Raw genomic sequence first — 288,358 nt, forward strand, 5'->3', positions numbered from 1 at the left:
AATCCTAGTGCTTAAGAGCATCTGTTTCAGAGTTTAAAAAAAATGGATACAGGCACCCACAGCTATGCACTGAACCATACTTTTGTAATCCAGTTGTGGAGAGGCAGAAGGGGTGAGCAAAGGAGCCAAGACGGTGTTGCAGAACTCCGCAGAAAGAGTTGACCTACTGAGAGCACAGAGACCTTAGTCATAAAGCTGGGGAAACAGTATTGGACCAAACCAAGCCCTCTGAATGTGGGTAACAGCTAGGAGGCCAAGACAGTCTATGGGACCTCTAAGAGTGGAGCCAGTCTTTATCCCTAGAGCACAAATGGACTTTGGGAGCCCATTCCCTATGGAGGGATACTATTGCAGTCCAGATACAGCAAGGAGGGCCTAGGCTCACCCCCAAATGATATGACAGACTTTGAAGGTCCCTGGTGGAGGGCCTCACTATCCCTGGAGAGAAGCTGGGGGATTGGTTGGGGGGCTTGGTGGGGAACATGGGAGGATGGGAGGGTGAGGGAATGGGGGGGATGGATATGTAAATATGAGTAGTAATTAAAGAATTTAAATAAAATTCAAAAAATTGATTCAAATTTTTTATCTGCTCCTTCCCAAATTACCAACAGTGAAAACGTCATTTCATTCCAGTGGCCTTCAATTTGATATGCAATAACTATTATAATAATACTAATCCATTAAATAGTTAAATGAAATGGCACAAGGTAAATGTTCAATAAAAAGTATCTGTGGTGGTATGATTGAAATATTTGTGTCCTCTCTACTCATGTATCCATCCAAAAAGTCCTTTTCATTATGAACAACCGAAAAGACATTTTCAGTATCAACATTAGACAAAACTGTAGTAATCTTTATAGAAAGTTTTTTAATGTTTTCCTTTGTCTAAATTAGTATGCAACATGTGTTAGTCAACATGACCAACTGGAAAAGATTATAGGCTAGGTTCAGTTCTTTTCCATGAGGATAAATTCACAATTTCCACTTTTGTCCACCAGGTGACACTGGTAGGTAAAATAGTCTAGCAATTTTGCCAATGTTTTACAAATTGTAGCATGTATACAGATTGTTTTCTGAGTTTGAACCAATTTTCAAAGCAGATAATAAGAGTGAAAGGAAAAACAATGCAAGCATAGCTTTAAGGTACAATTAAACAATGAATGAATTTGCAAAATTTGAAGCAACAAAACAAAACATCAGTTTAGAAAAAAGATGAAAATATTTTGGCTATGTGTTTTTTGTTTTAAGCACACAGTAACCAAAAACATAAAATCAAATTTTCTTGAGTAGATGTTTCAAATACCAATTTGAAAAATAGGTCATCAGATAATACAATTTCTAAAATCTAACATGTGTTATTATTTCCTACCAGAGTTCTCACATCAAAATTTATATGTAGCTTCCACTATTTCCTTTTTCTGTATTCATTGTGAAATATCTTTTAGCTTTATTGAAAGGTTGTATCATTTTACTTTAATTTAAGCTATCTTAAAGTTATTATTAGAAGTGCTTATTGTAGACATTATAAATTAAAGAGATGGTGTAATTATTCATAAAAATAAGATGGGACTTACTAGGCAAAATAAGTAAAACTTAAAAAAAAACAAAAGACAAATTCTTACCCTAGACATTGTTGTCTGCATTTAAAACTATGACTTTCTATTTTTACTCATTAGATCTTGCATTTTTAAATCAATAACACAGAGTTATTGTTTGGTGATAGCAAGAGTATAAATTACTGCTAACACACTGAATATGGATAGAGCTTTCACAAGCTATTGTGATAATATGCATCAACAAGAAACTGTTTATTGCCAATCTACATTGAACAGATATCAACTTCAGAAAGTTTGGAACCAAGTATACAATATAGAATCCAATAAGGAGGAGGTTGGGCTTAATAGAAATTAATTTACTTGCAAAGTCTGGTCACATAGAGTTTATGTGAATACTGACAATGGCTAAAACCGTGTTGGTAGCTTCCCAGAAGATGATACATTCATGTCTTAAAGTATACCATAATGTTTAAGAAGGTAAATTTGAACAGTTGGATTCAAGATAGGATTCTGTTCTATAGAGTAAGAAATATTAGGGGTAGATTATACTTATACATGTTTCATGGATGGGGGAAGTATCTAGGGTACCTAGGGTACAACCATTACCAATTTATACTCAAAATCCACACAGAACTGCGACTGTTTAATTACTAGGAGGAGGGCCATGTGAACACACATGTTGAAACCAAGCTTAATGCCAAATATATTTGCCATCTCACTGTCTACCTTATGGTTTTAAGAGGCCAGGGTCTTCACTGAACCAAAGGGGTCATGGAGAGGGATGCATATTCATGCGTGTGTGTGTGTGTGTGTGTGTGTGTGTGTGTGTGTGTGTGTGTGTGGTGTGTGTGTGTGTGTGAAGGCTATACAGCAGTATTAGGTGTGCACCTCAGTCACACTTCACATCTTTTTAAAAAAAGAATGTCTCTCAATGAATTTGGAACTCATCGAAGTGGGTAGGGTGGCTTCATAAGACTCCTCAGGGATTCTCTGTCTACCCAGTGCTGGTATTACAGGCACGCACCACTGTGCCAGGCTCTTATGTGAATGCTAAGGATCCCAGGTCATGTCCTTATGCTTGCATTGCAAGCACGTTTCCAACTAATGCAATTCTGAGCTCTTAGGTATATTTATATATTCATGATAGAGTCAAATACTGGCTAGTCGAACAGGCAAAAGAGAGTGTTTCAGTAGACCAAATTCTGAGGGTATTCATTGGGTTAAAAGAAAGGAAAAAAAGAAAATGGGAAATGCTCTTTTAGTCTCACTTGCACAGGTTCAAGCTAGATGGGTTCCTAGTGCTGAGAGGAGGAAGTGGACACAGGCCCCCACCCCTAACCAAAAAGCTATCTGCAAGTGACATCTGCTTGCTAAGGAAAAGATAGTTTCCTCCAATGGAGTCTCACTGGGTACATTAACCACACTTCGGGGTATGTCCCATACCCAGCAGTAGATTGCCAACACTAAACAAATTCAGTGCTATTTTGTAGACATTTTATCTTGTATTGTTTGTTTCAGCATTTGTTTTTCTGCTTATTGGTCTTTTGGCTGCATGTTATGGCTTCTGATTTTGTGTTGTTGTTGTTGTTGTTGTTGTGGTGGTGGTGGTGGTGGTGGTGGTGTGTGTGTGTGTGTGTGTGTGTGTGTGTGTGTGTGTGTGTGTGTTCCCTGAATTTTTAATTGTTTGCTTGGTTGGTTTTGTTGGTTGTTTTCTGGGGGGGTGTGGCTTGGAGTTGGATAGATAGGGAAGTGGGTAAGATCTGGGAGGAGTTGGGGGAGGAGAAAGCGTTATTAGAATATGTTATATAAAAATATTTAATGTAAAGCCCTAAAAATTAAAAGAAGAAAAAGAACTAATGAGAATAATAAGAAGAATAGAATAAGGAAAAGAAAAAACAAAAGAGAATGAATTTATGCAAAATAAATTGTTTTCTAGAACAATGAAAATTAGAAACGACCAAAGAGAAAAACTGCTGTTCCAGTAACTACTGCCTATGAATTCAACATGTTAACATGACCTAAATACAGTACAAAATTAATAAATTTGAAAGCAATAGATATGTAGAAATGTATGCAACAGGATACAATAAATGGAAAAATCTGTAATTGAATCATATGTTCTCTATGGCTACTAGCACTTTAAAGTGTATGAATGCTGTTGAAGATTGAAATGTATGCTTCTAGAGTAATTATCTTAATACAGAAGTGGCTCTTCTTTACATCAGCATTAAAAGCCAGTATAGGAAAAATTGAAGTTAATTTTTATGTAAAGTCCATACTCTATACCCTCACATATCTTTAAATGAATATCAAATTACATGGGAATATATGCGTACAGCATATAAAGATACTCTCTCCTATGAAATTCTTCAGTGAGTTTTGAGGAAAATTGGAACCAGAGCTTGAGGATTATGAAAAACAGAAAACATCACAAATATTTAATTCTTACTTTCCTGTCTAAAAACTGAAGTACAAAAAAAAAAAAACCCAAGAATCATCTTGTATACATAGCCACTGAATCAATACACTTTGGGCATAAATTTTTACTGGGTAGTTTCCAACCTTTCCTCTCTTAAATTTTTAGAAACTGTCATATTTTCTCCCTTTACAGCCACAGTTCTGCCATAGGCTGCCCCTTCTGTCTGTCTGAATCATTGCACAGCTTTCTACATCATATTCCTGCAATCATGCCATATTTTAATGCCATCTACTACACTGTGCAATACTCATCTTCAGGAGCATTGCTGTTAACTTTTTTTTTGAAGGACTGGTAGAATTTGGCAGTAAACTCTCCAGTCCAAAGCTTTTCTTTCTTGGGAGAGTTTTTCTGCCTTGATTCCACTGTCTGTTACAGATCAGCCAGGTGTTTGTCATTTGATTTAATTTTAGTACGCCATATTTGTATAGGAATTTATCCACTCTTTGGGTAGTGGGCTCACAGGCTGTGCCACCTTTCAAACTTGGCTCTAAACAGAGAATAACCATATTCAAGGCTTGCATGGCATTCTCACTATTAGACACAGATATTAATGAGATGCACATAAGTGAGTATTCTTAAGAGATTTATGTGTGTAAACTGTGATTTTACTGCCCCACAAAACAGAACAGGAAGGAACACTACCACACTCATTCTGTGAAGCCAGTATTCCCATATAATGTGGCCCACTGTTATGATACATAAAATATACTTTAGCAATTTGTATCATCATATGCATCTATATGACCTTCCACTAAATGATGAAATGTAAATGTTGTGAATACCACATTAATCTCTGAACTTTACCATAGTGCCTGGTACAGTATACAATAGTATACTTGATTATACAAAGAAGAAAAATGTGGTTATGCCATTAAAGACAAAAGATAAGTAGATAAAATGAAGGTATGGTTTATAAATACATTTGCATTAAGTTTTTCTTAAAATCTAAATAAGTATTTGAATGTTTACAGTATGCAACTTGATTGCACAATGTTTTAAGTATTATTAGTGTATAGTGCAACATTGCAAATGAGAGCTTGAAATTTATTATTAAAGCACTTTATGAGAGAAGTTATTTTTGTATCTCAAAATTCTACATATTTACAATGCTTGCCCAGTAATGGCTCACATATGACCTAAAATAAAATCCTATACAATGGAAACAATTATCAGTATCAATTTCAACATGATTTTGGCAAATAACCATAGACTTAAGATACCTAAGGAAAGTTACCAATTCAGGAAAACTGGCTAAACTTTAATAAGAACAAGGGTCTTTGTTGAATTTTAATCTTCCCTATTTTCATTCTAAATTTCCTCATGACGTTCTACCCTTAAAAATCAAGTGTGTACGGGGGAGGGCCTAGGCCCTGCTCAAAATGATATGACAGACTTTGAACATCCCCCATGGAAGGCCTCACGCTCCCTGGGGAGCAGACAGAGGATGGGATAGGGGTTCAGTGAGGGACAGGGGAGGAGAGGATGGAGAAGGAACACTCTAAAAAAATCAACTGTGTATTTATGATCATTGTAAACATACTCAGCCTTACAAGCACTGAAGAGGTTAAAAGTGGCTTGACCAATCCTCCACCAAAAAAATGCCTTTTCCAAATAATTGTCATTATTTGACCAGAGTACCAGCTCCCCATGAACACTATTACAGGGATGTAATTTATTTGATTGACACAGAGCTCACACAGTGGGAAACAGCCTATTCTTGGGCATTTATTTTAAAAGAAAATAACAGCAATTTGTTAAAATGGTACCTCCTGAGGTAACAATACTAGTTGAGACTAGAAAAAAAGACTAACCAAAAATTTAAGTGAAAAATCTCATGGTGAGATTTCCATGGGGCTTTTTAAAATAACTCTGCTATAGTCCTGAAAATACACAATGCTCCATGCACATGTATCATTGCATGCATGCTCAAAACTGTGTGCTTGTTCATGAGAAAAGATCCTAAGATCTTGCTTTGTGCTGGTTTTTGTCTTTGGCTTAACACGAGGAAAAAATGAAATCTAAGGCATAGTTATCAGCAAGCTGTCTGACTAGTATTGAAGAGCAGAGGAACAACAACAAAAAAACTGTGGCTGGTCTGTACACAGACAAATAGTCAATAGAAACAGTCTGAGTTCTTGGTCCCCAGACTGATAGCTGGAATACCAGCATGGGACTGATCCAGACCCCAGGAACTTGGGTTTCAGTGAAGAGACCTCGGAAATCCACGGTGCCTCCTGTAGTAGTTCAGTACTTATCCCTAGCATAGATGTGAACTTTGGGAGCCCATTCCACATAGAGGGATACTCCCTGAGCCAAGACACACGGGGGTGGGCCTAGGCCCTATCCCAAAGGACACGATAGACTCTGATGACCCCCTATGGAAGGTCTCACCCTCCAGGGGGAGCAGAAAGGATATGTGATAGGGTTTTAGTTAGGGGGAGGATTGTAGGGGAGGACGGGAGGGAGAGGGAACTGGGATTGACATGTAAAACAATCTTGTTTCTAATTCAAATTAAAAAAAAAGAAACAGTCGGAGAAAGTCAGGACACTGCACAAGGTTGACAAAGCCAAACTAACCAAAAGAAAGACACAATGAACACAACTGGAGACAAAAGGGATGGGGTCCCTGCAGTTTCCAGTGACCTCCAGAGATTCCTTGGAGGACATGTTGGAAAACTTACATAAGAAAAACGTGGAAAACACTACCAACAGCGAAGAGGGGGAGGGGGCACTTATTTGGCTCTATTTCCAGGTAACAATCCACCAAGGAAATCAAGGTAGGAACTCGAACCAGAACCTCGCGCAGAGATCACAGAGGAACAACAAAAAGGTTGTTTCGTTTTTTCTTAAGAGAGAAAGAAAAAACACCACCACAAAGCCAAATAGGTATTGCACTGCATATTCTAGATAAGTGATATTTAATAACATAATATAAATATACATGTGAACACTTCAGATCTTATTGCTTAAACATTGTACAATATATACACATAATAAGACACCATGTAACCCATAAATGCCAACATTCTTTCATATTTTTGAGTCACTTAAACTTTTAACACATTACAGCAACTAAAACAGTCAAAAATAACTCTGATTTTTGAATGAATTTTGTATTTCCATAAGAATGATTGCTCAAGGAGGAAATAGGAAGAAGGTCATAGGTAAGACAAGCCGTTTCCTGAATTGTTATCCAACTCTGGATCCTGTTGTCTAGAACTTGTGCAATAAAAGGAGGAGACTCTGACTGTACATTTAAGTTTATTCATTATTTTCCTATTACATGAACAAACTTCATGCAACAACTATGATTTCCATAAACTATTTAAGTGTTACCAGAGTCACTATTTTTCCACCCCAAATTTCAAACTTGCACCATGATCCCACCTAGTGGCAGAAGCTTGCTATTAATTCTAGAAAGTCTTACACCACTTTGAAGCTTTCTAAATCACTTCAGTGTTTAATTCTGCCCATTTAGAATTATTTTCTTCACTTTATCCACTCCCTCAAGGGTGGTTTAGATAACCACAGATGCAGATCTTTATTATGAAGGGATGTTGGATTTTGTCAAAGGCTTTTTCAGCATCTAGTGAGATGATCATGTGTTTTTTCTTTTGCAGTTTGTTTATATAGTGGATTACATTGATGGATTTTCGTATTTTGAACCATCCTTGCATCCCTGGGATGAATCCTACTTGATCATAGTGGATGATTTTTCTGATGTGTTCTTGTATTCGATTCGCTAATATTTTGTTGAGTAATTTTGCATTGATGTCCATGAGGGATATTGGTCTGTAGTTCTCTTTTTTAGTTGTATCTTTGTGTGGCTTGGGTATCAAAGTGATTGTAGCCTCGCAAGAAGAGTTTGGCAATGTCCCTTCTGCTTCTATTGTGCGGAACAGTTTGAGGAATACTGGTATTAACTCTCGTTTCAATTTCTGGTAGAATTCTGCAGTGAAGCCATCTGGCCCTGGGCTTTTTTGGGTTGGGAGGCTTTTGATGACTGCTTCTATTTCATTCGGGGTTATAGGTCGATTTAAACTGTTTATCTGTTCTTGATTAAATTTTGGTAAGTGATATCTATCCAGAAAACTGTCCATTTCCTTTAGATTTTTGAATTTTGTGGAGTATATGTTTTCAAAGTATAACCTCATGATTCTCTGGATTTCCTCAGTGTCCGTTGTTATATCCCCCTTTTTGTTTCTGATTTTGTCAATTAGCCCACAGAATGGGAAAAATATTCATCAACCCCCCAACCAACAGAGGACTGATTTCCAAAATATACAAAGAACTCAAGAAGCTGGGCACCAAAACACTAACTAATCCAATTAAAAAGTGGGGTACAGAAATAAATAAAGAATTCTCAATAGAGGAATGTAAATGGCTGAAAGACACTTAAGAAAGTCCTCAACATCGTTAGCCATCAGGGAAATGCAAATTAAAACAACTCTGAGGTACAATCTTGCTCCTTTCAGAATGGCTAAAATAAAAACACCAATGACAGTTTATCCTGGAGAGGATGTGGAGAAAGGGGAGCACTCTTCCACTGCTGGTGGGAATGCAAACTCGAACAGTCACTTTGGAAATCAGTATGGAGATTCCTCAGGAAAATGGGAATTAGTCTACCACAAGATCCAGCAATTCCACTCTTAGGCATATACCCAAAAGATGCACATTCATATAACAAGGACATCTGTTCAACTATGCTCGTAGCAGAATTATTTGTAATAGCCAGAACCTGGAAGCAACCTAGATGCCCCTCAACTGAAGAATGGATACAGAATATGTGGTACATTTACACAATGGAGTACTACTCAGCAGAAAAAAAAAACAATGGAATCTTGAAATTTGCAGGAAAATGCATGGAACTAAAAGAAACCATTCTGAGTGAGGTAACCCAATAACAAAAAGACAAACGTTGTATGTACTCACTCATATGTGGATTTTAGACATAGAGTAAACCTACAATCCACACTGCCAGAGAAGCTAGTAAACAAGGAGGATCCTAAGAGAGACTTACATGGTCCCCCGGAGAAGGGGAAAGGGACAAGATCACCATATGTAAATAGGGAGCATGGGGGGAAGAGAGGTAGGAGAAAGAGGAGGGGAGAGGGGAGGTGGGAGGAGAAAATGAAAGTATTTTAAGATATAATAAAGTAAAAGCAAATGTTATATGAATGTTGATGTGCAAGAAGGAAAACTACCAGAAATGAAGAAAAAAAAAAGATGATGAAGTGTTAGAGCAGCTTTGTTCTGGGTCTTTGAAACATGGGGAGAAGGATTAGTTGAGCTTACAGTTTATACCATATTTATGCTTATATTGTGTCTGTATTAGGCAACTCTCCAACTGTCCCTCCTGGTGGCCTAAATTTACTGGTATGCAAGGCTACATATGACATTCATTTTTTTTTTACTTTTCTGGTTTTGCTAAAGTCCTTTTTTATCTCTTATTTACAGCCTTTTATTTTTGTTTTTGGTTAAGTAGCTTACTTTATTACTGTATGTTTGTTCTTTGTCTACTTATCACTTTTGATTTGTCCAGTATATTTTTCATTGTAGAGCTTGAGAAATTCATCTTTTGATTATAATAAGGAATTTTGAACTAACAGCTAAACATAATGATGAAGAATGAGAAAAGGTGGGGTTATGGAGGTGGTTCAGTAAGTAAACTACTTAACACATAATCATAAGGATCTGATTTTGATCCCCAGCCTGGATATGAAAGTAAAAAATCCAGACACTATGACAAATACCTCTAATCCCAGTAATGAGACTGCTGAGTGCTCAGCAATAGATAGAACACTTATAACACACATATTTCTTATTCCTATTACTTACATTTCTTTATTTCAAGTTGAATAGTTCCCTTCAGCATTTCTTTCACTTCTGCCTTGTCTCCTTTCCTTAATTTTCCCTCACTCCTTTCCTTCTTTTCTTGTTTTGTTTTTTCTTTGTTTCTTTCTCTCATTTTCTGATGATTGTACAAGGATAGCCTGTGCAAGCATTCTTCCACTGAGCTGTATTCCCAGTCCTCTTTAGTATTTCTTGTAGGACAAGAATAGGGAGATTTATTCTCTCGTCTTCCTTTTGTCTATGTCTCTCCATTTCTAAAAGATACAATCTCCTTAGGTAATAAGATTTTTCATTCAGTACTGAAAAGTTCCCAGGGAGCACTCTGCTGATGATGTACTGTTTGGCAAACTTCGAAACTATAATATATCATGATTTGTTTCTTTTCTCATATTCTTTTGGAACTTTTACTTATTTCTCCTATTTAGATCTTCATTATAAAATGTCTTGTGAAAGACTCAACTGAGTTAAATATGACTGACAACTTTCATCTTTTAGGCACATGTGTCCTCCACCAGCTTTGGAAAGTTTTCTGTTACTGCTTCATTAAAGAAGAGTCACACTCCTTCAGCATTCTCAAGATCTTCTTGATCCCCAGTAACTTGAATGTGTCCTTTTATTGCTGCCCTTAGCTTCTTATGCGGTTTCTTCATTTATGTTCATTATTCCTTACCGTCCTCATCTTTCTATGATGCAGTTTCCAGTAGCTTGCCTTTGAGCTTGCTGATTCTTCTATTTTGATCTACGCTTATATTCATGCCATCTGTCATTTTCTTTCAATCTTGAAATATGTATTTTTCAGCTCAATTATTTCAGTTTGATTATTTTAAATTTTTCCATTTTAATTTATTATTTCATTTTGATTGTCTTAGCACATAGCACAGACATATTTTTGAATGGGCTATGAAGCCTAAAATGACATTAAACTCAAGATTCTCCTGATTTTGCCTTCCACGTGCTACAATAATAGATATGCACCATTTCACCACGCTAAGTCACTTCCAGCTCTTTAATGTATTCTATTCAGGTTTGAAAATAGCTTTGTATTTTCTTCAAGCTCATCTTCTTCCTTAGAAGAACTAACTTTAAATTTTGGGAGGGTTCTTTACTATTATCTACTCAGTTTCCATCACCTAATTCTTACTGTTACGTGAGGTCATAGGTTCTTAGCATGAAGCATTTCCCAGAAATTGAATGATCCATTATTTACTGATCATTCTAATCTGGTTTGTTTGTAAATGTCTCTCTGATAATTCTAAGCAGGTTGCTTACTTTCTCTGAGCTTTGAACTACTTGTACTATCTCAGTCCTGTTGCCTCCCCCCAAGATTTAGGTTTTCTGGGAGTATAGTGATGGTATGTTCCCAATGTTTGGTACTAGAAGACAATAATAGTTTCTTTTCTTGCTCTAGCAAGAAATAAGTGACAAAATCATCTTAACGAAAGAAGGTATTCAACCTTCTTTCAGGTAGGGTAGAGCAGCGGGAGTCTGGAGTGGCTGGTCACTTTTGATTTAGTCTGGCACTCTATCACATGGAATATTGCAACCCACAGTTAGGGAATGACTCTTCCTACTCCAATAAACCCAATCTAGAAAATCCTTCACAGACATGATCAAAGACTTATTCACAGGTAATTCTAGATCTTGTCTGAATGAAAAAAAGAAATAAAAAGGAAAGGAACATGACTGCTACTAGCTATGCTGTAGGGCAAATTTTATTATAGGTATGTGGGAGAGCATAGCCAGAGGCAGGGACATCTGGAAGAGTCCAGAGTGGACATGACCAGACTGAGTCATGTGAGGAGATGGGGAAAGGGAGAAAGGAGAACCAGCCAGGAGACCCAAAAAAGAGTAGTTAAAAGTTGGACAACAAAGATGGATGAATTATATAGAGAAGGGCAGCTAGAATAAGAGCAGCCTAGATCCTAGGCTGGAGACGTTTAGGATAGAATAGAGGTATGCCAGCCAGGAGGGCCCTGTAACAAGTAGGGACTGAGGGACACAGGGAGAAACTGGTCCATTTTGATATGTAAAATAGGCACCACAGCCATTTGTCCCAGGTTTGAAACTTAACATTTTCAAGTTGAGAATCATATTTAACTTCACAAAGGTACTCCAAGCTAGTTTTCCCAAATATCCTGTTGTTTACAATGAACTAGGAGAATAACTGAAAATTATAGTCTCTCCACACAAATCTCTCCTTAGGTGTAGGTTACCTCCACATGCCTCATCTCTAGTGGTGATGTACCTCATCCCAAAGATCTGTCATTCCTGTAGCTTTCAAAGCCATCAATTTGTATCTCCCACCAATGATCATATCCTCACAAAAGCAGTACGACACTGGGAGAAGGTCAAGGCCTACATTATTATGGGCTACCAAATACTAGGGTATATACAGAACTCAACAAGGCCACAATCAACCCCAGGTACGGCTGACTAGAATGCATTTCATAGCCTAGGCTCTCATGCCTTCCGTGAAGCTGAATCTTCACACAGGCGCCATCCTAAAGATGAAGATCAATAGGATCTCCTTTATCTTAAGTTTCCTTGACCAAGCAATAAGTACCACAGCAAAGTCTTTTTCATAATACCATGTCCTAATTCCAGGAAATGAGTCTTTTTTAAAAGATTTATTTATTATGCATACAGTATTCTGTCTGCATGTATGCCTGCAGGCCAGAAGAGGGCACCAGATCTCATTACAAATGGTTGTGAGTCAACATGTGGTTGCTGGGAATTGAATTTAGAACTTCTGGAAGAGTAGTTAGTGCTCCTACCCTCTGAGCCAACACCCTGCTGTCCAAGATTAGGTTAGTGTCAGTGAAGGCAATCATTTGGACAACTAAGCTGATACTAAGCTCAATTATTCTTGAGTTTCACAGGTATGGGCACGTGCTAAGCTGACTTAACCTTGAATTTCACAGATTAATAGATCCACAGAGTACTGCAGCTGGTCTCTCTACTTCCAATTATCTTGACTGAATGTTTACTTCCCCTTTTCCCCTTACAATTGATTTTTCAAGTTTTAAACCCATTGTGGTAGTATTTGAAGGTAAAAGTATTGAGAGATGATTTTTATTAAATGTGGTAATGTGGATAAGGTTGTCATGATGGGATCCTCTTAAGAATAAAACTAAGAAGACACAGCCAGGTAGTGGTGGCACATGCCTTTAATCCCAACTCTTGAAAGGCAAGGGCAAGAAGATCTCTGTGAATTTGAGACCAGCCTGGTTTACAGAGTCAGTTCTAGGACAGCCACTGCTACACAGTAAAACCCTGTATCAAAAAAGAAGAAAAGGATACAGTAGCTCCTCTGCCATGTAAGGGGAGACAGTTGACTTGTAAACCACAAAGAGGGATCTAGCAATGAGGAGAATCAAGTGGTGCCTTGTTCATAAGTTTCTAGCCTCTAGAAATATGTAAAAATCAGTGTCTGTTGGTTATTCCACTAGTCTGTGTAATTAATTCCTGCAGACCCAGTGGGAGAAATCATCAACGTAGAAAATCAATGAACATAATAAATTCAGATGACTTTTTTTACTGTTAGTGAGATATTTTAGGTCATTTGCCCAGCACATGATAAGCATTCAAGATTTGCTATTTTCTTACGTTGCTATTTCCTTATCATCTTTGTTACACTACCATTATCTTAAATCCAGGCTCTGGGAAGAGTCACAACAGCCAGAAGGGTCTCAGGAATTTGAGTGGTGGAAAGATCACCATAAGCAAGCTAAAATTGCAAGAATATGTTGCCACTTGTATGGAAATTACATGCACATTATTTGTGTGGGGGGAGAGTGTGTGTTTGCTGAGGACAGGAAAGAGAGAGAGAAAGACATTTGCATGAGGTATAACTTACATAGGCAATGTTGCTGGGAAAGGAAGTGCTTCCCAGAAAATCTAATAAGAGACATGCTGTGAGCCTGAGTCATCTGAACTCGTGTCTGGTGGCTTTTTTATAATGGGGATGAAAATGTCACCTTAAAAAGGGAACTTGTCCAAACTTAAGTTAAAATGGTGACCAAGAAATTCTAAAATTATCACTCAGAACCGTATCATTATTGTCTTGATAACTTATGTGTAATAGATTTATAAAAGTCCCTGAAAGAAGACTTTTTCTGTCTTACCTCCTACGTTTGATACCTGTTCCCCAGAACTGCTTCTTACTGTTTGTTTATTTTGTGGAGTTATTCCTATGAGAATTTGCTATTTTTGTGCACAATACACACCAACTCTTTTGCCTTTGTCACCAAATACTTGCCTCTGTGATAAAAAAAAAAAAAAACAAACTTTGCCACACTCTCAGAAAAATATCATATATGCCCATGGAAGGGAGCAAAAGGGGATGGGATAGGGAGTTAGTTGGGGGCAGGAGAGGAGGGGAGGGAGAAAAAAACTGGGATTGACATGTAAAACAATCTTGTTTCTAATTTAAATTAAAAAATAGAGGAAAAATAATCGTATATGGTCACTAATCTTCCATCGGGCCTGACACTTAGTCTTGTGCCATTTTCAATAAAATTTAATAAAATTATATTTTATGTAGTACTAAATATATGGTATTTCTTAAGTTATCTGAGTTTTTCGCATTATATTCTAATAATACTAAAGATGAAGGAGAACATGGCTTTTCTACAATGTTTATGCTTTAAAAAGACCGCATATAGGGTACCTTGAGTATTTATCCTTAAGAGTCATATATAACAAAAACAATAAACATATAAGGAATAATTTTGTCACTAGTTGAGTAATAAAACACCATAACACACAACTAAGTATTTATACCTCAGAAACATTAAAATAATAATACAATAAAATCTCTCCTTTCCTGAATTAAATATTTAGACTTTCAGAAGATTGAAAGCAATATACTGGAAAATTTAACCTTCTGTCATCTTTTGTTTTCTACCTGCTGTAATTACTCTGTGATTTACACTAAACATCAATAAACAGATGTAGCACAAATTAATAAAGACCCAGAGATAGATATTGGGGTTCAAACATCAAGCAGAATATCAGAGGAGCAAATCAGCCAGTCACTAGCTCTTGCCTCTAGCTCAGGTTGAAAGGGCTGATCCATGAATGAGCTTGTCACAAAGTCTCAAACTGCTGCCTCTCCTCAGTGTGGCTGGAGAATTAATGTCTCTACTGAGACCTTGCTTCTGTCTTTTATACTTCCCTAATGTTGGGATTAAAGGTGTGAGCTATAATTCTCTTTTAGACTGATTCACTCTTGTGTAGATCTGGGTGGCCTTGGACTCACAGGGGTCCATCTATCTCTTAATCCTGAGTCCTAGGATTAAAGGTGTGTACCACCACCTCCTAGCTTCTGGCTGTTGGGATTAAATTTGTGTGCCTGGCTTCTAAGGCTTGTGGCTGACTTTGCTTTCTGAATCCTCAGGCAAGCTTTAATAAATCACAAATAATATATCACTACCCACCCCTACCACATGCCTGACCTCCGTGGCTTTCTTTAGCTGTGGAGGTAGATTCCACAACCCATTTTTGTACCCTTGACCCTAAAGCCAGAACCACATGACCAAAGCTTCCAAGTCCTGCTGCTTTCTGGAGCTGAAACATGAACCCCTCCTTCAAATACATTTTCACCAGCTTTTTCCTTTCAGTGGTTTCCTTCACTGCCTAAGTTTGGCTGTTCTGGAACTCACTCATAGACCAGGCTGGCCTTGAACTCAAAAATCTTCCCCTGAATTTTGAGTGCCAGGACTAAAGGCATGTACCAAAACATTCAGCAATATGCTTCCCTTTAACTCCTTTTCACAAGTTGGAAATTTGGCTGGGTGGAGACTTACCCCAGGTCACCACCACCACTCCCATTATTTCATTTAGCATCAGGCTTTTATTTAATTTTTGCCTCCTGCAGTACTAAACCTAACTTCATTACACTTTCTGGTGTTCCTGGACTCCTCACACTGTTCATTTTGTACTTTTTCTTGCTTAGCTTGCTCCTTTTCATTATAGATCCAATATGGCTACTAATAAGTAAGCAATACAATCAATACTAGGCTGTTTTGGAATTTCCTCTGCCAACACCATTAATCAAAAACTCTTTAATTTAATCTAGGCAGATTTTTTCAGATAAGGACCAAAAGAAGCCACATTCTTTGCCAAAATATGCCAAGAATGATCTCTAGGCTACTTATTAATATGCTTCTCTTAAGCCTCTTGAGCCATATTGCTGTGCTCTACATTGCTCTCAAACCACTTTCTTCCCTGCCTCCTCCTACTAGTGGGGCTCATTAAGCCCCATTTAAAGTATTCAAATGCTTTACTAATCAGAAACCTCAAAGTTCACATTCCACCAACAAGAAGCATGGTCATGCCTGTCAAAGCAAGAACTCTCAGCTACCTCTCCCTCATCGTGTCTGCTGGTGTGCCATCATGCTTCCCGCCATGATGATAATGGACTAAATCTCTGAAACTGTATGCAAGGCCCCAATTAAATGCTTTCTTTTATAAGAGTTGCCATTGTCATGATGTCTCTTCACAGCAACAGAACATTGACTAACTTCATAGAAATGAAGTCCAAAAGAATTTATTTCAGGAAAGTTCTCCTAGGGTTTTGAGGCAAACACCACCTCGAGACACAGGCTGTAAGAAATCTACCAATCTCTATACTTGTAATTTTACCATGGGCAATTAGAAAATTTGTAGTCTTTATCATATTTTTCAAGTCTGTGGATTCTTCATACTAGTTACTTCATCAGACATCATTTGCCATAGTAAGAATATTAAGAACATCAAGATTGCTAACTGTGACAAGTAATGAGTTTTATTTTGTCCCTACTTTGTCTAATTAGCAATGCTAAAATGAATGTTTCCTTTATGGATTTAATTTTGAAACAGAGTTGGGGAGCCTATTAAAGGTATGTTAATGTAGGCTTAAACATGAGGGTTAATTGAGAAAGAAATGTATTTATAAAGAAATATGCACCCAACAGCATAGATGTTGGCTTCCTTAAAATGTTGTAAATTAAAAAGGATTTTAACATTCTGAAGTGGCCAGAAAGAAAACAAATAAATGTGTTTAACTGCTTAGTCAAACAAGAAATGGTGCTTAAATTGATTTAGAGTACATTTTCTTTTCTCCTATGGAGATTCTGTACTTGTATATCAACATAATTTCTATTTTATGCTTTTTATATTTCTCATTTCACCATTTCCTCAAAGCTACCATGTCAAAACAATTAAAACATTCCCCACTGGTATTTCTATTAGCAGAAAACCACCCTCCAAGTTGAATAAATCTACAACACACATGGTCTGTCAACCTTTATTCTTAGTACAGTTATAACGAGTGCCAGGGGTTGTGTAATAGCTGGCCCTGTGGTGGTTCGTGGCTAGAAGTAGCAATTTTAGGGCATTATTCTAGAGCAGAATTTGAAAGCAGGATTTGTGTATATACTGGAGCCCACCACTTCCAGCATGCGTACTGCAACATATAATACTCTCTCTGTCTGTGATGGTAGGTGATGATGGTGGTGATGATAATGATGATATCATGATCCTATAATGATAAGAAATGTCAATGCTCTATCAAAACACCAAATTGATAGCATATGCAAGGCTTATAATTTGATTGATTTGAGAAGAAAGCAAATAGGACTGGGTCTCTGAAGCCTTAGGTACTAATGCCAGTCTGGTCACTCACTAACTTTATATGAAATTGCTTTCCTTCTCTTTGGGAATCTACATTCCATATATAAAACAATAGCATGATTAAAGCTTTGATTTTCAGACTAAGATGCCTCAACTGTTTACTAAATGTGGTAAGAAGTGCAAAGAAAATGGTTAAACTGTCAGTTAGATCAAAGTAACTCCTACTCCTTTTTTTCACTCACACATAAGCTCATGTGCATGAATATAATAAAAGAGAAGATCTTAGTATTTATACTTTTCTCAATTTATTAAAGTAAAAATCCAACTAGATTCTACTTGTTTTAGAACTTTCCAATATCTAATATAGAAAACCATTGTCTTCCAAGACCATGTAATATCTTGTTTATTTGTCCTCTGGAAGAAAAATGTTGTTGATATTGTTGTCATGTACTCACAAAAGCCATCTAACTCCATCCTCCAGATCCTTAAAACACAAAACCTTGTCTACAGGAAAAGTGCTAATCCTTACTTAGGGAAAATTCACTGCTATTATCTGTCTCCTAATAAAAATCCTACAAGAGTACTCTACGGATTTACTCTCCAATAAAAACAGGGTCATTCTCCTCAGGAAAATGGAAATCAGTCTAACACAAGATCCAGCCATTCCACTCCTAGGCATATACCCCCAAAAAGAAGCACATTCATATAACAAGGACATCTGTTCAACTATGTTCATGGCTGCATTATTTGTAATAGCCAGAAACTAGAAACAACCGAGATGCCCCTCAACTGAAGAATGGATACATAAAATGTGGTACATTTACACAGTGGAGTACTACTCAACAGAAAAAAAAACAATGGAATCTTGAAATTTGAAGGAAAATGAATAGAAATAGAAGAAAACATTCTGAGCGAGGTAACCCAATCACAAAAAGACAAACATGGTATGCACTCATTCATATGTGGATTTTAGACATAGTGTAAAGGATCACCAGCCTACAATCCACATTGCCAGAGAAGCTAGTAAACAAGGAGGACCCTAAGAGAGACATACATGGTCCACTGGAGAAGGGGAAAGGGACAAGATCTCCTGAGCAAAGTTGGAGCATGGGAGGAGGGGGAGGCAGATAGGAGAATGAGAAGGGGAGAAGAGGAGGGGTGAGGAGGACATGAGGAAGCAGAAAGTTTGAGTCGGGGGAAGAAAAGAAGAAAACAGGAAAGGAGATACCATAATAGAGAGGGACATTTTAGGTTTAAAGAGAAATCAGGCACTAGGGAAATGTCTGGAGATCTACAAAGATGACACCAGCTAACAATCTAAGCAACAGAGGAGAGGCTACCTTAAATGCTCTCCCCTGATAATGAGATTGATGACTAACTTATATGCCATCCTATAGCCTTCATCCAGCAGCTGGTGGAAGTAGAAGCAGACACCCACAACTAATCACTGAACTGAACTGGAATCCAGTTGCAGAGAAGGACAAGTGATGAGCAAAGGGGTCCAGACCAGGCTCGTGAAACCCACAGAAACAGCTGACCTGAACAACAGGGAACTCTTGGTCCCCAGACTGATAGCTGGGAAACCAGCATGGGACATATCCAGACCCCAGGAACATGGGTTTCAGTGAGGAAACCTCGGAAATCTATGGGACCTCTTGTAGTAGTTCAGTACTTATCCCTAGTATAGGTGTGGACTTTGGGAGCCCATTCCACATAGAGGGATACTCCCTGAGCCAAGACACACTGGGGTGGGCCCAGACCCTATCCCAAAGAATATGATAGATTCTGATGACCCCCTATGGAAGGACTCGCCCTCACTGGAGAGCAGAAAGGATATGTGATAGGTAGGGTGTTAGTTGGGGGGGGGCAGAGGAAGAGGGGAGGGAGAGGGACCTGGGTTTGACATGTAAAACAACCTTGTTTCTAATTAAAATAAAAAGAATACAAAAAAGTAAAAAAAAAAAAGGGTCATTGGCAATTGATGTTTCACATGATAAACTACCTTTATTCATTTAAGGAAGCAAAAGTAAGACCTATACCACAAGTCTGTGAACTACCAGTTTCTTGACTTTAAGGAGAAATTACAGAACAATTGAAAAACCTATCTGGTCATCACAATGATTCAGTAGTTAGAATTTGGTATCAATATACATTGATTTGGTTCTCAGCATTTTAGGTATGCTATTAGATATACTTATTAAAGGATGTTTTGTAAAATTGTGATATAATGTTGCAAATTTACAACTACTAAATAAAGACATTTTAAGATCACTTTGGAGTTAGAGATGTGATTCGGTGGAATAGAACTTGCCTAGCATGATGTAGTCCCCTATATCATATACACAAAAGCAAAAAGAAGGTCTCTAATAGCCCCTTAGGAAAAGCACACAGCAATGTGATTTGGGATCAAAGTACCAAACTATCTGTGGGCACTCTTAAGAAATAATTATGTAAGTTTTAACATCATTATAATTTTTTGGACAATACTCCTCTCTCATTTTACTTACAAATAAAATTTCTGTTTTCATGATTTTTCACCCATGCATATCTGTTAAATCATTTTTTTATTTAACTGGCTGGTTTTTCCTTCTTGTCTTTACTAAAAACAATTGTGCACCTAACTGTACAATTATTTCAGTTTATTCTACTATAATAATTCTAATCAAACCAGCCCTTCATTCTTTGTCCAAGCATACATTTTATAGTAATGCTATATTAATTGAATTGCCATTTCAATGTTAGCTTCAGTCTTAAGAACCTCAGAGAGACTGTCGTCTTTGGAAAACTAAGCCATTAGAAGGATAAAGTGTAAAAAAAAAATCCAAGAATCTTGGATAGACTGTATCCCACTGGTTCAGAGATTCCTAACCAAAAAAAAAAAGTTACCCAAGATTGGTGAAAGCCCTTCTTGGGCCCTACAGTTGGTAGCTGATATTCAAAGATTAGTATAAATTATACTGACCTATACAAACATATAGCAACCATGTGCTAGGAATCATTCTTAACTTCCTAAAATTATCCCCTGTCAAGAAACATGATTATGCCTTTAATCCCAGCACTTGTGATGCAAAGGCAAGCAGATCTCTATGAGCTTGAGGTCATCCTAGTCTACACAGTGAGTTCCAGGACAGCCATGGCTACACAAAGAAAACCTGTCTTGATAACCAAATAATAATATTAATAATAAACATGATTAGAAGCACGAATTTTGTCAATTTCCATGGAAACCAAATTAATAATTTTTCTAACTGGAACAATTAGACAGTATTGATTATTCCACACAATTTAAATATGTTTTGAAACAGAGAATACTGTCATATATGTGAAACCCATAATGAAAAAAATAGTATGAAGACTATTAAAATCCAAACTACACAAAAATCACAGCCAAATATGAATATTTTATTCAAACACTGAAGTAAGCATATATGATGTCATAATAAAGCAGCACACCAAACACTTCATCTTTTTGGTTTTTATGACTTCAAAATGTCTTTTTTATGGTTTTGAGTATATGATAACATTTTATTTTGATCTCATTCATCCCTATTGCCCAATGCGTCAGATGTCATAACCATCTTTCTTTGTGTCCTCATCTCCCTGTTTTAACCCCATTGAGTCCCATTAGTGTTGGGGATACACACACATACAAAACACACACACACACACACACACACACACACACACACACACACACACACACACGCTCGCATGCTGTATAAGTATATATAGTCTTAGTTGTATGGCCATTTACTGGAGCTTTCTAGACCTCCTGGGAGCCCCATCTTAAAGAAAGCTAAATCACTATACTAACAGCTGTCAATTGCCAATCCCTCCTCAAGTAAAGGTGGGCTTAATACTGACCTCCCTTCTCCTTCCTTGCTGGGATTTTTTATGCCTTGAGTTTGCAAAGATCTTGTGTATGCTGTGACAACCTCTATGCATTCATATGTGCGACTGTACTACGTCATTGGGAGACCAATATTTACCTGCAGCCATGCATCAGTCTTTAGTTTTTCATCCTTTCTAAATGATCCCAGAGACTTACACACAGGAATCATGTGATGTAAATGTCCCCTCTAGGGCTGAGCTCTCCCAGTCACTTATTTTATGAACCTTGGACAAATGTGCATGTCAATGGTAATCATCTTCTACTGCAGAAAAATAGAAAAACAGAAACAGCTTAGTGATGGAGTTTGAGAAATGCACTAATCTATGGGCATAGTGAAAAACTCACAAGCTGTTCATTTAGTGTTCTGTCATATTGACAGAATAACAGTAGTGGGTTCTAACCTAAATCCTAGGACTCGTCTTGCCATAACTTTTTTATATTTTTATTTATTATTTATTTACTTTGCCAGCTGACTGCAGTTTCCCTTCCCTCCTCTCCTCTTAATCCCACCCCAACACCTCCCTTTTGCCCCCCCCCCATCCACCACTCCTCCATTTCATTCAGATAACGACAGGTCTCCCATAAATTTTGATAATACATACCATATCAAGTTGTTGTAAGACTAAGCACCTCACCTTTTTATTAAGGCTCAGCAAGATATCTGAAGATGAAAAGATCACCCATCTTCACGAATCCATAGGGTTAACAGTAAAAATGTCAATCTTACTAAAAGCAATGTACAGGTTCAATGCAATCCCCATTAAAATCTGAACTTGAAACTACATTACTCAGTGTCATATGGAAAAACAGCAAACCCATTATAGCTAAAACAATCTTGTACAATAAAAAAAAACCTCTGGAGGTATCACCATCTCAGATTTCAAGCTCTACTATAGGACTATAGTAATAAAAACTGCATTGTGTTGGCATAAAAACAGACAGATGATTCAGGGGAATCAAATCAAAGACCCAGACATAAATCCACACACCTAAGGACACCTAATTTTTTTCAAAGAATCCAAAATTACACAATGGAGAAAAGAAAGCATCTTCAACAAATGATGCTGGCATAACTGGGTGTCAGCATGTAGAAGAATGCAAAAAGATCCATATTTATCACCCTGCACAAAACTCAAGTCCAAGTGAATCAAAGACCTCAACATAAATCCAAACACACTGAAACTGATAGAAGAGAAAGTGACAAATAGCCTTGAACAAATTGGCACAGGATTGTCTGTGCCAATTGTACAACAGAACACCAATAGTACAGACACATCATCTTTCCTTATTTAATTATTGCATTAATTTTGGGTCATCTTAGACATGTATGAGTGTATAAGGTATTTTGATGAAATGGAAAAATAAGCATAGAGAAGTTGAGTCTTTAAATCTGAAGCTACAAATGCAGTTTTCAATTTGATGCTAGTGAAACATTCTTGCTTTATATAGTACTATATAAGCTCAATCCTATGGATATATTTGCTACATAAATAAAATATTATTACATATTACTGTACCTAAGAATATTAGCCACAAAATAAATGTTGTCTAAATACATTTTATTCAATTTCCAAAAGTACAAAATTTAATACCAATGTATTTTCATGTGGATAAACTGTATTGAAATGTTAAAATCAAACAAGCCAATAGACAGTATATGCAAAATTTTCAGTCTCTATCTGACAGTAAATCAGTTTGTCCAAAATTTTGCCCATTGTCTTTCAAAATCAAACATCTGAATGATTGCAATTGATTGGAAAAATAGGTCAGATAATGATGAGGATAGGAGTGATGAAGAGAAAAGCAAGATATCTTACATAGTTACTACTACATAATAAAAGTTGAAGCTACAAAAATGAAGAATAATGAGATTTAAAATAACAAGCTATGAAGAGATTGAATTGGTTCATAGAAATAAATAAAGAACAAGTACTTACTCAGAGGGGATTATTAATACACAAAACATTAATACATAACACATTCAAAAGACTTTTATAACCAGTTTATAGCACGATATTTTACAAGCAATAGTGTTTAATGATCATTTCACTATTCATAGGAGAAATGTAAACTGTTAGCCCTGAGATGTTGTTTCCAATTTGGCAAGGAGACACAGCATTGCATAAGATGTATTGTGTTAATTTAGTTTCAATTTCAAATTTTACACATTTTCTTTCATTTTAAGTCAAGACCATGATTATAGAGAATCAGAACAGTGTAAAACATTGCCAAGAGATCTCAGAAGTAGATGGTGGTTTGATATACACTTTAGTTACTTAGCCCGTGTGCCTTTCTTCCTCTTAGCCTTAAAAAACGACCAAGCATAGAGCAATGATATACCAGAGTTAATCCTTGTGCCAATATAGTTTAAAAAATGTCAAGTTTAATTCAAATGGGACCAACAGATTCTCCATTTTTCCTTAATCTTTCCTCTACCTTTCCTACAAAAGTCAGACAAATTGTATTTTTCTTGCTATAGGTTCTCTCAATCTACATATGAAAATGGTGTATGCATATACAAAAAAATACCCCAGGCTATTCTGGTTGTCAGTGCAAATTGTCTTGTATACCACAAATAAGAAGAAGGCGATTTAAACACTAATCATATGCCTCTAAACGTTCCTGATACAGCTTCTATGGCCTCTTCAGTAGCTTACAATTAAGAACTCCTCATACCACTTTTGTGATAAACAAGGCTTAGTGACAATATGTACATACATGGCATACCAACTTGAATGTAGTAACTACTAAAGGTGTGAAGACAGAAAGAAAACATAAATGATGATAAGTCTTAGTTATTGTACATAATCTCCTACAGGAATTCAGATGTACAAAAGTAAAATCATTTCTCCAAAAAGTGACACCAACACAAGGGAAATTCAGTGAGATATAAAAAGCAAGAAATCTCCAATTGTGGTCTCTTATTTGATCCAGCCAGTCTTTAGTTGATTCTCACCATAGATGTCATACAAGTTCCCGGCTGGTCTGGTTTGATATTTGTAAGTTAGGTGTGCTTAATTCAGTACTATTTCTGTGGGAAACATTACGAAGATTACAGAGTGCTAAAGAGTGGAGGAGGGCTTCTCGGGCTTTGGATGCCTCTATGTTCTGCTCTTGAGAGATTTGAAGGCTTATCTGATTAACATTATTCATCAGCATATTAGAAGCCATGAAGTTGGTTATAGAGATGCACCTGGTAAGATTTTCTTCCAAAAACTGTTTGTAGAGTTCATCCACCTTTTTTTCCATGTAACTATTAAGCATAGAATTAGAAAGAGGTTGCTTATGCGACAGCATGCTTTTTTCTCGAATCTCATCCCCATTTAATAATTTTGAACTGCATGTTTTCTCTAGAGGCTCAATTTTAGGAGAATGGCCCAATGGTATATCCACTGAAAGCAAAAGAGGACCATTACAAACATCATCTTGGGCGTGTTCCACAAAGCAGCCAGAATCATACATGTTTCTAACATTATCACCTCCTATCTGTAGGTCAGGATAATTCTGACAAATACTTGTACATGACCAAGATCGATATAAATCCAGTTGTGTTTCATCATGGCCCCTCTTTGGAATGGGCAATGCAATGGATACATTTCCTGGAAGAGGTGTACTCTTCAATTTTGCAGCAGGTAGCTCATCCACAGATTTCATTTGAGACGTATTATTATCTTGTTCAGTTAGACTTCCTTCTAGAACTTTCTCTTGATTTCCCATCTTAAGAAGGGGAGATAAATTGTCCTGTATATCTGAAAACTTATTTTCCCAATTTTCCTTTTCATCATTTGATGTCTTCTTACATCTTAGGGGTTTGCAAATTTTTGCATGTTTCTGTTCTTTGTAAATGAATTCTGCTAAGAAGGCTTCTCCAAGCATTTTCTTAGGCAAGTTCTTCTAAAAATATGAGTGGATTATATTCCTACAATACAAAACAACTAATCAAGGCAATTTACATTACAAGGTAAATAAGAATTTTCTCCTCCATGAACCATGTTTTAGGGAAAACTGTTGCTTAAAGAATAGAGAATAAGACTAGAAATACATTGATTCCTTTTTACCACTGTTTAACAATTGGGAATTTACCTATTTTGGACTCCCAGTTTTCTCAACAGTTAAATGATAATATTACACCCCCTGCCTTTTTCATGGGGCTATTGTGAGAATATTACAGAGCACCTAAGCAACTGTTTAAAAAGCACAAACTCAGGGATATATATATATATAACTCTCTATATCCACCTGTATAACAATATTTACTTATAAAGTACTAAAATTCTTAGCCTTTTATTGTCCAAAAGTGGACTTAAAATAAAAATTTACACTTACAAAAATTTTCTGAACTAACCTATAAACATAGCTGTCTATTTTTCAATAATGTGGGTCTCTCAAGCTTCCTACTACTTTTTCTGTCCATTACTTTTTAAATTTTTTTCTTCTTTTGGACTCAGGTCTTTCTTCCTTATTTACACTACCCATTAACGCAATTTTAAAAGTTTAAAATTTCCCTATAAACTCCTATATAAAAACCGAGGCATGTTGGTTCACACTTATAATCCTGGCAAACAGCAGCCTGAGGGAATAATATCATAAATTCAAGGTCAGCCTGGGCAAAATGGGAAAACCTGCCACTTACATACAAAAATAAAAGCAAACTAAATAAGAATGAAAAATATCATTCAACTTTATTCAAAATAGAGCTTTTGTTTCACTAGTCTATGGTATATACTATACATGTTCCCAGGAAACACATTTATGCTAATGCTTGAAAGAATTTGAGAAGAAAATGAAACAACACAAATCAAACTAAGAAAGAGTTTGTACTTACGACTGTTTCCAAATATCAGGATACCTAAGGATTTGGTCTTCTGAGATGCCAGCACTCCAAACTCAGAAAATGTTCTTTCTGCCTGGTTTGTGTCTTGGTGTCTGCTTACATCTTACCGAGGAGGACAGCTTTAGACACATAAATTGGTTCTGCTTTCCATTCATACCCCAGGACTGAAACCCTAATAGGAAAATGATGTGGGTTGGTCACATGTGTGGCATGGTAATGACCATTTACCAAAAGAGGATCTGAAAGTGTTTATTCAAGTTCCCAATGACAGAGAGTGGGAAAATATTAACAGCAAGTGTTCTTCATGTACATTAAGACAGAGACACAGTTATTTTCACTTTTAAGTAGGACAATTTTTATTAATTCTTTCAGGGCTTACACCCTTTAAAAAAACCTTCTCCCTACCTTCCCCCAGAAGCCACCAACTGTCAATAGGTCTTCAGTTATGGTTGAGGGAGAGAGACATTAGCCACTCAGTCCTTCATGTTGGAATTTTGACTAGCTTGATCTTGTGCAGGTCACCACAGCTGTTGTGAGGTCATGAGTGCCCTGGCCATGTCTTGCCCAGAAGTCTCTATTTTCCTAACCTCTAGACCTTACAGTCTTTCCACACCCTCTTCAATGATGGTCTCTGAGTAAATGGAGCATTTCTAATGATTTTATGATACTAAACTGATTGTTCCTTTGTTTATTATTATTTTTGTTTACAACAGGTAGCACTGGATGGCCTATGCTATGGAGAACAGACTGGTCTTAAACTTGTGGCAATCCTCTTGCTTCTTCCTCCCAAGAGATGGGATTATAGACATCTGTCAACACATTTGGCTACTTGACAATCATTCTAAAATGTCATATAGATTATTAATGTAGGAAGCAAAATATTATCCGTTTTATAGAGGAAACAAAGGCAGAGAAAGGGGTTATGCACTTGTTGACAGTCACAAAACCAATAAGTAATTGAATTAGGATATTCAGCAAACACTGGATTAAGAGCAGGAGCCAGTCTTTATCCCTAGAGCATAAATGGACTTTGGGAGCCCATTCCCTATGGAGGCTTACCATTGCAGCCCAGATACAGCAGGGAGGGACCAGGCTCTCCCCCAAATGTTATGATGGAATTTGAAGGTTCCCCCTTGGAGGGCCTCACTATCCCTGGGGAGGAGTTGCGGAGTGGGTTGGGGGGTTGTGGGGAAACATGGGAGGATGTGAGGGTGAGGGAATGGGGGGCATGGATATGTAAATATGAGTAGTAATTAAAGAATTTAAATAAAAAAAACACTGCAGTGTTTGTGATTATATGTGTAAAGTGTGTGCACTGCAGGGTAATATACACAGTTTGACTCCAAAATGAATTGTGTGTGTAATGTGTCAAACACTATTCAGAATAGTCCACACACACCAATTTAATCTTCATAAAATTCCAGGAAACAAATATTGTTTTTCCTTATGAAAGAAATGAAGTACAGAAATAAGTTAGGGAACATGTTCAATTTCAGAGAAATGGAAGGAGTAGTTTGGGTTTGAATTCAAGTAGTGTAGAATTAGAAGTTTCATGTTTAATGTCCTTGTTGAACTAATTTTTGCTTTTTTTCCATTGTCTTAATATATGTCAAACATGCTGGTAAAAAAATGATACAAATCAAATTGTTTATATCAGTTTCCTTTGTAGAGAAAGTGCTATGAAATAGGTAAAGGGGTAATTTTACAACTTACTTTCCATATTTCTATATGAATTGAATACTTTTATAATTACTGTATATCTTTGTCTTATGGGCATGACTGAAAGACAAAATAATTCACATACATACAAAGTCAAAGAAAAGACTTTTCTATATCATTAGGATATGCTTCACCAGCCTTTCAAAGATCTCACCCATTTTTGAATGCTTTTTAATAACACATAAAAACTGCCAAAGACACACAATCACAGTTTTAATGCAGATTATATTTGGGGCTTGAAATAGTAATTCATCTTTTTAATTGTATTTAATGAAATTCAATAAGTCAAAAACAACCTAAAGACAGTTCTAATTTTGTATGTCTCACCAGTCAACTCATTTCAGGTCATTAAAGTTGCCCTCCTGCGAGAAGTACTGCATTATAAGAGCAACCAGTGAAGTGACAAGATGTGTCAGTATCTCACACTAGAAGGGAAGGGAAGAACTTAGAAGATAAATTCTATCAATGTCACCAAAAATGACTATTCAAAGAAAATAGAAATTTCAAAACCCTCTTAATTTAAATATCATCATTGGATATATTCCATCTAGTTTCCCTTCATCCCTGTATGTCATGGGTCAAAATTGTATCTTTTTTAAAATTTTTTATTTAAATTAGAAACAAAATTATTTTACATGCCAATCCCAGTTCCCTCTCCCTTCCCTCCTCCCCTGCCCCCCACTAATACCCTACCTATCCAAAACCATTTCCACTCTTCAGGAAGAGAGAGGCCTTCCATGGTGGAGTCTTCAGAGTCTGTCATATCCTTTGGGGTGGGGCCTAGGCCCTCCCCCATGTGTCTAGGCTGAGGGAGTATCCCTCTATATGAAATGGTATCCCAAAGTCCATTCTCATGCTAGCAATAAGTACTGATCTACTACAAGAGGCCCCATGTATTTCCGAGGCCTCCTCACTGACACCCACATTTATGGGGTCTGGATCAGTTCCATATTACCAGTGATTAGTCTGGGGGTCAAGGGCTCCCTCTTGTTCAGGTCAGCTGTTTCTGTGGGTTTCACTAGCATGGTCTTGACCCCATTGCTCATCACTCCTCCTTCTCTACAACTGGATTCAAGTTCAGTTCAATTTTTAGCTGTGGGTATCTGCTTCTACTTCCATCAGCTGCTGAATGAAGGCTCTAGGGTGGTATATAAGTTAGTCATCAATCTCATTATCAGGGGAAGGCATTTAAGGTAGCCACTCCTCTGTTGTTTAGATTGTTAGTTGGTATCATCCTTATAGATGTCCAGACATTTCCCTAATGCCTGATTTCACTTTAAATCTATGCTGGCTCCCACTTTGATGGTATCTCTTATTTTGTTCTCCTCTATTCTTCCCTCTACACAACCTTCCTGCTCCCTTATGTCCCCCTCACCCCTCCTCTTCTCCCTTTCTGGTTCTCCTAGTTCCCTTACCTCCCCTCCTCTCCCTCCTCTTTTCCCCTTCTCTTTCTTCTAGGTCTCTCTCCCCTCCCCCATGCTCCAAATTTGCTCAGGAGATCTTGTCCCTTTCCCCTTCTCTGGTAGACTATGTATGTCTCTCTTAGAGTCCTCCTTGTTGCCTAGCTTTCTCTGGTGGTGTGGATTATAGGCTGGTAATCCTCTGCTCTATGTGTAAAATCCATATATGAGTAAGTGCATACCATGTTTGTCTTTTACAGAGAAATCTAAAATGGCTGAAAGACACATAAGAAATTGCTCAACATCATTAGCCATCAGGGAAATGCAACTTAAAACAACTCTGAGATATCATCTTCTTCCAGTCAGAATGGCTAAAATAAAAAACACCAATGATAACTTATGATGGAGAGGATGCAGAGAAAGGGGAATACCCCTCCACTGCTGGTGGGAGTGCCAACTTGTACAGCCACTTTGGAAATCAGTATGGCGTTTCCTCAGGAAAATGGGAATCAGCCTACCACAAGATCCAGCAATCCCACTCTTGGGCGTATACCCAAAAGAAGCACATTCATACAACAAGGGCATCTGTTCAACTATGTTCATAGCAGCATTATTTGTAATAGCCAGAACCTGGACGCAACCTAGATGCCCCTCAACTGAAGAATGGATACAGAATATGTGGTACATTTACACAATGGAGTACTACTCAGCAGAAAAAAACAATGGAGTATTGAAATTCGCAGGCAAATGGATGGAACTAGAAGAAACCATTCTGAGCTATGTAACACAGTCAAAATTGTATCAATGCCCTGTCCTTAAAATGTCTGCCTTTCAAAACTAGCGTTGCCTTTCCATACTTGGATTACAGTAGCGGATTCTAATCTTGTGTCCCATAACATTTGCCATAATATTTGATCCAACTTTTATATAAACATAAAATCTTCAAAGCCTTCTTCTTACCCATGGCATATGTGTGTGTGTGTGTGTGTGTGTGTGTGTGTGTGTGTGTGTGTGTGTGCCTCAAAGTAAAATATTCTTAGGCAAGTTTTTCATTTAACAATCACAGCAAATCTTCAAGTTATAATTACTTGCAATTTTAAACAATAGTATAAAGTCTCAAAAATATTAAAAATCAAAATCCAACATGAAACCAGACTTGATTTCCCTGGTTCATCCCATTTTCATCTTTTAATTTCTCCATGTGCTCCTAAATCTCAAGTAACCAGATTACTTAATTGCAGAGACAACAAGTCAGAAATTATCACGTTAAAACCCTGACATCTACTTGGAGCCTAATATCAGTGATGTTGTATGTAAACATTTGGAGCCTAACTTTTACTGGCCAGTGATGACTGAACCAAAATGACCAGTTTCATGAAAGATAAGTTACTCTGCAAAATTAGCTACTTTGGACGTATTGTACTAATGGCCCTTGAGATAAGACGAAGAACTTCCTTCTCAACTGGTCTGAAACTCCCACATACTCTTAAGCCTTGTGATCTCTTTTCTGTGAAATCATCAGCTATGTCTTTGCAGTGTTCTTTCGAAAACTCCTCTCTTTTACTGTCTTTTTTCATCTCTAGTAAATATCATTGGTAAACACAGCCTGCACATTACTGGCTTCTTCAGATGCTATCTCAAACACAGCATTCATGACAGTTCTTTCTACCTTAAAATGCTTTGCTATCATATTTTTCCAGCATTATGCATGCCTCACGTTTGTTAAGTTCTGTTATTCCAGGATGATCGCCTTGACCCACATAGTGTCGTTTGAGTTTATCTGCACTAGGTTTGTCTCATTTTATGAATTCTCACTTAGTTCCTTGAAAACAAATACTTGATCTTACCTATTGATGTGATCTTTAGCAATATGCAGAGTCTAGCACCTGTCATTAGTAATACTTAATTTCTGTACAACCTACAATGAAGCCACGCACTTTCACATAATCAATGCATTTAATCTTTAATGTGAAATGTTAGATAGGTACCACCATCCTCAATTCAACAAAAATGAAATTTTAACAGATTCCTTTGTCTCCAATCTAGCCCCACTTATTCCTTCTTCAAGACTAGGTCTCATGATATGTATCCCAAGCTGGCTCTAACTCTTTATGCATCTCAGCATTACCTCCAACTTCTGATCTCCCTGCTCCCTTCTTCTTCTGAGTGCTGGCATTACTCAGCACTCAGTGATATGGGTCACCACCCCTGCTATATATATGTGGTGCTAGGCATGGCCCAGGACCTCAGAAGCAAGTCTACCAAGTGAGCTGCATTTCCAGACACGAATCTTTTTAGTGGATAGAGCCACATAACACAATATTGTCTTATCGAAAAAAATTAGGATACTTAAGACCTTAAATCCCCTTATATATCCACTTTTTTTGGTTTTGGTTTTTCGAGACAGGGTTTCTCTGTGTAGCTTTGGAGCCTATCCTGGCACTCGCTCTGGAAACCAACCAGGCTGGCCTCGTACTCACAAGAGATCCGCCTGCTTCTGCCTCCGAAGTGCTGAGATTAAAAGTGTGCGCCACCAACGCCCGGCTACATATCCACTTTAGAAAACTTGTACACATGTTACCAGTATCTTCCACAACTAAAAAAATAAATAAATAAAACTAGGGGCTGGAGAGATGGCTGTTTAACAGTGTGTACTGGTCTTCAAGTGGACCAGAGTTCAATCCCCAACATCAGTGTCAGGTGGCTCCCCATGCACACGCCTTCACACCGGCACAGATACATAATGAAAAATAAGTTTTAGAAATCTAAAAAATGTTGTAAATATACACTGAAAAACTGAACTCTGGGTGCTTCAAAGAGGAAGCAGACATTTTACCCAGGGAGCAGCGGGGGTGGGGGAGAAGAGGAAGTACTAAGAGGGGTAGGGACGATTGCACAAATTGAAGGCTTGGCCTCGGGAAGGAAAGGGCAGCCTGCAAAGCACAGCTCAACAAGGGAGCCGGGTGGGGGAAAGGAAAAGAGAACTTTCCTGTGGGGGAAATACCACTGTGATGGTCATGTCTTACGTGGATCTATTTGTACTGTCCTTACAAACTAAGGCAACACAAGTTTGTCTCTTTTCTTCACATGCCATGCTGTATTTTAGTGATTTTTCCTCCCTAGTCTCTGTTCCAGAGTGGTGGCCAGCAAGAAAGCAGCTGAGCTCCCTCCTTAAACAGAGAAGAGGGAAGACTTAGCAGCATGGTAGAGTGCATTTGTTTTTCCTGTTCCACCACAGCACTTGGCAGATGGGCTCAGAAGAGAGGTGTTAGCTAGAGTGTGTTACCCTAGGGAGACCAGCCTCGCCTCCCCCTCCCTGTAGGTGGGTGGGGCTTTCTGCCCTCTGGTCACTAGGCACCAGCTTTCCTCAGAATGGGCACAAGTCTGCGCCACAAAGAGCATTTGCTCCTGAGCCAATCATGAGTGAGGGCCCTTAGCAACCACCACAGGGAAAGCAAGACTAAGCCAGGCTGGGCGTTCAGACTTCAAGCAGCCGGTAACCAGAAAGGGAGAAGACCATAAATTACAAGTAATGTGCTCCACCCATTACCTTTGAAGAGTAACCGCAGATTGGAAACAATGAGTAACATTAAAATTTATTATGCCAGCGTGTCAGGATCTAGGGAGGTGAGTAGGAAGGGCCTCAGGTGGAGGGAGGAAGTAGGGGGTATTAGAGTCAAAACATCCTAGTTGGGGACTTTAAGATTTTGCTAAGACTATCATACCCTCTCTGCCCTTTTAAATTTTACTACATTGGATGGAGGTGAGACATGCAAGTACCTACCAAAAGGTTAGTTAACTCTCTTATTCGGGTCCTGCTTTAAGAACAGAATGATATTGGAAGTTTCTGGTATTTTGAACTCAACTACCTTAAGGAATCCAATACATTTAGGATGGGAGAGAAGAAAACGGCAGTAAGTGTATAGTCAAAATCCCCAGAGAAAACCAAGCATCCCATAAAGGGGTCAATTGTTTATTTCTAAGAAGTTGGTATATTTGCATAGATCACATATTTCTTATACAAACTAAAGTTTAGATGATTTATTTTTGGCAATATTTAGGAAATATATAGAACAGCACTACCCAATAGAAACATAATGAAAGCTACTTATGTAACTTTAAATTTATTACTAGTCATTTAAAAGAGAAGAAACAGATTAATTTAGTGTTACTTAACAGAAAATATTCAAAATGTCATTGCAAAATGTAACAATTAGGAATGTTGGTATGTTACATATTCTTTTATCATATCGTATTCAAAAGAGCTGGCTCACATAAAAACTGAAGGATTAGAATTTTTGCCTTTTTATGACAACCAATAAATGGTTGCTAAGCATTCATCACACCCTTGCTGTACACCATGCACTATATCTGAAGGGAGGAATGAGATCTGATCTCAGCCTAGGAAAAGCAGATTGCTTTTATATAAAGCCTGGTCATTTAGATTCATGTTTTTGTACAAAAGAAGCAGTTTTAAAGAAAGGAAATTACAGGACTGACCGCGGGGCAGCTGCGGAGCATGTCGACCCCTGCCCTTAGGAGGCTCATGAGGGATTTATTGCCATGGCAAGAGGACCCACTTGTGGGGGTCAGTGGTGCACCATCTGAAAACAACATTATGCAATGGAACGCAGTTATATTTGAACCAGACGGGACACCCTTTGAAGATGGCACTTTTAAACTAGTAATAGAATTTTCTGAAGAATATCCAGATAAACCACCAACCGTTAGGTTCTTATCCAAAATGTTTCATCCACATGTATATGCTGATGGGAGCATATGTTTAGATACCCTGCAGGATCGAAGGAGTCCCACCTATGATGTTTCTTCCATTTTAACTTCAATTCAGTCTCTGTTGGATGAACCAAATCCAAACAGTCCAGCGAATAGCCAAGCAGCACAGCTTTATCAGGAAAACAAACGGGAGTATGAGAAGAGAGTTTCAGCCATTGTTGAGCAAAGCTGGAATGATTCATAATAGACACCTGGTCTGTTCATCTTTTCATCGTTGTTGTGTATAATTTACATCCCAGTAGAAAGGCTAGCAAGTTTTAAGTGCCACGGGTTTTAAGGATTCTTCAGAGAAAAAAGAAAAAGTCCTTCAGTTTAGAACCTACAAAAGCTTGTGTATCTTGATTAATGTACTTTTTTTTTTTCTTTTGGTTTTGGTTTTTCGAGACAGGGTTTCTCTGTGTAGCTTTGGAGCCTATCCGGGCACTTGCTCTGGAGACCAGGCTGGCGTCGAACTCACGGAGATCCGCCTGCTTCTGACTCCCGCGTGCTGGGATTAAAGGCGTGCGCCACCAACGCCCGGCGATTAATGTACTTTTTATTGCATGGCGTGAACTAAATTATTGCTGCATAAATTTGTAATATATCCTGTTTGCATTTTTTCCAAGTGTTAATGTTGGTGTGGAGCTTTCATGACAAAATATACACAATTTGTAAATCTGTACTTTTTTCAAATATCGAATGCCTTATTTTTGAATTCTTTAGATTTTTAAATTGGAGAAAAGCACTTAAAGTTTTTTATATATGAATATTACATGTAAAGCTGTTAAAATACATAACTTCAGTGCAAAAAAAGAAAGGAAATTACGAGATTACACTAGTTTTAAAACAACAAAAAGGCATGTGACTTATATGCTATTGGGTATGATAGTCTGTAAAAGTGAATGATTTCAAATAAAAACCACAAAGAATGCAATACACTAAACTGCTGATCTATGGCACTCGAACTGTTGCATAACCTTCATCCGGCAGGGATGCTAGAACGCATTATTATTGGTACTAGCTTCAGTATTTCTTTTCTTTTCTTTTCTTTCTTTCTTATCTTCTTTTTTTGTTTGTTTTGTTTTTGGAGACAGGGTTTCTCTGTGTAGCTTTGGAGCCTATCCTGGCACTCGCTCTGGAGAGTGGCATCGAACTCACAGAGATCCACCTGCCTCTGCCTCCCGAGTGCTGGGATTAAAGGCGTGGGACACCAACGCCCCGCCCAGTATTTCTAATCCTGTAGATTTGAGGTGGAAATGATACTGGTGCTGCCAGTCTGTGAATCATGCACAGAATATCACTGCTCTATAAAACTGTTCTCTTAATGGGTTCGTCTGGAAAGGTTTAGAAAAAAAAATTATAAGAAGATGACTCAAGATCTCGTGCAACCTATTTTGCAATTTAAAGAAGTAGTGAGAATGTGGAAACACTGAATTTTGGAATTTTAGAAATTTCTCTGCTATCCTTTGAATACAGACAAGCTTACTGACATGAACTTTTACAGAAATCCCATTTCAATAAATTGGGATTGGGGCTTGTCACATGGTTTTCATGTTCTGGTATCAGAAGTATTATTTGACAAAATTACTCAAGATATCGTATGAAAACACAGAAACCTCAATTTTACCTAATATTTATGACATGGCTATTCAATTTTTGGTTATAAAATAAGTTTAAGAAAACAACCACAGTTGTGATTTTACTTTAGCCATAGTGTGCTTTTTAAAAGAAAGGAAAATATGAGAAGGAGTCTGCTGGTGTAGGATACAAATCTGGCAATTCAAGCACACAGCACAAATTAGCCATCTTTGTCCTGTCACTATTTTTAGATCTTAATTTCATGATTATTTAATTTTTCATTCCATTTTCTGATTTAATTCCTGATTATTGTTTTCCTTCTTCTATATGTAGATATATAGACACATAGGTTGTTTTTCAAAGCAGTCTCACTATGTGGTCCAACCTGGCCTAGAAATTGCTCATTATGACCATCTTTTTTATTTTTTAGTATGTATTAATTGTACAAACATTTCAGTATATGTGAGGTTTCTTATGTTGCTACACATCTTTTAAAAGAAAATCTGTAGTCCTGTTCAATTCCATATTGTGCAGTGTGTCTGTGGGATTTTATGAGTGATTAACTATGTATAATATGACATATATATAAACATGATCTGACAACAAAATTGCATAATTGTTTTTGTACCCAAGCTTGCCAACAATAATGTCTGTTCCCTTTTCATAACGTGATGGATAGGCAAGACAACAAAACATGAAAGTATTAGGGTAAATTGATGAATAACTTTCTGTCTCTTTTTACTATCTAGGTTAAACAAAGACAAGATGAGGTTATGAGGATTTTGGATTCTTATAGAGTTAAGTATGAGTTAATAGACATAGCTGTCAGTGCCAAGCTGTTGGAAGAAATGCGGAGTAAGGTTCCCTTTCCTCGTGCTGCACCGCCTCAGATATTCAATGGCCAAGAATATTGTGGAGTAAGAATGCTCACTTTTATTGATTATATTTCATAATTTAAAGTCATATATATGGGTAAAATCAATGTATGAGGTATGAAAAGTCAGGTTTACTTATCTACAGAATAACTTAATTGTGTTTCTAACAACAAGGCAATTGGTGTTTAATCCTGAAAAAGATTGTTACTTCTTGGTGAAGGATAATTATGTATATTTTTATCATTCATTATAATATGCAATAACTGGTATTCTGGGGAAATTATTCATCTTTATAAGATAGCAAAAGTTTGCAAAAGTCTGGGCATAATAATTAGCAAGCAGCACTTGAATTTAATTTGTAACTAAGAATGATAAGAACTGATTGACTACAATTTTATTTTTAGGATTTTGAAACTTTCCATGATGCCAAGGAGAACAAGGAAATTCTGAAGTTTCTGAAGTTGGACAAAGTGCAGAGTAATGATAAATAATAAATCTGTCATTTACTCTCAAGTGATAAAGAACTGATTCATTAAAGTAACCACCAAAACTAATGAGATTCTATGCTTTCAATGGTTTGTTAAAATGATCTTTTAAAACTGAAAGTTTTAAAGATTTGCTTTTATTCTCTCTGTCTCTCTCTGTGTCTCTGACTCTGGTTCTCTGTCTCTGTCTCTCTGTCTGTCTCTCTGTCTCTCTCTGTCCCTCTGTCTCTCTCTGTCTCTGTCTCTCTCTCTCCTCAAGACCTCCACTCTTCTCTTTGTGGCTTCCTAAATGTATCAGCTTTGCATTCTCTTGCCATTTCCCTACATTTCAGTCCATACATCCTCCTGTCATCTGTTGGCAATGAATTCTTGATCTTTCAGGTTTAAGTCCCTTGTGACAGTCTTACTGAAGTCTCCCTAACAGAATGTAGCTTCATTTTCCTTTAGGATTCAGGTATAACATAATGTCTACTTCTCTCATAACATTAATAACAGGTTATAACTGTAGACTCCTTTTAAAAAAAGTGTCAGTTAACAGTTTTTCATTCATTTCTACAATATCAAATTTTGTCGAATAATAATAACAAATTCACAAGTGGTTTCAGAGACAATAATTGTCAAGTAGTCTTACTTGCCCTGATAGCTTTTCTGGGGAAGTTCTTTTTTAAATATCATTATTCTTTTACTTGGTTCTTTTTTTATTTTTATCATTTTTTATTTGAATTAGATACAAGATTGATTTACATGACAATCCCAGTTCCCTTCTCCCTCCCATCCTCCCCTACCACCCCCCAACTAAAACCCTACCTATCATGTCGCGTCCACCCTTGACCAGCAAGAACGACGCAACACCGAGGAATCTTCTTCACACAGTTTATTCGGGAACCTTGATTTACAGTGAATGGCGTCCCCGGGTAGAGGAAGACGGGGCCTGATATAGTCTACATCTACCAATCACCTAACCCTACGTGGTGCACCAGGATAGGTTGTCTCCAAGCAGAATTAAGAGGATACATGGCCTTTACCAAATTAGGAGTTGTTTACCACAGAGAGCACTCACCATCGGGCTGGCGGAAACCGGTGCCATCTTTTGGGCGCGGTACTTTGCAGCTCCCAACAGTTCCCCCTTTTTGTTTTAATATTATAGGAGTAGCAGTATCTATCTGTTGTCAGATTTCAGTCATCTCTGTCTTAGGTTCAACCCCAGTGTCCCTATCTTACCCGTCAAAGAGTCACTGTGTCGCCCTCACAGGCTCATGTCTTAGGTTGAAAGGAACACATGTATGCTTATTCGTTCAGCAAGAGGGTAGGTGCCTGTCATTGAGCATGACTGATTCAGATACGCATCACTCACTCAGCAAGGGCAAGACAGACACCTATTTGTCTGTTCAGCATGGATAACCATGCTTGAGGGGATTGCCCTGCTTCCACAGCAGCAAAGGCCTGTACCAACATGGCATCTTGGAATTTTTGCGACTTCCTGATCCTGCATAGGCACCACAGGCAAACAAAAATGGTTAACAACATCATGGAAAGCATAACCCCCACCCCAGCCCATTCCTTAACTAAACTAAAGGCTTGCTTAAGAGTAGTTAAGAGGGTATTAACAGTGGGCAGGCTCAGTTGTGTTAAGGTATCTGTCAGGTTCTCGAACTGTTGACTCCAATTTCCCTGAAGGTAGGCACTCAGCTGCCAACTCAAGTTGCCGTTCTCCGTGAAATTGTTGGCTATCCTGGAAGTGATACATGAAGAAGAAAAGGAATGAATGCATCCTATGGAAGTTAAGGTTACTAAATCATCCACCTGTTCCTGCAACAGGTCCACTCTTTGGTTCACAGTTAGAATGCCAGCTTTTAAGTGGCCATCAATAGATCTTAAGGTAGTTAGTGTTGTGGCTGTTTTTTCCACAATGTCATTGACTGTCTCAGCTGATTGGACCTGAGCAGCCATGGCAACAGCAGCAGTCGTAGCCGCTGCTGCAGAAAGGGTTATGGCAGTAACCAATGCTGCAGTTATGCCAAAATCCCGTTTGGTTCTGATGATTTCCGTAATGGGTAATGTTCCTGTATCCACTTTAACCAGAATAGGAACATACATAGGAATCCTCATCACTACTGCTGTATTAGCAGAACCATTCCAACATTGACTAGCAATGCAGGAGACGTCAGTCGAATTGCACTTCTTTGGTAGCATCAGTAGCGTTAGAGAGCAGAAAGAAAAAGGGGGCTTTTAAACATACTGGACTAGCTGGAACAGTGAAATTATCCAAAGTTTTATATATTGATAGATTCTTAAGAGAAGGTCCCTTCTCATCCCTAGTACCAGAAACATTAAGAAGTCTTATGAGGAAAGTCTGGAGAACCGCAAAAGGTTCAAGAGAAGTAAATGCTCCATGCTCGTTGGAGAGTACCCATTGAAACCATGGCCACGTATTTTTACTGCCTGTTCTTTGGGAACCTCCCTGAGTTAGGTTATACTGGTACTTGCCAAGAGGGGGAGTAAATTCAAAACCAGGAGCTATCTGTTTAAGTTTGTGGTCCGGACTCTGACAGGGCGTCCAATGAGGAGGATACCCTCGATTGGGTGCACAATAAGGCGAGACTTGTCGAGCAGTGGAGTTCTCTTGACTAAAGTGTGAATTTGAGGGTCGGAGCCCCTCCATCAGCATCAGAAGTGTAGTGATATTTACATCCTTGGTCCCATTTGTACCAGTGCCGGAGCCAGAACTAGCGCCTGTACTAATCTGAGTCAGGACTTCAGTGAGCATAGCGCTCAAGATCTGGTTATGAGTAAGGGGGTCAAGCCAATTGCCAACAGAACCATTTTTCATCCAAATGCATGGGTTAGAATTATTAATAAGGGAGAAGCATAATGTTCCATGGAGAGAAATATTAGTGGCTGAATACTGGGCAGTGTCAGGGTCTAAATTTACACAAGGCAAGCCCAATTCACAACTAGTAGAAAAGAAAACAGGCAAAACTTTAGATGCGCTATGAACAGGCAAGGGAATTGGCCATGCTTTCGCTATGGCCCACAGGATTTGTTCTCTGGTCTGCATTAGCCACGGAGTTGTCAAGGTCAGCAGCAGGATCAATATCGGAGGTTTCATCTTGTTTGTTGCACCGCCTCGTTAGTCTCTCTGGAATCCACACCGGGTCTTGTTGATCCTGGGGAAAAACACAAACAGAACCTCTCGCCCATGCTAACACCGGGGCTGGTCCATGCCATAGACCTGTTAAGATATCTTTCCATCTTACGTAGCCCTTCTGAGCAGGTGCCTGAGTCTGGTGCCTATCAGCAGCAGAAAGGCCTTGAGAATCCAAATTTAAAAAATTCAGAGTAAAGAGAGCCAAGGATAGTTGTTCCTTTGGTGTTCTACCATGGCCTATTCCCCCTTTTTGTTTTAATAAACATTCTTTCAATGTGCGATGAGCTCTTTCAACTATTCCTTGTCCTTGGGGATTATAAGGTAGGCCATGGTTTAATTGGACTTCCATCTGTTTACAGAGGGAGGTAAAAGATTGAGCTGTGTAAGCAGGGCCATTGTCAGTCTTTCATTGCTGAGGTTTTCCCCAGGCAGCCCACGCCTCAAGGCAATGTCCAATGACATTGCGAGCCTTTTCCCCACTCATAGGGGTGGCATGGATGATGCCTGAACAGGTATCCACAGACACATGGATATACTTAAGAGTTCCAAATCCTGAAAAATGAGTTACGTCCATTTGCCAAATCTTCAAGGGCAATAGCCCTCTGGGATTGACCCCCAGGCTAGGGGGGTGCAAAAAGGTTATACACTGTTGACAATTCAATACTATCTGTCTAGCCTCCGCTCGAGATAGCTGAAACTTTTGCTGCAAAGTTTTTGCAGATACATGGAATTGTTTGCGAAATTGCTGCGCCCGCTCCACAGGGGAAGTGAAAAATACATATTCCCCTCTAGTACAGTGATCTACGATCTCATTGCCTTTTGATAGAGGTCCGTTCAAGTTGGTATGAGCCCTAATATGTTGTATAAAAAATTTCTGATCGCGATGCCAGATCAACTTTTGCAACTCCTGTAAGAGTATGCAAACTGTACTATTAGGTTTGATAGGTCCTGCAACCTCCAGGGCCTTAACAGCATTCACAACATATGCCGAATCCGAAATTAGATTAAAGGAGAATGGGCAATTTCTAAACACTTCAATGACAATTTTACATTCAATAATCTGGGGGGAGCCAGGCTGATATTGAAATTGCACTGGATCCTGATGCTCTATCATATGGGCTCCACAGCCCATCTTGGATCCATCAGTGAAAATGTTTGTGGCTCCAGCAATAGGAGTAGCTGCAGTCATTTTAGGAAAAATGACCAGATGTTCTTTAAAAAATGACATTAGAGGGTGTTTTGGATAATGATTATCTATTTCTCCTGAAAATCCGAAGCGCAGAATGGCCCAATCATCCACAATTCCACAAAGAATCTTAACTTGTTGAACAGTATATGGGATTATGATTTTATTTGGTAGTCTCCCAAAATATTGAATGCATTGCTGTATCCCATTTTGAGCCAAGTCAGCAACCGCTGCAGGATAGTATTCAATATTTTTTCCTGGGGAGGATTTAGAATAAATCCATAGTAACGGACCATCTTGCCACAGCAAAGCTGTAGGATGGGAGAATGTTGGGAGCACACACAAAAGAATATCCATATTTTCTATTAGCCATTTAAGGCTGGCATTTTGTAATTCTGTCTCCACTTTCTTCAAAACTTCTCTGGCTTCAGCAGTTAACTGCCTAGGTGAATCTAATGCTGAATCACCATTGAGAATATTGTACAATGGTTTCAACTCATAATTAGGTAATTTTAAATAACACCTTATCCAATTTATATCTCCCAACAACTTCTGAAAATCATTAAGAATTTTTAAATTATCTTTTCTAATCTCTATCTTTTGTGGAATAATTGTATGAGGAAGAATCTTAGCCCCTAGATAGTTAATAACAGTGTCCTTTTGTACCTTTTCTGAGGCTATGACTAATTTACGCATCTCAAGCAATTTTACTTTCTGCTCCCTCATGACCTCTGTATCCTTCCTCTTCTTCCCTTCTCATTCTCATAGCTCACTCCCCCACTCTTCCCATGCTCTCAATATGCTCGGAGGATCGTGACCCTTTCCCCTTCTCCAGAGGAAAATGTCTGTCCCTTTTAGGGTACTCCTTGTTTACTAGTTTCTTGAGCTGTGTGGATTGTAGGCTGGTAATCCTCTACTCTATGTCTAATAACCACATATGAGTGAGTATATATCATGTTTGTCTTTTTGTGATTGGGTTACCTCGCTCAGAATGCTTTCTTCTAGTTCCATCCATTTTACTGCAAATTTCAAGATTCCATTGTTTTTTTTTTTTCTGCTGAGTAGTACTCCATTGTGTAAATGTACCACATTTTCTCTATCTATTCATCGGTAGAGGGACATCTGGGCTGCTTCCAGTTTCTGGCTATTACAAATAGTGCTGCTATGAACATCGTTGAACAGATGTCCTTATTGTATGAATGTGCTTCTTTGGGTATATGCCTAGGAGTGGAATTGCTGGATCTTCTGGTAGACTGATTCCCATTTTCTTGAAGAGTTGCCATACTGATTTCCAAAGTGGCTGTAGAAGTTGGCACTCCCACCAGCAGTGGAGGAGTGTTCCCCTTTCTCCACATCCTCTCCAGCATAAACTTTCCATTGGTGTTTTTGATTTTAGCCATTCTAACAGGAGTAAGATGGAATCACAGAGTTGTTTTGATTTGCATTTCCCTGATGGCTAAGGATGTTGAAAACTTTCTTATGTGTCTTTCAGCCATTTTAGATTCCTCTATTGAGAATTGTCTATTTAGTTCTGTACCTCACTTTTTAATTGAATTGTTTGGTGTTTGGGAGACTAGCTTCTTGAGTTCTTTGTATATTTTGGAGATTAGCCCTCTGTCAGATGAGGGGTTGGTGAATATCTTTTCCCAGTCTGTGGGCTGTTGTTTTGTCTTGCTGACTGTGTCCTTTGCCTTACAGAAGCTTCTCAGTTTCAGGAGGTCCCTTTATCAATTGTTGATCTCAGTGTCTGGGCTACTGGTGTAATGTTCAGGAATCGGTCTCCTGTACCAATTAATTCAAGGGTATTTCCCACTTTATCCTCTAATATGTTCAGTGTGGCTGGGTTTATGTTGAGGTCTTTGATCCATTTTGACTTAAGTTTTATGCAGGGCAAAAGGATTGGGTCTATCTGTAGTCTTCAACATGTCTGCATCCAGTTATGCCAGCACCATTTGTTGAAGATGCTCTCTTTGTTCCATCATATCAATTTGGATTGGTTGGCAAAAATCAGGTGGTTGTAGGTGTGTGGGTTAATATCAGGGTTATCAACTCTCTTCCATTGGTCTACCTGTCCATTTTTGTGCCAATACCAAGCTGTTTTCAGGACTATAGCTCTGTAATAGAGCTTGAAGTCATGGATGGTGATGCCTCCAGAAGTTCCTCTATTGTACTGGGTTGTTTTGGCTATCCTGGGTCTTTTGTTTCTCCATATAAAGATGAGAATTGTTCTTTCAAGGTCTGTGAAGAATTGTGTTGGGATTTTGATGGGTATTGCATTGAATCTGCAGATTGCTTTTGGCAAGATTGCCGTTTTTAATATGTTGATCCTACCTATCCAAGAGCATGGGAGATCCTTCCATTTTCTGGCATCTTCTTTAATTTCTTTGTTAAGAGAGTCAAAATTCTTATGGTACAGGTCTTTCACATTTTTGGTTAGTGTTACCCCAAGGTATTTTATGTTGTTTCTGGCAATTATAAAGGGTGATGTTTCTCTGATTTCTTTCTCCACCAATGTGTCATCAATATATAGTAGAGTTACAGATTTTTTGAGTTAATCTTGTATCCTGCCACATTGCTGAAGGTGTTTATCAGCTGTAGGAGTTCCCTGGTAGAGTTTTTTGGGTCACTTACGTAGACTGTCATATCATCTGCAAATAGTGTGAGTTTGACTTCTTCCTTTCCGAATTGTATTCCCTTGATCTCCTTTTGTTGTCTTATTGGTCTAGCTAAAACTTCAAGGATAATATTGAAGAGGTATGGAGAGAGTGGACAGCCTTGGCTTGTCGCTGATTTTGGAGGAATTGCATTGAGTTTCTCTCCATTTAATTTGATGTTGGCTGTTGGCTTGCTGTATATTGCTTTTATTATGTTGAGGAATGGGTGTTGGATTTTGTCAAAGGCTTTTTTCAGCATCTAGTGAAATGATCACATGTTTTTTTTTTCCTCAGTCTGTTTATATGGTGGATTACATTGATGGATTTTCATCTGTTGAACCATACTTGCATCCCTGGGATGAAGCCTACTTGATCATGGTGGATGATTTCTCTGATGTGTTCTTTGATTCGATTTGCCAGGATTTTATTGAAAATTTTTGCATCAATGTTCATGAGGGATATTGGTCTGTAGTTCTCTTTCTTAGCTGTATCTTTGTGTGGCTTGGGTATCAAGGTTATTGAAGCCTCATAAAAAGAGTTTGGCAATGATCCTTCTGCTTCTATTGTGTGGAATACTTTGAGGAGAATTGGTATTAGCTGTATCTTGAATTTCTGGTAGAATTCTGCACTGAAACCATCTGGCCCTGAGCCTTTTGTGGTTGGGAGACTTCTGATGACTGCTTCAATTTCATTAGAGTTTATAGGTCTATTTAATTTGCTTATCTCTTCTTGATTTAATTTTTGTAAGTGAAATCTGTCCAGAAAATTGTCCATTTCCTTTAGATTTTCAAATTTTGAGTAATATAGGTTTTCAAAGTATGACCTGATAATTCTCTGGATTTCCTCTGTGTCTGTTGTTATGTTCCCCTTTTCATTCCTGATTTTATTAATTTACATGTTCACTCTCTGCTGTTTGGTAAGTTTGGATAAAGGTTTGTCTATCTTGCAGATTTTCTCAAATAACCAACTCTCTGTTATATTGATTCTTTTTATTCTTCTCCTAGTTTCCATTTTATTGATTTCAGCCCTCAATTTGATTATTTCCTGGCATCTGATCCTCTGGGGTGCATTGGCTTCTTTGTTTTCTAAAGCTTTCCGTTGTGCTGTTAATTCTCTAGTGTGATTATTCTCCTGTTTCTTCATGTGGGCACTTAACGCTATGAACTTTCCTCTTAGCATTGCTTTCAAAGTTTCCCATATGTTTGGATATGTTGTGTCCGCATTCTCATTGTATTCTAGGAAATCTTTAATTTCTTTTTTTATTTCTTCCTGGACCCAGGAATTATGCAATTGGGTGTTACTTAATTTTGATGAGTGTGTAGGTTTTCTGTAATCTGTGTTTTTGCTGAATTCTTACTTTAAAGCTTGGTGGTCTGCTAAGAATCAGCGGGTTATTTCAATTTTTTGTACCTGTTGAGGTTTGCTATGTTGCTAAGTATGTGGTCAGTTTTAGAGATGGTTCCATGGGGAGCTGAGAAGAAGGTAAATTGTTTTGTATTTAGATGGAATTTTCTAAAGATATCTATTAAGTCCAATTGCGCCGTAACTTCTGTTAGTTCTTTTGTTTCTTTGTTAAGTTTCTGTCTGGTGTTCCTGTCCAGTGGTGAGAGTGGGTGTTGACATCTCCCAGTATAAGTGTGTGCGGTTTTACATGTGATTTGAGTTTTAGTAATGTTTCTTTTACAAACGTGGATGCCTTTGTATTTGGGGCATAAATGTTCAGAATTGAGACTTCATCCTGATGGATTTCTCCTGTGATCAGTAGGAAGTGACCTCCTTCATCTCTTTTGACTGATTTTAAAGTCCAATTTGTTGGATATTAGGATTGCTATCCCGGCTTGTTTCTTGGGTCCATTTGATTGGAAATTCTTTCCCCAACCTTTAATTCTTAGGTACCGACTGTCTTTGAAATTGAGCCTACTGAGTCCATTTAGTGTTGCTTGTGTGCATATATTTTTAGGGTTGACCACTCAGTATTGGATAACCAACTAATGATCTCATCCCGGGGAAAGACTGATTCTTCCCCTGCCAGCAGTCATTACTAGCCTCTAGTTCTTCATCTAGGGATGGGGCCTTGTGAGAACCAATAATTCCTAAAAAAATTCTAAATATTAACCTTATACCCACAGCTAAATGGAGCTTTCATTCATCATCAAGAAGTTTCTTTTCTCAGCAGATAAAGATTATAGAAAGCCATAAAAACTAGTCAAAGTACAGAAAACAGTTGACCATAGCATGCCCAGCACCAGGTAATCCATCCACAATACAACCCATGTTGTATTGTGGGCAACATTTCAAAGGTTCCCAATCCTCCAGTGAAAATAAATGAAGAACATCCAAAGAGAACAACTAAAGTCTAATTATTCGGGACTTGGTAGGAGTTGGGCACCATCTCTTGTATTTTACTGAGACTTTCAAAGGCAGGAAAAATAATGGGGAATTTTGTAAGCTAAAGGAAAGACTAGGTATGTGCCAATTGACATCTATTGTCTTTAAAATGGTGGAAGCAGGCTAACAAGAAGTAGGCAATCTTATGAGATATCTGATTGTCTCCAAGTAAGGCCGACAGTTAGGGAAGGAGACAGTTACTGATGAAGTCTTGAAAGTCTGGGACTGATTGCTACAGAGACTGTGGTTCGGGCTCATGAATGATTTGCCACAGAGACATTTTTTTTTTTTTTTTTTTTTTTTTTTTGCTGATCATTACAAGTCATGGGCAAGTGTTCTAGTTTTGGGTTTTGTTTTTTTGTTTTTTTTTTTTTTTCATCTAAGATCTGGTCACTCACAGAGAGGCTCTAAACTGGTTGACTATGAACATGAAGATATGGAAGTCTTCCTGAAGTTAAAGTAATGTATAGTGGGAAACAACTATGAACCTAATGACCAGCAAGTAGAGAGAAACAGCAGCCACAGGAAAAAAAAAAGAAATCAGTTTCTCCTTAGGAAAATATGCATACCATATACATTTTTTTCTCTTTAAGATATATTCTCATTATGTGAAATGGGCTCCCAAAGTCCATTCCTATGCTATGGGTAAGTACTGATCTCCTACAAGAGGCACCATAGATTTCCCAGGCCTCCTCACTGACATCCACATTCATGGGATCAGTTCCATGCTGGTTTCTCAGCAATTAGTCGGGGGACCAAGTGCACCCCCTTATTCATGTCAGTTGTTTCTGTGGGTTTCACAAACCTGGTCTTGACCCCTTTGCTCATCACTTCTACTTCTCTGCAACTGGATTCCAGTTCAGTTCAGTGTTTAGCAGTGGGTAGATGATGACTCTAGGATGGCATATAAGTTAGTCATCAATCTCATCAGGAGAGGGCATTTAAGGTAGCCTCTCCTCTGTTGCTTAGATTGTTAGTTGGTGTCATCTTTGTAGCTCTCCAGACATTTCTCTAGTGCCTGAATTCTGTTTATACCTATAATGTCTCCCTCTATTATATTATCTCTTATCTTGCTCTCTTCTGTTCTTCCCCCAACTCAACCTCCCTGTCATATGGTGTCTACTATTTTGCTCTCCTCTATTCTTCCCCCTACACATGCTTCCTGCTCCCTCATGTCCTCTGCATCCCTCCTCTTCTCCCCTTCTCATTCTCCTAGCTCCCTCTCACCCCCCCCATGCTGACATTTGCTCAGGAGATCTTGTCCTCCCCCTTCTCCGGGGGGACATGCATGTCTCTCTTAGAGTCCTCCTTGTTTCCTAGCTTCTCTGGTGTTGTGGATTTTAGGCTGGTAATCCTTTGCTCTACTGTAAAATCCATATATGAGTGAGTACATACCATTTGTGTCTTTTTGTGATTGGGTTACCTCGCTCAGAATGCTTTCTTCTAGTTCCATCCATTTTACTGCAAATTTCAAGATTCCATTTTTTTTTCTGCTGAGTAGTACTCCATTGTGTAAATGTACCACATTTTCTCTAGCCATTCTTCAGTTGAGGGGTATCTAGGTTGCTTCCAGGGAGGGCCTAGGCCCTATCCCAAAGGATAATGACAGACTCTGAAGAGGCACCCCCCCAATGGAAGGCCTCACCCTCCCTGGGGAGCTGAAATGGTATGGGATAGGTGGGGTGTTAGTGGGGGGCAGGGGAGGAGGGGAGGGAGGAGAAACTGGGATTGACATGCAAAACAATCTTGTTTCTAATTTCAATTTGAAAAATGGAGAAAAATAACTTATTAATCTATTCTCACAGCTTTCAGATACAGACTAAGAAAACTGAGGATTCTAGTTTTGTTTACTATTCACTCAAGCTATCCATAGGATACTTAATCTGGATAGTATAAACATTCTACTAGTTGTGCAGATGCAATGACCTCACAGTCATCTGCTGGGAAGAGGTTCTGCAGTAACAGAATGGAATGTGGCACTCCTCATATATGCACGTATGACCGCTCTCAAGCACACACATACATACACACACACACACACACACACACACACACACACACACACCCTAATCACTGAAACTTAGGAAGGTTGCCTTATTTGGAGAAAGGGTATTTGTAGTTGTAATTTAATATTTTGATATTTAAGATAATGCAATGAACCAAATGAGTCTTAACATTGATTTCCAAGCATCTTTGTATGAGTGAGGAAGAGGAAAACAAGTCGGAGGTAAAAGGAGAAGAATCAAAGAGGCAGACTGAATTGAATGCCTGCACGAATAGAAGGTGAAAAAGGAAAAATAATCTACTTTTCCTGTGGCCTTTATGAGGCACAGTTCTTTAAACTTCAGGCCTTCAGAACTATGAAAGTGATGCCTGTTATCTTAAGCGACCTGCTTTGTGGTAGTTTGTTTCCATAGTCACAGGAAACTGTTACATCATCTAAGTATAATATCTTAAAATGATGAGCGGGAACACAAATGCTAGTGTCATGGATGAGATCACAGGAGGAATAGAAAAGCCAAAGATGATGAGCAAGAAATCAACATGACACTGAAGCCAATAGATTAATTATAAACGAAGATTGAGATGCAAGAAAAAAATAAAACTAGAATTATAGAATCAGCAATAACTTCTTTATGGAGAGTCACATTAAAGTACCTCTCTCAATTCTCTAACAAGCACAGGGTAATTTCACCAAGATATATGTATTATATACCTCATCTCTAAGAACATACATGAACTGAAATCTGAAAGAAAGCAGGAGAAGTCACAGTAGTATCCGATAAAATAGACTTTAAATGAAAAACACTAAAAACAGAAAAAGGGAGAAAAATAGCAATCACTGAAGGAATACAGCAAGAAAAATAATACAAATATGTGAACTCAATATCACATCACCAAAATATAGAAAGCAAACATTAAAAGACATTTAAAGGAGAGATACACTACAATATAGTAATATTCTATGACTTTAACATTCTACTTTTAGTAATGAAAAGATCATCAAGACACTAAACTAGTAGTCAAACTGAAATTAAGCTATATTCAAAGTACCTAACATATGCATATATTGCACCCCCCACTGATCACTGCCAAATACACATTTTTATCCTCCTGAGATGAGTGTTCTCTAAGATAGGTCAGAGACCACAAGATAAGTCACAATATATTTTTGAAACTGCTATAAGTTCCCTTTCCATGCAATAAAAATAAAGCTAGGAATCAATTGCTTGGAAAACTTGGAAATGACAAAAATGCATGTAAATAAAACTGTCTGCTTTTGAACAACCAATGAATCAAAGAAAAAGTCAACAAGAAAATTTAAAAACCCTACAGTTAAGTGAAAATAGAAAATCAATTTATCAAATCCTTGGGGATACAGGAAAAACAGTACTGAGAAGAAAGTTTATAGCAAACAATGCTTACATTTAAAAGAGTAAGCATATGTAAAGTAAAAATTATTACTGTTTCTCAAAAATGGAAAAAACATGTTATTAATCAAGATTAGTAGATGAAATGTAATTAAGATCAAACCATAAATAAAAGACTAAATTTTTAAAAAAAGTAAACAAAACAATAGTAAACAAACTCTTGGGATAAGAAAACGGGTGAAGTTTCTAATAATATCAGCTAAAGTGGTGGCAACTGACAGTAGAGAAATGCTAAGGACTATTGCATGTTATTATGCACAAGTACATATAAACATACTGGACAACCTTAAAATAAATAGCAAACTATTGGACTCAATAACCTTACTAGGACTGAATTATAGTAAATAAAACACTAAGTGGAGCTGGGGCTATAGCTCAATTGTAGACCGATTGCCTATCATGTGGAAGGCCCTGGGTTCAGTATCCAGAAATGTAAGACGTAACAATAGAAGACAGATTAAATAGGTCAACACTGTGCAACTATAACCTATTTTTTTTAAATTATTTCCAAAAAGTGAAGGGGAGAAATCTTCCAAATTCATTCCACAAGACCGATATCATCCTGAAACTAAAATCATGCAAGAATACAACAAAGGAAAAAGAAAGTTACATGTTGATACTATTGATAAACATAGATTTTATAGAGGATCCAGTTTCAATTCCCAGCACACTTGGTGGCTCACAACCATCTGGAACTCCAGGAATTGATACCTTCTTCTTGCCTTCATGGCCAGTAGGCACTCAAATGCTGCACAGACATACATGCAGACACACGCCCATTCACATAAAATAAATAATTGAAAAAATTAAATGTCCACCAAATTATAGCAAATCCAATCTAACAACTCCAAAATCAAGATGGATTGATCCAAGAGATGATAAGGTTGTTCGCCATGCGTAATTCAGTAAATATGATAAAGTTCATTAACACAATAAAAGACAAAAATCATACGATTGGGCCCGCAAGGTTGCTCTGCAGGTAAAAGCACTTGCTGCCAAGTCTGATGACTTGAGTTCAACTCCCAGGACTTACATGGTAAAAGTTGCAAACCAATTTCCACCAGTTGTCCTCTGATTTCCACTTGCTCACTGTAGCACGTGCTGCAGCATGTGTAAGCTCTCTCTCTCTCTCTCTCTCTCTCTCTCTCTCTCTCTCTCTCTCTGTCTGTGTGTGTGTGTGTGTGTGTGTGTGTGTGTGTGTGTGTGTGTGTGTGTGTGTGTGTGACATAAAATTTTCTTTATTCTTCTTTCATATATTACATCCCAACAGCAGTTTCCCTTGCATCCTCTCCACCCAGACTCTCACCCTAACTCCCCGAGACATGAACTCCTCTTCCTTTTCCTTCAGAAAGGGATATCAACCAAACATGGCATATCATATTTGCAATAAAAGTAGGCATTCCCCTCCTATTAAGGCTGCACAAGGCAACCCAGTAGAATGAAATGGGTCCCAAAAGTAGGTAACAGAGTCAGAGACAGCCACCTCTCTTGTTAGAAGTCCCACATGAAGACCAAGCTACACAATAATTACATATATGCAGAGGGCCTAGGTCAGATTCATCCAGACTCCCTGATTGTCACTTCAGTCTTAGTGAGCCCCTATGTGTAACAATAAATCATTCTACCAGCCACCCAAGCCCTGTCGCCACATGGTTGCCTGAAATAACATATAGAGACATATTAGGTGCAATGCTCCTGGCCAATGACTAGGATTTTTTTATATGCTAGTTCTGTCTTATGTATCACCCATAACTATTAAACTATATATTTTTATAAACTTATTTTATTGAGGATGCCCGTGGCAAGTGTCCTGTCTTCCTCGGCTCACATGGTGACTCCAGAGAAGAGAGGAGGAAGAAGAGGAAGAGCATGATTTCCTGCTTGTCCCTGCTTATATTCTGAGTCTGACTACTCTGTCACTTCCTGCCTGGATCACAAGATTTCTTGTTACTACATTTTCCAGAATCCTCCTTGACTCCTTGTCCCACCTATCTTGCTTCCCTATTGGCCAAACAGTGCTTTATTTATCAACCAATAAGACAAACATATACACAGAAGAACTTGCCCCATCTTCTCTTTTCTGTCTAAATAAAAAGAAGGGTTTTTACATTAACATCGTAAAATATATAGCAAAACAGTTATAAAGTAAGAACTATAGATACAATATTTAGTTGTAACTAAATTAAGATTTAGCAAGACTTAAAGAAAATATTCTATCATCTATCCTATCTTTGTGAGTCTAAAGTTGTATATGTAACTCATCTTTTATAATAACTAAAGAAAACTATAACCATTACTATCTGTCTTCAACTCAATCAAAGACCACAAAAGGATGGATGATAAATAAACTCTAGAATTGACAGAGACATCTCACTACCTGGACAGTCACCCAAAGTTCCTCTGTAATGTTGGGGCATCCATCTTCAGCCTATAGGCCACAGTGTGTCTGGCAGACTTCTCATGAATCAGGAACCCTTCAGGACTGTTCATCTTGTCCTGCAGTCACTTTCTTGTGGGTCCTGCACATCCAGTTTATCAGCAACAAACAGACCAAGCAAGAGCAGGTTCTTGCCGAAATGGCTAATCTTTGCATTTTGAAAGCAAACTGTGTAATGAGTTTCTTCATTGGTGTGCCAAGAGCAGTTGTGTCTCACTGCCTTGAAAGACCAAAACCTTTTAAAATGCCATATTCTCTAGGTCTTTGGAAGGTTTGAAGAATATCTATCCATCTCAAATCCATCTCTGTATATCTAGAAAACCCAACTAACCTAATTATAAGATCTGACTATTATAGGTGACTATATAATCTATATTTAATTATGCATTACATTTTGGAAGATCTGTATAAACATAATACCTAAACAAGAGGAGAAATTTACATATAACAAAACTAACATTAAATTTGTATCAATAAATGAAAATCCATACCAATGTAAAGTGTTCATTTCTATATCCTATTCCCCTTTTTTTTCCTTGAAAAAGAGATTAACTGTGACCATTACCATTTATAACCAACCTCATCTAAATGAAAACAAATATTTATAAACAGTATTTGGGAATTTGGGCACCGATCATTCCAAACTGCTTCCTGCTGGTTGGGGGTGATGTCCATACCATGGGGAACATGATAAAACATAAAAATCCTGGATGTAATGGTCTATGACTGCATCATTTCAGCTGTTTTAGATGTAGGATCAGTTGAGCCACTACTTCAGGTGGTCTTGCTTGGTCAAACCATATTAGTCTGGTAGGAATTCATAGCTTTCCATTTTCTGTGGAAACACAAGCAAAAACTCCTTTCCCAAGTAATCTGTCCTTATATTCAAACTTAGAAGTCAAGCATTTTTAAAATATATAAGTTGGATTAATTTAGCATCATTGATAATCAAATGTCTGTCAGCAGTTGTTGCTCTTTCCTCGGCAATCAAACAATTTAAAGACAACAATATAGTGTATAGTATCCACATTCTCTGTGGATCTTCTATGTTTACACAGATTATTCTATTTCTTTTACTTCCTTCTATTTTCTTTTTTCCTGAGACAGGGTCTCTCTGTGGAAATCCACCTGCCTCTGCTTCCTTCAGCAAATCCTACTTGCATGTGCCACCACCCCCAGCTTCTCTTTCTTTCTTTCTTTCTTTCTTTCTTTCTTTCTTTCTTACTTTCTTTCTTTCTTTCTTTCAATTACTTTATCCTGTTTCTTTTCTCTCACAAGCCTACGTATATTTTTAAACACACTGTTAATCTTTAGAGGTATTTCTTCTTCTGGATCTGTCTTTACTGTAAATCTTTACCATTTTCTGGCCACACAATCTTTTATCTGCTAAACAACACTGCTAAAATTAAAGCAGCAGCTTTTTGAGCCGCTGTCTTTCGAAGATGGTGGGCATAGGTTTACTGCCAGCAGTGAAAGCTGTGCTCACTGCCTTGGTCTATGCTGCAATCAAGCAGCATTCTTCCGGCTTGAAGATGAAGTCACTGCCACTGCCAGCTGCTAGTACACACCATTGAATTTTTAGCAAGACCTCTAAAGAGCCTTGTGGTTTTTGCTGCTTATGCTGCATCAGGAAGCCTCTCTTAAAGGGGCCACTCAAGTCTCTGCTTGTCTCTAGCAAAACAGAAACACCATGAGAAAATGCTGCTACCAAGAAGACATGCTTGTCTCTGTTCCTTTGCTTCTAAATTCCCTTTTTAAGCTTTTATGAAATTTTTATGTGGAAGTTCATGAATCCCACTTCTGACACCATTCTGTAATGATAAGTCTTTCTGCCAAGCCGCCACGTGGGTGCCCGAAATAACACAAAGAGTCTTATATTAGGTACAATGCTGCTGGCCAATGACTAGGATTTCTTATCTGCTTGCTCAATCTTAATTATCAACCATAACTACTAATCTATATATTTATTTTTGTTGTTTTGCAGATTTTTTATTTTAATTAGAAACAAGATTGTTTTACAGGTCAATCCCAGTTCCCTCTCCCATCGCTCCTCCTCTACCACCAACCCCCCAACTAACACCCTACCTATCACATATCCTTTCTGCTCCCCAGAGAGGGTGAGGCATTCCATAGGGAGTCATCAAAGTCTATCATATCCTTTGGGATAGGCCTAGGCCCATCCCTATGTATCTTGGGTCAGGGAGTATCCCTCTATATGGAATGGGCCCCCAAAGTCCATTCCTATGCCAGGGATAAGTAGTGATCTACCACAGGAGGCCCCACACATTCCCGAGGTCTCCTCACTGAAACCCATGTTCCTAGGGGGGTCTGGATCAGTCCCATGCTGGTTTCCCAGCTATCAGTCTGGGGACCAAGAGCTCCCTGATGTTCAGGTCTGCTGTTCCTGTGTGTTTCACCAGCCTGGTCTGGACCCCTTTGCTCATCACTTGTCCTTCTCTGCAACTAGATTCCAGTTCAGTTCAATGATTAGTTGTGGGTGTCTGCTTCTACTTCCACCAGCTGCTGGATGAAGGCTATAGGATGGCATATAAGTCAGTCATCAATCTCATTATTAGGGGAGGGCATTTAAGATAGCCTCTCCTCTCCTCTCTTGCTTAGATTGTTAGTTGGTGTCATCTTTGTAGATCTCCAGTGCCTGAATTCTCTTTAAACCTAAAATGTCTCCCTCTATTATGGTATCTCCTTTCTTGTTTTCTTCTATTCTTCCCCCAACTCAACCTTTCTGCTCCCTCATGTCCTTCTCACCCCTCCTCTTCTCCCCTTCTCATTCTCCTAGTTCTCTCTCCTCCCCCATGCTCCCAATTTTCTCAGGCGATCTTGTCTCTTTTCCCTTCTTCAGGGGACCATGTATGTCTCTCTTATGGTCCTCCTTGTTTACTAGCTTCTCTGGCAGTGTGGATTGTAGGTTGATAATGCTATACTCTATGTCTAAAATCCACATATGAAAGAGTACATACCAGGACCAGGTAGGCCAGGGGCTATATATTTATAAGACGAATCTTATAGCAGACACCACCCTTGTGGTCTTACTGTTTCTATGGGTTTTCTCGTGGTGTCCTTGACCCCATTGTCTCCTTTTCCCCCTCTTCCACAGGATTCTCCAAGCCTAATGTTTGGCTGTGGGTTTCTGCATCTGCTGCTTGAAGTCTCTCTGATGACAAATGGTTCAGTCAACAATTTATGAGTATAGCATAATATCATTAGGAATCACTTCAATGGATTTTTTTGGCCAGTTGGCTATCTAACCTCTGGTTCCTGACCCTCCAGGCTGTGTCAAAGTGGGCTTCCTCTCCCAGTATGTATCTCAAACTGGACCAGTCATTGGTTGGCCACTTCCACAATTTCTGCACCACCTTTACCCCAGTATATCTTGCAAGCAGGAAAAATTGTAGGTCAAAATAAAATTTTGAACTTATGATGATTCTAATACATACAAGCAGAGCAGCTGACAAAATCAACATCCTACCATGATAAAAATTTCAAACAAAATGAAGAACAGAAGGAACATAACAAAGGTTATTTATAACAAGCCCTCACACAATTAACACGGTGCTTGGTGGGAAAATCTAAAGTCTATCTTTGTATGACCAGGTACAAGGCAAAGATGGATACCTGCTCTCATCACTTTTATTTAACACAGTGCTAGATATATAGAAGGAAAAATTAATTCTGTGAAAGACATGAAGTGCATCTTAATTAGAAAATATGCCAATGTGTCATACCAATAAATAAATTTTATATACTGAAAACTTCAAAAAATTCAGCAAAAACTATTATGTTGGTTAGCTTTTGTCAAATTGACACAAATCAAAGACATACAGTGAAAGACAGAAACTCAATTGAGGAACTGCCTCCATTAGACTGGCCTGTCTTGATTAATGATTAAGAAAGGTAGCTGAGCAACCCAGTATTCCTCCATGGCCTCTTCTTCAGTTCCCACCTCCAGATTCCTACCTTGGCTTTCCTTGATCATTGGCTATGCCTGTAAGTTAAAATAAAACCTTTCTTTCCCAGAGTTTCTTATATTCACTGTTTTATAACAGCAACTTTATTTTCCTGTACACACATCAGGTGGCTTACAGCTGCCCATAACTTCAGCTCCTGGGAGATCAATGCTTCTGACCTCCAGAGACACTTGAACTCATGTGGACAAGCCCCCGCCCCCCACACAAACTAAAATTAATTTTTAAAAATTAATTTTAACATATTTAGAATGTAGTTAGGGACTATTCTGGGTTAGGAAACTGATGGATTTAGACCCTCCCCAACGAGCAATGATTTTACTAGCCTTGGGTGATTGCCTAGGTTTCTGGTAATAAAAATGATTTCCCTTTTGTTGAGTGGGTTCTAAGTCATAAATGCAATTAAAGAGCTGTTGGTTATACATATGTATGCTGTAATACTAGTGGAAAATGCCATGAATTAGAGAGAGAGAGAGAGAGAGAGAGAGAGAGAGAGAGAGAGAGAAAGGAGTGGTATATAAGAAATTTTCTAGGAACAGAGGAAGAGGGAAATGATGTTATTATAATCTCAAAAAATTCTTTCAAAAGATGCAATGTTTAAAAAGTTACCACAAATAGAATCAAGAGAGCAGAACTAGAGTTTGGGAAGGGTAAAGAATGGCGAGATGTTGACTAATTGGTATAACATAGTTCGGCAAAAGTAAGATGTCATGGTGACTACACCGTGCATTGTCTTCTGATATACTGTATTGAAATGATTTCTCAAGTATTTGTCACAGTGAAATAATGTAGTGCATATGTATGCCTACCCAGAATTAAGCATTGTATATACTTGCATATGCACATGTTCTTTGGGTACTGTATTCACAAGCACATACACACATACACATAATTTTAAAATAAACTAAAAAATTTTCCTACAAATAAAGACCCGAAGTCAATAAACCCAGAGATAGCATTCCACCGCCGCCGACTGACCTGGAACTAGGTGAGTGAGTTTCTGCCCACTCCCGACCCCAGGCCAGAAAAACCCGACCACCCCCATCCCCCCACCCCCGCCTGTGCCTGCCGGCTTGGGCCAGACACGCCCAGGCAGGGAGGAGCTCCCTGCACCCCAAATCTGCTAGCACCCCACTCTTCCATTCTGCCGAACGACTGAGGAACTAGGAACTAGTGAGGAGACTACCAGGAGCGTCAAGATCATCTAGAGTGGTGGACATTGAATTCCTAGCCCCCACACACCACTGGGCCACAAGAGGAGATAGAGAGAACCCACCTGCACCCACTAAAAGTAGATATGGGGAAAAGACAGAATAAGATTTCACCCAACAACAGAAAGACCAATATGACACCACCAGAATCTAGGGACTCCACTCCAGCAAGAGCTGAAAAGCCCAACACAGAGCATGAAGATGAGATGGACCTCAAAAATTATCTCAGCAAGTTGATAGAGACCTTTAAAGAGGAAACAAGAAAATCCCTTAAAGAAATAGAAGAGAAAGCAAACAAAAAATTAAACGAATTGGAGGAAAAGACAAACCAAAAAATTCAAGAAATAAATAAATCTCTTAAAGAATCTAAAGAAAGCCAAGAAAAAACATCCAAGCAAGTGAAGGAAGCTCTTGAAATAGTTCAAAGCATGAAAGCTGAAATACACACAATAAAGAAAACACAGAATGAGACCATGTTGGAAATGGAAAGGTTGGATAAACGATCAGGAACTAAAGATGTAAGTATATCCAACAGGATTCAAGAGATGGAAGAGAGAATCTCAGCTACTGAAGACTCGCTAGAGGATATACATTCATCAACCAAAGAGAACCTCAAGTCCAACAAATCCCTAACACAAAATATCCAGGAAATATGGGACACCGTAAAAAGGCCAAACCTAAGAATAATAGGGGTAGAAGAAGGTGAAGAAACACTGCTCAAAGGTACAGAAAACATATTCAACAAAATCATAGAAGAAAACTTCCCCAACCTACAGAAGATATGCCTATGAAAGTACAAGAAGCTTACAGGACACCAAACAGACTGGACCACAAAAAGAAGTCGCCCCGACACATAATAATCAAAACACCAAATCTACAGAGTAAAGAGAAAATATTAAGAGCAGCAAAGGAAAAAGGCCAAGTAACATATAAAGGCAAACCAATCAGAATCACACCCGACTTCTCAATGGAAACTCTGAAAGCCAGAAGGTCTTGGATAGATACCCTACAAGCACTAAGGGAGCATGGATGTCAACCCAGACTACTGTACCCAGCAAAACTTTCAATCACTATAGATGGAGAAAACAAGATATTCCACGACAAAAACAGATTTAAACAATACATATCAACAAATCCAGCACTACAGAAGGCTCTGGAAGGAAAATTCCAACCCAACGAACATAACTACACTCACAAAAACACTGGCAGTAGTTAATCTAATTTCACCAAACACAAAAAGAAAGAGGAGGGCAAAATCCACACACAATGATACCACCAACAATAAATCCAAAACAAAGAAGAACCAATGAACAATGGACATTAATATCCCTAAATGTCAATGGTCTTAACTTACCCATAAAAAGATATAGGCTAACAGAATGGATACGAAGACAGAATCCATCCTTCTGCTGTTTACAAGAAACACACCTCAACTTCAAAGACAGGCGATACCTCAGAGTAAAAGGATGGGAAAAAATTTTCCAATCAAATGGGCTCAAGAAACAAGCTGGGGTAGCAATCCTAATATCTAACAAATTAGACTTTAAACTGAAAGCAATCAAAAGAGATAAAGAAGGGCATTTCATACTCATCACAGGAAAAGTCCATCAAGATGAAGTCTCAAACCTGAACATCTATGCCCCTAATACGAAAGCACCCACTTTTGTAAAAGAAACATTACTAAAGCTCAAACCACACACACTTATAGTAGGAGACTTCAACACCCCCCTTACACCATTGGACAGAACTACTAGACAGAAACTTAACAAAGAAACAAAGGATCTGAAAGAAGTTATGACACAACTGGGTTTAACAGATATCTATAGAACATTCCATCCAAACACAAAAGAATATACCTTCTTCTCAGCACCACATGGAACCTTCTCAAAAATTGACCACATAGTTGGCAGCAAAGCAAACCTCCACAGGTACAAAAGTATTGAAATAACCCCCTGTATCTTATCAGACCACCATGCATTAAAGCTAGAATTCAACAGCAATACAAATTGCAGAAAACCTACATTTGCGTGGAAAATGAATAACTCCCAATTGCACCATTCCTGGGTTGAGGAAGAAATAAAAAAAGAAATTAAAGACTTCCTAGAATTTAATGAGAATGTAGACACAACATACCCGAACTTATGGGACACCCTGAAAGCAGTGCTAAGAGGGAAGTTCATAGCACTAAGTGCTCACATGAAGAAACTGGAGGAAAGTCACATTAGAGAATTGACAGAACAACTGAAAGCTTTAGAGCAAAAAGAAGCAAACACACCAAGGAGGAGTAGACGCCAGGAAATAATCAACCTGAGAGCCGAAATCAACAAAGTAGAAACTAGGAAAACAGTACAAAGAATCAATGAAACAAAGAGTTGGTTCTTTGAGAAGATCAATAAGATAGACAAACCTCTAGCCAAACTAACCAAAAGGCAGAGAGAGAGCATGCTAATTAACAAAATCAGAAATGAAAAGGGGGATATAACAACAGACACTGAGGAAATCCAGAGAATCTTTAGGTCATACTTTGAAAACCTGTATTCCACAAAATTGGAAAATCTAAAGGAAATGGACAGCTTTCTGGATAAATATCACTTACCAAAATTAAATCAAGATCAGATAAACAGTTTAAATCGAACTATAACCCCTAATGAGATAGAAGCAGTAATCAAAAGCCTCCCAACCAAAAAAAGCCCAGGGCCAGATGGCTTCACTGCAGAATTCTACCAGAAATTCAAACAAGAGCTAATTCCAGTACTCCTCAAACTGTTCCACACAATAGAAGCAGATGGGATATTGCCAAACTCTTTCTACGAGGCTACAATCACTTTGATACCCAAGCCACACAAAGATAAGACTAAGAAAGAGAACTACAGACCAATATCCCTCATGAACATCGATGCTAAAATACTCAATAAAATATTGGCCAACCGAATCCAAGAACATATCAGAAAAATCATCCACCATGATCAAGTAGGCTTCATCCCAGGGATGCAAGGATGGTTCAACATACGAAAATCCATCAATGTAATCCACTATATAAACAAACTGAAAAAGAAAAACCACATGATCATCTCACTAGATGCTGAAAAAGCCTTTGACAAAATCCAACATCCCTTCATGATAAAGATCTTGGAGAGAACAGGAATAACAGGAACATATCTAAACATGATAAACACAATATACACCAAACCAATAGCCAACATCAAAGTAAATGGAGAGAAACTCAAAGCGTTTCCTCTAAAATCAGGAACAAGACAAGGCTGTCCACTCTCTCCATATCTCTTCAATATTGTACTTGAAGTTCTGGCTATAGCAATAAGACAAGAAAAGGGGATCAAAGGGATACAAATTGGAAAGGATGAAGTAAAACTTTCACTATTTGCAGACGACATGATAGTCTACATTAGTGACCCGAAAAACTCTACCAGGGAACTCCTACGGCTGATAAACACCTTCAGCAAGGTAGCAGGATACAAAATTAACTCAAAAAAATCAGTAGCCCTACTATATACAGATGATAAATCCAATGAGAAAGAAATCAGGGAAACATCACCTTTCACAATATCCACAAGCAACATAAAATATCTTGGGGTAACACTAACCAAAAAAGTGAAAGATCTGTACAATAAGAACTTTGAGACTTTAAAGAAAGAAATTAAAGAAGATACCAGAAAATGGAAAGATCTCCCATGCTCTTGGATAGGTAGAATTAACATAGTAAAAATGGCAATCCTGCCAAAAGCAATCTACAGATTCAATGCAATCTCCATCAAAATCCCAACACAGTTTTTCACAGACATTGAAAGAACAATACTCAACTTTATATGGAAAAATAAAAAGCCCAGGATAGCCAAAACAACTCTTTACAATAAAGGATCTTCTGGAGGCATCACCATCCCCGACTTCAAGCTCTACTATAGAGCCATAGTTCTGAAAACAGCTTGGTATTGGCACAAAAATAGACTGATAGACCAATGGAATCGAATTGAAAACCCTGATATCGACCCACGCACCTATGGATACCTTATTTTTGACAAAGGTGCTAAATCTATACAATGGAAAAAAGATAGCATCTTCAACAAATGGTGCTGGTACAATTGGATTCGGACATGCAGAAAATTGCAGATAGATCCATACCTGTCACCATGCACAAAACTTAAGTGCAAATGGATCAAAGATCTCAACACAAATCCAGCCACACTGAATCTTCTAGAAGAGAAAGTAGGAACTACCCTTGAACAAATTGGCACAGGAGACCACTTCCTGAACATCACGCCAGAAGCACAGACACTGAGGTCTGCAATTAATAAATGGGACCTCCTGAAACTGAGAAGCTTCTGCAAGGCAAAGGAAACAGTCAGTAGGATAAAACGACCACCCACAGAATGGGAAAAGATCTTCACCGATCCCACATATGACAAAGGACTGATTTCCAAAATATATAAGGAGCTTAAGAAGCTAGCCACCAAAACACCAAACAATGAAATTAAAAAGTGGGGTGCAGAACTAAACAGGGAATTCTCAACAGAGGAATCTGAAATGGCTGAAAGACACTTAACAAAGTGCTCAAAATCATTGGCCATCAGAGAAATGCAACTCAAAACAACTCTGAGATACCATCTCACGCCTGTCAGAATGGCTAAAATAAAAAATACCAATGACAATCTATGCTGGAGAGGATGTGGAGAAAAAGGAACACTCCTCCATTGCTGGTGGGAGTGCGAACTTGTAAGACCACTCTGGAAATCAGTATGGCGGTTGCTCAGAAAAATGGGAATCAGTCTACCTCAAGATCCAGCCATTCCCCTCTTGGGTATATACCCAAATAGGGCATGTACTTACAACAAGGACATATGTTCAACCATGTTCATAGCAGCATTGTTTGTAATAGCCAGAACCTGGAAGCAACCTAGATGCCCCTCTACTGAAGAATGGATTGAGAAAATGTGGCACATCTATACAATGGAGTACTACTCAGCAGAAAAAAGCAACAGAATCTTGAAATTCGCAGGCAAATGGATGGAACTAGAGGAAACCATCCTGAGTGAGGTAACCCAGTCACAAAAAGACAAACATGGTATGTACTCACTGATATATGAATTTTAGACATAGAGCAAAAGATTACCAGTATATAATGCTCTTCACCAAAGAAACTAGGAAACATGAAGGACTCTAAGGGTTAAATGGTCCCCAGGAATGGAAGTGGCATGAACTCCCGAACTAATTGCGGGCATGAGGGTGGGGGGGAAAGGAGCTGCTACAATAAGAGCAAGAGAAGAGGAGAAGAGGAGAGGAAATGGAGGGAAAGAAACACTGAGTTGGGGGAAGAATAGAGGAAAGAGAGCAGGATGAGAGATACAATATCAGAGGGAGCCACTATAGACCCGAGAAGGAATCTGGAACTAGGGAGATCTCCAGAGACCTACAAGATGACACGCTCTGACAATCCAGGCAACGGTGGATAGGATAACCTAAAAACCCTCCCCCTAAAATGAGATTGATGACTTCTCTTTATGCCATCCTAGAGCCCTCATCTAGTGGCTGATGGAAACAGAGACAGACATCCAGATATACAATGAGCCGAAATCGGGAATTTAGTTGAAGAGAGGGAGGAAAGAAGAACGAAGGGGTCTGTACCAGGTTGGAGAAACCCACAGGAACAGTTGACCTGAACAAGGGAGAGCACATCGACCCCAGATGCTGTCCGGGAGGCCCATACAAGACTGATCCAGACCCCTGAACATGGATGTCAATAAGGAGGCCTCTGCACTCCAGGGAGCCTCTGGTGGTGGATTAGTATTTTTCCCTGGTGCAAGAAGGGACTTTGAGAGCCCATCCCACATGAAGGGATGCACTCTGGCCCTGGACACATGGGGAAGGGCCCAGGACCAGCATAGGAAGACTTGGTGGACTTTGCAGAGCCCCAGTTGAGGGCCCTACCCTGCCTGGGGAGTGGTGGGTGGATGGGGTGGGGGGTAGACTGGGGGTGGGGGAGGAGGGCTGGGGGTGAGGGGAGGGAGAGGGAGAAGGGACTTGAAATAAGCTTGTTCCCTAACTAGAACTAATAAAAAAACCCAGAGATATTACATGTCTGCGTTTAGTTACATCACTGTTCACAATAACAGTTAGTCAAAGATGAATGCATATAGAAAATGTCAGTAGCAAATAAACAATGTCATCTTCAGGAATATGGGTGTAATTGAAAATGATAACACTCATCAAAATAAGTGAGACTCGGAAAGACAAATATTACATGTTTATTTTCTTTCATTGGGAATCCTAGAATTTGTGTAGACAAAATTATTTATGGCATCTGCATCATGAAAGTAAAAAAAGTAGAAGTGAAACTGGGGAAAGGAAGGAACTAGAAGGGAGGGGAAGAGGGTGAAGGGGAATGATTACAGAGAGCAAGTATGACAAAATACATGATATACTTATATGAAACCCATTACAATGTACAATGAGCATATGACAATAAAAAGAAATTGGAAATTGGACAATTACAAACCAAATACATGTAGGGAAGATGTGTATGTATTTAAATGCATATATATCTAATAAAATATTTCATATATAAATTGGTGGATTCACAAACTCAATTCATTTAGACATAAAAAATGGGCTCTTTACTGGAGATTGTAACACAATAAGTTTAGGATTCGCAAATGGGTTGTAGAAAATAGTTCATATTTAATTTACAGCTTTTTTATATCCTTAGAAATTGTATGTGGGAGTAACTAGCTACTTAGTTCAAATGTGACATGTTCTGTTTTCTTTCAATAAAGGAGGGAGGTATCACTCTAAATTTAAACTACATTATAAAAAACAGTTCTGAAAATGGCAATAGTATAATACATCTGTACAAAACAAATTTAATATAATAGAAACAAATGAATAGATCTGATGTATTTCAATAATCATACCTTATTTACACAACATTTCCATATTTCAGTATCCTATACCTGAAATAATGAAACAGTATTAAGGCTAACAAGTCAATCAGAAATAAATCAGTAACAAATGTATATTACATTGTTTATCTAGCTAGCTCTACTTACATACCCATCTATCTAATTTAACTATCTAATCATGCATCTCTGCAATCAATTGGTTTAATTTGATGGTGTGATTCAAGCATCAATTTATCGACCTTTAAGTTAGAAGAAAGCAGTGATATCTGAGAGGAAAAACGTTCAAAATACTGGATATCCAGGCTTTGTAAATGGCTCAAAAGTTAAGAGCACTTGCTGTATTTGCAAAGGACCAAAATTTGGTTCCCAGCAGCACAAAGCCTACTGTAATTCCAGCTCCAGGAGATCTGCTCTTCTGCCTTTAGCGCGTACACACACACACACACACACACACACACACACACACACACACACACACACACACACACACACAAACACAAACACACACACACACACACACACAAAATATGTAGCAGGTATTTCTTTGTACCAACCACTGAGACTTTATTAATTTTTAAAGCTTGGCATTAGCTTGGGCTTGCTTCCAACTAGGTCTTTTTTTTTTTATTTCAAAAAATAGTATACTTACTGACAAAGAATGATTTCTAAACTCACAAAAATCTACAGCAATGGAGAAGGTATACAATATTTAGAAAAGCATAAGGGGGATGGAGAGAAAAAGCCAAGAACAAAAGCAGGAAAATGTAATCAACTGTTCATCAAAAGTCCAAAGGGAACTCAGCCAGGTAACCTGAGATCTTGACCATGTTACCCAGATACCCGTGATTCTATGTGTTTAAAATGAACTAAACAGACTGCACAAATCCCACAAAATTAGCTCAAAAGACCCTTAATCTGTTCTGCTTCTGACCCTCAAGCTACCAATATTTCTTCCAGGGAGGGCCCATGGTCTAGAGTTCCACCTACAAATGGGGGCAATATCTTGCTATTGTTCTGCAAACTCTCATATACCCTTGAGGTTTGAGGAAAATCCAGCCCCATTGATGCCCACACAGAAAATAACATAGAAGAAGAATTGAATGTCTGCTTCCTACCACATGTACGTTGACACTGCATGCGGAATCTGCCCTGTCTGCCTACACAACACCATGCACACCTGAGAAACTTCTGCAGATCAGAAATTCCTTTTGTTCCCTGGAACTCAACTTCCCCAAATCACACCATTGTAGCTAGTGGTAGCAGAAAGTTAAAAGCACTTTGATGATTTATTGCTGAAGGATGAACCCCATCACCTCAGTAGGATCCATATGGCATTAATTCTGTGGATCCTGTAAATGGTTTCCCCAAGTGTGGTGGTATCTTGTTTGTGCTTTAACAAATGAAGCTTTCCAGGTGGTGGTGGCACAAGCCTTTAATCCCAGCACATGAGAGGCAGAGGCAGGTGGATCTCTGTGATTTCCAGAGAATTCCAGTTCAGGCCCCAAAGCTACACAGAGAAACCCTGTCTCAAAAACAAAAACAAACAAAAAACCAACTAAAAAAAATAAGCAAACAAACAAAAAAATCTTGCCTGAAGACCAGAGTGGAGACAGGCAGTATTTAGCCATACAGGCCCAGGCCATGGTGGATCATAACTTTAATCTCAATACTTGGAAATCAGAGGCAGGTGGATCTAATTAAGACCAATTAGAATTAATGCTACAATCTCCAGTGTAGAATAGGCTGCCATAGCTAAACTGTGCTGTAGAAGAGTAGAATTGATGGTAATAGAATTGATGGTACACGGATTTACCCATTTACCAAGTTTATTGCTAATTTTACATATGTTTGTGCATAAGAGAGAATGATTTCTGTATGTTTACAGGATATGGAATGTAGATAATTATTAGCTGCTTGAATGTTGGTATCTGAACTCTGATCATTCCAAAAAGAAGATGTGCTGAGGCCATCTGCCAAGATCCAAAATATGTTTTTTGTGATAACCCTTTCACAGATGAATAACAAAACTTAAATGAAAAAAGTAAATGTGTGATCATTTGTTATATGATGCATCATAAATATGGAAAAGTTGCAGCATATAATGACAATGCTCAACAATTTATAACAAAATGCTGATTACAAAGCTACATTCAGAAAATATTAAATAAAATAAAAAAAGCTAAATTCACAGTGGAAAAACCATAATTTTCATTGTGATTATTAAAACTTAGTACACAGGTTGACATAATATTACATTTGTACTTACCACAATGCTACAATAATCAAAATATGTACAATATTTGTAAAAGAATAAAGATGGAAAGAAAAAGCCAAAAACAGAGGCCAGAAAATATAGTCAACTACTAATCAAAAGAAGAAAAGAAACTTATCCAGGAAAAGTGTGATCTTGAAAAATGTTATCCAACTACCTATGAATACAGAGATTAAGTAAACACAGACTTCAAAACTCCAATGAAATTAACTCAAAGTGAACCTTAAACAGTTGTTTCTGGCCGGGCGGTGGTGGCACACGCCTTTAATCCCAGCACTCAGGAGGCAGAGGCAGGCGCATCTCTGTGAGTTCGAGGCCAGCCTGGTCTACAAGAGCTAGTTCCAGAACAGCCTCCAAAGCCACAGAGAAACGCTGTCTCGAAAAACAACAACAACAACAACAACAAAACAGTTGTTTCTGACCCTCCAGCTACTGATATTTCTTCTAAAGTCAGAAGCCCCATGTACAAGAGCTCTCTTTAAAAAGGAGATTTCTTGCTATGGCTCCTGTGGTCTCACGTAAACCCAGCCCCACTGATGCCCGATCTCAAAACAACATGGAAGAATAAAAATTAATATCTGCTTCCTGTCACATGGATTATGGCCCAAGATGTGGATGCTGCCTAAACTTCCTCTCCAACACCATACATACCTCAGAAATCTCTAAAGAACAGAACCTTCTTTTGTCCCCTGCAACTAAATTCTACTGAATCTGACTATTGCAGCTGGTGTAGTAGAAACAAAATAACATTCTTATCATGTATTGAGGAAATACAATCGATTTCACTCTCTTTCTACCATTTCTTAACGATTTGTAGTATTGTTAAGACAAACCTGAAAGTGGAATGCAATATTCAGGAATTCCATTAATGAGACTGTAAGTTTTCCAAGCAGTGTTCCTACTGTACTCCAAACAAAGTGCCTGTGTGTGCACACTGGACAGTGATATTACAAACATCATATCCTCCATTGCCAGGGCTGCAGATTCTCCCTATATCCAAGAAATATATACACAGGGAGGCCCAGGAGACAAGGACAACTGCCATGGTTACCACGTGGCCCAAAAGAAACAGTCTGTCTCATGGTCCATGCAAATCTCAGCAAAAATGACATCTCAGCAGACCTGCTCTGAACAACCTACACTCACCATAGTATAGCTTGGTTCTTCCTTACAATTCCCTAGAGCAGAAGGAGAGGAGACTCCTGGAAAGAAACTGCAAGCTACCTGCCACCAGTACTCCTGATTGCTAAGCCTTCCCAGAGTCCATCATTGGCTAGGACCATCCAGCTGGGCCTAGAATATTAGTAAGCTACCTACCAGGTGATAAGAGATCAAATGACCCAAATAGCACAGGCCTTCCAGAAGGCAAGCACCTAGGCAAGAAAGTTTGTATTTTATTAGACATTCTTCCACTCTCCTAGAACACATCCTGCTCCTCGTCCAGAACACAGGGTCCTTTCTGCGCACATTCAATTATACACCCAATGTGCAGTGTCACCAACCCTTGACCTCATAGCTGGGAAATACTGTTGCCAAAAGTATGTCACATTCAAACAGTAACTGTTGTTACAGTGTAACTGTTGTTTAAGAAAAACAGGCCATGAATTAGAAAACAGTGAGCAGTCATAGTAAGGCTTGGGGACAGCAAATTGAATGTGGATAAGTTGTAGGTATGATCTAAAAAATTAGTTTGAAAACTTAAAAAGAGCTTATGGCCATGTGCTACAAAAGAGAGTAGGGATTTCTCTTGGAACACATCAAAGATTTCTCAAAACTTTTCTCTCAGACATACATCTAAACCCAGGAAAATAATTGTCCTCTTGACAGGACACAGCATTTTACCCAGATACATTTTTATTTAGCTATTGTATCTATAGCAATTTGTTTTCAAGATAAAGTTTCTTTTTTAGTATGAACAATATTTATTCAATTTTGCATAGAGCTTCATAGATCACCACCAATGCTGGACATCCCATAGTTACCACCTAACTCCTCAACAAATGAGAATAAAAAGGTGTCCATGGTTACTTATTTGGTGGAGGAGGGGATTCCTATGCCAAGGAAATTATCTTGACATGACATGAGAGAAGGGTCAATTTGCTTGACTAAGATCTTCAGGCTACAGAGCAGCCACAGCTACACATGGCTTTGTGTTGTCGGGTTTTCTCCATGCTTCACTCAGCCACAGCCTCCTTGGCCCTCTGAATCTCACGGACAAGCAGAGCAAATGCTTCCTGAACACTTTGTCATGTCTTGGCTGAGGTTTTTATGAAGGAGACTCCCCACTTCTAAGTCAGGATTGCTGCATCAGTGTGAGCATCTTCAGAAGTAGTCACTAGGTCACATTTGTTGCCCAAGAGTACCAGGGGCAAGGGCTGCTTCTGTTGCAGGCTCCAGGTAGACCATATCTGCTGCAGCTGGTCCAGAGATGAGGGGTCATCAAGAGCAAAGACACCCAGCACAGCATCACCAGCTTCCAAGCACTGGTCACTGTAGAGCCCTGCTGTGTCCAGCACATTCAGAATGTAGTCACTGTTGTCCAGGGCCACCTCCTTCCAGTAGCAATCCTGGACAGTGGGATCATGTTCTTTCACAAAGCAGTGGTGGGTCATCTGGATAGTGAGAGCACTTTTACCAACACCACTTGCACCGAACACCACTACCTTGTATTCAGGAAGCTTCCTGCCAGCATTTTTGCATTGTGCCCAAGCCTCATAGCTTTCCTCTGGGGATCTGGCACACTGTTTGTTGAGGAGCAGGTTCAAGATGCTAGACTTTGTTGGCAATGCCATTCTCCAACAGTCAGTTCAAGGAAGAAATGTCAACAACAGACAATGTATCCCTGGATAGGTGGTCTGCTGAGGGGGCTGCAGGTGGCTCTCTATCCAGTTTCTTTATTGCTCTCATCATTTTGTGGTTTCCCAGATCACTGAAGCTCTCAGCTCAGCTCCCTGAAGCAGCAACTGCACCACAACACAGGAAACCCTCCAACTAGCTCTTAAAACTTAAATTATCCCCTTTATATTAATCTGCTTTCTGCCACATGACTCATTACCTCATCTCAGTATCACATGCCCTACTTTCTCCACAACTGGCTGGCTAATCCCCCACCTCAGGTTCTTTCCCAGTGTTCCTATCTCTGCCATAAAGTCCTGCATATTCTCTTCTTGTCTAGCTATTAGCCGTTCGTGTCTTTATTAAATCAATCAGAAGGCACCTTAGGCAGGTGAGGTAAAACAGAGACATCTTCCCACAGTGTACAAAAAGATTATCCCAACAAAAAGAACTGATTTTAAAACTACCTAATATGTGAAATTGCCAGTTTCTTGACTAATTCTTTATTACTCAAATGCAGTATCTCAGGAGATGCTTGCATGGTGTTTCAAAACAAAACAAATTCCACTATTTGTCTTTAGCACTAGCCTTACCCATTATAAATCTTGAAAAGTTTTAATGAATCGGGTTTTATTTTTGTCAAATCTTTTATTTTGTGTTTTCTAAATTTTTTCCATTTTTAAATTTAAATTAGAAACAAAATTGTTTAACATGTCAATCCCAGTTCTCTCTCCCTTTCTTCCTCCCCTGCCCCTCCACTAACACCCTAACTATACCACACCCTTTCTGTTCCCCAGGGAGGGTGAGGCCTTCCATATGGGCATCTTCAGAGTCCGTTATATCCTTTGGGATAGGGCCTAGGCTCAAGGAGTATCCTTCTTTGTGGAAAGGCTCCCAAAGTCTATTCCTAAGCTGGGGATAAGTACTAATCTACTACAAGAGGCCCCATAGATTTCCGAGGCCTCCTCACTGACACCCACATTCATGGGGTCTGGATAAGTTCCATGCTGGTTTCCCAGCTATCAGTCTGGGGACCAACAGCTGCCCCCTTTTCAGGTCAGCTGTTTCTGTGGGTTTCACCAGCCTGGTCTTGACTCCTTCGCTCCTCACTTCTCCTTCTCTGCAACTGGATTCCAGTTCAATTCAGTGTTTAGCTGTGGGTGTCTGCTTCTACTTCCATCAGCTGCTTGATGAAGGCTATAGGATGGCATATAAGTTAGTCATCTATCTCATTATCAAGGGAGGGCATTAAGGTAGTCTCTCCTCTGTTGCTTAGATTGTTAGTTGGTGTCATCCTTATAGATGTCCAGACATTTCCCTAGTGCCTGATTTCTCTTTAAACCTATAATGGCTCCCTCTATTATGGTATCTCTTATCTTGCTCTCCTCTATTCTTCCCCCAACTCAACCTTCCTGCTCCCTCATGAAATCCTCACCCCTCCTCTTCTCCCCCTCTCATTTTCCTAGTTCCCTCTCCCCTCCCCCCATGCTCCCAATTTGCTCAGGAGATCTTGTCAATTTTGCCTTCTCCAGGGGACCATATATGTCTCTCTTAGAGTCTTCCTTGTTTCCTAGTTTCTCTGGCAGTGTGGATTGTAGGCTGGTAATCCTTTGCTGTATGGGACACCATGAATCAGGTTTTAAAACCATCACCTACTGATTGCTTCAGAGCTAGGGGTTTGGAAAAAGAAAAACCTGGTGCAAGGGAAACTCCCAGGAACCTACAAAGATGACCCCAGCAAAGTCTCCTAGCAATAGGGGATATGTAACCTAACCTGACCATCACCTGGAATCAGGCAAGACTTCTGGTAGAGGAATTAGGACACCAAGCCAGCCACATAACCTTCAACCTACAGTCTATCCTGCCTATGGGATATGCTGGGGCAAGGGTTGCTCAGAGAAAACAAAAATTAAAAACCAATGGAATGGAAAATAACATTTCAGATCATGTCTCCAATAATAAACAAATAATCCTACTATTGAAGGAAATATTATAATCCAAGAATAAAGATATCAAAACTAAACAGAGGACTGGAAAAGTCCTTTTTCCAAAAAAAAGATACACAGTCATAACTGCATAAAAAGATGCTCCACATATTTAGCCACCAAAGAAATGTAAAGCACAACTCTAATGAGATGCTATATAATAGCATCTACCATGATTATTAAAAAGAAAGAGAAACATAACAAACATTTCCCAGCACTAAAAAATTTACCAAATTCATACACTGCTAGTGGAATGTAAAATAATGAAGACAATTTAAAAATATTTGGTAGTTACTAGAATTGTTAAACAGAACTGCCACATGAACCCCATCTGCACATACATGAAAAAGAATTGAAAACAGTTGTTCAAACAAAAAAGTCCATTGGCATTCCTAGTAGAATTATGCATGATAAGCAAAGGTGGACACATGTAAAATATACACCAAATGATTAATGAGGCAAAATGTGATTCTGTCTATACAATGAAATATTATTTGACAATATAAAAAATTAGAGGCTGTATTCACCAATGACTTACTACAAGATGTGGCATAGATGAAATTCAAAAGCATAGTAACCAAAAGAACCATTAACCAAAAATCAAATGCTTTATAATTCCATTTATGTGACAATTACAGAACTGTTAACTCTATAAAGATCAAATTAAATTACTCGTTGTGTATAGCTGAGGGAGCAAGAACAGGTAAGGATATTGGATGCTGTAATGTTTCACGCACTATGTTGATGGCTGTGTAAAACTCTTGAATTTTCTATTTTTAAATGGGTGATTTCAAGGTACATAAATATTTCAATGACCACATATGAGTGAGTACATATTGTGTTTGTCTTTCTGGGTCTGGGTTAGCCCATTCAGCATGATTTTTTCTAGTTGCATCAATTTGCCTGCAAATTTCATGATGTCATTGGTCTTTTGTTTCTGCTTAGTAATACTCCATTGTGTAAAGCAAAGGATAACCAAGCTACAATCCTCAACCCCAGAGAAGCTAGGTAACAAGGAGGACCCAAGGATCTCCCTGGGAATAGGAAGCAGATGGGATGTCCCGGGTAAACTTGGTGCAGGGGAGAAGAGAGGAGAGGCAATAAGGGGATGGGAACATGAAGAATCAGGATGGTCAAGTTGGGGAAAGGATGAAGGGGGGAGAAATAAAAGAGGTATCATGATAGAGGGGGGCATTATGGCGTTAGGGAGAAACCTGGTGCCAGGGAAACTCCCAGGAGCCCACAAGGATGACCCCAGCTATGAAGGTGCCTGAACTAGCCTTCGCCTGTAGTCATATTGGTTACTACCCTAATTGTCATCAGAGAGCCTTCATCTAGTAGATGCAGAGATCCACATCCAAGCACTTGACCGACCTCCCTAGTCCAGTTGAAAAAAAATGGAGTAGGGATTACATGAGCAAGGCGGGAGCAAGATCATGACGGGAAAGCCACAGAGACTGCTGACCTGAGCTTGTGGGACAGCTAGGGAGCCAGCATGGGACTGACCTAGGACTCTGCATTGGTTTACAGTTGTGTAGCTTCTTCTTTTGTAGAGTCCCCGGCTGTGGGAACAGGGCCTGTCCCTGATGCATGAGCTGGCCCTTTGGAACCTATTCCCTATTGTGGGATACCTTGTTCAGCCTTGATGCAGAGGGGAGGAGCGTGCTCCTGCCTTAACTTGATATACCATGCTTTGTTGATTCCTGTGGGAGGCCTAACCCCATCTGAATGGAGACAGAGGAGGCGTGGATGAGGTGAAGGGCAGAAGGGAGGTGCATGGAAGGAACAGGAGGAGAGGACGGAGGGGAAACTGTGGTTGGTATGTAAAATAAATACAAAAATGATGAATAAAAATGATTTATATATAAAATATCTCAAAAGAATATGTTGGAAAACAAGCATAACAAAATAATTACATTAACAGAATGGTTAGTCTTTCAAAAATATTCTTATCTTATGTGCATGAATGTTTGTTGTTGTACTATGTGCATGCCTGGTGCCAGCAGAGGCTAGAAGAAACCCTGGGACTGGAGTTATTGACAATTGTGTGTGTTGGAAACAGAACATGGTTTCTCTGGAAGAGCCCTAAGTGCTTTAAAACACTGAGTCACCTTCCCACCCCCAAGAATGGTTACTCTTTATATAGAATTTCAAAACCTAGTTACAACAGGATAACTAGTAATATTCAGAAACAGGAATTGTGGAAGGTGGGAGGCAGAGACCAGAAGATTCAAATGAATCAAACATGAATCACTTAATTGTTTTTATTGGAATTCATCAGAAGAAAAGAAGATCTGTGTTACATAGACAAGGATTCATGATGAACTCTGTATATTTTAAACACCAACAAGTGGTTAACAAAAATCCATGTGAATTCTGCATTTTTCCCTTTTTACATAATGAATGAAATCTGATTTCGCCTAACTCCCTGTATTTACTTAGTCTTTTCCAATCAAAACAATCTTTGTTTCAAAATTCTTTCCTCACCTATGCTCAGGTTCCAAAGGAAGTGTTTACATTTATCAATACAATTAACACTTTATAGTGTTTTGTAAAAATGGAACTTTCTGAAGAACAAAATTTGTAAAAGGCAAATGAGCTCCACAATATGAAATCACCAAATTGCCAAGTCTGGATTTATAAACACAAATATGCTGAACGTAATATGAAAAGCATAAGAATTTCATTCTGCAGGCACGTACTGTGGAGTTTCTTTCAAAACTCATCTGAATCCTCAGAATTTTATTTCCTTTTCTTTCATCTCTCAAGCATGCTTCTCAGTTGACAAAACAGAAAGCTTCAATTGGAGAAGACTCCATCCAAAATTTATTTTAAATCTACAGATTCAAATTGATTTCAGGGTATTATCCCATGGGTATAAACATCACCCAATGCATTTACTTTTGAATAACACCTGTCTGAAACAGTATTATTTAATACAAAACAAAAGTTAAATTGACCACATAGAATATCACCTGCTGCACTTAGCAATGTTAAGGAAAAATAATAGCTAAAATTATTCTGCTCACTCCAGAATCCATTAAAAGCACTCCGTTTCCCACAGAGTTCACTGGAAAATATTTTTTGTAAAAATTGGTGGGGGAGCTGGGGAGGAGGGGAGTGTGAGGGAACTTGGATTGACATGTAAATGAAGCTTGCTTCTAATTTAAATATAAAAAGGAAAAAAACAAAAAAAGGGAACACTTTTGACTCCAATACATAGACCAAAATTCAGGTCACTAAAAAACTGAGAAATTGCCTTCAAATTGTTTTGCTTATTTGTTTTCTTTTGTTTGTTTTTCTCCTTTCTAACCAACTATAAAAGACAATAACTCATCGAAATTACTGAACATTATTTAGAGGCCAGGAACACATAATTTCTAAAAACATTTATTTTAAAGCATCAAATCAAGTTTGAATTTCAGTAAACAAAGCTATGGCTTCATTATATGATGAAATTTTGCAGAGTACAGTTTTGCAAACAGCAGATATGATATAATAATTTGAAGTAAAGGGTGATTGTTTTCAAAAACTAAAGTAATACAGTACAAGGGTACCGTATCAATACCTTCTGGTTGAGTGATTTGGGTCATGTCTATCTTCAAACTATTTCAAATGTTGTTCCTTTCCTTTGATACTTGTTCTTTCTGACAAAATGAAAGCATGCCAGTGATTCTTTCTACTTGGACTGATATGTTGACACAATCTGCCTAAACTGAAACAAAAAGTTCAGCTATCAAGAGGCAGTGGCATTCATGATCACCAGCTATATTAAAGCAGGAGAAGGCAGCCACTAAGACTTCTTTGAGCAAACACCAAAGGAAAAAGTAAATTGTGAGCAACAAGGATCAAGATATTATATAATGGTTAATTAAAAGCCTGAGCTCTTTGTAAGAAGGGCGAATTTAAAATGAATTACAATCTTCTTTCCATGACTTAAAATCCCATAATTTTACTGAGGTAAGCAACTTAGAAGCATAACCATGTTACAACTGTTTAAGTAACCAAGGGGTCTGCCGGTGGAATGCATTCAGTGCTCCTCTTGTGGGAAGTGAACTATTTTGATCACTGAATGTGCAATGAAAGGTTACATTTAGAAGCCAGGAAAGCTTGTAGTTCAGGGCATACACATTGCTCCTATGGAAGAATGAGAATGTCACAATCACCGCAGGCAATTAGGATGTCTAACACATCGTAAACATAACCTGCAAATACATTTTAGCAACATCACATCAATATTCATGAATATTAATGAGGCAATTTTGGAATAAGAGTTTCCTTCGCTCTCTTTCTGCTCTTGTAATTCATCAATGTTGAAATGAAGATATCCTTAAGCTACACAGTAATATCAAAAAAGAAGCATATGTTTTTTTGTAAAATCCTTACAGAACATAAAATATCTTGGCAGATAACAATACTATTCTATGACATCTACTTAAAGTTTTAACTTCATCTCTCATTTTCTCACTACCATGTTCACATTTTAATTATGCTTGTTTGCATGCGAGAATATCAACTAGTCTATTATTTCAACAGCTTAGCCTATTTATTTTGAAGCCAAGGTTTTTATAAAAGCAATGGAGATTCATTATTTCTCAAGATGCTGAAGGAAGAACGCATAACACTCAAGCTTGCTGCTTTGCCTGGGCTTCTGCTTCCTGGAACACAAAACAAACAAAACATACGTTTAAATATCACAAGGCAGATACTCCTATTCATCTTGGCTAAAACAAATTAGCAATTACTAAGATTATTCAAAAGCACAATAATTATTTCCAGAGGAAAAAAGGCTTTAAAATAATTAGCAGAGACTTTCATCGAGCCAGAAAGTGCTATGCAGGTTGCTAGGAGAGAACAGGCATCAAATTCTTACTCAGCTGTGGACTCTGTACACCACACAACCAACTCACCAGGCAAGATGGGACCACTGTGAAAATGATGGCATGCCTTTTATGGGGGTTAGCAACAGCTTTCTGATTGGATTTGAAGCCTGCTCCACAAGAGGGAATTCATATCTGGTTGTTTGATCCTGTAAGTAACCTGTGGGTAGGGAGGTCACAGGTACTAGAAGGAGCCTACTATTGTTTTGTCTAATATTTATGTTGTGTTCATCAAACTGCCTTCTAAGTATCTGTGTTTATCAGCATGTGATTGGTATTGCTTACAAACTTGGTTAGAGAAGCTTCTTTTTGCAGTGAGCTGCAATTAGTAACTGGTAAAGGACTGTGGAAAGTGACTGTTGAATGCTCAGTCATCAATGAGACATCTGGACCACCACCACCACCACCACCACCACCACCACCACCACCACCACCACCCAAGTCTGAAAAAACACGTTGGAAAAGACAGTGGGCAAAAAGGGCCATAGGATGGGAGTGTTGTAGAATGTCTTTTAGGCACAACATGACCTTTGCACTCATCTCATGAACTCACAGGGTGGTTACCTATAGAAGGGTGGGCTCTGACAACATTACCTCATGGAATTAAGGGAGGGGCTTGTGAGGCCCTGCCCACCCTTGAGAAGATATTGGCAGTTAACCATTAATGGTTGCAATTAACAACTACTGATGGTAGGGGAAGGTAAATTTTCTTAAATGGTGTATATGCTCTGGTAAATGCCTCCCAAACTATGCTCATGTCAGCAAGCCCTTTTTAAATTTAATGGACCACATACAAAGGCATAGAACTAAAAGTGGGATTGTATGGAAAGAAGACGTTTGGGGAGAGGGAGACAGTTAATGGGGTAAATATGATCAAAATACACTATATATGTGTATGAAATCATCAAACTACTTTAAAATAAACAAAACTGTGAATGGCAACTAGCATATGCAATTGGGGAAGCAGTTAGATTATATCATGTATATGCGTGTCAAGTGAACAGTATGTAGGAGATAGCCTAGCTTCTGATAGTCACACTCTGTCTTTCCTAATGAAAGGCATTACTGATACAGCATCTAAAGCAAAAGAGTATTCTACAATCTAAGTAACTGTCCATTAGAATGCATCATATTACCAGGCATGGTAGCACACACCTTCAATCCCAGCACTCAAGAGGCTGAGGCAGGTGGAGCTCCCTGAGTTTGAAGCCAGCTTGGTATACAGAGTGGGTTTGTATTTAATGCAGGCAAAGGTGCATGTTGTCCATGATGCAAACCTGTTCATCTGAGTTCAAATCCTGGAACTCACGCCTCTTACCTACACATGTGCACTGTGGCACTAATGCTCCTTCTCATCACAAACACACACACACACACACACACACACACACACACACACACACACACACACGCAAACACATTCGCACATACATTGAATACTGAAAGAAAACAAGATCCATAAAAATATATTCATTTAAGTAGCAATTGTTGTTTTCAGGCCTCTATATACCTGGGTGCCCATGGACACACACATTATGGACACACACACACACACACACACACACACACACACACACACACACACACACACACACCACCACCACCACCACCACCACCACCAACAACAACAACAACAACAACAACAGTAATAATAATCTTAATTAACTTTAAAAAGAACTTCATCCTGTGCATGCACAGGCTTTGAGTTAAGTAATTCAGGATTTAAATCCCAGCTGTGTCACTCAATTATCTACAGACACTTAGTTCATAAAGTTAATATAAGAATGAAAAGAGATATATACAAAGTGTGTGGCTGAGTACATGACCCATTCCAGTCATCAATTCTTTCTTCTCTTTTCTCCTCGCCTCTTTTTTGACTAGAACCAAGTCCACAGTTAGGTGTTATTGATCTTTAGTAATCTCTTGGATAGATAATTTTCAAAGAAAACAGGATCGTTTCACATACCACAGCTGAGGCAGATTCCATGGCCACTTTCCACCACAAAGTGATCCAAACAAAATTAATGCAAAGATTTCTCTAACCATAACTCTCAACTGTGGTAACAGGTTACTACAAGAGACTTTTCTAGCCAAATCATTTTCTCCTTAAAGACAAATAACAATGGATTTATTTTTCAGCAAAGTATTAACTACTTTACTGTCAGTGCTAAGAAGTACTTTCTGAATTGATTTAAAAAAGAAATTAGTAGTATCCTTTGCTCTTAAGTACCCCACGTACACAAAGGGATAATAAAGTGTATTTATTTGTCTTCCACAAAAACATGCTTTATAGAACTATTTTCAGTGCTGTTCTTTTAGGTAGCAAGCTTTCTACTGCATTAGTTTTCAGTAGTCTTAAAGGGTATGCACTATTAGTTACATGGAAAATAAAGAATAAGATAAAGTCATTTCTATTGGCTACAATTCCTTCCAGGATAGGTTCTGAATAGAATTAGAGAATTATACAGTAAAAACAAATCTATAAGTCATTTGCATATATTTTGGCACAAGCTACCATTGTTCCCTCTTATCAATACAGGAGATATCCCAACTTCCAGTGGACACCTGAAACCACAGGCATTCTAGTTAGTCTGGATTTTTTTATTATAAAAAAATTTAACTCATAAAACAAGCATAGTTAGAAACTGTCAACACTAACTAATCACAGTGCATTAAAACAATAAGCTCTAATAAAAGCTATGTGAATGTGGCTCCCGTCCTTCTCTCCTGCCATTGAGTAGGTCGTGCATACAAACCAGATGAGCTTGGCAAAAGGGCAATTCAGATCCTGTATGGAGTGGACATCATGCTGAGAGATTTCATCACACTATTCAGACTGACAAAAACACATATGTTGTTTGTTCTGGAATTTTTAATTAATACTTCCAGACCAGAGTGGATAGAATTATGGAAAGTGAGACTGTAGAAGACGAAGCCATGATATGGTTTAAGTGTCAGCATGAGCTTAATAAATGGACAAATATTTTTGTTGGCTCTATTGCTGGACATTTGTTTCCAACATTATAGATAAGAGACACATACGCAAAATTTATATTTAAATTATCTGACTCTCATCTGTTATCCATAAAGCTCATTAATGAATTAATTTAACTGACACTGCTTTGAAACATTGAACTTTTCTCCAGACGTTTGAGATTACAGATTATATTTTAATCCATGCCTTTAAACATACAGTTGTTTCTGTATCTAGGATTACTACTAATTCAGACTATATATTACTCAGTGTGAAATTTCCGGGTGAAGGAGTAGGGTCACATTCTTGAATTTCTTGGCAAATATTTGCTCTTCTCATTTTCAAAGAAGAATAATAGCTTAATGTACCAAAATACTATCTGTTTCAATATACTTTGCCAGCAATAGTCTTATCATTTTGTTTTATTTTTACTAATTTCACATATGAAAACTGCATCTCACTTTGTTACATTTTATGGATTTTATATACGGACTAACTACTGAATTGATTTTTTGGTAAGATTTATTTTTTAAATTCTATGTGTAGGTGTGTGTGTCTGCATGTGAGTATGTGCACAAGATTGAAGTTGCCCTCAGAGGCCAGAGGTGCAGAGCAAGTGTAACATCCACTTGTGAGCCACCTAACAGTGTGTGCTGGAAAAAGAACTCGGGTCCTCTGGAAGAGCAGCATGTGTTCTTACCTGCTGAGCCATTTCTCCAGACACTTTCCCAGCAATAGTCTTATCATTTTCTTTGTTTTTTACTAATTTCACATGTGAAAACTGCATCTCATTTTATTACATTTTATGGATTTTATATATGGATTGACTACTGAATTTATTTTTGGTAAGATTTATTTTTAAATTCTATGTGTAGGTGTACTAACATTCAAAATCTCTCTTTAATCAGTCCACTCCAGATGTCTTTTTGTTAACCTAATATATCAATTTCCCTTTGCCCAACCCTTAATAATATCCAGCTTCCCTCATATAAACATTTCTAATTGTTATTCTCTCCTTGTGCTGTCAATCTTACCAGAAGATATATACCTTCTCATAACTCCATCCCTGTTAAGTCAACTATTTGTTTTAATATAGGCAAAAGCCCAAGAAGAGTTTAACCCACTCCAGTTCTTAGATGCACAAGCATCTTGTTAATTGTCAAGGCTTATAATGTGATTCTGCTTATCTGCCTTCTAAACCCCTCACTCTCTTTGTTAAAGCTATTTCACCTTAATGCCCTATCAATTGTTTTCATGGACTCTTAAAACATCCTAAAACAGAAATCTGATTATAAAATAGCATCCCTCTAATGGTCACAGTGCATAGTATGCTCCTGCTGAATTTACTGTCTTTTTTATTTAAATTAGGAACCATCTTGCTGTTTCCGGCCCACCTTCCTCTGTCCTGCTCGGGGACACCTGAGGCGGGGGGAGTACTCACAGTGGATCCCATCCAGGCAGGATCCAACACACTCAGAGACTGCCAAGGCCCCTGTACCAGTCCTGCCTCCATCCATGGGAAGAGGAGAGACATCAGAGTATTGGACCTGTTTGCACCTACTGGAAGGGAAACTTAGTCCTGGACCCACCTGTAGGGGAAGCTGTAGCCACGCCTTCTTAGGGGCTGGCTACAGGAGTACCTGGGCAGGCTTGTGAGGGCGTGGTCAGAGTGAGTAGGGGGTCTGCGTTTTCGGTTTCGGTTTCTCTTTGCTTCTTGCTGTACAGACTACCACCGGCTGGCTGGTTCGCTCTGTAAGTAAGGCTTTTCCCTATTAAATACCCTTATATTTCTACCTGACTCCGTATTGGTAATCTCCTACTATACCCACCAGGAAAGGAAAAAATTCCTTCTACACCAACTGGAAGAAGGGATGGAAAGAAGACAATATAAAAACACATCCAAAAACAGAAAAACCAATATGACACTACCAGAGTCTAGGGACTCTACACCAGCAAGAACTGAACATCACAATGCAGATGAAGCAGAAGAGAATGACCTTCAAAACATCTTCATGAAAATAATAGAGGGCCTCAATGAGGATATGAGAAAATCCCTTAAAGAAATGGAAGAAAAAACAACACAAAAAATACAAGAAATCAACAAATATCTTAAAGAAAACAAGGAAAGCCAAGAAAAAACAATCAGACAGATGAAGGAAACAATTCAAGATGTGGAAACTGAAATAGAGACAATAAAGAAAATACAATCTGAGGGAATGATGGAAATAGAAAATCTGGGTAAACGATCAGGAACTACAGATGCAAGCATAACCAACAGAATACAAGAGATGGAAGACAGAATCTCGTGAGTTGAAGATACACGAGGAGAAATAGACTCATCAACCAAAGAAAAAAGAAGTCCAACAAATCCCTAACACAAAATATCCAGGAAATATGTGACACCATGAAAAGAGCAAACCTAAGAATAATTGGTATAGAAGAAGGTGAAGAAACCTAACTCAAAGGTGCAGAAAACATATTCAACAAAATCGTAGAAGAAAGACATGCCAATGAAAGTAAAAGACTCCAGAACATCAAATAGAGTGGACCACAAAAAAGTCTCCTCACCACATAATAATCAGAACCCCAAACATACAGAATAAAGAAAAACTATTAAGAACAGCAAAGGAAAAAGGTCAAGTAACATATAAAGGCAAACCTATCAGAATTACACCTGACTTTTCCATGGAAACTCTGAAAGCCAGAAGGTCCTGGAGAGATATTCTACCTACACCAAGAGACCACTGATGCCAGCCCAGACTACTATACCCAGCAAAGCTTTCAGTCAATTTAAATGGAGAAAACAAGATATTTTATGACAAAACCAGATTTAAACAATACATATCTACCAATCAAGACCTACAGAAAGTTCTGGAAGGAAAACTCCAACCCAAGGAAGTTAACTACAACCAGAAAACCATAGGCAATAAATAATCCCACTTTACCAACAGCTAAAAGAAAAATGGAGTGGAAATCCACACACAATTCCACCACCATCACCAAATCCAAAACAAACAAGAATGAACAATCAATGGTCATTAACATCTATCAACATTAATGGTCTTAACTCCCCTATAAAAAGACACAGATTAGCAGAATGGATAAGAAGCCAGAATCAATCCTTCTGCTGCATACAAGAAACACACCTCAACTTCAAAGGCAGACGGTACCTCAGAGTAAAGGGTTGGAATGTGAGGAGCCGCACTCACATTCGCCATTACAAGATGGCGCTGACATCCGCTGCCGGATCAAGTAAACAACGTTGGTATCCATGTGCTCAGTGTTTTTCCACTGCCTAGCCCCGCCTATTCCATGGCGTCATATAGGGTGACAAGTTATCCACCTATCCCAGCTGTACACGCATCGCTCAGAGTCTGTGAGCCTTTATTAGGGGACGGGATTCTTGGCTTGGGGTCTCCGCTCTGGTAAGCTTATGCTCTCCTCTCAAGACGCATTAAAGCTTTACTGCAGAAGGATTCGAATGTCCTGTGTTGTTCTTGCCGGCAAGACTATCGCGCGGGACATTGGAAAAAGATTTTCCAATCAAATGGACCCAAGAAACAAGCAGGGGTAGCAATCCTAATATCTAACAAATTAGACTTTAAACTAAAATCAATCAAAAGAGATGAAGGAGGTCACTTCCTACTCATCCCTCAAGATGAAGTCTCAATTCTGAACATCTATGCCCCCAATACAAAGGCATCTGTGTTTGTAAAATAAATATTAATAAAACTCAAATCATACATAAAATCTCACACACTCATAGTGGAAGACTTCAACACCCTTCTCTCACCACTAGACAGGAGCACAAGCCAGAAACTTAACAAAGAAACAAAGGAACTAATAGAAGTTATTGCCCATTTGGGTTTACCAGACATCTATAGAACATTCCATCCAAACACAAATGAATATGCCTTCCTCTCAGCCCCACATGGAAACTTCTCTAAAATAAACCACATACTTGGCAACATAGAAAATCTCAACAGGTACATAAAATTAAAATAACCCGTGTATTTTATCAGACCACCAAGCTTTTTTTGAATTAGAAACAAGATTGTTTTACATGTCAATCCCAGTTACCTCACCCTCCCCTCCTACAGTGCCCCCCCAACTAACACCCTACCTATTCCATACCCTTTGTGCTCCCCAGGGAGGATGAGGATTTCCATAGGGTGTGATCAGAGTCTATCATATCCTTTGGGATAGGACCTAGGCCCACCCCAGTGTGTTTTGGCTCAGGGAGTATCCCAAAGTCCACATCTATGCTAGGGATAAGTACTGAACTACTACAGGAGGTCCTGTAGATTTCCGAGGTTTCCTCAATGAAATCCATGTTCTTGGGGTCTGGATCAGTCCCATGCTGTTATCTCAGCAATCGGTCTGGAGACCAAGAGCTCCCTACTGTTCAGGTCAGTTGTTTCTGTGGTTTCACCAGCCTGGTCTGGACACCTTTGCTCATCACTTGTCCTTCTCTGCAACTGGATTCCAGTTCAGTTCAATGATTAGTTGTGGGTGTCTGCTTCTACTTCCACCAGATGGTAGATGAAGGCTATAAGATGGCATATAAGTCAGTCATCAATCTCGTTATCAGGGGAAGGCATTTAAGGTAGCCTCTCCTCTGTTGCTTAAATTGTTAGCTGATGTCATCTTTGTAGATCTCCAGACATTTTGCTAGTGCCTGATTTCTCTGTAAAATTATAATGTCTCCCTCTATAATGGTATCTCCTTTCTTGTTTTCTTCTAATCTTCCCCCGACTCAACCTTTCTGCTCCCTCATGTCCTCTGCATCCTTCCTCTTCTCCCCTTCTCATTCTCCTAGCTCCCTAACAATGTTCATACCAGCATTATTTGTAATAGCCAGAACCTGGAACCAAACCTAGATGCCCCTCAACTGAAGAATGGATGGAGAAAATGTGGTACATTTACATAATGGAGTACCACTCAGCAGAAAAAAACAATGGAATCTTGAAATTTGCAGGAAAATGGATGGAACTAGAAGAAACCATTCTGAGCGAGGAATAGCAGCCTACAATCCACACTGCCAGAGAAGCTAATAAACAAGGAGAACCATAAGAAACGAATACATGGTCCCCTGGAGAAGAAGAAAGGGACAAAATCTCCTGAACAGACCACCAGGCTTTAAAGTTAGAATTCAACAACAACACAAATTTCAGAAAACTTAAAAAACTAATGGAAACTGAAATGTCCAATTGTACCATCCCTGTGTCAAGGAAATGAAAAAGAAATTCAAGATTTCCTAGAATTCAATGAAAATGAGGACACAACATACCCAAACTTATGGCACACTTTCAAAGCAATGCTAAGAGGAAAGGTAATAGCACTAAGTGCCTACATGAAGAATCTGGAGAATAGTCACACTAGAGAATTAACAACACAACTGAAAGCTCTAGAACACAAAGAAGCCAATGCAACCCGGAGGAGTAGATGCCAGGAAATAATCAAACTGAGGGCTGAAATCAATAAAGTAGAAATTAGGAAAACAATACAATAAACAATGTAACGAAGAGTTGGTTCTTCGAAAAAAATCAACAAGATAGACAAACCTTTATCCAAACTTACCAAACCACAGAAAGTGAACATGCAAATTACTAAAATAAGAAATGAAAAGGGGGACATAACAACAGACACTGAAGAAATCCAGAGAATCATCAGGTCATACTTTGAAAACCTATACTACACAAAATTCGAAAATCAAAAGGAAATGTATAGTTTTCTGGGTAGATATCACTTACCAAAATTAAATCAAGAACAGTTAAGCAATTTAAATAGGCCTACAACCCCTAATGAAATAGAAGGAGTCATGAAAAGTCTCCCAACCAAAAAAAGCCCAGGGCCAGATGGTTTCAGTGAAGAATTCTTCCAGAAATTCAAAGAACAGCTAATACCAATTCTCCTCAAAGTATTCCACATAATAGAAGCAGAAGGGTCACTGCAAAACTCTTTTTACAAGGCCCCAATAATGTTAGTACACAAGTTACACAAAGACACAATTAAGAAAGAGAATGACAGACCAATATCCTTCATGAACATTGATGCAAAACTACTCAATAAAATACTGGCAAATTGAATCCAAGAACACATCCAAGAAATCATCCACCATGATCAAATTTGCTTCATCTCAGGGATGCAACGATGGTTCAACATACAAAAATCCATCAACGTAATCCACCGTATAAACAAACTGCAAAAGAAAAACCACATGATCATCTCCCTAGATGCTGAAAAAGCTTTTGACAACATCCAACACCCCTTCATGATAAAGGCCTTGGAGAGATCAGGGATAACAGAAACACACCTAAACATAATAAAAGCAATATTCAACAAGCCACCAAGCCAACAGCCAACATCAAACTAAATGGAGAGAAAATCAACATGATTTCCCTAAAATCAGGAACAAGACAAGGCTGTCCACTCTCTCCATACCTCTTCAATATTGTCCTTGAAGTTCTAACTAGAGCAAAAAGACAACAAAAGGAGATCAAGGGGATACAAATTGTAAAGAAAGAAGTCAAATTTTCACTATTTGCAGATGGCATGATAGTCTACATAAGTGACCCAAAAAACTCTACCATTGAAATCCAACATCTGATAAACACCTTCAGCAAAGTGGCAGGATACAAGATTAACTCAAAAAATCAGTAGCTCTACTATACACAGATGATAAATGCTCTGAGAAAGTAATCAGAGAAACATGACCATTTACAATTGCCACAAACAACATAAAATACCTTGGAGTAACGCTAACTAAAAAAGTGAAAGACCTGTATCATAAGAATTTTGAGTCTTTAAAGAAATTAAAGAAGATACCAGAAAATGGAAGGATCTCCCATGTTCTTTGATAGGTAGGATCAACATAGTAAAAATGGAAATCTTGCCAAAGGCAATCTACAGATTCAATGCAATCCCCATCAAAATCCCAACACAATTCTTCACAAACCTTGAAAGAACAATTCTCAACTTTATATAGATAAACAAAAGACCCAGGATAGCCAAAACAACCCTGTACAATAAAGGAACTTCTGGAGGCATCACCATCCCTGACTTCAAGCTCTATTATAGAGCTACAGTCCTGAAAACAGCTTGGTATTGTCATAAAATAGACAAGTAGACCAATGGAATAGAGTTTAAAACCCTGATATTAACACCTGATTTTTTGACAAAGAAGCTAAAGTTATACAACAGAATAAAGAAAGCATCTTCAACAAATGGTGCTGGCATAACTGGATTCTGGCATGTAGAAGACTCAAGATAGATCCACGTCTATCGCCATGTACAAAACTTAAGTCCACATTGATCAAAGACATAAACATAAATCCATCCACACTGAACCTCTTAGAAGAAAAAGTGGGAGGTGCCCTTGAATGAATTGGTACAGGAAACCACTTCCTGAACATTCCACCAGTAGAACAGACACTGAGATTAATAAATAATTAATAAATGAGACCTCCTGAAACTCAGAAGTTTCTATAAAGCAAAAGACACAGTCAGCAAGACCAAATGGAATCTCACAGACTGGGAAAAGATATTCACCAACCCCATATCTGACAGAGGGCTGATCTCCAAAATATACTAAGAACTTAAGAAGCTAGTCTCCTAAACACCAAACAATTCAACAAAAAAGTGGGGTACTGAATTCTCAATAGAGGAATCTACAATGGCTGAAAGACAAATAAAAAGTGCTCAACATCCTTAGCCATCAGGGAAATGCAAATCAAAACAACTATGAGATACCATCTTACTCCTTTCAGAATGGCTAAAATCAAAAATACCAATGACAGTTTATGCTGGAGAGGATGCATATAAAGAGGAACACTCCTCCACTGCTGGTGGGAGTGCCAACTTGTACAGTCACTTTGGAAATCAATATGGCTGTTCCTCAGGAAAATGGGAATCAGTCTACCACAAGATACAGCAATTCCTCTCTTAGGCATATACCCCAAAAAAGCACATTCATACCACAAGGACCTCTATTCAACTATGTTCATATCTGCATTATTTGTAATAGTCAGAAACTGGAAGCAACCTAGATGCCCCTCAACGGAGGAATGGATGGAGAAAATGTGGTATATTTACACAATGGAGTACTACCCAGTGGAAAAAATACAACGGAATCTTGAAATTTGCAGGCAAATGGATGGAACTAGAAAAAACCATCCAGAGTGAGGTAAGCCAGTTGCAAAAAGAAAAAATGGTATGTACTCACTCATATATGGATTTTGGACATGGAGCAGGGGATTGCCAACCTACAACCTACACCAACAGAGAAGCCAGGAAACAAGGAGGACACTAAGAGAGACACACATACTTCCCCAGAGAAGGGGAAAAGGAACAAGATCTCCTGAGCAAATTGGGATCATGGCACAAGGAGAGAGAGAACTAGGAGAATGAGAAGGGGAGAAGAGGAGGGGTGGGGAGGACATGAGGGAGCAGGAAGGTTTAGTTGGGGGAAGAATAGAGGAGAGCAAGATAAGAGACACCATAATAGAGGGAGCCATTATAGGTTTAAATAGAAATCAGGCACTAGGGAAATGTCTGGAGATCTACAAGGATGACACCAACTAACAATCTAAGCAGTATAGGAGAGGCCACCTTAAATGCCCTACCCTGATAATGAGATTGATGACTAACTTATATGCCATCCTATAACCTTCATCCAGCAGCTGGTGGTAGTAGAAGCAGACACCCACAGCTAAACACTGAACTGAACTGGAATCTAGTTGCAGAGGAGGAGTGATGAGCAAAGGAGTCAAGACCAGGCTGGTGAAACCCACAGAAACAGCTGACCTGAACAAGGGGTAGCTCTTGCTCCCCAGACTGAGAGCTGGGAAACCAGAATGGGACTGATCCAGACCCCATGAACGTGGTTGTCACTGAGGAGTCCTCAGAAATCTATGGGACATCTTGTAGTAGATCAGTTCTTATTCCCAGCATAGGAATAGACTTTGGGAGCCCATTCCACATACATGGATACTCCCTGAGTCTAGACACAAGGGGGTGGGCCTAGGCCCTATCTCAAAGGATATTAATGACTCTGAAGACACCCCCCTATGGAAGGCCTCACCCTCCCTGGGGAGCAGAATGGGTATGGGATAGGTAGGGTGTTAGTTGGGGGGGGCACAAGGGTAGGGGAGGGAGAGGGAACTGGGACTGACATGTAAAACAATACTATTTCTAATTTAAATAAAAAATGGAGGAAAAATTTAGAAACAATCTCATTTTATATATCAATTCTAGTTCCCTCTCCCTTCCTTCCTCCCATGCTCCCCGCTGACTCCTATGCCATCCCCTCTTCTGCTGCGTAGAAAGGGCGAGGCCTTCATGGAGGATCATCAAAGTCTGTCACATCATTTGGGGCAGGGCCTAGGAGGGCCCCTGTGTGTCTAGGCTTAGAGTGTATCCCTCCATGGGGAATGGGTTCCCAAAGTCTATTTGTACACTAGGGATAAATGCTGTTCCACTACCAGAGGCCCCATACCCCATAGACTGCCCAGGCCTCCCAGCTGACACGCACATTCAGGCAACCTGATTCTGTCTTATGCTGCTTTCAGAGATGTTAGAGTGGGGGTTCATCTTAAGTGCTGGAGAGATGGCTCAAAAGTTAAGAGCACTGACTTCTCTTCCAGAGGTCCTGAGGTCAATTCCCAGCAACCACATGGTGGCTCGCAACCAGCTGTAAACTTAGTCTCTTAAGACAAATTTTTTGTAGCAAAGTGGACATGTAATCCCATTACTTCAGAAGTCAGGTGCTAGGATCAAAGCAACTGGAATAAGATCCTGTCTCCGAGTGAGAATGGAAAATATGTAGATTAAATTAAATTGAACCATATCTTAAAAATCTGAAATAATCATACCAGTATCCAGTTGTGGTGGCCATACCTTTAATCCCTCATGAGACAGAGGATGGCAGATAATATGAGTTTGAGACCAGCCTGATCTACATAGCAAGCTCCAGACCAGCTAGGGACAAAGTGTGACAGTGACAAACGAACAAAGAGCAAAACAAAAGTCACACCATGACTTTCCCAGGTTTTCCATAGTGACTTTTGGGTGCCTAACAGATAAAGGTAAAGCTACCATATACAGCAGTCATTACTGGTCTCAACCTACCTAACCAATCTTAAACCTCCTAACACAGTGCTCTTTGTTTACTATCCCTTCTTCTTCAGCCACACTACACTACACTCTGTTCCCACGATGTAAGATCATCGTGCGCAGCTACGTGCCCCTATGCCATGCTTTTCATCATTGTCCCTATGAAAAATAACTTAGTGTCATTTCAGTATTGTGAAATTTCCAACAGCTTTCTACTGAAAACGTCTCCAATCCCCTCAATAAGAAATCTTGACTATTTTCATGAATTCCTACAGCACTTTATTTAGGAAAGTAGTACAGAATTTGCCGTAGTATGCCTTCAATTATAATTATTCACACATTTATTATATAATCTTTTGCACATATAGGCTCACTAGGTTATAAGAAGAATGTAAGGATCATCCTTTGTTTTTTTCCACCATTAACGTTATTGTTTGACAAGTGATAAATACTGGGTGAATGGATGGATTCTAATTTTAATTAAAGGGGAAAGTCATCAGCCACAGGAAGTAGACTGCCCTTTCTTTTGCACTCCCTCTGATCTGCATTAAACTCAGTGGCTGAACTTGGGCCTCACCAATTATTTGTTTAAATAATTAAATTATTTGGTTAAAGACTTAAATAAAAAAACCACTTTTCTTCTGACTTGACTCAGTTTTTACAAAGCCTAAAATATAACATTTATCCATGGGAAAAGAATGTTTGGCAAGGAAGTAGAACTTCATAGTGAGACACACATATTTATGAAGCCTTTCTGGTGAAAACGTAGATGGTGTTACAGGTTCTTAAGATTAAAGAAGGAACTGGAGTTTAAATAAATTGCTGAACATAAAATCTATTGTTGGGAGTGGAACACAGATTAGTGCCACAGGGGTAACATATTTTGATTAAATGAGCTGGAATGGAAAAGACAAAGGTCTACTTAAAGTCCATAGCTTTGGGGCATTTCACTCAACAGGCAATTTCGCTTTTGCTTTCCTTCTTTATTTGGGCTCCCCTGGGAACACTGTCACTTGAAAAATTAATTTGTCTTGGCAAGGAACAAAATACCAAATTTAGCTGGCAATTTAGTGACCAGTTTTGTAACCCAAATGTTCATATTGCACTCGAATAGCTAGTTCTGGAATATTCTCTCACACACAGCTAGGAAATGCTGCTGAGGAGATGGTCATAAACTAAGATGCTTGATGTCCATGTGTAATGTGCATGAGAGTTGGAATATTGGAGCTTTAATGCTGACAATCACTTATTTCAGAATGAATAACCATATATCTACTGTCTTAGGCAGCTTGGTAGAGAAGTCCCACTTAATACTCTACTTGCTGCATACACACTGTGTTTTCTATGCACATTTGTCTACCCTATTAGGGATTAAGTATATGGAGAATGAATACTTAATCTGAATATTTAGCAGGGAGAACTCTTACTGATTAAAAAACTCAGCAGCAACAAGATAATCAACAATGAAGTAAATAGAGGAACCATACCTTTGAACCAGGTGGTGCTGTCAAGCCTAAAAAGGCATAAACTGCATTGTTTTCTCGGGCTTCAAAGAAGGCATCATAGTCCTTTCAGAAAAGAAGACAAGAAGAGTTAGCAGTCTGCAACCCAACAAAGGAAAGAGATTCATTCACAATGGCTTGATGGCATGACAGGATCCGCTGTCTTCTTGGGGGCTAAGCTCCATAATGCTGAAACTCTGGAAGGAGTAATAAGGAGACAGGCGGACTTCTGAGTCTCTTCTGAGACTGTGTGTGTGTAATATCAACTTCAGAAGCTGAGACTGAAGGATCACCAGTTCCAGGGCAGACTGAGGTGAGTAGGGAAACACTGTCTCAAAAAAAAAAAAAAAAAAAAGGAGGAAAAGACCTGAAAAGCTGGAGAGGGGGAGAAAGAAAGAAAAAAGAAAAGCCCAGACAAAGTATTATGAAACAAAAAGAAAAAATTCCAAAAAATACCAATAAGTTCATTTTGTGATAGATGCCAGTTTTGCCTTTTTAATGAGAGTTCTGTGTGTGTCTCTGCGTCTACATGTGTTTCTTGTGCTTTTTCTTTGACTCTTTTTTTTCCATTTGTTTATTTATTTTACCCTATTCTGGATCGTTTGTTTACTTTTTATTTAATCATGTTGTATTTTACTCTGCTATTATTGTAGATAACTTTGTTTCCTAACAATAGACAACAAGAAACAGTGTGGATTTGGGTGAGTGGGGACATGGTAAGGACATGCGAGGAGTCTGGAAAAGGGAAATCATACTCATATTGTTTGAGGAAAATCTATTTTCAATTAAAAACAACAACAAACAAAACACAAAGAGGAGGGGTGGAGGAAGGAAGAGAGGGATTTTGGATACCATTTAATGTGTACTAGAAGGTATACTGGTCTTTTAGGCAGAAGATACAGAATGGTTTTTTTCACATTACATAGGATTTACATCTGCTTGCCCCTTTCTCCTCCACCCAGAGCAAGCATTTCTCAGTGGTAGATGGCTTATTTCTGGTGTGATACCCCTTCCAATCCACCATATTTCTCTTCTCTTAACTGACTTTAATAGTGATTTACTCAGCCTGAAATAAAACCAATATTAGCTCCATATGCAGAAGGCCAGAAGACCAGTGAGACTATATTGTCTTTTCAAAGAAAGTGAAGTGTTCTCAAATATGAGCAAAAGAAGCTTCAACCATGAGGATACATTTGTCTCAATTTGGTTCAGCTTTAAGTTGCTGTCCCCTAAGCCACTAAGCCTTCACAAAAAGTAGCAAGTAGACTTGTCCACAATTGTAACTTGTGATCAACAGCAAACATAGTTAAATGTCTATATTCTATATGTTGCCTCGATTAGTGTGATTTCAAAACATCACAGGGATTCTGACATTTTGGCTGATTTGTTAAAGCTGAACTTGCTGAAATCTCTAGCGAACGTTGTAGGTTTTAAAGCTCTGAGGGAAAAGGTATCCTGGCAGTAGGAAGCCAAGGAATACCACAAAGTAACACTGCACAGCAAACTTCACACAAGAGATTTATTGGGAGGGAAAAACCCAGAAGTATGGCTGCCTCTGCTCAGGTGAGAAGCAGCAGAGGACTGAGCAGAAGGCACGGTTGAAGTAGAATTTCTTTGAGGGGCAGAACATACCAGGATAGAGATTTCCAGGGTGGGAATTGGTGGGATTTCAACTCCTGAGCTTGGGCTGCCTGCATCTGGAGAGTCTGGCTCCAGCTGTTAGGGCAGTCAGAATGTACTGTGTGTGGAACCTGGCAGTTGGAGGTCCTCAGGTGTGGGGCCTGGCCACATGTGTGCCTCCAGGGGGCTTACAAATGTCTCCCCAATGGGTTGTCTTTACAAGGTTGAGTTCAAACACATTACTTTTCCACACTTGGATGTGGACAGAAAAGGCACTGATGACCTGAACAGTTTGGAGATTACCTCAAGAAATATCAGAACATACAGAGTCAGGCATGGTGTCACAAACTGTAATCTGCATTTGCAGTGTAGAGGCAGGAGGGTCAGAAGGTCAGGGTCATTAGCTACATAGTAATATGGTTTTGGGAGGCCAGCCAGTGCTACATGAGATTCTGTTTTAAAGCATATAGTCCTTTCTTTCTCTCACATTCTTCATAGTCTCAAAAGAAAGTCTTCTTTGTGAAAGATATTGCTAAGAGAATAAAAAGATGAATTACAACATATAGCAGGCTTTCTAGAACCACCAGACCCTGAATCATGACATGGAGAGTTACTGTTAATTATGAATGCTTGGCCTTGTCTTATGCTTTTCCCACTAGCTCCTTTAATTTATTTTAACCTGTTTCTCTTCATAGCTCCTTTAACTTATTTTAACCTGTTTCTCTTCATCTATGCTTTGCCTTGGTGCTATTTACCTTTTTTCATTCTGTATGTCCTACTTTCCTGCTTCTTCCATGTCTGTCTGGCTATCCCGGAGAGGGTCTCCCTCTCCTTCTCCCTCATTCTCTCTTCTTATTGAGTCTAGATTTCTCGTACTACTTAAGTTCTCTTCCCATCAGCCCTACCTATCCCTCTACTACCTAGCTACTGGACATTCAGCTTTTTATTAGATCAGTCTTAGTCAATGTGAAACAAATGTAACATATATTTACATAGTTAAAATAGTATACCACAACATGGAAGGAAATATTGCAAATCCTATATGTGGCAAAATTTCACTTCTAAAATACATAAAAATAATAAGATATAATAGTAATAAAACAAAATTAAATATGAGGAAATGACTAAACAAACACTTAAGAGGATAGAAGGATGACAAATAAGCACAAAATATGTGTTGCTATCATAATATCATTTGATATCAAATTTATGTAATTTATACAAATTAAAATGACCAGAAGATATCAAGACACCAAGCTATTTTGAATTGGTTTGAAGGGCTGACAATAGGGTTAAGAAGTAGTTCAGGGCTCCAGCATTTGTCTACCATGTATACAATACTGGCTGAAACATGCAGCAACATAGAAAAAGGACAGACACAAAACTTCTGGCAATACCAAGAGCTGAAGGAAAAGCTGAGTATTAGGAACCCTTAAACAAGAATGCAAAATGGCATAGTCAATCCAGAACATTCCAAGTCCTTTATAAATTAAAAATATAATCATTGTGTTATGCAGTAAACACATTCCTAGCATTCGCCCCAGGAAATAGAAAATTAGTGCTTATACAAAAATCAGAAAATATATGTTCAAAGTTCTTATAATCACTATGGCTCAGATCTGGAAACAAAGGAACTGTCTACCAATGTACAGTGGTTAAACAAAGTATCTGTATAATGATATACCACCACTCAGCTATATGAGGGAACATGGTGTTAGTGCAGGCAACGACCTGGATCTCAAATACATCCAATTCACTGAAAGAAGCCAGTATCTAAAGACTACAAACTGCATGAATCCATTTATATGGCCTTATCAAAAAGACAAAATTATAGTGATGATGCTATATTAGTGTTTGCCAGGCATTGGGATAAGCATAGCATATTTCTATAAAGGAATATTGTGAGGGTTTGGTTCTGTATTTTCATTGTAGCATTAGTTACAGAAACCAATGAGTGTGTTAAAAGTCATAGGAAACCACACGCCAAAAAAGTCACTAGTATAGTCTAAAATTTCAAATATTAAACTTACAAAAAGACAAGTAATAAAAGTATGTTTTAAGGAAAAATGACAAAAATTAAAATATATAAATGAAACAAAATTAAGTACCAGAGAGAGAGAGAGAGAGAGAGAGAGAGAGAGAGAGAGAGAGAGAGAGTTCCACCAAGCTGACTGTGAGAATTTAATTGTGGAAGATGCCAAAGCTAAAAATACAAATAAATGTAAATTCAAGTTAACTCATTTAAAACTGAACTGAAATACCTGACTAAGACATGCTTCAAATAAATACCTACAAAAGGCCATTAGGCTTTTGAAAACAATATCCATCAGAATGAATTATTAAGGAATTCTAAATTAAAATCACAGTGAGATACACCTTTAACCATGCAATAATTAAGTTTTTCAAAAGAACAAAAATATAACAAGTGTTCAGAAAGATGTAGAGTAAGTAAAACCATCCACATGATTGCACTTGAATGTAAATTAGTACAACCATTATGGAAAAATATATATTATATTACTCAAAACATTAAAAATAGAACTGTCTTAGGCCAGCCTGGTCTACATAGCAAGCTCTGGGACAGCCAGATTGAATAGAGAGGCCCGATCTTAAAAATAAAAATAAAACTGTCCCATGATGCAGCATTCTTCCATTGAGGCATATGTCCAAAGAAAGTAAGATTATTATGGATATAGGTCTTACACATGTAGTCCTAGCACTCGGGGTAGAGGCAAGAGAATTGCCTGAATTTGAAGCCAGCCTGGCCTATAGAGATCCCTCTGTTTAAAACAGTGAAAAAAAGCAAAGAAGAATGAAAAAGCAAAGAATGTCAAAGAGATTGCTACAATCAGATATTTACTACATTACTAGTCACAATAGGCAAGAAATGGAAACAGCCTGTGTCCTGCAATAGATAAAGGAAAAAAGAAAATTCAGCACATGTACACAGTAAAACACCATTCAGCCTTTAAAATAAACCCCTGTTATCTGTGCCATGGATGAACCTAGAGAATACATTAAGCAAACTTAGAAATACAAATACCAGGTTTTGGCTTTTAAGTCAATGAATTTACATATAATGTTAGCATTTAAGGAGTATACAGAGTAAAAGATTTCATTATGGAATTTGTGTGTGTGTGTGTGTGTGTGTGTGTGTGTGTGTGTGTGTGTGTGTGTGTTGTATATATGGGTTTTGTGTGTGTGCGCACAGGTGTGCATGTGTGTAGCAGTAAAAGGCCATTGTCAGATGTGCTCTACCACTGAACCTGGAACATTAAAGGCATGCTGTATCTTGCCCAGCATTTAACATGGAAACTGGGGGGTGGGGGTGGGTATGAACTCAGGTTCTCATGCTTGTGCAGTAAAATCTTAACTGAGTCATTTCCCCAGACTCACACTGTGGGATTTTCACATGTAATTTTTGTTGCTTTGCTTCCCCTACTCCCTTCCCCAACCTGCTTGCCCCCTTCCTCCTCCCACTATTTCTCTTCTGCTTTTATGTCAAATGCATACTGTTACCTTCTTTTCTGCTTTGTTTCTATTCCCTACACACTTGCCCTTTAAAGCTTCTTTTCCCCCTCTCACGGTCTTTTGTCTGGTTTATGACCTGCATACACACACACACACACACACACACACACACACACACACACACACACACACACACTAAAATCCAGCATCCACATATGAGAAAGAACATGAGTATTCAACTTTCCTTTCTGGAATCTTGCTTAAAGTCAAAATGTCCAGTCCTAACACAGAGACACACAACTATACAATGTGCAGAGTGAGAGACTTTGGAACACTCAGCGCTAAATGGGATGTCTCCATCAATTCCCTCCTCTCAGACCTTGAGGATCTAAAATGAAGAAGAGGCAGACTGTAAGAGCCAGAGGGGGTGGAGGACACCTAGAAAGCAAGGCCCTCTAACAGAACCTGATCAAAGCTCATATGAACTCAGAGAGACTGTGACAATAATACACAGGGCCTACACAGGTCTAAACCAGATTGGATCCTACTGCTGAGAGGGGAAGTGGACACAGCCTCCATCCCTAAGCCAAAAGCTATCTCCAACGGACCACAACTTGCAAAGTAAAAATTAATTATATAGTCTCACGGGTATATAAGCTACATTTCTGGGCAGGCTTCATGCCCAGCAGTAGATAGCCAATACAAAACGAACTTGATGATATTTGGAGAGTTTTTTGTGTTGTAATACTTTGGAAATTTCTTATCTTAGTGGTGTTTTGCTTCTATATATTTTGTATTTTCATGGTGTGTATGAGAGAGAGAGAGAGTGTGTTGTATGCCTGTGGGGGAGGCGCGCGTGCGTGCGTGCGTGCGTGCGTGTGTGCGTGTGTGTGTGTGTGTGTGTGTGTGTGTGTGTGTGTGTGTGTGTGTGTGCATTTCTAGTGCTCTTAGTCTTTTATTTGCCTGTTTGTTTTCTAAGGAGTCAGAAAAAGAAGGTGAAGTCACATGAGAGGGAAGGGGAATATGATCTGGAAGGAGTTGGGGGAGGGGAAACTATGATCACAATATATTGTATGAAATATTTATCATTATTATTAATATTATTATTATTTGAGACAAGGTTTCTCTGTGTAGGTGCTCCAGAACTGGCTGTCCTAGAACTTGCTCTGTAGACCAGGCTGGCCTCGAACTCACAGAGATCCACCTGCATCTGCCTCCTGAGGGTTGGAATTAAAGGTGTGTGCCACTTCAGCTAGCTGAAAAAATTCTTTTCAATAGAAATAATAATGGTAATTACTAGTTTCAGTTAGTTTCTTGCAAATATCAAGACTTTGTTATTCATTATACCTGGATAAAATTCCATTTCATCCCATTTTTAGCCATTTATCTGTTGATAAATATCACTATGTATGTTCTCACTCACAAGTGAAATTTGAGCAAATCAAGCTTATAAAAGCAGAGACTAGTACCAAAGTATTTTTCTTACTTCCTGGATATACTTATGAGTTCTTTACTCCAAAGTGAAACTAGCAGGGTACTGACAACAATTCTATGCTGAGACTGGTAAGTTACTCAAGGTTTAAAAAAACACACAGTATCCACACTTCACCAGTTGTATGTAAACAAAACATAATTCAAAAGAATCCAATGTACCAGGCATTGTGGCACATGCCTGTAATCCTAGCAGTTGGCAGGCAGAAGTCTAATTCTAGACCTACCGAGGGCATATAGCATCTTCTAGGTCACCCTGCACTACAAAGTGAGATCTTGGAGATCCTGCCTCAAAAGGGAAAAATGTAGGAGCCATATAGCAAATTATTTTTATTATCAAAAATGGATAAAAAACAACTTAGGTAAGTCTTTAGATTCATGTGAAATAACGCAATCCTTCCATCGGTATAAAAATCTGGTAATATACTGCTATGTAGAGGATCTAGTTGTCTATCTCAAGTATTTCAGGGTCAACTTAGATTACCATTTGTTGGTTCCAGATACAGAAAAAAAAACAAATATATTTGTGAATCTAAGAAGAAAAAGAACATTTTCTTCAATTAAACCAGATCTATATAATTGTTTCACAAATATTTATTACGTATACAATTATATAAAATAACACTGTTCTTTTTGTTTATTTTATTTTCAGAAATGGCCTAACTACGTAATCCAGGGTGGGTTCAAAGTCCTTATCTTCCAGAATTTATCTCCCCAAATGAGCTGGAATTGCAGGCATATGCCCCCTTGCCTGGCATAAGCAGTGTTCTTGGTGCTAAATACTCAACAGTAAGCAAGATATTTCAATTTCTCGAGCAATTCTCTTAGGGAAAAATGTAAAGAAACTTTATGTATAACACTGGAATGTCAATGACATTAAACCAAGAATGTATGACACCATATTTTATTGTCATGTTAATTCTCATTTCATTCTTATGTACAGCAAGACTTTTAGAACAAGGATTCTCCTTATAAATTTTGTGTCTTCTATAGCAGAGTTTCACATGTATGGGTAAGATAATAGACTCTGCCACCATCTTGTCAGATAATAAGAGCTAGTCCAGTGGCATTCAGTAGGAGGTAATTCCCACACAAGAGATATCTGGCAATGCCTAGAATAATTTTTCATTGTCCAGAAAGTGAGTGCTACTGCCATTACCTGGGTAGATGCCAAGGTCCCTATGAAAGATCCTACAATGCACAGGGGAATCTCTACACACCAGAAAATTTTCCTTCTAAGGTGGAAAGCTGATCACTCAATATCTCCGAGTACAAAAGGCAAACAAGCAAGAGCCAGTGAGGATCCAGAGATTACTAGCAAAACTGCTTGGTACTCTGGATTGCTTTGAGAATGAGTACAATGCACAAAGTGCATAGCATAATCACTAGCAGATAAGTTTTCTGTGAATGACTACTGCAAGTTCTTCTCTCTGAGTTTATAAAATCAACTTCTTAATTCTCGTTGTCATTAAACTGTTGGGCACAAAACGGAACTAAACAGAAAATGGACTCCTCTTCCACTAACAGATATGTATCTGGTTTACCAAGTCTCACATCCTGGGCTTTCACTTCTGTCTTTGTAATTCTTAGTGATACTTGCCTTTTGTTCTGTAATCCATTACCCTGAAGTGTAGCTTCTAAGGAAGAGGTTAAACCAAATAGCTATGGCTTCCTAATGTACTGTTGTGATCCATACTGTGCTTGTTTCCAAAAATCAAACACAAACATTTGAAAAAGGAAATAGCACTAATATATTTTATGACTTCCAAGAACTAGGGGGATTTTGAAATTTCTCAACACACACACACACACACACACACACACACACAACAAATATTTGAAGACAGAAGATGTGCTCATCATTTTTTGTGCTTTAGACATAACACACATTTGGATCAAAACATCATATGGTAAAATAAGAATGTGTACCAACTTCTATGCCACTAAAAAATAATAGTTCTAAAATGAACAATGAAGATCACATATTGGATTACATTGGACCAACTGACCATTTCTAAATTGTTTTATTTTTAAAAATTGAAATATTACATTGATTTCCCCTTTCCATGCACCCCCTTGAATTCATGGCCTCTATTTTAATTGAGAGAGAGTGTGTGTGCACGTTTATCCTAAAGATGTAAATACAACCTGGCCATGAACTGGCTGACATTTGCAGCCCTTTGTATCTGCTGAGATTCAATGATTTGCAGAAATTTCAAAAGAATAGCCTAAGTGCCTTCACCTAACTTTAGATAGAATTTACACATTGGTGCTATGTTCGATAATATATGAAATCTACAACAGAACTGACAAATTCAATGATGGAAACATTATACCAACGAACTTTCCCATATTGGCCTATACCTTTCCCTTAGATAGCACTAATGAGCAATAAAAGGTTCGTTAAGAAGAGGAACCCTCTTCAGTCTTATATAAACCAGCAATGTAGAGGCTTTGTACTGGTGCCTCTGAAGACATTTATTTAAGCCTGGGTGTGGTAGAAAGCCCCTGTAATGCCAGCAATCAGAGACCAAGGCAAGAGGATCAGTAGTACAAGTTCATCCTCAGCAACATAAGAATCTGAGGCCAGTCTCAGTTGTCTCAAAAATAACAGATCTAGAAAAGAACACTCAGAGGAGAGAATAGAACTGTTCATAAAAGGAAGTCCCACAGAGGAGGAACTTCCAGTGGACAATCTACATCCCAAGGGCCAAGAAAGGAACATGAGAGAGTCCAGATGACAGCCAACAATCAGGCCGTGGTCTGATTGAAATCAAACTGAGGAAATATAAAGCCAATTGCACCTCCAGTGTCTGTACTTATACATTTATGTGTTTTGTTTGTTCATTTGACTTTTGTTCCTGGGAGGCAAAATACTGTGTAACTGCTTAGGGTGGCTGCAGAGGCAAATGACTGTGTGCAGAAGAAATGCCTGTACATGGGCTTGGAGGTAAAGGTGAAAGGTGTAATTTCATTTGAAGAAATATATTTCAGTAAACAAGATTTAAATTGCTTCCTTACCCCACGGTACTGGGATTCATTGAAAATCTGAGGAGGCAGGGGGTACCCTGTGGCTGGTCGACTGTCTTCAGGTACATTTTCTCTCATCCACTTCCGATTCTCTTCATTAGCTGCAATATCTTTTTCTTCAAATCCTATTTTGTTGGCTTCCAAGAAACCAAGTACATCCTGCTGCTTCTTCTTAATCTAGGAGCCAAAGCGGAGGGGGAGAATGACACTGTTAGCAGTGCTTATTCCTTTTCTTTTGATTTCTTTTTCTTATGGACACAGCAGGTTTTTTCTTAAGAATACATATGTATATTCAAATCATATATGAATGCAATAACAATTAATGAAAAAAGGGGCCATAGATTTGAAGGAAAGTAGAGGAGGAGTTTGGAGGGTAGAAAGGAAGAAATGCAAATTATAATCACCAAAATAAATAAAAATTACAAAATATTAATAAAAAGTAATGAGATCTTCACTAAGAGGTCAAAATCATTTACCATTCAATTCTTATGACAGAGATTTCAACAAAGTCAGTGCTTAGGAGCCAGCAGACATGAATTTAGACATAGATGAAATCTGCAGTACAGAAGATACATTTCCCCTCAACACTGTCTTGTTGATAATGTGTCACAGTAAGACCCTGCAGGTCCTGTTACAGCTCTATTCCTCTCCATTTTGCACTAAAAGCTCCCATATCAAATAATACTGGTATAATTCTAGCTCATGCATATCACTAACAGCACAAGTATGGCTAATTCAAGAACCTTCATCAGCAGAAATGACTCCATGTGCCTCAGAATCAGAAGTAGAGATTTTTGCCTAGAAATCCCCCTGTATAAATTCTAAATGTCATTCAATAAAGGTAAAGAAAATGCCTTCCCATGTAATTCCAGGAATCAATTTCCAAGCCTTTCTCTATGCTAGTATTGATGGTTGTTTAAGAAGGGAGACTACTGCTTCGCTGTGGAACTATCTTTGTACACTGTAAATATGTATTGTTCTCATTACTAATAAAAAGCTGATTGGCAGATAGCTAGGCAGGATTTTCTGGGCAGAGAGAATGCTGGGAAGAAGGAGAACAGAGTCAGAGGAGTCGCCAGCCAAACAGAAAGGAAGCAGCATACCCAGGAAAGGTAAAAACCGTGAGTTTCGGGGCAGCGCATAGATTAATAGAAATGGGTAAATGGAAGTTGTAAAAGCTATTTAGTAATAAGCCTGAGCTATGGGCCTAGCATTTACAATTAATATTAAGTCTCCGAGTCAGTTATTTGGGAACTGGCAGGTGGGAAAGAAAAGTCCACCTACACTGCTTGTGCCCAATAATGCAATTCTAGCCTATTCATCCAGGTCCATTCCCTGTGTGAAGTTCTTAGTAGGGTCTCTACTGTCTCCTTCTGATTTCCAGCAGTCTGCATTATCCAGCCTGGAGCAGTCCCACCTAATCCTGGAGCAGTCCCACCTTATCCACAAAGTATTAGGCTCCCGTTCATCACTGAAATCATACATAGGATTGAGCTTTTATGTACTTTTTCTGGAATATGAATAACCATAATAAAGTATAGGTTATATATTAGGCACAGTGAAATAGCAATAAAGAGTAATAATAAAATAGACCAGTTACAATAATGTCACAAGAGTTATGTAACTGTGCTCTCTCTCTCTCTCTCTCTCTCTCTCTCTCTCTCTCTCTCTCTCTCTCTCTCTCTCTCTCTCACACACACACACACACACACACACACACACACACACACACACACCTAGCACACACATAGGTAGTGCATAGAACATGGGGATGCTGGACAGAGATTGCTCACACCCTTGCTGAGACAAACAGGATGGCATGAGATTTCATCACACTACTCTGGACGGCAATTTAAATTTTATGAACTATGATTTCTGGATTCATCAATATTTTGGACCACAGTTTGCCACAAACAGCTATAAAGTGAAATCATGGAAGGGGGGGCAAGGCTATTGATCACAATGTTTGTCAATCATTTCATACATTGATGTTATAGCCCTTTGGTGAGCTGATAAGGCACCTGGGCATAGGGGCCATGTCTTTATCTTCTGTCTTCCCATACAGTGCATGGGTCTGGTAAGAAAGTTAATGTTAGGTACTTAATTATCTAGTATAGTTTCAAGTTTAGCACAGGCAAACAACTTGTTTTGGATCTTTTTAAATTCAAATCAAATTTAATTTGCCAATTACCTTAAATTCACACAGAGTTCCCATTCATCCGTGACCTAGTTCCTCCTATTATTGATATCTTATCTCAAAGAACTACATTTGTCTTAAAGTAAGAAGCTAACATCAGTGCACTACTATCAACTCAACCCCACTTTTGCCTTTAATGCCATTTTTCTGTTCCTGTTTAGAATTATATTTAGTCATCATGTCTCCTTAGTTTCCTCTGGTCTGTGATTGTGTCTCAGACCATTTCCCCACGATCTTGGCAAGGTTGAAGCACACTGGTCAGATGTTTGGTAATGCCTCTTTACTCTAAATTTCTTTCATACTGTTCGACTGCGAGGGATTATGAATTTTGGGGAAAAGAGTATAACAAATATACAACTTCCTCATTATACCATGCCAGAGAACACATGATAGAAACATAACTAACTAGGGTGATATTAACCTTGATTACTTGGTAAACATAGTATTGTAGGATTTCTTCATAGCGTTTTCCATTTCCACATTGTGTATTTGAAAGTAAATCATTTTCTCATTCCACACTAAGTATTTGGGAATCAGTAAGACCAACCTACACTTGAACAAAGTATTCTTTATAAAACTCTAACTTCATAGTGAAAATCTGACAGTACTTCTTAGTCAGAGAGCCTGGGAAAATCAAGAAATATCAGATGGTTATAATTAGCAACATATGAGAAATTACTGAAAAGTGATTTACATTATCTTTGAGGTTAAATAGGGTGGCTTTCTCATTATTCAATTTCTATTTGGAAACACGTCTTCAAAAATATCCTTGGATTAAACACCTCACGTATCTTATTAGAGTGATGAAAAATGAATTGGAGACAAATGTTCATTAGTGCAGTTCAGCTATGCCTTAGCCACCTTTCTCAGGGTAAGATATTCCGCCTATTTTTGAAGTAGTGGTGCCTGTGAAATGTGAAATATGCCAACCTACATTCCTTTTAAGCCAACATACATTCCTTCTAGCAAGGCTTCTTGTACACTGGTAATGATCACTGTTTGCACACAGATTTTCCTCCATCCATATATTTCCCAAAATCATACTTGCAAGTCCTAGAACAAAGCTGATGAAAAGTTTGTACCTTTAAACATCTCCAAAGCTCTGTAAAGTACCTAAATGTTAGCATATTCCACATAAGGGAGACTGAAGCTGTTCTAAGCAAAAAAAGAAACATAGAAAGAAAAAGCCCAAAAGTTTCACAAGATCTAAAGCTTCTTGTCTTAAAAGCTATGAGTTCATTTGCATTAGAGAGAAACTTTGGGCTATCAGAAAGTATTCCCTGCTATTATTTCCAAATCCAGTAGATTACAAGTTGTAGATATTCCAGAAAAACACTGGAAGGAGTTGAGAGATGGCTCAGTAGCTAAGAGCACTGGCTACAAAAGAGGAGAGGCTACCTTAAATGCCCTCCTCTGATAATGAGATTAATAACTGACTTATATGTCATCTGATAGCCCTCATCCAGCAGCTGGTGGAAATAGAAGCAGACACCCACAGCTAATCACTGAACTGAACTGGAATCCAGCTGCAGAGAAGGAAAAGTGATGAGGAAAGGGGTCCAGACCAGGCTGGTGAAACCCACAGAAACAGCTGACCTGAACAACAGGGAGCTCTTGGTCCCCAGACTGATAGCTGGGAAACCAGCATGGAACTGATCCAGACCCCAGGAACATGGGTTTCAGTGAGGAGACCTCGGAAATCTACAGGACCTCCTGTAGAAGTTCAGTACTTATCCCTAGCATAGGTGTGGACTTTGGGAGCCCAATCTACATAGAGGGATACTCCCTGAGCCAAGACACACGGGGGTGGGCCTAGGCCCTATCCCAAAGAATATGATAGATTCTGATGACACCCTATGGAAGGCCTCACCCTCCAGGGGGAGCAGAAAGGATATGTGATAGGTAGGGTTTTATTGGGGGGGGTGGTAGAGGAGGAGGGGAGGGAGAGGGAACTGAGATTGACATGTAAAACAATCTTGTTTCTAATTCAAATAAAAAAAAAAAAAAACATCTACGGACCAGACTGGTGAAACCCACAGAAACAGCTGAACTGAACATCAGGGAACTCTTGCTCCTGATAGCTGGAATACCAGCATGAGACTGATCCAGACCCCAGGAACATGGGTTTCTGTGAGGAAACCTCAGAAATCTACCGGACCTCCTGTAGAAGTTCAGTACTTATCCCTAGCATAGGTGTGGACTTTGGGAGCCCATTCCACATAGAGGAATACTCCCTGAGCCAACACACACGGGGGTGGGCCTAGGCCCTATCCCAAAGGATACAATAGACTCTGATGACACCCTTTGGAAGGCCTCACCATCCAGGGGGAGCAGAAAGGATATGTGATAGATAGGGTTTTAGTTGGGGGGTGGTAGGGGAGGACAGGTGAGAGAAGGGAACTGGGATTGTCGTGTAAATCAATCCTGTTTCTAATTCAAATTTTAAAAACAAAGTTGAAAAAAAAAAAAGTCTGCACAAGTAAAGAAAAATAAACACGCACACACAAAAAAAGAGCATTGGCTGCTCTTGCAGAGGTCCTGATTTCATTTCCCATAATTCACATGGTGGCTCAAAACCACAAGTAACTCCGGTTCCAGGTGGAGATCCAACCCTTCTTCTGGACTTCACAGGTACCAGGCAGTCATGTGGCACCCAGACTCACGTGCGTGTAAAAGGCCCATACACTCAAAATACATAAATCAAAAAGACGTGAGTAAAATTGCTAGGAAACAGATGTGGCTTCTTATTCGTATTGATAACAGTTATCATGGTAATGACAGTTAACCATAGTTAGTGCTTCATGTGTATTTTTTCGCTAGATATCCATAATACCCTGTAGTGCAGGTGTCCTGATTTTTATGTTGTGGGTTAGATTACCAAGATTCAAAGAGATTTAAGGAAATTTACCCAAATTCATAAAACAGTACGTGACAAACTAAAGTTCAAAATTAGACACCCTTTACCAGCAAATCTTACTTCACTACATTTGCCAGTCTTCTCTTATTTTGCCCTCTACATTTATTGTTTTAAGAAATTTAAGAAATTCACTGGGTAATACCTGCAGCCAAGCCAGACAGCCTAAGTTTGATTCTTAGGTCCCATATAGTGGAGAGAGAATTAAGTTACACAAGTTGTCCTCTGGCATTTACACATGCATAATAAATAAATAAGCAAATAAATCAATAAATACATTTAGAAGAAAGCTTGATATAAGACTGATAAAATCTTATAAAGCGTAATACTTCCTGGCATAGTGGCACGCACATGTAGTCCCAGGTACTTGAGAAACTGAAGGATAACAATTCCATGAGCCTAGGACCCCAAACCAGCCTGAGCAACACAGTGAAACACATTATTCCAAAGGAAATACTTTTTTATGTGTTCTTATTATACATGTTAATTGTAAATTCTATATAACAGAGTTTTATTTATTTTATTGTCTGAATGGATATGTGCACAAATGAACAAATTTCCATAGCATTAGAAGAAAAAGACATCTGAAATACCCACTTCCAACTCAGGATCCTCTAATGGTAGAAAAAGGTTCAGTATTTGACCCTATCTGTTAATGTTACCAGTTAATTGAAAATGTTACTCTTTGATACAGTCTAGGCCTCAAGGTCACTCACTGCTGTTATACAATAAAAATAACATAAGAGCCAAGCAGTGGTGGCGCACACCTTTAATAGCAGCACCCAGGAAGCAGAGGTAGGCTTATCTCTGTGAGTTGGAGGCCAGCCTGGTCTGCAGAGCAAGTTCCAGGGCAGTCAGGGCTGTTACACAGAGAGACTCTGTCTCAAAAAAACAAAAACAAAACCAAAGGAAAAGGATATAATAATAATAATAATAATAATAATAATAATAATAATAATAATAATAACAGAAATTTTAGAATCTGAAGGAATATTTAAATTATAATATAAAATATAAGTCCTAAACTAATACATGGTTTTAAATTATTAGATCTAACCAGCCCTTAATAAAAGTCTGGCACAACTCTGCTACAGGGAAATAGATGAATTAAGACTAGAATAATAAGGGGAAAATGGGCTGTATGTATCAGGTCCCTTTTTGCATTGCACCACATGTAAGCTTATTGTAAAGTACAATGTGATAATTAGTATTTATCAAGCGTTTCCTATGAACCAGGCACTGTGATAAGCTCTTTACATGTTTATTTTATTTTATTCTCACAATAATCTTCTGAAGCAGCTGGTCTTATTTTCATTGCAGACACTCTGACAAAGAAACTAATGCTCAGATGGATTAAGGAACTTGTTCCAAATCACATACTTGCCCATCTCTGCCAGACTAAAAATCACCACTTAAAAACTAAGTATACAGAATAACAAATAATGTACTGCCATGCTTGATGCCTCCTGCTAATTAGATCATCTGTTGACTTATTGAAGTTGTCTTGAGCGCAGATGTGGCTCATAATAATTTTTGTATCATTCTTCATTTCAAAGCCTGTTCCAAAGAAACAGCAAGAAAACCTGGAGATTACTTTTAGTGTCATTTTTGTTTATTTTTGAGATTGTCATTTAATTACAGCATTTTCCCTTCCCTTTAAGATTTCGCCGTTGTTGTTGCTCTTGTTTTGCAGTGCTGAGGATCAAAGTCAAGGTCTCGTGTACCATAAGCAAGTATTCTATCCCTGAATCCCATCCCTATCTCTTAGTGCATTTTTTTAATACAGGGTGTCAATACATGGTCCACACTGACTTCCAACTTACGTTCCTTTTGCCTCACCCTTCAGAGTCCTGGCATCAGAGGTATGTACCACCGTTCCCCACCTCCCCAAGAGTTATATGCACACTGTTAGTGGCTTGTGTCTATAGATTTCTGCAGAAAATGGCTGTCTTATGAATTATATTGCCGGTACATAAAATCATCTCTATTTGGAACCTTTTTCATGTACATGGACAAATGTAAGTGTAGAATGAAGAACATTATGACATGCTTCCACAAAAGTGTCAGTGACGTATGACTACAGCAGACTGCAGGAAACGACTATTCAGAGGAAATGGAACTAACAAATGCCCTAGGCTATTCTTGCAACTTTGGGAGTATCCTTAAAGAAAAACCCTTCCTTCAAACAAATCACACTGTTAGAAGAAACTATCAAAGCTCAATAATTGGAACAAGTGCTATTCTAACATTACAGATCTTCCGTTCAAAAATTCCAGACCAGTGTTACACTAAGATTTTGAAAATAAACTGTTCATCTCAGCTCCCACTTTCCTGCCTTAATCACTATCATTAAGCATTCAGTCGAAAGGTTTTCTGTATAGATTTCAATCCTCTTCAAAGAATAGCATACTGATAATAGAATAAAAGGAATTTGAATGGTTATAAGGCACATTAAGAACAACAAAATGGTGATTTACAAAAAAAAAAAAAAAAAAAACAGGTTTTCCATCCTGTCCCTTTCTCTATGTAACAAATTCCAGCAGCAAGGAAACTGTGCCCTAAAGGCACTTCCTGCTAATGCTACAGGCCTTCTAATTCCGGTCAGACAAAGTCACCCGGCAGCCTTCCCATATAAGGATAAGCAAAAACACAAATCCTCAAACAGCTGATGTGAAGCCACAGGGCAGGCATATGAGAACCAAATATGGTAGCTAAAATCTGCAGCTCACAGGATGCCTTTTTAAAAGAGAAGGCTGTAAGCATCTACTCTATCAGTTCTCGAATCACAAGAAAAGCAATACTAGTGTTAACCAGATACCAACTGTTAGTCAGTCTACAGTGTGTCACATTAGCTGGCCACCTTTTCTTTTCCCTTTTCTGCTGACAGACTATTGGGAAATGAGTGGCCAAGGGGTGTGCATATAACATCAGTAACGTCATTCAATCTACCTCCTCCAAAAGAAGCAAATACATTTCCCAAGTGTCCCAGGAAACTAGCTCTGTCCCACTACAGGAAAAGCTCACTGTGACCAAGAAAACAAATCCACAGATATGACATAATTCGATAAGACTTAAGCCCCAGGGGATGTGTGTTCTCTTCACCTACAGGTGAGAATCCGATTTGGGGAGTTGTTCCACAACCCTGAAGAGAATAGAATACGATGCATTCCTCTCCAGAAAACTATGAGAAGTAAAGGGCACACACAAGCACCATCTTCATTTTCACTGATCATACTGTTCCTATTATATGATCAAATGAGTTGCTGGTGCTGAGGGTGGTTAATTTGGAGAAGGCCCAGTAACATCAAAGGCTTTTTCTCAGTGTGTGGCAACAGCCATGGGAACTCATAATTCTTACTCTTGTAATTTCATGTTCAAATTCCTTATTTACGTAAATAAAAGAGAGCAAAATTGTGTCCCTGAATAAACTGTGTGTGATATTCTGGCAAGTTTTGTTCTGTTTCTTTTCACCAGTAAAGATTTGAAAGTTTTCTGCATATATACCCATTCAGACTTACATAAATGTTTGTGATGTGGTTACTTGAAAGGATACCATGTGCACACTAAAAGCAAGCACATGCTGTACAAATGTGTAGCAACACGGGAAAACATGTACAGCATCAAAAGGAAAAGCTAGAAAAGTGTGTATTTCTGTGATTTCAACTGTAGAAAGCAAAAGAAAAACAAGGTTTATTAAAAGACTAGCAAGAATTTAAAGAGCACTATGTGTTCCTTCCTCAGAAACCCTACCAGAGACGTACTTCTTTGTGGAATCCCCTCACCCTGAGGGTGGTAGGACCTCTTGTTTATAGCCCAGAGACGATGGCAAGGGGGATGGGACGCCATTGTGATGTGATGCCAGACAAGGTTCCCTTTACAAGGCTCACACTGGAGTCTCCTTTGTCTCCAATGGAGGAAACACATTCCAGAGTCCCAAGAAAATGAATTCTATCAACAAGCACATGAACATGAAAGTAGATTCTGCCTCAGTGCAGCCTCCAAGTCAGAAGCCAGTACTAGCTCACACCTTGACTGCAGGTTTTCGGAGAATTCAACTAAACTATGCCAGAACTTTTGACCCACAGGCACTATAATACAATGAACAGATGTTGATTTCAGATGAAGAAATTACAATAATCTGCTCTATAGCACACAAAACCACTACAGGACCAAACCGGTCTTGAATCTCAGAACTTCTACCTGTTGTGTATGGAAGAGCACGGTGACTAGCCCTCTGAGTCTCAAAGTCATCATTTGTTTGTTGAGAATATTATTAGTAGTAATAATAATACCCACCTCTCAGAAATGCTGCACAAAATCTCACAGATAAGAGAAGCTATAAGTTTATTGCATTACCCACTAGAAAATTAGTTGGGTTGTAAGTTACAAGTTGTCACATGTCTTTTTGGTCTTCCTGTTATTTAGTTGCTACTGAATCTGACTCACAGCTTATTTTATAAATATGTGGCAAGGGAATTAATAAATAAATGACACTAAGCTCTAATGTGTCTGAGAGAGAGAGAGAGAGAGAGAGAGAGAAACAGGGAGAGAGAGAGAGAAAATTAGAGAGAATCACTGCCCTCAAAGTATTAAACATAATGAATGACTCCATGGTGAAAAAGCCACAATACAGGAAAAATCGCTTCTGGGGTTTTATGAGAATGAAAGTGTGTAGATGAGGAATCAGACATAATAAGATTTCTATGTATAATTCAATAAAACCTTTCTGAAGATGCTATCAGTACCAATACAAAAACTACACGTGAGGATATAAGGTGTTAAAAAGGATCAATACAGTTGCTAGGAAGCCACTGTGAGGCAAATGATATGTGACAAGCTAGGCAAATGTCTGAGCTAGTAATGTTCCTCACTCATATTACAGGGCTCTGAGAAACCAAAACCCAGTAAAAGACTAGAGGACCACTGGAAACCAAATTCTCGTTCCAAAGCTTTGAAAGCTGCAAATTACAACAAAACTCCTAAAGTTCAAGGCTCAGAAGTTCTATCATTTAAACAACAGTCGATAAGGTCATTGGAACATAACAGTCTATTAGAAAGTTGACTGAAAAGTAAATGTTTTCAAACAATACTTTTGTTAAACAAAAAATTCTTAAGCCTCAAAGTCAATCATCACATACAAAAAAACCTAGCCACATTATAAAATTGCTACATTTATCTGAAATTGGCTACAGCATCATGTGGCAATTTACTCCAGAAGGAAAAGAACTGCCACCCCAGCATAAAGGTAAGTATGCAGCAGTGAGAAAAGTTCCTAAGTCAATGGAAACTTCAATCCTCAAAGCCTGCCAATTCAATTTGTCACTTGTGTTCATGGTAAAAATTCCACCAACATCCACGTCTGAGAAGAAGAGGTAACAGAAAATATTGTGAAATAACAAGGAGTTAGAAACTCATTGCCCTAACCTCAAAAAGTTCCCCAAACCATTCTGTGAATAATACAAATACCCATAATACCACACAGAGCCATATGCAAGTTCTCAGAAATCCAGTTCTTCATTATTTTCCACCAAAAGAAAATGAACCACTGTCCCTTTTCCCCCCAAAGGAAAAGGAAGATGTTTTTACATTTGTTTCACTGCATTTTGTGGCCTGTAAAAATGCTTTTTCCATAAACAAAATCTGCCCCAATATAATAACATAATAAGCATATTTTAAGACATTAACTTTCTCAAATTCAAAAGTAGTTCTAGAGTAGAAGGAAAAACAAAGGTGAAACAGAAAAAGATTCAAAGACATTTGAACAATTGATAATTGCATTCATCAAGTCAGGACAGACAGCGTCTCAGCCAGCTCACTCTGGGAAAGCATCAAATGCAGGAACAAATTGTCATCATGATCAAATTCCTAGAAATGAATCACAATTCTAAATCTATTTTTGTTATTGTTTGGGTTTTTGCTTGTTTGCAGGGAAAATTTTGCTACCCATCCTTTGCAGGTCTAGTAATTGCAGTGTAAAGCAGGCCATCCTAAACTCCTTACCTTAGCCTCAGGGAGGAAACAATGATAGGATTAAAGTTATGCACACACAGGCCTGTCTGGCTTTCAGTTCAACTTTTAAAATTAAATTTATTTATCCTTAATCATTACTATTTAAAGGCCCAATAGTAGGGGACCTCAAAATGTCTGTATGCATTTTATAATTGGATAATATTTGCAAGTACTTTTTTCTGATTTTGTATACCATATGTTCAACATTGCCAATAATGGAAACCTTGTCTAGCTATGAAGCAATCCATTTCATTATATATTTTTGTGCACAGATTTTATTTTTTTTTCACATGGGAAAATTTAGAAACCGCTGCCCAGCTAAATAGTCATCACCAGGTGTAGTTGATTTAAGGTAAAGGAGTTCAAGTGGCATTATGCAAACATTTGACATTGTAATTTGTTTTACTTTTAAAAGAATTTTTTGGAAATTTCCACAGGGAAATATATATATTGATAAATGTTTAATGATCTAATTTTTTATTTCAGTGCTTCTTTGAGACTGCACAGGCTGAATTGGGAAATGACTAATAGTCTAGTTACACACACACACACACACACACACACACACACACACACACACACACACACACACACACACACACACACGGTATGCACAAACAGGAAAAAATGGACTAGAGACATCATCCTGTTGGCAGAGTGTGTGCCTAGTAGCACTGGAAGATAAGCGCAAGAGGATCAGGGTTTTAAGGGCATCCCGAGCCACACAGCAAATCCGGAGCCAGTTTGGAACATGTGGGATCCTGTCTCAGAGAAGAAAAAAGGAAGAACTCTGCATGTCCAAAATCATTCACCTTAGATTTTCTCAGGAAATAATTACTAAATACATACCAACTGGTGGTGAATCTCTGCCATACTCTTCATATTTAAAAGGCTACTCATTTGTGCAGAAAGCACCTTTTAACAGAAATAAAATAGCAAATATTTTTTCTGACTACCTTAGTTACAGTGTTGAACCCCTCCCCCCCACCTCCAGCCACTGTCAACAACTGATAAGGTGCTATCATTACAAGGAAAATTAAAAGACTTTACTTCAATAGACTAAAAAACTCTGCATTCTTAGGATGGCAAATTCATTTGTTGTAGGAAAAGTAACAAGTCTGAAGCCTGAGCTGAACAGAGTGCCCCAGATGACATTCCAGACAGCACCACAAATGTACTCCCACACTCCGGCCAATAAAACATGCTCCAAACCGTCTGGCTGAGAAGAGCTGCCATATATCGCCTAATTAGTTAAGCAAGACCAGAACCAAATGGTCCAAAAAGTTACTAAGCTCATAAATAAAGATTGCTTGGACAGAAGAAGTCTGAGCACTGTACTTGCAAATTTTGTGCAATGTAACTGCTACCATAGCTATGTGGCCTATAACTATCAAAAGGGACAGTCCGTCCATCAAAAGTACTATGGGCAAAAGGACTGAAGGGTCTGAAACTTTAACCTACTTGTTATCAAGTAAGCCTGTCATAATTTTTAAGGTGCTGCAAGAAAACATGGAACACCCAAGACATTAGTTAGAACATCAGCATGCCCTTGTACCTCTTCCCTGCTCTACAGAGTGACAAACATGGTCCAACTAAGAGACCCGTATCTTTTTATTTTTGCATTTTTATTTAAATTAGAAACAATCTTGTTTTACATTTCAATCCCAGTTCCCTCTCCCTCTCCTATTCCCCTGCCCACCACCAATCCCCTATCCCAACCCCATTCTGCTCCCCAGGGGGGTGAGGCTTTCCATGGGGGGAATCTTCAAAGTCTGTCAAAACATTTGGAGCAGGGCCTAGAACCCTCCCCCATGTGTCTAGGCTGACACATTCCTTATGTGGAATGGGCTCCCAAAGACCATTCATATGCTAGGGATAAATACCGATCCACTGCCAGAGGCCCCATAGGTTGCCCAGGCCTCCTAACTAACATTCAGGGGGTCTGGGTAGGTCCTACACTGGTTCCCCAGCTATCATTCTGGGGTCCATGAGCTCCCCTTTGTATAGGTCAGCTGTTTCTGTGGGTCTCTCCAGCCTTGTCTTGACCCCTTTGCTCATCACTCCTCCCTCTCTGCAACTGGATTCCAGGAGTTTGGCTCAGTGTTAGTTGTGGGTGTCTGCTTCTGCTTCCATCAGCTCCTGGATGAAGGCTCTAGGATCATCATCAATCTCACTATAGGGGAAGGGCATTTAAGGTTGTCTTTCCACTATTGCTTAGATTCTTAATTAGGGTCATCCTTGTAGATACTCAACTTTCTATGGAAAAACAAAAGACCAAGGACAGCCAAAACAACCCTGTACAATAAAGGAACTTACGGAGGCATCACCATCCCTGATTTGAAGCTCTACTATAGAGCTATAGTCCTGAAAACAGCTTGGTATTGGCACAACAATAGACAGATAGACCAATGGAATCAATTGAAAAACCTGATATTAACCCACACACCTATGAACACCTGATTTTTGACAAAGAAGCTAAAATGATACAATGGAAAAAAGAAAGCATCTTCAACAAATGGTGCTGGCATAACTGGATGGTGGCACGTAGAAGACTACAGATAGATCCATATCAATCAACATGCACAAAATTTAAGTACAAATGTCAAAGACCTCAACATAAATCCATCCACACTGAACCTCTTAGAAGAAAAATGGGAGGTACCCTTGAACGAATTGGTGCAGGAGACCGATTCCTGAAGGTAACACCAGTAGCACAGACACTGAGATCGACAATTAATAAATGGGACCTCCTGAAATTGAAAAGCTTCGGTAAGGCAAAAGATAGTCAACAAAATGACAGCCCACAGAATGGGAAAAGACCTCCACCAACCCCACATCTGACAGAGGGTTGATTTCCAAAATATACAAAGAACTCAAGAAGCTAGTCACCAAAACACCAAATAATCCAATTAAAAAGTAGTGTACAGAAAGAACTAAATAGAGAATTTTCAATAGAGGAATCGAAAATATCTGAAAGACACTTAAGAAAGTGCTCAACATCCTTAGCCATCAGGGAAATGCAAATCAAAACAACTCTGAGATACCATCTTGCTCCTGTCAAAATGGCTAAAATCAAAAACACCAATGACAGTTTAAGCTGGAGAGGATATGGAGAAAGGGGAGCACTCTTCCACTGCTGGTGGGAGTGCAAACTTGTACAGCCACTTTGGAAATCAGTATGATTGTTGCTCAGGAAAATGGGAATCAGTCTACCAAAAGATCCAGCAATTCCACTCTTAGGCATATACCCAAAAGATGTACATTCATACAAGGACATCTGTTCAACTATGTTTATAGCAGCATTATTTGTAATAGCCAGAAATTAGAAGCAACCTAGATGCCCCTCAACTGAAGAATTGATAAAGGAAATGTGGTACATTTACACAGTGAAGTACTACTCAGAGGAAAAAAACAATAGAATCTTGAAATTCACAGGCAAATGGATGGATCTAGAAGAAACTATCCTGAGTGAGGTAACCGAGTCACAAAAAGACAAACATGGTATGTACTCACTAATATATGGATTTTAGACATAGATCAAAGCATTACCAACCTACAATCCACAACCCAGAGAAGCTAGGAAACAAGAAGGACCCTAAAAGGCATACATGGACTCCCAGAGAAGGAGAAAGGGACAAGATCTCCTGAGCAAATTGGGAGCATGGGGGAGGTGAGAGGGAGTTAGGAAAAAGAGAAGGGGAGAAAAGGGGGGGATAGGAGGACATGAGGGATGAGGGAGCAGGAAGATTGAGTAGGAGGAAGAATAAAGGAGAGTGAGAAAAGAGATACCATAATAAAGGGAGCCATTACAAGTTTAAAGAGAAATCTGAGGCCTGTATCTCTTATGATGAGCAGTAAGCAAATGTGCCCTTTGCTCTGGAGGGAATCACAGTATATTTAATGCTTTTTGTATGTATAAGAAGGGAATACTGAAATCAGTGGCTCTGTCCACAGTTGTGCACAAAAGCAGAGATCAACAAAAGATATTGTTGCCAAAAACTACTACTTACAATATACTTTGGCTATAAAATAGCTTCTCATTCTTGTCCTACAGGTTTTGCAAGGTGACGCTAATCTGAGAATCAAATGCTGTGTGGGGTGATGAAAGCCTATAATTTTACCACCTGGTTAAGTAAAAACACTGTGGGAGTTAATTTGTATAACAATTCAATTAAAAAATATAAATCATGGATGCTCCAAAAATTCATCGAGCAAATTTAACTTTCTACCTCCAGACATAATGCATTCACTCAGCAGTCCCTTGTAGGGTGGATTATTTATTTGTGAAATCAATTCTCATCAGTCCTGTTGCACTTTAACTTTTCTTACTATAAAACCAAATCTCTTTGTGTGTGCCAAAAGACAAAAGGGAATCATGACCTCACTGAAAGTCTAGACAAGCTAAAAAGTATTTATTCTCTCTATAAACACTTCTGTCTTAGGCATCCTGATCCTGCTTCAGTGTAGAGTTGCTGAAAATCAATATAATTTTATTCAACTGGCAATTATCAAAAGAAAAACCTTATCAAAAGTAAAGTAAATGGGGTTAGTGGTGTAGCTCAGTGGTAAAGTGTTTTGTCTAGCATGTTCTAGGCCCTGGGCTCATATCCCAGTGCTAGAAAAAATACTAATAAAGAATATGAAAGAAAGACCAATGACTGGTGTAAGAACTGAAATGTTATGCAAACAAAATTTTTTGCTTTGTTTAGTTTTTATTTTATCTATAATAATCATATGCATAGCTTAAAGGGAATAAAATTATAGAAATTAAAATATTCATTTTATATTTTTTAAAAAAGTGCTCAACTGATTGCTACAAATGTGCCCCAAATCTCTTTAGGTTCCAATAGTAATCCATATGCCCCCAAAAGAAAGATGCTTGGGTATATGTGGGCTAGTTTTATGACAAGACAGAAAGATATGTTTCATTTTCTTCATTAAGAAATATACTAAGGGGAGTGACTTATTCTAAGGCATCACCTAGTGACCTGATGACACCAAATTTGCTGAAATGTATCTAATTGCCCTAGCATCAAACTACCTGTCTTGTAAAGTATATGTATAATTAACCACAGACAGGTGGGAGTCCCTGACAATCATGATGTTCTAAATATTATGTTGCTTTGTTTCTCAGCAAATCCACAGTTTCCTTAAATGTGTATGGATCTTTAAAAAGATCTATATAACAAATGTTTGTTAATGATTCATTATAGAATATGGCAAGCTTTTAATACTAACCATTTGATAACTTTGTAGGAAAACAGAGCAAAAACAACGACCTTCCAGAATGAATGAAACTCCTTATAAATAACTGCATTTTTGTCTTGATATAAAAACACAGGAAGGATTGAAAAAAACTAACTTAACATTCCCTTTTTGACTGTTCTTACATAAATTAGGGCTTGAAAAATAACTAGCAATTTTCATTTTTTTTCTTCAGTCCATGTTTATATGCAACACCCAGCAAAGTAACCACAGCCCCCATATTCTGTAGGGAGACTAAGATATGCAAATGCTATTTCTGTTTCATAAACATTTAAAATTTCAATTTGCCACACTTCAGTAAAACACTTATAAATACTTCCATGCCTGCTATTACACTAAACACTTTGCCTATCTCATGTTAGTTAATGAGAAAACAGTTTGCACAGTAGTTAACTCTCTGCCAAAACAACACAGCCAGAAAATGGTAGAGCAGAGAATTGAAACCAAACAGATCAACATTTAAACATATAATTAAAACAAAAATTGCCATGTTTACTTAAAAACACATTTGAAATGGTTACACTCACATAATATACATGTTGTGAGATACATTTTTGAGCATTAATTTATTTTCCAGACCAAATATGAAACTAAAAACAGACTTTAAATGCTATTGCAAACTTGTTTTATGATCATTAGAAGAGCATTAGGTGCTTCTTGGTTCAGGAAAGTCTTAGGAAATTTCTTTAATTATGTGGTGTTCATTATGTCCAGTAAGATTTTAAGATCTACATCAGAAACTTGAGGCTGGAGTTTGGTGAATCAAATAATATTTTTTCTCTTTACCTAATGGTATGCTATTAAATACATTTTTCCCTTCGAGGCTACACTGAATACATTCAATTCCCAAATAAAGACACACATTCCACACATTCAGAAAATGGTTTGCTGAAATAAATCAAATTCTACTCGAGAATTTTTACTCAAAGGAAAAAACCTGGCCATTTTCACCACAAAATGTTTATGAAAAGTAAAAGCATATGACATAAGGACTCCGATATTTGGTGTTAGTACTAAAATACAATCTGTATTTTTCTCTCTGATTAATTTTAAATTCAGAGTTCATCTATAACAAGTACTCAACTGAGATGAATAGTCTAGATACTGTTCTGTCATGGCAACCCTCTGGGATTCATTTAAATGAAGGTATAATTTATAAGGACCTGGAAATCCTGCTTTCCTACAGCACCCTATGCAGCTAATTTTAGCAAAATTAAGGCACAAAATATTTCCTGTAATTACTACATGTATATGGAGTTTATTGGTAATGTTATAAATTTTTCCTTGCAAAAGACAGATGCAATCATTTTATTCTTTTCTACCAAGATGCCTTGTGTATTGCAGTAATTTTCCCATTTGGCTTTGCACACCTCCCTTGGGACTAAAAATGTATTTTTTTGGAATGTTTTACTCTAAAAAGCAAATATCTTTGGTTTCACCAACATATCCAGCCACAGAAAAAAGCTCTTATGCTCTTTCATGCAACCATGAGAGAGGACAATTTGGGATATATACACTACATGCTTAATGCCAATAAATCTGGTACCATCGGGAAGAACATGCTTAAGAAAACTTAAGCAAATTCTGCATTTTTCAAAGTGCAGATATGGCTCTCCTTATAAACAACCAGCATTTGGCCCTGAAAATGTGTATCCAAAAAGAAAGCATATACATTTTGTAACCTTTGCATAAGTCAGGCTGATACATATAAAGGAATGTATGCAATACTTAATAATTTATTTTTAAAATGGAAGCATAACTGGGATCTATAGTGCATGTCAGTAATCCCAACAATCATGAAGCTAAGGCAGGAGGATCGACACATGTTCAAGGCTGGTCTACATAGGGAGAGCTTATCTCAAAACTAAAGTGGGGACCAAGGGCTAGGGACATAGCTCCCTAGTAAACCATTGGTCTAGCAACTATATGGCCCTGTATTCAATTCCCATCTCTGAAAAACATGGGGGGTGTGGAATGCCAAACAAGTTATTTTGCCTGAATTGAAAAGTGAAATTTTTGTCATTTTCATCCCCACTACTCTTTATTTCCCCCCTCCTTCTCTTGCTGCAACCCTTCTCAAGATATTAAAAATGTCCTCCCATGTCCCTCTTCTACTTTCCTGTCTTTTCTACGTGATCCACTGAGTTTAATTAGAGTTGCTTCTATGAGCATGGGTGGGAGGTTATTTGCTGGCAATTTATCAGTGTTCATGTCACACACACGCACACACACAAAAAAAATACTCTGTGCCCAGTAAACATTAACTGCCAATACTCCCTCGGAAGGGACTGGGCCTTAATAGGTACCTGAACTATCCATAATGAAATGGTGATAAGCTCAATATTATGCTAGTCTGGCCCAGGTAGCCACAGCTATAGTAACTTCATGAGTGTAGCAGCTATGGCATGTCCCAGTGTCTTTTTGCTGCACATCATCCCATATTTCTGCTGCCTGTTGTAAGATGTTCCCTGAGAGTTTGGAAACTTAAAAGGCTTCTTTGCACTGTTACTCTAATTTTTTGGCCTCTGTTGGTTACATATACCACTGCCAGCACTGGCATCACCACCACCACATGGCTTACTGGAGTTGATTTAGAGTAATTTCTTTACTTTTGTCTTACCAACCTATGTATTATACCTCAACTTGTTCCTCAAACCAACACCAACTCCAAACATGGACACCTCTTTTAGAAAGCCACTACTAGTTCTCAAAATGATACTGTTTTCAGCCCTTTAAGACATGGCCTAGTTTTCTCAAGTCCTCTCTCTCTCTCTCTCTCTCTCTCTCTCTCTCTCTCTCTCTTTCTCTCCCTCCCTCCCTCCGTGTGTGTGTGTGTGTGTGTGTGTGTGTGTGTGTGTGTCTGTGTGTGTGTGTGTTGTGTGTGTGTGTACATGTACATGCACATGCGTGTGTGACTAATTTAGCTAATTGATTTTTTTTCACGGTGTACCTGATGTTCAAAACACAAAAGGACAAAAAGGTGAATCACATTCACATGGATCCCAATCTAATAAGTCTACACCACTCATAAATACAATTTTGAATATGGCTTTCCAAGATTTCAGAAGCAGATGGCCTTCATATTGCACAGTAAGAGACAATAGAATGTTTACAGGACACTCAGCATTGCTCTTCCTGTTACTGCTCTCAGCAATGTCCATTCCCTCCACCTAATACTGAATGAAAGTCTTGCTCAATTTCTTTGCTCCAATTCCAAAGCAGCCTTCTGGATCATTTCTCCTACACCCAGCACATGTGCTCTTTCATGGGGCCCAAGACACAGGACATTGTCCGCATGGGGCACAAAGAAGTCCATACAGAATGATTATAAAGACTGTGCCCTTGACGTGACTGTTAATGTTCTCAATCAGATACATAAATAAGAGGCAATTAATACTGGCCAAGTGACTACTTGATAGAAACCCAGACCACAAAGAATGTGGAGACAGCCAGAAGCTACGTCAAGACCAAACACAGATGATGAGAAGTAAAGAAATATAAAGCCAGAAAACTGTACCCCATCACTAAGGCAGTCAGTGAAAATCCTTCAGTGGGCTAAAGACAAGTGATGGGACGATGCCCAACTACTTAACTAAATACATACAATTAGTATGCTTTATATTATAATGCTGGAAAAGTGAAGACAGGTAGGCAGGAGCAGAGTAGGCTGTGCCATAAGAGAAGGACAGAGGCCACATGTCAGGTAATAAATGGCTAAATGAATATTTGAGCCGAGTAACGTGTTTTTATTGTACTAACATATTTTCATGGCTTAATGTGACCAGGAATCATGAAGATAGCTAGAAAGCTCCATTTTAATGTCTTCTAGGTGGTAACAGACAGGGAATGAGTCACACGTAGGAAACAGTGACTACTGCATCCCATTGCTCACTTGAGACATTGCTTTTCTCCTCGTTTCTTACTAACTTTGTCAACAAAGGCAAGGTTCAGTGACAAGTCTTTAGACATACTCAGCTACCTACAAAGCACAAGTATTAAAAGACACCTTTTAATTTTTGTGCCTCCTAAGTGCTGATTTCTGATAACAAAACACTCTCAAAACGTTGTCAGCATGCACTTGCTTTCTGAGAATGTTCAGTCTGTGCCCCAAATTACAAGAACTTAAACTCTCAAACATATAAGTTCATTTTCTGTGCTGAAGTTAAGCAGTATCACCACTATAATGATGCTAGTCTTGCATTTATCGAGTGGCTACTATATACTATGCACAGTGTGTGACGTATAACATTACCTTTTAGTCTTTAAAAGAGTTTGGTAATGTTGGCATTAGTACCTTCTTTTGATAAACAAATTGTATCTAAGCCAGGCATGGCAGTACATGCCTGTAATCCTGACACTCAGGAGAAAGAAGCTTTGGAGTTCAAGGGCAGCCTGAGAGCTATGTCAGTTTGAGGCTTGTGTGGACTATATAAAATCCTGTCTAAGGAGACAGGCAGTCTCTATGATGAAAAAAAAAATGAACTACCAGTAAAGAGTAGTTTGAACTACCAAATAAGACTTGACTGCATGTAGCCAAAGACTATGCTCTGTATTGCTCAATTCTGTGGTGTGTGGAAATCTAAACCTCTCATGACTACTTATCAGCTAACAAATATAAGCAATAACTACTGGAGTGAATTTAAGGTACACCCATCCAACCGTTGCCATCCACTCACTTCTGCTCTTTTCAGAAGTACTAGGAAACAGAACCCGTCTAGAGGTTCATCAATATATGATATAAAAAACTACAGTACATACATATAACAGAATTATTCATCTATGAGGAAAAACAAATGACACTCTCCGAAAAATGGATGGAACTAGAAATCATTATGCTAAGCAAAATACAAAAACCAGAAAGGTAAATGCTGCATGTTTTCTCCCATGTATGAAGTTTAAATTTAAATGTGTGTATATGTGCATGTGTGGATCATATTACTAGTGTGGGAACCATGAAAAAGGAAGACGAGATATTAAAAGAAAGACAAAGAGTGGGGGAAGAATGAGAAAACATGTGGCACAAGAGCTCAGGACTTTGTGGGACACAGAAAGACACTGTCAAGAAGACTACAGGCAAGGTGAAGAGGAAGAGAAATGAGAAACATAGTCACCAATTATGCATGAAAGCATAATGAAGCCAATTATACTATATACTAACTTAAAAGATTAATGAAAATTTTTTAGATAAAAATATCTGAAAGGCAACAAAAAGGGACATAGCCCAAATCCTCAAATTACAGTCCTTCATATTACTTGAAAAGGCCCAGGAAATAAGTATATCTGGGTACATATGGTCTTGATCACACTGTTATTTATATGCCTTAAGTCCAAAAGTGCTTTAGTGATTTCAAAGGGAAATATAATTTTTTTCAAAACAAAAAAGGGATGAAAAGCTCTAACAGAGCCTCACCTAAGACCTTTGAAATTCCTGCAAAGTCATCTCTTCTTCAACATCGCACAGGAAGTTCACCCATGTTATAGGGTTAAAACGTCCATAAAGAACATTCTGCTGTTAACATAAATGGCAAAGCAGTATTATTAACAATTACTTCTTCTGGCCATATTTACTAAAGGAAAATCAAAAAAGAGAGAGAATTACTAACGTCTTAAAAATAGCCAATCAGACAGAGGCAGACAGATCTCTGAGTTTGAGGCCAACAGGGTCTACATAGTCAGTTGCAGGACAGCCAGGGGTACACAGAGAAATCCTGTCTCCAAAAAACAAAACTGAAAGTCTTAAAAATAAAAGTTGCTTTTAACTTTACATAAATTTTTATGGGAGTGGATGGGGGTGGAAAGAGGGGAGGTAGGAGGGTGGGAGAAGGGGATGGAGGGGGAACTGTGGTTAGTATGTAAAATGAAAAAATTTAGCTAAAAACTGTTTTGTGCAAGTCATGAAAGAAAACGATGAGCCAGGGAGATGGCTTAGCAAATAGAGACAATTGCCACAAAATGTGCTTATCTCAGTTCAATTTGGAAGCCACACACTAGAAAGAGAGCTGGCTCTCACAACTTAATCCTCTGAGCTCCACACACGTGCTGTCAGACACACACACACACACACACACACACACACACACACACACACACACACACACTATTTTATATGTACTTTTTAAAAGATTTTATTTATTATGTATACAACATTCTGCTTCCATGTATATCTGCACACGAGAAGAGGGCACCAGATCTCATTAGGGATGGCTGTGAGCCACCATGTGGCTGCTGGGAACTGAACTCAGAACCTCTGGAAGAGCAGTCAGTGCTCTTAACCTCTGAGCCATCTCTCCAGCCCTTATATGTACTTTTATATTTAGGCACACACTAAACATAAAAACAATTTCTTAAAGAATTAAAGAGAATCTAGGCACCGTGGTGCACATCTTTAATGCCAGCACGCAGGACGCAGAGGCAGGTGGATCTCAAATCTATTTTATTAGTACATAACAAAAACTTGATTTTATGTCCTTCATCAATTTGCTTAAGTGAGAATATTGAAGTGTTTCTAAACTGTTCAACTATTTCCAATGGGAAGCCACTCCTTCAAATGTAATTTGAATAGAGAGAAAGGCCTATCAAGGAACCATCTACTTTTTTATAGCCTGCTTGAAATAGTCTGTGGGGGAAAAAACAGACCATTCTGGACCATGCTCAAATCTTAAAAGAGAGAAGGACATGACGGCACACCACTACAGTCAGAGACATACACTTGAGTCTATGCCTTTAAAATCCCAGAAGATTTCAAAAGGGAAGGAAAACTCTTGCTGAGGGTGGTAGCACGTGCTTGTAATACCAGAAGCAATTAGAAAGCTGAGGTATGAGGATTGGGAATTTAATAAAACTGGCCAGACTACAGAGTGAGATTCTGTTTCAAAAGAAAAAGGGGAGGTTGCGAGGGACATAGCTGAGCAAAAATCACTTGTCCAGAAAGGCTCAAATCTTGTATTCAGGCCTCACTGGTGCTTTAAAAAGAGGCTAAGGAACAGTTAAACATTAATAATAAAGTGGATGGAAGATGAAACAACCCATCAAGCGGTGGGATAGGAAAAACAGATGTCTTAACAGGATATTCAAAAACATTGAGGCAGTAAGATGTGCTTGCCAAATGGGGAAATAGAAAAGCAAACAATTTCTGCACATTCCAAGCTTATCAGTTCAAAGTAATACTTTATTTACCAACATTAACTGCAGCTAACTTCAGCCAAGTGCTAACTTCAACAATGCCAAATCATAGCTATGGATCCTGGCTCTGCTATTACTGTCTATAAGATCTTAGGCTACCTCAAAGTCCTGAGTTGGTTTTCTTTTGTATAAAAGCCATACAAATGTAAGGGTTAAATTTGGGAAAGAATGGAAAGTGTCTGGCTTTGTGCCTAGAACTTGAAGGGAACTGAGTAAGCAGGAAGTTTTACCATGCTCATTATTCCTTTCTCCTACCTGTACTTCAATTTTTTGCCAAAGTCCTATCATGTCTAGACCATATTTAGATACACTTTTTCCTTCTATCTGGATTGTTTTGAAAAACACACTTTCTGATATGATGATACAATCACATCATGTTCTTCCCTCTCCTCCCTCCAAACCCTCCCATATACCCCCTACTTGTTTTTTTCAAATTCATGGCCTCTTTTTCTTTCATTTTTGGTATGTGTGTTTGTGTGTGTGTGTGTATTCCTAAATATATAAATGCAACCTGCTCTATCTGTATAATGTTATTTGCAATGAAGTATTTTTTTAACCTGCCCTTTTCTATTTTTGTTTCCATTTTAATTAAGCATATAGTGTTAAACACCATCATGACATTTCAAACAAATTGTATCTTGTGGTTATCACAGCAGTGGTTTCTAGATTATAATACCAGCACTCTGGAAGCTATGGCAGGAGAACTGTGATATTTATAGACAGCAGTGAGTAGCAGGAGTTGGGGGAGACAGTAAAGAGATGGGAACAAGTTATTATAAGGATTTATGAAGCTTCATATACACACAAAGCATATGTTTTTCATTTAAACACACAACTGTTATGTCTAATATATGTGTGTGTGTGTGTGTGTGTATTATATTAACTAAACTCCGAATTCATTTACAAGTGTTACCAAGTTAACTGCAGCTTTATATTATTGTTTATTCTTTCAATTAATGGCTTATAAAAATTCAGTGACTGTAGACACTTTCTAAATACATAAAAACTGGATCCCAGCATACAGCTGTAGGGATCCTGGGAGGCCTGAGACAGTCTCCTTGAACACAAAATTTAAGAGGGTGCCAAATTCAGTAATCAGATTAAAATGTCTTAAAGAAAGCATCTTGGTTTAGTTTGTGCTGCTACAACATAGTATCACAGAACAGAGAGTTTATGAACAACCAATTTATTTCCCTGTAGATACGAAGGCTAAAAAGTCCAAGACCGGGGCACTGGCATCTGCTAAAGGCCTTTCTGTTGCTTCTGCAAAAAGTATCATAAGGAAGCGAAGAGAGAAGAGGGGAGATGCAATGAGGGAAGAGGAGAAGCAAGAGGACACACAAAAGAGGGTGAAAGCATCCTTTCATGGAGAACTCACTCCTGTAACAGCATCAAGCCATGCACAAAAAGCAAGGACCTCATGAGCTCTTGAAAGTCCCCCTCTTAATACAACCACAATGACAAATTTCAATATGAATTGGGAAAATAACAACTAAAACCATAGAAGAGCTAGTCAAATTAAAATTTGAAAGCAAAAATAAATATGGAACAAAGTTACAAAATCCTAAAGGCCTAGTGTAGCAGAGCCAGCATGAGGATGAGGTGCCAGAGGTGAGTCATACAATAGAAGGGTTCTATTGAGGATTTGACCTCGAATGCCTACAGCGGAATGAAAGACTGGGTCACATTTCACCATACAAAAAGTGTTAAGTAGAATATCCAGCTGGACCTCCAAAAAGTAAGCTGATCCACAGCACAGGTGCTTTCACAGAGAAAAGGCTTCCTTTGGCAAGAAAGTAAGAACAAGAGACAAGAGGTAGCATGAGAGAAGGCCGGGTATTTATGTTGAGAGCCTGAATTTCTAAGAGCAGCAGCTCAGGGAGAGTGTCAATTAAGTAGTAAACTCTTGGTATTCAGAAAGCCTGCCAGATTGCCTACATTTCTTTTTCAGAAGGCAAGCAGCAACCTTGTTTTCTCTATCATCACCACCACCACCACCCACCATTAAGACTATTTAGTGCTTACTGTGTGCAGCAAAGTACATAGCAAGATTAATCTTGTTTACTCACTACAATTCTGATATGTATATATGATATTACCTGTACTTTCTTTACTGAGCTTTAGAGGGAAATAGATAGCATATTAAGATGTCATATCTGACTTTGCCCAGATCAATAAAGCAGAAAAAGAGAGGACTGAGTAGCATTTCCAAAATTGTTAGGTCCTTTGCTATTTGACTTGCTCTTTAATACAGTATACTTTGCATATCTCACATGTTGTCATATTTCATACATCATACTATAAGATGTATTCATGTGAATACTTAAGGGGTATGGAATCTAAATTAAATAAATAAGGGCATTTTTCCTTTATGCTTCAAAAAAGGTGCCATATCTGGACAAAGATTCTATGAATAGTAGGAAGTTTTCAGACAGACTGTAATAACAACTAAAACGATACCAAGTAACATTACTGAACGGTTACTGTTTTAAGCACTGTTAGGCATATTATCTGATTTTACCTGTTAATAGTAAGGCATTATATCCTCATTCTTACTGAGGTTTAGAGGGGAGTGTAACACAGGCATATGGACAGAAATACACACATGAGGATGACCATGAATATTTAGCATTTTCTGTATAGCAAAGATTAAGCACAATATTGTGTACATAACCATGTTTCATTTTGCTTGGCAGCACCTGGGCAATGTTGCTGCCATATTTCTCCTAGTCTATTTTCTGTTGCTATAATAAACATCATGATCAAAAGCAACTTGGGGAGGAAAGGCTCTATTTCAGTTTACAGCTACAATACATCATTCAGGGAAGACAGAGCAGGAGCTTGTTCAGGACTGGCACAGAAACCATAGCGTGATTATGCTCAATGTTTTCTTGTACAGGTGAGGTCCACCTTCCTAGTGAAGACACTGCCCACAATGGGCTGGCCCACCTACACCAATTAGCAATCAATAAAATACCACAGAGAAACACCCATAGGCCAATCTACTAAAAGCAAGCCTCCAGCTAACTCTGACCTGGCCAGGTTCACAGCTGAAGCTAACTAGGAGATCCTTTTTACTCAAAGTCACTGCTTTTGTAACAAGGACCTTCTAGAAGACCTCTATTGTCTGTCTTCATTCATCTTTAAAGATACTACTATAACCTATGGAAGTCAATAAAGACAACACAAGCAGAACCGAAGAAGACCTTTGGAATTTAAATGCAAACTATGTATTGGTGGTCCTCAAAGCTCAGGCCTGAGGCTGAAGGAGAAGGATCCAAATTCAAGGACTTCTTAGGCTACCAAATGTGAAAATGAGTTCCAGAGCAACTTAGCAAAAGCAAAAGAAGGGAGGGGGAACCAGGGAAGGAGGGAGGAAGAGAGGGAGCAATGCCTAGCTCAGAAGTACAGCCCTTGTTTAACATGTGGAGGCCCCTAGAGTCACTCACCAGTACAGGAAGGAAAATCTAACCTCTTTAATCTCAAATTAAAGGATCATAAAGATTGTATGGTTTTCCCCAACTCCCAATATGATAAGGATATACCATAGCTGATTATGTATTGGTGGAGAATTTCCCCCCAATAAACACAAACCTCCTTTCCCGCTTCCACAATCCTACCCTGCTTTTATTTTATTTTGATATACTAGCAAACCAATTTTCCTTTCTCTGCCACCAACTGGGCATCCAATAATCAAATCACACTGTCTGAGATTACTATCAGATTCCACAGGTATAAAGACTCAGTCAGGAAACACTGTCTCCACATAAGAATACACAAGCCCAAAGTATGGTCTTATAAACTATATTTCAACCTCACAAGTACAAACCCAGAGGTTTCCATAGCCTCTGTGGTGACATGAATGAGAATGCCCCCTCCTTATAAGCTCTGATGCGAACTTGGTCCCTAGTTGATAGTGCTGCCTTGGGAGGCTTAGAAAGTGTGGCCCTACTCTAGGAAGTATGGCACTGGGGAGGAGCTTGAGGTTTAAAAGCCAGTATTCCCAATTTGCTTTCTGCTTCCTATTTACAGTTCAAGATGTGAACCCTCAGCATCCTGCTCCAGCCTGCAGCTTGCTGCTGTGTTCCCTTGCAGTGATAGCAACGGTCTCTTTAGCCCTCTGGGACCATAAGCCCAAACAAACACATCCTTTTATAAATTGCCTTGGTCATGGTGTTTTATCACAACAATAGAAAAGTAACTAATACAGCCTCCACTCAGGATCAATAACCCACTACAGCAACTCACAAAACTGAGAAAAAATATTCTATTTACCATTACAATTTACTGTAAGAAACAGGGATGCACAGCCAGGAGGCTAGGTACAGGAGAGTCAGAGTACTTTGTCCTCCAACCATATGGAGTCATGGGACTCAGATTATTCCTGAACTTGGTCATTGTCTGAAGGCCAGCCCCACCTTGAAGCCATTCAGCCATAACTCAACGATTTCCTTATTAGCATAGTCACAACAATTTTTAAAAAGTCCATACTCTTACTACCAAGGAAATTTCAAGGGTTTTAAGAGCTTTGTGTCAAACACCAGGAATGAACACACACACACACACACACACACACACACACACACACACACACACACACACACACACACACACACTGAAACCTACATAAGTAATTTTCAAAAGTGTTAACACACATTAATTTTGCACAAATTAGACACTTCTTTTTTGTTTGTTTGTTTGTTTTTGAGACAAGGTTTCTCTGTGTAATAGCCCTGGCTGTCCTGGAACCAACTTTGTAGACAAAGCTGTCCTTGAACTCAGAAGTTCACCACCCTCTGCTTCTCCAGTGTTGAGATTAAAGACGTGCACCACTATGCCTGGTGATTATTTTTAATACAATTGAACACTGTCCCAAAAACTTTGGCTGGATCATCAAGAAACTGATTATCATCATCTAACATAAGTAATTTAGTTAAATGGATAACTGCTGAGCATTATTCACAGTTAGGAGTCCGTGTAATTTGTTAGATCAATATGACTGCTTCTTAGCACAGGACAAAAATCCCTTAATACACTACTACTTTGTTTTGATCCCTAGGTCCAGATGCACTTGATCACATACATAAAAAGAATTGCCCAAATCTATGGGACTTCTGGCAGTGGATCTGCATTTGTCCCTAGTATACGAATGGGCTTTAGGAGCCCATTCCACATAGAGGGATACCCTCTTAGCCTAGACACATGTGGGAGGGCCTAGGCCCTGGTCCAAATGATATGACAGACTTTGAAGATGCCCCCCATAGAATGCCTCACCCTCCCAGGGGAAAAGAAAGGGGATGGGATAGGGAGTTGGTGTGGGGCAGGGGAGGAAAGGAGGGAGAAGGAACTAGGATCGACATTTAAACAAGTTTGTTTCTAATTTAAATTTTAAAAAATGAAAAAAGTATTGCCCAAAACAATAACTTAGTTCCTCCACTCTAAAAGCTATGGAAACTAACATCTTATAAACTTAGCAATATAGGTGAAATAAATTCTACCTCTCCTCCCTTAAAAGAAGCCCAGTGGCACTACTGTCCTGCTATTTCAAATGATAAACTAAGTTATGAGTTATGAGTATTTGTTGACTCCAAATTTACAAACAGATCTTCAATTTTAAATCCATCTTTTAGATATTGGTCTAGTGAAACGTCGATCTCTCCACCAGGAAACACTTTTTGTGAAAGGTTAAGAGCTACCCAAAATTCTGTTGATAGGCATCTACTAAAAGTTTGGATGTATTTATGTATGACAAATTTCCAAGACAACCCAGTGTAGCTTTCCTAGCTTCTCCCTGAAGAAATACAGAACACCAACTAGTGAGTGACTTATTTCATCATACTAACATGCTGTTCCAAGCAGAAATAACTCAGTAAACTAATTAGAAATTCCCAAGTGTCAAAATTCATATGGGGGAAGAGTACAGAATAAATACAGGATACTTTTGAATTTATATCCATGAGGGGAATTCAGTTTTCCCCTAGCTGGGCTCAGAGTCAAAGTACAAACAGCAATCCACCAGTGTCAAGAGTCAGCTGGAGTCACTCATTACAGATAGGAAAGAACACAGCTTTATATCAACAGCACCAACGTCAGTGGTACTAACAATGCTTTAAATGTGTAGAAGGTTTTAGAGCTCACAGTATCTGGCACTAGGTCTGCAAGGCTCTACAGAGATGTCCTCTGACTTCCACACCAATTTTATTTCACATTTTCAAGCTGTGCCAGCCACAAAAGATATTGCCGATATTCCTCAAATATGCCAATCTCATTTCTTTCCCTCGATGTGTCAGTGGCGATTTCTTTACCCAAAATGTTACCTTTACTGCATACTGTTCACCTGTTTCTTTCTTCTTTCTTTAGTAGGCTTCAATTCCTTCGCAGTGTAACTTTGCCAGACCTCACTATTTAAAACAAGTCTCTTGTTATGCTCCCCTACTAAGCATTGTCCCATTATTTTGTGGCACTAATGACAAGCTGAAATTACAAAGTTGAAATCACATGCCCTCATTTATGCCTTTACTTCTGTAATGTCTATGATTTCCTTTGGAGTGCACACCTAACTTAAGGACTGTATCGATCTTGTTCACTGATAAACTCCAGGGCCTAACACAAAAGCAAGAACATTGTAAAATAAAATACACTTGTCATTATGACAACAATTTCATGGAATAAGTGTAGAAGTGCTTGTATTCTCGTTTTCAAGTTGAAGTCATGGAGGTTAGTAGAAACTGGGGAACTTATGAATCATGGTATTGAAACTCAACCACTAAACTTCCTGCTCCCTGTCCACAGGCCTTCCCACCATGACATGACTAAAATCTCCCTAATCGGTAGCAACTTCACATCATATAATCCCTGACAACTTTTCCAGCCTCTGAAAATTAGTTCTCAGAAGCAGATGTGAAATCAAATCACATAGTTATGTTTTGAAAGTTGTTTTCTTATTTATGGGCGTGCTTGCAGGGAACTGGAGGTCAGAAGCAGGCATCAGACCCCCAGCTCCACAGTTAAGTCTTTGGATGTAGATGCTGGGAACCAAACTCTGGTCCTCTGCAAGAGCATTAGGTGCTCTTAACTGCTGAGCCATCTCTCCAGTCCCATAATTCTTTTTAATATATCATTAGTTGTAGTTGATTATGTTCTTTTCAAAAAAGAGCTTCAGTTACATGCAGACCACTTAGGATTCCCTGATCTAGCCAGGCCTAGTAGCATACACCTACAATCCTAGCTTTCAGTAGGCTATGGCAGGACCATTCCTACTTTGAGACCAACTTGCACTAAAAGGCAAGATCGTGGTGTACAAAATAAAACCACCAAACTTCAATAATAGTTAACATTATGACCTCTGGCTTATATATGTAAATCTTACAAGCTAGATTTCATAGATTTGTAGCCATAAAGCATGTGTGGAATGAGATTGAACATCATTATTTTAGGAAATGGAGCTCAAAGTATATACTGAAAACAGATGAATAAAAATACAGATTAATTATATGACTTAAAATGGGCCATTTGTCCTCAAAACTTACTAACAACAAGTATCACCAGGAAAGAAATATAAAAATTTAGAAGCAGCTATGAAAATCCTACTTTCTGAAACTACAGTTACTTAAACCTGTCGATATGTTGAAATGTATGACAAAATAAGAAGCAGTATAATCGCATACTAATTGGGAACAATGTACGAGCTTGTTAGAGGGTACAGAGAGCTAAAACAAATTCCTTTGCCATTGGAGTTAGTATTCTAAGCATGAGTTCACCATTAATTGCATGTTACATGCTTTTGCTTTAGACTATTTAACAAGTTCCTCTCAATATTTCCTATAGCACAGATTTCAAGCCTGCTGTGAAGGAAGTTATAAAGTTGGAGATAAAGAAATACTTTGAGTTTTTCAAAAGAATATTGTGAAAAATGAAATGACACAGGCCAAACATTAAATAATTCAGGTTATTACACACCCACACCAGTTAAAAACATGGTACAACTTATACATTTTAAATATTTAAAACTGCTACATTTGGGACTAGGGAAATATCTCAGTAGGTAAAATACTTGCCTCACAAACAAGGGGACCTGAGTTCTATCCCCACCACCTAAGTAAAAAGCCAGGTATGAAGGTGCACTTGGAATCCCAGTGCTGAGGACATGGGGACAGATGGATCCCTGGGGCTTCTCTGGCCCAACCAGCCTGGCCTCAATGGTTGGCTTCAGACCAGTGAAGACCTGTCTCCCAAAAAGGTAGGTGGTTCCTGAGGAACAATACCCAAGATTCTCCTCTGGCCACCAAACACAACTGCACACACACACACACACACACACACACACACACACACACACACACACACACACACACACACCACTCACACTTTTTTGATCTCTAGAAGGGCATTAGAGACACTTAAGAGTCCTATTATGTTTTTCTACTTTAAATCCACTGAAATCTTCTTTTCTGCACCTTTCCTGTCCCATGTGTCCTTACTCTGCCTCACTACTTCGGAACAGACAGTGCAGCTTGCAACAACTGAAAAACTACAAACAGATAAGATTCTGTGATTTGAAACAGTTTTAACATTCACAGATTATTACTTCTATCTTTCAAATTAAACAAAAACATGATGTCTTTTAGAGGGTTATCTAAAAGAAAAGGAAAATTATAGGCCTGATTTCCTTTAGGCTATGAAGCTGATAATAGTCTCACCTGACAGTTCAAATTTCATTTTTCAAGTCTTCATGTCTTTAAGCCCAAGGGTTTGCAAGCAAGGGGCCAGACTGTGTGTTCTAAAACAGACCCCCTACAAAGAAGACTGTATGAGGTGGGAAGTGTACATAAGAGAATATTTTAGTGGACTGAAAGTAGAAAAACAAAGTAGAACTCTTAAGAGACTGACTGCTTTAATGGTGGCTCATATGGTCCCCTTCACATCAAAAGAAAACATAGGAGCTTTAAACCCATGAAGTAACTGAAAAATTCACATCAGGTTTTAACAGGTGTAAAAGTCTAATAACACAGATTATTTAATATTAATATTTCTTCACAGCAAATGTCCTCACAACAGGCTTGGAATCCATAATAGAGAATGTCTAAAAAACTTTACTTCAGAGAACAAAAGCAGAGTTAAGTGAAATGCCCATGGACAGATGAGCCATCTATGCTGTACAGATATGGCAAATCTATTGTTCCCTAAAAGATCCATAGCAAACTACCACCAGCTGTATGTCTTAAAGCAATGCAGATCTTATCCCCTTATAGCTCTGGAAGTCAGTTTGGAATTACACTGGCAGGGCTAAAATCAAGATGGTGGCACAGCTATTCACTTCTAACAGCTCTGGTGGAAATTATATTTCCTTTGCCTTTACTAGTTTCTAGAGATTTCCTACATTCCTTACCTTGTGACCCCTTTATCAAATCACTCCATCCTCTAACATCCAGAGTAATATCATCTACTTCCCTTCTGTCAATAAATTTCTCCATGGCCTCTTATAAGAATACTTCTGATTACATTTATGGTTCACATAGATAACCCAGGAAATTTATCCTATCTTAAAATCTCCAATAAAACCTTCACTATTTCCTTTGCTTTGTAAGACACACAGACAGGTTCCACAAATTAGGACCTGGCAATCTCTGGCAGGCATTATTAAAGCGAGCTACAGAGTAAGACTGAATCCATGCACACTCATGATGCATCTGCTAAGTATCTTACCCACAGCTATATGGTTGTTGCAGGTTGTTACTGGTTTCCTATGTGACTGGGTTTCTCACAAAAGAAAATTTTCACCCTTCCCCTCTCTCACACACAGTTTGAAGGTAAATTACTGATAAAAAAGTCTTAAAATATCCTTTTGAAACAATATAATAATGAAAACATGGGCAAAGATGCAACTGAGCAAAACATTTTAATGGTAGAAAAAAATAAATTCTTTCATAGTTTCAAAATGGCTGTCAATAGTCCAGGTTACATTATGTAAGATAAAGTCAGGCCCATATACTGAAAAGTAAGGAAGATGGACATTAACTATCTAATGAATTCAGATATTGCAACTTCAAAACATATTGATGAACCAAAAATTTCTCATCCCTACTCTACACTATCCCCCAAAATATCTTTATTTGTGTCTATTAAAAATTGTAGACATTCCATCTGAGTACTAAAGCAACATATGTAAGATGTATGTATTTTCTAGCTGATATTACCAGTAAACTATATGACCTTGATTAAGTTCCTTCTCTATAGAACTCAGTTTCGGGTAAAATGAGATGGCTCTCAACTTGATGACAGTAACAAAACTTCATCTCCAATCAAAAGTTATTGCTGTGAATGATGCAAGCAGCCATCAAGAATTTTTTAATGTAGCAAAATACTATACAATCAAAATAATCTTTCACCCACCCCAAGTTCTGAGCCTCAATCTCCTACTATGGTTGTAAGAATGCCAAGGCTGGGACTTAGCATGGTGATGCTCACATGCAATCCCAGCACTTGGAGGAAAAACGTAGTAAGACCCAGAGTTTAAGGTCAGCCTGGGGTTACCTGTCTCCAAAAACATCCAAGAGTAGTCATTTAATATATGCCATTCAGTGATAGATCAACTGCCTTCATATTAACTAAGTTCTCTATTAATTATCTTTTCCATAAAGCCTTAAGATAAGCATGTGTTGGGATCTATACATAAATTCAACACTGAATGGACTCAGTAGGTTATCTCTCTCTCTCTCTCTCTCTCTCTCTCTCTCTCTCTCTCTCTCTCTGTGTGTGTGTGTGTGTGTGTAATGCTAATAATTATAGACAATACCATGAATTTGAGAGAAGAAAAAAGGGGTTATGGAAATTATGAAAATACAGAACTTGTATACCAAATTCTCAAAAACAAAAAATCATTAAAAACTAATAATTCAAACTTTAAAAAGATACACCAATGTTGTGTTACTTTTGCCAAATTTTCTCTATAATTAACTAGCTGTATTTGCAAGTTAGACAAATTAAGTTGCATTGACAATCAATATAATTGACTTGACTGTTCCTAGAGAAATGTGTCTTCGGCATAAAAAGAGGCACAACTAATATGAGGCCAGATTAGACAGTCCAGAGCTTTGTTCATACTCCTGTGCAGACAACTAGAAAACAAACAAATCATTGGAAAATTGCTTAATGGTTTCCTAGAGGAATCCTGTTGTTCCTCTTCATTACCGGTATGATTCTAAAACCTCTTGATTTTAATTCCCAAAAGTATGGAAGGGGAAACATACTAATCTGAACATTGGCATATTGGCTTTCTGTTGTTTCTGTAACCAACTATACAAACAACACAAATCTATCTTGAAATTCTGGAGGCCATTTTTGGTCTCACTGGGGTAAAATCATGGTGCTAGCAGGGCTAAGTTCTTTATGGAGTTTAGGATAAAATAGTTCCTTCTTTTTTATTTCCTTTGCTCACAGTCACTGTCTCCATTCACAAATCAAAAATCCTTATAGGAGAGACATCTGACGCCAGGGATCTGCTCACCGGATCTGAATTCCTCAGCGGGATCCAACACACCTGGACACTGCTGAGACCTCGGTAACAGTTCTGCCTCCATCCCCGAGAAGAGGACAGACATCAGAATATTGGATCTGTTTCCATCTACCAGAAAGGAACCTTGGTTCCATACCCACCAGGAGAGGAAGAGACTCCTGCATTACCCACCAGAAGAAAAGATGAGAAGAGGACAATGTAAAAGCACATTCAACAACAGAAAACCCAATATGACACCACCAGAGACTAGGAATCATACACCAGCAAGACCTGAACAACACAATGCAGATGAACCAGAAGAGAATGACCTTAAAAACATCTTGATGAAAATGATAGCAGACCTCAAAGAGACATTAGAAAATCCATTAAAGAAATGGAAGAAAACACAAACCAAAAAATACAAGATATCAACAAATCTCTCAAGGAAACAGTTCAAGACCTAAACACTGAAATAGAGACAATAAAGAAAGCACAATCTGAGGGAATGCTGGAAATAGAAAAGCTGGATAAACGATCAGGAACTACAGACGCAAGCATAACCAACAGAATACAAGAAATGGAAGAGAGAATCTCAGGAGTTGAAGACACACTAGCAGAAATAGACTCATCACCCAAACAAAACCTTAAGTCCAACAAATCCCTAACACAAAATAGCCAGGAAATATGGGCTACCATGAAAAGACCAAACCTAAGAATAATACGTATAGAAGAAGGTGAAGAAATCCAACTCAAAGGCACAGAAAAATATTCAACAAAAACATAGAAGGAAACTTTCCCAAATGAAAGACATGCCAATGAAAATACAAGAAGCCTACAGAACACCAAATAAACTGAACAAAAAAGGTCTCCTTGCCACATAATAATGAAAAACCAAACATACAGAATAAAGAGAAAATATTAAGAGCAGCAAAGGATAAAGGTCAAGTAACTTATAAAGGCAAGCCTATCAGAATTACACCTGACTTTTCCATGGAAACTCTGAAAGCCAGAAGGTCCTGGATAGATATTCTACCTATACCATGGATTCCAGCCCAGACTACTATACCCAACAAAGATTTCAATCCATATGGATAGAGTAAACAAGATATTCCATAATAGAACCAGATTCAAACAATACAAATCCACCAACCCAGCCCTACAAGAAAGTTCTGGAAGGAAAACTGCAACCCAAGGAAGTTAACTACAACCAGAAAAATATAGGCAATAGATAATCGCACTTTACCAATAGGCAAAAGGAAAAAGGGATAGAATCCCACACATAATTTAGCTACCATCACCAAATCAAAAACAAACAAGAATGAACAATCAATGGTCATTAATATCCATCAATATTGATGGTCTTAACTCCCCTCTAAAAAGACATAGATTAGCAGAATGGATAAGAAGACAGGCTCCATCCTTCTGCTGCATACAAGAAACACAACTCAACTTCAAAGACAGACAGTACCTAAGAATTAAAGGTTGTGGAAAGATTTTCCAATCAAATGGACCCAAGAAACAAGCGGGAGTAGCAATCCTAATATCCAACAAATTGGAATTTAAAATAAAATCAATCAAAAGAGATGAAGGAGGTCACTTCCTACTCATCACAGGAGAAATCCATCAGGAAGAAGTCTCAATACTGAACATTTATGCCCCAAATACAAAGGCATCCACGTTTGTAAAAGAAACATTACTAAAACTCACACATAAAACTGCACACACTTATAGTGGGAGACTTCAACACCCCACTCTCACCACTGAACAGGAACACCAGACAGAAACTTAACAAAGAAACAAAGGAACTAATAGAAGTTATGGCAAAATTGGACTTAACAGATATCTATAGAACATTCCATCCAAATACAAAACAATTTACCTTCTTCTCAGTGCCACTTGGAACCTTCTCTAAAATCTACCACATACTTAGCAGCATAGCAAACCTCAACAGGTACAAAAATTGAACTACCCCCTGTATCTTTTTTTCTTGTTGTTTTTTTGAGACAGGGTTTCTCTGTGTAGCTTTGGAGCCTATACTGGCACTCGCTCTAGAGATCAGGCTGGCCTCGAACTCACAGAGATCCTGCTGCCTCTGCCTCCCGAGTGCTGGGATTAAAGGCATGCACCACCAATGCCCAGCTAACCCCCTGTATCTTATCAGACCACCATGCTTTAAAGTTAGAATTCAACAACAACACGAATTACAGAAAACCTACAAACTCATGGAAATTAAGTAACACATAAATGCACAATTCTAGGTGGAGGAAGAAACAAAAAAGAAATTAAAGATTTCCTAGGATTCAATGAGAATGCAGACTCAACATACCCACACCTATGGGACACTTTGAAAGCAGTGCTAAGAGGAAAGTTCATAGCGTTAAATGTCCACATGAAGAGAAACAGGAGAATAATCACACTAGAGAACTAACAGCACAACTGAAAGCTTTAGAACACAAAGAAGCCAATACACCGCGGAGGATCAGACACCAGGAAATAATCAAAATGAGGGCTGAAATCAATAAAATGGAAACTAGGAGAACAATACAAATAATCAATATAACGAAGAGTTGGTTCTTCGAGAAAATCAATAAGATAGACAAACCTTTATCCAAACTTACCAAACAACAGAGAGTGAAAATGCAAATTAATAAATCAGGAATGAAAAGGGGGACATAACAAAAGACACAGAGGAAATCCAGAGAATCATCAGGTCATACTTGGAAAATCAGTATTCCTCAAAATTCAAAAATCTAAAGGAAATGGACAATTTTCTGGACAGATTTCACTTACCAAAATTAAATCAAGAACAGACAAGCAACATAAACAGACCTAAAACCCCTAATAAAATAGAAGCAGTCATTAGAAGTCTCCCAACCAAAAAAAGCCCACGGCCAGATGGCTAAAGAGTAGAATTCTACCAGAAATTCAAGGAACAGCTAATACCAATTCTCCTCAAAGTATTCCACACAATTGAAGCAGAAGGATCATTGCCAAACTTTTTATGAGGCTTCAATAACCTTGATACCCAAACCACACAAAGATACAGCTAAGAAAGAGAACTACAGACCAATATCACTCATGAACTTTGATGCAAAAATTCTCAATAAAACACTGGCAAATTGAATCCAAGAACACATCAGAGAAATCATCCACCATGATCAAGTAGGCTTCATCACTGGGATGCAAGGATGGTTCAACATAGGAAAATCTATCAATGTAATCCACTATATAAACAGACTGAGGAAAAAAAACACATGATCATTTCACTAGATGCCAAAAAAGCCTTTGACAAAATCTAACACCCCTTCATGATAAAGGTCTTGGAGAGATCAGGAATAACAGGAACATACCTCAACATAATAAAAGCAATATACAGCAAGCCAACAGCCAACATCAAATTAAATGGAGAGAAACTCGATCCAATTCCTCTAAAATCAGGGACAAGACAAGGCTGTCCACTGTCTCCATACCTCTTCAATATTATCCTTGAAGTTTTAGCTAGAACAATAAGACAACAAAAGGAGATCGAGGAAATAAAATCAGAAAGGAAGAAGTCAAACTCTCACTATTTGCAGATGATATGATAGTCTAAGTGACCCGAAAAACTCTACCAAGGAACTCCTACAGCTGATAAACACCTTCAGCAATGTGGCTGGATACAAGATTAACTCAAAAAAATCTGTAGCCCTACTATATACCAATGATTCATTGGTGGAGAAAGAAATCAGAGAAACATCACCCTTTACAATTGCCACAAACATCATAAAATACACTGGGGTAACACTAACCAAAAATGTGAAAGACCTGTACCATAAGAATTTTGACTCTCTAAAGAAAGAAATTAAAGAAGATACCAGAAAAATGGAAAGATATCCCATGCTCTTGGACAGGTAGGATCAACAAAATAAAAATGGCAATCTTGCCAAAAGAAATCTACAGATTCAATGCAATCCCCATCAAAATCCCAACACAATTCTTCACAGACCTTGAAAGAACAGTTTTCAACTTTATATGGAGAAACAAAAGACCTAGGGTAGCCAAAACAACCCTGTACAATAAAGGAACTTCTGGAGGCATCACCATCCATGACTTCAACTCTTTTACAGAAATATAGTCCTGAAAACAACTTGGTATTGGCACAAAAATTGAAAGGTAGACCAATGGAAGAGAGGTGATAACCCTGATATTAACCCACACACCTACAGACACCTGATTTTTGACAAACAATCCAAATTGATACGATGGAACAAAGAGAACATCTTCAACAAATGGTGTCGGCATAACTGGATGCGGACATGTAGAGGACTACACATAGACCAAGCTTATCACCGTGCACCAAACTTAAGTCCAAATAGATGAAAGACCTCAACATAAACCCAGCCACACTAACCCTATTAGAAGACAAAGTGGGAAATACCCTTGAATTAATTGGTACAGAAGACTGCTTCCTGAACATTACACCAGTAGCACAGACACTGAGATCAACAATTGATAAATGGGACCTCCTGAAACTGAGAAGCTTCTGTAAGGCAAAGGACACAGTCAGCAAGACAAAACAGCAGCTCACAGACTAGGAAAAGATATTCACCAACCCCACATCTGACAGAGGGCTTATCTCCAAAATATACAAAGAACTCAAGAAGCTAGTCTCCAAAACACCAAACAATCAAATTAAAAAGTTGGGTACAGAACTAAATAGACAATTCTCAATAGAGGAATCTAAAATGGCTGAAAGCCACATAAGAAAGTGTTCAACATCCTTAGCGATCAGGGAAATGCAAATCAAAACAACTCTGAGATACCATCTTACTCCTGTCAGAATGGGCAAAATAAAAAACACCAATGACAGTTTATGCTGGGGATGATGTAGAGAAAGGGGAACATTTCTCCACTGCTGATGGGAGTGCCAACTTGTACAGCCACTTTCGAACGCAGTATGACTCCTCAAGAAAATGGCAATCAGTCTACCACAAATCCAGCAATTCCACTCTTAGGCATATACCCAAAAGAAGCACATTCATACAACAAGGACATCTGTTCAACTATGTTCATAGCAGCATTATTTGTAATAGCCAGAAAGTGGAAGCAGCCTAGATGCCACTTAACCAAAGAATGGATAGAGAAAATGTGGTACATTTACACAATGGAGTACCATTAAGCAGAAAAAAAAACAATGGAAACTTGAAATTTGCAGGAAAATGGATGGAATTAGAAGAAACCATTCTGAGCGAGGTAACCCAATCACAAAAAGACAAACATGATTATGTTCTCACTCATATTTGGATTTTAGACATAGAGTAAAGGATTACCAGCCTACAATCCAAACTGCCAGAGAAGCTAGTAAACAAGGAGGACCCTAAGAGAGACATACATGGTCCCCTGGAGAAGGGGAAAGGGTCAAGATCCCCTGAGCAAATTGAGAGCACAGGAGGAGGGGGGAGGGAGCTAGGAGAATGAGAAGGGAAGAAGAGGAAGGATGCAAAGGACATGAGGGAGCAGAAAGGTTGAGTCAGGAGGAGAATAGAAGATAACAAGAATGGAGATACCATAATAGAGGGAGACATTTTAGGTTTAGAGAAATCAGGCACTAGGGAAATGTCTGGAGAGCTACAGAGATGACACCAGCTAACAATCTAAGCAACAGAGGAGAGGCTACCTTAAATGCCCTCCCCTGATAATGAGATTGATGACTGGCTTATATGCCAACCGATAGCCCTCATCCACCAGCTGGTGGAAGTAGAAGCAGACACCCACAACCAATCACTGAACTGAACTGGAATCCAGATGCAGAGAAGGACGATTGAAGAGCAAAGGAGTCCACACCAGGCTGGTGAAACCCACAGAAACAACTGACCTGAACATTGGAGAACTCTTGCTCCCCAGACAGACTGATAGCTGGGATACCAGACCCCAGGAACATGGATTTCATTGAGGAAGCCTCGGAAATCTACGGGACCAACTGCAGTAGTTCAGTACTTATCCCTAGCATAGGTGTGGACTTTGGGAGCCCATTCCACATAGAAGAATACTCCCTGAGCCGAGACACACGGGGGTGGGCCCAAAGGATATGATAGACATTGATGACACACTATGGAAGGCCTCACAATCCAGGGGGAGCAGAAAGGATATATGATAGGTAGGGTTTTAGTTGGGGGCGGTGGACGGGAGGGAGAAGGGAACTGGGATTGTCACGTAAAACAATCTTGTTTCTAATTCAAAGAAAAAAATCTGAAAAAAAAGAAAAAGAAAAAAATTCTTATAGATTTTTTTTTGTAATATAATATCACCTTGACTATGACAGTTTAGTCTCCATCTTTTACTTACAATGAAACTGAACTAACTCTCTTGGGTAATCTAAAATATTTAATTCAATAGTATCTGCAAAATCCCTTCTGCCATGGAAAATAATAATATCACAGAGTCCGGAGATTAAGATGTAGACAGACATCTTCAGGAAGCTATTATTATACCCACTGCAACTGGCCCTAATTCTAATAATTAGACTACTATAATTGTATACAGACATTCAGTTACATAAATTCATCCAATGGATTTAACCAGTGGGCATAACCAGAGTGGAGCACTGATGACAAAACAATCCTTCCCCAATTAGGGAAACAGCTCAACTGGTAAAATGTTTGCAGTGTAAGTATGTGCACCTGAGTTTGGATCCCCAGGACCTGCACAAAAAGCCTGGTGGTGCAACATGCACCTGTCATCCCACTGCTAGGGATGTGGAGACAAAGAGGGCCCCCAGGGCTTGCTGGCCACCCGATTCAGTCACATTGGTGAGATTTAGGTCAAATGGGAGACCCTGTCTCCAAAAAAAAATGTGAACATACACACCACACACACACACAAAAATAATATTTTGCAATTTGTCATAATAAAAAGTAGAATAGAGGTACTTTGTAGTAAGGTGGTAGATTAGAAGCCTCATTACTGTAACCTGGAGTTAGAAAACAGTCAAAAGATAATACACAGCAAGCCCTTAGACTGTAAGAAAAAAATGTTTAAATGAAATTAAGCAAGGGCTCACTGAAGGAAAGCAGTAGGAAAACCAAACTACAGGCATCACACAGTCAAAATAAGGTGCCCAAGACAACAGCAGAAACTACAAAGAGGATGCTGTTCTTCATATATATAGGGCATGCAGGACCAAAAGAGACAACAGTGGAGTGCATGGGGTACAAGGGAACTACCTGAAAAAAACTTAAAACTCCAGCTCTCCACAAGACAGACCACACAGAACACCAAGGCTGCAGACAGCAGGCTTCCCATTGACCTTCCCCCCAACACAGCACAAAGTAGTGCCTGTTAGAGCCTTCACCTTTCAACTCACTTCAGTTGTGCCAGTGATTCACCCCAGAAGTGCCAGCAATTCACCCCAAAAGAATGCTCTTTGTTTCTTTTTTCTATTATTTAATCTCCACTCTTGCATGTGTGTCTCATGATTGTTTTGCCTTTCTCTGCATATTGCTCAGCCAGGTTTTAGGATTGCTGTATATGTTTCTTCACCTAGTCTTAAACAAGGCATTCTTTTGTTTTACAACCTTTCGCCCAAATCTCACATTCTTTCCCTCTTATTTATATGTCATCTCCTCCATCATCCTTCCCGCCTGCAATTTTTACCTCTTAATGATTTTACCAATCTCTCAACTCTGCAGACCCTAACAGTATCACAACTTCACTGTCCTAGGCACTTTATCCACTCTGATTTCGTTTCTTTTCAAAGTTGACCTACAACTTATCCTTATCTCAACTGCCTTACTCACGTCTCCCTATCCTGAACTCATCAACTCAAAACGACACTGCACTCCATCCTATCCTTTGCATCTCCTCCAACAGTTATTGAGAGCAAGAGGGCACTGTGGTTAACTGGCTAGTACACCATTTGCATAGTGTTAAAATCAAGTGGTTGTGGATTTCCTCACAGTCTACTTGGAATAATACAGAGCTGGCAACACCCTCAGCTCCTACACTGGTGAACTGTTTCTGAATTCTACACCAGAACTCAACAGCATTCAAGCGACATTTGAACACTGTGAATACTTCAACTGAAAGAATATGGCTGATACACACTCACAAAATGAAATAACCTTAGAAGTACAAATTCCTGTGTAGTAACATATGAAACACACACACACACACACACACACACACACACACACACACACACACACAGCATAACACCTTCAAAACTTACTAACCCTACTTTCATACCACCTAGTATGAATGGATTAGAAGACATTTCAGAAAACTCAAAGCAGTGGTTATTAAGTATTTTCAAAGGCATAAACACCAAGATAAAATAAAAGATGAGCAAAAATGGGATAAAGACACCGAAAACATGATCCAAAATGCTGGAAATGAAAAACATGGTGAGTCAATAAAGAACTCCTCGAAACTCTCACCAATAGAATGGGTCAAGGAGAGGACAGAGAAGGGAACTTGGAGGACAAGGTGGAAGGGCTGGAACTGTTCAAATTGTGGAACTACTAGAAGAAAATACAGGGAGTTCACTTCAATACCTGGACATAAGGAAGGACAACCTTAGTGAGACTCTCATTGCTCGGGAAATAAAAACTGCAATCAACATATGGGACCTCATGATGTTAAAGAATTTCTTTATAGTAAAAAAAAGAAAGAACTGGCAATAGACAGAAGAGGCAGCCTACAGAATGGAGAATTATTCTGCCAGCTACACAGTTCACAGTGAATTAGTGTCTAGAATGTGCAAAGAACTCAAGAAGCTGAACATCAAGAAAACAAGCACTCCAATAAAAATAAACAAATAAAAACAGGCCATGGAACTGAGCACAATTCTCAAAAGAAGAAATACAAATGGGCAAGAAACAGTTTTTAAAAGTATTCAATATCATCAGCGGTCAGGAAAATGCAAACAAAAACTATTCTTTAAGACTTCATCTCACTCAAGCAATAATGATTACCATCAGGAAAACAAGTGGTGCTGGAGAGATGGCTTAGTGGTAAGGGGCACTAGGTGCTCATCCAGAGGACCTGGATTTGATTTCCAGCATCCATATGGCAGCTCACAACCCCCCAGTTCCAGAAAATTTGATACCTTCTTGTGATCTTTGTGGGTACCAGGCACACATGTGATGCACAGACATGCATGCAGGTAAAACACCCATACACATAAAGTAAAATAATAATATTTTTAAATTTTCTTTGAAAAAAACAAAAACCCAAGCAAACAAACAAAAACAAAAAAGAAATGACCAAAAATGATGGTGAGGTTGTGGGGAAGGGGTGATATTTATCAGCTCTTGGTGGGAGTGCAAATTGGGACAGCTATTATGCAAACTATTATGGAAATTTCTCAAAAATCTAAAAGCAGACCCACCATATTACCCAGTGATAGCAGTCCTGTATGTATGAAAGGTGTCCATACCCTACCACAGAGAAACTTGCACATCTGTGTTTATTCTTGTGCAATTCACCATAGCCAAAAATGCAATCAACTGATGAATGGATGGTGAAAATAAGGCATTTTATTCAGCTGTAAAGAAAAAGAACATTAGGAAATTTGTGAGAAAATGTATAGAACTGGAAAATCACTAAGTAAGATAAGCCAGTTTAGAAAGACAGACACATTTTCTCTCATATGTGGATCTTAACTTTGGATTTTTAGACTTGTTTTTAATATAGAGTATATGTACCTACAGGTCTGGAAGCTAGAAAGGGCACATGAGAAAGGTAGAGGACTATAAAACACATATAATATGAAAGTCGGGTTGGGATACTAAGAGGAGAGGGTAAGAAGTCCACAAACCAAAACTGAGATGTGGAAACTTATGTAAGCTCATTGCAAAATATGTACTTTAAAAAGAAAGTCAGGAATTTAAGCACAGATACCCTGACATAGGTGGACAGTGTGTTCTCAGAAGAAAACATGGGTTACTAAATGAAAATCTCATTGCCAGATGTGGGATTACTTCCCCCACCATGTATCTTTGACACAAGAGGCTGTAGAGGCGACCAAAACAACACGGCTATTGCCATTGCTCTTAGTTGCCCACGACAACTAGATAGTAAAACCCTGGTGAAGACACCACATACTTCGCTTTCAGGACATAGAGAAATCAAGCTGCAATGTCCCTGCAAACTTCCTCCCTGCTGACTAGCTTTTGCAGTGCCAGAAAGTACTGTGAGGGGCCACTGGGGTACAAAAGATATCAACAGTCGTATCCAGTGGTGTAATCTGCATGCTACAATACCAACCTACCAAATAAGATGTTGCCACTTACTGGTGCAATACTGGCACGAGTATCGCTGGGTAACTGATTAGTTTTGAGGTCTGTTCCACAGGAAGGAACTCACACTTCTTCAAACCTAGTCAGAAGATCATGGCTGGGGGAGTCATAGGTCCTAAGGGGAACCCACTACTGTTGTTTTGCATAATGGGACATGTTATCAAACTGCCTTCTAAATATTGTATGTTTCTACCCATACATAAATCCTACTCTCAAGTTTTTCTTCTTTTTTTTGCAATGGACAGCAGTCATTTGTCCATTTGTCCAAAATGCAGGGGATAAAGTACTACTGAGTGTGCATCCCTAAAGAAGTTCTTTCCTTTACCTCCACAGCCCTGCTAAAATGGCTCAGAGACATTACCTAAGAGCTCTTGGAATCTAAGAACTGGAGGATAGGAAGGAAATTGATGAAGTGCTGACTTCTGGTCATCACAGGACCATAGCACTGGTGAACTCACAGCAACTTCGATTACCTGCAGAAGACCCCACATGATCAAGCCAATGGACAATTAACCATGAATGATACAGGAGACTGAGGCTCTACCCCATGCCGAAGAGCTCAATATTGGTAATGACAGCTTGCAGTAGGAGCTCAGGTTTTTGTGAGGAGTGTGTCTGCTGGCATGTAGCCCGTACTCTGGCGGATGGAGCCATACTCATGAAAGTGCAGGTGGCACTAACTGAACTCAGTGGCTTATTTTCAAAAGAGGAAATGATGGTGAGAGGGAGATGTACTTGGGGATCCAATGGAAAAAAGAAGTGGAATTTGGGTTGGATATGTTCACGATATACTGTGTGCATGTATGAAGTTGTCAAATCAAAATATTCTAAAAGAAAAATGAGAAATATGAAAATAATTTTTCCACTTAACTAAGCATAAGCACAACTCTCAACTGAAAAAAAAACACGATCTATTTTGATCATGTTTCCCCTTCCCCTGACCCCTCACACATCCATCCCATCTCCCTACCCACCCAACTTTATGGTTCCCCTAACAAAAAAAAACACAAAAATCCCACAGAAAATACAAAATGAATATCTAAACAAACTGGCCAGTAAAATGAATAAAATGCCAAAACAAACAAAAAGTCCACAAAAATACGTTGAGCCTCTTTTGGGTTTGGGTTGGCTAACTGCTCCTGAGCACGGGGCCTGCCCTAGCATGTGCTTGATGCACACAGTGACACTCCAATGGCCAAGACTTAGTTTCACTTTTCCAGCAGATATCAACTGCAGATAGCTTCTTGGCTAGATGTGGGATCCCCATGTCCACTTCCCCCTCAGTGCTGGGATCCCATCTGGCTTGAACCTGTGCCGTTCTTGCACAGGCACAACTCTTACCTGTAATAGAACGTTGCTCTCTATATCATTGCCATCATTTCACTGTCATAAGGAAAACTCCAAGGAAACCCTTTGTCTTCATATGCATTTATATATTCTGAAATATCTCTGTGTCCGTCTCTTTTTCAGTATGTTTTATTCCTTATTTAAGTTTTCATCATAGCTCTTCTGTGTGTGTGTGTGTGTGTGTGTGTGTGTGTGTGAGAGAGAGAGAGAGAGAGAGAGAGAGAGAGAGAGAGAGAGAGAGAGAGTAAATCACCCATAGGTGATTAAAGCATTTTAAGAGAATGGCAGAGAGACATTTGAGAGTTACATTCAGGAATTAAAATTTTGCCTGTGAAGGCAACTGTCCCCAACATCTGTCACCCTGATCATTGTAAGATTTAATCTGGTTGCACTGGCTGGCTAAGGTGGACCCTTCTCCCTTCACCATTCTTGCACATCCCTCCAGAATTTTTGTCCTTGTCAAAAGGGACACCCTTCTGTGATAGACAAGAACTCTCCTTTGGTCATGGGTATATAAGTAAATACAGTTCCCTGGTAGGGAATCTCCAAATACGTTCTGAAAGAATAATAAATTTGAAAATTATTAGTGAGACTCAAATTCTAACAAGGAAGCTATAATAGTGGATATAAAACACATGCACCATATCTGTAGACAAATAACCAAGCACTGTTTCCAGAAAACTAAGTGCTGGGGATATAGTTCAGCCAGTAAAGAGTTTTGCCACACAATCATGAGGACGAAAGTTCAATCCCCAGGAACTATATAAAAACACCAAGCACCCAGGGGGGTGGCACCTGCCTTTAACCCCAGCATTCGGGAGGCAGAGGCAGGTGGATCTCTGTGAGTTCGAGACCAGTTCGTGACCAGCCTGGTCTACAAGAGCTAGTTCCAGGACACCCTCCAAAGCCACAGAGAAACCCTGTCTCGAAAAACCAAAAACAAACAAACAAAAATCCAGCAAGCACATTGGTTTGTAATCCCAGAGCTGACTTAGGAGGAGACAAGCAGATCCCAGGGGATCACTGGCCAGCCATCCTAACACAACCAACAAGTCCTCAGGTCCCAATGAGAGACCCTGTTTCAAAAATAAATAAAGGTACAAGGTTACTGGCTACTGAGAAACATCTGAGGCTGTCCTCCAGCTCCCATATCCATGTACATATAAATTCACATGCCACACTTAGCATGCAACACACACACACACACACACACACACACACACACACACACACACACACACACACACACACACACACACACGACAGGGTCATATGTTAGGTGAAAGGTTCTAGCATCAAACTTCAGGATAGAAAAATCCAGAGCACTGGGTAGAGATGAAAAAGAACAGACATTTTGGCTTAGTTTTAAATCTTTCTAATAACTGGGGTTACCTAACAGTGGGAAAACTTTCCTCTCTGAATAATTATTACAAATATGAATAAAGACAGTAAATGGCTACAAATTGCCAGGGGAGGTGGTGGGTCACTCCTGTAGGTCCAGCACTTAGGAGGCTTCTCGTGAGAGGCCATCCTGAGCTACACAGTGGGTTCCAGGCCAGCCTAGACTACAATATAAAACCCTGTCTCAAAAGCAAAACAAAACAACTGTAAACTTGATGTGCACTTTAAATAAGTTGTTTAATGGAGTGCACTATAGGTCCATTTCACCTACAAGATTCTTTCGTTCTAGAATCTGACTTAACAAATACAATTATCTCCACCAAAAGTTTACATCAACGTTCTATTATGGCAACAACATCATTATAAATGTTAAACAGTTCATCAACAAACAGCAGAGAACATGTTTTCCATGCTAGGGAGTGATGATACATGACACAGTTCGTTTTTACAGTTGAACTACTTGTTTAGCCTGTTTTTACAGTTTAACTACTTGTTAGCCATGAGATAAACTGAAAATAGAATTAGTCTCCCTTCTGAAATGCACAGACCAGAAACACCAACATAGTCCCCTTCAAATGTCTGCTCTCTCCTCCAGAGGCCTCGATTTCCTGGGAGGACTGTGCTTCCCCACGTTTCTGCAGAGACTCAAGCGCTCACATTTCTGGGCTCAGCTTTCCTTCTCCCAAAGCCTTATGTTGTGCTTAGTAGCCAAGAACAAAGGTGTGAGCCACGGCCTCGGAAGAGATTATCGCCACCAGAAAAAGGAAGATCCCCTCAGAAGCTAGGGAGGTGTGCTATATCTATGGAAACCACGGCAAAGCAAATTGATGGTTGTGTACAAGTATAATAACATCAGCAAATAAGAGAAAGGAAGCCACCACCACCTGGATAACCTTATACAAAAGCCACTCAAATCACCACCAGCCAGAGCCATGGAGACCACAGTCAGGAAGCGAGGTCTGGGGGAAGCTACAAGGGTTCGGATAGCTAGCCAATAACGGTGAGATCACAGCCAGATGGTCCTCCGGGACACCAACAAGAACATCCTGACCTCCTTGTCAGCCTCCATGTCACATTGGTCCGGAATCACTTTAAGCATAGCCCTTACTGTGGGGGAGGGTAATGAGGACTCTAACAGACAGGCTGAGGGGGGAGGGATAACAGCTCTGTAACAAGTGGGAGCAGCAGTGGGTACTAAGCAAAAGCCAAGAGAAAGAATTCTGTCCTTGTGTTGTCCTCAAGCAATGAAGGAGATGAGATAGGGCAGCCAAGAACAGACTCAAAACTCACCTCCTCATTACTCCTGGTACCAGCTAGGGAAGAAACGTCCTCCTTGAGTATACCTGACCTTCATCTGTCCAGCAGTTCAAATAGTGCTCCACTGCTGAATGCAGCACTAAATATTAGTTTAAATATATATATATATATATATTATATATATATATGCTGCATTATAGGAGAAAACAAACAATAACTAATGTAATAAAGGGAAGAGAATATAGACAAAGTGTTTCTTGTATGGGAGTTTTGAGGTAAAGAGAATTACACTAAGAAAGACTTCATTAGTGAAGAGACGATGACAGGAATTGTGGAATGAGTGGAGGAAAATCCATTTTGCAAAATCACAGAGGAGAGAAGAAAACTTGGTTATGCAAAAAGTAATATGTTTGGATCCACAGTGCCTTTAGTGCAGCGTTTCCAATGACAGCACCTAAGACGGTTTTTAGTATGTGAATGAGCATGTTTATTCAATTGAGTGTATTTATGTTAATAGGTAATAGGAAACTGAGCAATTAGCACATCAAATCCATTTCACCTATATCACTGTTTAGAACAAATCAGTTTGTTCATGCATGCATTCATCCATGCATTCAAATTCCATAAATGTATATTCATTATATACTTGCCAATGAGTGAGCACAGCGTGGCTGTCTGAAAACAACAGAGATTAATTAACATCAGAAACTTTACAAACTCGTGAGGAAGAGCCGTAACAGAAAAGCTGAATAACTTTGAAAACAGTGGACAAGATGCAACTAGAATAAAATACATGCAGTCTATGGAGTTCTCCAGAGATTGTTAATATGTGAATTCACGGGAGAAGATTGCATAGGGAAACAAGTGAGGAAATGCTTCAACTCAGCTGCAATTCAGCCTAGTTCTCAGCGGTATCAAGATTATCAAATGGAGGCTAACAGTCACAAGCCTCGTCTTCCTCCTTACCTTCAGCATTACCAATATAATTCGACACATCACTTTAAAAATAAACCATTATAGGGGCAAAACTCATGTTAATTGTTACAAATCCACTCGTTTCCCCAAGGAATATCCAAAGGAAACTAGGGCTGAATGTCGATCTCTAAATCTCTGATAAAGGTTTCATTTTTAAAAGAAGCTCCAGGGCCAGGGTGATGTCTGAGCTTGTAAAGATGCATGCTGCCAGGCCTGACAACCTTGGTTTAATCCCTGGGGCCCACATGGTGAAAGGACAGAGACTGACTCCTCCAAGTTGTCCTCTGAGCTCTGCATGTACATCATGACACACACACACACCACACACACACACATACATCACACATACACCACACACACGTGCACACACACACACACACACACACACACACACACACACACACACACACACACGCTTTCGTGCACAGGCGGTTGGGAGGGGAACTAGATTTACTAAACTTTCTATATAATCCATCTGGCCATTATTTGATCCAGGTCCTTTGGGAAAGACTGAAGTGAGTCAGTTTCATCTCCTTTGGAGATAAAGGGGTTTTTTTGTTTTTGTTTTGTTTGTTTGTTTGTTTGTTTCAATTTGTAGCCCAAACAGGCCTCGAACATGGTAGCAATCTTTCTGTGTCGTTATCTGAACTTTGGGATAACCATCATGGACTGTCATGCCTGGCACTTGAGTCACCTGTAAATCAGGAATATCCCAGAAGAAACCATAATACCCCTTCACGGTTTCTCTTAAATATGTTTTTCTTTGTAAGTGTTTCCAATTCCAGAGTTGAAGACAAGGAAGGAAATAGTGTTGACTAAAATGTCTAAACAAAGGATGATTCATAGCTCATTTATTATACTATGTCAAAAATGGAGTTGAGAATAAACATACTAGAATTATAAATGAGGCTCAAAGTAAACTTGTATAAAATGAAATTAGTAAATACCAATTATCTTATTCTCAGTTTAACTGTGACTAGAAATAGTGCCTTTTAATTAATATCTATTCATGCTTCACCCTCAGCCTTGTCTCCAACTATGCGGTTTGGGAGTAAGTACATGATCTATGCCTCAGCTTGTCTTCTTGATTGTTAAAGAAGCCATGGGTTAGGAATGTAGCTCAATGGTAGAGTACCCAGCTTCTTAAATGGTGGGTAGTGTCCCCATGTTAGACTATGTAACTGAATGGACTGGATAGGAAAAGTTTAGCCACAGTACATGACTTCTAAACACACAAGAGTAAAAACTTAGCGCAAAATCTAATGTCTAATGAGTCCAAGGTCTTTCTGTCAGCACTCCTCTATGCTACAAGGTACAACTGAGCTGCTGCTTTGGTTCTGAACACGTACATGCACTTAGTGCTCATGTCCTCACACAAAATACCTTGGCCCAGATTGGAGACTACTGTACATTACAAACTTCAGTGTTTTAGTGTACAAAACTCTCCGTTCTTATAGGAACATACTGGTTTAATCATAGAAAAGAAAGAATATTTTCATGCTGTTGTTCTACAGCGTAAGTATCAAATTAGTGTATCACTGGGATGGATTACATTAGAAGGTTTGAATTTTAAGACTGCTTTTTGAGCTGATAACCTGAGTTTCAAAAAAACTGGTAAAAAAAAATTTGGCTTGGGGCTAAGCCAGAATTTCAAACCGTTTCTGAAATGGCTTTGAACATATTTCTGCCATTGTGTATAACACATCTAGGTGAAGTTGCATCTTCAGTATTAATTGATAAAACCAAACTTTTCATCAGACCTGAAAACATGGGAGGTGCTCTGCATCCTGCAGCATCAAATATTTAACCAATATTTAATTCCTTACATAAAAATAAACAAGCATATCTTCTTCCTATATGCAAATTTGTTTTCATCATAGTAACATTATACATATATATCAAAATTGTTTTAAGATAAATTTATGATTTATTATCAGTAAATATTTGACCTTTTAAGGCAGAAAACCACTCTGCTGAGTACACTGAAGGACGCAGTGATCTGGGGTGTAATGAATACTGCCCTTAGCCTAAATGCTTCATTTAGATACCTAGGGTCACATTAAAATTTCTCAGGAAAGAAAGGATGGTAACTGGAAAAGCTTAAAATCCCATGGTCTAGATCACCAGTATTCTGAAAAATTGGACAATGTCATATACTGCCACCTAAGTTCTTATCTTTATATCCATGAATTAATATAATTCTCAACCCTCATCAGAGAAACATCTTTTTACAGTAGATAGCAATTAATATAGAGCCCCAAAACAAATCAATGTGCAAAGAATAAGAGACTGTAGAATACTCAGCTCTAAATGAGACATCTCTATCATATTCCCTTCCACAATGCCTCAGGATCATTGAAGACGAGGGAGCTGTAAGATAGTAAGAACCAGAGGTAGTGGACATCTATAGCAAAATAGTTATTTGCTGAACACGAACCCACAGAGGCTGTGACTGTATGCACAAGATCTGCATAAGATCAAAACAGCCAAATACCAGCATGGGTAGGGAAAGAGCTCATGAAGTTGTACCCCTAGGTATGAGTCTATTTACAATTGCTGGGGGATAGAGAGTCACTTTTCTTTGGGGATGTGGCCTCTGAGAGGCTACCCAGGCACACAAGCAGCATTACGTGGATTCAGTGGCTTAAAAAATAAAGCACATGAAGCTAGCGGAAAGTGGGAGTGGAAGATAGGGAAGGAATGGAAGAGAAGGGAATAGGGAATAGATTGGATAAAAAATACTAAATTTGTGAGAAACTTTCAAATAATTAAAATTAGTGGAACACAGTACTCACATTACCTATTCCAAAAGTTTCTAAACCCAACCTTTATGAGCCCCTCCTTCTCAGCAAAGACTCTGCTTGCTTTCCTATCAGGTTGCTTCTGAAACCTCTTGAAGTCTGCTTAATATGTTTAACTTGCATTCACTCTGTAAAACACATATATGCAGATAGACAAAAAACATATACACATACATACATATATGCATACACAGACAGATGGGTAGAATAATTTACCGTGTGCTGTGAAATATGGAAATTAATATAAGTAATTAAGTTTCAAATAAAAGAACCTGTGCTTGCCTCAGCCAGATTGCTAAAGTAGGCAGATTATCTGGCAAAATCAAACTGATGCTATTAAATTGCTGAATCTCATAACTGTTATTAAATAAATCCTATATTAGTCTAGCATATGTTCACCAACTCAAGATAACTTTTCTGTGTGTGAACATAGACATAAATATCCATCCACAGCCTAGAAAAATTATGTTATCATATTTGGGATATGTCCAGTAGGAATTCACATTTTTTAAAATAATTTGAGGATGGTATAAAGAGTGAAACTTACCACAGATGTACCTGAAATAGCTGGAAAATATTCATCAAGAAAAGATGTTTAGATTAAATATTAGCTAAGGAGAAATTAGTCTAGCATATGTTCTAATTCAGTAGAAACAGAAGACGCAAAAAAAGACATGCAAAAAAATAGATAGACTAACAATGAAAACATGTAGCAAAATTTTAGTAACATAAAATCCCTTTGCAGAAAACAATGATTTGAAAATGAGACTGTCACAGGCAGCTTAACAGCTTGCTTTCTGGAGTTCCAAACCTGTATAACTAACTGCCTTAGTACCATTTTCCTTGCCTTAAGTATAATTTCTTTAAGACACAAACTTTGTATCAAATGTCACATTCAACTAACCACAAATCATTATGCATTCCCCTTTTTTTTTACCTTTCCTTCAAGCACTGAGGGGATGGAATTTGGGGCTTCCCAAAAGGTCCTCTGGAACCTATCCAGTCCTCTTTTAATGTTTGAAAACTGTTTATTTTTGAGACAATCTCACTATGTAGCCCTGGCTGTGCTGGAACTCAACTATGTAAACCAGGATGGCTTTAAACTTCCTTCAATTATCCTCCCTCTGCCCCTGTTCCTAGGATTGTCACTGGGACCACTTTATACTGCATTCTTTCAAGCCCATGGGCGGACGGGAGAGGGGGGACTGGGACAGAACAAGAGTCAGAAAAGTGAAGAGGGCAGGAAATGAAGGAAGAAGGGGGGAGAAGGGAGAGAGGGAGAGAGGGAAGGAGGGAGGGAGGGAGAGAGGGAGGGAGGGAGGGAGGGAGAGGAGGGAGGGAGGGAGGGAGGGAGGGAGGGAGGGAGGGAGGGGAGGGAGGGAGGGAGGGAGGGAGGGAGGGAATCTGAGACCATTTCTTCCCTCAAGAGACTAACTCACAATGAATAACAGGCCTCTCTTCTGTGCAAATATTAGTATTTCCAAACAAAACAAAGAACCGAAATTCTGTGAACCATATCTAGAATGTCTAAAGGCACAGGCAAAAATTACAATTTATATATAGAAAGAGGAAAGGCATTTTCTTCAGCTAACAATTTTAACCAATTTATTGGGATACTGATGAAAATTTTCCTTCTTTCAACAAAATTCAAAGTAGTCACTATTATTCATGTTTTAACAAAAAATGCTAGCATTCCCCAGGATGCAAGTCTCAGGTCTTTTATTTTTCACAAGAAATGGGCATTACAAGGGCTAATCCACTTCTCTAAGCTCCTTTCTTTCCCAAGGTCAATTGAGGGCTCCCTAGTTAAGTAGGAACTGATGATAGGAAAGACTGCTAAGAAATTATCATTTAACTACCTTAAAAAGTTACCACCTGGAGTTTCAGAGTCCTAAGGCAGGTATTTTTCTCTACAACAGAAGCAGTTTAGCTAAAAAATTTGCAACAATTCTTTTTCTAGCAATTGAACCTTTTAAAGGCATAGCACTGGGTTTTAAATTAGTCTTGTCCTGTAATTTTCTTCGTTAGTAATGGCATTCAACTATGCCCAATACTTGAGCTTTAGGGACCTACAAATTTAAAATGTTTAAAATATCTATCTTGAGGCTACCTTGAATGCTCTCCCCTGATAATGAGATTGATGACTAACTTATATGCCATCCTAGAGCTTTCATCCAGCAGCTGGTGGAAGTAGAAGCACATAGCCAATGCTAAACACTGAACTGAACTGGAATCAGTTGCAGAGAGGAAGAAGTGGTGAGCAAAGGGGTCAAGACCAGGCTGGTGAAATGCACAGAAACAGCTGACCTGAACAAGGGGGAGCTCATGGACCCCAGACCTATAGCTGGGAAACCTGCATAGGACTGATGCAGACCCCTGAACATGGGTGTGAGTGAGGAGGACTCGGAAATCAATGGGGCCTCTGGTAGTAGATCAGTACTTATCCCTAGCATAGGAATGGACTTTAAGAGACCATTTCACATAGAGGGACACTCCCTCATCCTAGACACATGGGGGTGGGCCTAGGCCCTATCCCAAAGGATATGGCAGACTCTGAAGATTCCCATGGAAGGCCTCACCCTCCCGGGGGAGCAGAAAGAGTATGGAATAGGTAGGGTGTTAGTGGGGTCAGGGGAGGAGGGGAGGAAGAGGGAACTGGGATTGTCATGTAAAATTTCTAATTCAAATAAAAATGATTAAAAATGGAAAAAACAGTCTATCTTGAAATTTATTTAAATCCAGTAAATTGTAAGCCTCATGAAATAACCACCATGTGGTAGTGGTAATATCATTGACAGGCATGGGCAATACACAGAACGCTTCCTGGAAAAAGAACAGGAGGGAAAAATAAAAATTATGAGATTTACTTTTAACTTTCTTAAAATACAAGTTATGGGCTCTTTCCAAAAGTTAAAAGAAGGCTTTGCATATTATTTTAGTGGATACTTGGGAAATGTATGTTCAACTGCTACCAGGTGAATGTGTATATATAGTGCAGTCCTTCACTTCCTGTGTATTTGACTTCAAGAATCTGATCTCTGTCCCACAAAAGAATGGGAACACTTTCACTGGTCACACAGATTTCCATGTCATATCCATAGAGTCTAGAGAAAGAAGGAGCAGAGTATACTCCAGTGTATTGCCATGGGGGAGTGTATGCTTGCTTTTAGTGAGAGTTTACTAAGAAAAATTTGATTATAATCTTTCTGGGCCAGCTCCCAAGCAGCTCATATGTGGATGGCTTCGATGACCTTCTATGACCTCACCTAGATAGACGATTCTAACATTTTGCTTTCAATTTAATGGTTGTAAAAATAGAAATGAGTAAAAGCTGATTTTTATCCAGTAGACACAAAACATTCTGTGACATGGTCAAGGGATCTTAATAACAAATGAGTGAGTACAAAAGACAAATTGCTTCCGATTGGTTAGGCTTCTACCTATGTAACATTGTTTTATTCTACCAAGAGCAGTTCAATTACAAAAAAATTTCATTTTTGAAATATTATGTTAACAGGATCGACCACAGTTTGAAGAGAAAAACCTATCCACCAAAATAACTGGAGCCAGATGCTTAGTAACTCCCAGGCAAATTTTCTGAGCTGAATCACTGTATTGAGCTGAGCTAGAATATGTTGAGGAGAGAGGAAGTTATCAGCTTGTCTAATTATTTGGTGGAAACTTAAGGAAAATACTAATTATTTCAGCATTTAGCATTTTTTGTCATATAGTTGGCTAAAGTCCAACATACTGAATAGCCCCTACATTGGAATTTCTAGCACAAGATATAGCCTTTATCCAATTTAGCAGTGATATAAACAATGAACCAAACTGTTGTGAGAAACCTACACTTAACCTCAAACCAAATACCTGGGAATCCTATAAACTTTAGAAAAGCAATGGAAAGAGCCAGGGACAGTGGAATGGATGAGACTAACTAGGCTTTCATAAGTGCTTAATGAATGCAGCTCAAGTTTTTGTAAGGCATAATTATTTATCCAAAGTGTCCCAGCCAGGTTGATCCCAAGATGAAGGGAACCTAGATAAGCCTGGACAGGATCTGTCAGATAAATAAAAAAAAATGCTATAGTGCTTTCCCCTGAAATTCCAAAACAACTGATAGAAATAGTTGGGTAGAAACACCACAAATCTTCCAGCCTGTCATCACAGCTACATTTGACCTTAATCAGAACTGACCTTAATCATGCCTCGGCTGCATGTGCAAGTTGAGAAAAAAACTGAAATAGTACATTGTACTTAGGGTCTAATTCCCACACCCTTCCAAGGAAATGGAAAAAAAAACAGGGTGAAAGTTCAACTGAAATAATAAATAATCACCATTTTTAGAATAACTATTCATGGAAATATGACTGTAAAGTAGACCAAAAATGTATTTGAACATCTGTTGAAGACTGTGACTCCGGTGAGAGCTTATCAATACACCAGCAGAGACTTCCCAAAAGTATGTTGGCCTATGAAAACCTCATATTGTCCCCTTATTTGCAGACACATAACTTAATCATCTGAAAGGAAATCCCCATAGTTTCTCATTCTGAGTCACACAAGGATCTGAAAGACATTTATTCCAGGTTCTTTCCTGTCCTTGAGAACTAAGGTACATAATCTACTCCAGTGATTGGCATACATGTTTTCTTAATGAACGTGTGAATTAGAGCATGAAGGGGAAAAAACTCCACAGCACAAATTATAGACTGAGAGTTGGCAGAACTTGGCCTAACCAAATCTATTCAAAACATCCACTCTTTAACAAGGTTCTTTATTCAGTCTTTCATTGGTTTAGATGGTTTTATAGATATCCACATACTATCAAGTTAGTTCCACCTAGAAGTAGATAGCCAAGGCTCAATAAACCCTCAGATCTAGACTGTAACAATTTTGGTTATATGGAATCCCAAAGAATTGTAAGCATCTCTTTATCTTCTTTGAATTTAGTTCACAAGATTCCACATCAGCCCATAAATCTTAAGGTTACAGAGACATCTGCTTACTGATCCCCCCACCTGCAGCCTTCGGGAGACTCAGCATTAGCAACGAAACTAAGTATAAACAACTCTACTGGTAGAAACAGCACATTCGTTACACTATCTTAGGACTAATATTATCCATCTCTGAAAAATAATTTAAAGTGTAAAACACATGCATGCACAAGTATTTATTTATTTATTTATTTTTGTTTTCAGGGATTGGGACCAAATCCAGGCCCTTGCGCATACTAGGTAAGCACTGCCAGCAAACTATTATTTTCTAAAGAGCCAGTTTTTTAATTGGTTTGGCAAGTGAAGGTAGTGGAAATTGTCCAGCTATTCATACTTTATGTAAGAGCTGTGACTTTCCTGTTTATTCTCTTACAAAAAACAATTTTAATCTGGCCAGTAAAAATAAAAGAACTCTCTTTGTGGTCAATATATACTTTATAGGAAACTTGAGTTAGTAAGGATAATTATTTATTGTTATTGTCATTACTTGAGAAAGGGTCTCATTGTCTATCCCTAGCTGATATATTACTCACTATCTAGCTTAGGATAGCCTTTCCTTTCACCACACTAATAAAAAACAGACAATATAGGTCTCTTCATTTTTGTAGATTCTATCCCTTATTCCTTCCAAGCAGGCTGTTGCTTTCAGCATGCCACTGAAACTATGTTTAAGATCACTAATCATTTCCTGCTTTTGCACTCAGTGACATTTTATCAATTTTCACAATTCCTTCATGGCACTACCGAACAATGCTTAAGCTACCTGAACACTTGCCTCTCTACCCTAGGTTCCATTCTGGACCACTCTCATCTTCCTTAAGAAATCTCCCTTCTTTTTCTATTCCTTTCATCACCTCCTATGTGTAAATTTTCAGCAAGGTTGTATCCACATCTCATTTTGTAATTCCTTCCTCTTAGTTCCTTCTTTCCCATAGTTTCGAATAACACTGGGTGAATGACTCCTACACTTTTAACTTTCTAGCCACCATCATTGCCCAACTCTAATCATACATTTCTGAATACCAACCACAAATTTCCAGTTGGTAGCCTATTGCATTTGAACTGCATTATGCCATCTATTGATGCATCAGGAAATATTTAGAATCTTACTCCATTTTAATTATAGTCTGAGGAGTGAGAAAGTAAATAAGTTATTATTCATGCCTCGCTTGCATTTTATAGTAGTTCTAATGTAGGGCCCTAGAAACTACTTCTAACATGCAACAGGACGTCAATTAAAAAAAAAAGCTAAGAAATAAAAACACTGACCTAGCCTCCAAATCTGTTCTGTTAGATACAGGAATCTTCCTTCTATGGTTTGAAACAGTTATTATGACAGAAGGAATTTCTACAGCTTGAGGAAAATTTTAGAAAAACACATTTAAAGTTATATGTAAGACGCCACCTGTCTTTTTCTCATATGCTTTCACATAAAATGACTCACACATACAAGCCATTCATGGTGGCCCATATATTGTAATCTGAGGCACATTCAATGATCATTAGTTCAAGGTCACCCTCAGTCTCGGTTAGCTAGGAAAACAGCCTAGCATTCCAACTTCACATAATTCAAAGAAATCTTATAACATCAAATGTTAGTCCTTGTGGATGGGGCGATCGCTCAATGGCTAAGAGTGCTTTTTGCTCTTACAGAGGACCCATTTTGGTTTCCAACACCCAGAAACTCACAACCATCTGTAAACCCAGTTTGAGAGAATCCAATGTCCTCTTCTGGTCTCTGGGGGCACTGCAAGCATGTGCTACACAGACATACATGTAGGCAAAACACACACATAGAAATAAAAGTAAATAACAAACAAAATTGTGATCCTTTTCTCCAGTGTGGGTCAGTTCCAGTTTCTTCCCATACTAAGACATCATCTAAGAACCTTTACTTCTAATTGTTTGCAGACCAATCCATTCCAGATGAACCCATGAGGTCAATATTGCTTATTTCTCATCAATCTCCTCGAGTGTGCTTTTACATGATATAGTAGCTCATTTTTTCCAACAGTTGCTCTTTAGATGTTTTCTCTATACTGTAAGTAGTATGGTTATGAATGATGTGCTTAAATTAATTGTAAAGCAAAACTCTTAAGACATAATGCCCAACCATGGGGAACATCTATTTCTGTAAATGAATGATTTTCAAAATTTATTATATGTTGATTCACACTAAAATCTGCTTGGACATCTAGGCATAAATTATGTAGGCAAGCTTGTATTACTTTTGGTTTACACAAAATGTAGAAACACTGACTTTAGAGGAGATGCATGCTATGTGGATGGCAGGGCAGGCCTTTCATCTGGAGTCTCTGGCATTTGGGTAATGCTAACATCCCTTGAGGTATGAAGTTTGGTGTTCACATTTTTTGGTAGCATAAGATTAGATTCTAAATGTGATGCACAATCTTCTCTTAAACTCCCCATATAATATAAACATGTAACCATATAATATATAACAGTAAATATAAACTACTTTTATAATATAAATATGTAACAGTATAATACAATATAAAACAGTAAAATATAAATACAAACAGTATTTACAAAAATACCAAATAAATCCATTCTTCAATTTCAACCTCAAAATTAAATCAAATTCCTTATCTACCTAGATAATAACTAGATAATTCATCACAGTTTCTTCATATTCTATTCACACGTCTTTCAAAATTCCTTTAAAAATAATGAGCCATAATATCACAAGTGTTTGGCCTCATTCTGGGTCTTGGTCCCCTGCTTCTTTACTCACTTTAAGACTTAGCAAGTGTTTCTCTTATCATTTGGTGAACTCACTCCAGCAGGAACTTTCTGCCCCCAGCCACCAAAAAGCTTTGTTCCCTCAAAAGTGCTGAGAAATTTTAATTTTAATCTATTTGTCTTCATTTTAAGTAGAAGCTCACTAGAAAAGCTTCATCTCAACTGTCTGTTTTAAGAGCCTCAAAAAATTTAGTGAACACAAAAAGGCCAATTACATATAAGCTTCTGAAATAATGAGCTCAAATCCAATGACTTTCCATAATGAATTCCTTAGAACACTTATAGACATTTTCTTCCATGGTATCCTTCATTTTAGACTACCCATATTCAAGTTGTGAGGCTAACAGACAAAGAAAGGTGTGATGGCATACTCATGTCAAAAAGAAATAACACACCTCACCCTTCAAATCCATTCTAAAATCAATTTATTTTATTGCTGTTTGGATAGCTTATACAAGATGATTTTATTATATTGACCTAAAGAACATATTTCATAATCTAACTAATCAAGATCAGTCTTGAGAGATTATTACTATGTTTTTCTGCTCTGAAGAATTCTAAGTTCTCTACTTGACATAACAGATCCTTAGAATTAATTGTCTCTGATACTGCTATATGCCAATTAGTTATGAAATATCTTCATGATTCTTCCAAGATCAGGGGAAAGAAAGATTATAGTGACTTCTAAGTTCAGAAACATAGTAATATTAAATATCAGATCTGTACATAGATTGGCATAGAGGTTAAATGCACTGGCTTCAGATCAGACAACTCTAGAAGGTAGTTTCCTGGTTCTGTGGCATTGTTAACTTTTTAGCCTGCTTTTGCTTCTCAAGGTTTCCAGCCAGGCATAATGGTGCATGCCTTTAATCCTAGCTTGTGAAAGACACAGGCAGATGGATTTCTGTGAGTTCAAGGCCAGCTTCATCTTATAGTGAATTCCAGGATAGTTAGGGTTAGACAGTGACCTCAAATAAACATGTGGGCTGTGCCGAGCGGTAGTGGCACAAACCTTTTATCCCAGCACTCAGAAGCCAGAGGCAGGAGGTTCTCTATGAGTTCGAGGCCAGCTTGGTCTAGAGAGTAAGTTCCAGGACAGCCAAGGCTACACAGAGAAACCCTGTCTCGAAAAAAATGTGGATACTAGACACTGGTGTGGTGGGACAGGACTGTCGTCTCCATAATAAGGGTGCTAAAGATAGAAAATGGGAAAATTATAGGTCCATATTAGGCCATATTGTGAGACCCAATCTCAAAAAAATGAAATTTTAATACTGATTTCACTTAGTTGTTATAGAACTAAATAACAAATTACATGTAAAGTTGTGGTTTCTATGCAAGGTATATTTAAGTACTCCATATTTTCTGGATTTTTTTTTTGAAGCACTGGGTATCGAACCCAATACTTCACCCATCTAGGACAGCATTCCACCACTGAGCTGTACCATGAGTCTTTTTCATAGTACTGTCAACTAAAGAGGACTAATTATTGCACCAAAAATTAAAGCAAGGTAGTTAATCATTTTTTAAACAATAAGTAACTATCTACCCAAGTCTTCCTTCTAAATCAACTCTCAAATGTTATACCAGAGATGACAGCTTCCAAAACCATGCAACTTGATGAAATACATACTGTTAAAATTTTAACAATGAGAAATATGCCACACTTGTGATGAAACAACTTCTGAGAAGTGATGGTGAAATAAACAGACCAACTTGTCTCCTGCAGTAGCTGTTACCTGAGATGAATATTGTCTGGTACTTAAAAAGTGAAGTTTAATTAGTCTAGACTCATTGTTGGAAATCTCCCAAGCATAAATGTTTGGCTCCAAACCAATGCTGTGATAGGTTCTTATTTCCAGAAGATCTAAACCAAAGACTATAATTCAAAGACGAGAATCTAAAGGCAGAGTTTATAAATCATAAAAATACTGCTTTCCAATTTAGTCATAGATTCATAAAAACCTACCTTTCTTTTTTTACCATGTTAGTGTATAGCCACAAAATACATGTTTTGGTGGCTGTTCCTGTATCTGGGGGTTGGGTTGGTATGTTTGGTTTTCTTTATTTTCCTTTTATCCTTTTTTTCTTTTCTTTTTTTTGACACAGGGCCTGACCATGGAGCCTAGTCTGGCCTCAAACTTTCTATACTTGTACCTCAGACTTCCAGAGTGCTATGATTATCAGTTTTGCTAAGCAAAAAAAAAGATAGTTTCAAAAATGAGAATCAAAGTCATAGAAGTTCAATATGCAACACAAGCCCCTACAAAAAGGGATAAAGACTACTGAAAATGTAACCCTATTAAGTTGTAAAAAGAAAATGCAATGCTGGCCTCCCTCTTAGTCTTCTGTCTCTTAGCAGCTCATTCTCAAGTACGGGCCATAGTGAGGACACATTTATCTAGTAAGAGGATCTCCCAAGTATTTTTATTGTATGTGCACACGTGCATGTATATGATCTGTATGCATGAATATGATATGTATGCATGAATGCAGGCACCTAACAGTGAGTGTTGGGAGGACAACTTTCAGGAGTTGGTTTTCTCCTTACACCTGTATGGTAATTCTAGGACTCCAAACTCAGGTCATCAGCATAGACAACATTACCACTTTTACCCACTGGGATAATCCACACTCCCTACTTTAAATGATTTGTTTGTTTTTTGAGACAGGGTTTATCCGTGTAGCCCTGGAATTAGCTCTGTAGACCAGGCTGGCCTCAATGGTATTTGTATTTCTAATCATAAATCAAAATTTCTATGTAATGTCTACACGTGGAAGATATGTAAACAAAAATGCTGAGGTTTCTGAAGGCAACATCCTGTATCGACTATAATCCCAGCTCTGCCATTTCTAGCTCTTTTGGTCTTGGTCAATATATAGCTAATATCTCTTTTGAATCTCAGTGAGAGTCTCTACAAACACATAATCGGGTCGAATAATAGCACTTCACAGTTACTTTAAGAGTTAAATTAAATGTGATAATGTATGGAAAGCACTAGGCACAGTGCCTGGTATGTGCATTGTATAAAGAACACATGGCAGTTTTTACTATTACTGCAGCCAAATCTTAAACAGCCCTGCTAACAAAAAAGTAGTACAAAGACAACAAAAATCCAACAGAGCTGAACACTTCAAATATATGGAGTTTGAGTTTGCTGTGGTATTTTTAAACTTTTATTTGAATTTTCATTGTGTTCTCCAAGTCTACAACCCTTTAAACAACCATATATGCAGAAAGTACAGCATTGGGCTAGAAAACAATTCCTTTGTTTAAAACTCTCCTGGGCTGGCCAAGTGTTAAATGTCACCTTTGTCTCCCATACTAACAAAAGCAGTCATAATTAAAGAGCTGCCCTTTTTATCTGAAAGTATGTTTGTCTCATCTTGGTCTAGATTGGAGGAAGTAAAAAGTTGTAATTTTAAAAGGTCTCTAGGTAGGCAGCAAGGTAGAATTGAAGGCCAACAGATTGTCAAATAGTCACTCACAAATCCCCTGTCATCTGTTTAATTTTACCAATAAAACACAATATGACATTATCCCTTGATAATTCCAATAAAGCAAAACATACTCTATAAACCTACATAGTTGTCAGCAGCTGTGGTTGTCTGCACAAGAACAAGCCAATCAACATTCCAACATGGATGGGAGAGGAATTCATGTGCCCCTCCCCCTACCTGAGGAGCTACTGACAATTTGGTGGCTGCCTGCAGAGGCTCAATTTCCTTTAAAGGTAATGTCCCCAGCAGGTTTACCATGCTCCAGTGGATGGTCCACTCCCACTCATTTAAGAGCAATGCAAAGTGAACTTGACAGGTTATATTAAAAGAAAAAGAGGATAAGAAGTTGGGCGGGGTTGGGGGTAAGATCTAGAAAGAGATAAGGGAAGGAGTGGGAGGAAACAAAGATGATCAAAATACATTCATGTATATATAAACTTCTTGAAGAATAAATATACATATCTTTAAATATGTATAGCTTATTGTGTAATACATATTTTAGGAAAAGATACCTAAGAATAGCTGCAAAGAATTAGAACATTCAGCCTGACCATGTCTACTTTAACACAGGCCATTCTAACAGAAGGGTTGACCTTAAGGTTATTATTCTTGCTGAGCAGAATAACGAATCTTTTTGCTAAAGATAAATTCACGTTATCCTTTTCACCTATGAGGTTGTGGCTTTTTACTTATCTTTCATAATACATTCTGCCATAGAATAATTGTTAGACTTTCAAGCATTTTCAATTGCACAGGAGCCACACCACTGAGATATGTTTCCTGTCTACGGTCATACGACCCTGAATGCATCCAATCTCATCTGATCCAGGAAGGTAAGCAGGATGGAGCCTGATTAGTGCTTGGGTGAGAAATATGTTTGCTAAGCCTTTTTAAGTTGAGCCAAATTATTCCAGTGGCTTTACCACTGTTACAGGGAAATCAGCTTTTAAGTACTAGGTACCAAATTGAAGGTGCTGATCTTCATTCAGTCTTTGCGTTTGACACTTGAAAATCACCATTCTTCACTGCTTGGGGTTTCCAAAAATATTCCTATTCATTTGATGGTTTCTGATTTTGATCTTCTAATTAGTTCATGAAAAACTTTAAATAAATACTACTCCAACAAAGTTGGATAATAAAACAAAATAAAACAGCAAAAAATTCTGCTACCTAAGATAAAGTTTCTGCACCAACACACACAGAATGCATAGAGGATAGAAAATGGAATTCAAATAAGGATCTTGGAGAGTTAAGTGAAGAATTCTCCTAAGCCAACAAAACCTTTCTATCATCATTCTAGCAATTTCAACAAAAAGTCAATGTTGTTTTTTTGCTGTTACTGCAACTTATTAAGTTATGCAGACACAGAATTCAATATACCATTTTCTTCTAAACGTAAATTTATAAGGCATTGCAATCTAAATTGCTATACTGTGTGTGTGTGTGTGTGTGTGTGTGTGTGTGTGTGTGTGTGTGTAGTGTGTATATATATGTATGTATACATATATATGCAGTCTATGAGGTATATATGTAATATACATATATACATATGCTACTACAGGTCAACATATCAATAATGGGCGTAAACACTTCTAAACAAATGAAGGAGTAGAAAGGCAGATGTGGCTGCATTAATCTACAGTAGTCCCAGCACTTGGGCAGTTGAGGTAGGAGGGTCATGAATTCGAGTCTTACCTGGGCTATGTGATGAGTCCCTGTCTCAAAAACAATTAACAGATGTTAAGTGACCCTAGGAAGAGATGAGAAATAAAATACAAACATACAGAACTCACTTTCTGTTGACAACTGGAAACTGCATTCTTGACAGATGAGTCTACCAAGAGAAATGAAATTAAGGCCTGAATTGTCATAGCTTCACCTAAAAATGTCAGGTTAGGCTTTCCAAAATGTGCCCATGTCTTCTCTACTTTCCTAGCCCTGAATAAACCACATACCCTACTTACTTACATTCACTTACAGACACAGCATCCCTCCTCTACCCTAGATCCTCATTTTGGTATTCCTGCATATGGGCATTTCCGGGCAGTTCTTCTCAACCTGCAGGACTTACTCATTCTCCTGACATCTAAGGTCATGTTCAAATTTATGTTGTCACGCCTACTAACTGCTTTGAATCATTGTCAGCATGTATTTTTTAATGGTTATACATAAGTATAATTCAAGCAGCTTGCACTGCATTAGAACTCTGTGGCTTAGTAGCTGTGTGACACTGGAGTAGTTGCTTAACCTCTTCATGTCTGTATTTCCTTTTCTTAAAAATACATAATCATGAGATTATTATCAAATGTAAGGTAGTGCCTAAAACAATTAAGCATTCTATCAGGTATCCTTTTGTTTTGTTTCTTGAAGATGATTTGTCTGTGTAGCCCTGGCTGTCCTGGAACTAGACCAGGCTAGCCTCCAACTCACAGAGATCCATCTGCCTTCCTGTGCCTCTTGTGTGTTGGGATTAAAGGCCTATCAGCTATCCTTATTATTGTTACTATCAAGAATCCACTGCAGCCAGGTTGTGAGGGCACAAATCTTTAATCCCAGCCCTTGGGAGACAGAGGAAGGCAGATCTCTGAGTTTGAGGCCAGCCTGATCTACAGAGCGAGTTCTAGGACAGCCAGGGCTACACAGAGAAACCCTGTCCCCAAACAAACAAACAAAAGAAGAATCCACTGCAAAGTCTAACACATCTGATTTTACTTCTAACCTTGAGAAGCAAATGCTACTCCTGTGTATTGGGGTAGAGATGAGTACACATTTTAAAAGCTGCTTTTTAAATTAGGCTGAGAAATACAGGAAGTCTTGGATTATAGCATTGCTCATTAATGTTGTTCGACATCACTAACAGAACAAATAACCACATAATATTTCTGATTTTTGTAATATTCAGGAAAAATATGCAAACAGGCTCAATGGTCAAGAGTACTTGTTGTTCTTGCAGAGGACCTGGGTTCAGTTCCCAGCATCTACATGGTAGCTCTGAAACATCTGTAACTCAAATTCCAAGGGATCCAACATCCTCTTCTGGTCTCCGTGAGCATCAGGCATGCACATAGTATATACATATGCAGACAAAACATTCAATACAAAGCCAAGAAACTTAAACACTCATCGGACACATAATAACTTATAGAAATGTATCTTTTCAAATTTTAGGTTCCATCAGAACATTTGCCTCCAAATTTCTAAATCATTTGTTAAAAGGACAATTCTTTTACTATCTTAAAGGAAAATTTTGGTATAGCAAACTGAAATTTCCTTTCTCAAATTTCCTCCCCTACCCCATTCATGTAAAGTAGTTCTCCTTAAAGATCCTCTCTTCATACTATTTTGGGATTATTTTTAAAATGCAAGATTATAATGAAGCTATCATTTATTTTGGCACTATGAAGTTGAAAATTTTGACATTTTCATGAAAACAGAATTAGTGAAACAAAGGACAAAGAGTTATCCATGGGAAATAAAACAAAAGAAACTAAACAAAAATTCCATAAATATCTATCATTTAAATAATCTAATAAAAGTCTTAATCCTTCCTAGGGCATTTAGAAATTTAAATCTTAAAAAAGAAAGAGGGAGGTGTAACTCTAATACTTGATGAAATTCTTAAAGCAGTTTCTCCTCAAGTTGACTTCTGGAAGAGAAATTGAAGAGCAAGAAAGCAAAGAACAAACAGCAGTGTTGAAACTGTATCCCCGCATCCCCACACTCAAAAAAAAATACGTGCTCGAGAGGTTCAATCTAATAAGGATTAACCAAAGGCATTAAGCTGGTTTTTGAAAATGCAGTTATTGTAGTAAATTAGTAGTCAGTAACCCATGTTTTACTTTGAAATATCAGAATGTTGTGTATGGAGGCCAAGAGGTTTCTAATGTGGAGTCCCAAACTAATAATAAACATTTCTATTTTTTTTCAAACAAAATATTCAGTAACTCTTAAGAGTAACTTTTCTTATACTTTAAAGTACAGTCTAGACACACCCACACATGTTGGCAAGAGACAAAGTTCAAGGTTTGACGTTCTGGTGATTTCATGGAACCTTCAGTTCTATTCCAGATCCTCTTAAGTGTAAATACAAACCACCCAACACCCCAGGGTCTCCAGCACTCTAGTTCTACATTCCAATTCCTGAGCCCACACATCTGCTCTTGCCACTGCTGGCCTATTTTTCCTCCTGGGGTTGCACGAACAGAGGCTCTTTATTTACCATGAGTATGCATTCAGCTTTCACCTCAGTTTACCCAATCCTCCACAGACATGCTAGAAACTCTTATGCTAAGTTAACAATTGGCAAATGGATCAAGGAAGAAAATTCTATCCTATGAAGGGGTAGCAACTCAGGTGCCATATGTCCTTTCTCCAGTCTTAAAGTAGTGGGTTTTAGAAGGAAAACCTTTTGAAGGAAAAGAAAAAGTCAAAATAAGAATCGATATGGGGGAGGGCATGCCCCACACTACATTAAATAAACACACACACACACCAAAAAAGGAGAAGGAGGAGGAGGAGAAGGGGAAGGAGGAGGTGGAGGAGGAGGAGGAGGACGAGGAGGGGGAGGAGGAGGACAAGGACGAGGAGGAGGAGGGGGGAGGGAGGAGAGGGGAGGAGGAGGAGGGGGAGGAGGACGAGGAGGATGAGGAGGAGGAGGAGGAGAAGGAAGAGGAAGAAGAAGAAGAAGAAGAAGAAGAAGAAGAAGAAGAAGAAGAAGAAGAAGAAGAAGAAACAAAAAATCATTTGTATCATTGTTCCTGACTTTCTATTTTCTTTTAATGTTCTATGCCCTGCCTACATGCTCTCAAAATAATTCCAATACAGTAGTTTCACAATAATCTCAGTATCTCAGGAGTCTTCCACTCCCTCCCCAGCAGTACCCCCATCCTTTACAGGAATGCAATGCTTCCCCTGAACTCGGTACTGAGAGCATATTTGTTAATTGCCTTGATAGCCTGAAAGCCACTGGGTTTTTTATTTTATTTTATTTTATTTTACTTGACTTCACCTAACCGTGAAATCTATAAACCAGTTATCTCCTTCCATCTACCTAAACTCGGTAGTTTTCCTTTTCTTTTAGAAATGAAATATGGCACTAATGTCTGAAGGCAAACAAAGCTAACTCCACGAAAAAAGAAATGAAATCGACGCAACAAAGGAAGAAAGGAAAGAGGGGGTGTAGTGGGCGATGCTTGCGTCTTCTAAGGAGAAGCTTCCAGTGTAACTTCTGCAATTTAACGGTTCTGGGGCAGAGAGATCTAGTGTGTTGGAAAACAACAAAGGTGGGCTCCCACTCTCCTTACCGCCGTAGAGCCAGAAGAAGATGCAATATATACACGGATCACCATCCTGGAAACAAGAGCTTGTGGTCGGTCGCTGGAGTGTTGAAAAGGGCTGAGAAACAGCTGCAGCAACGCTGGAACAGAGCAAGGGGCCAAACAGAGGTTGGAAGAGGAGGGTGGGGGAAGGTGGAAGGGGAACTGGCCAGAGCCCCGCCTCCACCAGTGGCTGCTTTCAATGAGCTTCCAGCACTGCAGTCCCAGCCCCAAACCCCGGAAGGCTCAGGCTCATTTGCATCATTTCTAAATTGTTTTTTTAAAACACAGGATCTCGAACAGCACCGCGAGATCTGTTAAAACAATTCTTTTTGACTATTCCCTCTCCTGGAAGGGGGCGAGGGAGAAATAAAAGAAGGAGTAGGGGGGCGGGGATCCCTGAATTGCACTAGGTTAGAATAAAGGACCCTTTCCCATGTACAACAGAAGTTTTGAGTGTTACTTCCTGCTCAGAAATGTATGCAAATAACATAGTTGAAAGCTAGCTTTGTGTTGAATCCAAACACTAGTTTAATTTTTTTAAAACCACGTTATCAAAGCCTTGTGTATTTTAAGACGCCTATAATGAAGTGAGCGATTTTTTTAACCTTAGTTGGTTGCAGGAATTCGGTGTGTTCTGAAATGTTGTGCGATGTGGAGGAGGGCTGGAGAGAAGTTTCAAGTTTCCCTAAACCGGAAAGAGCAGAATAAGTCTTCTTTTTGTCTGGGCTTTTGTTAAAATAGGAAACAATCCTTTAGTGGGAATTTGCAGGAGATATAATCAAGAATTCTAGAATGAAGGAGGAAATTGTAGAGAAAAAAAAATAATAAACAACTCTGGAATGAAGTAGGAAATTGCAGGAAGAAAATCATCAGTAAATACTTAGAACGAACTTTGTGCCCTTCGTGTTTCATACCTGTAATCTCTGCACTTTGGAGGTGAGACATGATTGCCTGGAATTAGAAGCTCGACTATGCTAAAGAGTGAGACTATAAAAAACCAAAAGCAAACAAAAAGACTTTCTACAAATTATCAAGTACAGTAAATTAGAGTAATCTAGCCACCATACTCATTATCAACATCACAGCTACTCTTCATTTTACTACCCAGAGCACTATGCCAAGGAAAATTTTTATAACTATAAATCAAAATCATAATCATGATGTTGAAAAATCTATAGTTTCTTTTACATTATTGCTGTACAACTCTCCTTTTGGAGTTCTATATTAATTGTTTGGACTCTTAAAATAATGGAAAAAAGGAACAGAAAGAACAAAATATTTCTATCTAGCATATAAACTATTGAATGTAAATAATTATTCCTAGAAAACTGAATAGTGGCATTAGCAGATAATCTGGTAGGCCTTGTCGATACCTTAGAGAAATGGAGCCCCAAGGTTGGATCTCTAGTACTACACACACACACACACACACACACACAGAGAGAGAGAGAGAGAGAGAGAGAGAGAGAGAGAGAGAGAGAGAGAGAGAGAGGGAGAGAGAGAGACAGAGAGAGACAGAGAGACAGAGAGAGAAACACATACAGAAACACACACATGCACTTGTGTAATAGATGTTATATTTGCCTTAGTGAAAATGAGCCAATAAATTGTTTTATAAATAAAATCTGCTGATTCTTAATGATAAGAATTCTGGTACATTTTTAAGGGATACTGTTACCAATATTTCTTTTTTAAATTTGTTTTTATTTAAATTAGAAACAAGCCTGTTTCACATGTCAATCCCAGTCCCTCTCCCTCACCTCCTCCCCCGCTCCCCACCAACCCCCCACCCCATTCCCCCTCTGCTACCCAGGGAGCATGAGGCCCTCCATGGGAGATCGCCAAAGTCTGTCATATCATCCAGGGCAGCACCTAGGCCCTCCACCATGTGTCCAGGCTGAGAGAACCTCCCTCCACATGAAATGGGCTCCCAAAGTCCATTGATATGCCAGGGATAAATACTGATCTACTACCAGAGGTCCCATATATTGCTGAGGCCTCCTCACTGACACCCACATTTAGGGGGTCTGGATCAGTTCCATGCTGGCCTCCCAGCCATTACTCTGGGGTCCATGAGCTCCCCCTTGTTCAGGTCAGCTGTTTCTGTGGGTTTCACCAGCTCGGTCTTGACCCCTTTGCTCTTCACTCCTCCCTCTTTGCAACTGGATTCCAAGAGTTCGGTTCAGTGTTTAGCTGTGGGTGTCTGCCTCTGCTTATATCAGCCACTGGATGAAGGCTCTAGTGTTACCGATATTTCTAAGGTAAGATAATGGATATTATTATATTATTATACTTGTTCTTCACTACATTCACTTGTCCTTAGGATGAGTATTCTGGGATGGTCATTCTAGAATGGTCATTTCTGCTTAATTTAATTTGTCCATTGAGAAATCATCCTAGATCACTTGCTTTTATTATTTGGCTGGAAAGATTACAGTCTGAATAAATTGGGACAGATCAAAGAGTTTTCAAGTAACACATGCAATCTATTCCCATAGAAAACCATGACAGCCAATTGTCAGTGTATTTCAGAAATTAAAACTAAACCCATACCATGTAAAAAAATTATAAAATATTGAACACCATGGCATGTGCCCATGGTCCCTGATACTCAACTAAGAAGATTATTTGTGTTCAGGAGTTCCAAGCCAGCACAGGCAACATGATGAGATCTCGTCTCTCAGTTGAGCACTGCCCCAGTAACTAAAGATAATGTCTACTGTGTGACATTATCAGCCTTTCCAGGCAGAGGGGATAGGGCAAGGCACAAGAGTTGAATGTAATGGCAGGGATTTTACATTTTATTTATTATAAAATGCTATTTTGAGCTAGTTTGAGCATGGTCTGAATGACATCAGTCACTTCAATGTATTGGCATTTACTTTGATGCTGCTGATCACCAAATTGTGTTGTGTGAACAATGAATGAATTCTATCTTCTATCAAAAATAAATAAATAAAATGCTATTTTGTAAAATTTTACCTACATAAATAAATTTATGTAATTCTCCAGTGTTAGAAAATATGGTTTTGAATGGTTTTATGTGTTTCAGATTTATAGGCATACCAAAAGTTATGTAAACAATTGTCCTGGCTAGTTATTTTCCCCGCTTGACCCAAGCTAGCTTTTTCTGGGAAGTGGTACTACAAGTGAGAAAATGCCTTTATCAGATTGCCTATTGGAGTCTATGGAGTATTTTCTTGATTAATAATTGCTATGGGAAGGCCCAGTCCATTGTGGGTGATGTCATCCCTGGGATGGTGATCACAGGTGCTATAAGTAAACAGGCTGAACAAGCTATGGGGAGCAACCCAGTAAGAAGCTCCTGCCTCCTGCCTTGAGTTCCTGCCTTGGCTTCCCTCAGTGATGGATTGTTACCTGACAATATAAGATGAAATCAACCCTTTCCTCCCTAAGTTGCTTTTGTTCATAATCTTTATGACAACAACAGAAACCTAAGACAATTCTCTATTATTGAGCAAATTGCTTGTTTTCAATTATTCTGTAATGTAATGCTATAGTGTATATCAATAAATGTTTATCTACAGCTCTAAGAATTTCTTAGGATCTTTACAGTGATATGGCTCAGCAGGTAAAAAGCCTCACTCCTGGTAAAAGTTTGCTCCTGGAACCCACAAGGGAAGGAGAGAACTGATTCCTAAAATTGTCCTTTGATCTCCACATATACACCATGGCACATGTGTGACCATGCAGACATGAATACCCCTCACACACATATCATGCTCATCATTCACACACAGATATAATAATAATAATAATAATAATAATAATAATAATAATAATAAATAAATAAATAAAAATTTTACAAATTGATTATTTAATGCAGAGTTGTTAGACACTGGAGATTACAGTTACAATGATATATAATGTAAGCCTAGTATCACAGTGACTAGGTAGAATGAAAAAAGACTGTTAACTGAAGAACTAGCTAATGTTACCCTAGTCATGATGATTGGATTTTGGAGATTTCAGCTAAGTTCTTATGTCTGTGTTGCAGAGAATAGTCTGAATACAATCCTTTTTATATTTAATTGTAGTGTGTGTGTGTGTGTGTGTGTGTGTGTGTGTGTGTGTGTGTGTGTGTGTGCCTGTGTACCGTGTGTAAGTGTGTTTGTGAATTCTGGCCTGCACTCGAAAAAGGTCTTAGGACAAACTGTGGGAGTCAGTTCTCTCCTGTCACACTGTGTTATCCAGAAATCAAACTTAGGTCAGCAAGTCTACCTGCAAGGATGGAGGCCTAAGACCTCCTGTGTGAGCAGGCCAGAAAGGAGGTGGTCAGAGGTTATTTAGAGCTACTTCCACCAAGGAGGTCAAATGTTTGGACCCAGTAAGAAAATAACATTTTCTAGGATGAGCAAGATGGCTCAGTGTGTAAAGGGGTTTGTTACTAAGACTGATGACCTGGGTTTGATTCATGGGAGTCACATGGTGGAAGGGAAGAACAGATTCCCAGTCTCCACTTCCATGGCATGGTATGGCATGGGTGTGTGCTTACATGCACATATACACACAGAGACAGAGACAGAGACAGAGACAGAGAGACACGGAGACCCAGAGACTCAATAAACAAGCAAGTAAATCTAAAAAAGAGAAAAGGTTTTCTTTTTCTCAATGTTTGTGTGTATAAAGTTGAATCTCCCTGGAATTTCTAATCCTGAGCAGGATATGAAAGTATACAAACAGTCTCTGCTTGAGAAGGAGGACATGCTATCCTGAGGGACAATCAGTTCAGACAATGGAATGGGAACTACATTCAGGGAAAAGGTCAAATTAGGAGAGTCATCTCATTATGAAGTGGACTCTCAAGTGAGTAGAGAGAACACTTTTTAATAAGAGTGATACAGTGGAATTGGAACACGAGATGGACTCTCTGGATAGAGGAGGGTTCTTCTAGCTCTTACCCTAGGCCAACTTAACATATCATATTTTGCAGAGACTATTGTGAAGGGGAATGTACTATATATGTTTATCTTATTGACTGTTAAATAAAATACTGCTTGGCCAATGAGACAGCAAGTTAGACGGAACTAGGAGTCAAAGAGGATTCTGGGAAATGTAGTAGAGAAGTGCTGATCCAGGCAGGAAGTGACATAGCAAGGAGACTCATATTTAAGCAAAAGAAAAACAGGAAGGGTGCTCTTTTCCCCTCCGCTCCTGCTCCAGTGGCACAATGTGATCCACAGTAAAGAGGGACGCCAATAAGGCGTCCAATAAGATAAGTCTTATAAAATATATAGATTTATGATAATGGCAGAAAGATTTATCATAACACTATTGAGCTTCTTCTCTATGGAGCCCTACTTCATGAGAGAGTTCTTCAGTTTTGATGCTTTTAAAAATTCACTGTATTCCCTACAAACACATTCTGTACTCCCTAATTCCACCACTGTATGGTGAGACCACGGAAATGGTCTCAGTGTGCACACAATGATTGCTCCAACAATCCAGGACAGGGAACTTAAAGAACATGCTTTGGGGAACACTATGCTCATGACCATTGCCACATGGGGACCTACCCCAGCAAATGGAATTTAGAGTCATCTTGCCAGGCCAGAGGACATTTTTTTGTAATCTTTTTATTAGTTCAAATTAGGAACAAGCTTGCTTCACTTGTCAATCCCTTCTCCCTCTCCCTCTCCCTCCCCCTCTCCCTCTCTCCCTCTCCACCCTACCCCTTCCCCCCACCCTCAACCTACCCCCACCCCATCCACCCTCCACTCCCCAGGTAGGGTAGAGCCCTTGACTTGGACTCCCCAAAGTCCACCACATCATCCTGGGCCGGGCCTAGGCCCTCCCCCATGTGTCCAGGCCGAGAGAATATCCCTTCACGTAGGATGGGCTCTTAATGTCCCTTCTTACACCAGGGAAAAATACTGATACACTACCAGGGGCCCCATAGAGTGCAGAGGCCTCCTAATTGACCATGTTCAGGGGTCTGGATCAGTCCTGTGCTGGCCTCCCAGACAGCAGTCTGGGGTCCATGTGCTCCCCCTTGTTCAGGCCAGCTGTTTCTGTGGGTTTCACCAGCCTGGTACTGACCCCTTAGATCTTCATTCCTCCCTACCAGAGGACATTTTTAACGGGTCTTACTCTCCATGTGTCTCCTCCCACAAACATCCGCTGATTTACCTGATATAAGACATTCTCCATGTTTCTGACATAGGGTGTGGTATTTCTTTATGCTACATTCCATTTGCATGTTTTGATTACATAGAACAGTCTGAATGCAGTCTTCTTCCCTGAATGTACTTGCCATTCCATTGTTTGAATTGATCGTCCTTCAGGATAGCTCGTCTACCTTCTCAAGCAGAGATCGTTTATATACTTTCACAACCTACTCAGGATTAGAAATTCCAGGGAGATTCATCTTTATACACATGAACCTCATGAAAAAGAAAAGCTTTTCTTTTCTCTTATTTAGATTTACTTGCTTGTTTATGGAGTCTCTGTGTGTGTCTCTCTCTCTGTCCCTTTCTGTCTGTCTCCCCCCCCCCCCGTGTGTGTGTGTGTGTGTGTGTGTGTGTGTGTGTGTGTGTGTGTGTGTGTGCATGTAAGTACACACCCACACCATACCATGCCATGCCGTGCCATGCCATGGGAGTGGAGATTGGGAGTCTGTTCTTCCCTTCCACCATGTGAATCCCATGAATCAAAACCAGGTCATCAGTCTTGGTAAAAAAAAAAAAAAAAAAACCCTTTACACACTGAGTCATCTTGCTCTTCCTAGAAAATGTTATTTTCTTACTGGGTCCAAACATTTGACCTCTTTGGCAGAAGAAGCTCTAAACAACATCTGATCTCCTTGTGACTGCAGCTGTTCTCTCTCTCTCTCTCTCTCTCTCTCTCTCTCTCTCTCTCTCTCTCTCTGTCTCTTTGTCTCTCTGACTCTCTCCCTTCCTCTCACCCTTCTTTCCTTCCTTCCTTCCTCCCTCCCCCCTCCTTCCCTCCCTCCCTCCTTCCTTCTTTTTTCTTCTTTTTTAAAATTACTTTAATAGAGCTGGAGAGATGGCTCAGCTTTAAGAGCATTGGCTGTTCTTCCAGAGGACATAGGTTCAATTCCCAGCTCACAACATTCTGTAATTCTAGATGCAGGGGGTCCGATGCCCTCTTCTGGACGCCATTGAGGACTGCATGTCCAGAGGTGTATGCAAAATACCCAGACATATAAAACATCAACAACAACAACAATAATAATAGTAGTAGTAATAACAAATAATAATATCTCAAAATATTTTGAGGGAAACCTGGACTACATAGGGAAGGGAGTTTGTTTTAGAGTTATTTTTGTTTTATGTATATGAGTGTTTTGCCTGCCTGCCTGTTTGTTTGCTCATATGTATACTACCTGAATGTCAGATGCCTTCAGAGCCCAGAAGAGGGGATCTGATACTCTGGAACTGGAGTCACAGACTGTTGTGTGCCAAGTGGATGCTGGAAATTGAACCTGGGTCTTCTGTAATAGCAGCCAGTGCTCTTAATCACTGGGCTAATTCTCTAGTAATAATCTCCAGAAGGGATTCACTTTCCTGTCCCCCACAGCCACCAGACATGAACATAAACATATAGACATAAGTGCGGGCAAAACAGCCATACACATTAAATCCAAATAATTTAAAATATATTTGTATTTATTCTCTAGGAGTTCTATACATGAACACAGTGTATTTTGATCATGTCCACCCACTAATCTTCCTTCCAACTCCTTACAAATCCTCACCACCTCATTTCCTTCCCACCTTTCTGTCTTATCTTTTTTAACCCATTCAGTCTAATTAATCCTCCTCTTATGTGAATGGGGTAGGGCTGCCCACTGGAGCTCAGGGATCTTATTAGAGGCCACAGTCTTAAAAAAAATTTGCCCTTGGTTACTTTGTTTTGTTTTTAAATCCAAGTAACCCAGTTCTTCCTTGTTTAGGTCTACAGCATTTTTTAAATCTTTATTACACGTTTATTTATTTTGTGTGTGCATTCTTTGGGCATGGAACAACTCATGGGAGTCAGTTCCCTAATTGTACCATGTGGTGTCTGGGAATGGAGCTCAGATGTGCCTTTACCTGCCGGGCCATGATCACCCGCCACCACTCTTTGATATTTTTGTGTGTTTATTTTGATAAAGGGTCTCAATATGTAGTTCTGAGTGGCCTGAAGTTGTGTAGACCATGTTGTCAGTTGTCACCAAACTCACAGAAAATTGCTTACTTCTGCTTCCACAATGCTGAAATTGAGGGTGTGGACCATCATGCCCACTTCATCTTTGATATGTTTAAGATTTTTTTAAAGATTTTATTTATTTATTATGTATACAACATTCTGCTTCCATGTATATCTGCACACCAGAAGAGGGTACGAAATCTCATAACAGATGGTTGTGAGCCACCATGTGGTTGCTGGGAATTGAACTCAGGACCTCTGGAAGAGCAGTCAGTGCTCTTAACCTCTGAGCCATCTCTCCAGCCCGATATGTTTAAGATTTTTAAAGGTATGCTTTAATGTTTGAAATTGCTTTTAACAAATTATGTTCTAACATGTAGAAGGCAGGAAATTAGAAAGAAGTCACTGTGGCATGGGAACCTTCACAAATGTGTGATGAACAATACAGGTAGCATAAAGGAGAAAGGGGAATATTGGAGAGGAAGGTTTAATAGTGTGTGGAAGAGGATGGGAGTGTAGGGCAGATGCTAGCACCATGGAAGAAATAACTAACACTAAGGACATTTGAAAAGCCTATATGGAAAAATATACAAACATATGAGTTTATGCATGTATCTTCCCAGAAGCCATGTTACTGAATGGAAAGCCTATTGCCAGGATTGAGATAACTCCCCTAGAATTGTTGCTTAAGGGATGTCCCAGGGGCCACCCACACAGCATAAGCTATTGCCATTGCCCCTGGTTGCCCACCAGAAATGATGGTAAGTAAGCCTCTTTTGCAGAAGGCACCACACACTTTGGTCCCAGGGCATGCACCATTCAAGGTGCCACGGACCTGGAAGCTTCCTCCTTGGTGCATAGCAATCCTAGTACCAGAAGGTGCTAGTGGGCTACTGGGGAGAAGTGGCCACCAACAACCTTATCCAGAGGTGAACCCTGTGGACTGTAGTAATGACCAGCATGACAAGGCATGTCCACATGTACAGTCTTGGCATGGACGTTATGGTGCTAATGAACTATTTTCTGACTGGATTTGAGTCCAGCTCGAGGAGAGGAAATTCATGCCTGGTACTGTAAATCTGAACAAGAACTCAGGGGGTGGGGAGCTCATAGGCCCAGGGGTCGGCCTACTAGTGTTATTGTGCTAAAGGAAAACAGAAAGTTTAGAAAACTTTCTTCTAAATCCATGTCTCTATACCTGCAGATCAGGGCATCTCAGTCATCATCAAAGAAGTTTCTTCGTGGGGGGTTGGTAACTAACAGAAACTCACAACTGCTCAAAGTGCAGAGAATAAGTACCTGTGGAATGTTTAGCCCTAAAAGGGACATCTGTATTATACTGTCTCCTTCTGTGGTTGCTTAGATGATAAATATCCCTCATCATCTCAGTCATTGGAACACTTGGTCCCTAGTTTTTGGTGATGCTTTAGGAGGTTTTGGAGGCGTGGCTGTGCTGGAGGAAGTGTAGCACTGGAGGCTGGGCTTCAGTGTTTAAAAGCCCCAGAAGCTGGGTCCCCACTGGGGGGGGGGTGGAAGCTGCCAGATCCAGCACTTTGAGTCAGTCCACCCCAACATCTACTTCTTCTATGAGCTGCTAGAGCATGGGAAGGAGCCACTTCCACAGAACCAGAGCTGCAGTATCACCATGACTATGGCAACAGCAGGATAATGAAGACAAGTGAGTTTCCAAAATGGTCCTTCTGCAATGGCCCAGTGTATATGGTGCTTCGGGCACCAGACCAAAGACTCATTGCAATGAATACTGGCATACAAGGCTATCTGGGATGACACACACACACACACACACACACACACACACACACACACACACACACACACACACACACATATACACCATAACTCACTGTAGTTTCTAGTGCCACTAGGACAAACAAATATTCAGTGAAGAGGTGGGACCATGCTGTTGCCCAGTAGGGCACACAGGACAGCGTGAAGCAGCCTGGAGCTTGCACTAAACTCAGCCCCAAATCACACTGCCCAGACAACAGCACGATCACCCTGGTTCTGAGCAGTGACAAGATGATCCAAGATAAGGAACAGTTCATTTTCTGGATTGGACCGCCTGGTGAAATCTCTATGATCGGTGATCCCTGGATCCAAAAGAGGCTTTGGGTAGGCACTGTGGCTGTAGCCATACTGTTGCAACTCCCTTCACCACAGTTGACTGCTGTGGGGAGGCCCTGGTTGGGCAAATCACCTCCAGCTCTAGCACAAACTTGTGCTGGAGGCAAGTATACACTACTAGGTCTCCGAGTCGGGGTGAGGTGGGGACAGTTTGTCTTCACCTGCATTGTTTTAGCATAGATGTCTTATGCAAACAGCTTCTTGTGCTGGAAAGCCTTCTAGAAGCTCCTTAGCACACAATTACACTTCCTGCCAGTAGTTTTTCCTTGCGTTTGCCTTTGAGTAACCCAGCCAAATCTCTTCCTCAGTTTTAGCTTTTTTTTTAAATCCCTTCTATTTTTCTCTCCCAATTCCAGACATTCTTTACATGCTGTTCTTTAGACCCACCAAAGCCGTTTCTGCTTTATAAAGAGCTCCCCCCACCACAGGTCTCAGCAAAGTCACTAAAGCTCCAGATGAGTCTCCAGGTCCCAGTCCTCCCTCCAGGCTATGGTGACCACTGTCCTATCAGGCCCATATATGGAGCATCATGTATGGCTTTCCTTTTACCTAGTTCCCTCTAGAGCGCCTCTCCCTCCTCTGTGTTCCTCTAACCCTTGATATTTATAGAGACTTCAGATGGAGATAACCAAGGGTTACTGATGCCTCCGATAAGCTAGTCCATGAAGGACTGGTTTCCCTCAGATTGTCTCAGGTTATTCAGTCTTTGCCTTAAGGAATAGTGCTGTTTTTTTTTTTTTTTTTTTTCTGTCTCCACAGCAGTTAGAGTGATTCCATCTGCTCCCATGGTCCACAGACACATCACAGGCTGTGAAAACGTCTTTCATTGCGTAAAGGCCTTACCCACAGGGCTGGAGATATGGCTCAGAGGTTAAGAGAGATGGCTGTTTTTCCAGAGGACCCAGGCTAGAGTCCCTGAACCCACATGGCAGCTCACAACTATCTGTAACTCCGGTTCCAGGGAATCCAACAGCCTCCTCTGGCTGCTGTAGACACTGCACACATGTGCTGCACAAACACACATCCAGACAAAATGCCCATACACATAAGAATAAAGAAAACTCTTCCCCAGTCCCGTCCGTTAAAGTGCTGAATATTCATTCCCTGGTTATCACAGTTTCTTGTTCTGGACTATTATTGTTAAGGACTATTATTGTTAAGGCATCCATCTGCATGATGGATCACAGATCTCTTCACCTCTCTTCTCTTCCTCTCTCCTCTCCTCTTCTCTCCTCCCCCCTCCCCTCTCCCCCTCCGCTCTCCCCCCTCTCATAAAGGATGGACCTGAAGGATATCTTCTGTCCCTTTTATTTTGTTCTCCCCTCGCCCCACTCTGATTCTTTCTGAGTTCTTGGATTCCAGTAAAGGCTTTTGAACATGAATTTAGCTTGTACTTGTACTCTCTTTTCCCTTTAGCCTCCAATCCTTAAGAAACGGCAAAACACCTCTTAATTAAGGTTGCCATTGCTGTGATGAAACACCATGATCAAAACCAATATGAAGGGATAGGGTTTATTTGACTTTCACTTACACAGCACTGTTCATTCAGGAAGGAAGCCAGGACAGGAACTCAAACAGGGTGGGAACCTGGAGACCGGAACTGATGCAGATGCTATGGAGGGGTACTGTTTACTGGCTTGTTCCTCATGGTTTGCTCAGCCTGCTTTCTTATAGAACCCAGGACCACCAGCCCAGGGATGTCACCAGCTACCATGGGCTGCGCTCAATCACTAATTAAGAAAAAGTCTTGCAGCCTTGCCTATAGTCTGATCTTGTAGAGGCATTTTACCAATCCAGGTTCCCTCTAGCTTGTGTCAAGTGGACATAAAATTAACCAGCACAGCACTTCTATCTTATTCTTTCATTTATGCAGTTTGCTTGCTACAACAGAGGCTAACACAAAGGACACCAGCTTCAACTCCCTTTCTTGTTGCAAGTTTTCCTTTAAACAAACAAGCTCCTTCTGGGCCACCAACTCGGCCTCAGGTACATCTCTTACTATACCCAGCAGTGGTTAGGCAATCTCTCATGCTACTTGCCAATAATCTCGACCCATGGGCGTGACTCAAAGACTGCAAAACGGTCTATAAACATTCAGCTGGCTTCAGAGCATCTCTGTACTCATCATTCAGGCATGCCACCCATACCACCTAGATGAAGACTGCCTGCCATACTGAGATTTTCACCACAGATACTCCCTGATGATTCAGCCTTAGTTGCCCATCTCATTATCCATAGCAAAAAAAGAATAAAATGCAGCTACTCCCGTAGCACAAAGGCACATTAACACACACCATATGGCTGTATCGGAATTTCCTCTGAGGGTACTCCCCCTTCAGGCTGTTCTGCTTCAGTCGCATGCCTTGCTAACCATAGCCAGGAGCCTTCAATCACTCCTCTAAAACTTGTCTTTGGGTCTGTCCTGTCCCTTTTGTGTGTCAAGTGTTATGAAATAGGCATTTCCTGGGGAGAGGCAGCATACACATGTCTACTTACCCCAGAAAGGGAGCCTGCAACTGGTCAAAATAATGATTGCACAAATGTTCAATTTGTCGAACCAATGAGATTTTTTATTGGAGGTTTTAACAAAAGTAGGGGTGAAGGGTTACTTACAAGAAGCAGGAGTAACTCAAAAGCAGCAGCATTACCAGAAAACCACCTCAACAGGGATGGTAATGCCCAAAGCTGTAACCCCGGAGCTCTCTACGGAGCTTGAGAGCAGCTCCACAGTCCAACACCTTTCTTCCTTTCTGCACTTTGGCTGCTCAGTCTCCATGCTTCCTCCACCACCAGCAACCGTTTTCTTTCTTATTCACTGCTGGTTAGGAACCCCCAAGAACGCTGCAAGTACCTGTGTTCCATCTGCCACACGACACAAGACCCTTTGTTTACATCTTCTTTGCCTCCTGAGACAACTGAACTGTCCCTTTCTTCCTTGGGAAAATGCCTCAATTTGGATAGTGTGTCCCAACTGGGAGGACATGGCGAACAACAACATGGCAATTCACAGTAGCTGTGATTACCCACACAAGACCGGCCCAGAATCAAGCTACTCAGTATTCTAACCTGAACAGGAGAAGCGCTCATGAACCTTCCCTCCTGAGGAGCAATTGACAAGTTGATGGCTTCCTTGGGAAGGACAGTAGTTCTAGGGGTGTGGTCCCTGGTAGTTTGATCACATTTCGGTGCCTAGTCCCATGCTTAGGAGTATATATGCTTAGCACAAATTGTACTCAGTAGGTTAGTTTTTAAAAGGGTGAAGTCATGAAGTGAGAGGGGGAAAGGGATAGGAAGTGAATATGATCAAGTATATCCTATGGAGTTCTCAAGAAGCAATAAAGCATCATATTTAATAAAGAACATTATGCATATTCTTAAGAGTTGTGTAACTATAGTAGGCTACTGAATTATAATTATGCCATCTCATGAAAGCCTTCCTAAGAATACTTTAAAGTGCTAAAGTTGTCTTAAATAAACTGGTCTCTGGTCACTTAGATGACCCATAAATGCCTAGAGTAATCTGCTCTCTGGACCAGCCATAGAGTTCTAGAGTAAACTGATCTCTGGACAAGCCATAAACTCTTGGAGTAAACTGGTCTCTGGACCAGCAATAAACTCCTATACCATGTGCCTCTGACCTAAAGGTTATGAGAACTGTCTGACCATTTAACTGCTATCTCTCTACTTCTGTAAACAACACTTGCTTGCTGCAGATGTCAAGGGCTGCCTTTCTGTATATGTCACAATTATAATTTTTGCCTTTAAAAGTGTGAACAAATTGGAGGTCAAGGCTGCTTCCCACTATTTTGCCTGGAACAGCTAAGCCTGTGGTAAATAAAGACTCCATATGACTTATTTAGGTACCTTGGGAGTTTTTCTCTTCAGGTACCACATAACATGATGTTATTTTTAAATTGAAAATTCAGAGGGTGGGGGGGGGCTGGGGAGATGACACAGTGGGTAAAAGAACTTGCTGTGAAAGTATGGGAACCTGAGTTGTGATCCAAGTACCTAGGCTTTAAAACAAAACCTGGAGGGCCACACTCTTCTACAGCCTCTGTACTGTGGGAGATGGAGACAGAAGGATTTCAAGAGCTTGCTTGCTTCAAGTCTAGCTTCAGCATTTGGAAGGGAATGTGCCTCAAAGGAATGAGACAGGGAGTGACGTATTAGGGCACCCAACATCTTCCCCTGGCCTCTTGTACACATGGGTATATGCAACCCACTCCCATTCATATGTATCATATACACATGGACTGCACTCACACATGTATACTTTCTCTCTCTTTCTCTTTCTCTTTCTCTTTCTCTTTCTCCATCCCTCCCTCTCTCTCTCTCTCTCTCTCTCTCTCTCTCTCTCTCTCTCACTCTCTCTCACATACACACACACACACACACACACACACACACACACACACACAAATGTACACACATGCACTTTAAGTATCTATCCAAAAAGAATTTTTAAACTATGCTTGGTTGATTTGTGTGTAGTCATTATACATATTTAGTAAAAGTTGACTTTTCGTGAAATGCTATGAACACTGAATTTGATATCTAACAAGGTTGACTTGGTACTATTTGTGGAAATTTAAAACATTAGGTATATCTTTATTGTAATGTTGTTTCCTTTTGTCTTCTGTTTTAAATAATTTATTTATGTGCATTGGTGTTTTGCCTGCATGAATATCTGTGTGAAGGTGTCGGGTCCCCTAGAACTGAAGTTATGGACAATTCTAAGCTGCCATGTGGTATAACACGAATAAATAAGTGACCCAGAGACAAGATATTGGGGTTCAAGCTGAAGATCAGGGAAGCAAAGTAGCAGGCTACTAGCTCTTACTACTGCCTCAGTCGAAATGGGCTGATCCTGCTGCCTTTCCTCAATGTGGCTGGAGAGGGAATGGCTGATACCGACTAATGAAGATCCTGCTCTTATCTTTTACACCTCTTTAGTTCTGGGATTAAAGGTGTGTGATCCCAGGTGCTGAGATCATCTTTGTGTGAGCTGTTTCTCTTTAGGACTGGATCAATCTTGTGTAGATCTGGGTGGCCTTGAACTCTTAATCCTGAGTCCTAGGATTAAAGGTGTGTGCCACCACCTCCTAGCTTCTGGCTGCCTGAATTAAAGGTGTGTGCCTGGCTTCTATGGCTTGTGGCTAACTTTGCTTTCTGAATCCTTGGGCAAGCTTAAATAAATTATAAATAACATATCGCCACATTGTGGGAGCTGGGAACTGAACCCTGATCATTTGGAAGAGCAGTCGGTGCTCTTAACTGCTGAAACATCTCTCCAGCCCCACCTTTTGTCATCTTAAATAGTCAATATTTCTATTTACTTAAAATTTAAACAGAAAAAAATGCTGCTAGAAATAGTGTGCTAGTTCACCTGTAACAACATATATATATATATATATATATATATATATATATATATATATATATATATTGGTTTTTCGAGACAGGGTTTCTCTGTGGCTTTGGAGTCCGTCCTGGAACTAGCTCTTGTAGCCCAGGCTAGTCTCGAACTCACAAAGATACACCTGCCTCTGCCTCCCACGTGCTGGGATTAAAGGCGTGTGCCACCACCACCAGACCTCGAACAACATTCTTAATAAAATGTTTTTATTAATTCTTTGAGAATTTCCTGCATGCAGACAATGTACTTTCTTCATATTCAACTCCCACAACCCCCCTCATTTCTCTCATATCCTTGCAGTCCTCATCCCTCCACCACTTCCCAACTTTTCATGTCCTCTTTTTATTTAATAACTCACCCAGTCTAATTGGTTCTGCCTGTATACTCTCGGGTGTATGGCCACCAACTGGAACATGGTTGACTTATTAGGGACCACCCTGATAAAGAAAAATCAATGCTCCCTCCCACAGCATCCATTAACTGCCAATAAGTTCTTAACTAAGCATGAGTACTACCGAGCCACATCCCTCCATGCCGGAATGTTGACTGGCTTGATCTTTTGCAGGTTTTGCAAAGGTAACCCACAACTGTTGTGCATTTAGGAGTGCAGTGAGCCTGTCATATGCACCAGACACTCATTTACTACAGTCTTCTGACCTGTGGTCTCATAATCTTTCCACCCCCCCCCACTTCCAGGATGGTCCCTCAGCCTTGGGAGAAGAGGCTGTGATCGATGTCCTGTAAAGGGTTGACTATTCCTCAGATACTTATTCTCTGCACTTTGACCAGTTGTGAGTTTCTGTTAGTCACTAGCCCTTCACAAAGATCTTTGATGAAGACTGAGATGCCCTGATCTGCAGGTATAGAGACATGGATTTAGAAGAAAGTTTTCTAAACTTTCTGTTTTCCTTTAGCACAATAACACTAGTAGGCCGACCCCTGGGCCTATGAGCTCCCCACCCCCTGAGTTCTTGTTCAGATTTACAGTACCAGGCATGAATTTCCTCTCCTCAAGCTGGACTCAAATCCAGTCAGAAAATAGTTCATTAGCACCATAACGTCCATGCCAAGACTGTACATGTGGACATGCCTTGTCATGCTGGTCATTACTACAGTCCACAGGGTTCACCTCTGGATAAGGTTGTTGGTGGCCACTTCTCCCCAGTAGCCCACCTAGCACCTTCTGGTACTAGGATTGCTATCCACCAAGGAAGAAGCTTCCAGGTCCATGGCACCTAGAATGGTGCATGTCCTGGGGACCATAGTGTGTGGTGTCTTCTGCAAAAGAGGTTTACTTACCACCATTTCTGGGCAACCAGGGGCAATGGCAATAGCTTATGCTGTGTGGGTGGCCCCTGGGACATCCCTTAAGCAACAATTCTAGGGGAGATATCGCAAACCTGGCAATAGGTTTTTTATTTAGCAACATATATCGTCTGAGAGGAATATACCCCTTGTGTAGGGTAACTCCAATCAAACTGTTTTAAAGTATATATGTGTGTAGATTTCTACATGACCTTTAAAAATATCCTTAGTTTTAGCTATCCCTTCTCCCACTCCTCCTACTTCACTTTTCACAATCCTCTCCCAACTTAAATCCCCTTCACCATTTACCCTAGTTTGCTTTCTATTGCTGGGACAAAACACCACGATCAAAAGCAATATGAGGAGGAAACAGTCCATTACTGAGGGAAGCCAAGGTAGGAACCATAGCAGAGACCATGGAGGAGCATTGCTTACTGGTCTGTTCCGGATGGCTTTCTCAGTTTGCTTTCTTATACAATGCAGGACCACCCACCAAGGGGCAGCATTACTCACAGTGAGCTGGGCCCTCCTGCATCAATCATTAATTAAGAAAATCACCACAGTCTTTCCCACAGGCCAGTCTAATAGAGGCATTTTCTCAACTGAGGGTTCTTCTTCTTAGATGGCCCTGGCTTGTGTCAAGTTGACAAAAAAATATAGCAATCAGGCCTCTGTTATTCCCCCTTTCATCTTCCTTTCATACCGCCTGCTTTCTTCTACCCTCCCCCAACACCTGTCTTCCACCTTCCCACTAAAGCTCTCTTTCTGCTCTCATAGGTTCTAGAGTGATGCCAACTCTACCATAAATCTAAGGACTGGGTACTAAGGCCCACATATGAGAGAAAACATGGAAAGTATGTCTTTCTAGAGCTGTTACCTCACTCCGAATGTTTATTTCTAGTTCCATCCATTTACCTGCAAACTTTACTTTTCTTTGTAGCTGAATTAAAATTGCAGGGTCTATCAATACCGCAAATTTTCATTACTCATTCATCGCGTGATGAACAACTAGAAATAACATACACACTTCGGGTGTGTATTTAACTAGAATTTTGTGTACACTCACATTTTATGTGTTCAATGCCCATTACATTGGTTGTTATTTTGATAACAATAATCTTACTGGCCTTCATAAATCCTTGATTGCTGACTGTATCAGGAACAATGTCATTCATAACACTTGATGTCCATCGTCTTGCCTTCCCTGAAAGATGGAGGGAAAAAAATATGACACTCAGACTCAAATATCAACATGTAAATGTTTAAATCACACCCCACACTCCACACCCTACTCCCCACACCCCACACCCCCCACACACCCCCACTGCATTTTGATGGACTTCCTCTTGCTTTTGCCAACTGTCTATAACGAGAATATCAGCAGGGGAGCGCGGATGAATTAACATAAAATGTTTGGCTTAATAATTCTTAACTTTTATTCCCCACCTGGGATAAGGTGATGGGCAACAGAAGAAAGAAATCTTAAGACACTTCCAGAAAAGTGTTGAGTTCAGGGTTCTGACCACATACAAATTGCGGTACATCGGTGTGATCACTAGAGGGCACCACTGGCCTATGGAAGAGAAATGTCTACCACTTAAAGCAGAGACTTTTCGAGAATTTTTACCGGCTCTGCACAGAATTTCAACAGAAGGATAGAATGTGGTCCCATCCATTGTCCCAGAGCAGTTACATTGAAGGGTCTCAGGAAACAATAAGACTCCAGTTAAAATCAACAACAGTTTTCAAAACATTCCGATACTTGGAGGGAAAAAAAATCTGCTACTGAGATTAAAAGGCTATTGGTCCTATCCTCTTTGCCAAATCCCATTGATTCCACAAAAGGAAAAGGACAATTCCGTTACCATAAGAAGAAATTAACTAACGCTATGCTGGAAAGTTATTGCTTAGGTTTTATTTCTTCCAAAGAGTCGGGTTTGAGCTCCACTCCCGTCCCACACACTTTGTAGCATCGTTTTGACTTTTTATTTGGTTATGTCTTAGTTAGGACTTCTATTGCTGGAACAAAACACCATAACCAAAAGCCAAGTTAGTGAGAGTGTTTATTAGGTTTACACTTCAGCACTGTTGTTCAGCATTGAAGAAAGTCAGGACAGGAACTCAAAAAGGACAGGAGCCTAGAGGCGGGAGCTGATGCAGAGGCCATGAGGGGTGCTGCTTACTTCCTTTGGCTTCCTCAGCCTGCTTCCTTATAGAAGCCAGGGCAGGGATGGAACCACGCACAATGTCCTGGGCCTTTCCCCATCTACCCCTAGTTAAGAAAATGCTTTACAGGTGGATCTTATGGATCAAATGACTTACCTCCTTTCACATAATTCTAGTTTGTGTGTCAGGTTGACACAAGACAAACAAGCACAAGTTGCTAACACAGAATTTTATGAATTTCCAAAAACAAAACAATATATTTTGGCTTATGGTGAAGGGAGCTGGTAAATTTTCAGTTATAGCTGATATATATATATATATATATATATATATATATATATATATATATATATATTTTCTTCTACCAAGAATATTAGTTAAGAGTCTTGACCAGGCAGTAGTAGTGCATGGCTTTAATCCCAGCACTCAGGAGGCAGAGGCAGGTGGATCTCTGTGAGTTTGAGGCCAGCCTGATCTACAGAGCTAGTTCCAGGACAGGCAGAGCTGTTACACAGAGAAACCCTGTCTCAAAAAAAATGTTTTGTTTTGTTTTTGGTTTTGTTTTTTAAAAAAGAGAGTTGGTGTTTGATGCCTTGTTTTTTTTGATACATTGAGAAAAATCTATTTTCTAAATAGAATAATTCATGATTAGTCTTTCCCAAGACTCCCCAAACACACACATCCCCATTTTACAGATGGTTACTGTAATGATCAAGTTTATAGACTCTAGATAGAAATCAGGTTCTTAATCCTAGATTTTATAATAGTCTTATGACCTTGAGCTAGATTTCATTATTCTAAAGTTCAGCTTCTTCTTTTTGTACCCAACTTCTAAAATGATAAGGATATAAGATCATGCATGTAAGGCTTTTAACACAGGCAGTAATGTGATAGACACTCATCGCATAGCTACTTTTTAATGAGTCTGTAAGTACCACGCTTATGTATTGATATGATCTCATTAAGGAAAAGCTGTTTATAGTGTTGAATGTGATTTTCTATCACCTGTTGAGCAATAAACTTTGTGGCCAAAATGCAAGACATAATAAAAAAACACATAATCCAATTTGTACACTCATTTGAGTGTATTTCTAATATACATTACTCATATTTTAGAACAGAATACACATATAAAAATTATTTTCATAATAGCAAATGTTTTGTAAACATTTACTTACAAACTGCCACAGTTAATTGAGGTAGACACTATTAATACCTGTATTGTCCAGGTTCCAGCATCAGACTGCCAAGGTTGAGCTATTATCCCAAGACCTTTAGATAATACACAATAAAGTGAGGATCTAAGGTTTTTAAAACCAATTGTCTTTTTTCCCTTTTATTAAAAGTAAATTTTTCCTCTCACATAATATATCCTAATTACAGTTTCCCCTCCCTCTACTCCTCCCAGGTCCTCCCCACCTCCCAGCCCTCTGATCCACTCCTTTTCTGTCTCTCATTAGAAAACAAAGAAGCTTCTAATGAATACTATGAAGACAAAATATGTGATAAAACAAAACCAAACACATTACAATTGGACAAAATAAATAAACAGAAGGGAAAACGTCCAAGAAATGGTACAAGAAGCAGAGAGCCACTTGTCCTCACAGTTAGGAATCCTATACATACTATATACATATACATATACATACATACATACATACATACATACATACATACATACATACGTATATACATACATACTGAGACTGGTGCCTCAGTCTCTGGGAGTTCACATGAACTTTGATCATGGCAATTTAGAAGGCCTTGTTCGCCTCACGTCCGCCATCCCCTCTGGCTTTTATACTCTCTACTTCCTCTTCCCCCAGGGTTCCCTGAGCCCTGAGGGGAGGAATTTGATGAAGACATCCTGTTTAGGGCTGAGTGTTCCAAGGTCTTTCAGTCTCTGTATAGTGTCTGGCTGCAGGTCTCTGTATTTGCTCCCAGCTGCTGCTTGAGGAAGCTTCTCTGATGAGGGGGCTGAGAAAGACACTGATCTATGAGTATAGCAGAATGCCATTAGAAGTCATTTTCTTGCATTTTTTAAGAGCAGTAGTATTTGGGTTTAATTTTATCCTTGGTCTTTGAGCTATCTAATCTCTGCTTCTTGGTCACCCAAGTAGTGTAGAGTATGGGAACCATAAGTCATATTTAGTCTTTCCCAAGATACTGGTTGGTTGCTCCCACAAGTTTTGTGCCACCATTGCACTAGCATTTCTTGTGCTAGGCAAGACACCACTATAGATCAAAGCGTTTGTGGCTGGGTTGCTATTTATGTTCCTTTTTTAGGCAGTAGCACAGTACCTCCTGCTGGGGATCTCTACTCTAGTTTCCCTCCTCCCATTCCAGACCCCTACCCCACAGAAAGCCCGCCAAGGATCTGATCTAGACTAAGCATTAAGGGTATATAAGACCTTGGTGGACAGACCTGCCAGGTGATTCCTCTCCTGCCTTTCTGAGAGTCACTCAGGAGTGCTCTGCTTTGCTTTGCTCTGTTTACTAAAACTGGTCCTATTAATTCAGCTAGATTTGACTTACTGCATCGTTGGAGAAACCCACAAACCAGGGATCCAGTACTTATCACCTTCTTGTATCAAAGATGCTAGGACATAGGGGTGAAAGTTCTATGTAGGCCCCAGCTCAACTCCTCCATGTCCAATGAATAGCATAGGTGCTGTCTTCCGTATGGGCCTTGCCATAAGTTTGTGGCAAGCAACTACAGTCTTGGCTACAGCCTGCATGGTTTGAAGGTTCCCATTGGGTCCCTTTGACTAACTCAATTAGATAGAACCCAATACCTGGACTTGAAGCTTCATTTGTGACAAGAGATGGCCAGCTGGGGCTCTGTGTGACCCATTATTTGACAATTTCATTTAGATCATATGTTTACATTTTAGGAAGCTTTTACTGTATTAGGTTTACATACTACCCCTCAAATGGCCCTTAGTTTAAATTGTCTCTCCCACTATCCCCTCTGTTTGGCTGGAACCTCCAGCACAGTCCTACTTGATCCAGAAAGCCCCATTCCTCTCTCTCCAAACCCCGCCCTCTCAGAGAATCTGCAACAAAGACACCAAAAAGCCCAGTTCCTCATTCATGGCAGCTGCAGCAGCTCCTCTCCTGAAGTTGCCAGTAGCCCAGGGTCCTGCCTGAAGCGGTCAGCTTTGACCATACTTGGGGACAAACCCAATTTGTAGAAGACACATCATCACCTGTCACCTACAGGGCATACATGCTCCCTGCTTTAATTTGGCTGTCTGACTTCTCCGGCCTGATCTCTGCCCCTGCAGGACTCACCTGGGAGTTGCTTTGTTCAAATATGCCTATTCTTTTGCTGTTTCAATTCTACTTGATCTGGCTTATTGCATTGGCAAAAAACAAAACAAAACCACCCTATTATGTTAAAGAAAACCTATCACACTCCTCATCCTCTATCCCCACCTCCCGGCTTTAATCCTCGTGTTCCACACACACTTCCCATCCATAACTAACTATTCTATCTCCATTTCCTAGGGAGATCTATCTGTTCCTCCTAGTCCCTTACCCTATGCCTAACATCTTTTGTTCTATGGATTAGAGCTTGGTTATCATTGACTTAACAGCTAACACTTTATATTACTGGAAACATGAAAAACAGCTAAAAAGTATAACCCCCTAAAAAGGATACAAAGAAAATATTTCAAGTTATCATTATGAACATGTACTTTTCATATATGCATTATTATTCTACTATTTTCTTTTGTTTAGGAGGCAGGCATGGTAGCAACGTACCTATAATTCTAGTTCCTGGAAGGCTGAGACAGGTAGAAAGTGAGTTCAAGGCCAGCCTGGGCCACATAAATGACAGTTGTGTCAAAAAATGAATAAATGAATGAATGAGAGAAATACTGTTTTAGAACTTTTGCCTTTCACTCTCTTTTTTCATATGTCACCAAATACTACACAATAATTTACTTCTCTGTAACTACCTGTATTAGCTACTTTTCTCATTGCTATCGTAAAATAACTTGGCTAAAGTGACAGGTTTGTAGCAGGAATAACTTTGGTCAGTGGCACAGGATGAACAAACGCTTGGATTCCTGACATTCAGAGAGATCATGAATCAGAGAAAAGAGGACTGTTAATACTCATCTGCTTTGTAAAAGGAGCCCAAGGCTGACCTTTGTTCTTCCCAAAGTGTCATTGTTTGTGCACTATTGTCCTTAACTTTAACTTTGTTATCTCTCTCTCTATCTCTCTCTCTCTCACACACACACAGACACACACACACACACACACAGACACACACAGACACAGACACACAGACACACAGACACACAGACACACACGCGCGCACGAACATGCACACAGTTTGTACTTTTTTGTGAATTGTAAAAGATGACTTTTAAGACCCAAAGACTTGAAGATGTTTTCATATTTATTTATAAAATCTACTTACATTTTACTCTAAAATCTACCTTCAATTGATTAGGATGTAAGGTTTCAAACCTTTTTTCAAAGAGGCATATAATTATTCTGGAACTAATGCACACAAAAAACATTCCCCCGTTGCTTTCTCAACAGCTTTATATTGAAAAGCAAATGGTTATATGTACAGTTTGTTTCAGGCCTCTGTGTTCTGTTCTATTTGCCTTCCTATCCTTGTGCCACACTATGGCATCTGAAATACTATAAATTTACATATCTTGACATCTGATACAGCAAGTTCTCCTACTTTAATCTCTTTTCAAATATCTTATATCTTTCTGTTTCCTTTTACAAAATTAGAATGTAAAAGTGCAATGCAAAAATACAATTGACTTTTGCATGCTGACTTTTTAACACTTTTTCTAAACTCATATTAATCACACACATTGTGTACTTTCATTTATACAGTCATGTCTTTCATGAAAAATGGCACTTCTAATTTTTATTTCTAATATGAGGCCTTTCATTTGTTTAGATTTTCCTACCACATTGACACCTCTAAAATACTCATTCTTCCTCTTACCATAAGTCCAAAAGTGAGTAACATGAAATAACCATTTTACTTTCATACTTTGTGGGGCAGGAATTCATCCAGGGGACATTGGTGTCACTGTAACTGGGGTCTCAGATAGAAAGCCTTCAAACTGGGAGTCACTTGGTGGTTAGAAGTTGAAGCCTCCTGAAGTTTCCTTTATTCACATGCCTGAGCCTTATCTTAAATATTTCAAACAGTAAGTTCAGTTGTAAATGTTAACTATGGTGCATACAGATGGTTTCATTATAGGACTTCAGCTTTGTCATGACATGGAATCTTCAGAGTGCTGAACTTCTTATACTTCAATTCATAGTACTGCAAACAAGTCACAAATTATGTCAGTCTTTATGACCTTAGCTCAAGAGTTATATAAATTCTTCAAAGAGCCATACTCCAGGAACAAGAAAAACAAGACTGAAACACACTCCAAAGGTATGTGACTATAGATAGAAGATGAGAAATTGAATAGGGAGCGAAGAGCTGTACAAATAGTAAGAATCTGAGTACATCTGAAATAACCTGATGACTATAAAGTCATTATAATAAGATCTATGGATTCAAAATGTATATATGACGAAAATCAAATATCAGAAAATTTAAGAATTAGATATGTAGGGCTGGAGAGATGGCTCGGCAGTTAAGAGCACTTATTGTTCCTCTAGTGGACTTGGATTTGCTTCCTGGCAGGTATGTGTTGACTCACAACCATTTGTAACTAACTCCAATTTGATGGGATCTGATATGCTCTTTTGGCCTCTATTAGCACCAGGCACATATGTGATACATTGACATACAAACAGGCAAAATAGCCATGCACATAAAACAAATTAATTAATTATATTTCAAAATTATATAAGTAATTTTCAAAAAACCTTTACACAAAGTAAATGACAGACATAGAATACTTCATTCGAAATTACTACAAAATATATAAGAAATAATAACAACGTACCCATATTCTTCAAGATAATAGAAGAAAAGAAATATCTTTCTTTTTTTTTTCTTTTTGGTTTTTCAAGATAGGGTTTCTCTGTGTAGCTTTGGAGCCTATCCTGGCACTTGCTCTGGAGACCAGGCTGGCCTCTAACTCACAGAGATCTGCCTGCCTCTGCCTCCTGAGTGCTGGGATTAAAGGAGTGTGCCACCAACGCCCAGCAAGAAATATTTTTCAATCGTTTCAAGGTGAGTTATACACTCATTCCAAACCTCAATAGGTATGTTACAAAAAGCAGCTCATACTCTTAAAACACAGAGACACATTGGGTGCTAGAGAGAAGGCTCTGCAGTTAAGAGCACTGGCTGTTCTTCCAGAGGACCAGGGTTCAGTTCCCAGCACCCACATGGCCACTTTCAACTGTCTATAACTCTATTTCCAGGGGATCTGATATCTTCACTCACACCAATGCATATAAAATAAAGTTAAAATAAATTATTAAAAATATATAAAAAAATAAAAGAATTTTTTAAAAAGCAGAAGCAAGTTACTACACAAAATAGTATATTTTTTGTTTTCTTGGGCTTTTGTGGTGAAAGCAATTGTGCTGGCCTTCAATTGTGTAGCTCAGGGAGCCCTTGTACTTCCTGATTCTCCTGACTCCACATACTGATTGTGGGGGTGGGGGGTACAGGCAAGTGTTACTGGGTCAGGTTTAAGAGGTGCTGGGAGTTTTGACCCAGTGCTTCAAGCATGCTCAGCAAGCACTCTACCAACTGGACTACATCCCTAGCACCACAATAGCATTTTTTATGAGCAAGTGGTGATTCTAACTCCTAAACAGAAAACTGCACACCAATGACTAATCCAAGAGAAGACTGTGATCACCTTTGCTCATTGCATCTGGGCTTTGAAAGGAAATAAGGGATAGAACAACATTTTGTTTATACACAAAAAAGAAAATGATCTCCTTGAATGGTATGTGTCTGCATGAGTTGTGCACACACACACACACACACACACACACACACACACACACACACACACACCTGCAGCTACTATATCTTCTCCAGCCAACACAGGACAACTGAACTAATCAATCACTTTTGTACCTCAGTGCAAGGCTCTGCCCCTCACCCCCATTTGAAATCCCATGCTGAAAGCTGAGGGCATGCCTAAGGGCCATTGATGCATGTACTTATCAGAACAAAAGAACACTCATTGCGTATGGAACAGGGAAACACATTCCCACACGAGGTAATAAGCCCAGCACTGTCCACATGAACATTTTGCTTCACAGTAAGCAATTTAATAAATTCAACAATCCTTCATGATTAGAAACAAATGGCAAACTATAAATAAAAGAGAGCTTCTTTGAGCTGTTCAAAGATGTGAGCACAAAAAAAAAAAAAACAAAGCAAATACCATATTAAAGCTTTCTCCTGGCAGTAACTGAAAAGAACTAGAATACTATCCAACATTGTACTAAATATTTTAGACAAGATTACAAGAAGAAAAAAAAAGAGGTATTATGACTTACAGGATGTAAATATAATTTCATTAATTGTAGATAATACTTCTGTACACAAAGTATAAAATTCCAATTATACGTTAAAAAGCTTGTCATTGTCATTATTATTATTGGTGGTGGCAGTGGTGTGTGTGTGTGTGTGTGTGTGCGCACGCACATGCCATGGCATGACTGTGTTGTCCAGAAAACAACTTTCAGGAGTTGTTTAACTCTTGAGATGGCACTCAATTTGTCAGATTTATGTAGCACTTTTATTATTGGGCCATCAGGCCCACCCATTTAATTGTTTGTTTATTGAGACTCCGCTTGTTTCTAGGCTGGTCTCCCTATGTAGCTAAGGATGACCTTGAATTTATCTTCCCGCCTCTCCCTTCCAAGTACTAGGATCACAGATGAACAAGACAAAGACTTTGTTTGTGCTATACAAGCATTCTGGCACCTGAGTTACATCCTCAACCCCTAATCTGTCTTTAAAGTGGTAAGTTTAGGAAGACAACTGATTTAAAAAGTCAACATAAAAATAGAAGAGTAGAGCTGGAAAGATGGTTCAGCCATTAAAGGCTGGGCTCACAACCAAAAATATAAAAATAGAAGAGTATTCTGATATATTTGCAATCAATTCAATAAATTGAAGACAGGCATGCCATTTAAAATAATGTAAAAACTATTGTTGGAGATAAGCTAAATTAGAGGATTGACACTATCCTATTCCAAAACTTACTAGAAAACTACAGTAGTTGAGACAACTTTATTGGTGAAAAATAGACAAACAGATCAATGGAACAAAATAGGGAGCTTAGAAAATAAATATTGTCAGACGAACAACATAAGTGAAAGCAACACAATGAAGGAAAGATAGCTTTTCAACAACTGCTGGAGCATCTGCACATCCGTATACAAACAAAGAATCTATACACAGATCACATATATGTAACAAAAACTATCTCAAAAAACCCTACAAAACTAAACATAAATGCAAAAATAAAGCTCGGCATGGTAGCTCACATTTGCAATCCTAGCACTTCCAAGAAGCAGATGCTTAAGGACTGCCTCAAGTTCAAAACCAACCTGGATTGGAGCTGAAGAGATGATGGCTCAGCAGTTAAGAGCGCTTGCTGCTCTTTCACAGGACCTGGGTTCAATTCCCAGCATCCATATGGAAGCTCAAAACCCTCTGTATCTCCAATTCCAGGGGATCTGACACCCTCTTCTGCCATCCATAAGCACTAGGCACACACATGTGCACATCCACACCCACAGAAATAAAATTAAAAAAGAAGACTAGTTGGGCTACAAAGTGTTTGTTAAAAAAACAAAACCCAACTAGTCAATTACCTGATCAGTAAATAAATGCAGAAATGTAAAAGTGCTAGAAGACCCATCTAGGATTTGGTGATGCCTTTTAAGGAAATGGGACTGAAGGAAGAAGCCACTAAAGAACTGATGAGCAGCCGGGTGGTGGTGGCGCACGCCTTTAATCCCAGCACTCGGGAGGCAGAGGCAGGTGGATCACTGTGAGTTCGAGACTAGCCTGGTCTACAAGAGCTAGTTCCAGGACAGCCTCCAAAGCTACAGGGAAACCTTGTCTCGAAAAACCAAAAAAAAAAATAATAATAAGAACTGATGAGCTGAGTATAATTTTTAAAAGATTCTGTCAAGAGATAAAAAGAATCCAGGAGATTGGACCAGGAGAAAACATTTACAAAGGATGTATTTGTTAAAAGACTTTAATGTGAGATATACAAAAAACACTCAAAGGTGAACAATGAAGCACAGCAATCCAGTTTTAAGATAAGAAAAAGACTTTAACAGATACTTTATGAAAGAAGGTACACAGATGTCAACTAAATGAGTGAAAACTATGCTCCACCTCTTAGGCCATCTGGCAAAAATTAAAGCAAGAATGAGTTAGCACTGCACACCAATTACAATGACCAAAATCCAGGACAAAGGCAAATGCAGGTGGTGAGGAGAAGCAATAAAGACTGTCATTCATCCCAGTTTAAGGGCCAGGTGATGGTAACACATGCTTTTAATCCCAGCAATGGGGAGGCAGTGGCAGGAAGATCTCTGTGAGCTCAAGGCCAGCCTGGTCTACAGTTTTGGCTTTCAGGACAGTCAGAGCTACAAAAAACTCTGTTTCACAAAACAAGACACACACACACACACACACACACACACACACACACAGAGAGAGAGAGAGAGAGAGAGAGAGAGAGAGAGAGTCATTGGGGGAATGCAGCATAGGACTTAAGATGACTTGTTTCTTAGAAAACTAAGCAGGCATATATCATATGATCCAGCAACTGTGCTCCTTTCTGTTTCCTGAATTATGTCCCTAGAAACCATCACATGAATGCTTATAGCAGTTTTGTACATAATTCCTACCACTGGAAAACAACCAAGATGTCTCTCAACAGGTTGAAGGGTAAATTGTGGTTCATCTGAAAATGGAACATTATTCAATACCAAAAATAAATGAACTGACAAGACATGAAAATACATGGGAGAAACTTAAACATAACCCATTGCATGAAAGAAACCAGTCTCCCAAAGAGTTTGGATCTTGAACATTCTCCAGATGTCTTAATGTTAAGGACTAAGTCTAAGCGAGGCCGAATGGAAGGAAGACAGGATAGTAGAGGAATACATTTGAAAGAGCCATTGAAACCTTGGCCCTTCTCATGGTCTTTATTTGTTGACTGCCAAGAGGTGAACACCTTTCTCTGTCCCACATTCATGCCCTACTGTACTGTCTCACCACAGTACCAAAAGCAACAAGCCAAACAATAATGGACTAAAACCTACCAAACCGTGATGCAGAATAAACTATGCTTCTTTATAAATTGGTTATCTTGGATATTTTGTCATGTTGTGTTAAAGTAAACAACACAGTAACAAATATCTAATAATGGGGCTGGAGAGATGGCTCAGAGATTAAGAGCACTGACCGCTCTTCCGGAGGTCCTGAGATCAATTCCCAGCAACCACATGGTGGCTCACAACCATCCATTATAAGATCTGGTGCCCTCTTCTGGTGTGCAGATATACATGGAAGCAGAATGTTGTATGCATAATAAATAAAGTCTTTAAAAAATATCTAATAATATATCTGTGTACTTGTGAGGCCAATTTTGTAAAAAAAAATAATTCAAGCAATTAATCCAATTGTAATTAAACTAAGAGTCAAAAATAGCAAAAAGAGACATGAAAGTAGAAGAGACTAAGAAATGGGGTTCATCCCCTATGTCCGCCATGAGGTGGCTTGGGTGAGGGTAAGAAGCCCTCCCCCCTCCGCCCTTTGCTACCTGTGACAGGCAAGAGAGCTGGCCCTGGGGGCATGAGAGTGAGAGAACTAGCCCTGCCCCACACCAGCTGCACCTCACAGGAGGGTGGGCCCTACATCCTGCCTAGGCAGCACCCTAGAGCTAACCCTGAGGGCCTGAGAGCAGGAGAGCTGACCCCGCCCCACCCTCCTATATGCTCCTACAGCAATGGGGAGAGAGGGCCCTGCACCTTGCCTGTGCAAAACAGTAGAGCTGGCCCTGGTGACGTGAGTGAGGGACACCAGCATCTCAGGGCCAGAGATCAGAACTGGCCCCTCTCCTTGCCGTAGGCTGCACTGGGTGAGATAGCCAAGGCAGTGCTGGAAAGCTCTTCAGGGTAATGACAAAGAGGCCAAGCTAGTAAGCTGACCAACCCAGCTACCACCTAGGCTCAGAACCAGGGCTATGAATTGGCCCACCCCAGCATCGACCAAGTCTATGAACTGTTGGGAGCATGTGAAGGGATGAAACATCAGATCCAATTGAGCCAGATCACCATGACACAGGTCAACAGGATATCCAAGAGGAGCCCCAGTCAGAGCCCATAATCAGTGGTGCAGCAGAAACCAGATGCCTCAAGCCAGACCAGTGACTCAAGGCAATGAACACTTGCAAGTAAAGATAAATGGACTAAAGGGTAAACTGTGTGACTCGTGACCCACATTACAGCTTCCACCACAAGAGTCCTCTTCTTCTTTTATTTTTATTTTTGTTTTCTTTGGTTCGGTTTTGGTTTTTCTTTTAAATTTGGTTTTGTTTTCAGGGGAGGTTACAAGGACAGAGGGCAAATTTGAGGAGACTGGGAGATAAGTGGGACTGGAATGCTTAATGTGAAATCCACAAAGAATCAATAAAGTAACAAAAGGAAAAGAAAGGGGGTTTGGGGAAAGAAGAAGGGAGATAAGAGAGTAATTCTTGGGGCACATAATCACAATACACACACACACACACACACACACACACACACACACACACACACACACACACACAAACCCCCAGACAGAAAGACAGATGAAAATGTCTAAAAAACATCTTCTTGAGACAGTATGTCATACAGTTCAGGCTGGCTGCAAAGTCACTACATAGTTTTTCTTTTCTTTGTTTGGTTTTTCGAGACAGGGTTTCTCTGTGTGGCTTTGGAGCCTGTCCTGGCACTCACTCTGGAGACCAGGCTGGCCTCGAACTCATAGAGATCTGCCTGCCTCTGCCTCCTGAGACTCACTACATAGTTAAGGCTGTCCTGGAACTCCCCATTCTCTTGCTTCCACCTCCCAAGTGCTAGGATTATGGACATATACAGGCTACCATGACAGGCTAAAAGACATTTTATAATGAAAAAATAAGGTTGCTGTGGTCTTTAAAATAATGGTGCCTACATCCATATGGAATGGGATCACATGGTACATATCCTATGAAGATGAAAGATATTATTATGAAAGGTACTTTATAGAAAATAAACTTCAAATCCTTATAGTGTGAGATGAAAAATAGACAATTTTCAAAAGGTTTATTATTTTCCAAGTAATTTGCAGCACTTTGTATATGCATTCATTTAACTCCTCATGACCACCTAGGAAGCAGCTATTAACTGTCAGGGTTGACAAAGGCTAAAACTGAAGCACACGTTGTGGAAAAACTTACTGGAGGTTATGTAATTAGTAAGAAGAGAAACACTGCTTGAAAAAGCCTTATGCATTTAACATTATATGTTAACCATGATAGCATACTGATTCCCTAAAGATAAAGATGACATTTTGTTTAGATTTATTTTTATTTTGCATGTGTGTTTTTCCCTGAATGTGTGTCTGTGCACCACATGTGTGTTTGGTGCCTATGGAGGCCAGAAGATGAGGCCAGAATCCCTGAAACTAGAGTTGGACAATTGTGAGCTGCCATGAGGATGCTCACAACCAAACTCAAGTCTTCAAGCATAGCACCAAGTCCTCTTATAATACTGAGTACTCTCTCTAACGCCATATTTTATTTCTTTTGTTCTCTAATTATTCCCTTAATTTTGTTTAGTGTTTTTCCTGCATATACATCTATGCACCACCTGGATGCACCGTCCTTGGAAGCTGGAAAATGGAATTAGATCTCCTGAGACAAGTTTACAGATGGTTGTGAGCTGCCCTGTGGGTGCTGAGATTAGAACCCTGTTCCTCCATGAGAGCAGCCAGGGCTCTTCAGCACTGAACCACCATTCTAGCCCTCATGATTTATTTCTTAGTATCTCAAAATACCCAGGATAGCAGTTGCTCAAAAGGTAGTTTCTAAATGTGGGTCAAAAGGTAAAGGTCTTTGCTTCAAAGCCAGATGAGCTGAGTTCAGCTCCCAGTACCCATATGGGAGACGTTGCAACTTCAGAAAGTTTTTTTTCCCAGACTTTGATGATCCCTCACCCTCCCTGGGGAGTGGATAAGCTGGGATGGGATGGGATGGGGGTTTAATGGGGGGCAGGGAATGACAGGAGGGAAAGGGAACTGAGATTGATATGTAAAATACCATTGTTTTTAATTTAAATAAAAAAGGAGAAAAAAGAAAGTTGTCTTCCAACTTTCACATTCTCACTGTGAGTGTGCACTCACACACACCCACACATAACAAATAAATAAATGCAAATGTTTTCCTAAATGAATACTTGTATAAATAAACACATTTCAGCTGGGTTAAATGACTTAACATGCCTTCTAAGCATTTATATACTATAAGAAAATATCTATCAGTCTTGGAACTTGATTTTTATTTATTATTGCCATTTTACCCTTGACAGTATATGGAAGTCTGTATAAATACCACTAATGTCTTTCAAAATTAATCCTTGAGACTCTGGAAAGTAAACAAAAGGAGCTTCTTTAGAAACAGCCAAGCAGATTTCTACATAACCTTGAATAAAAGACTGAAGGATATGTAATGAACAAAGAAATAATTTCCTCCACTGAGAGTGTCTCATTTTATTAGAAAGTTATCTTAGATTTGACAGTACTGGCACCATTCCTAACTTAGGAATAACTATAGAAACATTATTTCTTATTTTTCAAGGTCTCTCAATTTGCCATCTTAATTGAACATCTATTTTATCTCCAGGGATTTACAATCTTGAAGAAATTGCTAAGGAAAAAGAAAATGCTAAGTAAAAAAAAATGGTACTATATGGGAATGAAAACCCAACAAACTAGGAACAAGCTAAACGCTGTAGGTGGATACTCATTAAGACAAGGAGGATCTGAGAAAGCTACATTTATTCAAAGTACAAGCTGCTGTGCAACTGCCACAGGTCGGGGACCATGCTGTCCATAAGACCAACACAGATGTATTAATTAACAGGGCTTTCCACAACTAAGATGATCAAAGCTTTGTAGGAATAAGTAATGAGAAACTAAAACTTACAGTAGACATGGGGAATGTTTGAAAACAATGTATGTAAACCAGACTACCTAAAATAGTATGAAAGTACAATAAAGGAAGAGTTTAGATCGCTATCCATTTAAAATGTTAGCTATACTATTTTTGTTTATTTTTATTTTATGTGTATGGTGTTTTGCATGCACCCAAGTCTGTGTGAGGGTGTTGTATCCTGGAGTTACAGTTGTGAGTTGACACGTGGGTATTAGGAATTGAACCTGGGTCATCTCTTCAGCTCCTTAGTTTTATTTTTTTAAGGTAATGAAAGTGAAATAATCAGTTTTAAGACAGAAAAAAAGAGAAAGTCTGTCCTTATTGCCTTCATTGACTGTTCTGAATTAGTGAATACTAAGAATATTTCTTTACATATTTATAAGGAAACAAAGGCGTGTGCCATTATTATTTACCCCCCTCCTTTATAATACAAAGAGGTATGCATTACATACTGTTTCTTTCCTTGCTTTTTTCCCCATCCAGATTTATGGTGTGAGCTCTTTCTATGTCATTTTATATAGAGAGACAGAATCCTCATTCTTTATTAAACAGATTCATACTTTGTTGGAAGGATAAGCCACAATTTAACCAGTTCTCTATTGAAAGAAACAAGTTATTTCAAATGTCTTTCTATATCAAACAGTACAACCTCAAATAGCCATGTATTTATATATAGGTATATCTGTACACATAAATTTTCAGTATAATTATTTAATCAAATGAAAAAATCTATTGTATTTTTTAAAAATACTGCCAAATTACTTTCCATAAGGATTGCATCCACTAAAATATATGAGTACTGGTTTTCTGAAGGTGCCTGGGGAAAATTCTCTCATTGGGGTCTAGTGTGTATTTCATTAAGACTGAAATTGAACACTTTTTTAACATATGAGCAATTTGTACCTTTTTTTCTGTGAACTATGAATTCACATTCTATTCCCATTTTTGCTAACTTGCTTGTCTCTTAATGTTCAATTTTCACAACTTCTTTTTATTGGCTTTTTTTAATACAATGTATTTGGTTAGTATCATTTCCCCTAACCCCACTCCTCCCAGATCCTCGACATCTCCCAATACACCCAACTTTATTCTCTCTCTCTCTCTCTCTCTCTCTCTCTCTCTCTCTCTCTCTCTCTCTCTCTCTCTCTCTTTCTCTCTCTCTCTCTCTGGAAAAATCCTGAAAAATCCAAAGAAATAAAGCAAAAGGGCAAAAAAGTTATCAAAACAAAACAAACAAACAACAAAAGCACACACAAAACATGGAGTCCATTTTGTGTTTGTCAACTACCTCTGAGCATAAGGCCTACCATGGAATGTGGTTGATATTTCTTCATAAATTGTGAATGTTAATTTGATGTATCAGTTCCAAATACTTTCTATAGTTTTTTCAGTTGTCATTAAAATAGGATCTTGAGGAATCTGGTGGAAAATGAGAAGGAAGGATTGTAGGAGCCAGAGAGGTCAGGACATCACAAGAAAACACACAGAAGAAACTAACTTGAGCTCAAAGGGGCTCACATAGTCTGAACCAACAAAAGGAGCCAGCATGGGACTGACCTATGAGCCCTCTACATATGTGACAGTTGTGTAGTTTAGTCTTGCAGCACTCCTAACAGTTGGAGCAGGAGATGTCTCTGACTGTTTTGCTGGCTTTTAGGACCCTTTCCTCCTACTGGATTTCTTTGTTCAGCCTTAGTAGAAGAGGAGGAGGTGTTTAGTCTTCCTACATCTTGATATGCCATGGCTGGCTGATATCCATAGGAAGTCTGCCTGTATTTGAAGAGAAACAGGGGCAAGAGTGGATGGGGTAAGGGTGGGAGGGTGGGGAAGTGGAACTAGGAAGAGATAGGAAGGGGAAATTTTAATTGGGATGTAGATAAATAAATAAAAAGATTTTTTTCTTTTACGTGAATGTTAAACTACAGTCAAAAAGCCTTTCCTAGTCATCTATCATAAAGAAATTTACTGATATTTTCTCTTTGTCCTTTTATGGATCTATTTTTTAAATTAAGCATTTATCCTGGGTGTTCAATGTACCTTGTGATGAACTCCTTACAATCTATTCCTTCCTTTGATTGTTGATAAAATATTTAAATAAAATTCCAGATATCATGTCAGTACTTCAGTGTATCTATCTAACTAAAAGAATTTATTTTTCCACATAACCACCATGTCATCATCACACTAACAAAAACAAACAATTCCATAATACTGTGTAATGTCAATACTAAGTATTCCTAATTATGTATAAATGTCTTTTTTTATAAATTTCTTTTCATTCTATCATGTTTGGTTTTCTTGTTATACTTATTTTATTATTTACTTTTGTTGTTGTTGTTTTTGAGGCAGGGTTTCTCTGTATTGCTTTGGAGGTTGTCTTGGAACTTGCTCTGACCTCGAATTCACAGAGATCTGCCTGCCTCTGCCTCCCAAATACTTGGATTAAAGGCATGCACCACCAATGCCAAGCTTTATTATTTACTTTTACATCTGCTGTCTTTCCTTTTATTATATTTGCACAATTAAGGACAGAGAGAAGAAATTAAGAAAGGGGCAGTGTCAATCTTTGAAACTGGATTTAGAGCACTCTAAAATTCAAAGGGAAAACAAGAGTTAAATAAATAACATTTTGCTTTGTTCAAGACATCAAACATGTGATTCCTAGCAGTACTTTGTTTTAGATAAATCTGAACTTTATGACACTAATCTGGAATCCTTCAAATAGTTCTTTGTAAATATACTATTAGTTCTCAATTTATGCACTGTTCCATTTGAAATGCATTCTAGCAGAAGGACAAAATCATTTGGGGGATGTATCATGATATGGAACAGTACAATAACCTTGAACTGATGTGTTTAGAATGTGATGGTCAAGGGTTGGAGTGGTTTGAGATGAAGTACAAAAGGAAAAGCAGATTGTAAACCACGCAGACCTTTCTGACCCATTCAAGTTTGGGGATTTTTTTACCCAGAACATAAGACATTATTGAAACTTTTAGATTATAGTTATATTTATTCAACTCAGCACAATTCTGAATATTGCATGTGTGATTAAGTAGCTAACATAAAACATACAAGGAAATGTAATATGTTTGGCTTTCACACATGTTTATATGTGACAAAAATAAGATGAATTAAAATTGTATCTAGTAATAGGACTTTAGAAAAATTGAAAATTTTCTATCTGAAAAAAACTAAGTTGCATTTGTGGAAAAAGAAAATAAATTCATTCATTATATTTTTAGATGTTACTCAGTGCCATTCATTTTCCTTCCTGGTTACATAAGACATGTTTCTGTCATAAAATGAAAACTAGAATTTCACCACTCTTGGTTGATGCTTTTATCAAATTCCACTCATACAAATCTCCAAAATGCATTTTTATCATTAACTTAATATCTACAAAATGAAATTTAGAATATGAACAAAAATGATGTAGATGATTAAATAAAAGTCTATCCATGTGAGTTGCAATAAAAAGAATGTATTGTGATTGTGAATGCTGTGTTCATTTTCCTTATGCATTTCTCTTAAAATTTTCCTTGTGGAGGAAAACTGACCTGTTGGTTAAAAGTGTTGGTCACCAAACCTGAAGATCTGAGTTCAATGTGAACTGACTCTTTCAAGTTGTTTTTGTCCTCTATGCATGCCATAAATTTTGCCTACACACACACACACTCACAAACACACACAAGCATAAACATAGATAAACATTGCATATTTTTTAAATGTTTTTCTTGAAAAGAAGTATATTGTAATATCAGGACTGAAATCATTCAGAATAAAATTACTCAGTTCTATTGTAGGTTTTTGGTATACTTCAGTGCCACAGTTTTTCTTGAGCTCGGTATTTTTTATCTACAGACTGAAAATGGTAACATCTACAGTGAAGAGTTGCTCTGTGTGATGAGTGAGCTCGCTTTTATATGAGGCATACACTCAATGACATTAGGGCATTTTATTGTGGTACTTAACACAGTGGTAAATTTGAGTAATTTGAGATATATTTGCAATTTTCAGTAAGTACTAGTCAGTCGACAATTCTCAGTGACAATTGATAACTTCATCAATGATGTGTCACATTGATAATCTCTAACTGACAATTTTTGAAAGATCATTGATTTTACTCTGTGCTTCTAATGGATTAACATATATTGTAAATCAGACTGTTAACATTATTAAACAGTGGGTCTAATTTTATTTTGTGTTAATAGATTCACATATTTACCTAATGAATTTTAACTAAAGTAGAAAGATAACCTGAAGTGATTTTCCTCTTCAAAACTACATAATCTTGAATATAAACTTGAGTTGTGCTAACAATTGTCTAGTTGTATTATTCTGGACATATTTACTCTAAAAACATTGAGTGCCTATTCTGTTTCACACCACTCATGAACCCAGTGCATGAAAATAGGCTTAAGAGTACTGAAGGGACATTTCTCAGATACCACATGAACCAGTTCTCGGATTCCACATAATGTCTCCAATTTTCTTCCTCTTCTTGCTGTAATATTGCCTTCTCTGTCAAAATAAAGCTGTGGAATCCACTGCCTCTTAAGGCACCACTTGTTAGTAATGACTATTGATGGTTCTTTCTGTCATGGGTACTCTTGGACATTTTTAGATGGCAATTGCTGATGTCCTTATCTGAAAAGGTTATATGGACTGAAGGTAACATTTCACATCCAGGATTTCTGATATTAATGTTTCTGACATGTCAGATTCAGGCTTAGACACTATGTCAATATATATATTATATATATATATATATATAATATATATATATATATATATATATATAAGACAGCTCAACACATTTGCTTCATTTTAAACTCTTTTTTTCTTTCCTGGTATCCTTTTAGTACTAAAATACAAGTAGCTATGAATAAGCTGAATCATTGACTGGCTAATGTACATCTATGCTGTAATTGGATTCATCTTTTTTAATGGAACTGACCTATTTATCTTTGAACACACCCTGAATTTTGTATCATTTGCTTCCTTAAGATTTCATTTCCAGGAGGTTATTTGGCTCCTTGGGTAGTTAGGCTCCTGGTATTCTTACCCACCAATCCTTCTAGTGTGTTCACAGATGTTGACAACTCAAACGGAGTAGAACTTGAGAGCATATGGAGACAACCTGCACCCACTGCCAATTTTCTCTTCCTTGTAAGACATCTTTATGTACATGCTGCATTCAGTATATCCATAATCTCGCTAGCAATCAATTTTTACAAAGATGGGAAAATGAGCACTTCTTTGTCTGGAAAATCTAAGTTTGGTTCACAGACACAATTTCACATGCCAAATAGTCCTAGATTTTGTGACATCATGCTCTGGCACAATGTCCAGACTGTGAATTACCTCTGTTAGGAACCAGCACTCTTTTGCAAGACAAGAATTCTTCCTTCAGTTCCTACTCCTTTTTAGAGAGAAACAGAAGCTCCAGGTCCTTTGTTTTTCGTGAACTTCCCAATGACTTTATAGAGGCCACACGTTTAAAATCTTTAGTTCATTAATAAATCAATCTTATAGGGGCCAGATAAAGAAAGAAATGCTCATTTCTTCATTCTTTTTTGGTTTTTATTGGAGACAGGGTTTCTCTGTGGCTTTGGAGGATGTCCTGGAACTAGCTCTTGTAGACCAGGCTGGTCTCAAACTCACAGAGATCCCCCTGCCTCTGCCTCCCTGGGGCAGGGACTAAAGGTGTGTGCCACCGCCTGGCTCATTTCTTCATTCTTATCAAGATGTATTAAAAAGTGAATTTGCAGACGGTACAAGACTTTTCACAAGGAAGGAAGAGTCTTGGGTCCAAAGAATTAACCTCACAGATATAATATTATTTTATCCACACTTTTATAGGTGACATTATATTTATAAATTCTTATAAATAAACTCTCTGTACTAGATATACCTCATCTCTGTCAGGTATTTAGGTGTGGTCAATAGCTTTATCTTATTGCCCCACTGCCTGCCTCTGCCTCCCAAGTGCTGGAATTAAAGGCGTATGCCACCAACATCCAGCTTGAAAATTCTTAAAATCATGATGGTCTAGTTTTGAATTTGTGTGCTTATATGACCTAGATGTTACCTAGAATACTTTGTTTGAACAATTAACTGTATATAAAAATATTTTCTTCCTAAAACTTTAGGCAATAGGGAATATGGGCCTTTAATTTTGAGTGTGGTAGATGGGATAATCACGTACATGTAGTTTCTTCACACAAATCTGTTACCTGGTTTTTCAAACATGATATATTTGTTCATTAACTCTATGTGCTTGGTATTACAGATTGTTTCCACATAGACTGCTAAATTTCAAAGTCCCTTGCAACATGCAGAAGTTTTACAGTGGATTTAATGACTCCAATCATCTTTGGCAAACAGAGCAAAAGAAAATTCAGACCAAATTAGTTGTAAGGTATTTTCTCATTTAAAATATAATCACTGCTCTGTACTCACAAATAAATACATACTGACATTCTCTAAAACTCAAACATGCAAAAATATCACGTTTCTAGTTTCTTTGTACAGGCCAATGAAAATCTTGACTCAACACAGGACTTTTAGTAACAATATTTCCAAATTATATCATTCTTTCACTAAAAAATGTATCCTTTTGGTTTTTATTGAATTTTTTCATACAATGTATTCTGATCAGTTTCCCCTCCCATAACTACCTACCTTAACTAAAATCTTAATCACATTGGAAGGACATTATTTGGAACTGTAGATCATGAACAATTATACTATGAATATATCTGAGGGCTACAAAAGGTATTTTCATATAATGAATTAAAATAAGATAGTATCATCTCCACCATTGCCTAGATTCTTAGTTGGGGTCATCCCTGTGGATCCCCCGACATGCCCCCTGTGCCAGACCTCTCTCCAAACCTGTACTGTCTCCTTCTATCAAGGCATCTCCTTTCTTGCCCTCCTCTATTCCTCCCCTGTCTCAGTGGTGGAGAGGATGCCATTGATGCCCTTCCCCTATAATGAGAATGATGACTACCTTGGTTACCATTCCTTAGCCTTCATCCAGTAGATGTTCAAAGTAGAAACAGGCACCCATAGCTAAGCACTGAACCATACTCCTGGAATCCAGTTGTGGAGAGGGTGGAGGGTTGAGCAAAGGAACCAAGACTGTGCTGGAGAAACCCACAGAAACAGTTGACCTGACCTAGTGAGAGCATGGATACCCTAGTCATAAAGCTGGGGAACCAGCATTGGACCAAACCAAGCCCTCTGAATGTGGGTGCCAGCTAGGAGGCCAAGACAGTCTATGGGACCTCTAAACAGTGGAGCCAGTCTTTATCCCTAGAGCACAAATGGACTTTGGGAGCCCCTTCCCTATGGAGGGATACTATTGCAGCCCAGATACAGCAAGGAGGGTCTAGGCCATCCCCCAAATGATATGATGGACTTTGAAGGTTCCCCGTGGAGGGCCTCACTATCCCTGGGAAGGAGTTGGGGGATGGGTTGTGGGGGTTGGTGGGGAACATGGGAGGATGGCAGGGCAAGGGAATGGGGGGATGGATATGTAAATATGAGTGCCTCTAAAATAAAAAAAATCTAAAAATAAATAAAATAGTATCTTTCATGGGTATGGTTTCTTTTTCTTGTTCATCGAGGACCTGAGGTGATGGATATGCATATATACATCTTCATTACCAATCTTACCACTGTATCATAGATTTAAGTCTATTAAATATTATCAGAATCACATCTAGCTATTTTCATGGCAACATCTATTTCTAGAAGTAATATTCAGTTCCTAGTCCAAGACAAGCAAGAAGCAAGAGACAGTGAAGATCGAGTTAGGATATAGTGACCAAAGAGTTGTGCCACCAATGGTAACTGACATTTGGGATCTTGGTGATCATGTATTTGGACTGCCTGGGGCCTGGACTTCTTTGAGGCTTTTTGCGTGAGTCCTTCTTGAAGAGCAAACCATGAAACTAGTATGTTTGTGTGTGTGTGGGGGGGTTGTTTTGTTTTTGTTTTTGTTTTAGACAAGGTCTTATGTCTCCCAAGCTGGCCCCACATTTGTTATGTGTTTGAGGTTGACTTTAACTTCTGATGCCCCTGATTCCAAGTGCTGGTCTTACAAGCATTTACAAGAGGCCTTGTTTTAAGTAGTTCTGGAGACTGAACCCGGGAACTCCTCCATTATAGGCAAGCACTCTGCTGACTGAGATACACACCTCACTCCAGAACTAGTACTTTTCTACAGATCTTTTAAATTGACTACAAGTTTGTCAGCATCCTTGGTTTTCTAGTGCTCTGACAAAAATAATGCTTTTATTTAACAAGGCAGGAACCTTGCAGCAAGAGGAATGCTTCACACTGACTTGTTCTCCCTGGTCTGCTTAGTATTATTTTCCAAGTTCCCACAACAGCACATTAAACTCTAGCATTCAACGACACTTCCAGAATAAAGCTCCAAACCCTTCACCTTCCTTCTACAAAATATCCCAAGGGATAAAAGCCACACAGTCAGGTCCATCACACCATCATCTACTCTCTAGTACCAATTTCTGGCCAAGCCTCTGTTTGGTCATGTTATGGGAATAGAAAGACAATTAGGACAGACCACAAATTCAAAATAAAGTTAAGATATCTTAAATTTTGAATTTCATTAAATAATGCTGGAGAGGAAGAAATAGAAATTGAGAATTGTTTGTATCTCTTCATAACTTCTGATGAGCTGGCATAATAAGACAATGAAAATTTTGTTAAAGATCTATTATCAGTCTGCAGCTGGAACAATACTCTAGTACTTTAAAAGGCAAAAATTATCCATAATCAGTGCTATACACACCACAGCAGGGTTGATGCAGTTCATCCCAATGGCTTATATGGAGGAAATAAAATGAGTTCAATTTTGAATATGATGAGTTTAAGATATCTGTGACTCATTCAAGTAGAGATGTCAAGTAGGTAATTGTGAATATATGGAATTGGAGGCAGAAACAGAGAGAATAGAGAATCAGATTCATCAGCTTATATATGGTAATTGAAACATGGATGTAAATGGAATCAACCTAAGGGGAGAAAACCAGAGATTTAAAAGATAATATGGTCCACACTGAAATCATCGGCAACTCTGATATCCAATGTCAGATAAAGGATGAGTCGAAAAACCAAGGCTCTTTCTACTACATCAGGCTGTCTCTCCTGACAGAAACTGTCTTGATTTTAATATTTCAATAACATTTTAAATAAAACACAACACCTGTTATTTGTTAGACAATACTGTGGACACATCAGTAAACAAAACTGACAAAACTCCAAACCATAGAAAAACTTATAGTCTCATGAATTTCCTTATTATGGAACAGGAGTAGTGTTTAATAGTTTAGCTGGTAGAAAAATGGACTATAGTGGCCAAATTATGAAGCAAAGGTTCCAGACATTTTTTGCTATAAAGCCTCTGGACTTCAGTTGCCCCCATTTATTATTATAAAGAATTCTCAGATAATACTTAATTGTCTCCTTTTCCAAACTCTAGCCTCTTTCTTTAGTGTTGCATGTGATTTAGCATTTCTACACTTTTGGTAGTCATCTTGAAATAAATAATACACCAATCCAGAAGTTAGGAAGGCATTAACATTGGGACAAAGTAGAATGAAAGAATGTGTCAGAAACCAGAATGTGAAGCATTCATAATGAAATGTTTAATGTTATAGCCCCCAATTCAGATAAGTGGACAAAGAATTCTCAGTTCTTAGATTGACAACTAAAACAAAGATAGAAACACATAGCTACACAGTATTGGAGGGAGGCAGTCTAAGGGTGTGGCCTTGGCTTGATAATACCAGCATGCATTGTGAAAGGGAAAAATAACAGAAGAAAGGGAAACTCACACTACAATCTTCTAGAGTCTCTATCTTTTGTCTTGTCATCTTGGACTTAGTTTTCTGCAGTCAGTTAATAAATTGATGTGAGTCAGACTACATAGTAAATGCATTCAACTAAAATCTGGTGATAAAGCTTTAGACTTCCTCAGTCAGCATTTTTGAAATAGCTGTGTTATTTGAGAGAAAGCAGGTCACCAGTGGGAAGAGCTTGGGAACCCTTAAAGACAGCTTTTCTTGTATTGCTTAATATGGCTTTAATTATGTGTGGCTTCTGTTGCTCTTGTACAAATTCCTGACATTTTATACCAATGCAAAGACTGAATTTAAACAAATACAAAACTCCAGAGCTTTATGGCACTTATAAAATAATTTCAGTTCCTAATGATTGATTTCTTTACCTGTTACTCAGGTGTCAGAAGAATATGAGTGTGTCAATCAGTGAATGCCTGCCGAATAAAGGTCCCATAGGAATATCCAGAATTAGGGCTTTAAAATAAGAATACATCCTGCCTTCATGTCTACTAATAAAACAAAATACACACTAGAGTTTCAACAGTTAGATTTGTTAGAAAGGTTGAAAACAATGTATATTTGACATTATTACTTTGTGTCACAGAAATATTTACAAACTACCAGTGAAATCAATAATGACTTTTTCATAACAGTATTATTTCCAAAATTTTTTAAAAAAGCCTTGGACTGGAGAGATGGCCCAGCAGTTGCACACACTTGCTGCTCTTACAGAGGGCCTGAATATGGTCCCTAGCATCCACATGGCAACATGGCAACTCACAACAGCCTACAACCCCAGTTTCTGGGTTTTCTTTCTTTCTTTCTTTCTTTCTTTCTTTCTTTCTTTCTTTTTCTTTCTCTTTCTTTCTTCCTTCCTTCCTTCCTTCCTTCCTTCCTTCGTTTTTGTTTTTTTTGAGACAGGGTTTCTCTGTGGCATTGGACACTGTCCTGGAACTTGCTCTGTAGAACAGGGTGGTTTCGAACTCACAGAGATCCGCCTGCCTCTGCCTCCGGATTAATGGGATTAAAGGCGTGCACCACCACCACCCAGCTGGCTTCTGGGTTTTCACCACCCTCTTCTGAACTCGACATCTCCTGCACACATGTGGTATATATATGTATATATGGACATAAAATACATAAATAAATATTTTTATAGAATCTCAAAAAATAAACCTTGGGGGAGGGAGAGGGAACTGGGATTGACAGGTAAAGCAATTTTGTTTCTAATTTAAATTTTAAAAATAAAAAAAAACCTGAACAAGAACCCTCAACAAAAGCCATTATACTTGGCTAGAACTTGAGTTAGAAATGAGGAATACTAAGAAGATTTAGTACAATAAACCTATAATCTTAGCTTCTTGGGAGGCAGAGGCAGAAGAATAAGATACTCAAGATGTGTCCCATAAAAAATGAGTTCAAGGCTAACCTAGGCAACTTAGTGAGAGCCATCTACCAGTTAACAACAACAAAAAAGTAAAGGAAGGGTTGGACATATAGCCAGTGGCAGACCACTTGCTTAAAATGTACAAGGCTAAGATTCAATACACAGAAAAAGATAAGACCAAACTAGAACCCCTTAATATAGGTGACAATGGTGCAGCTGGGACAATATATGAGGCCACTGGCAGTGGGTCCAAGACCTAACTCTAATGCACAAACTGACTTAGTGGAGCCCATTCTATATGGAGAGATACCTTGCCCAGCCTAGACACAGGGGTGTGAGGGTGGAGAGGTGCCTGGATGGGACAGACCTAGTAGACTTCCTAGAGGAGGCCATACCCTCTCCAGGAGCAGATGGGAGGTGGAGTGGAGGAGGAAAGTGGGGGCAGCTGGAGGAGAGGAGGGAGGGCTAACTGGGATTGGAATGTAAAAAATAAATTAATAAATTAAAATATACACAGAAAAAGAAAGAACTGAGAGGGGAAGTTTTTAACAGGGTTATAAGATGATATTCTGGTTACTATATAACCACTCAAATTTCCAACTCATTATGTTTACAAATTCTGAATTGGTGTGAGGAATCTGGAGAGGACATAGCTGAGATGAATTGGCTCTGTCTGGGGCCTCAGCTAGGATGACTCAATGGCTCAGTGGTCATAATCATCTGAAGGCCTGTTCCCACGAATACAGTTGATGCCCACTATCTGCTGTCCTTTCAGCTGCGGTTATCAGCTGGAATACAAGCTTGTAACTTTCTCAAGTAGCTACTTGAACTTTATCACAGCCTGCTCACTGGCTCCTAGAGAGCCATGAAGTAAAAGCTTGAGCATCTTTTATGTCCCCAAATTACAAGTCCAATAGCATTACTTTGCTGTTATCACAATCATACTCAGAATGAAGAGAAGGAACATGGACAGCCCACCTCTTAATGGAAGAGCTGCCAACACCGTATTTTATGTTACTATTTTGCTGTCATCATTATTATTATTATTATTATTATTATTATTATTATTATTATTATCATTATTATTCGAGAGATGCTCTTATTGTATAGTCTTAGCTGACTAAAACTTAATATGGAACTCCAGCTTGCTTCAAGTGCATGGCTCTCATGCCTCTGCCTCACAAGTGCTGGGGTTTCACTTGGGAACCACAATATCCCATTTCAAAGTCACATTATTTTGGTTTACATTTCTCCTGTTCTTTTCCTCCCTCCAAACACTCCCATATATCCCTTCCCACTCTCTTTCAAAGTCACAGTCCCTTTTTCTTACTAATTAGTATTGCATGCATATGTATTTTCACACACGTATGTATTTCTACATCTAGCCTGTTGAGTACATGTACGTATTGTTACTTGCTTGTATGTTTTCAGGGATGATCATCGGGAACTGCACGAGCCATTGGTATGCTCTTCCCCGGGGAAGACCGCCTCTCCTGCTCAGCATTACTCAGTTGCCTGTATTTCTTTGTGTGGAGCTGAGACTTCATGGGCTTTGCCTTGTCCGCTTTGCCATGCCCACTGGTGTCATCCTTGTTCGGTGCACATTTGGACAGTCATGTCAGTGAGACTTTATTGGTATAGTTTCTGATGTTACTAGGAGATGAAAATGTGACACAGATACACTATGAAATAGTATTTATCTGTACAGAAAAATAAAATGAATAACTTTTCAGGTAAGTTGAAGGAACTAGAAAAGATCAAACTGAATGAGGTAACCCTGACCCTGAAAGATAAAAGTCAAATGTTCTCTCTTGTGGGAAGGCTCCTAGCTCCAAATCTCTGGATGTGAGTAGCTACAGAAAGCAGGAAGGTAAAACAGGCCCATTTCAAGGATAGGAGAGTTAGAGAGCAGGATACAAATAAACTTATTACAGCAATGGGAAAAGAGGGGAGATGCTTCTTAGGGAGGAAGGGGGAGGTAAATACTCAAAGTCATATTTTTAAAAGAGCTTAGAGGACTGGATATAACGCACATGAAAATACAATTGTCTACAGTCTCCTCTCAGTCTACAGTAACAAACACCCTTCCCCCATGCAAAATACACTGATCCCCTCCTCCAAGACTCCAAAGTTCATTGACGTTTTGGCAGCAGACCAACTGCCAGATCTCTCTATCTAAATCAAGTCCAGGTGAGATGAAGATCCTCAATTTTGATTCTTTGAGTTCACTTCCTTGAGACCTTCCCGACATGAAAACATCAAGTTAAAAATTATTGTTCTGTGCACCCAACGTGCAATTGCAGAGTCCAGGTGACCTTTGTAGAGTGCTAGCCTAACAGATGTGAAGCCTTGGGTTCAATCCCCGTTCCTACATAAACTAGGCACAGATGCAACTCTAGCAGTCAGGACAGAGAGGCAGAAGGATCCGAAGTTACAGCTATCCTCAGCTGCTTAGCAAGTTCCAGAATAGCCTGGGATACATGAAAGTCTGGCTTAAAACAACACTGTCCTTATATCTGCAGCCAGTCCAATTGAACTGTTTTCTCAGACTGCTTCTTCCAGTAACAGTCCAAGAGCTCAGATCACCCCATTTTATGACATCTTCATGTTGTAGAACCACTGGAAAATTTTGGTGATCTTTCTATGCACTTCTTAGAATCCACTCAATTAGCTAATAATAATAACCAAAAGAGATTTCTTCAATATTCTTTCACTTGGGTTCCTGGTGAGACCACTGTGGGAATACCTCCCTAAACTTCTTAGAAATCCCATTGTTTAGAAAAAAGATATATAAAGTCCTTAAGATCCTTGGAAGGACTTTTTTTTTGCATGAAAGGTATTAAGAGACACTAGCTCACCTCCTTCTGACGGTTAACAAAAGTTCCTGTCATATCATCCTTTTTTAATCTTTGCCCTAAAATCCTTTCTTGTTTGAAAATCACTGTCTGCTGAGGGCGAGAAAGAGAAACAGCATGATTTTCAAACTCACCATGTCCTGGATTCTTTATAAGATTTCATTTTTTTTCTTTCTTTCTTTCTTTCTTTCTTTCTTTCTTTCTTTCTTTCTTTCTTTCTTAGTTTTTTGAAACAGGGTTTCTGTGTGTAGCCTTGGCTGTTCTGGAACTCACTCTGTAGACCAGGCTGCCCTTGAACTCACAGAGATCCACCTTCCTCTGCCTCACAAGTGTTGGGATTAAAGGCATATGCCAACACTGCCCAACACGATTTCATTCTTTATATCATATCTCTCCTTTTGGATTGTATCACATGGAGCAAAAAAAGCAAAGTGGTACGTTCAATCCTTTACCTAAGTATTCCCAGAGCTACAACATCAAGCTTGCCAGGTTTATACCCGATTTTCCGTGTTAGCACAGAGCTGTGTTACTAGGCTTCTGCTACGGTAGTAACAGAGACTACCTTTCCTTTAACTTCTCATTTTCCTGGAATCCTTTATAAACAGCCTTTTCAAAGATCTGTAGGATTTTTCTACTATTCTCTTCTATTTCCTCCCATCTTCTGGCTACTGCCCGCTCCTAAAGCTAAAGGCATATATTTTCATGCTTTATTACAGCAACATTCTACTTACAAGTAAAAAAAAAAAAAACCCTCTATTCAAAGAAACTATGACTAAATGTAAAATCATCCAAAACTTAAAGACTCTCAACAACCATTTGATTATGCCTAATAGTTCTGTGCATGAAGAATGTAGAAAGGAAATGATAGGATTGCTTTTTTCAAAGTTTTAATTTTATTCCATGTGAGTGCATATTTCGGTTGCTAGTGTACTTCATTCATGCAGTGCTTGCAGAGGCCAGAAAATGGTGTAAGGTCCCACAGAACTGGACTTACAGAGGGTTTTGAGACACCCTGTCAATGTTGGAAACCAAACCTGGGTCTCCTGCAAGAACAGCCAGTGTTTGTAACTGCTGAGCCATGTCCCAGGCCCAGAATTGATTATTATTTATTCCCAAATGTCTATAGCCTTGCCTGGAAATATGTAAAAACTAGGGGTATAACCATTTCAAGGTTTATATATTTGTATATACAGGCACTGTTGCTAGCTATTGTCTGGGTTCTCAATGGGAGTTGTTGACTGTGGCTCCTACATGTGGAATCGAAGGACATATTTTCATTTAGAGAGACTGATTAGAATATGACTATGGCTAGCTGTTTGCGAAGTTAAGTTATCACAACTTGGAATAATCAAATTAATAATAAAACTCAAGTCTGGTACAATAGGCATAGTTTAGGGAAAAATTCAAGTTCAAACTATTCATATACTAGGGATCCAGCACCTGTAAACAGACACACTGCCAAGCAAATCTGGAGGTAATAGGGTGGCAGGCACCACTTAAAATCGATAGACCCTGTATCCTGAAAATGTTATAACCTTATATCAGTGGTTGGAATAACAGACGTGAATAACTAGCAGATAGTTACACATGACTTCATATGAGGCCCCCTGTGAATAAAATCCAAGCTGTAGAATGAATGGGCAGCCCATTCTATAGACAGTTGACAATATCTATTCAAAAAATGTGTACACCATTATTTGCCTCTACACATTAGTATAGAGGCCTTTGAAGAAAATTCTAGCACATTTTCTGAGATTTCTGTTGATCTTATATCTGTAACTATGGTCTTTAAAAAAAACATAAATGTTCCTGAATTAAAGACTATCTAGCAAGCTGCTGGTATAAATTTACCAAGGTTAATGTTGAGAGCTAAGACCAACTTGATGAAAGCAATTTCAACAAGCTTTTCCCACTTACTACCAAAACAGAGCCATTGTTTGCATAATTGCTTTATACTTATAACAATAAAGTAACATGAATAAATAAAAGACCCAGAGACAGATATTGGGATTCAAGCTGGAGATCAGGGGAGCAAAGCAACTGGAAACTTGCTTCTTACCTCTACCTCAGGCTGAATGGGTTGATCCTGTCTCCACGAGCTCTCACCAAGCCTCAGACTGTAACCTTTCCTCGGTGTGGCTGGAGAATGAATGCTTCATACTGAATCCTGATACTGACTTAATATACCTCTCATGAGTCCTGGGATTAAAGGTGTGAGCTATAATTCTCTTTTAGACTGATTCAATCTTGTGTAGATCTGGGTGGCCTTGGACTCACAGAGATGCGTCTGTCTCTTAATCCTGAGTTCTAGGATTAAAGGTGTGTTCCACCACCTCTTAGCTTCTGGCTGCTGGGATTAAATGTGTGTGCCTGGCTCCTACCACTTGTGACTGACTTTGCTTTCTGAATCCTCGGGCAAACTTTAATAAGTCATAAATAGTATCAGTATACAATGAATATTAAAATAGATCCCCTTAAGCTATAGTTTGCATATTTTAATGACAAACCAAAACATTTAGGTATATTAGTAAATTAAACATGTATTTAAAACAATCGAAATGAAGTTTATTTACAAATTAATTTTGAATGAATGGAAGAGTCATTTTTAAATTCCTATGTTAAATGTTGAGCCTAGACTGGAGAGATGGCTTAACGATTAAGAGCCCTTGGTGTTCTCCCAGAGGACTTGGGTTTGATTCCCAGCAGCCACATAGCTGCTTACAACTATCTGTAACTGTAACTCCATTCCCAAGGTATCTGAAGACCTTTTTTTTTGTGGGAACCAGGCATACACATAAGTAGTACACAGACTTATACCCATATAATTTTTAGATGTGCCTTTATAATAAATATATTTATTTATTTTGTTCTTTTGATGTTGACAATTGAATTGAGGGTCTCATACATTCTATGCAAGTAGTCTACCATAAAGCTATAGCTCTATTACAATTTTTTAACTATTAAAAATTGTATATGATCTGTCCTGCCTGCAAGAGTGCTGGAGCAATGGTAACACAGAACTTGTGGGAGTGATGAATCCCTGGCTGGTCCAACTATGGCCCATATCTCGAGAGGGAACCCATACTTGACACTGCGTGGATGGTCAAGACAGCCCAGAGATCCAAGGTAGAACCAAACATAACTGGGAAAAAAGTCAATGAAATAATCCCTAATGATATCCTGCTTTATTCATAGATCGTGCCTAGCCAAATTGACATCAGAGAGGCTTCATCCAGCAACTGATGGGAGCAGATGCAGAGACCCACAGCAAGGCAGAGCCAGGGGAAACACGAAGAAGACAGGGAGGAAGGATAGTAGGAAACAGAGAGGTTGAAAACACCAGGAGAACACGGGCCACAAAATAAACTAAGCAGGGCTCATGGGGGTTCACAGAGACGATTGAATCAAAAATGAGGGTGTCTGTACAGGTCTGCACTAGGTCCTCTGCCAATACCTTATGGTAGTTGTACAGATTGGTTTTCTTGTATGACTCCTAACAATGGGAGTGGGGGTATCTCTGACTCTTTTTGTCTGTGCTTGGAAACCTTTTCCTCCTACTGGGTTGCCATGTCCAGCTATGATATGAGGATTTGTTCCTAATCTTACTGTATATTATTATGGCATGTTTGGTGGATAGCTGTGGGAGGCCTGCTTTTTTTTGAAGGGAAACAGGAGGAGTGGATCTGTGGAGAGGGGATGTGGGGAGGAACTGGGAAGACTGGAGGAAGAGGAAGCTATGTTTGGATGCAATGTATGAGAGAAGAATAAAAGTTTGAAAAATGTGTCTGGAAAGATAGCTCAGTTGGCAGTGTTTGCCTTGCAAGTATGAGGACATGGCACAAATATGTGTGTCTGTAATACCAATGATGGCAAGATGGCAGGTGAAGAAAATGAAATCTTTAGAAACTCAGGGACCAGCTAGCCTGGAATACGTGGTGAAGCTATAGGCTAATTGATACACTGACCCTAAAGAAAACAGTGAACATCAACTGATCACAAGTACCTGAGGCTATCCCCAGTACTCAACATGCACACCATGCACACGGGCACTTACACACACACACACACACACACACACAGAGAGAGAGAGAGAGAGAGAGAGAGAGAGAGAGAGAGAGAGAGAGAGAGAGATAAATACTCATACGTGAGTTAAATAGCAACCAGAAGAGATAAAATTATTCTACAGTCTTTGCTTACTGAATTAGCTAGCACTTTAATTCTTTGTGTCATAGACAGAGACCCTCTTTGTGGCCTCTCTTATTTAACTCTCCACAGTCTAAAGCATAGATCATGGATGCCTCTCTCTCTTGGTTTTGGAGAGTCACTCATGGATAGTTTTAATACCTGCCTAGAGGGGATAACTTCATGACAGGACAAGGTGTCACTTCATTACTCACAATGGTATGTAGTTTTAAAATTTAAGAGTTGTTTATTTTGTGTGTGAAGTTTATTGCTGCAACCTTCTAAACGCAGTACACAGAAGCAGAGTTAGGAAGATCACTCATTTTTGACCCACACTCAAAAATAGAATAATGTGTATAAGCCTGAAAATAACCATGTAATATTTCTGAACATTTGTTGATCACAAAAAAACTGACATCATAAAGAATAAAAACAGATAAGCGAGATGACTAAACTGATACATTTTTCTATATCTTTGTTGACTTTTTTTGAGACAAAGTCTTATCATGTAACTGGCTGGTCTGGACCTCACTCTGTAGGCAAAGTTGGCCTTGAACTCACAGAGGTCCACATGACACTACCTCCTGAATGCCAGGATTAAAGGCATGCACCACCATATATGACCACCCTTGTTTACTTTTTGTCTAATAGTTCTACCTGTTGTAAAAGAGGCAAGTTGATTCTCTCAAATCTGCTTTAAGTAAGGTCTTTCTAGTGCTTCTTTATTTTCTGCTGTTGCTTCTTGTTTTTGTCTTGGAAGTCTGTTATTTGCTACATATATATTTCAAGTCATAATCTTCTAAATAAATTGATCCTTTATCATATATAACTTCTTCTGCCCCAGTAATTTCTTTGCTCCAAACTTGATTAAATATTTTGGCTGCTTTTTAAAATGAATATTTATTTTTAAATGATTTCTCCCATCATTTTACTTTCAACCTACCCATGCCCTTACATATAGTAGAGTCTCTGCTATTTATTTATGTATTTAAACTATTTTCATTTGAGGTCATTATTGCAATGTTAGAGATGAAGCCTTCCATTTTATTATTTTTTATTTGGTTATTTTTCAGGTTCCTATTACATTACTGATTTTCTTGCCTTTGTTGATTTTTTAATACTTTTAATATGCTATTCTTAGTTATAATATTTTGTTTATTTTGTATCATTTTAATAAAGGTAAGATAATGTGTGTGATGACAGTGTACTTTCAACATGTTATCACTCTGAGTGAAACATGAAAACCATATTCCCATTAAAATTATTTTGTTTTCCATATTTTTAAAATATCATTTTCTTAAACATGGGACAATTGTGTGAATTTTGTTTCAATCATATCACCTATGATCTATAAAACTCATAAAAAGGTAAGGGATCCAGAGACATTTTCTTAATAGTATAGCCATCAGTAAGGTACTCCAGTAAGTAATCCTTCACATACATCCTGTGCACAGCCAAATGAAACTCCTTCAGGAGAAACAAGGGCCAGGGATGGAAAGAGGGGGAGGAAGGAGCATAAAAGTAGAAGGACTAGTTGAGAAGTGGAAGGGGACCAGTGAGAATGGGAAAGCGATAGGAGCAGACAATGGAGGTGAATATGATAAAAGTAATTGCATACACAAGTATGTTGTCACATCCTTTAATCCTAGCACTTGGCATACAAAGGCATCTGTATGACTCTGAGGCCAGCCTGTACTACATAACAAGCTGCAGTCTAGCTAGGGCTACTTAATGAGATCCTGTCTCAAAAACTACATTATATGCATGTATGAAAATATCATGATGAAATCCATAATTAGGTATAATTAATATATTCTTTTCTCCATTTTTATTTAAATTAGAAACAAGATTGTTTTACATGTGAATTCCATTTCCCTCTCCCTCCCCTCCTCCCCTGCCCCCCACTAACACCCTACCTATACCATACCATTTCTGCTCCCCAGAGAGAGTGAGGCCTTCTATGGGGGATATGGACAGTCTGACATATTCTTTGGGATAGGGCCTAGGCCCTCCCCAGTGTGTCTAGGCCAACCCCACATCCGACATGAGGGCTGATCTCCAAAATTTACAAAGAACTAAAGAAGCTAGTCTCCAAAACACCACATAATCCAATGAAAAAGTAGGGTACAGAACTTAATAGAAAATTCTCAATAGAGGAATCTAAAATGGCTGAAAGCCACATAAGAAAGTGCTCAACATCCTTAGCCATCAGGGAAATGGAAATCAAAACAATTCTGAGATACCATCTTACACCAGTCAGAATGGCTAAATTCAAAAACACCAATGACAGCTTATGCTGGAAAGGATGTGGAGAAAGGGGAACACTCCTCCACTGCTGATGGGAGTGCCAACTTGTACAGCCACTTTGGAAATCTGTATGGCGATTCCTCAGGAAAAAAGGAATCAATCTACCACAAGATCCAGCAATTCCAGTCTTAGGCATATACCCCAAAGAAGCACATTCCTATAACAAGGACATCTGTTCAACTATGTTCATAGCAGCATTATTTGTAATAGCCAGAACCTGGAAGCAACCTAGATGCCCCTCAACTGAAGAATGGATAGAAAAAATGTGGTATGTTTACACAATGGAGTACTACTCAGCAGAAAAAAAAATGGAATATTGAAATTCACAGGCAAATGGATGGAACTAGCAGAAACCATTCTGAGCGAGGTAACCCAGTCACAAAAAGACAAACATGGTGTGTACTCACTCATAATTAATATATTCTAAAGTTAAAATATAATTACACTAGGCAACCCAATTCTGATGTGAGTAATCACACTTCTTTTTCAAAATATTCATTAAGATATTATTCAAAGAACACCTGTAATCAGATCACAGTGCTTGGAAGACACAGGTTGTAATATCTTGATTTTAAGACCAGCCTGCCCTACATAACAAATATGAGGACAGTCCATACAAAAAATAGAAGTGAGGAATAGAGAGAGATACAACTCAAGCACAGAGCATATAGTGCTTGCTTAGCACTCACAAGGCCTTAGCATCAATCTTTAGGACTTAAAAAAGATACCATTCAGATTCCACATAATGCAATCCTTTAAAATGTACCATATAATATTCCTCAGTATAACAAGGTTATCTAACAGTCACCTCAATAAGTTTATATTTTTTCTCTACTAAAGAACCTATGTACATTAATACTCTCCATTCCCATAAATTTCTTCTGTTTGACGTCCCACGCATCTGCCATCATTTTAATGTGTGTGTGTGTGTGTGTGTGTGTGTGTGTGTTGTGTGTGTGTGTGTGTGTGGTGTGTGTTTTGAGACAGGGTTTCTCTGTATTGTTTTGGAGCCTGTCCTGCAACTCGCTCTGTAGACCAGGCTGGCCTCGGACTCACAGAGATCCACCTGCCTCTGCCTCCTGAGTGCTGGTATTAAAAGTGTGCACCACCAATGCCCGACCGTATCTGCCATCATTATCTGTCTGGTAGTTTTTTCTTCTTCTGAGATTTCACATGTATGGAATCAGATCCTTTTGTTTCCAAGATCATCATGATTCTTTCACTTTCTTTTTCTTTCCAAACACCCATCTCTTGTTCTTTCTTTTGACACATGGTCTAATTATACTGCCTTGCTTGACCAGGAACTCACTATATAGACCAGGCTGGAATCAAACTCACAGAGATCTGCCTGCATCTGTGGTGCTTAACGAAATAAAGTACAACTAATGGTGAGATTTCAAATAATCTTACCACAAATTTAAACTAATTAAATCACCAAAGAAACAAAAAAAATACATCTAAAACTCATTGTAACATTCAAGTTCACTCAGAAACCAAATATAATGACCAAACTCAGGCACGTCTGAAGCTGGCTATAATCAATTCTTATAACCAAAGGGCATAGTAACACACTTGAGAAATGGAAGCACAACACAGCATTATTTTTTGCAAGCCCGAGTTCATTATTTAGTCTAGTTCTATGTAATATGCATAAGCACGAGTTTTTGATTTTACTCTTTGTTGGATATAAACCTATTCCTAGAGTCATTGTCAAAATATTCACTTAGTTTTTGGTGTTTAGTGAACATCCACTGTATATGCATGTTCCTTTTAATAAAATGTATGATGGAAATTCAGTTTACTAAAATTCCAATGTTTTATATTTAAATTCTTAACTGATATGTTGAAGTGAATTGGCAAGAAAAACAAAAACCCAGCACTATTGGATTAAAAAGATAATAGTTCGCATTTTTCACAGCATTGAAATTATGTGTCATACATATAAAGCATGTATTCCACACTTTTGCCTGTTTTGGCTAGTCAACATCTTATATAAAGAGGCTGAATTATTGCATGCATCAGCTGGCTGATCCACACCTGTCTTAACTTGCCTAACCTGGTAGCTGTTAAGGACACATTTTCTGTTCTTCCTGGCCATTCATAAATTACTTCTCAACCCCAAACAGTTCCTGTGCAAAGATATACCTGACAGCAATCAAGGCAATTGGTTTTTGTTTCTCTTTGCTGAAGAATGGGGAAAAAATGCCATCCAGTTAGCAATGACCAAGAAATTCATATCCCAAATTGATACTAGAATTGTTCAGTTATATAAAAATCATACACAGTTGTGTGGAATCCAGGGAGCAATGTTGGTGGCTTGAATAAAGCAATACCAGTCAGAGTGTGGTCATTTCAACACTACAGCCTACAAGAAAGTTGGAGAGAATATCTTGGCAAAACATAATAGCTATGTACTTGTTTTCATGTGTATCATGAAGGATAAATAATGTATCAAAACTGTTTTAACAGATATTACTTTTTTGTTTTTTCAAGACAGGGTTTCTCTGTGTAGCTTTGGAGCCTATCTTGGCACTTGCTCTGGTAGACCAGGCTAGCCTTGAACTCACAGAGATCTGTCTGACTCTGCCTCCCGAGTGCTGGGATTAAAGGCATGTGCCACCAACGCCCAGCCAGATATTACTTTCTTATAATGAGTAAAAAGTATTACTGGCCATTCATTTATTTGGAATGCTCATTTCTTTTATTTTTCCCTTTCCTCCCCAAAAAGTCCTTTCTTGAGCTCATTCTTATTGCCATATTATTTTGCACATATATCCATTATATCACATGTCAGATTATATTGTAATTTGTAATATTTGTAAGTGCTCTATCTACCAAATTATGAGCGTTTTTTTTGTTTTGTTTTTAGAGACAGGGTTTCTCTGTATTGTTTTGGAGGCTATCCTGGCACTCACTCTGGAGACCAGGCCTGCCTCTGCCTCCCAAGTGCTGGGATTGAAGGCGTGTGCCACTAACACCTGGCAATTATGGGGTTCTTAAGGATCAGAGTTAAGTCTTTATAGTCTCAGTGCTCAACAAAGTTGCTAGGCCTTGATAAATGTTCAGTGAATATTTGTGAAATGAATAGAGATGAATTAAAACAGTGGTCATGATGGCTACATTGTACAAGCATTGATCTTCTAACCATTTCTCATTGGAGGCAAGATGGTACTATATCCCAGGGAGAACTGAAATTTAAAACTGCCAGACAGTAAGTCAAACATAATTAATTCACTATCAAATTCATTACATTCGAAACGTTTTCTAGGCTGAATTTTCTTAAAACAATAGATGTCTGAAACAATATCCCCAAAGCAGAACTTCCGCACAAAACAACAGCAAATATGAAAAGAACTGAAATGTAATAGGAAGAATTGAGGCTCTGGAGTCAAACTGATCTTAGTTTGAATTCTATTTTCTTCTATTACCAACTGAATCATTTGTTAATTGAGAATCAGAAATAATTCATATGTTATAATAGTAGCTAACCCATAGTAGCCTCTTATATTAAAACTATTATGATTTTAATATGAATAAAACTAGGACGTACATTCCTAATAATCTTCCAGTAGTGACTCTAGGAGCTATGACCTAAATTACTAAAGAAGTAGAATTTTCTGCTCTTCCTCTGTTCTTATTCACATTCCAATGTTCTTTCATGACAGCACTGTGATTATTACCTGCCCAACTTATGCCAAAAACCAGTCTAAGGCACAGCTGTGTGCTCTCTCTTCCTAACCCTTTCTCTCTCCCCCCACCCCCCCTCTTATTCCTGGTATAGAGCTTCCTAATACAAGGAAATACATCATTTTCTAATTCGCACTTTCTTGGTGGCAAACAGATAATTGTTTATAATTAAAAAGCTTTTTCATCCAATTTCTACTGGGTTAGAGTAAATCACGATGCTGTCAAGCCAGGAAAGTACTTAATTAAGCACAAGAGGTGACAATGAGTCTGTGTGCTTTGTTGGAAAGAAAAAAATACTAAAAGTTGAAGTAGAGGATCCAGTTTCAAGTTTTTACTTTGGAAATAAGCAAAAATCTCAAGTGACTTCATCACTATGGATATTAGCTTCCTACATGTAGATGACAAATTCTAAGCTGAGACACTAATTTACATTTTAGGAAATAAAAATATGCCCTATTACTCCACTAACCCAAATGGGGTGTCCAGAGAACTGAACAAGCATTTCCATATAAAGACTGGTACTAGCCAGGTTATGCCAATGCACATCTGTAATTCCAGAACTTGGGGCTGAGGCAGGAGTTAGAGGCCAGCATGTGACAAGCAGAGCTATCTCAAAACAAAGAAGAAAAGAAAAACATAGATCAGTCCCCCACCCCAAACAAGTGAAACTCCATCATTTCTGAAGGAAAATATGACTAGGGAATTATTTGAGGAGTAAACATAACACAGAAATCCTAAAGAAAAAGTAGTAAAAGTATATAAAACTAAAGCTCAAGAGACCACAAGATTGTACTGATTTGTGGAAAATAAAAAAGTTTATCTCTGTTGTGCATTGAATGACAATGATCCCCCATGCCCATATATTTGAATGCTTGGTCCCAGTTGGTGGAAGAGTTTGGGGAGGATTAGAGGTATGGCCTTGTTGGAGGAGGTGTGTCACTGGGGGTTGTCTTTAAGGTTTGGAAAGCCCATGCCATTCCCATTTAGATCTCTCTGCCACAAGCTTATGAATCAAGATTCAAGACAGAAGCTCTCAGCTAAGGTTCCAGTGCCATGCTTGTCTGCCTGCTGTCACGCTCTCCACCATGATGGTCCGAGACTCTACTATCCTCTGCAACTGTGAGCCCCAAATTAAATGCTTTCTTTTCTTAATTTGGTGAAATAACTTAATCTGTAAAAGAAGCAGTAGGAGGCATGGTGAACTCTCCAAAGACACAGGAGCATACATTTTACATACAAATTCCACATGATCCACCAATAAATTATACCCAGCCCAGGTTGTACAACTCAAAAGTCTAAAATTGCTATGACCAATAAGCTTTTATTAGGTTAGATGCTTTCTTTTAAAATTGCCTCTGTCATGGCAACAGAAAAGTAACAAAAACAATCTCACAGAAGTAGAGAGTAGAATAGTGGATAGTAGCTCTGGGGAGAAGAGGGGCTAAGAAGGTGTCGAGCAGTGCTTCTCAACCTTCCTAATGCCGCAACCCTGTAATACAGTTTTTCTTGTGCTGTGATCCCCAACAATAAAAGTATTTCTTTGCTAATTCATCACTATAATTTTGCTACTGTTATAAGTCATAAAGTAAATATCTGGTATGTGACCCCCAAAGGGGTTGCAACTCACACATGGAGAACTGCTGTTCTAGAGAGAAATTTGATAATGTTGCCAAGCTACACTTAGGAGTAATTCATGCTACTCTTTAAAAGCATAGTAGGGTAACTATAGCTTACAATATCTTGTCCTTATATGCTCCAAAACCCTAAAAGAAAGAAGTTCCAAGTTTTCTAACACAGCATGCACACACTCTTTGAAGATGTAAAGATAGTAACTAACTTGATTTGACCATTACATATTGTAATTGTGTTTTGATTATCATGCTGAACCCCATAAATCCTTAACAATAATAGTGTATGAATTGAAAATGTGAAATAAACTGGTGTTGGTGTTGCACACCCTTAATCCCAGCCCTGGGGAGGCAGAGGCAGATGGAGCTCTGTGAGTTCAAGGCCAGCATGGTCCACAGAGTGAGTGCCAAGACAGGCTCCAAAGCAATACAGAGAAACCCTGTCTCAAAAAAACCAAAAATAAATAAATAAATAAATAAATAAATAAATAAATAAATAATGTAAAATAGTTCAAATATGAAAGTACAAGAGAAGAATAAAGACTATGTAAAGAATATGGTCAAACAACCCTCACAAAATAAATACAAATGGCCACCAAATGTATAAAAAGATGTTAAATTTCACACAGTGACTTGCAAATCAAAAGGAAAGCCTCACCTCTCTGAGTCACAAAATAGAACACTTTGAAATACATTAAATGTTGGTCATGGTAAGAGAAGTGGATCACTCCTAGACTGGTGACTGTATCCGAAGGCCGTACTCATCCTTTGTCTTAACAAAGGTCAGTCTTTTGGTTTGGCTCATTTCCTTTCTTCTCCTTGGAATCTCTTTGTTTGTTACACAAGTTCTAACAACTTGTGTGAGCAACTGCTTGAGAGGAACAGATGGGAAGACTTAGAGAAGTTCTCGAAATGGAAACAAAGCAAAAAGTCATAATTTAAGGACAGTTTCCTGTCATGTTACAGATGAGATGGAAAAATAAAAGAATATATCTTTTGTGGGCAAAAATTAGCTTAAACTCACAAAACAATGGCTTCAGCTTTAAGAGTTAAACAATCACTCATGTTTTTCATAAAGCAAAACACTTAAAACTAAATACATTTCATCATTTTTAAAGTCTCCAGCATGGGCCTTAACCCAGAGAAATTAAGCCCCTAAAGGCGCTTCATTGAACTGGAAGATAATGCAAAAAGGACCAAGGGAATAGTTAGATTTCCTCTTTAATCAGAAGCAGAAACCTGTCTGCATTCCGAAGTATACAAAACAGTATATAATCCAACAAGTAGAATATTTAATGAGTATTTCTTTAAAATATTGTCTTATTTCCACTTAGTCAATTTAACCCTAAAAGCAAGTTCTAAGGATAGATTCAGTTTTCTTGAAATAATGCAATCACTTAATTCTAGATTGATAGTATTGTCATTATAATAAGTGGGAATTGAGCATAACTATTTGCTTGAACAGTTATTCACTTCAATGGAAAATATAATTTCTTAGCTATTAAGTAACTGAGAAATGGAAACGTGATTTTTTTTAACAAAGGAAGAAAACATAAACCAGCTTTAAAAAACAAACTAAAGCAAACAAACAGGGAGATAGCTCAGAGGGTAAAACTCACTTGCTGTGCAAGCCTGATGACCTGAGTTCAATCCCCAGAATTGGAAGGAGACAACACCTGACTCTCAAGTTGGCCTCTGACCTTCACATGATCACTGTGGTATGTGTCCACAGTCCTATGCACGCACATGTGCATGCATGTGCACACACGTGCGCGCGCGCACACACATACACACACACACACACACACACACACACACACACACACACACACACAGCAGAATGATTTTCAAATAAAAATTGCAAATGACCTTTCCCATTGGCCAGAAATTCTGCGGATAAGCGAAAATAAGCTCTACTTTCAAATATTCAAATAGGAAGCCACACGCTTATTTCAATTGCTGTTTTCTCCCTTTTTTTTTTTTTTTTTTTTTTTTTTTTTTTTTTTTTTTGGTAAGAGTAGCCTGAATTGATGAGGCTTCTAAGTAGCCAGAAGAAGTCTGAAGCATCAAATCACATTAAAACATATAACCTGGAAATACAATGTTTTTAAAGACATCCTTACTTCAGTGACCCATAATCGTTACAACTGCAAAATGTAAATTTTTATTATTTGTGTGTATATGAGAGAGACTGCATGCATGCGCACGTGCACACAGGTGCACGAGCTATGAATGTGTGTATAAAGACCAGAGCCTGATGTTGGATATCTTTATTAATCTCTATGCACTTTACTTCCTCTTAGGGGAGGCAAGGGTTTATTTCCATCAACAGGTTATAGTCCGTCATTGAGAGGAGAAGGAACTCAGTTCCCCACTGTTGAAGGAGAAACTATGGAGCAATCTGCTTCTGCTTACTGGCTCACAGATTCATTTTGAACTAGTTTTCTTACAAACTAGGACCACCTGCCTCGGGAATGTGGGCCTTTCTTTTTGAGATAGGTTCTCTCACTGAATCTGGAGCCTCAGTTCACCTATGGTAGCTGACCAAAGAGCTGCAAGGATCTGTCTATCTCTCCCAACCACTGCCTTGAGTTTTGTGATTACAAGTGAGTATATATGTGCCTGGATTTCACATGGGTGCTGAGTAACTGAACTCAAGCACCCATGCTTTCAAAGCAGCCTCTTCATACTAAAAAGGCATGTTTGTTCTGCCCAGATTTCTCTTAGGAGGTACATTTATTCAGTGATTATTTTCTGACAGATAGCACTTTCTCTTTTGCTGCACTTTCACTTTGATTGAAATATCTGAAGTACTTGTTTATATATTATGAATATATATTAGTTTTTTGAGAATTTCATACAATTAAATCACTATATTCATCCTCCCTCACATAACTCTACTCAGATACACCCCTTTACTTTCCTTCTCAACCTTATGTCCCTTCACCTCCATCAAGGCTAATTTTTACTGCCCAAATATTCTTGGATGTGTGGCCTTCCACTGGAACACAGTCAACGTATCAAAGTTATGCACGTATTTTTTTGCGGGGGGGGGGGGGGGGTTCGAGACAGGGTTTCTCTGTGGCTTTTCGGAGGTTGTCCTGGAACTAGCTCTTGTAGACCAGGTTGGTCTCGAACTCACAGAGATCTGCCTGCCTCTGGCTGGGACTAAAGGCGTGTGACACCATTGCCTGGCTAATGCACAGTATTATAAATAGCAGAGACTTCCTTAAAAATCCCCCAAAACCTCCACTTGAGTTATATGATACCATTGGTGATTATCTTTATACATTAAGGACTTTTGAAATCCTAGTTTTACCTTTATTCTATCCCATTTTAAGTAGATATAAACTGAAAAAAATCCCTGCAAATGTTGGCTCTTCTGTTTTTAATAATTTATAACAAAATAAAACATTATATAAGGTTACACTTGACTTAAGAAAAAAATGATCTAAGTCAGTAGCTGCAATGCCAGAAATGGGAAAAGTGGGAAAATCACACAATACAAAGTTAGCAAATCTATTTCTATGAATGTCTTCTTAAAGCAGCATTTAACTTCAGCCTCTAGTTAAAATGGCATCAGGTTACTTGATAGAATATTTATTCTTAGAGAAGACATTGATTTCACACACAGAATCTATTCTACAGGCTACTGTTCTCTCAGTGGAGAGAGATTGTTTCTAATCAGGTTTCACTGGTGTCTGAGGCTCTGAGAAACAGATCCTTCCTTGAAAATAAGCTCTACTTTCATATATTTAAATAGGAAGCCAAGGGCATTTGTCAATTGCTGTTTTCTTTCTTTTATAAGAATAATCTGCATTGGTGAGGCTTCTAAGGAGCCAGAAAAAGCCCAAAACATTAAATCACATTAAAACATATAATGTCAAAATATAATTTTTTAAAGACAGCCTTATTTCAGGGACCTATAATAGTTACACAGTTTATAGAAGTACTTCAGTCAACATTTTAGTATTTTATATTTCAAAAAAAGTCAGAGAGTAAAACATTTCAAAATTAAGATTTAAAACATCTTGTATTTTATGCAAGAAAACACGGATATTACCTATACTAAAATGAACATAAAGCTTAATAGGAAAATTCAGTAACTTTGCCAGAAAATTGCTAAGAGATTTTAGGTGTTCTTCCCACAGAAAAGGGCACCCATCCTGTTGATAGACGTGCTAATTTGTTTGACTGTAATAATCATTTTAGTGTGTGTGTGCTAAACATCATACTGTACAGTTTAAGTAAATATAATTATTTAAAAAATTAAATAGTGGCATATTTAACCGACTAATACATAAATTTGAGGAAAGTAGAAGATTTTATAGCCGAATTAAGAGAGTTCAAAGTGCCAGGCATTGGTGGCGCACGCCTTTAATCCCAGCACTAGGGAGGCAGAGACAGGTGGATCTCTGTGAGTTCGAGACCATCCTGGTCTATAAGAGCTAGTTCCAGGACAGCCTCCAAAGCCACAGAGAAACCCTGTCTCAAAAGACCAAAAAAAAAAAAAAAGTTCAAAGCTCATTTCAAATAAAGGAAAGCACCTACTACAAGTTGGAAATCTCTGAGTGACTTATGGCCAATGAGAAGGGGCATTTGCAATTTTATTTGAAAACCGTTTTGCTGGTAAATGACAGAGGAAAACATGAGAAGGTGCTTGGCAATTTTAGTGATTAAAACTTTTATTCACTGATACTATCAGAGAGAGAGAGAGAGAGAAGATAAAATCACCAAATTTTCTTCTATTTTGAAATAGTTGAAAACTGAAAAGAGGATTTAATTTCAGGATCATAGATGAATAAGGGAACCATCGAACAAACAGAAATACATATGTGAAGTGCCTGTGGTCAGAGGTGCTTCTTGAGCTTTGAACTGACTGAGATTTAGCACAATTTGTGTTTATTTAACACGCCTTGTACTTCACTAACATTTCTGTTGAAGTTGTATAACTGCTGCCATCAAAACTACAGATAAAGTCTTCAAAACAGAAAAGAAAAAAAAAAAAGCCCTGCTGCACCTCTAATGGATGACCCCGGGCAAGTCATTTAAGCTGTCTGTGCTTGTGTTTACTAATCTGCATTACCAGAGTGTTGAACTAGAAAATCTCTAGGCTCTTCCAAGCTTAACATAAGAAAGTCTAAAATGCCATTTATTTAAATACTAGAAGAATTTTTTTACTACCATTTTCTTTCCTTTTTTTTTTTTTTTTTACCACTAGAAGTACACCTTCAAAAGCCATCATATAGGGGCCGCTCAGAATTCAGGTTTTTATTAGTCTTGAACCTGGAAAAAGGAGCTTTAGGTTCTCTTGAGTATAGTGTTTCAAGATTCAGTCTTGGGAAAGGGCTACCAGTAACCTAACTAAATTCAAAAGGTGAGTGCTTTAATGTACTGGATTCATTTTAGGCTTAATGTTTATTTTACCACAAAACACCAACCAATATATTCAAGACATAATTTTGGCAGAGTAGGATTTACATTATTATGTGCTAATATTTCAAACAAATTTTCTAATGTTTTTCACTTTAACATATAGCACAAATGATTAATGGTAGCCAAGTATCATCAAAGTTAGTGATATTTTAATATGGAAAAGACAATATTTATTACCAATCAGTACCTTTGTGGATTCCCTTGCATGTAAAACAGTGCATCGAGAATATTTTTTAGTTTTATTATTTAAATTAAATAAAATGAAATAATTAAAACAATCTTATTTTACATACCAATCCTAGCTCCCTCTCCCTCCTGTCCTCCCACTCCCCCCACCATCTCCCCATCCCACCTCCCCGTCCACTCCTCAGAGAGGGTGAGGATTCCCATGGGAGATCATCAAAGTCTGTGACATCATTTGGGGAAGGACCAAGGCTGTATCTAGGCTGAGAGAGTATCCCTCCATAGGGAATGATCTCGAAAAAGTCAGTTCATGCACTAGGGATTGATAAATATTATATCACTACTGCTACCACTGCCAGCGGCCCACAGACTGCCCAAGCCCCTAACTGACACTCACGTTCAGGGGGACTGGTTCGGTCTTATGAAGGTCTTCCACTTGCTCAGGTCAGTTGTTTCTGTGGGTTTCCCCAACATGGTCTTGACCCCTTTGCTCATCACTCCTCCCTCTCTACAACTGGACTCCAGGAATTCAACTCAGTGCTTAGCTGTGAGTCTCTGCTTCTGCTTCCATCAGCTACTGGATGAAGGCTCCATGATGGCATTTAAGGTAGTAATCTCTAGAAGAAACCATCCTGAGTAAGGCAACACAGACACAGAAAGAAAAACATGGTATGTACTCACTCATAAGTGGATATTAGGTATAGAGCAAAGGATAACCAGCCTTTGGGATAATCCTCAATCCCAGAGAAGCTAGGAAACAAGGAAGACCCTAAGAGTGACATATATGGTCCCCCGGAGAAAGGGAAAGGGACAAGATCCCCTAAGCAAATTGGGAGCATGGGAGGAGGGAAGGAGGAGAGAACATTTTTATCATATATATATTTAAATTAATATGCAGAACATTTGTAAACCTTTTTTGTTCCTTTTAACTCCCCATCATCCCTTTTCTCATAAACACATAATGTTAATATTTTATTTTATATTCTCTGTGGCAAACATTTTTAATGTTGATATATTTAATGTGTAAATTTTACATTTTCCTATGCCATTTCCCACTGGTTACTGAATGGACATGCTACAGTTACTCTAAATTGTGACAGTCATAGTAGGCATACTTAAATAGCCAAGGGAAATTACCCTGTGGATAATTGCCAGGCAATCAGTATTCATAGCTTTTAATAAAAAAGAGAAACAAGCTAGTGTAATTTTAAAAATAAGTGATCCATTAAAAAGTCTCACATTGACCATTACATAAAGATAAAATTCTGACTCTGTAATAATTTATCAGTTGTAGAAAATAATTTGTAAATACTGTAAATTTTGCATCAGATCCCTGGCAGCTGATATGCTGAAAAATATTTAGGCAAGAAAAACAATGAGGGCTGGAGGGGTAGCAAAGTGGTAGAGTACTTGCCGTAAGTGAATGAGGCCTATCTCCAACATCACCAGTTTGAGTCAATTTCTAGTCAAAGTTGTGCATGGCCAGGTATGGTTATTGTATGCCTTTAATACAAACACTGGGGAGGCAGAGGCCGGTGAATCTCTGTGAGTTCCAAACCAGCTTCATGGTAAGTAAAGTTCCAGGTCAGCCAGTCTATGTAGTGAGACCCTAGTTCATTAAAAAAAAAAAAAAAGCAGATTTGCTTATGCAACATGGTGGTTCAATCTAAATTACATAGTATGGGCAAGAGGGAAGGCTTTGTTGGGCTGAAATGATTAGCAAATACTTTGGTAAAGAGATCATGCTGGGTGACACTGCATTGTTTGGGATATTTTGGAGGTGACATGGTGCTTCAGATGCAGGTAAAATGTCACAAAGGTCAAGAGCTAAAGTAAGTTGGCTAGTACAAAGGACACCCACCTTGTTTACTGCTAGAAAGAATGATGAGGGTGGGATGAAGAGCTGGACAAATGTTCCACACTTAGGCAACCTGAAAGAGTAAGTCACAGTTTGAACAGGTTGGCTCCAAGGAGGAAGGACTGAGCAAAGCAGAAAACGGCTGACAAACCTGAGAGGCGCCAGAGCTCACTTAGTGATAGTACATTTCACCTTGTCTCCAATTCAAGACTCACCTCCCTGAGCTCATCTTGAGCATTTGTTTCAATTTACTGGGACTGGGCAGTCTGTTCCCTCAACAAGTACAAACTTTGTCTGCCTCTGTGTTTGCTACAGTGTAACAATCTCCACAAGGGTTCCCAGCCAGATACCACTTTTTCAAAAAAAGCCTTCTTCAAATATCTCAGTTTTAAAAGAGCCTCCCTACTCCCGCCTCGCCCCCACTGTATTATTAAATATAAACTTCACCATTCATGTAATACAAGCAACTTTGATTTGCAGATATGCATGCATCTGTTTTTCTCAATCCTACAGAGCTATAAAAATCCTTAGGGGCAGAAATTGTGCACTGTAACTTTGCATGCCACAGGGGTTTGCATTTTTATAAACTAGCCTACAAAAACAAAAATCCTACCCACAAAATAATGGTAAATAAGAATTTGTTGAATGAATGCATTCCAGTACTAACACGTTTTCATTCTCTTCATTTTTTCCCTTATCCTTATGAGACAATTCTTATACTGAAACCAATTTTCTCTCAGAAAATTAAATTACTGAAACATACCTTGGTTCTTCCAACAATGTTTTCACCATAAAGGTAACTAAAAAACACATCTAGAGCCTGGTCAGATGACACGTAACTGCAGGCAAAGGAAGCAAATTTAAATGTGCCTTTCTGATTTGTCTACTTGAATAAGAATGCAATATGAAGTTAGGGGCATAGGTTCAGCAGGTCTTAGTTTAAGTGGTTTGTTTTAACTCCACATGCAAAATGCTAGGGAAGAAGTAGCAAAACAAAATGAAGGGCTCTGCCAGGGTGCAGTTTAGATTGAACAGATAACTTGGCATTGTGTAGATCATAGACCTTTCATGTTTGTTTGTTTTGGGGGGTATTTTCTTTTGTCTGTAGCAGAATGTGTGTGTAGCCTAGAATCGTTTGAATCTCAGTATCTCACTGCCACATTGCCACTACCAATCCTGGCTAGAATTCTTTTAAATACACACACACACACACACACACACACACACACACACACACACACATATATATATATATATATATATATATAATACATGTATATAATGTGCATTTGTGTTTTCCCTGCATGTATGTCTGTGTGAGGGTGTCAGATCTTGGAGTTACAGACAGTTGTTAGCTGCCATTTGGGTGCTGGGGATTGAACCTGGGCTTTGGAAAAACAGCCAGTGCTCATAACTGCTGGACCATTTCTCCAGCCCCAGTCTGTTTTTTCTTTAAGCTACGAGAACATAAATAGAATTGGACATCTCACTAGGTAATAAACAGACAGGGTTTTACTAGGTAGCTCTGGTTGGCTTGATATGTAGATGAGGCTGGCCTTGATCTCATACAGATCACCCTGCCTCTGCCTCCCAAATGGCGGGATTAAAGATATGCACCACCAGGCCAGGGGCTAAATTCTTAAGTAACTGTTTAAAAGGTTAATTTTCTTTTTTTTTTTTATTAGCCTTTCAGTTTGAAAGGCTGTTGTTGAAGCACATTTAAATACAAATAGCTCTTTCAACAAGGGAGGCAAACCACTTCTCAAAAGAGGCTGCAGGGACCTGCATGCTTACTTCCAGTAACAATTAGCAGCCCTCAGCACTCTGTTTTAACCAGAAATATTTCTGGGCATTTTATTCTTTCCTTTCTCCAACCGTTTAGGTTTCAGAAACGACTCTGTCACCAGAAGACAAATGGGAGATTCTCAAAACAGAAAGCTGCTACTTAAACGCTGCCTGTGACCAGAAAAGGTTTCGGGGGCACTTCTATAGGCAAAATAAAATTAAATTAAATAAAAATAGGAGGCGCCTATTTTAGCAATGAAGATAAGGAATGGTTTTGTTTTGTTTTACATATAATTTTAAATATCACCTTTGAACTACGAAGCCATTAAAGCTAATGACTTTCCTCTGGATAGAAATCTGCTATTACTGAGTTCCCCCGTGGCCCCATTCAATTCTTGGTGGACCCCCTCCAGTCGGGGTAATGGCTCTTTTAGAAGGTAGGCGGCCTGCAGGAGCGTCCTGCTCGTCCAGGTCCCAGATTTATTGCTACTCTCCACCTGCGGGAGGCGCGCAGTTCTGGCACCCTTCTACAGCCAGGACCACAGTTCAGCTTTGGCGGGAAGTTCTCACGACCAGAAGCGTTCCCATTCTTTTTCCGATCTCTAAATGGGTGCTCCTGTCACTTCAACCTCACCCTCCTGCCAACTGGGAAAGACCCGAGCTCTAGCTCAATCCAGTCTCAAAAGGGCCCGCCACCCCGCGAGAAGGAAGGAAGGGGGTTGAGATCGTGGAAAAATACAACTGTTTGAGCTTTCGCTTGTCATTATAACATAAAAGGGTGAAAAGGCAAGAAAACTGGATTTCCTGCTGGTCACGTTGGAGCTCTAGGCGTCTGCTAAGTGCATGGACTCCGGCACCCCAGAGGCAGTCAGAGCCGGCAGTGTACGAGGGCTTCGGGCAAGTTCGCGGGCCACGCCTTCCGAACCGGCCACCTCTCCTCATTGGCCTGACAGCCTGTCACTCCAACCTGGCTCCCACTTCGGCTAACCATTCACGTAGTTTGGTTGCGTCTTGGCGTGTTTAATGTTGCCAATAACGAGAGATTTTTTTTAGGGGGAGGGGGGACTCGAGAACATATCGTGCTGCAATTAGTTCATTGAAAACTCAGTCGCTCGCGGAGCGGTCAGACGGAGACTGCTCTCGGCATTTTTCCCTCCTGCCTAAGGATCTCCTGCGGAGAGCTGCAACAATGCCCAAAAGAAAGGTAAGTGAAATGAGAAGATAGACGGGAGATTAGCTGCTGAAATACATATTTCCTACGGCAGAGATTTCTATCTTTTTGAAAGAGCATTTTGGCTTCTAGTTTGATTTTTGTGATGTTCCGAATGGAAGGCGAGGGAAAGGTAGCGAGCTGTCTGTGTTTGGTTTCGGAAGGTCTCGTATGCAACTGGTAGTTCACTTTTGGCTTGTTTTGTTTAAGGGAGAGAATCGTTTGAGAGGTGTCTCCATGCTGAATTACAAACAGCCATAGCGCTGTGCTGTCGCTTCCTACCCCACCCCCCTTCCTCCGCTTACCCTATTGGAGAACTCTTCTCCCAACCACACTTCCAGCGCCAGCTTCCTCCTCTACCTCCAGTTTTTCTCCGGGAACCGTCCCGTTTGGAGGAACGAAAGCCCTGGCTTTCTCTTGTTTTTGCCTTTGTTCTTTCCGTTTTCTTTTTTCTTTTTTTCCCCCTCTTCCCTCCTCCACTTCTTGTCATGCCAGATGGCTATGCAATGGTAATCCTGTGCCATTAGGCGGCGCAGACTTCAAACTGTCCTAGAGAAGGAAGAGATTCACCGCTGTAATTAGAAACTTTAGATCTGAGAGATTTGGCACTCTCGGAACTCTCTAGTTAAAGGTGGAAAGGTGATTAGTGAGCCGCGTCTGAGAAACTACAACCAGCGTTGGATGGTGGGGCGGCGTGAGATTTGTTCACTTTAGACATTGGGAGTTGGTCTGAGCTACCAAGGGCTTCAGGTCTTCTGTAAACCTTCATTTCAAAATTCCTGTCTCCGAATAGATAGGAAATAAGTTGACGCTCAGTATTTGTTTCTTTTTTTTCTGCCGAGTCTCTTACATCTAAAATGGAGTGCTGTTTCATTGCTTTGGTGAAATCGTAAAACACTGCGTTAATGTAAAAGAGCCTTATAATTGCTTTTATATTCTTGTGAATCCGTCCGCCTTCCGTATTCCTAGAACCCAGAAACGAGGCTGAATTCCTCAGTGCTCTGGGCTGTATGAAACGATGAAATAATAGCCTGGTAATTCCCAGGGTAAAGGGCTACTCAGATACCGAAAGCGATTGTTTCTAATCACCACCCCCTTTCCCCAGGCTCCCGCCGGGCTCTTTTAGGCTTGTGCAATGGATCTTGCTTTTTTACAGAGCTGACAGCAACCTTGGAGCAGGTAGTGGCGGGAAGTTTTAAAATCCTCTGCCTGCTTCTCCGAATAAAACGTTGACGTTAGAACAAAGACGTTCTTCCCTGAAAGTATGGTGGGGCTGTTGTTTTGTATGCAGAACTTGGGAAGGAAAATAGTCCGTAATTCGTAGAGCAGGTCAGATAGATACCATTGCATAGCAAACATAAGGCAAGAGAGGGAAATTGCAAGAAGCTCCGCCTTCGTTCGTCCCGCCCCAACCCTTGTTTTGGCTTTAACATTAGAGCAGGTGGATTTCAAAATGAAAATGGTTTGTTTTTAAGAGACGTTATTTACACAAAAAAAAGGTTACACTGGCTCTTTGTAAATGGGTCTTAAGCATGGACTTGCATCTTGGTGCACGTTTCCTATTACTAAAACAGCAGATGTAGAATAGCTGCTAGGAAACAACACGTGGCTGCTGGAGCGGGAACCCAGGAAAAAAGTCACAAGTGGCTAAAGTTATAATTACAATCCAGCAGCGATATTTTCTGGGCTGTGTATTTATACTGACTATCCTATTTCTCTTTTTTTATTTTTATTTTTCTCCCTCTACATAGGCTGCAGGTGATGCCAGTCAGGAGGTGAGTGTCTTTAGTTTGTGAGTTTCTCTGAAAAAAATGCACCCATTTTAGAAACTAAAGACATATAACTAGGTAAAAATAAATGCTGGTGGTTATATTTGTACCAAATGAGTACTAACTAATATTGGGTATGCCAGTGCTCTCTCAAAAGTACATTAATAAAAATGACAGGCCTTTTGGAATTGAGGATTCTACTGTGCTTGTTATGATATCAGATCCAGAGAGCACCTTCTTAGGCTTAAATTCTGTTTTGCCAGTTGGTAAGCAAAAAAGCATATTTTCATTTGAAGATGTGCTCCTCGATAATAGCAATTTTACTGATTTAGCTCAGTGAAAGAAGCTTGTCATAGGATTTTATTCCCTCTACCATATGAAAAGGGGGTCAGATGTGTGTACTATGGTATTTCCTAGCCAAATTTATAATCACTTCCTTAGTAGCAATATTTACAGTGTTACACCAAATATTGTCCCAATAAAAATAACTCTAGATTTGTATATCTATAATTCGTGTGACTGTTTTTTTTCCCCACATCCAGCCAAAGAGAAGATCTGCCCGACTGTCTGCTGTAAGTGGCCTTTGTAAAATGCTGCCCATGTTAGTTAGCATGGAATGGAGGTTTTAGAATCATGGAATCCTAGACAATATTATGTTTAATACAAGGCTTATTTGGAAGGGTTCTGAAAGAAAGGTTTTTTTGTTTGTTTGTTTTTGGTTCCTAGTGCTTATTTTAAATCGTACTCATAGTTTTCATTGCTAGTGCTCTTTCTTCAAATATGATATCTTCCTCTTTTCTTATATAATGATGTTTCCTGATGCAGATGCCTGTGCCCTTTACACCAGAGGTGAAGCCTAAAAGAACGCCAACTCCAAGGGTAAATGTTCAAATTCTAAGGTTGAAGAAAATGTGTTTTTAGAAATAAATTGCAGAAATGCACACAACTGATCCTTTTGTTTTCTTCATAGTTTGCTTAACCAGAAACATAATGTACCATACAGTACATATAATTCTACTGGGTGGTGAATATTTGTATATGTTTTGGGACTGGTTAGCTGTGTCTTAGCATTTATTTGGTAGTTACAATACAATATTGTGAATGTAAAATAAAAAAAATGTTGGTGGATGACATGGTAAATGCATATGTCTTTGAGACTTAGTCAATAAAATACCAATATTCCGAGGAAAACAAAGGCCATGAACTGCAGTAGCCCAATAGTGTGTTATAATCATAACAGCAACTAACATTTGAAACATTTAAGGATATGCTTTCATATATGTTGCTTTAAATGGAGTCAAATGATTTTATATAGATGTCTGTGCTTGGATGTTAAAAATAATGGCAGGCTGAAAGAGAAATAAAATCAATATTAAGTTAATTCCTAATTGCTTTGTTACAATTTTTTCTAACAACTGGCTGAATTACACAAATGAGAAAAGCCTACAGCTATAAAGAATATTTGCAGAAAGCCATCCAGTAAACCCTGTTCTTATGTAGCTTCTGTTTCAGCATCTGTCTCCAGGTTCCTGCCCCGAGTTCCCTAGATGATAGACTATAGATAAATCCTCCCCCCACCACCAAAAAAAAAAAAAAAAAACACCATAAGAATATTTGACTACTTACCTGGCAGGAGAGATACCATGATCACTAAGGAGGTGTTTCCAGGGCTAGACTCATTCATTGCACTCCAGATGTGCTGACCCCTGCCGTTTCTCCACTTAAGGGAAACTTGACTGCATAATTTGTGGTAGTGGGGGGACTGCGTTTGTGCTCTCCCCTGGAAAATAAAAGGATTTTTGAGATGATGACACAACAAACTATGATCATTTTTTAAAGACGCTTTTGATATTTTTCATTTAAAAATTCTTAAAGGCTAATTATCTTGATCAATCAATTTACATATTGATGCAGTGCTAGCTGTTGAACGGTTCTTCTGCAAGTTGCACTGAGAGAGTGAAAATGGGAAAAAAGAATAGGAATAAATCATGATGGGTATTATATAATCATACACTTTAAAATAGTTTATATTCCTCAGATCTTGGTTTCTCACTCATTAACAGAATAATAGCTTTTATGTGTGGTGCAGTATATAATTTCTAAATCAATTACATTGATATTTTTTCAAGTGACTCTTATAATGTGTCCCTGTGTGGTGAGTGGTATTATCTTTTATATATGAAAACACAATCTGAAAGAGATTTATACCTTTCCTCAAGAAAACAGTAGATAAGTGGAAGATCTAGGATTCAAATAGATTTCTCTGGTATCCTAAATAAATGATCCTTCTACTGTAAACACGTAAGCAAAGAAGTTTCTTATAGCAAAACAGAAAAATTCAAGGAACTGTATAGCTTACACATAAAGATTAAAACAGCTGCATCCCATGATGGTCTCTACTAAATGTGTCTAAATTGATGTTCTCACTAACATGACATTTCTCTTAATTACTACCAATGGAGACTTTATAATTAACACAACCCTATTGCTAATGATTAGACTAGGCAGCAATAAACTGACTTTTGGTAAGAGGCATTCAATTCATCAGGCTAATCGGATGCTGGGAATTGGACCTTGGTGGGTGCTAGTGAACACTAACTTGTTATTTCTCATTGCACTCAGCATAAAAGAAGATTTCTTTAATTTATATCAAGGTAACAGAATTCACTTTTAATGATGCTTTAGGGGTAACATTGAAAGAGTTATGTGTTAATTTTATTGTTATCAGATTTATGTGTAGTATGCTAAAGCTCTCCTTAAATTATTTTATCAGTTGTTAATGTAACTTTAGTGGTTTAATTAACATAGCAGCTTAATTGTGTATTTTTATTATTTGTGTTTCTGAACAGAAACTGAAGACCACAAATGTTGCAGTGGAAGAAAACAAAGATGTTGGTGCCGTAACAATTCCTGAAACCAAGCCAGAGGATGTTAAAGAAGAGTGCAATGTGGAAAATGCTGAAAATGGAGAAGCCAAAATTATTGAGGTATCTTGAAACGTTAGCAGATATATCATCTTGAAAACTTAACATTGCAAGTGAAAGCAATCTTAGTTGCCTATTAGTTTAAAAAATAGTAAATGAATAGTGGTTCTGTGGTAAACTGGCATCTAAATAGAAAATATGAGCATTGCAGGTGGTAGCAGAAGCAGTTGGTTAGCAATGCTATTGCTTTAACAATGGCAGTAAACATGCCTTACTAAACTCTCTTATTAAACACAGGCCAAACTTCAATTCCTTTTGTCAACACATGGACTATTTGTAACTCTTTTCCCAGAAAAAGCCTTTTTATTTCCTCTGTAGGTGGTATAACAAATTATTATAGAATTGTTTTCCCAAACAAGGTCTTGTGTAGCCCAGGATGGCCTCAAAATCATTTATATAGTCAAGAATTACCTGGAACTTCTGATCCTCCTTGCCTCCACCTCCTGAGTGCTATGATTACAAACCTGCACCACACACACACACACACACACACACACACACACACACACACACACACACACACACTAATTTATGCCAGGCTGGGGCTCCAACTTAGACTTTCATGTATACAAACACTCTATCAGGTGTGATACATGGCCTTCTGTGTATTGTGTTTTTAATAGGTTTCGTTTTATGTATTTAATGTATCCTACACTTTTAGGTAGTCTAGTAAAATACCTAAAGTGAGATGTCAAATAAAACATACATATATGTAAAATATAAGTAATCATACAAGATTTTCTAGTAATTTTTGTTTTTTTTTTTAAGCACAAATGTGCTCCCTGTGAGGCTGAAGCAAGCCTGGTCGACAGGAGTAGGCTGCAGGACAGCCAGAGGCACATAATGAAATACTGTCTTAAACACACACACACACACACACACACACACACACACACACACACACACACACACACACACAAGCACAAATGTAAATTGTGCTTAGTGGTGCATGCCTGTTACTCCTTATGGTTTTATTGCTGTGAAGAGACACCATGACCACAGCTACTTGTATTTAATTGGGGTTGGCTTAAAGTTTCAGAGGTTTAGTTCGTTATCATAATGGTGGGAGCATGGCAGCACTCAGTCTGACATGGTACTGGAGTAGTAGTTGAGTGTTTTACATCTAGGTAGTAGTAGTAGTGGTAGTAGCCGAGAGTTCTATGCAGGCAGCAGGAAGAGAGTGATACTGGGCCTGGCTTAGGCTTCTAAAACCTCAAAGCCCACCCCTTTGCTGGCTACCTACCACAAGGCCACACCAACTCCAACAAGACCAACACCTCCTAATCCTTCTCAAGTAGTCCAAATCACTGATGACTAAGCATTCAAATATATGAGCCGACGGTGGCCATTCTTATTGAAACCACCACATGCAGTAGGTAGGTGGAAGCTGGAGAATCACTGTGAGTTCAAGGCCACCTTGGGCTAGGTAGTAAGACCTTATCTCAAAAGAAAAAACAGCATTATTTTCCATAGGACTTCTTTATCTCCACATTTTTTATTTACTGAAAGTTTATGACACAGAATAAATAAACATCCTTTGTTTATTTAGTTTGTTTCATCATATTTGTAGTGAAAATTGTTTATATAGACAAACTTTACTGAATTTGTGGTTTCAGACATCTATTTGTGGTGCTCTGTATCAAGATATAGTTGTTTATTGTTTAGAATATTTTTCATATATCATGGTTTTTCCATGGGAAAACTACTTTCTGGCAAAAGAAATTTAATCAGGCTTTTCATGAATCAGATATAATCTGATCTAAGCATGTGAGAGAAAACAGCTCTAAATTTACAATCTTGTTTTTCCTCATCCTATCTAGGCACCCATCCCCAAAATGGAAACTGAGGAAATAAAGATGAATGAAGACGCTGAAGAAGATGGAGGCGAAAAGAAAGAAGCAGTGGCAGCAGAAGGAAAAGATGATGAGCTAGAAGAAAATGTCCAAAATATAGAGAAAGATGAAGATGGAAAAGAGGATGAAGATAAAGGTGAGGAGGTAAAAGATGGAAATAGGGAAGAAATCCTCGAAGAGAAGGCAGATTCAGCAGAAAGTGAGGATGTGAAAGAGGAAAAAGATGATGAAGAAAAAGGAGATGATGAAAAAGAAGATGGCAAAGAGGAAGGGGATGGGAAGAAGGAAGAAGAGAAAGATGACAAGGAAGAGAAAGCTGAAGTGGAAGAAGAAGTAGAAGAACAGAAAGAGGAAAAAGAAGAGGAAGATGGAAAACGCAAAGAAGAGGAAAATAAGGAAGATGGAAAGGAAGGCCAGAGTGAGGAAGATGGGAAGGAGAAAGATGATGGGAAAGAAGAAGATAGAAAGGAGGAAGAAGGAAAAGGAAAAGAGGTTGCAGGGGGAGGCAATGATGAAAACAAGGTGGAGGCTGAAAAAGAAGCTGAAAACAAAGATTTCAAACAAGATGGAGAAAAGGAGAAGTCTCTGAGTGGTGTCTAAAACTGCCCTATGTGATGTCATAATTTGGTAACAAGTACCTTCCTGTTGTAATGTTAATAGAGATAAATATTTTTATCAGATATTTTATAAACAGTGCTTTTCTTTAGCATCATTCAATCTTGGAACATCATCATACAGGTTATTAGTTGCAAAACACCTAACATGACACCTTTATACATTTTGTGATTATAGTAGTGCAAAATATAAAATGTATACTTGCAACTTTGTGAATTTCACTGTGTGTAAGTTATATATTAAATTTTTGAGTTTCAATTTTATTCTTATACGTGATAATTTTCAAAGTAGGAGAATTCCAAAAGAAAGAGTTTGGTACAACTTTGATGTAGTTCTCAAGGTTGCTTTTATAAAGAAGGTCAACTATTTTCAGGTAATGTTAAGAGTTAGAATTGCCATTACCAAATATAACTGTATCAGTAGCTTGGAAAGAATATAAAAATCTTAATTTTGGTTTTGAAGAAATTTAAATGTTTATTTCAGGAGGGCAGTTTTGATCATATGTGTATGCACAAAGTTTTGCTGGATTTATCATAATAAAACAGTTCCACAAAGGTAATTATGGTTTGTGATATTTCAAAAACTATAGTTTAGTGGGCTATTTAAATTCTTGATTTTTCTCCCATTTGGTATCCAGGAAAATATTTGATGGGTTTTTATTGAAATAGAATTAATAACACATAAGACTCAATATTTTAATCATTTGAAAGTTTGCAGGGAATTGGTTTATGTATATTGATTCATTTTTATATCTTAAGGATAATTCAACTCAGTCAAAGCACATTTGATTTTTTCATTAGTATTTATTTATATTTCTTCTAAATTGTATCAGTTACAAATCTGCCAGGCACACTTATTACTGTTTGTGTTAACAGTATGGTCAGTAATGTCCTTTGATATGTAGAAGGTATTTTTTATTTTGATGATCAGTCCATTTGACTCTCTTGTAGCTTATGTGCCAAAGCACATTACAAAAGTGCTATGCTCTTTTGTTGAAGATTTAAAAGTTGGACCGGGTGGTGGTAGTGCACACCTTTAATCCCAGCACTTGGGAGGTAGATGCAGGAGGATTTCTGTGAGTTCTAGGCCAACATGGTCTACAGTTTGTTCCAGGACAGCTAAGGCTATACAGAGAAGACCTGTCTCAGAAAAACAACAACAACAAAAGATTTGAGTTGGAGGTAGAGGGGGCAGTATCAAGAGTTCATTGTACATAATTGTTAGACAATGATGGTAAACATACTGCCAGAACACCCCACATAAAAGCTGTTGTCTAATCCCTTCTGTTTTCAAAACACTCCCAGTTTTCTCTATAAGGGTACCCCAGATGATTGGCAGAACTACAGTAATAGGTAAGTTTTCTTTTCATTTGAAACTATGCAAAGTAGCCAGCTTCACCTTATAGCATTAAGTGTTTAAAGCATTTACATAGCATGAACAGGGTACACAATGGTAGAGTTGTTCTTTCATACCATTCTACTAAAGTAAACTTTCTTCCTGAGGTCTTCTTATTTTGTTTATTGATATTTTAATTGGATCTCATCTTCTCTACACCATCAAAATTTTGCTTTATATATTTTTTCTAAGTCTCAATAGTAGGGAAATTGAAAGGGAGTAGAGTAGAAGGTGTGGCTGGCTAATTCATAGAGAAAGTATTATTGGAGGCGAAGGTAAAAATGGGATACACATCGATAATAAAATGGTCTTTTCTAAAGATGTGGAGAAATAACCCAAGTATAAAAAGGCATTCTATATGGCTCCCCATAGAGAAAAGTTGTCCATGAAGGCCACTTAGCGCTTCTTTCCTAGTAGAAGACATCTTTGTTTAGCTCCCTGGCAACACAAGGTTTTGGTAATACACGAATAGAGCAGGAAATGTGATTTGGTAACTACATAGTGCCAAATTTTATCTAAAATTTTGCAGAGTGTCTTTAAGGATGTCCCCACTAATAAGTATGATGTAGGATAAGAAAGGAATACATAAGAGAATCCAAGTTTTCCTAGAGAAATAATTACAATTACAGTGCCTGTGCTTCAGTGGATGGCCATACTCCCATGTCCATATGAGCAGCACTGAATGGCACCAGTGGGTCACAGACATAAAGTTGGGAGGGAGGTATTGTGGCAGGGGGCTGCTGGGAGGAGTTGGAGGTAGCATGAGGGTGGATATGGTTAAAATACATGTTATACATAAGTTGTTCAAAGAATAACAAATATTGTATAAAAATAAATTTACCAAAATTATCAGGTACCCTGTAACTAGATATATTAAGTCTCCCTATGACCAAATACCTAAATGAAACAAGTAGTGGTGAAGAGATTTCTTTGGTGTACAGTTCAGAAGAGGTAATTCATCGGATGGGAAGTCATTACGACTAAAATGGAGTAGTTTATGGCTTTGGGAGCTTTCTGGGCAGCTTGCTCACATGATACCCACTCATAGTCAGAAATCTAAGGTCCAAGGGGCCTGGATGATAAACCTCAGGGCCTGACCTCTATAACCTATTTCCTTCACCTAGCCTCTACCTCCAAAAGGTTGTACAACGTCAACAAACAGGACCATCGTCTAGGTATCATATTCAAACCCATGAATTCTTCAGGGATATTTCTCATTAATACCATAATAGTAAATAACTTGTAATTCAGTTTATTGAAATAAACTAAAAAATGAACAATTATACACAATCGTAACATGAAAAATAAAAGACCCAAAGACATTATTGGGGTTCAAGCTTCAAGGTGAAGATCAGAGCAGCAACACAGCCAAGCCAGTAGATGTTACATCTACCAAGCTGAAATGGCAATCCTGTCTCCACAAATCCTCAGAGGCAAAAGGCTCTTAATTCCTGTCTCCTCTTCCTTATATTCCTTTATCTGCCAGCCATATCCTTCTGTCTCCACCTTTCTTGGGATTAAAGGCTCTGCTACTTTTTATGCTAGTGTAGGCCAGGGTGGCCTTGAACTCAGAGAGATTCATATGCCTGTCCCCTGAGTCATGGGATTAAAGGTGTGTGCCACCACTGCCTGAAATCTGTATCTTGTGGCTGGCTTTGCTATCTGAATCTTCAGGCAAGCTTTAATAAATCATAAATAATATATCACTACACACAATTTTTACGAGTGTGCCTGCTATAACCTTATATAATATAAAGTATGTATATTTGTTTGTATTTATATAAATACAACCTACTGAGTTGTATTATTTTGTTGTTTGAATACATATAGCTTCAGGGCTGAGAACTTTGTATTGGACAACCCATTATCAAAAGGAGATCATAACAGAAAACCACACCTGAACACAATGCAAAGATCAACGTATTGTGAGGAACTCCTTTCAAAACACCATAGTTAGGAAGACAAACGGGAGACAAATAATATGTTGTAACTGGAGTCTAATATCATAAACTATAATGTAATGGATATTATTAATGAGTTTCTGTCACAACAAAGATACATTTAAGAAAGTTTTAAAAACCAGGTTTTGATAATTCTCAATTAGTAATATTTTTGCCTTAAAAGACTTGAAATTTTGGCTGGGCGTTGGTGGCGCACGCCTTTAATCCAGCACTCGGGGAGGCAGAGGCAGGTGGATCTCTGTGAGTTCGAGGCCAGCCTGGTCTCCAGAGCGAGTGCCAGGACAGGTTCCAAAGCTACATAGAAAAACCCTGTCTGGAAAAACCAAAAATAAAAAACAGACTTGAAATTTTGAAGATGCTTATGAAGCACTTTTGCAAAACGAAAAGAAAAAAATCCTTTCAAAACAAGTTGTTTTAAAAAACAAATGCTGGGTGTTGGTGTCTCACACCTTTAATCCCAGCACTAGGGAGCAGAAGCAGGCTAATCTCTGTGAGTTTGAGACCAGCTAGGTTTACAACAGCTAGTGCCAGGACAGCCTCCAAAGCCACAGAGAAACCCTGTCTCAAAAACCCAAAATAAATAAATAAATAAATAAATAAATAAATAAATAAATATTGTTTAACCTCAGCAGTGTAGAAAAATCCCACCAAACCTGCTGTGGCTTGGCCACACTTGTGTTAAAAATTAAATTAAATTACATTAAATCTCTACCAGGCTTACTTGAATGGATTTTTTAGAAAACAGCAGTTTCTTGTTATGATATTTACATGCTGGATAAAATGCATTCTTATCATGAAAGGCAGACGTGATTGCCTGTACAAGAACTACACAAGATGGGCCTTTCCGTATTCCACCATGGATAGGGGAGGGGTTCACAAAGCCCCACCCTTCTCTGAAGAGCCATTAGCTATTAATAGCTACTGGAAAAGGAGAAGTCATTGTATTCAGTGCTATAGCCACTGGTAAGTTGCCCATGATCCAGTAAATAAACTCCCACCTGGGTTCATGCAAGTGACCATAATTGAACACAGAGTCTCTCTCTCTCTCTCTCTCTCTCTCTCTCTCTCTCTCTCTCTCTCTCTCTCTCTCTCTCTCTCTCTCTCACACACACACACACACACACACACACACACACACACACGCAGAGGGAGAAGACCAAAAAGAGTGGGAGGAGGATGAAGAGAAGAGAATGGAGAAATGCATATGTTCAAAATATCTTAAACACTTGCATGAAATTATCAACGAATAAGTACTGAATAGAAAAAGGATTTACTTGGCTGTTTCCAAAGTCTTAATCCTATCACCTGTCATTGACAATAATTCATCCTGTGGGGTTAGGAAGGTTGAAGTTGACTTGGGAAGAGTTAGGTTGAGAAGGAGTATGAATATAATTGAAGCACACTGTCTGATATTCTCAAATAATTAATAAATATTATATTTACATGATATTAATTAATTGTACTTCATAAATATGATCGTGCTTCAAATTATATTGGCTTATTTAAGAAGAAAAGAGTAAGTAGGTGACAGCCCAATTTTACATGGAGTAATAGTTTTCCAGTATTGTCCTTTTAACTGCAGTTGATCATTCTGATTAGTAAATGCCTTTGCTTTAAAAGGTTTCCCATGAATACTATCTTTCTAATTATATCAAGAATCACATAACAGCACGGATCCAAGTGGTTTTCCTTCCTTCAAAAAGTTAAACACTGAAATTTAAGTAGTAGAGGAACCAAAATTGTGATTTACTGTTTGTGTACTTGACAACCTATGCCTTTAATCCCTTTTAACTAGAATATTCAATCCAGGCTTTTTGGAATATACTAAATAACATGAATGAACTCTCATATTTGTGGAAACTTAGTTTCTGATTATATAATGGGGATTGATATCTGTATATGTTTTTATACAATAGAAAGAAAAATAACTTATAAAACTATTTTCAATTAAGGTAAGGAATTTCAAGCAAAAATCAAATGATTTTTTTCAATGGTTTGTTTTTTATTTTTTTATTACTTTTGGTTTTTTCCAGACAGGGCTTCTCTGTGTAGCCCTAGCAGTCCTGGAATAAGCTTTGTAGACCAGGCTGGTCTTGAACTCACAGAGACCTACCGGCCTCTGCCTTCCCAGTGCTAGGATTAAAGGCATGAGCTACCACTCAGCTGATTTCTTCAATTTTTAACATTGTTTCCTATGTGTCAGATCCTGTTCTGAGCAGTATACACAGATTACACATTTTTTTGTAAAAAGCATCTGCATTTCCCATTGAGGCAGATGCTACCATTATTTCCACTTTATAGAGGAGGGGACTAAAGTAGAAAATCTTATCAATTAGTAGAAAAACCACAAATTCTAGAGTTTGGACCAGGTTATGTTCTCTCTGAAATATATTAAACCCACAAGCCATTCTGCCCAATAGAATTTTCGAATTTGGTAGTGTTTGAAGGAAAAAAATGTTAGAAATGAGAAAAGGCAAGACATTTGTCCTTGTTACAACTTAAAAAATATTTTAATGCCTTACATCAATAAGTAACTCTTCCTCACCTATGTGTCAATTAGGTATTTGAATTACATTTAGTAACAATATCAGAATTCTTTCTTGCCCTCGAAGTATTTATGGTCTAGCAGAATAAGTTGCTATGTCTTACTCATATAAATAACTAATAATTTCAAGTTTTGATGATGCTGTGGGAGAACAGTAATTAATGATAGTTAAAACAATATGACAGAAATTTAAGGGAAAGTAGTTCCCATAGGTAGGTAGTTAGTAGCATGAATTTTCATGTTATATTTTGTCTAATTTGTTCATCTCAGATATATGGATTGATTGAACTCAATTAGTAACCTCACTTGAAGGCTTTCATGTGGCTATAGGAACATATTGTTGGAGTTAGAGTCAATTAAAAGCCCTATAGGCAGACAGTGATTCTTCAGTAGCATGATGGTTGATTAGATGGGTTTTGTCATGCTGGGAATCAAATGCAAGGTGTTGCACATGATAAACAAATATCCATCCCAAGTCTAGCACATCACCTTGATTGCTTTTCATAAGATATATTAGCTAATTTCATTCCATTGTGACCAAAATTGCCAACAGAAATAAGTTAATGGAGGAATTATTTATTCAGACTTACAGTATAAGACAGTCTTAGCCCATCGTGGTAGGAAAGGCATGGCAGTACTGATGGTGGTAGAAGGATGTGCAGGAATCTTGTCATATTACATCAGAACAAGTATAAGAGAGGTCAGAACCAGGAGCCAGGTTATAAGCAGCTAAGATCCCCTCCAGTGATCTACTTCTACTACCAAGGGCCCAGCATCTAATGGTTCTACAGCCTTCCAAGACAGCATTCCCAGGTACAGGACATGCACTCAAATCATGAGGCTGTTGGGAATATTCCAGATTCAAATCACAATGTATGACTAGCTTGGGTTTCGTTACAGCTACGGGGATTCAGGGGACTCTGACTTTTCCATGGTAGACGACTTCCTCCAGAATTTCAAGAGACCAAAACACTAGACTCAGAGTAAAAACGACACTAATCACAACTTTTTATTGGTCAGAAACAACTCAAAATGCCAGCCTAAATTCACCAAAAATCAACGTGGAAAACATAAGGATGTGAAAAGCATGATTCCTTGAGAAGTTAACTGTTGAGTGTTATCTGTCACAATTCACTGTCTCTGCTCTGTTAGCACAACTTCTACTGCATAGATGCTGAGTCTCCCAGATTCATACCTAATGAAAAGATTTTCTCTCTTATTTTGCTTCTCTACTTTTCTTCTTTCAAGGACATATTTTTCATTTTTTAAAAAATGGATGTGTATGTTTTGCCTACATGTATGTTCGTGCACCATCTGCAGTCAGTGCATGAGGAAGCCAGAAGAGGATGGTTGGATGGCCTGGGACTCGAGTTACAGATAGTTTGTGAGCCACTGTGTGAGTGCTGTGAATCAAACCTCCATCCTCTTGCGGAACAGGAAGCATTCAACAATGGAGCCATCACTCTAGCCCCCAAGGACACACTTGAAACTGGAGTCTTCTGATAGGTAGTGAGATGTACCACTTGCCCCTTCCAACCTGCTTGTTTGAAAAAAATGCTTTTTAATTTGTTTAATTCTCTTTTTTGGTTTTTTTGAGACAGGGTTTCTCTGTGTAGCTTTGGAGCCTATCCTGGCACTCGCTCTGGAGACCAGGCTGGCCTCGAACCAACAGAGATCCACCTGCCTCTGCCTCCCGAGTGCTGGGATTAAAGGCTTGTGCCACCAACGCCCGGCTAATTTGTTTAATTCTTATATTCTAATCTCTTTCCTATTCTATGTTTTTTATATTTTTCTCATCATTCTGCTCATTGATACTTTTTTCTCCCCTTCTCTTGGTATCAATTTTACAACAGTTTCCTGCTGCTTTTTTGGCCTCTAGCTTTCATAGTAGCATCATATCCATAAATGCATTGTGAGCTTTAAAATAAATGTAATTTAATTTTATGTGTATTGGTACTTCACCTGCAAGTATAGTTGGGCACCACTTGTGTGCTTGGTGCCAGCTGAAGCCAGAAAAGGAAGTTGGATCCCTCTGAGACTGGAATTAAAGATGGTTGTAACCATAGATATGTTGATAATCAAACTTGGGTTGTCTAGAACAGTGGCTCTCAACTTGTGGGTCTCAATCCCTTTGGGGTTTTGAATGGCCCTTTCACAGGGATTACCTAAGACCATCCTGCATATCAGATATTTACATTACCATTCACAACAGTAGAAAAATTAGAGTCATGAAGTAGCAATGAACATCATTTTATGGTTATGGGTCACCACATGAGGAACTGTGTTAAAGGGTTGCAGCATCAGGAAGGTTGGGAACCACTGCTTTAGAATAACAAAAATGTTAAAAACTGAGCTATCTCTTCATCCCCGAGTGCCTCATGACTTAAGAACAAGATAATAAAACAGAGTGAGTGGATTTTGCCAATTAGTGGCATGGGATATTTTGTAGGAAATTGGACAATTCATGAACAGTATTAAATGATCAATATCACACTCAATGGATACCCCATCCATCCATCCATCCATCCATCCGTCCATCCATCTCTTTAAAAATTATTTAACTATTTTATGTGTATGATACATGTAAGGCTACACACCACTTACATGCAGTGTTCAAAGAAGCCAGAAGAGGGCAGCATCGGATCCATTGAAACTGGAATTATAGTGAGCTCTTAGCTGCCCTTTGGGTGCTAGAAATTGAACCTGGATTTTCTGGAACAGAAGTCAGTGCTCTCAAATGCTGAGCCATCTCTCCAACCCAAGCATTTTTTCTTTATCTACTGAGTTTCTCTAAAGAAACTCTCAAAACTTCTGATTGGATGTGTAAGCTGAGTATAAATACAGACAAATAGTCATTACAGAAGAAAATAAACCATGAGAAATATTTCCTTAAGCTCTTAGCGAGCCCACCACAGAATATAACTGCAGAAGCTACAATGACTGTGACGTCACTAGGTGATAGGATCATATAGCACAACAGTCATATGTGCAGATAATTTGTCTAACATGACTGTATCCTCAAGAACAGGGATGTGGGTTAGAGGGTTCCTGCATGAGTTAGTGTTCTTCATAGAAATTCCTACAATTCAAAATGTGAGTACAAAAAGAAGTAATAAAAAGAAACAGTTCATATATTATAAAGATCATCATGTCCAAAGCTGCAGCAAGATTAAGAAGAGCTAATTGTTCACTTTGAATCCAAAGAGAGGCAAATAGAGGCCTAAGATATTTCATGATACATATGAAACCTGAAGGCAGTTTTCTAGAGAATTCCCTCTCATTCATGGAAGCCATTTTGTTGCTGTTGTTCAATTTAGGCCAATTATTAGTAGGCTCAACAAACATCAAAGAATTAGTGATTTTTGCTACCTATTTCCTGAAACAATGATTGTGCATGCTCTAATGGAAACCCAACTTCCATGTGCCAAGTTACCCTGAGATTAATATCTGGCTGATCTTCAGATCTTCAGTGGCTCTAATCAGTCCATTTGAGATGATACTTTTAAAGAATCAGTCAGCCAGCAATGTGTTCAGGTGGCTATATCACTACTACTTGTCATGATCAGACTGTAATAATGTGTGAGCTTTCAAGCGGCTTCCACCTTAGCAGATTCCTGATACTCATGAAATCTTTAGAAACAATAATGTTTCTATTTTACGTCATTAATTTTTGGAATAGATAGTTACAAATAACAAGCAAACTAAATAGAAATTATCAAAGAAATTATGCAAGAATATTTTAAAGACTAGGTCATCTGAAATTCTGGATTTAAAAGATCTGTACTCAATGCAATGAATGCAGAAAACATAAATATGTCAGGGAATATCATGCAGAAATTTTATTTTAGAGCATGGTATTGAAAGGACCATAGAAAATATATCACATTCATGTTGTGTCTCATGCATGTGCATACACACACACACACACACACACACATGCACACGCAAATGCGCGCGCACATACACCCCTCCACAGCAAATGAAAGTAGTGAAAGACATTTCAAGAACAAAAGTGGGACCTTGAAAGTAAATCTGTTTTTATTTTTTTAATTAGAAAGAAAATTATTTTACATGTCAATCCCAGATCCCTTTCCCTCCCCTTCTCCCCTGCCCACCTCCCAACTAACACCCTACCTATCCCATACCCTTTCTGCTCCTCAGGGAGGGTGAGGCCTTCCATAGGGGTTCTTCAAAGTCTGTCTTATTCTTTGGGATAGGGTCTAGGCCAACACCCTTGTGTCTAGGCTCAGGAAGTATCCCTCCATGTGGGATGGGCTCCTAAAGTCCATTCCTATGGTATCAATAAGTACTGATCTACTACAAGAGGCCCCATAGATTTCCAAGGTCTCCTCACTGACACCCACATTCAGGGGGGTCTTGATCAGTCCCATGGCGGTTTCTCAGGTATCAGTTTGGGGACCAAGAGCTCTCCCTTGTTCAGGTCAGCTGAAGGAACCAAATCTTTAAAATTATGATAAAATTTGACTTCAAGCCTAGAATTCTATAACAAGACAATTTATAAGTCAAGGACAATTAGAAAGTGTTTATGAAATCAGACTTGGAAACAGTCTTTCATCTGGATTTTCTGCAATGTCAGATTAAAACTGACTACCTGAGGAAGCAGTAGTGAAAAAGACTTGAGAATATAAACTATTTGAGTATTTCTAAGAAACTGAATTTACCACACGGGGGGAGGGCCTAGGCCGTATCCCAAAGGATATGACAGACTCTGAAGACACCTCCCCCCCGCCCATGGAAGGCCTCACCCTCCCTGGGGAGCAGATATGGTATGGGATAGGTAGGGTGCTAGTGGGCGGCAGGGGAGGAGGAGAGGGAGAGGGAACAAGGATTGACATGTAAAACAATCTTGTTTCTACTTTAAATAAAAAATTTAAAAAAGAAACTGAATTGACTTCACATTTAAAAGAATATTAGATGCAGATGTAAGTTTCAGCCTCCTAGTGAAACATGGGAGAGGACAGAGAAAACAGAGACTAGCAGAAAGTCATCTAGAGTAAGTCTAAGGGCAGTCACCTCATATTTATGATCACAGCAATTATACTGCCTTTTTATTATAAGAAAAATGCAGCATCCAGTTAACTTTTCTCATTGTGAGATAGCCATGTTACTCCCAACCATTGTTTGTGTGTGGGGAGGGGATTGTACACGTGCTATGAATTAAACTGGAAGAAGAATCTAAGAGAGCAATGGAAAGTTTCAGGTTGTATGTCTCTTTGACATTTTAGAATTCCAATGAGAAAAAGTTATACCACTCAAAAGGGAAGATAAATAATCTTATATAAACCCTCAAACAGTTAACATTGAAACAAATTCAAATTTTAATGGCTACATCTAATCAGACACAAACAAATAAGGAACCATTTGAACACAAATATAGTGAATATGAATAAATTCACTGGTCACATGAAGAATCAAATTATAAAAATAAAATACAAACACAATCCTTCACACATTACTTCAGGTGAATAATTACTAAAGTAGAGACGGATGGTCTCCACTGGCATAGTTTTTGATGGTTTTGTTTCATTTGTTTACTTTAAGTTCAACTTATGTGTATAAATACACAGGAGCTGTAACTGAATTTCAGTTTCCCCACCCCGAACACATCCAAATCAAGAAACACCATAATAAGCATCGCAAAAGCACCTTTTAGCCTCTCTTTTTGTCATTATCCACTCTCTGACTTAAACAACCTCACTCCCAACTTTTCACAGCACAGTTTAATTTTATCTAATTTTCAATTTCTAAATGCATATTATCATAATGCATTGCCACTTTGGTGTCTGAATTCTTTCATTTCACATCAAGTTTATGAGATTCAATCATATTTTTTCTGTGAAGTGGTAGTTTGGCCAGTATGTGTACATATAAAAGTCCGTTGTGTGAATGTACCTAATTTATTCATTAAATTGTTGATAGTATGGGTATTTTACAGCGTAGAGTCCTTATGAATAAAGCCTCTATGAATATTTTATGCATGTTTTTGGTGACCACAGGCATGCATTTCTGTTGAGTGTAGAGCTAGGAGTGGAATTGCTGGGGTGCAGGTCATGTATAAATCCTGCCAACTAATTTTCTAAAGAGGCTTGCCAATTTGCACATCCAGTAGCACAGCGTATGTTAGGCAAACCAAATTGAATTGCTATGTACTGAGTTAATAAACATAAAAATTCCAATGAAAAGTATTGTTCTAGGGAGAAAAACAAGTTATAACCAGATACTTCTATGTAAGTAACCCAAGACTCATTTTAACCCTATTATTCTTTTCTTACCTCTAATATAGAAGCTAGAAAGGATAGCAGTAACATTCACAGACTGATTTGTAGTTAGGGGAGCCATGTACTAAGTTCTGGACCACATGTTCTAGTAAGTCTGTGGCTACTCTTGTTATTTTATCAGGAATATGTTATTATGAAGACAACAGAAAGCATCTTGCATAAAGTACGCTCTTCTAACATCCTAAAAAAATACTCTTTACACATTTATATTGTCAGTATACAAATCAACCACTGACATTCCAAAGGAAATACAACAACAATAAACAACCAATAAATGTAACAAAAAAATAAAGGCCCAGAGACTGATATTGGGGTTCAAACTTCAAGCTGAAGATTAGAAAAGCAAAGTAGTGGGCCACTAGCTCTTGCCACTACATCAGGCTGAATGGGCTGTTTCTGCTGCCTTTCCTCAGCATGGCGGGAGTATCTGAGACTTCAATGTTTTCCTATCCTCAATGTGGCTGAAGAATGAATCCCTCCTATCTTCAATGTGGCTAGAGAATGAATGCTTCATACTGAGACCTTGCTCTTGGATTATATACCTCCCTAATGCTGGGATTAAAGGCCTGTGATCCCAGGTACTGAGATCATCTTTGTGTGAGCTGTTTCTCTTCAGAACTGGATCAATCTTGTGTAGACCTGGGTGGCCTTGGACTCACAAAGATCCATCTACCTCTTAATCCTGAGTCATAGGATTAAAGGTGTGTACCACCACCTCCTAGCTTCTGGCTGCTGGGAGTAAAGGTGTGTATCACCACTGTCTGCACTCTATAGTTTGAGGCTGACTTTGCTTTCTGAATCCTCAGGCAAGCTTTAATAACTCATAAATAATAAATCACCACAAATGAATGACATGTTTCTAGAAGATCTGTTTTGTTTTATGTTCTGGTAAATAGGATGACACTGAGAGAGAGGATGGGGAGGGAAGGTAGAGGGAGAGAGGCTTCCCATTGTAATTTGAGCTGGTTGGATGAGATATCCCACTATTCTCCACAAACTTCTTAATTTCCCTAAACAATTACAAGTACTTGGTGTTATCAACACTCTAAAAATAAAGTGAATCTAAAAAATCAACATTACGACATCATTTTCAAGCAAATAAACCTCACTATAAGAAACTTTCTAATTTGAATTCCATTGTTTTAAAATTTTTATTTCATGTTTGGATTTGATTTGATTGTATGAGTCATAAACATAAAAAGTTACTTTTATTTTAAAATTTTTAGCAATATTTTATTATTTTTACTTTATGTGCATTGGTGTTTTGCCTGAATATGTCTGTGTGATGGTGTCATGTCCCCTGGAACTGGAGTTACAGACCATTGTGAGTTGCCATGTGGGTACTGGGAATCGAACCCAGATCCTCTGGAAAAGCAGCCAGTGCTCTCAACCATTGAGCCATCTCTCTAGTCCCTTACCACATGCATGTATGGTGGTATATATGAGGTCAAAATGGCAGCAGATCCCATGGAACTGTAGTTACAGACAATTGTCAGCTGCCATGTGGATGCTGGGAACCCAATCCACATCCTCTACAAGAGCAGCAAGTGCTCTTAACCATTGAACCATCTCTTGAGTCCCTGTTTTTTAATATTTAAACTTATTAATCATAAACAATTTATTTTAAAACTAAGGGCCTATAAAATTCTTTTGTACTGTTTTTTAAAACATGGGCTATTTAAGAAATTACAGGATTAAACAATTTCTAACATATTTTAATTAATTAAATTACTATTTTGATATAAATATGTGGTACCCACATATAAATTATAAATAATATAGAAAAGTTCTGTACATGCTTTATTTGCTGACTGGCCTTTACATATATCCAAGTTCTAATTCCTGGAACTTAGCAATATTGCCTTATGTGGTAAAAAAAACTTTGATAAACATGGTTCACTAGAGGAAAATGATATTATCTTGTAATACCTTCGCACGTCTAGATACAAAATCGTCCTTATGCGAAGGAAGCAGAGGAAAACAAGACTAGAAAAAAATCAAGGTGAAAGATAATGGAAACTGATTGGATGATGTATTTTGATGCGGAGGAATGTCATACTAGCTGAGGAATACAGATGGCCAGTAGGAGCCAAAAAGAAAAGAGACAGGGATCCGGGTGTAGCTTAGTAGAAGAGTGATTGTCTAGCATGTTAGGAGTTTCAGTGTTCCATCCCCAGCACATAATTCTTCACAAACCTGGCAAAAAAAATCACATTCTGCACTCAGAACCTTCATAAAGAAGCAAAATTGTACTGACACCTTGGTGTACCTTGATAAGGCTTTTTAAAAAAAATCTATTTTTATTTACCTTTATGTGCATTATGTGTAATTCCCCTAGAACTGGAATTACAGACAGTTGTGAGCTGCCATGTAGGTGCTGGGAATTGAACCCTGGGTCTTCTGGAAGAGCAGCCAGTGCTCTTAACCACTGGCCACCTTTTTTTTTCTTTTTTAAATTTCATTTTAGAAGCACTCAAATTTACATATCCATCCCCCCATTCCTTTGCCCTCCCATCCTCCCCACCAACCACCCCTCAACCCACTCCCTACCTCCAACCCAGAGATAGTGAGGCCCTCCACGGCAACTATCAAAGTCTGTCATACCATTCAGGGGAGGGCCCAGGACCTCCTTCCTGTATCTGGGCTGCAATAGTATCCCTCCATAGGGAATGGGCTCCCAAAGTCCATTTGTGCTCTAGGGATAAAGACTGGCTCCACTGTTAGAGGTCCCATAGACTGTCTTGGCCTCCTAGCTGGCATTCACATTCAGAGGGCTTGGTTCAATCCAATGCTACTTCCCCAGCTTTATGACTAGGGTCTCCATGCTCTCACTAGGTCAGGTCAACTGTTTCTTCAGGTCTCTCCAGCACCGTCTTGGCTCCTTTGCTCATTCCTCCTCCCTCTCCACAACTGGATTCTAGGAGTATGGTTCAGTGTTTAGCTGTGGGTGCCTGTTTCTGCTACAAACAGCTACTGGATGAAGGCTCTAGAAATGGGGAAGGGCATCAATGGCATCCTCTCTTCCACTGCCTAGATTCTTAGTTGGGGTCATCCCTGTGGATCCCCTAACATTTCCCATGTGCCAGACCTCTCTGCATACCTGTACTGTCTCCCTCTATCAAGGCATTGCATGCTCCCTCGAAGAAGGGAAGTGGGACAAGAACCCATGAGCAAATTGGGAGGAAGGATGTGGGAAGGAGAGAAGGGAAGAAGGGGAGGGGGAGGAGAACAAGACCACTGGCCATCTTTCTGGCCCCCTTGATAAGGCTTTTTTTTTTCTGGACTTCTGAATTCTAGGATTATAAAGAGAACTAATGATTATTTTAAGCAACTAAATACTTGCCATTTTGTCTCAGAAGCAACATAAAAGTAAAGGTACTCAGCTTTTCTCTATGACAACATCTTGGAAAGATCCAATACAGTGTAATGACTATATTTACATTGATGAATTCAAACAATAAAATATTTCCATCATTGGATAGATCCCTCATTATATTAGTGACTGTTGTGAAGCTGCAGCAGAAATACCAAGAGAACAACTTAGTGGAGTAATTATTTATTTTGGCTGGCAGTCCCAGAGGATTCAGTCAATAGATTTTTGACCCTGTTGTGGTTTGAATATGAATGGCCCCCACAGGCTCATATGTTTCAATGCTTAGTCACAGGGGGTAGATTCTTTGAAAGGATTAGAAGGATTAGGAGTTGTGGCCCTGTTGGAAGAAATGTGTCACAGGAGTGGGGCTTTGATGTTTCCCAAGCTCCTGCCAGACTCAGTCTGTCTCTTACTTCTTACAGATCAGGGTGTAGCTGTCTGCTACCGCCCCAGTGCACTGTGCATCACCATACTCTTGCCATGTTCAACACCATGATGATAATGGACTAACCTCTGAAACTGAAAGCAAGTTCCCAATTCAATGCTTTCTTTCTTGACTTTCCTTGATCATGCTGTCTCTTCCCAACAATAGAACAATGACTAAGACAGACCTATGTTTATGAATAGCACATCATGGAGGTGTGTGGCAGAGGAATGCTCTTTTCGTTACTGCATACAAGAAAAAAAAAGATAAATGCATGTGATAGTGCCAAGGTTGAGATACTGCCTTCAAGAGCATGTTCCTAGTGATGTAATTTTTGGAAATAACAGAAAAGGCCCACCCAGAGGTATGATTCCTATTAATCTTTGAGGTATCTCTCAATCCAATAAAGACAACAAACAAGTTTATCTTAATATCACACTCATATTGTTCTTCTGTAGTTGTACCCACTCCCCTTTTAATTGCATATCCTCTTTAAGCTTTGACTAGCAGTACTGTTACCCCTTCTCTATAACATTGTCGTGTGAAGAATGTTACATAAATAAAATTACATAGTAAGCAGAAATTTTGAGTCTTTATCAAAAAATATATCACCATAATCCAAACTGTTGCCTGAATTAGTAATTCATGTTTTTTATCGCTAAATAGTATTTCATAGTAACAACTTTTCCAGGGAAGAAAATCTGGGTTGCTTCCAGGTTTGTTCTGTTCTTCGTAAAGCTTTTATGAAAACATGTACTTAGCTTAGAGTGTAAGTTGATTTTACCTTAACTAATCTATTAAGTATGTAGTGATCCATCTGTAGTTTTGTATTTCCCTTCTAATAATGAGTACTACTTCATTTCATTTTTACCACCTGAACATGAGTTTTAGTGAAAGTCTCTGTGTCTTTTGCCCATTTTCAATTAAATTGGATATTTGAAGTTTTTGTTTATTTTGAATTTTTTTCACATTTTACAGAATTCAATCGAGAGAAAATATGATGGTTTTGTTTTTTCAAATAATATTTTAAACTTAAGCCAGGTGTGTTGGTGCACGCCTTTAATCCCAGCACTTTGCAGACAGAGGCAGGTGGATCTCTGTGAGTTCCAAGCCTGCCTGGTCTACAGAGTGATTTCCAGGACAGCCAGGGCTACACAGAGAAACCCCGTCTCACAAAACCAAAATAAAAATCTTTAAACATTTAATACATTTATACAGTGTATTCTGATCATATCCACCTGCCATTAAATTATTTCAACTCTCCTGAGTGTCCCCTATCCTGTCACCTTCACAACTGTATGTCCTCAGATTTGTTATTAATAACCCCATGAGTTCAATTAGTACTGCCCATATGTGCATGGGTGTGGGGCCATTGACTAGGGCATGGATAAGATGTTCTATACAATTTCCCACAAATGTTTTAATTTTATATTTATTTATGGCTACATGAAATTCTATCATGAGCCTGGGCATTTTCTTTACTTATTTGTCTGTTGATTGACATTTATGCTGACTCTATATACTAGCTATTGTGATAGTGTAACAATAAACATGTATATGCAAGCATCTCTGGGGGATGCTGCCTTAGAATCCTTTGAATACATACAAGGGATGCAATAGCTGGATCATATCATTTCATGGTTCTATTTTAAAGTGTTTCAGGAACCTCAGCTTACTCCCATACAGGCTGTACAAGTTTACATTTCCACCAATAGTGAATAAGGAAAGATTGTCTTCTTGTAGTTTAACATTTTAGAGATATGCATTTATTCTGTGAGCCTACTTTGAATAGATTTGCACTAAGCACTTAATTAATTATTGTAATAATTTATTAAGTAAGTTCTCTTTGTTCACTGGGCATTAATGAAACATTTGTCCCAAATCAACTGAATGTAAAGGCACAAGGTTATGTATAAGCTTTCTACCTTCCTTATTCCAATTAGTCTGTTTTCTGGCAACTTTTCACTCTTTTTTTAATCTTTTAGGGAAATAGGTGGTATTTAGAAAGGGCCTCACTCTGTAGTTTAGATATCCTATTTTATCACAGTCCTCCTGAACCACCACATACTGTAATTACAGGTGCATCCCACCACACTGGGGAATATGTTTGCTTTTGTGCCAGCACTTTTACATTTTGGTTTCCAGCCCCACTTCCCATTTGATACAATGGGGATTACTGTGTTAATCAGGTTACATTTAAATTCATTGCTCTCAAGCTTGAGTGTCGGGATTATAGGGCACGTGAGAGGATACCTGGCTGATTACTACACCTTTAAGTTAGTATTTATAGTCATGTGGTGTATCAATCTTTCTTCTTGCTCAAGATTACATTTACTTTTGTTTTGTAGCTATATATATATATATATATATATTAGAATTATTTTCAATCACCATAAAATGGTATTTGGTTTTTAATAATGATTATATTGAATCTGTAGATCCTCGAGGAAGTAATAACAATGTTTTAACAATACTAATTCTAATAGAAGAATGTGTGATGTTGACAGGCATAGGATTGCATGCTTTTAATCCCAGGACTAGGAGGCAGAGGGAGCTGGATCTCTGAGTTCAAGGCCAACCTGGTCTACAGAGTCAGTCCCAGGACAGCCAGGGTTATACAGAGAAACCCTGTCTCAAAATAAATAAATTTGGGACTGCAGAGATGGCTCAGTGGTTAAGAACACTTGATGCTCTTCCAGAGGACCCATGTTCAATTCTTAGCACCCACTTGGCTGTTCACAACTGTCCGTAACTCAAGTTCCAGTGGAACTAACACCATCACACAGACATACATGCACCAATGCACATAAAAAGAATGAGAGACATCTTTCCATTTATGTGTTAGCTATAATTTTTTATCAATATAGTATTTAGTATATAGATCTATATTTTTCTTTGTTTACTTTTACTTCTAAATATTTTATTTTCTTTGTTTTTAAGATTTATTTATTATGTATACAGTGTTCTTCCTGTATGTATGACTGCAGGCCAGAAGAGGGCACCAGATCTCATTACAGATGGTTGTGAGCCCACCATGTGGTTGGTGGGAATTGAACCCGGGTCCACTGCAAGAGCACCACATATTCTTAAACACTGAGCCATCTCTTCAGTATTTTTTTAAATGATCTTGTTGTTGTCCTTCTTCTTCTTCTTCTTCTTCTTCTTCTTCTTCTTCTTCTTCTTCTTCTTCTTCTTCTTCTTCTTCTTCTGCTTCCTCTTCCTCTTCCTCCTCCTTCATTCCCCCCATCTCCTCAGGTCTCACAGTTCTCTCTTGATTACTATTTTCCTTGGATAACTGTTTTCATTCTGTCACACTAACTTCCTGTGTATATTTAAAGCTAAAGCAAGTCACTTGTAGGGAGCTTATTGTTTGATCTTGTTTTTAATCCAGGCAATCTTTTGATTAGAGATTTTTTTGTTTGCTTGCTTTTCAAGACAGGGTTTCTCTGTGTACTTTTGGCTGTGCTGGTTCTCACCCTGTAGACCAGGCTGGCATGGAATTCAAAGAGATCCACATGCCTCTGGCTCCCAAGTGCTGGGGTTAAAGGTGTGTGCCACCACCACTGAGCTTGATTACAAAGGTTTCTCTGTGTAGCTTTGGAGCCTATCCTGGCACTCACTCTAGAGAACAAGCTGGCCTCAAACTCTCACAGAGATCCGCCTGCCTCTGCCTCCCAAGTGCTGGGATTAAAGGCGTGTGCCACCAACACCTGGCTATTCCCATTTTGTTAAAAATGTATTGGCTGCTTCATAGTTCTTTTACTTATCTCTATAGTTTTTCTGTCTTTATGAGTTGTATGTTTGTACTGATATGTGTTGGTTCAGTGTTCTTTAACTTTTATCATTTTTGTTTCTACTAGAAATTTTAAGAAACTGGAATCTACTATCAGATACAGGTCAGCAAACCTGTTCAGGTAGCAAACACTGATGCATCTTTGAAAAGTTCATCAGTATTACTCCCTGTCTGCACCCTAGTAATGCTGAAGTTAAGACTCAGGACAATTTGGTATCTACTGTGGTTCAGAGGAAAGCTGGAGAACTTGCTACAGAAGTGCATGGATGCAGAGGCAGGGTTTTTGTTGTTGTTTGTTTGTTGTCGTTTTGTTTTGCTACAGGTTCTTTCACTATGTAGCCCTTGCTGACCTGCAACTCTGTAGACCAGGTTGGCTTCAAGCTCCCAGAGTTCCATCCGCCTCTGCTTCCTGAGCAATGGGATTAAAGGCATGCAACACCACGCTCGGCTTGTTGCAGAGGCTGAAGTGAACATTTCTCCTAGCAGTTTTTGTTTTGTTTTATGTATACAGGGTAAAGTCCCATGCTTTCAGTACAGGAGCTGGAGAAAACTCAATATACTTCAATGATCTTGCTGAAGGACAAAGGCCAAGGAAGTTGGTTCAGGGGTTCAGATACTCAAGTCCACATCTCAATTCTTGTGCTATAAAGAAATTGAGATTATGGGTAAATGGGTGGGAGTTAAGTTTATAAAGATACTTTTGGGTCAATTTTTGAGACTCATGTCCACAGAGTGGTAAATCTGTTTTTGTGTCATTCTTCCTGCATCTCTTAGCAAATTGTTTTATTTGTGAGCTTAGAGTCAGACAAGGATATGCCCCAGCCCTTCTGGGAATAGACTAGTTCTGGATTTGAACCTGCAGGCAATGAGTGTCTCTACTAACTCCATGTTGATCTGCATTCCCCAAACAACCCCTTAGGTCTTGAGCTTCATTGGGATTTCACAACTTCCTACTTGAATTCCAAGACTCTACAAAGAGACTTGTCTGTGAGTGGATACAGAATTGGTACTGTGGGAGCTACACAGAGGCAGCTTCCTATTTTGACATTTTGCTAACATCCTTCATTTAATGTCTTTTATCAGAAATTTGTAATTTTTAGAATTTAGAACCCATATGCTTCTTTAGATTAGTATCTAGTTTTTTACTAGATATTAAGGGAAGTGAATATAAGCAATATTGTCATAAGTTTTAATTTCATATGTCAATATGCTTGTGGATAATATACATCAACTGCTTTAAAAATCATATAAAGTCCACTCACTGTAATATATACTGCGATGTCAGGAATATATTCATCATATAGCGCACCTATGCAGCTATTACATTATTCTGTTTTATTATATCATCTACTTGAATATTTCCTAAATCTCTATGCAGGGAAAATGGAAAAGAAATGAAAACTTCATAAGATAGAAGCTAACAGAATTAAATATTCTAAAATAGTTTTACCTCTTTACAACTAATTATGCATACAACACATTTGGTTAAATGTGCATAAAGAAAAATCAATGTTCTATTTATGTTCAGCAACTAATTTTCAAATATTTTCAGTAATTTGTTTGACAAGGCATAATTATGGGTGGGTTTGTTTGTTTTCACTGATGGGTAAGTTTGAAATTAATATCTTTTATTGACAGTTATTTTTGAAGTATCCAAACAGTAGGGGAAAATTGACTACATATATTAAAACAGCAAAAAGTCACTAAATTCTTTATGCTTACATATTTATTCTATGTGTGGATTTTCATTCATGGGTTATGGCATCTTATTTTAAACAGCTTTGAGGAATAAAATGAGTATGAGAATACACAGCACAAAGGTATTTAAAGTTTCATGAATTCTGGAATAAATTCACTTGATTACATTTTAAATGTGGAGGTGCTCTTAGCACTGAGAGAAAAGAGGGAGGCATTTAGAGCAATACACTTATTTACAGGTGAGAAGACTGACATCCTCTGAGATCATTTAGAATATTTACGATGCTATATCTCTTCAGCGGCAAAATTGAGCACTTTAGCCCATAGGATCTTAGTCCCAGTCCACCTTCTCACAGTTAACCACAATTGTAATGAATAAATGATCAAGCAAGTTTTCAAACCAATCTTAAGGTAATCCATCTAAACTATAATTTCCCACACAATTAGATGCATCCCATAGTCCATTTGATTCAGTAACTGGACAGATAGACTTGAGTGGTCATCCTGAAATTTAATATACTCATAGAACAAACGTATTAGGTCTTAATTTATCATCCACCACATATTTTAAGGAAATTAAACTTTTGGAGACATTAATTTTCTGCCTTCAATATGAAATGAAGAAATGAAGCAATTTTTTCACTAATTCAGAGGAAAAGCATTTATTTGAAATGACTAAACTGTGGCAAACATTGCTCCAAATTCTAAATGGTCAGTTGCTATAGTGCTCTGCCTTCATGTCACATACCCAGGTCTTCACACTGTTGAGTATTATCTGTTTCAATAATAAAATAATGTATATTCTCCTATCAGCAAATTGTATATTTGCCCTGTACCTGCCTACTGAGTTTGAAATTTGGGTTATAGATTTATTATTTATCCATAAAGACATTTCGCAGATGTGCTTAGTAATTTTTAATTAGTTATCATGCTGGGTAGCCACTGTGACATGATGCTTTATGAAGATGAGGAAATGATTTCAGCACTGAAAAAAAATCCATTAACCAAACAAATTTAAACAGAACTTTCATGCTTGAAAGAAGAGAAAATTGATCCTTGAATTTGAAGTAACATGTTATTTGAGAACTCTGTGGTTTTACTGATTTTAATAGCTTTATGGAGAAGGAAATTAAAGTTTTCCAGCCTTACAAGTCTTCAAAAATAATGAAGGTAGTTTGATGAAAATAAATACAGTGTTTATAGAATCCCAAGGACATTTTACTGAGTGTTTAAAGTGCCTCAGGATCTTTGCCATATAAACTTTCTCAGTGTTCCCAGAGAATACGTGATTGGTAGCATTTGACTACTGTTTCGCATCATCTGGGATTAGGGAAAACACAAGGGTACTTCTTACCTTTGTTTTACATTTTATTTCGTTTGCTTTCTTTTATACTATAGCTTTAATTATGTAAAAACATGTGAATTACTTAAAACTTTGCTTTTTATAAGTGTTGCCTTAAGTGATGTTTAGGGGAGGAAATAAACAACGATTAAGGAAATAACTATTAGTACACACACACACACACACACACACACACCATTCTCAAGGTCTCCATTGCCACAAGTGCCAAAAATCCTCAGAGAGATATGAAGTCTACAATACTTCACCTACTCATTTTTATATAAGTGATCTGAAGCTCACTGAGCTTAGGAGACTTGTCTAACATAGCAGAAATAATAAATTTCCGAGTACAGAGTAGAATCCAGTGTTTTCAGCACTAAATGGAGCATTCTTGAACTGCCACTCAGTGTTCTCCTAATGGTTCTTACTGTTTGTTCAATCAGCTACAGATAGGCTTTGAGTAAAGTGTGTACGGACACATTTCAATTATCCCCCATATGGCTAAATCCGTGGCAATTTGTTTTTAATCCTAGACCACCTGCATGGGCAAGAAAAAAAGGAACAGAATACACTTAATAATTTCAAGGCTGGTAAGCCAGGTGGGAAAGGAAATAACAAAATTCATGCAGTGTCTTAGGAATATGATTTGGGAAAAGGTCAGTCTAAAAGAGAAACTGCAAGCAAGGCACATGAGAATAAAATTGGTTTCACAGTCAGAGTAAGGAGGGAGCTACAGGTGACTTGATGACAAGAGGAATGGAATGCTATGGAATGCTCTGTGTGCTCTATGGGACTTGTTCCATGAAAGCATGCTGTTACTGGCTTACAGTCAATTAGAAGTTAGAAGTAAAGCTTAATTATGGTTGCTATGTTTGTTTCCAAGCAGAATTATATTATGATTAGGCAAGCAGAATTGCTACAAAAGAAATTGTAGGCTAACTCTCCCAATTCCCAGCTTCAGTGAGCAAATTAAATTGAACATACAAGCTATTCTAAAACTTCAAGCAGGATTCTTTGTCTAAACATATTTTTAGGCATCATTTCTCTACTATGCTCATAGAATAAAGCATTTTGATATTTCCAAAAAGAAACAAAATTAGTGTAGTAAATAATCATGAATCCATTTATTAATTCAAGGAACATTAGCTTTTACGTGCCAGCGAAATTGTAAGTGCAGGTACACATTGATATAAATGATAATATAAAAAAAAGCTAACTCAAAGTGACATGAAAACAGTCTTTTCCTTTTAATCCAACCAAGTTTATTTCTATCCCATTTCTGTTCCTTATTATTTGAATGGCATTGGAGAAGTCATTTAATCACTCTAAATCATAGGTCTAACAACTGTATAACGAGAACTAATCGTTTAGCACTATTGTGAGAACTAAATTACACAAAGCATGAAAAGTATCCACCATCATGCTTCACACACTATGGGAAAAAGACTGACAACAAAAATTCCATCAGAAATGATTTGGGGCTTCCTAGTTGACCACTGAGATACACGTTTCTTTGTTCTTCTCTCTCCATGGGACTGCAAATGGCCATACATTTCCTACCACGGCGGACCATTTTCCTTCACTATATAGCCCCGAATAAACCCAGGCTCCTTTACACTACTTCTTGTTAGATATTTGGTCACAGTGATGGGAAAGGTAGCTAATACAAAATATTGCTTCTAAAAAGCACAGCTATTGCTATGACAAACCTGACCGTGTGCTTTGCAGACCTTTGGAACTAATTCATGAGAAGAATGTAGAAGAATTTGGAACTGAAAGCTAAAGAAATCCCAGAATGCTGTAAGCAGAGTTTTGATTGGAGAATCTAGTAGAAGTGCAGAAAAATACAATGTTGAGAGAAGTATGGACAGTGAGAGTCTGGCACATCAAGTTCCCAGAGAGAAAAAAGGACTCTTTCAGAAACTGAGCTAAGGGTCATTTATCTCATATTTAGGCAAAACATCTGGATTATTCCACTCATGTCCTGAAACTCTGAGTGAGATTGAGTTTAAAAGTAATGAGCAAATCGTTTGGAAAGAGGATATTTTAAGACAATGCACCATGCAGACAAAGTTATTTTCAGACAATGTAGCATAGCTTTGTTTATTCATTCTGCGATGTTTATGGTGAGAATTCAAATAAAAAAGCTAAGCAGTAATAAATGTGTGGTTTGTCAAGGGAAGGAACATGAACAAGGTAAAACCATGGGCATGGAGGAAAGGCTGGCACACCTGGAAATGACTATAATTACTAAAGACATCAGGATCATTGGCAAGACAAACCTGCAGGTCAGAGTGGTCCAAGGCTTGAATCCCAATACTCAGGAAGCAGAGGCAGACAAATCTCTGTGAGTTCCATGGCAGACACAGTTGTCCCTGTCACAAGACAAAGGTGGAGTTGGAGGGAGAGACCTTGCACTCTACACCCTGACAACAGAAGTTACATCTTGAGAGAAAAACTCTCATTTATTGTGGGATCTAGGGATACAAAATTATGGATTCATTTTGAAAGGAAAATCCCTAAGAAAACAGAGCCTCCAGGGCACTCTGCCACATAAGGGAATATTTTACAAGGTTGGGCTGTGAAAGCACACAAAAGCTGCTCCAGATGTCATCCATAGAAGTCTCGCTGCATATTGAAATGGCAGAACTTGGTGCCTTCCGTGTAGTGCTGAGTTTGCAAGCATGTAGGACGAAAGGGTCATGAGGACAGAGACTTTCACTGAGGCCTGAGAAAGCCACTGAGGTCAGTTGACATTGGGCAGGATCTAATTCCCATCCTGGAGTTTCTGAGCCATCTGTGCATGGAGTTGTGAAGGTAAAGGGCTAAGCTTCAGTGGACAAATCAAGGCACTGGAGGTGGCTGAACTAACAAGTCTTTATCAAGAAAAGCTGCAAGCACTGAGTGGAACTGGCCCAAAAGAGGCCATAGTTGTCCCAGGCAACAGGGTTTGCATGGTAGGGCTACAACCCAAACCTGTTGAAGTCTAGATGTTATTACAGAACCCCGATTCTAGGCAAGGAGCTGCATGATATGCTATTTGTCCCGGTAATTCTCAATAGTGCTTTGATTTGTTGTTACTTTGTTCAAGTTTCATCTTTTTTTTTAGAAGAAAACTTGTTACCCTGGGCCATTGTATAGGAGAATTATATCACCTGGCTTTTGAAAAATAAAATAAAACATTGCAGGAGTCTCAGAAAAATACTTTGGACTTTTTGTTGTTTTGTTTTCTGAGACAAGGTTTCTCTATATAACAGTCCTGGCTATTCTGGAACTTGCTCTGTAGACAAGGCTGGTCTCAAACTCAGAGAGTCACCTGCCTGTCTCCAGAGTACAGGGATTAAAGGCATGTGTCACCACCGCCGGTGACTTTGGACTTTTTTTTTCAATTTTTTATTTACATTAAAAACAATGTTATTTTACATACCAATCCCAGTTTCCCCACCTTCCTGTCCTCCCACTCCCCCCACCATCCCTCCATCCCACCCCCACCCACTCCTCAGAGAGGGTGAGGCCTCCCGTAGGGGATCATCAAAGTCTGTCACATCATTTGGGGCAGGACCAAGGCCCTCCTCCTTGCATCTAGGCTGAGAGAGTATCCTTCCATAGGGAATGAGCTCCAAAACACCAGTTCATGCACTAGGGATAAATACTGGTTCCACTGCCAGGGGCACCATAGACTGTCCAAGCTCCCCCTACAACTGACACCCATGTTCAGGGGCCTCGTTTGGTCTTATGCATGTTCCCCATCTGTCAATCTGGAGTCCATGAGCTCCCATTTGCTCAGGTCAGCTGTTTCTGTGGGTTTCCCCAATATGTTCTTGACCCCTTTGGTCATCACTCCACCCTCCCTCTCTATAATTGGACTCCAGGAGTTCAGCTCAGTGATAAGCTGTGAATCTGTGCTTAGAATGGATAAAGAAAATGTGGTACATTTACACAATGGAGTACTACTCAGTGGTACAAAACAATGACATCTTGAAATTTGCAGGCAAATGGATGGAACTAGAAGAAACCATCCTGAGTGAGGTAACCCAGACACAGAGAGACAAACATGGTATGTACTCATGTATAAGTGGATATTAGACATAGAGCAAAGGATAACCAGCCTACAATCAACAACCCCAGAGAAGCTAGGAAACAAGGAGGACCCTAAGAGAGACATACATGGACCTTCCCCCCGACCCAGAGAAGGGGAAAGGGACAAGATCTCCTAAGTAAATTGGGATCATGGGGGGAGGGGAGAGAGAGGTAAGAGGGAGAGGAGGGAGAGAAGGGAAAGTGGAGGAGAACATGGGGGATCAGGAAGGTCGAGTCTTGCAAGGTATCTCTTGCAAGGAAAGGGATACCTTGATAGAGTGCGCTATTATTTGACTTAACAAGAAACCCGGCACTAGGGAAATTCCCAGGAATCCACAAGGATGATCCCAATTAAGAAGCTAGGCAATAGTGGAGAGGCTACCTTAAATGCCCTTCCTCTATAATGAGGTTGATGACTACCTTAATTGCCATCACACAGACTTTGGACTTCTAAACACTGTTGAAACAGTAAGATTATTGGGGGTTTTGAAGTTGGACTGAATGCATTTTTCCTTATGAGATGACCATGGGGTGTCAGAGACATAATGTTATTGTATGAATATAAAGGATCCCGCATAGGTCCATGCATTTGAATATTTGCCCTAGAATGCTGATTTCGAAGCTTGTGGAGCCTTTAGGAAGTGAGGCCTTGTTGAAATAAGTGGCTTATCCCGGAAAACATGTCTCAAGGTGCACAGCTTAGCTCTGCTTCTGTTCCTTCCTCTGCTTTTTAGTTACTGAGATGTGAACAAGCCACTTGATGCTCCCACCACCAAGGAGTCACCTGCTGGCCTGCCTTCCCTTACACCATGAGATGGAATGAATCTTACTCCAGTTCTGTTGCTTTTTATTTGTTATTTGTTCACAGTGATGATTAAAGGAATTAACTACACCCAGAAATTCATCAACTAGGCCCCCAGCATTCCATATGAAATAAGGATTCTTTATGAGTAGTGGCATATATCTGTTTCAGTGCCCCAGGTTACAAATGAAGATTCTGATAGTTTTAGCTTTGTCTTTCTTGCTTAGGTAGTCTTAAAACAGAAGCAATTACTAATTAAAAACTAGAAATAGAGCCCCCGATTGCAATTGTGTTCATAATATCCTAATGTAATGAAGAGTTCTGCAATTTATAAATGATTCATTTCATAAAATTTGATACTAACGACTGCTGAAATTGCTTTTGAAGAAGTAGTCTAGAATTTAGAGGGTATATTCATGATAAAGCTCCCTTCTAAGTCTAGTGTTTGATTGACAAATGAAGCAGCAAGAGATAGCAATTGGAGGTTGTGGTTTTCGAACTTAATCATAGGCTACATACAGGGTTTCTTTTAATAACTGTCTATGGCCTAATTTTTCACAAATTTGACATATTTTGTCAGATACATGCATTTTATAGAATATGTTTCAAATTGGTGTTATTAAAACATTGATAATCTTATTTCCTCAAGACATATTCTTTTGTTGATTCCTTGAAAGTAATTTGGAAGGTACAGTTTAAATATGTACGTTTTGTTATGTTGATTTTTAAAAATTTGGTGCTGCTACGCTACTTCTTAATTGTTTATATTAGTACAGATTAATTTTACCAATTCATTGCTTTCACACTGGGATATTTCTACACATGTGTAAAACAGCTCATTCTTCACACAAATCCACACTTTTTCAACCCTTGCACCCAGTACCCCTAATAATCACTCTTCTAATTTCTTTTTAAAAGACCTATTTTTTTAGTTATATGTATAGGGGGCACAGTTACAATGACTATAGGTGCCTGGAGAGACCAAAGGAATCTGGTCTTAGGAGCTGAAATCAAATGCTGGGCATGGGTGCTAGGAACAAAACTTGAAGCACATACTCTTAGCCACTGAGGTATCCCATCCCTTCTTCATAGGTTTCTAAAGCTAGGTATAGTGATGAAGGTACCAAAACCCGAGGAAGTGAGTTTTTGCCAAGATGAAGGTAGTCTTCCTCTCATGATATTATTTCATCTATCTTCCCTCTTGTGTGAGATGTGAATAAACACAGTGTACACTGGAAAGTTGCTTTACCATGTTCTCCATAATCTCAATACACAAATGATTGCCTGCCTAACAATAGCAGACATTCTTGAGTAGCCATTTTCTAATGTGATGACTCCCACAAGGTAAAGTATAGAGATAAGGTAGGCTATAGAGATAAGAGGGCTACAAAATATAATTAATAATACCTATTTAGATAGTGGATGCTTTAAGACAGATTTACAGATAAATTAAAGTGTTTACTATAATTTGTTTTTCTGATAGTTATATTATAGAACAATAGCATTATATCAATTCTATAAAAATACTCCTTTTATTTATTTTCTTAATCTTTTTACATGCTTACAGGCTTAGAGATATCCAAAGACATTTTATTATTTTTTTTCTTTTTATAAACTAATGTTTGTGCCGGGCGTTGGTGGTGCACACCTTTGATCCCAGCACCCGGGAGGCAGAGGTAGGTGGATCTCTGTAAGTTTGAGGCCAGCCTGGTCTCCAGAATGAGTGTCAGGATAGGCTCAAAGCTACACAGAGAAAGCCTGTCTGTCTCAAAACAAAAACAAAAACAAAAAAACCCTAATGTTTGTATTTTAATGTGCTACCTCTAGGTGGGGATCATGTATGTGTATTCTTATATGTTTACTACTTCAATCAATTTACCATTTTATATGATGTAACAACATTGTAGGATAAGGTAAAACCTGAGAAGGCCAATGTACTGGGAGAAATCAACATATGCATTCATATTCATTTAGCATTGTTTGTTTGGTTTTTTGTTTGTTTGTTTGTTTTTCGAGACAGGGTTTCCCTGTGGCTTTGGAGGCTGTCCTGGAACTAGCTCTTATAGACCAGGCTGGTCTCGAACTCACAGAGATCCGCCTGCTCCTGCCTCCCGAGTGCTGGGATTAAAGGCGTGAGCCACCAACGCCTGGCTTCATTTAGCATTGTTACACACACTGTGTGTGCATAGACACATCTCACTACATTTCACAGATCTTGAATACAGGTAACCACATGAGTGATATTTACTTCATATGTATAAAATCACAGCTAATATACACAAAATTATTTAATATGTTAAATCACAAGACAATGAATATTTGGTATAAAGTATTCATGATTATGTATAAAAGACATTCAATAGAATCTTTCCCTAATTTTTTTTTTCTGCACAATTTTCTCTCTTTTTTCGTAAAGACAGAGTCTTTCTACATAGTCCTGGTTGTCCTGGAACTCTCTATGTAGACCAGTCTGGCCTTGAACTCATAGAGATCCTCCTGCCCCTGCCTCCTAAGTGCTAGAATTAAAAGCTTGTACCACCACATCTGGCTGCAATTCTATTTTCTTTGGAGAGTGTATAACAAATCTGCTAATTCTGACCAGGTTTTAAAGATGAAAGATTGTCCATAAAGTGATTCCTCTTCAGATGTGTCTTCTGTTTAGGAAATATTTTACTATTAGAATAATATTACTTCAATTTTAGTAAGATAACATGCAGCTGATGGTGGTATGAATGAGAAATTTTTCTGGTACCTGAAACATTTGGTCCGGGGAGGTTTATGTGTTGTAACCCTGCTGGAGGATTTATGGCACTGGGGGCAGATTTTGAGATTATATAGCCTCAGCCTACTTCTAGTTTTCTCTCCTTTTTTAGAAATAAATGTATTTATTTCTTTTACATCCCAGCCACAGTTTCTCCTCCCTCCTATCCTCCCAGTACCTCCTCCCCAAACCCCCTCTGTTCCCAGCCACAACCCACTCCTCTTCCTTTTTTTGTTCAGGAAAAGACAGGTCTCCCATGAGTATCAACAAAACATGACATATCAAGTTGTAGTAAGACTAAGCACCTCCCCATGTATTAAGGCTGGGGAAGGCAACCCAGTATGAGGAGTCAGGTACCAAAAGCCAATAAAAAGTCAGAGACAGCCCTAATTCCCACATTTAGGAGTTTCACAAAACGACCAAGCAATACAGCTGGAACATATATGCAGAGTGCCTAACTCAGTCTCATGAAGGTTCCTTGGTTGTCAGTTCAGTCTCTGTGAGACCCTATGAGTCCAAGTTATTTGATTCTGTGAGTTTTCATGTGGTGTCCTTGACCCCTCCTGGCTTTTACAATCCATTATGAAACAGGAATAACAAGCTAATGAAAAGTGGACTATATTCTAAAAATAATAAGAATGGCACAGTTTTACAGACTTGCAAACCTCATTATTTGGCTTAGGAAATCACTAGCTTTTCAATATGCTTTTTAATGCAATCTATTGTTAGTTCATATATATTGCAGCCTTTCTAAGTATTCATTGTAGAATAATGAGAATGAAAATGGCAAATAATGCTTTAGAACTGTTTCATCTTAGAGATACTTTGGATGATCTTGGGTTCCCTAATGATCTTTCTACAACTGAGTCAACAAGTGGCTTTCTCACATTTATGTCCATAATGTATTTGGAAGTTTATAAACATAAATGTATAGCAAAACTATAAGGGTGTTATTTAAGTTATGGAGTCAATATTTTGCTTCTGTTTTGTAACACCAGGACACAGTAAATAGAAGAATTGTGTGTTTACTCCCAGGTACAGCTATACCTTTTCATTCAACAAGCAGAAGAAGCAATTAAATAAACAGGTGACAAACAAGGCTTACCTCAATACAGATATCTAAACAAAAATAAAACAATACTTATAATTGGCTAGCTAACTCTGAAGTTATTAAGAAAAAGTAGAGAATCTTGAGGTAGCATAAAGACATACAAAAGATAAAAATTTCACTTGTGGGGAGTAAGATTTTGAGTGCTATAATTATGTATAATTATGTGGGCCATGGAGATGACCCAGTCAGTCAAGTGCAGGCCTGGACTACGTAACAAGTTTCTGGACAGCCAGAGATACACAGAGAAAAAAACCTATCTTAAAACAATAAAAACAAAGAGAAAAAAGATAGAGTTGCAGATTGTATTAAAAAAGCAAGACCTGAAGGTGAGTCAGTGGGTAAAATACTGTGCAAGCATGAGAACCCGAGTTCATAACACTAGCATTCATAGAAAAGTTCAGCGTGAAGGCACACACCAGTAACCTCTCAGCTAGATGGAAGCAGAGACACTCAGATATCCAAGGGGCTCATAGACCAGGCGGTCTACCTGAAATGGCAAGCCCCATGTTGGATGAAAGATAGTTTTCTTTAGTTTTATGTCAATTTGACACAAGCTGGAGACTTTTTGGAAGAGGGAACCTCAGTTAAGAAAATCCCCACATGTCATTGGCCTGCGGCAAGGCTCTGGTGCTCCTTTTTTACTTTGTTTTGCTTTTTAAAACAGGGTTTCTTTGTTCAACAGCCCTGAATATCCTGGAACTCACTCTATAGAACAGGCTGGCCTTGAACTCATAGAGATCTGCCTGCCTCTGTCTCCCCAGTGCTGGGATTAGAGGTGTGTGCCACCATATCTGGCTTTGTAAATTTTCTTTATTCATGATTAATGTGGAAGGGCCTAGGTCACTGTTGGTGGTGCCACCCCTGAGTAATCCATGAGGAGGAAGCCAGTAAGCAGCACTCCTCTATGACAGCTGCATCAGCCCCTGCCTCCAGGTTCCTGCAGTGACTTCTTCCCACAATGGACTGTAATCTACAGGGTGAAATAGACCCCTTATTGCCCAAGTTACTGATAGTGATGGTGTTTATCATAGCAATAAAAACCCTAAGACAAAGAGCTTCTGTCATAAAACCATGGTGTAGCACAGCAGAAGAATATACTCAGTGTCAACCTCTGGCCTCCATACATGCACGGACAGCTGAGTATACACACACACATACATATATGCACATGTATACACCAAACACACACATATGCATGTATGACAGACAAAAGACAAAGAAGTTGACAAGTATAAAATTTATCAATTTTCTGTCTCCAAAAACACACATCACCTCATCAAAGAGTATCTTACCAAAAAGGTATTATTTTATGTAAAAGATGGAAGGAGGACTCAAGATGGCATCACTATTCTAATATCTAAGAAAACAGACTCCAAACTGAAACTCATCAGGAGGCAGAAAGAAGATCACCTCTTATTGACTAATGGAAAAGTCTGTCGAAGAGACACAATTCTAACTATGAATGTGATGTGCATGTAGTTTTATAAAATAAATAGTACTAGATATAGAGTCCCATGTTAACTCAACACAGTAATAGTAGGTAATGTTAATACCTCACTCTTAAATATAGGCAGGTCATCCTGACAGAAAATAGAGTATCAGAGTGAAATAACATTGTAGATCAAGGGGATTTCACAGGCATCTGTTGAGAATTCCATCCAAATGTTATGTGCATGTATGAAAATATCATAATGAAATGTTATTAACTTGACATTGACCTCTGGCCTACACATACATGCACATGCATTCATACTTACTTATACACACTCTCACAAACACATGCATGCAGCATACACTTACACACACAAAAGACAACAGTTATTTACTAAGCTTCTCAAGACTTTTAAAAGATCCAAGTTTACACAACAATTCCTGCTCCAATCTAACATGCACTCTGTTATTTTTGTACTTGTGAATACATATTTTAACAGGTAATCTTAATCAGTGATATGCCACGACATCACACAAAGGTGTCTCTTCCCTGGTGCTACTTCCTGTCACTGTGGGTAACATGCTGTTTTTTGGTAAAGGACATCTTTTTCCTCTTGACCCATAGTGGCATTGTGCTTAAAAATCAATTAGACTTCATCTAATTTTAAAGCTGATCATCAAAACACATCATTAAGGAAATTACTAATCAAACTACAAACTAGGAAAAATATTTGCAAAAAACATATAATTGGATCAAGACTGGACTGCACAACGTGTAAATAAGTCCTTAAACTCAATTACAAAAGACCCAAATTAAAATGTGTGAAATATTTGAACAGACACTCCACAAAGGAAGCACACAAATGGCCAATAAGCATTTGAACCCATTTACAAAAAAAATCACCAAAGAAATAAGAAACACAAACCACAGTAACAGATGATTACAATTTGCTAGAAAGGCTAACATTAAATTCAACCACATAAAATGTTAGTGATGAGTTAAAGCAACCCAAACTCTGTTTCTTGGTGGGAGGATAAAGTGGCACAACCACTTTTGGAAATGTTTGGAGAGTTTTCTTACAGAATTAAATAGATGTTTTTTTCTATGACTCTGCAGCTTCCTGGGGTAAATGAATTTGTTTAAACTTATGGAATGTAGCACCCAATATATTTCTATTTCAAATCACAGGCAAAATTTGAAGTCTCGGTTGTGTGACTGATATAATCCCTAGGAAAATGAAATAGAAAACTCTCTTGAATAGGTGAAGTTACATGCAGTCACCTTTAAGAAAGAGTGACAATATGGGTGAGACTGCAATTGCAATTCCTTTAAACCTGTGTGTAAATGTCAGAGACTAAGAAGTCAAACAGATTCAAAGCACAAGAGATCCAGTACAAGGGACATTCTTGATTGTTAATTGGAAGGCCCCAGGTATGAACAGGGATACATGGTAAGTAATATAAGTGTCTTTAGGAGCTGAGAATGGCCTTTGGTTTATAGTAGTTAGAAATCAGGTACCTTATGCCAATAGCTACAAGGAACTAATTCAGCCCATACCATGAACAGACCAGTACATTCTTCCCCAGAATTTCTGAATGAGAATTCACTCTACCTGGTCGCTTGCCTTAAGCCTGTTATTGTTTTGATTTCAGCTAGTTTATGGTGAGCTTTTCACCTATTATTATTTGACAACAGCAACAGAAGTCTAAAATCCCCAAGAGAAAAAAAACCACTAAGTTTTTGTATTATAGTTATGAATGCTGGGTTGTTTGAAGAATAGAATGCTAACTCTTAAAACACACTTTGAAATTCATCAAAACAATTTGAATTGGTGGATGCATATAAGAAAAATACATGCATATTTAATAAAGCTCTTCCAGAGGACCCAGGTTCAAATCCTAGCACCCACATGGCAGCTCAAAGCTGTCTATAACTCCTGTTCCAGGGGATCTGGCACTCACAGAAACATACATGCAGGCAAAACATCAATGTAAATAAAATACAAATGAATAAAATGTCTAATAAAAGATTTGGAGACCTAGGACACAGTGTCCTGGCATTTGACACCACGGCTCCACAGCTAGGGGGAGTGGGTGTCTCCCTTTTGAAAGCAGCAAGGGTGGAATACAGAGTCCTAGCAAACTCTACTAGTGTGAATTCTGTCCATTGTAATTACTGTAAAGTTTCACAATCCTTACAGGTTTGCAGAACACTTATAAGTAGCCTGGTTATCTGCATGATAGTCCTCCTTTGGAAAAGAATATCACAACATCTCCAGTGTACTCCCTAAGGTTCTGGAACCTGGAGCCGTCTTGCGATGTTATCATTGTCTGAGTTTGGCTTCAAAAGCAAGAAGAAACCCTTGAATTTTCCCATCTTTGAATCATCAGAGACATTCCACAGTATTGGCTCAGCAGGCAGGTGCCTTGAAAACCCAGCTCAGGTTAGGACTGGAATCTAAGATAGCTGGGTGCCTTGCACTAGAAGGTATAAGTATTGTCACATGGAGGGAAATGAATGCAGTCACATAATCAAGAGCTAAGGGTATTTGCCCTCCTCCCCCAAAAAAGCAAGGGCATGATCAACCATATGTCAAATCACACCAGCGTGAGGAGTGAAAATATTCTTTCTGCTTCTGCCATTCCCAGGCTCATGCTACCAACAAGGAAGCGACAGAGCACCATGACTCTAGCTGCTGCTAGGCCTTCGGGGACATGAGAGGGTCTTGCATAACTCCATGGCTCTGGACGCCATTCTGTCTCAGGAGCATGCTAGAGATAAAGAGATGGGAATAGGGAAGAAAAAAGATTATCTGTTCTCAGACACACATAGCCAAAAAGGGCTCACAGGACTTTCCTGATGTCATATAGTACCAGCAACAGTGCACTACCATTTGCAGTGGGGAGCAAGTCAAGCTGACAAAGCTACAAGGTAAAGAAAAGTCCCTAAAATATACAAGAGAAAATCAATAATTTAAGGGAATTCCACTAGACCATTCTGGATACCCATTTAAAGAAAGACCCGTATACTCACTCACACTTACTGTAGCAACATGCCTAACAGCTAAGAGTCAGTCTAGGTCCCCAATAGGAGATGAATGAAGAAACAGAATGCAGAGCTCAATTTGTAAACTGTGCAAATATGCACTATTATTTGCCCATAGAGAAGAATGAAAGCCCGCCATTTGCAACAACACACATGGCAGTGGAAAAACATCAAGTGTAAAAACAAGGCAGACAAAGTAAGGTAAGTATTGCATGTTGTTTCTCATATTCTGAAGGCTGAAAACTCAACTTGAAATTAAGGTAGTGATTTTAGAGACTGAGATGGGGTACATAGAAGAAGGTTAAAAAAAAAAAAAACAGAAGTTACCTCACTCAGGATGGTTTCTTCTAGTTCCATCCATTTGCCTGCGAATTTCAAGATTCCGTTACTTTTTTCTGCTGAGTAGTACTCCACTCATATACGTAGAGCAAAGGATTACCAGCCTACAATCCTCTTCACCAAAGAAACTAGGAAACAAGAAGGACTCTAAGGATAAATGCATGGACCCCAGAATATGGGAAGGGGCAGGATCTCATTAGCTAATTGGGAGCATGAGACTAGGGGACAGGGAGCTGGCAGAATGAGAGGGTGAGAAGAGGAGGGGAGAGGAAGAAATGGAGGACCAGAAATGTTGAGTTGGGGGAAGAATAGGGGAGAGCAGGATGAGAGATACCATAGCAGAGGGAGCTATTATAGGTCTGAAGAGAAATCTGGCACTAGGGAGATTTCCAGAGATCTACACGGATGACAAGAACTGACAATGGTGGAAAGGATAACCTAAACGCCCTTCCCTTATAATGAGACTGATGACTACTTTTTATCCTAGAGCCCTCATCCAGTGGCTGATGGAAGCAGAGGCAGACATCCACAGATATACACTGAACTGAACTCTGGAACCTAGTTGCAGAGAGGGGGGAATGAACATCAAAGAGGTCGGTACCAGCCTGGTGAAACCCACAGAATCAGCTGGCCTGAACAAGGGGGAGCACATGGACCCCAGACTGCTGTCTGGGAGGCCAGCACAGGACTGAATCAGACCCCTGAACACGGATATCAATGAGGAGGTCTCCGCACTCTAGGGGGCCCCTGGTAGTGGATTAATATTTTTCCCTAGTGTAAGAAGGGACTTTGAGAGCCCATCCCACGTGAAGGGATGCACTTTTGGCCTGGACACATGGGGCAGGGCCTAGGCCTGGCCCAGGATGATATGGTGGACTTTGAGGAGCCCCATGGAGGGCCCTACCCTGCCTGGGGAGTGGAGGGTGGATGGGGTGGGGGCAGATGGGGGGTTGGGGGGAGGGCTAGGGGGAGGGAAGGAGAAGGGATTGACATTTGAAGCAAGCTTGTTCCTAATTTGAACTAAAAAATTAATTACAAAAAATAATAAAATTACAAAAAACAGAAGTTAGATTTGAAAAGTTCATGCTTCATGTGTAAATAGAAATAACACACTGAATCCAACTACAATGTACAATTAGTATATGCTAATAGAGTTTTGGAAATAATTATGCATGGCCTGGAGTTTTACCTTCCTTTCAGTTTATCATGTTAGCCGCCATTATTTTATTAATCCTCATAGAAGACGAGAAACAGAAGATGTTGTTATTCATGGCATGCGGACAACATGAGATTCCGGGTTGTATTTGTTCCCCTACCTGCCACCTTTGCTCCCGTTATGAACTGAAAAATGTGTGACCAAACTCTCAGCATGACATTAATGTAAGGAGATGGGGTCTTGGAGAGGTAAATTTCCTTGCCTTTGAGTTGTCATGATGAAAATGAGTAACCTTATAAGAAGGGACAGAACACAATTTGCCTTGCTTTCAAGCCTGCCTCCCTTCTCTCCTTAGGAAGATATGAGATGTGAGGGCATGGGACAATGGCTATCTGTAAACCAGGAAGAAAGCCTTCATCAAACTTTTTTTTTTTTTTTCTGGTATTTAGACCTTGGACCTTCCGGAAGGCAGAACTACTAGAAACAAATGTTTGAGTTTGTTAATTCTATGGTATTCTGTTGTAGCAATCCAAACCAGTGTATGACTGAAACACATTCCAGTTCCCATGAAGGCATTACAGACAGACTGATGTCCAGGTAGATACTGTGCACGCTTAGAGTTTTCATTAGAGCGGAGGGATCCTGAGCACATGTGAAAGTACCAGGATATACATGTGGAGACCAGAGCTTAACTTAAGGGAATTGGTTCTCTCCTTCCATTGTGTGGGTGGTGGGGATCAAACTCAGGCAGTCAGGCTTGGAGGTAAGTGCCCTTACCCACTGAGACATCCTGCCAGCCCAACACCAGTCTTTCAAAAGAACTGTGGGCAAGACTGTCCAACATTGTCCTTAAAGAAGATACTAGCTTCATTATGGTCAATTCAAATATGTTCCTTCTATCCCTCAAGGTGGCCTTGTATCTTCCAAAGCTGTTTGCTATATAAACACCCTTTAAAAGATTGTCCATAACAAAAGTTTTCTTTGTTTCTGTTTGAACAACATCCAAAATGCAAGAAGCACATGCGGGAATTGGGACAAATCTTCCCCTGCAGTCTTGATGCTTGTTGCCTTTTCTCTGTCCCAGCAATTTTACATGTTCTCCGAGAATCCATGAAGCTAATCTGGAACACTTACTAACCTCATGCAATATCGTTATGGCTCTTGAAACTAACTTGTCATGTGTTTGGCTTTCCGGACTGTTTCTAGACTGTAAAAAGTGCACTGTTTAAACTCTGAGATACCATCTCACGCCTGTCAGAATGGCTAAAATAAAAAACACCAATGACAATCTATGCTGGAGAGGATGTGGAGAAAAAGGAACACTCCTCCATTGCTGGTGGGAGTGCGATCTTGTAAGACCACTCTGGAAATCAGTATGGCGGTTGCTCAGAAAAATGGGAATCAGTGTACCTCAAGATCCAGCCATTCCTCTCTTGGGTATATACCCAAATAGGGCATGTACTTACAACAAGGACATATGTTCAACCATGTTCATAGCAGCATTGTTTGTAATAGCCAGAACCTGGAAACAACCTAGATGCCCCTCTATTGAAGAATGGATTGAGAAAATGTGGTACATTTATACAATGGAGTACTACTCAGCAGAAAAAAGCAATGGAATCTTGAAATTCGCAGGCAAATGGATGGAACTAGAGGAAACCATCCTGAGTGAGGTAACCCAGTCACAAAAAGACAAGCAAGGTATGTACTCACTGATATATGAATTTTAGACATAGAACAAAAGACTACCAGTATATAATGCTCTTCACCAAAGAAACTAGGAAACATGAAGGACTCTAAGGGTTAAATGGTCCCCAGGAATGGAAATGGCATGAACTCCCGAACTAATTGGGGGCATGAGGGTGGGGGGGGAAGGAGCTGCTACAATAAGAGCAAGAGAAGAGGAGAAGAGGAGAGGAAATGGAGGGGCAGAAACATTGAGTTGGGGGAAGAATAGAGGAAAGAGAGCAAGATGAGAGAAACGATATCAGAGGGAGCCACTGTAGGCCCGAGAAGGGATCAGGAACCAGGGAGATCTCCAGAGACCTACAAGGATGACACGATCTGACAATCCAGGCAATGGTGGAGAGGATAACCTAAAAACCCTCCCCCTAAAATGAGATTGATGACTTCTCTTTATGCCATCCTAGAGCCCTCACCCAGTGGCTGATGGAAACAGAGACAGACATCCACAGATATACAATGAGCCGAAATCGGGAATTTAGTTGAAGAGAGGGAGGAATGAAGAACGAAGGGGTCTGTACTAGGATGGAGAAACCCACAGGAACTGTTGGCCTGAACAAGGGAGAGCACATCGACCCCAGATGCTGTCCAGGAGGCCTGTACAAGACTGATCCAGACCCCAGAACATAGATGTCAATAAGGAGGCCTCTGCACTCCAGGGAGCCTCTGGTAGTGGATTAGTATTTTTCCCTGGTGCAAGAAGGGACTTTGAGAGCCCATCCCATATGAAGGGTTACACTCTGGCCCTGGACACATGGGGAAGGGCCCAGGATCAGCATAGGAAGACTTGGTGGACTTTGCTGAGCTCCCGTTGAGGGCCCTACCCTGCCTGGGGAGTAGTGGGTGGATGGGGTTGGGGGGATGGGCTGGGGGTGGGGGAGAAAGTTTGGGGGTGAGGGGAGGGAGAGGGAGAAGGGACTTGAAATAAGCTTGTTCCCTAACTAGAACTAATAAAATAAAATAAAATTAAAAAAAAAAAAGAATACAAAACTAGAAAAAAAAAAGTGCACTGTTTATAGCCACAGCTACTGAAAACTACAGGGACAGTTAAAGTATTTAGTGGAACATCCATTGTCCTATCACCAATAATCTATTATTATTAAGTATTTTAATTGCCTCTTCAAAGATATTTTGTACTCTACTTCACTTGCCCATATGTCTCAGAAAGACAATATGTGCCTGTGAATGCAGTTCACACAGAAACTAGAAAAGGGTGTTGAATCTCCTGAAGCTAAAGTTAAAATAGTTGTGAGTCACCCAATGGAGGTGCTTGCAGTCAAACTGCAGTTCTCTGCAAGAAAAAGCAAATGCTCTAAGTCACTGAACTATCTCTCCAGCCCCATCTTCTCTACTTCTTAAATAATAGTCAAGCAAAAGGCATAGAATCTACACTGTAGATCATTTTTTTTTTTTTTGGTTTTTTGAGACAGTGTTTCTCTATATTCCTTTGGAGCCTGTCATGGCACTTACTCTGTAGACCAGGCTGGCCTCGAACTCACACAGATCCACCTGCCTCTGCCTCCAAAGTTCTGGGATTAAAGTGTGCACCACCAACACCCAGCTTGATCATGCTACTTTTTAAGTGATCTATCTATCTATCTATCTATCTATCTATCTATCTATCTATCTATCTATCTATCTGTCATATAGGTTTTCTGCCACACTGATTTCCATAGTGGCTGTACAAGTTTCCACTCCCACTAGCAATGGATGATATTCAACATTCTCACCAGCATGTGCTGTTATTTGTTTTATTTATCTTAGCCATTAT

At 38.8% G+C, this 288,358-nt stretch overlaps 5 protein-coding genes, 1 long non-coding RNA gene and 1 other non-coding gene across 8 annotated transcripts in view; 3 read left to right on the forward strand and 4 right to left on the reverse strand.

The window, feature by feature from the left end:
- Positions 1-24,358: 24,358 nt before the first annotated feature.
- LOC100750423 (protein CXorf21-like) lies at positions 24,359-25,301 on the reverse strand. Its single transcript, XM_035449936.1, has one exon. The coding sequence runs from the start codon at positions 25,268-25,270 to the stop codon at positions 24,359-24,361; it is 912 nt and encodes a 303-aa protein (XP_035305827.1). The 5' UTR covers positions 25,271-25,301.
- An 8,565-nt stretch (positions 25,302-33,866) lies between these two features.
- LOC100750711 (ubiquitin-conjugating enzyme E2 B) lies at positions 33,867-34,463 on the forward strand. The gene is made up of 2 exons (XM_035450049.1): positions 33,867-34,014; positions 34,105-34,463. The coding sequence occupies exons 1-2, from the start codon at positions 33,867-33,869 to the stop codon at positions 34,323-34,325; spliced, it is 369 nt and encodes a 122-aa protein (XP_035305940.1). The 3' UTR covers positions 34,326-34,463.
- Positions 34,464-68,967: 34,504 nt separating this feature from the next.
- LOC113837690 (GTPase ERas-like) lies at positions 68,968-69,471 on the reverse strand. Its single transcript, XM_027432933.1, has one exon. It carries the CDS (start codon positions 69,469-69,471, stop codon positions 68,968-68,970), a length of 504 nt encoding a protein of 167 aa, XP_027288734.1.
- Positions 69,472-73,748: 4,277 nt separating this feature from the next.
- Positions 73,749-170,486, reverse strand: Sh3bgrl (SH3 domain binding glutamate rich protein like). Its single transcript, XM_027432832.2, has 4 exons — positions 170,264-170,486; positions 100,572-100,757; positions 90,954-91,034; positions 73,749-76,157 (listed from the first exon to the last, which is right to left on the reverse strand). Exons 1-4 carry the CDS (start codon positions 170,306-170,308, stop codon positions 76,125-76,127), a joined length of 345 nt encoding a protein of 114 aa, XP_027288633.1. The 5' UTR covers positions 170,309-170,486; the 3' UTR covers positions 73,749-76,124.
- A 65,316-nt stretch (positions 170,487-235,802) lies between these two features.
- Positions 235,803-288,358, reverse strand: part of LOC103163044 — a 154,845-nt gene continuing 102,289 nt past the window's right edge. Inside the window, exons 3-7 of the long non-coding RNA XR_004771520.1 lie at positions 272,401-272,493; positions 243,463-243,616; positions 240,373-243,185; positions 237,076-237,145; positions 235,803-235,846 (exon numbers count right to left, since the gene is read on the reverse strand). This is a non-coding gene — a long non-coding RNA (uncharacterized LOC103163044). The remainder of the gene's footprint in view (positions 235,847-237,075; positions 237,146-240,372; positions 243,186-243,462; positions 243,617-272,400; positions 272,494-288,358) is intronic.
- Hmgn5 (high mobility group nucleosome binding domain 5) lies at positions 239,899-247,847 on the forward strand. 2 transcript variants are annotated; one of them, XM_027432916.2, is made up of 6 exons: positions 239,900-240,061; positions 241,819-241,842; positions 242,379-242,408; positions 242,662-242,715; positions 244,686-244,823; positions 246,641-247,847. In XM_027432916.2, the coding sequence occupies exons 1-6, from the start codon at positions 240,047-240,049 to the stop codon at positions 247,271-247,273; spliced, it is 894 nt and encodes a 297-aa protein (XP_027288717.1). In that variant the 5' UTR covers positions 239,900-240,046; the 3' UTR covers positions 247,274-247,847. The 2 variants fall into 2 exon arrangements, with proteins under 2 accessions (XP_027288718.1, XP_027288717.1); XM_027432917.2 differs by lacking the exon at positions 242,379-242,408 and having other exon boundaries at positions 239,899-240,061.
- LOC113837726 lies at positions 243,455-243,619 on the forward strand. Its single transcript, XR_003488449.1, has one exon. It is a non-coding gene; the product is annotated as a U1 spliceosomal RNA (small nuclear RNA).

This window comes from Cricetulus griseus, chromosome X (assembly GCF_003668045.3).
Source record: "Cricetulus griseus strain 17A/GY chromosome X, alternate assembly CriGri-PICRH-1.0, whole genome shotgun sequence".
Taxonomy (NCBI): domain Eukaryota; kingdom Metazoa; phylum Chordata; class Mammalia; order Rodentia; family Cricetidae; genus Cricetulus; species Cricetulus griseus.

Bases quoted from the DNA above. Each gene is read 5' to 3' on its own strand.
- LOC113837690 (XM_027432933.1), bottom strand. From the start codon at position 69,471: ATGGCATTGCCAACAAAGTCTAGCATCTTGAACCTGCTCCTCAACAAA.
- Hmgn5 (XM_027432916.2), top strand. The intron at 241,843-242,378 runs GTGAGTGTCTTT...CCCCACATCCAG, and splicing joins CAGGTGATGCCAGTCAGGAG to CCAAAGAGAAGATCTGCCCG. The intron at 242,716-244,685 runs GTAAATGTTCAA...GTTTCTGAACAG, and splicing joins AAAGAACGCCAACTCCAAGG to AAACTGAAGACCACAAATGT.
- LOC100750711 (XM_035450049.1), top strand. From the start codon at position 33,867: ATGTCGACCCCTGCCCTTAGGAGGCTCATGAGGGATTTATTGCCATGG. The intron at 34,015-34,104 runs ATGGCACTTTTA...TGTTTCATCCAC, and splicing joins AGACGGGACACCCTTTGAAG to ATGTATATGCTGATGGGAGC.
- LOC100750423 (XM_035449936.1), bottom strand. From the start codon at position 25,270: ATGCTTGGAGAAGCCTTCTTAGCAGAATTCATTTACAAAGAACAGAAA.
- Sh3bgrl (XM_027432832.2), bottom strand. From the start codon at position 170,308: ATGGTGATCCGTGTATATATTGCATCTTCTTCTGGCTCTACGGCG. The intron at 100,758-170,263 runs GTAAGGAGAGTG...TTTGGCTCCTAG, and splicing joins CTTCTTCTGGCTCTACGGCG to ATTAAGAAGAAGCAGCAGGA. The intron at 76,158-90,953 runs GTATGGTTCCTC...TTTGTGTTCCAG, and splicing joins CAGCACCACCTGGTTCAAAG to GAAGCAGAAGCCCAGGCAAA.